This window comes from Salvelinus alpinus, chromosome 22, assembly GCF_045679555.1.
Source record: "Salvelinus alpinus chromosome 22, SLU_Salpinus.1, whole genome shotgun sequence".
NCBI lineage: Eukaryota > Metazoa > Chordata > Actinopteri > Salmoniformes > Salmonidae > Salvelinus > Salvelinus alpinus.
In genome coordinates, this window is record NC_092107.1 from 24,099,364 (window position 1) to 24,348,392 (window position 249,029).

General features: G+C 42.4%; 6 protein-coding genes and 1 long non-coding RNA gene across 16 annotated transcripts; 4 read left to right on the forward strand and 3 right to left on the reverse strand.

Annotated features, from left to right (window-relative positions):
- Positions 1–8,133: 8,133 nt before the first annotated feature.
- On the forward strand, positions 8,134–123,390 carry LOC139549294 (galactosylgalactosylxylosylprotein 3-beta-glucuronosyltransferase 1). Of its 6 annotated transcripts, none has more exons than XM_071359592.1 (8): positions 8,134–8,687; positions 78,186–78,397; positions 110,333–110,489; positions 111,337–111,479; positions 113,035–113,546; positions 116,432–116,728; positions 119,811–119,917; positions 120,210–123,390. In XM_071359592.1, exons 4-7 carry the CDS (start codon positions 111,368–111,370, stop codon positions 119,895–119,897), a joined length of 1,008 nt encoding a protein of 335 aa, XP_071215693.1. In that variant the 5' UTR covers positions 8,134–8,687; positions 78,186–78,397; positions 110,333–110,489; positions 111,337–111,367; the 3' UTR covers positions 119,898–119,917; positions 120,210–123,390. The 6 variants fall into 6 exon arrangements, 5 of the variants coding, with proteins under 5 accessions (XP_071215693.1, XP_071215691.1, XP_071215690.1 ...); XR_011669859.1 differs by having other exon boundaries at positions 8,135–8,687; positions 110,333–110,493; positions 119,811–120,016; XM_071359589.1 differs by having other exon boundaries at positions 8,136–8,687; positions 110,308–110,493.
- On the reverse strand, positions 123,221–150,337 carry LOC139549296 (beta-galactosidase-1-like protein 3). 2 transcript variants are annotated; one of them, XR_011669860.1, is made up of 10 exons: positions 149,845–150,337; positions 149,144–149,311; positions 149,004–149,048; positions 148,787–148,917; positions 147,541–148,244; positions 145,716–145,800; positions 129,073–130,913; positions 126,758–126,893; positions 125,060–126,630; positions 123,221–124,591 (listed from the first exon to the last, which is right to left on the reverse strand). XR_011669860.1 is itself a non-coding variant. In XM_071359593.1 (10 exons), the coding sequence occupies exons 2-4, from the start codon at positions 149,287–149,289 to the stop codon at positions 148,800–148,802; spliced, it is 309 nt and encodes a 102-aa protein (XP_071215694.1). In that variant the 5' UTR covers positions 149,290–149,311; positions 149,845–150,102; the 3' UTR covers positions 123,221–124,371; positions 125,060–126,630; positions 126,758–126,893; positions 129,073–130,913; positions 145,716–145,800; positions 147,541–148,244; positions 148,787–148,799. The 2 variants fall into 2 exon arrangements, 1 of the variants encoding a protein (XP_071215694.1); XM_071359593.1 differs by having other exon boundaries at positions 123,221–124,371; positions 149,845–150,102.
- On the forward strand, positions 150,318–185,759 carry glb1l2 (galactosidase beta 1 like 2). 2 transcript variants are annotated; one of them, XR_011669858.1, is made up of 19 exons: positions 150,318–150,675; positions 171,840–172,025; positions 172,121–172,189; positions 172,276–172,371; positions 178,791–178,899; positions 179,016–179,108; positions 179,217–179,298; positions 179,455–179,519; positions 179,617–179,701; positions 180,021–180,161; positions 180,247–180,327; positions 180,442–180,545; positions 180,678–180,824; positions 180,930–181,001; positions 181,393–181,471; positions 181,674–181,780; positions 183,468–183,582; positions 183,811–183,927; positions 184,142–184,160. XR_011669858.1 is itself a non-coding variant. In XM_071359587.1 (19 exons), exons 2-19 carry the CDS (start codon positions 171,862–171,864, stop codon positions 184,250–184,252), a joined length of 1,818 nt encoding a protein of 605 aa, XP_071215688.1. In that variant the 5' UTR covers positions 150,318–150,675; positions 171,840–171,861; the 3' UTR covers positions 184,253–185,759. The 2 variants fall into 2 exon arrangements, 1 of the variants encoding a protein (XP_071215688.1); XM_071359587.1 differs by having other exon boundaries at positions 181,693–181,780; positions 184,142–185,759.
- A 2,001-nt stretch (positions 185,760–187,760) lies between these two features.
- LOC139549297 (2-hydroxyacyl-CoA lyase 2) lies at positions 187,761–192,680 on the forward strand. Its single transcript, XM_071359594.1, has 14 exons — positions 187,761–188,356; positions 188,833–189,034; positions 189,189–189,316; positions 189,532–189,782; positions 189,875–189,974; positions 190,138–190,235; positions 190,324–190,460; positions 190,547–190,681; positions 190,800–190,914; positions 191,096–191,265; positions 191,452–191,522; positions 191,652–191,723; positions 191,817–191,922; positions 192,063–192,680. Exons 1-14 carry the CDS (start codon positions 188,255–188,257, stop codon positions 192,239–192,241), a joined length of 1,866 nt encoding a protein of 621 aa, XP_071215695.1. The 5' UTR covers positions 187,761–188,254; the 3' UTR covers positions 192,242–192,680.
- An 11,594-nt stretch (positions 192,681–204,274) lies between these two features.
- Positions 204,275–215,464, forward strand: LOC139549299 (protein FAM118B-like). 3 transcript variants are annotated; one of them, XR_011669861.1, is made up of 9 exons: positions 204,275–204,632; positions 205,988–206,092; positions 206,296–206,599; positions 210,184–210,411; positions 213,637–213,765; positions 213,948–214,245; positions 214,582–214,644; positions 214,747–214,833; positions 214,944–215,464. XR_011669861.1 is itself a non-coding variant. In XM_071359597.1 (8 exons), the coding sequence occupies exons 1-8, from the start codon at positions 204,511–204,513 to the stop codon at positions 214,758–214,760; spliced, it is 1,263 nt and encodes a 420-aa protein (XP_071215698.1). In that variant the 5' UTR covers positions 204,275–204,510; the 3' UTR covers positions 214,761–215,464. The 3 variants fall into 3 exon arrangements, 2 of the variants coding, with proteins under 2 accessions (XP_071215698.1, XP_071215699.1); XM_071359597.1 differs by having other exon boundaries at positions 214,747–215,464; XM_071359598.1 differs by having other exon boundaries at positions 204,337–204,632; positions 206,347–206,599; positions 214,747–215,464.
- Positions 215,465–215,555: 91 nt separating this feature from the next.
- LOC139549298 (signal recognition particle receptor subunit alpha-like) lies at positions 215,556–229,754 on the reverse strand. The gene is made up of 14 exons (XM_071359595.1): positions 229,398–229,754; positions 228,018–228,101; positions 227,725–227,888; positions 227,345–227,505; positions 226,859–227,021; positions 226,600–226,756; positions 226,213–226,346; positions 225,968–226,086; positions 224,873–224,959; positions 224,522–224,694; positions 224,055–224,268; positions 223,677–223,840; positions 216,970–217,068; positions 215,556–216,607 (listed from the first exon to the last, which is right to left on the reverse strand). The coding sequence occupies exons 1-14, from the start codon at positions 229,518–229,520 to the stop codon at positions 216,479–216,481; spliced, it is 1,971 nt and encodes a 656-aa protein (XP_071215696.1). The 5' UTR covers positions 229,521–229,754; the 3' UTR covers positions 215,556–216,478.
- Positions 229,755–239,463: 9,709 nt separating this feature from the next.
- Positions 239,464–242,871, reverse strand: LOC139549300 (uncharacterized). Its single transcript, XR_011669862.1, has 3 exons — positions 241,766–242,871; positions 241,385–241,665; positions 239,464–241,275 (listed from the first exon to the last, which is right to left on the reverse strand). It is a non-coding gene; the product is annotated as an uncharacterized lncRNA (long non-coding RNA).
- Positions 242,872–249,029: the final 6,158 nt, after the last annotated feature.

Consider the following 249,029-nt stretch of genomic DNA (forward strand, 5'->3'; position numbering starts at 1 on the left):
GTCATGTGGTTGGGTAAGAAGAATGTCCCTTTGCCCACAGGTGTGATTACTACCTCTGATGGTTTAGAGCTGAGGTATTCACCTCATACAAGTACTTGGGAGTATTCTCTGAGCACATATCAAAGCTGCAGGCTAAAGTTAAATCTAGACTTGTTTTCCTCTATCGTAATCGTTCCTCTTTCACCCCAGCTGCCAATCTAACCCTGATTAAATTGACCATCCTACCCATGCTAGATTATGGAGACATACTTTATAGATTGGCAGGTAAGGGTGATCTCGAGCGGCTAGATGTTCTTTACCATTCGGCCATCAGGTTTGCCACCAATGCTCCTTATAGGACACATCACTGCACTCTGTACTTCTCTGTAAACTGGTCATCTCTGTATACCCGTCGCAAGACCCACTGATTGATGATTATTAATAAAACCCTCTTAGGCCTCACTCCCCCCTATATCTACTGCAGCCCTCATCCTCCACATACAACACCCGTTGTATGTGCGCACATCCCTGGGTAACTCCTTTTTTCAGTTTGCTGCAGCTACCGACTAGAACGAGCTGCAATAAACACTCAAACTGGAAAGTTTTATCTCAATCTCTTCATTTAAAGACTCAATCATGGACACTCTTACTGACATTTGTGGCTGCTTTGTGGGATGTATTGTTGTCTCTACCTTCTTGCCCTTTGTGCTGTTGTTTGTACCCAATAATGTTTGTACCATGTTTTACGCTGCTACCATGTTGTGCTGTTGCCATTGTTGTGTTGCTACCATGTTGTTGTCATGTTGTGTTGATACTATGCTGTGTTGTCAAGTGTTGCTTCCATAATATGTTGTTGTCTTAGGTCTCTCTTTATGTTGTGTTATCTTTCTTGTTGTAATGTGTGTTTTGTCCTATGTTTTATTAGATTTTTGATCATTGTATTTAGATCATTGTAAATAAGAATTTGTTCTTATCTGACTTGCCTAGTTAAATAAAGGTTAAATACATTTAAAAAAATGAAAATGCATCCTGGAATAAATAACATTTATCCAATTTTCTCTGCATTCTCTTATCGCTGATATCTTAGCTGATATTGTTACAAAATGCCACTTCACTCAGACCAAGTACACCTGCTTCTGTTGAAGACATTAACTTTCCAGTGGAAAAGTTGTTTTGTTCAACACTTACAGTATGGTACTGTAAAGCTAAGAGATTCTCAGATGTAACAGAAAAGAATCCCATGATATTTTGCCATGATGCTATGGAAACCTCAAGAAAATAAATGGCACTTCAAACCACCCCCTGAAGCGTCGCTACAACCTGACAATCTGAGCTTTTTTTTCTCTCTTCCTGTCAACACAACCGAGAATAATCATCTGTAGATATCTTGGCAAAGTTAACGCCCTCAAATGAATGTATTCAAACGGAAGGGAAATAGTCCCAGTGATGAGAATGGTTTTCAAATACCTCACTTGGATATGTATAACAGCCTTTCTTTTCAAAGGAGACAGAACTGTTCGTAAATTGAATCTCTGATCGTTTGAGAGTACAATCAGTGATTCTACGTCACCTATTTTCTGCATGTCTGAAACCCAGCTTGATCACAGCGGAGAGTCACAAACATCAGACATAATATACATCAAGCCCTAGCTTTGCAGACAAACTAGTCCTATGGGGAAGCTAAAATATAGCCCTTGAGATGTATATACAGTATCTAATGATGATACTCATTATATGGTTCTAAATTAGGGGTAGAGGGCTGATTTAGGCTATCTTGGGAATGCACTGGATCTCATAATACCTTGACAATCAGATGTAATCACACTAATGTGCAGTCCTTGAATCAACTGTTCTAACCATCTCACAATAATACATATAACTGCTTCTCCCATTACATTTGAGAGATATTATATTATTTCATTTAGATTAATCAGAATTATTTTATTGATAGTTAAAATATATTTAAGTTCTATCTTAAATTATCTTTAGTTTGGTACTTCATTTTTAAAGAGCAAAAAGAGGAAGATTGTTTCTGTAATAACAGTCAATCTTTGATCAAACTCTATACATTCTTCAGATTGGTAGTGTGTGCATCATTATCCTCCATGACACTTCCCATAGCAGCTTCTTTTCCATTTCCACACTGCTACATAAAAGCAGGCTTAATTTCCCATGGGATATAAGACTCTCCTTCACTGTAGTCAAACCACCCTAACCATTTCCTAATAGTCAAGCTGCCACAAGTACAATTTGCCCCAAACGGATGACTATGAGCTGTATAATACTGTATGACATAACTGTACTCAAGGTGAAGGCTATAGTAACTTTAATTTCCAGACTTCCCATAACATTGTTATCAAATGAGGTGATCTTTCTTTCCCCCCTCCACACTCTTCTGTCTAATTTAGCCTGCATAAGGCCACTCATTTATTTTATGGGTTATTATATCTTCCCCCTTATCAGTCACCTGTAGTACCTGTGGAGGTCACCTGGAAATACATTCACTTTTTCTAATGATAGTGCCCAAGGCCAGGCGTCCAGGAACACGGGAAGGCCAACACTTGATCGATGTATATATCATAGAGGAGTGTAATTGTCTTTAGGACAGCTGTTTTTTAGTCAAGACGAACGTAATATGTAATTGTTGTACTGTATGTGTGTTTATAGTTTTGTTTAATGTTGTGTTAGTGTAGGTAAGTTGCTTTGTCTGAAACGTTGTTCCCCCTGCTGCTATTGGACCAGGTCTCTCTTGGAAAAGAGATGCTATCTCAATGAGAAAAACCTGTATAAATAAAGGTTATGTCGTGTCTTTGGCTATGCCAGATTAATTGCTATGACATGCTATTCTATAAAATAATTTATCCGTAATTAATATTACCTGATTGAACTAATCATGTAAATATTCATTAACTAGAGAGGGACACCACGAAATAATATTTATAGAGCTGTTATCTTCCGAATAAACTCATAAAGATTTAGTAATATTTTACATCCATAGCAGTCACATTAATCGTCATTTTATTCAGTCTCATCTGAAAGTTGTAAATCCTTGGTTATCTGCAAGAATCCTGGCTAACAAGTTGAATCAGCAATACAAAATTGGGTTTAATTATTTATTTACTAAATATCTAACTAATCACACAGAATCACACATACACAATTAAATCATAACTTGATTACAAATTGCCGTCGTAAAGGAAAACGTCCCTGGCGGGCGGGAAATAGATATGACAGCTTGTTACACAAAGGGAAGGGGCTGAGTTTTAGTGAAAGCGCGGGAGACTGGGACAGAGGCGAAGCTGTACTATCGTAAATACAGTATCTTATGCATTCTAAATTACCCCCCATTTAGAAAAGGAAAATGCAATAAATATTTACTCTGAGCTGCGCTTCAGTAGGTTGGTGGTATATGGAAGACCGTATCGCCAACCCGAGTCCTCTGTCCTTTGAAGAATGTCTCTGGTGGTCACTGGATATGTGGTAACGTCGTTGTGGAGTAGACGGGATACTCTGACTGTCCTTCCTAACCTGCGTTTGTAGCAGCTGTTGCTAACTCAACGGCTAGGAGGTATCACTTCTGTAGTGAATACGAGTTCAAAGTTCATACCATTCACAACCAAAGTCCATGCTGATGTTGGCTTAGTTCTGTAGTTATTATCTGAACCATTCTGACATCGGATCGTCATCCTAATGTACCCGGAACAGGAAGTTATATTTTTGTCAATGGCTTATATAGTGGAGGGAGAGGGGTGTGTCTGAAAAGTTTATAACCTATGTCTCTTCACAGGGGCGGGCCCCTGGTTGAGCAGAAGCCCAAACTTATGAAAACCCAAATTTTAGCTTCCAAATCTCATTGGTTTCAATAGATCACCTTTGTAGCCTATTGTAAACATACATTTTTGTATAGAGGTGTTTGGTAGAGTTTTTATAAGACTAGGATAGATGAAGAATAAAACTGATTAAAATACACTGCTCAAAAAAATAAAGGGAACACTTAAACAACACAATGTAACTCCAAGTCAATCACACTTCTGTGAAATCAAGCTGTCCACTTAGGAAGCAACACTGACTGACAATAAATTTCACATGCTGTTGTGCAAATGGAATAGACAACAGGTGGAAAATATAGGCAATTAGCAAGACACCCCCAATAAAGGAGTGGTTCTGCAGGTGGTGACCACAGACCACTTCTCAGTTCCTATGCTTCCTGGCTGATGTTTTGGTCACTTTTGAATGGTGCTTTCACTCCAGTGGTAGCATGAGACGGAGTCTACAACCCACACAAGTGGCTCAGGTAGTGCAGCTCATCCAGGATGGCACATCAATGCGAGCTGTGGCAAGAAGGTTTGCTGTGTCTGTCAGCGTAGTGTCCAGAGCATGGAGGCGCTACCAGGAGACAGGCCAGTACATCAGGAGATGTGGAGGAGGCCGTAGGAGGGCAACAACCCAGCAGCAGGACCGCTACCTCCGCCTTTGTGCAAGGAGGAGCAGGAGGAGCACTGCCAGAGCCCTGCAAAATGACCTCCAGCAGGCCACAAATGTGCATGTGTCTGCTCAAACGGTCAGAAACAGACTCCATGAGGGTGGTATGAGGGCCCGACGTCCACAGGTGGGGGTTGTGCTTACAGCCCAACACCGTGCAGGACGTTTGGCATTTCCCAGAGAACACCAAGATTGGCAAATTCGCCACTGGCGCCCTGTGCTCTTCACAGATGAAAGCAGGTTCACACCGAGCACATGTGACAGACGTGACAGAGTCTGGAGACGCCGTGGAGAACGTTCTGCTGCCTGCAACATCCTCCAGCATGACCGGTTTGGCGGTGGGTCAGTCATGGTGTGGGGTGGCATTTCTTTGGGGGGCCGCACAGCCCTCCATGTGCTCGACAGAGGTAGCCTGACTGCCATTAGGTACCGAGATGAGATCCTCAGACCCCTTGTGAGACCATATGCTGGTGCGGTTGGCCCTGGGTTCCTCCTAATGCAAGACAATGCTAGACCTCATGTGGCTGGAGTGTGTCAGCAGTTCCTGCAAGAGGAAGGCATTGATGCTATGGACTGGCCCGCCCGTTCCCCAGACCTGAATCCAATTGAGCACATCTGGGACATCATGTCTCGCTCCATCCACCAACGCCACGTTGCACCACAGACTGTCCAGGAGTTGGCGGATGCTTTAGTCCAGGTCTGGGAGGAGATCCCTCAGGAGACCATCCGCCACCTCATCAGGAGCATGCCCAGGCGTTGTAGGGAGGTCATACAGGCACGTGGAGGCCACACACACTACTGAGCCTCATTTTGACTTGTTTTAAGGACATTACATCAAAGTTGGATCAGCCTGTAGTGTGGTTTTCCACTTTAATTTTGAGTGTGACTCCAAATCCAGACCTCCATGGGTTGATAAATTTGATTTCCATTGATCATTTTTGTGTGATTTTGTTGTCAGCACAATCAACTATGTAAAGAAAAAAGTATTTAATAAGAATATTTCATTCATTCAGATCTAGGATGTGTTATTTTAGTGTTCCCTTTATTTTTTTGAGCAGTGTACTACAATGCATGCCTTCTACAGTAGTTCATTATTTGAGTGCTTATTCTTCAAAGGAAAAAATGTCAGAGCATTAAAAATCAATGGGTCAAAGACGCCGGGGATTCGGGACTACTTTCAGAAAGTATGCGACACCATATCAGAGCCTTCTCCATCTGTTGCTCCTGCCCTCCTCATGTGAACACCACCCGTATTGCCCGTGGTGCTCCAATGTCTTCATGTCCCTCTCACATTAGGCCAAAAAAACACAACAGATGGCTTGTGGGAACTCACACATCTCCAAAAAGTGGAAAGGCACCCCCCACAGCAATAATGGGCGCTGAAAGATTTAACAGCCCCGATAATAAGTCCAGTACAAAATCCAGCTAGTTACCACTCTGCAGAGATGCCTCCAGGGCAAGATTCATTACAATAAATGCCGACCTGCGGATCAGACTCAGATGGAAGTACTAATATATTTACCTCGCACATGACCTTCATATGTACCAAAGCTCAGAGGCACCGTGTGTGTATACATGCCCTGTGAATAAACAACAAGTAGGATCACTGATCCGTTGAATGTTTAAGACAGAAAAATCTGGTGCGGAGAAATATGTGTGATAGTTCAAAAAACAGAGTATATAGCCATCTCAATTTGAGTCTGATTGGAAACTGCTTCAGATTTTCACATAATACATCACTCTAAATATCTGGGTTTATGTATGTATTATTTCAGTTGGGATAAGAGAGGACAAAAGCTGCTCCAAAGGATCCTCTATTACCGCTCAAACAAACAACTGCTTTATGTTGACTGAAATGTTGACTGAAAATGAGTCTCTCACATAAAACAGCCCCTTTATGTTTCATATAATATTTTCCCATTCCTGTGACATCAGTAGATCCCTGAAAGATGCATCTGTCAGTAAATGGTTCTCTTCCACCATGTGAAACATGGAGTGACTCAAGTCCAAAGCTCTGATGAGATCAAGCCCGAAATACTGCATAACGCTTCTCGGTGAAATGTATCACACAATCGTTAGTTTATCTGAGCGCTTTCTCTGCTGCTCCTTGGAGCTTACAATCTCTCCAATATCATTGCATTAATGGCGCTTTTGTGAGGTTATGTTTGCTTCATCCAGGTTGGAATCCCTATTGTTCTCTCAACCTTGACCATTTTCTATGTCAGGCAATGAATTCAAAATGAATCTTGTGTATTTAAACCATACACTAACAATAAACATATAATAATTAAAACATATATTCCCTATAACGAATACATCTTCTAGTGACCACCCTTTCAGTAATATTGTGATTGTTGGCTTACCTAAAATAATGTCAGTGACAACTTGGCCCAGACTTTGTTCGATGATGAGTTACTGTAATCTTAATCTGTAATCACATTCTCTATGATATCCTTCATCCCAGAGCGTCCATTTTCCCGTGCACTGTGTCAGCTCTCAAGGATCTGTAGATCTGTGTGAACTGAAGGGTACTTAGAGGAGGGTTTTAAGGGATACCTGGGGCCATTGTTAGCTCTTGCCGCTGTAGGCTGCGTCTCTATGGTCCTGCCCCTCCAGGTGCTGACATGTTAGTCTGAGACCCAAACTAACCATGGGCAGGGGCCTCCCTGTGTTGCTCTGGCCTGACAGGAGTATCAACCCCTGGGCTGGGTGACCTAGTTGAGCTCCTCAGAGAGCCAGGCTGCTCACACTGCTCTGAGGAGGGAGGCCGAGCCGAGGTGGTGGTGCTGGGTTTTAATCTTCACAACAGACGCTGTCTCATCTCTGAAGCAGACACACACTTCCCTTCTTTCTGGGTCTCTCTGTAAACAAACTGCTTGACATGTTCATGGAAAAATTATGTTATGAATAATGACAACAAGGATAATCCTTGACAATTATTGCTATTACCTTAGCTCTTTAAATCTGATTTTAGTGTGTACATACTGACAGCTTGTTATAACGTTTGAGATGAGTCTTAGAATACACTGTGCATCCACAATATTTTTCCATCCAATGGTGCCAATGTGCATAGTCGGGTGCTGGCGCCCATATGTTTGTGTGTCTGCGCACACGTGTTTGATTGTGCAGTCAGTCGTGTGTATGCTTTATTTGCGACACAATTACAGTTCTTCCAGAAATAATACATTGATTTATGCCAAAATGTTGGGTTTGTCCAACATATGCTCTGTTATGCAATAATTCTGAGCATTTCCCTAATAAAATCCACAGATATATTGGGGATGGGGAATTCTGAAAGTGAAGTCATACATGTAGCAAGGTGAAAATGGGGTTGGGGGCTGTGTAATAAAACAGCCTTCAGTAGTGGTAGGGGGATTTACATACAGTATGGTTAACTGGCTGGATCATTCACAGAGAAACAGTGTGCATAACAAGGACTCTCTCATGTAAAAGGTAAAAATAAATGAGAGGAAAAGGAGAAAGCTTCCAGAAAGGAGTGAGGTGGGAATAGATGAGGAATACGCTCAGCTCACCATGTTTCCTTCCTTTCTCTGCCTGCCTCTCACTATCCCCCTCCCTGTTCCCTCTCTCTCTCTCTCTGCTGCAGCCCACCCTGCTCTGAGCCTTAATGGTACATGCCATTAGCGAGACCGTCTCTACTAGGGGAGGGGGGTCTTTGCCTCGGCTAAGAGGCTACTTTAGTCCCACATAAACACATTCACAGATGTCTCTACACGCGAAGAGCCATCTCCCCCGTTACGACAGCACAGCACAGTCTGCCTCTAAGACAACCGCCGAGTCGCGGCAACAGAGACAGAGATAGACAGAGAGAGAGGAAAAAAGAGGGAGGGACAGATAGAGAGGGGAGAAGGACGACCACGGAGCAAAACACATCACCGTCTCTCTCTGACATCCCCCCTTGCTTGCGTGTATCTGTGTGTGAGCCTGAGCTGAGGAGAGGACAGAAAATTAAGCCGGGGAAATTCTCCCTCTCTCGTTTATTTTCCCTCTTTTCTCCATCCATCATCCAAGGATTGAATACCGGTGTCATCTGCCACAGAGGGATCAAATAAAGGGATGCTTTGAATGCTGTCTCTGTATATGACAAGTCACACAGAGAAGCAGAAAGAGGCAAAACAAGCCGGGGCAAAACCAGGATTTTGATAATGAACGGGAGTCCTTCCGCAGCATGTGTTAGGAATAGCAGTCCATCACTGAAGCCCACGGTAAATAATATTTATGTCTCTCTCTCTCCCTCCATGCTTGATTACACCCTTCAGTAGAAATGCAAAGAGGTGCTTGCAGCAGGAGCACAAACAGAGACATAATGAAGATTAAAAATGTTTCATGCTGATAAAGATCCTAACATGAAGGAAGATTGCCATCTTTGTCCTGAGTCCCTCCCTGTATGCATGTAGCTGTAGCAGCATTGTGGAAGTGTTGGAGATTTAAGCCATCCATATTGTATGCAGTAGACTACAGAGCCATGAGGGTAGTCTGAAGGAGCAGGGAATCTGATGGTGGCCTGACTGACTGACATGAGGAATCACTGATAATCCCCATCATCATGTTCCTTCCTGCTCAAATAGCAGGAGACAGCAAGAGCACATGGAGAGCTTTCATCGGCTACCGTCAATCAAACTGACAATTTGACTAAAAATCTTTGTTTGTTGCTGAGGGTCTTGTTATAGTGTGTCTTTGAATTGGTGGTCTAGCATGTCCAATAAGATGTATTCATTTTTGTTACATATGTACGTAAAATAATGTATTTCCCATTGAGGACTGTGTGCAGTATCACAGTACAGTATGCAATTACACAGTGAGTGTACAAACACATTAAGAGGAAGAATGCACTGCTTGTTTTCTGTACCCTCGACCGTCAGGCAACACAGTTTCCCTGGCGACTCAGGGGAACCCTTCACCACTAACAAAAAATAACAAGTGTGTCCAAAGAAACAAAAAGGGCATTGGCTTAGAAAAACCAACTTAAGGCAAACGTATAGGTTATTTCTGGAGAGAGGGTTGTATTTTCTCATTTTCGACAGGTACTCTACCCTTGCAACTCCTTGGGCTTTGATGCAGTTTCTGTGTTTGCTTCCTTGTCAGACACAGGTGTCGGTGTACTAACACTGTACTACCAGTCGCTTATATACTAACACAGTGGATTATGTACTAACACAGTGGATGTGTAGGGGAGACCAGGGCACAATGTAACACTTTAGGCTTTTTCTTATTTTGAAAATATTATTTGAGGTACTGTAGATTCATAATATTTTTATCCAAACAACGCACATATCTTAGCTAACATAACACACAGCAACAACAGTTCTATTACCCCCCCCCCCCCCCCCCCCCAGTATTTCTCATGGGGCTAATTGTAACAGACTGCGGTATTAATTGTAACACAGTCTTCATTGGTAAAAATAAGGGGTAATTGAAAACTCTGATTTAAAACTGATATTTGGTTAAAAAATACACTATACAGTATGGACCAAAATATTATTATTTTATCTGTTAGGGATGTACAGTACCAGTCAAAAGTTTGGACCCACCTTCTCATTCAAGATTTTTTCTTTATTTTTACAATTTTATACATTGTAGAATAATAGTGAAGACATCAAAACTATGAAATAACACATATGGAATCATGTAGTAAACAAAAAAGCGTAAAACAAATCAAAATATATTTTATATTTGAGATTCTTCCAAGTAGCTACCCTTTGCCTTGATGACAGCTTTGTTGTTTCCTGGCATACCCATGTTGTTTCTTGGAATATCTATGTTGTTTCTTGGAATATCTATGTTGTTTCCTGGTATATCCATGTTGTTTCCTGTCATATCCATGTTGTTTCTTGGAATATCCATGTTGTTTCCTGTCATATCCATGTTGTTTCCTGTCATATCCATGTTGTTTCTTGGAATATCTATGTTGTTTCCTGTCATATCCATATTGTTTCCTGTCATATCCATGTTGTTTCCTGTCATATCCATGTTGTTTCTTGGAATATCTATGTTGTTTCTTGGAATATCTATGTTGTTTCTTGGAATATCTATGTTGTTTCTTGGAATATCCATGTTGTTTCCTGTCATATCCATGTTGTTTCCTGTCATATCCATGTTGTTTCTTGGAATATCCATGTTGTTTCCTGTCATATCCATGTTGTTTCCTGTCATATCCATGTTGTTTCTTGGAATATCTATGTTGTTTCCTGTCATATCCATATTGTTTCCTGTCATATCCATGTTGTTTCCTGTCATATCCATGTTGTTTCTTGGAATATCTATGTTGTTTCTTGGAATATCTATGTTGTTTCTTGGAATATCTATGTTGTTTCTTGGAATATCCATGTTGTTTCCTGTCATATCCATGTTGTTTCCTGTCATATCCATGTTGTTTCTTGGAATATCTATGTTGTTTCCTGTCATATCCATATTGTTTCCTGTCATATCCATGTTGTTTCCTGTCATATCCATGTTGTTTCTTGGAATATCTATGTTGTTTCTTGGAATATCTATGTTGTTTCCTGTCATATCCATATTGTTTCCTGGCATATCCATGTTGTTTCCTGGCATATCCATGTTGTTTCCTGTCATATCCATGTTGTTTCCTGTCATATCCATGTTGTTTCTTGGAATATCTATGTTGTTTCCTGTCATATCCATATTGTTTCCTGGTATATCCATGTTGTTTCCTGGTATATCTGTGCTGTTTCCTGGCATATCATGTTGTTTCCTGGCGTATCATGTTGTTTCCTGGCATATCATGCTGTTTCCTGGCATATCCATGTTGTTTCCTGGCATATCCATGTTGTTTCCTGGCATATCCATGTTGTTTCCTGGCATATCCATGTTGTTTCCTGGCATATCATGCTGTTTCCTGGCATATCCATGTTGTTTCCTGGCATATCCATGTTGTTTCCTGGCATATCCATGTTGTTTCCTGGCATATCCATGTTGTTTCCTGGCATATCCATGTTGTTTCCTGGCATATCCATGTTGTTTCCTGGCATATCCATGTTGTTTCCTGGCATATCTATGTTGTTTCCTGTCATATCCATATTGTTTCCTGGTATATCATGTTGTTTCCTGGCATATCTATGTTGTTTCCTGTCATATCCATATTGTTTCCTGGCATATCCATGTTGTTTCCTGGCATATCCATGTTGTTTCCTGGCATATCCATGTTGTTTCCTGGCATATCCATGTTGTTTCCTGGCATATCCATGTTGTTTCCTGGCATATCTATGTTGTTTCCTGTCATATCCATATTGTTTCCTGGTATATCATGTTGTTTCCTGGCATATCTATGTTGTTTCCTGTCATATCCATATTGTTTCCTGGCATATCCATGTTGTTTCCTGGCATATCCATGTTGTTTCCTGTCATATCCATATTGTTTCCTGGTATATCATGTTGTTTCCTGGCATATCTATGTTGTTTCCTGTCATATCCATATTGTTTCCTGGCATATCCATGTTGTTTCCTGGCATATCCATGTTGTTTCCTGTCATATCCATATTGTTTCCTGTCATATCCATGTTGTTTCCTGGCATATCCATGTTGTTTCCTGGCATATCCATGTTGTTTCCTGGCATATCCATGTTGTTTCCTGGCATATCCATGTTGTTTCCTGGCATATCTATGTTGCTTCCTGTCATATCCATATTGTTTCCTGGTATATCATGTTGTTTCCTGGCATATCTATGTTGTTTCCTGTCATATCCATATTGTTTCCTGGCATATCCATGTTGTTTCCTGGCATATCCATGTTGTTTCCTGGCATATCCATGTTGTTTCCTGGCATATCATGCTGTTTCCTGGCATATCCATGTTGTTTCCTGGCATATCCATGTTGTTTCCTGGCATATCCATGTTGTTTCCTGGCATATCCATGTTGTTTCCTGGCATATCCATGTTGTTTCCTGGCATATCCATGTTGTTTCCTGGCATATCCATGTTGTTTCCTGGCATATCTATGTTGTTTCCTGTCATATCCATATTGTTTCCTGGTATATCATGTTGTTTCCTGGCATATCTATGTTGTTTCCTGTCATATCCATGTTGTTTCCTGTCATATCCATGTTGTTTCCTGTCATATCCATATTGTTTCCTGGTATATCATGTTGTTTCCTGTCATATCCATGTTGTTTCCTGTCATATCCATGTTGTTTCCTGTCATATCCATATTGTTTCCTGGCATATCTATGTTGTTTCCTGTCATATCCATGTTGTTTCCTGTCATATCCATGTTGTTTCCTGTCATATCCATATTGTTTCCTGGTATATCATGTTGTTTCCTGGCATATCTATGTTGTTTCCTGTCATATCCATGTTGTTTCCTGTCATATCCATGTTGTTTCCTGTCATATCCATATTGTTTCCTGGTATATCCATGTTGTTTCCTGTCATATCCATGTTGTTTCCTGTCATATCCATATTGTTTCCTGGCATATCTATGTTGTTTCCTGTCATATCCATATTGTTTCCTGGTATATCATGTTGTTTCCTGGCATATCTATGTTGTTTCCTGTCATATCCATGTTGTTTCCTGGCATATCTATGTTGTTTCCTGTCATATCCATATTGTTTCCTGGTATATCATGTTGTTTCCTGGCGTATCATGTTGTTTCCTGGCATATCTATGTTGTTTCCTGTCATATCCATGTTGTTTCCTGTCATATCCATGTTGTTTCCTGTCATATCCATATTGTTTCCTGGCATATCTATGTTGTTTCCTGTCATATCCATGTTGTTTCCTGTCATATCCATGTTGTTTCCTGTCATATCCATATTGTTTCCTGGTATATCATGTTGTTTCCTGGCATATCTATGTTGTTTCCTGTCATATCCATATTGTTTCCTGTCATATCCATGTTGTTTCCTGTCATATCCATATTGTTTCCTGGTATATCCATGTTGTTTCCTGTCATATCCATGTTGTTTCCTGTCATATCCATATTGTTTCCTGGCATATCTATGTTGTTTCCTGTCATATCCATATTGTTTCCTGGTATATCATGTTGTTTCCTGGCATATCTATGTTGTTTCCTGTCATATCCATGTTGTTTCCTGGCATATCTATGTTGTTTCCTGTCATATCCATATTGTTTCCTGGTATATCATGTTGTTTCCTGGCGTATCATGTTGTTTCCTGGCATATCTATGTTGTTTCCTGTCATATCCATGTTGTTTCCTGGTATATCATGTTGTTTCCTGGCGTATCATGTTGTTTCCTGGCATATCATGTTGTTTCCTGGCGTATCATGTTGTTTCCTGGCATATCATGCTGTTTCCTGGCATATCCATGTTGTTTCCTGGCATATCCATGTTGTTTCCTGGCATATCCATGTTGTTTCCTGGCATATCCATGTTGTTTCCTGGTATATCATGCTGTTTCCTGGTATATCCATGTTGTTTCCTGGCATATAATGTTGTTTTCTGGCACATCCATGGTGTTTGCTGGCATATCATGTTGTTTCCAGTCATATCCATGTTGTTTCCTGGCATATCATGTTGTTTTCTGGCACATCCATGTTGTTTCCTGACTTATCCATGTTGTTTCCTGGCATATCCATGTTGTTTCCTGGCATATGCATGTTGTTTCCTTGCATACAGTTGAAGTCGGATGTTTACAGTGGGGAGAACAAGTATTTGATACACTGCCGATTTTGCAGGTTTTCCTACTTACAAAGCATGTAGAGGTCTGTAATTTTTATCATAGGTACACTTCAACTGTGAGAGACGGAATCTAAAACAAAAATCCAGAAAATCCCATTGTATGATTTTTAAGTAATTAATTAGCATTTTATTGCATGACATAAGTATTTGATCACCTACCAACCAGTAAGAATTCCGGCTCTCACAGACCTGTTAGTTTTTCTTTAAGAAGCCTTTCTGTTCTCCACTCATTACCTGTATTAATTGCACCTGCTTGAACTCGTTACCTGTATAAAAGACACCTGTCCACACACTCAATCAAACAGACTCCAACCTCTCCACAATGGCCAAGACCAGAGAGCTGTGTAAGGACATCAGGGATAAAATTGTAGACCTGCACAAGCCTGGGATGGGCTACAGGACAATAGGCAAGCAGCTTGGTGTAAGGCAACAGCTGTTGGCGCAATTATTAGAAAATGGAAGAAGTTCAAGATGACGGTCAATCACCCTCGGTCTGGGGCTCCATGCAAGATCTCACCTCGTGGGGCATCAATGATCATGAGGAAGGTGAGGGATCAGCCCAGAACTACACGGCAGGACCTGGTCAATGACCTGAAGAGAGCTGGGACCACAGTCTCAAAGAAAACCATTAGTAACACACTACGCCGTCATGGATTAAAATCCTGCAGCGCACGCAAGGTCCCCCTGCTCAAGCCAGCGCATGTCCAGGCCCGTCTGAAGTTTGCCAATGACCATCTGGATGATCCAGAGGAGGAATGGGAGAAGGTCATGTGGTCTGATGAGACAAAAATAGAGCTTTTTGGTCTAAACTCCACACGCCGTGTTTGGAGGAAGAAGAAGGATGAGTACAACCCCAAGAACACCATCCCAACCGTGAAGCATGGAGGTGGAAACATCATTCTTTGGGGATGCTTTTCTGCAAAGGGGACAGGACGACTGCACCGTATTGAGGGGAGGATGGATGGGGCCATGTATCGCGAGATCTTGGCCAACAACCTCCTTCCCTCAGTAAGAGCATTGAAGATGGGTCGTGGCTGGGTCTTCCAGCATGACAACGACCCGAAACACACAGCCAGGGCAACTAAGGAGTGGCTCCGTAAGAAGCATCTCAAGGTCCTGGAGTGGCCTAGCCCTTCTCCAGACCTGAACCCAATAGAAAATCTTTGGAGGGAGCTGAAAGTCCGTATTGCCCAGCGACAGCCCCGAAACCTGAAGGATCTGGAGAAGGTCTGTATGGAGGAGTGGGCCAAAATCCCTGCTGCAGTGTGTGCAAACCTGGTCAAGAACTACAGGAAACGTATGATCTCTATAATTGCAAACAAATGTTTCTGTACCAAATATTAAGTTCTGCTTTTCTGATGTATCAAATACTTATGTCATGCAATAACATGCAAATGAATTTCTTTAAATCATACAATGGGATTTTCTGGATTTTTGTTTTAGATTCCGTCTCTCACAGTTGAAGTGTACCTATGATAAAAATTACAGACCTCTACATGCTTTGTAAGTAGGAAAACCTGCAAAATCGGCAGTGTATCAAATACTTGTTCTCCCCACTGTACATACACCTTTACCAAATACATTTAAACTCAGTTTTTCACAATTCCTGACATTTAATCCTAGTAAAAACTCCCTGTCTTAGGTCAGTTAGGATCACCACTATTTTAAGAATGTGAAATGTCAGAATAATAGTAGAGAGAATGATTTATTTCAGCTTTTATTTATTTATTCACATTCCCAGTTGGTCAGCAGTTTACATACACTCAATTAGTATTTGGTAGCATTGCCTTTAAATTGTTTAACTTGGGTCAAACGTTTCGGGTAGCCTTCCACAAGCTTCCCACAATAAGTTGGGTGAAGTTTGGCCCATTCCTCCTGACAGAGCTGGTGTAATTGAGTCAGGTTTGTAGGCCTTCTTTCTAACACACGCTTTTTCAGTTCTGCCCACAAATATTCTATAGGATTTAGGTCAGGGCTTTGTGATGGCCACTCCTTAAACCATGTTGCCACAACTTTGGAAGTATGCTTGGGGTCATTGTCCATTTGGAAGACCCATTTGCGACCAAGCTGTAACTTCCTGACTGATATCTTGACACTTTGCTTCAATATATCCATATACTTTTCCTGCCTCATGATTCCATCTATTTTGTGAAGTGCACCAGTCCCTCCTGCAGCAAAGCACCCCCACAACATGATGCTGCCACCCCTGTGCTTCACGGTTGGGAAGTTGTTCTTCGGCTTGCAAGCCTCCCCCTTTTTCCTCCAAACATAATGATGGTCCTTATGGCCAAACAGTTCTATTTTTATTTCATCAGACCAGAGGACGTTTCTCCAAAAAGTACGATCTTTGTCCCCATGTGCAGTTGCAAACCATAGTCAAAATCTTTTATGGCGGTTTTGGAGCAGTGGCTTCTTCCTTGCTGAGCAGCCTTTCAGGTTATGTCGATATAAGACTCGTTTTACTGTGGATATAGATACTTTTGTACCTGTTTCCTCCAGCATCTTCACAAGGTCCTTTGATATTGTTCTGGGATTTATTTGCACTTTCGCACCAAAGTACGTTCATCTCTAGGAGACAGAACGCGTCTCCTTCCTGAACGGTATGACGGCTGCGTGGTCCCATGTTGTTTATACTTGCGTACTATTGTTTGTACCGATGAAGGTGGTACCTTCAGGCGATGAACCAGATTTGTGGAGATCTACAATTTTCTTTCTGAGGTCTTGGCTAATTTCTTTTGATTTGCCCATGATGTCAAGCAAAGAGGCACTGAGTTTGAAGGTAGGCCTTGAAATACATCCACCGGTACACCTCCAATTGACGCAAATGATGTCAATTATCCTATCAGAAGCTTCTAAAGCCATTACATCATTTTCTGGAATTTTCCAAGCTGTTTAATAAAGGCTCAGTAAACTTAGTGTATGTAAACTTCAAACCCACTGGAATTGTGATACTGTGAATTATAAGTGAAATAATCTGTCTGTAAACAATTGTTGGAAAAATGACTTGTGTCATGCACAAAGTAGATGTCCTAAACGACTTGCCAAAACTATAGTTTGTTAACAAGAAATTAGTGGAGTGGTTGAAAAACGAGTTTTAATTACTCCAACCTAAGTGTATTTAAACTTCCGACTTCAACTGTATATATGTTGTTTCCTGAGGTATTCTGTTGTTTCCTGGCATGAGGCAGCCCAACACCTAGCTGTTCTCTCACCTGGGTAACAGTGTGCTTATACCATTCTCTCTCTCTCTGACTCTCTCTCTGTCTGTTTGCTTGTCTGTGTGAGCCTGGACATATTTAGCCCCTGCTCCAGTCCAACTATGTCAGCAAATAGCACCTAGATCTAATTTATTGAACAGAGCCTGTCATTGGATTATGTGTCATACAGTACCCCTTGGGACCAACAGTACATAGTGTAGACTGCTGATGGTAAGAAATACACATAAAACTGTCAGCCCTAACTCATGGGTTAACATTTATATCACCGCCAGGCCAGAGTTAGAGGAGAAAAGACTTCGCCACTGTAGCCAAAACTTTGCAAGACAGTTTTAAAAAGAGATTGTCCGAGTTCTAGAGCTAAGGAAAAGTAAGACCAGCATGTGGCTGCTTGTAAAGACCATCTACTTTCATTCTGACTGCACTGATATGAGTATTCAACCTTGTTCCACTGGGTGCAATTCACAACTCTTTTGATGTCAGCTCAAAACATGTTGTTTTGCTGTTTGAACGCAGTAGTGGTTTCCACAGATCCAGGGAGCTTTACCATCTTAAGGCAACGTGTGGAAAGGGTACAGGAGCAAGGAAAGCATAATGTTGCTCTCTTCACACACACCTGCCCCATTTCTAAGAGAGAAACTCTCCCCTCAGTCTGCATCCATCCTCTCCCAGACTGGGCAACAGTAAAACCAGGGCAGACTTGCCACCAGTGGCATGCCACCTTTCCATTCAGATTACAGAGCTAGAGGAATTTTGCTGTACAGAAGCCGAGTGTAAAGTGATTCACAGGGGCTCTCCCTTTACCCTGCAAATCTCCATGCAATTCATATTAACCACAGCGATTGTTCCCAGAGTGACGTCAGCGTGGCCAGACCCCTTTGTGCTACATTATTCATTCACTCAGAGCTGCCACCACCAGTTACATGCAGACATCAGGGAGGGATGGAGCAAGGGACGGAGAGAGGAAGGGAAGGAGGGATTACTTTACTCCACTCTCCACTTCCTATCTGGCCACCAGTCTCCACTGGCCTTTTAATAAACAGCTGAAAAGCAAACTTAGAATAAAATGTACTCTGCAAAACAAGCTGTCAGGCCTCGAGCTGTAGGAGGATGTTGTGGCTCCATGGGGCATTGTGCTTGCTGCTTGTGTTTGTCTGCTGGCTGCCCACCAAGAGAAGAGAATCTGTACTCTGCTCTATCGTACCCTTCTATCTCCTCCTCCTCCCCTCTCTCCCTCTCCCTTTCCCCTTCTCCCCCTCTCCCTTCTCTCCCTCCCCTCTCTACCTCTCCCCCCTCCAGAAAGCCCTTTACCTCCATAGACAGCAGCTGTGCCCCTGCTGTTATTGCTGTTGTTACTGCTGTTGTTATTGCTGTTGTTACTGCTGTTGTTACTGCTGCTGTTACTGCTGCTGTTACTGCTGCTGTTACTGCTGCTGTTACTGCTGCTGTTACTGCTGCTGTTATTGCTGCTGTTATTGCTGCTGTTACTGCTGCTGTTACTGCTGCTGTTATTGCTGCTGTTACTGCTGCTGTTACTGCTGCTGTTATTGCTGTTGTTATTGCTGCTGTTACTGCTGCTGTTACTGCTGTTGTTATTGCTGCTGTTACTGCTGCTGTTACTGCTGCTGTTACTGCTGCTGTTACTGCTGCTGTTACTGCTGCTGTTACTGCTGCTGTTACTGCTGCTGTTATTGCTGCTGTTACTGCTGCTGTTACTGCTGCTGTTACTGCTGCTGTTACTGCTGCTGTTACTGCTGCTGTTACTGCTGTTGTTATTGCTGCTGTTACTGCTGCTGTTACTGCTGTTGTTACTGCTGTTGTTACTGCTGCTGTTACTGCTGCTGTTACTGCTGCTGTTACTGCTGCTGTTACTGCTGCTGTTACTGCTGCTGTTACTGCTGCTGTTACTGCTGCTGTTACTGCTGCTGTTACTGCTGCTGTTACTGCTGCTGTTACTGCTGCTGTTACTGCTGCTGTTACTGCTGCTGTTACTGCTGCTGTTATTGCTGCTGTTATTGCTGCTGTTATTGCTGCTGTTACTGCTGCTGTTACTGCTGTTGTTATTGCTGCTGTTACTGCTGCTGTTACTGCTGCTGTTACTGCTGCTGTTACTGCTGCTGTTACTGCTGCTGTTATTGCTGCTGTTATTGCTGCTGTTATTGCTGCTGTTATTGCTGCTGTTACTGCTGCTGTTATTGCTGCTGTTACTGCTGCTGTTATTGCTGCTGTTATTGCTGCTGTTACTGCTGCTGTTACTGCTGCTGTTATTGCTGCTGTTACTGCTGCTGTTATTGCTGCTGTTATTGCTGCTGTTACTGCTGCTGTTACTGCTGCTGTTACTGCTGCTGTTACTGCTGCTGTTATTGCTGTTGTTATTGCTGCTGTTATTGCTGTTGTTATTGCTGCTGTTATTGCTGCTGTTATTGCTGCTGTTACTGCTGCTGTTATTGCTGCTGTTATTGCTGCTGTTATTGCTGCTGTTACTGCTGCTGTTACTGCTGCTGTTACTGCTGCTGTTACTGCTGTTGTTATTGCTGCTGTTATTGCTGTTGTTATTGCTGCTGTTATTGCTGCTGTTATTGCTGCTGTTATTGCTGCTGTTACTGCTGCTGTTATTGCTGTTGTTATTGCTGCTGTTATTGCTGCTGTTATTGCTGCTGTTACTGCTGCTGTTATTGCTGTTGTTATTGCTGCTGTTATTGCTGTTGTTATTGCTGCTGTTATTGCTGCTGTTATTGCTGCTGTTATTGCTGTTGTTACTGCTGCTGTTATTGCTGCTGTTACTGCTGTTGTTATTGCTGCTGTTACTGCTGTTGTTGTTATTGCTGCTGTTACTGCTGTTATTGCACTTGTTATTGCTGCGGTTATTGCTGTTGTTATTGCTGTTGTTATTGCTGCTGTTACTGCTGTTGTTATTGCTGCGGTTATTGCTGTTGTTATTGCTGTTGTTATTGCTGCTGTTACTGCTGTTGTTATTGCTGTTGTTACTGCTGCTGTTATTGCTGCTGTTACTGCTGCTGTTATTGCTGCTGTTATTGCTGCTGTTATTGCTGCTGTTATTGCTGCTGTTATTGCTGCTGTTATTGCTGCTGTTATTGCTGCTGTTATTGCTGTTGTTTTTGCTGTTGTTTTTGCTGCTGTTATTGCTGCTGTTACTGCTGCTGTTATTGCTGCTGTTACTGCTGCTGTTACTGCTGCTGTTATTGCTGCTGTTATTGCTGTTGTTATTGCTGCTGTTATTGCTGTTGTTACTGCTGCTGTTATTGCTGTTGTTACTGCTGCTGTTATTGCTGCTGTTATTGCTGTTGTTATTGCTGCTGTTATTGCTGCTGTTACTGCTGCTGTTATTGCTGCTGTTACTGCTGCTGTTATTGCTGCTGTTATTGCTGTTGTTATTGCTGCTGTTATTGCTGTTGTTACTGCTGCTGTTATTGCTGTTGTTACTGCTGCTGTTATTGCTGCTGTTATTGCTGTTGTTACTGCTGCTGTTATTGCTGCTGTTACTGCTGTTGTTATTGCTGCTGTTACTGCTGTTGTTATTGCTGCTGTTATTGCTGTTGTTATTGCTGCTGTTATTGCTGTTGTTATTGCTGCTGTTACTGCTGCTGTTATTGCTGCTGTTACTGCTGCTGTTACTGCTGCTGTTATTGCTGCTGTTATTGCTGTTGTTATTGCTGCTGTTATTGCTGTTGTTACTGCTGCTGTTATTGCTGTTGTTACTGCTGCTGTTATTGCTGCTGTTATTGCTGTTGTTATTGCTGCTGTTATTGCTGCTGTTACTGCTGCTGTTACTGCTGCTGTTACTGCTGCTGTTATTGCTGCTGTTATTGCTGTTGTTATTGCTGCTGTTACTGCTGTTGTTACTGCTGTTGTTACTGCTGTTGTTACTGCTGCTGTTACTGCTGCTGTTACTGCTGCTGTTATTGCTGCTGTTACTGCTGCTGTTATTGCTGTTGTTACTGCTGCTGTTATTGCTGCTGTTATTGCTGTTGTTACTGCTGCTGTTATTGCTGCTGTTACTGCTGTTGTTATTGCTGCTGTTACTGCTGTTGTTGTTATTGCTGCTGTTACTGCTGTTATTGCACTTGTTATTGCTGCGGTTATTGCTGTTGTTATTGCTGTTGTTATTGCTGCTGTTACTGCTGCTGTTATTGCTGCGGTTATTGCTGTTGTTATTGCTGTTGTTATTGCTGCTGTTACTGCTGTTGTTATTGCTGTTGTTACTGCTGCTGTTATTGCTGCTGTTACTGCTGCTGTTATTGCTGTTGTTATTGCTGCTGTTACTGCTGCTGTTACTGCTGCTGTTACTGCTGCTGTTATTGCTGCTGTTATTGCTGTTGTTACTGCTGCTGTTATTGCTGTTGTTACTGCTGCTGTTATTGCTGCTGTTATTGCTGTTGTTATTGCTGCTGTTACTGCTGCTGTTACTGCTGCTGTTACTGCTGCTGTTATTGCTGCTGTTACTGCTGCTGTTATTGCTGCTGTTATTGCTGCTGTTATTGCTGCTGTTATTGCTGCTGTTATTGCTGCTGTTACTGCTGCTGTTACTGCTGTTGTTATTGCTGCTGTTACTGCTGTTGTTATTGCTGCTGTTACTGCTGCTGTTACTGCTGTTGTTATTGCTGCTGTTATTGCTGTTGTTATTGCTGCTGTTATTGCTGCTGTTATTGCTGCTGTTATTGCTGCTGTTATTGCTGCTGTTATTGCACTTGTTATTGCTGCGGTTATTGCTGCTGTTACTGCTGCTGTTACTGCTGCTGTTATTGCTGCTGTTACTGCTGCTGTTATTGCTGTTGTTATTGCTGCTGTTACTGCTGCTGTTATTGCTGCTGTTACTGCTGCTGTTACTGCTGCTGTTATTGCTGCTGTTATTGCTGCTGTTATTGCTGTTGTTATTGCTGCTGTTATTGCTGCTGTTATTGCTGCTGTTACTGCTGCTGTTACTGCTGCTGTTATTGCTGCTGTTACTGCTGCTGTTACTGCTGCTGTTATTGCTGCTGTTATTGCTGCTGTTATTGCTGCTGTTACTGCTGTTATTGCACTTGTTATTGCTGCGGTTATTGCTGTTGTTATTGCTGTTGTTATTGCTGCTGTTATTGCTGTTGTTATTGCTGCTGTTATTGCTGCTGTTATTGCTGCTGTTACTGCTGCTGTTATTGCTGCTGTTACTGCTGTTGTTACTGCTGCTGTTATTGCTGCTGTTACTGCTGTTGTTATTGCTGCTGTTATTGCTGCTGTTATTGCTGCTGTTACTGCTGCTGTTATTGCTGCTGTTACTGCTGTTGTTACTGCTGCTGTTATTGCTGCTGTTATTGCTGCTGTTATTGCTGTTGTTATTGCTGCTGTTATTGCTGCTGTTATTGCTGCTGTTATTGCTGCTGTTACTGCTGCTGTTATTGCTGTTGTTACTGCTGCTGTTATTGCTGTTGTTACTGCTGTTGTTATTGCTGCTGTTACTGCTGTTGTTATTGCTGCTGTTACTGCTGTTATTGCACTTGTTATTGCTGCGGTTATTGCTGTTGTTATTGCTGTTGTTATTGCTGCTGTTACTGCTGTTGTTATTGCTGCGGTTATTGCTGTTGTTATTGCTGCTGTTATTGCTGCTGTTATTGCTGCTGTTATTGCACTTGTTATTGCTGCGGTTATTGCTGCTGTTACTGCTGCTGTTACTGCTGCTGTTATTGCTGCTGTTACTGCTGCTGTTATTGCTGTTGTTATTGCTGCTGTTACTGCTGCTGTTATTGCTGCTGTTACTGCTGCTGTTACTGCTGCTGTTATTGCTGCTGTTATTGCTGTTGTTATTGCTGCTGTTATTGCTGCTGTTATTGCTGCTGTTACTGCTGCTGTTACTGCTGCTGTTATTGCTGCTGTTACTGCTGCTGTTACTGCTGCTGTTATTGCTGCTGTTATTGCTGCTGTTATTGCTGCTGTTACTGCTGTTATTGCACTTGTTATTGCTGCGGTTATTGCTGTTGTTATTGCTGTTGTTATTGCTGCTGTTATTGCTGCTGTTATTGCTGCTGTTACTGCTGCTGTTATTGCTGCTGTTACTGCTGTTGTTACTGCTGCTGTTATTGCTGCTGTTACTGCTGTTGTTATTGCTGCTGTTATTGCTGCTGTTATTGCTGCTGTTACTGCTGCTGTTATTGCTGCTGTTACTGCTGTTGTTACTGCTGCTGTTATTGCTGCTGTTATTGCTGCTGTTATTGCTGTTGTTATTGCTGCTGTTATTGCTGCTGTTATTGCTGCTGTTATTGCTGCTGTTACTGCTGCTGTTATTGCTGTTGTTACTGCTGCTGTTATTGCTGTTGTTACTGCTGTTGTTATTGCTGCTGTTACTGCTGTTGTTATTGCTGCTGTTACTGCTGTTATTGCACTTGTTATTGCTGCGGTTATTGCTGTTGTTATTGCTGTTGTTATTGCTGCTGTTACTGCTGTTGTTATTGCTGCGGTTATTGCTGTTGTTATTGCTGCTGTTACTGCTGTTGTTATTGCTGCTGTTACTGCTGTTATTGCACTTGTTATTGCTGCGGTTATTGCTGTTGTTATTGCTGTTGTTATTGCTGTTGTTATTGCTGTTGTTATTGCTGTTGTTATTCCAACTGTTATTGCTGCTGTTATTGCTGCTGTTATTGCTGCTGTTATTGCTGTTGTTATTCCAACTGTTATTGCTGCTGTTATTGCTGTTGTTATTCCAACTGTTATTGCTGTTGTTATTGCTGCTGTTATTGCTGTTGTTATTCCAACTGTTATTGCTGTTGTTATTCCAACTGTTATTGCTGCTGTTATTGCTGTTGTTATTCCAACTGTTATTGCTGCTGTTATTGCTGCTGTTATTGCTGCTGTTATTGCTGCTGTTATTGCTGTTGTTATTCCAACTGTTATTGCTGCTGTTATTGCTGCTGTTATTGCTGCTGTTATTGCTGCTGTTGTTATTGCTGTTGTTATTGCTGTTGTTATTGCTGTTGTTATTGCTGTTGTTATTGCTGCTGTTATTGCTGTTGTTATTGCTGTTGTTATTCCAACTGTTATTGCTGTTGTTATTCCAACTGTTATTGCTGTTGTTATTGCTGCTGTTATTGCTGTTGTTATTCCAACTGTTATTGCTGTTGTTATTGCTGTTGTTATTGCTGTTGTTATTGCTGCTGTTATTGCTGTTGTTATTGCTGCTGTTATTGCTGTTGTTATTGCTGCTGTTACTGCTGCTGTTATTGCTGTTGTTATTGCTGCTGTTATTGCTGTTGTTATTGCTGTTGTTATTGCTGTTGTTATTGCTGCTGGGGGGCAGACCAGAGCATTTTCAGCTCGAGTTCCAAATCTTACCCCTCCATGTAGGGCCTGTGTACTGTATGGCATGATCACTCACGCTTCTGTATCAGGTGTGATTCGCCCCCCACTAACACTGATCAAGCTCGCTGGATATTGTTTACCGCAGCAGCCAATGAGGCTGATCCATTCATACATGTCTCACCTTTTTCTTAATGGATTTTGGCAGCCAGGTATTTTATGCATAATCGCATTATGCTGATTTTGTGTTTGCACTTGGATCTCCCCTTGGGGCTGTGTTAGCAGAGGAGAGGGCGGATAGGGGGTATTAGGGACAGCTGGCAATGTAGTATCAGTAATGTTCACATCTATCAGGCCTGTCTGCCTGTCTGTTGGAGATTAGCAGCAGCTCCACATGAGAGGCACATGCAGACACACACAATCACTGACACACACACACACACACACACACACACACACACACACACACACACACACACACACACACACACACACACACACACACACACACACACACACACACACACACACACACACACACACACAGAACATTGAGTCAGAGGCATATCACCATCACAAACACATGAATAATAGCTGAGTAGCTATGGGCAGAGTAATAAGTGCAGCCCCTGACCCCTGACTCCAGCACCTGCCCCACTGCACCCCTGTATGTTGCTGTCACACTGTATTCTGCCTACATGGGAGAGGAGAGGATGGCGCGGTAGCTTGGCTGTGTTTTCTCCTAAATTCCACAGCAGTCTACTGCCTAAGTGTTACTCCAACACTGACATAACAGAAGTGTTTATGTTGCACCCATCTTTCCTTCTTACAGAATGACCTCAACCTGTAATTTAGGTGGTAGTCTCACAGCTTGTGTCGCAGGCTGTAGAGTGCTCCTCTCAACGGGGAGCTTAGAGAAGAATATAGGCTGCAACGTGCAGGACTAGACTGCTGACAGGCTGACAGTATGGTACAGTAGGTTAGTGAGGAGGCTAGCTGCGAGGATCCCTTAATGTATCGACAAAGACAGCCTGTTCTGTTCTATGGTCTTGATGACGTTGTCTAACATGGGCAGCTTACATTGTCTCTGTCCCATACCATTGTACAGAAAGCTTTGCATTCTGCGCTGAATTCTAATACGCTTTGCAGGCAGATATTGTGTAAAGAAGGAGCACTATGAGCGCCTAGAAGGCTTGTAGATCATTAACACACATCATGTCATTTTAAAACATCCTTGCTGTGATAACTCAGATTAAACCGTAATAATGGCAACAGCGGACCACAATAAGCCCTGGAATACACACACATCCCTCAATAACACTGGGGACAAAAGCCAAGGGCCATGCCATAAATCCATCAGATTTAACAAAGAATTAGGCGCCATTTTCTGACTAAATGGATGGAGGGAGAAAAAGCCAATGACCTTTCAAGACAATACAGAGGGAAAACAAATCACACTCTACAATGGCCTCGTGCAGAAACCTCCACCCCTATAGAGAGACCCTGGCGAGCCAGAGCCAGAGCCACACAGAAATGCCCCAGTGACAGGATACATACAGACAGTGGTGAACCATGGCTATTTGACCTCTAGGCCTTAAGATAGGGGGGGGGGCTTTGAACACATTGTACCAAACTCAAATATCAAGAATGAAAAAAAACAGAAACATAGCATCACTTAATGCGCCCAACTGAATCAAACAGGTCTGAGGCTGAGCCACGGTTTGGGCTGCAGCACCCGCACGGATAATGCTACCAGCAACAACAACAACAACTACACTCCTTACACAATACCATCACTATCACCAAAAGCAACAACAGTGACACAAAGGATGTGAATGTTACAGGCTCCTTAATGCTGAAAGGACAGCGATCGTAGTATGAGAGCTCGCTTTTTGGAAAACACATAGGGCCGACAGAAAGACAGCAGTCACACACAGCATGATGTTAATGATAAGCAGTCCATTCACTCAGATATAATAAACCAGTAGGTCCCAGTCATAAGGATACAAAAACACAACCATTAGGCTAAGCATTTCCTAATCGAAATGTACAACTATTACTTCCCGTTGCAAACATCTTTTTCACATTCAGCAATCAGCACACAAAGTAACTGGTGACCTAAAGTTTAAATGCAACAAGGTTTCACACACAAGTTATTTTCAAAGAGATTGCTAATAATAGCAAGTGAGCTGCAATAGAAAACACAGTTCCACTCATAAGATGATGACAATTTAAACTTAACTTGTTGAAAATTAATATTGAAATGGGCGAAGCTAACAAATTAGAAACAACATCCTCGCTAGCTAGACCGCGGGAACACTACTGCTCGCATTAGCTTTTGTTAAAACGGTCCCACCCATTACAAGTCAAAATGTGATTGGTTGATTCCACTGTCACTCCAAAATTCTGCCTTAATAGATGAGTTAGCTGACAACGCCACGAAAACGATGCGCGCGCGTCGATGGGGAAGAAGTCCGTGGGCTGTTATGATTCTGGATGGTCAGATAGCTCGCAAAAATGACAAGAAGCTGTAATGTGGGAAATCCTTGGTGGCTCGTTTCAGCTTGTTGTATCTTGTTATTGATGCCATGTCTTGTTTTGCAGTGTTTTGACTCTTGTCACACCTATGCTAATATGGCTAAAATTCACTAACTAACAACTGTAATGATGTATTTGAGAGACAACAAGTGCTCATTGTGCAAATGTATTTATGTTTTTCAGTAAAGATTTGGAGAGGAAATATAGTTTACATGTTGTCAACAATCATTTCATTCTAAGGCAACCCCTGCCTGTTTTTCTCCACGATTGTGCACAAATCAGTTTTGTTGCTAAACAACCCACCCGTCTATACAGTTGAATGGCAGATGGCTTCTGTCTTCAGTGCCTTCAGAAGGTATTTGACTATTTTCACGTTTTGTTGTTACAGCCTGAATTTAAAATTGCCAAAATACCAAATTATCCCTTTAAATCCGAATAATAAAATAATAATATGATTAGAATATAATTTAAATATAATTTAAAATATGAAATATTAATTAAAAGGAAATTTATATTTTAAAACTAGAGCAATTATTTTGTTAATCCTTAGGCTTTCTCTGAAGGCGTAGAAGGCCCTCATTAGAAGGTCCTCACAGTTGGTTCCCCACTGCATACAGATACCATTGCACTCTCACTTCCACCTGTGTTGCTCAATCCACAGTTTACAGGGTATCTCCCCGTAAAAAGCTGACAAGGCAACAGCAGTAATGCATAGGGTTAGTCCATTACGACATCCATTGATTGATTTATTTATTTTTTTTAGATCTGAGACCAATCAGATTTACTAATCCCCCACAAACACATTACTACGACCATGACCATTTTCGCCACGGGCCCTGAATGCTAACTCATTTTCTGCTTCAGCGGCTCAATCATCCCTGTTACACAGTATGAAACAGGATTGGCACAGGATGCCATCTGACTTTTGCATTTGCTGGAGTTACTTGAGGTTAATGTAGACAGCATAATTTGCTGTGTTGAATAGCAGTGATACACATACTGTATTTACAGCAGAGATAAATAGTCAACTTGAATTATTGATAAGATAGTGTTTTCTCTCAGGGCAGCGCTGGCATTGCTGGACTCACAAAGCCAGTATTCGCCATGGCATCCACAAAAACCAAACCGACGCACTGATACAGTTGAAGTCAGAAGTTTACATACACTTAGGTTGGAGTCATTAAAACTCGTCAACCACTGATTTCTTGTTAACAAACTACAGTTTTGGCAAGTCGGTTAGGACATCTACTTTGTGCATGACACAAGTCATTTTTCCAACAATTGTATACAGACAGATTATTTCATTTATAATTCACTGTAACACAATTTCAGTGGGTCAGAAGTTTACATACACTAAGTTGACTGTGCCTTTAAATAGCCTGGAAAATTCAAGAAATGATGTCATGGCTTTAGAAACTTCTGATAGGATAATTGACATCATTTGAGTCAATTGTAGGTGTACCTGTAGATGTATTTCAAGGCCTACCTTCAAACTCTGTGCCTCTTTGCTTGACATCATGGGAAAATCAAAAGAAATCAGCCAAGACCTCAGAAAAACATTTGTAGACCTCAACAAGTCTGGTTCATCCTTGGGAGCAATTTCCAAATGCCTGACGGTACCACGTTCATCTGTACAAACAATAGTACGCAAGTATAAACACCATGGGACCACGCAGCCGTCATACCGCTCAGGAAGGAGACATTTTCTGTCTCTTAGAGATGAACGTACGTTGGTGCGAAAAGTGCAAATCGATCCCAGAACAACAGCAAAGGACCTTGTGAAGATGCTGGAGGAAACAGGTACAAAAGTATCTATATCCAGAGTGAAACGAGTCCTATATCGTCATAACCTGAAAAGCTGCTCAGCAAGGAAGAAGCCACTGCTCCAAAACCGCCATAAAAACAACAGACTACAGTTTGCAACTGCACATGGGGACAAAGATCGTCCTTTTTGGAGAAATGTCCTCTGGTCTAATGAAACAAAAATAGAACTGTTCTGCCATAATGACCATCGTTATGTTTGGAGGAAAAAGGGGGAGGCTTGCAAGCTGAAGAACGCCATCCCAACCGTGAAGCACAGGGGTGGCAGCATCATGTTGTGGGGGTGCTTTGCTGCAGGAGGGACTGGTGCACTTCATAAAATAGATGCCATCATGAGAAGGAAAATGATGTGGATATATTGAAGCAACATCTCAAGACATCCGTCTGTAAGGTAAAGCTCGGTCGCAAATTTGTCTTCCAAATGGACAATGACCCCAAGCATACTTCCAAAGTTGTGGCAAAATGGCTTAAGGACAACAAAATCAAGGTATTGGAGTGGCCGTCATAAAGCCCTGACCTCAATCCTATAGAAAAATTGTGGGCAGAACTGAAAAAGCGTGTGCGAGCAAGGAGGCCTACAAACCTGACTCAGTTACACCAGCTCCGTCAGGAGGAATGGGCCAAATACTAATTGAGTGTGTGTAAACTTCTGACCCACTGGGAATGTGATAAAATAAATAAAATATGAAATAAATCATTCTCTCTATTTCAAATTTCAAATTCTTAAAATAAAGTGGTGTCCTAACTGACCTAAGACAGGGAATTTTTACTAGGATTAAAAGACAGGATTTGTGAAAAACTCAGTTTAAATGTATTTGGCTAAGGTGTATGTAAACTTCAGACTTCAACTGTACATTGCATAACGCCAATACATGCACTCCCTCGCCTCATAGCAGGAGCTCTGTTTAATCAATCCTAAACTTCCACCTCTCGCTACGCCTGGTTATTGATTCAATTATAGTTTGACGTTTAGTCGCTGTGAAGAGAAAATAATGCTTCTGCGTAAACTCTCCAATTGGTCACACAAAATGTGATTTGGTGTGGAAGAGCAGAGAGGCTTGTGCATCAGCATCAGACCCGGTTCCACCCTGTCAAACAGTGTCAGGAGCAGAGAGAGTGAGAAATGACAGGTCAGAGAACAGCTCTGTTGATGTTGTTGTTCAGATGCATTTCAAGTAGGCCCCAATTACTTTCAACGCTGTGCTGTGGCGGGTCGGGTGGCTCACACTGGATCGTCTCACACCAGCACAGAAGCTGAGGACTAAGGCCCCTTCTCCTCACGCAGACCGGTGCGACTAATGCACCATTAAATCTTCAAACCCAACCGGCCTTGTCACTCCAGCTTTGACAAGACTCTATTTAGCCAGACAGGCATTGCTAAAGCACCCGCTTGACCTCTCCCAAGCCCAGATCAAAGAGAATCTGTGCATACTGTGTGCGTGATCTAGTCTGTCTGGCTGCTGAGGAAACTCCAAAATATTTGTAACATTGATTAAATGTCAAAATGTTTCAAGTTTTATTGTCACGTGCCAAGTACAGTAAAATGCCTTTCTTGCAAGTGCTTTCCCAACGATGCAGTAATCAATATCACTAGTAAAGATATTATGATATGAAATAAAGTAGAACAAAAGCACACAAGAAATAGAAATAATAAGAACATGAGAATGTAAGTAAGTTATATACAGGGTCAGTTCCAGGGTCAGTGCCAATACCATACAATGTGCAGGGATACTGGAGTGATAGGGTTAGATAAAGTAAAAAAGCATAGAGTCAGACCTGTTGGCGTCCGCTGTGCCTTCAGCGTCTCCTGCTCCAGCCTATAATTAACAGCTCTATAGGAGAATTGTGCAGCAAACCTGAACCCACTGGTCCCAGAATCAAATCACTGTGCTCTTCCACTTTTAGGATGTGAGAGAGAATTACCATTTGTTAAAAAAGTCTAATGTTCATAGTTAAACATGTTCAGAATGAATAATATGTCACACAAATTCCCTGTAATGTGGTATTGTACCATGCCATAATTCTCTGGTGGACTCCCAACAGTTCCAAATCATGTGCTCATGTATGAAACAAACATGACAAAAGCATGACAAATAGCATGATTAAACTCATTAGCTTGACGTTTCCACTTGGGAGACTATCACTTTGATTACATTGCAACAGGCAATGTAACATGCAATGTAAATCAAGCACAGCTCAAGAATTTGACATATGTATGGTATTTGATCCAGGCCTGAAAAGCACCCCTTCTCTCCCTCCCTCTTACAGCTAATCAGTTTCCAGTATATATTTCTTCAGTCTAGATGGATACACTGCTACACAGTTTGTCCTGTAGTTGTTTAGGCTCTATTTCTCGATGCCCTCACCCTGCAGATGTGATGTCAGCTCATTATTTTAAGGCCAGTGTGAATGTATTGGAATAATTGGGCCAGAAGGTTAGCAGTGACTTGTGCATTCATTGGAGGGGGCCTGGATAGATGTCTGCAGTCCATAGTCATCAATTGGGCATCAGGTCCTCCTCTGCCTAGCGAAATCCATTAGGCTGATCTAGAGAAATGGCCTTGAGGACAATTTCACACTGTCCACTGGAAGAGGAAAGGGGGATACCTAGTCAGTTCCAACTGAATGCATTCATTTGAAATGTGTCTTCCGCATTTAACCCAACCCCTCTGAATCAGAGAGGTGCGGGGGGCTGCCTTAATTGACATCCACGTCTTTGGCACCCGGGGAACAATGGGTTAACTGCCTTGCTCAGGGGCAGAACCCCAGATTTTTATCTTGTCAGCTCTGGGATTCGATCCAGCAACCTTTCGGTTACTGGCCCAACACTCTAACCACTAGGGGGTTTCATTATGCTAAACTAGTAGCTACATCTGCTGTCGCATTGGCAACACGGGTACTCTGTTCTTCTTGTTGCCTGTTATTTTCAGAAGAAAATACAGGTTGGTTCAGTGGTCTCATTTGAAAGTATTGTCGAGCATAATGTGAACAGTTTAGCAATGCTTACAGATGTTTACAAGTCATTGATTTACAAGATTTCGCTTGGTCTCATCTCAAACTTGTTCCTCCGTGCTTAACGTATCCCACAATGTAATTAGGGAATCATTGCGCTTCCTCCCAAAGGTGCATAAGGAAGAGAGGGATGATTGAAAAAGCTTATAGTCATTTTGTACCCAGTAGATGAGGCAGAAAATAACTTCCACTGCTCGGTGTGGTACTTTCTCATTCAGAATGACAGAAACAAAACTGGGTTTCAGAAATGCTCATTGAAAATTACAACCGCCTTTTGTCCAATATGCTAAAATAACCAAGTGGCATTTACATCCATTACCAACTGAGAGAATATAGGCAGAATTGCAAAGAAAAAGCCATATCTCAGACTGGCCAATAAAAATAAAAGATTAAGATGGGCAAAAGAACACAGACACTGGACAGAGGAACTCTGCCTAGAAGGCCAGCATCCCAGAGTCGCCTCTTCACGGTTGACGTTGAGACTGGTGTTTTGTGGGTACTATTTAATGAAGCTGCCAGTTGAGGACTTGTGAGGCGTCTGTTTCTCAAACTAGACACTCTAATGTACTTGTCCTCTTGCTCAGTTGTGCACCGGGGCCTCCCACTCCTCTTTCTATTCTGGTTAGAGCCAGTCTGCGCTGTTCTGTGAAGGGAGTAGTACACAGCATTGTAGGATCAATTTCTCACATGGAATAGCCATCATTTCTCATAACAAGAATAGGCTGATGAGTTTCAGAAGAAAGTATTTTGTTTTTGGCCATTTTGAGCCTGTAATTGAACCCACAAATGTTGATGCTTCAGATACTCAACTAGTCTGAAGAAGGACAGTTTTATTGCTTCTTTAATCAGGACAACAGTTTTCAGCTGTGCTAACATAATTGCAAAAGGGTTTTCTAATGATCTTTTAAAAATGTTAACTTAGATTAGCTAACACAACGTGCCATTGGAACACAGGAGTGATGGTTGCTGATAATGGGCCTCTGTATGCCTATGTAGACATTCCATAAATAAATCAGCCATAACCAGCTACAATAGTCATTTACAACATTAACAATGTCTACACTGTATTTCTGATCAATTTGATGTTATTTTAATGGACCAAAAAATGTGCTTTTCTTTCAAAAACAAGGACATTTCTAAGTGACCCCAGTAGTGTATCAATAGCAGCATACAATAGCAGCATAGAAACACATAACTATAAAAGTTGAGTCACTCACATCATGTAAGTGTTTGATTCAAATCAAGTAACGTCAAATGTGACGGTACTGTATGCATGGCTTCACTGGCAAGTTGTTTTTAGACCTTGTTTCTCAAACAGCCTATCCTGCTGACAACTGATGTAAGTATTTGTGAGAATATATTGAACACAAGCAGAGTTCAGTCATGAGTAAAATATTCTGACTGTGGTAATTATGAAGGAATAGAAGGCACTAACTATCATTCTGAGGACCGGGTTCACAGTGGAGAATAATTTACAAGGAGGCGATGTATTAACAAAATAAATTATTGGCATTAGCTGAAGGAATAAATTACAAATCTATATTACTGTGTGAGTGAGTGAGCAACGCAAATTTCAAAGTTGGCAGCACTTTTCTTGATTAAATAAATCTGTAGGTGTGTGTTTTAATCTGTTGTGAGTGTCCTTGAAATGAAATTGACTCCCACTCACTCTCAGTGAATGTAAATAATCTCACAAATTAAACTGTCATATTTCAGTCCCCAATCTGAGTCGGATCTGTTTCCTGTGTTTATGAGAAAGACACATTTTCAGAGCAATAGATTGTAAATACCTAACAGATAGATCCGATATAACCAATCTAGTATTTATATATTTTATTTATATAAAAAAACATACATAGACAAAAACAATAAACAACTTAACATTTCCACACATACATTTCCCCAAACATTAATGACATCACACTTGCTCAGACCCACTTGTTTCCACCATATTCACACCCAATGTTGTTTCTTATACTTGTAAGACTCAACCCCATATGATTTCAAATTGGGTTATGTTTTTTCTGTCTGTAGACAGATTTTTTTCAATAGTTAAGTAATAAAACATTAGATTTTTCTGTTCTCTTAACGTTGGAGTATCATTTGACTTCCAGTATTTAAGTAATAGCTTCTATAAGTGACAAAGAATATTGTCCAGTCCATTGGGTATCTCACCACACCCCACATATGCCATGTCTTTGAATATGCAGATAGACAGATTAAAAGTACATTTACATTGTAAAATCGATGATGCGAGAAATTGCGGTAGAAACGCCTTTATGCACAAATATTGATATAATAACCATCATAAGTAATAATATGTTGTGTGGTCCTCCCACTACGACTCGGGAAAGCACACAGTTTATTAGGCTACCGATTAAATAAATGATGAGGAACTTCACAGGGTGGTGTAAGTGCAAGGTGATGAGCTTGATGCTCCTTTCCAATAAATATAGAGGGTCTTATTCTGGTGATATGATGATTGATGCTTGGCTGCTTGATGAATACAAATAATATCGCTCTTATCCATAATAATGTAATAATGTAGGTAGCCTACCTGCACTGTACATGCGTGCTGTTGGTTAAAGTGCGTGTGCCAGGACCAGAGTGGACACATTTGCTATATAAAGCAACAATGTTTGTGACAAAACCATCAGTAGAGTTGAAAATGCAATGGAAACCCATTTAACTTATATTTTTCATTTGGTACATGGGAATTTAAGGGCAAAAGTTATTTTTATGTGCATTATGTCATCACGCACAGATTTTGCAGACGTTCTAATATTCTCATGAAAATCTGTTACAAATTGTATGGAAACCTAGCTTTTAAAAGTAGGCCTATTAGGACCTGGAAGAAGTTGTGCCACAGATTATTTTCAGAAGGAGGAACCACACGGACTCGGATGAGGTCTTTCATCCAAGTCTGTGTGGTTACATACAGGTGGGTTGTATGTGTATACAGGTGTGTGTGAGGGAGGAGGGTCTAATACACTTATTCAAAAAGGCGTCTCACACACACACACACACATACATTTTACATTTACATTTAAGTCATTTAGCAGACGCTCTTATCCAGAGCGACTTACAAATTGGTGCATTCACCTTATGATATCCAGTGGAACAACCACTTTACAATAGTGCATCTAACTCTTTTAAGGGGGGGGGGTTAGAAGGATTACTTTATCCTATCCTAGGTATTCCTTAAAGAGGTGGGGTTTCAGGTGTCTCCGGAAGGTGGTGATTGACTCCGCTGACCTGGCGTCGTGAGGGAGTTTGTTCCACCATTGGGGTGCCAGAGCAGCGAACAGTTTTGACTGGGCTGAGCGGGAACTGTACTTCCTCAGAGGTAGGGAGGCGAGCAGGCCAGAGGTGGATGAACGCAGTGCCCTTGTTTGGGTGTAGGGCCTGATCAGAGCCTGAAGGTACGGAGGTGCCGTTCCCCTCACAGCTCCGTAGGCAAGCACCATGGTCTTGTAGCGGATGCGAGCTTCAACTGGAAGCCAGTGGAGAGAGCGGAGGAGCGGGGTGACGTGAGAGAACTTGGGAAAGTTGAACACCAGACGGGCTGCGGCGTTCTGGATGAGTTGTAGGGGTTTAATGGCACAGGCAGGGAGCCCAGCCAACAGCGAGTTGCAGTAATCCAGACGGGAGATGACAAGTGCCTGGATTAGGACCTGCGCCGCTTCCTGCGTGAGGCAGGGTCGTACTCTGCGAATGTTGTAGAGCATGAACCTACAGGAACGGGTCACCGCCTTGATGTTAGTTGAGAACGACAGGGTGTTGTCCAGGATCACGCCAAGGTTCTTAGCACTCTGGGAGGAGGACACAATGGAGTTGTCAACCGTGATGGCGAGATCATGGAACGGGCAGTCCTTCCCCGGGAGGAAGAGCAGCTCCATCTTGCCGAGGTTCAGCTTGAGGTGGTGATCCGTCATCCACACTGATATGTCTGCCAGACATGCAGAGATGCGATTCACCACCTGGTTATCAGAGGGGGGAAAGGAGAAGATTAATTGTGTGTCGTCTGCATAGCAATGATAGGAGAGACCATGTGAGGATATGACAGAGCCAAGTGACTTGGTGTATAGCGAGAATAGGAGAGGGCCTAGAACAGAGCCCTGGGGGACACCAGTGGCGAGAGCACGTGGTGCGGAGACAGATTCTCGCCACGCCACCTGGTAGGAGCGACCTGTCAGGTAGGACGCAATCCAAGCATGGGCCGCGCCGGAGATGCCCAGCTCGGAGAGGGTGGAGAGGAGGATCTGATGGTTCACAGTATCAAAGGCAGCCGATAGGTCTAGAAGGATGAGAGCAGAGGAGAGAGAGTTAGCTTTAGCAGTGCGGAGCGCCTCCGTGACACAGAGAAGAGCAGTCTCAGTTGAATGACTAGTCTTGAAACCTGACTGATTTGGATCAAGAAGGTCATTCTGAGAGAGATAGCAGGAGAGCTGGCCAAGGACGGCACGTTCAAGAGTTTTGGAGAGAAAAGAAAGAAGGGATACTGGTCTGTAGTTGTTGACATCGGAGGGATCGAGTGTAGGTTTTTTCAGAAGGGGTGCAACTCTCGCTCTCTTGAAGACGGAAGGGACGTAGCCAGCGGTCAAGGATGAGTTGATGAGCGAGGTGAGGTAAGGGAGAAGGTCTCCGGAAATGGTCTGGAGAAGAGAGGAGGGGATAGGGTCAAGCGGGCAGGTTGTTGGGCGGCCGGCCGTCACAAGACGCGAGATTTCATCTGGAGAGAGAGGGGAGAAAGAGGTCAAAGCACAGGGTAGGGCAGTGTGAGCAGAACCAGCGGTGTCGTTTGACTTAGCAAACGAGGATCGGATGTCGTCGACCTTCTTTTCAAAATGGTTGACGAAGTCATCAGCAGAGAGGGAGGAGGGGGGAGGAGGGGGAGGAGGATTCAGGAGGGAGGAGAAGGTGGCAAAGAGCTTCCTAGGGTTAGAGGCAGATGCTTGGAATTTAGAGTGGTAGAAATTGGCTTTAGCAGCAGAGACAGAAGAGGAGAATGTAGAGAGGAGGGAGTGAAAGGATGCCAGGTCCGCAGGGAGGCGAGTTTTCCTCCATTTCCGCTCGGCTGCCCGGAGCCCTGTTCTGTGAGCTCGCAATGAGTCGTCGAGCCACGGAGCAGGAGGGGAGGACCGAGCCGGCCTGGAGGATAGGGGACATAGAGAGTCAAAGGATGCAGAAAGGGAGGAGAGGAGGGTTGAGGAGGCAGAATCAGGAGATAGGTTGGAGAAGGTTTGAGCAGAGGGAAGAGATGATAGGATGGAAGAGGAGAGAGTAGCGGGGGAGAGAGAGCGAAGGTTGGGACGGCGCGATACCATCCGAGTAGGGGCAGTGTGGGAAGTGTTGGATGAGAGCGAGAGGGAAAAGGATACAAGGTAGTGGTCGGAGACTTGGAGGGGAGTTGCAATGAGATTAGTGGAAGAACAGCATCTAGTAAAGATGAGGTCAAGCGTATTGCCTGCCTTGTGAGTAGGGGGGGAAGGTGAGAGGGTGAGGTCAAAAGAGGAGAGGAGTGGAAAGAAGGAGGCAGAGAGGAATGAGTCAAAGGTAGACGTGGGGAGGTTAAAGTCACCCAGAACTGTGAGAGGTGAGCCATCCTCAGGAAAGGAACTTATCAGGGCGTCAAGCTCATTGATGAACTCTCCAAGGGAACCTGGAGGGCGATAAATGGTTGTAAACCACACACACACACACACACACACACGGTATCCCCAAACCAATACCATTTTAACGGCCATGGTGCTCTGACAGACTGCGAAGAGACAAGAGCTATGTTCGAATACTCATACTAACCGTACTATTTGTGACGTAAATGTAGTATATAGTATGCTTATTGGTCATAGTATGGATATAGTTAGTATGCAAAAAGTTCCCAGATGTCGTACTACATACGCCAAAATACGAAGTATACAGGCAGTGGACACTATTTCCGTGCTTTAGTGCCCATAATGCAATTCTTCAGAAATGGGCGTGGCTTTACATCGTTATCAGATTTGAAGATTATGGCGGAAAATAAATCCAACGAGAGCGGATACAAATTCATTGCTTTATCTAATTATGACAAATGTTTACTACATTTTTAAATGAGCAATGTAATAAACTAATAACTTTTCAAATAAGTTACCTTACACGTTATGTTGGCAGGTGTCAGTAAACGTCGGCAAAAAAGCGTAATTAAATTGTTGCCAGCAGCACAGTTACAGTCACCAAGGCTCTGAATAACATGAAAACTGCCTAGCCAGCTCTGCTAGGGTGAGTAAAATGGTCAGAGTGAGGTGCAAGCGGGCCCCGTCCGAGACAGTCATTTTACGCTCCATTATTATAGCCTAACATCCAACAGGTCTAGCCACTAGCCTCTATAAAGTGAACAAGTGGTAGCCTAAGTTAGCAGTATAGCTGAGATAAGTAAGCCTATAACGGAGACTATGCCCCTGTTTTGGGATAACCTACAGTATGCATCCTTCATTCTTCCCATCCTTGAAGACATCACCAATAGATGGATAGTGAAAGTTGATATTATGCTAAGCTACCAACCAAGTCATGTCAGATCATTGATTATTTCTATACAGTGATTATTTATTTTTAGTCTATATAGCCTATCATCAGTTGTTGAATAGGCCTATATTAAGAAAATTACTATTTCAAGACACTTCTAAAACCCCTGCTTCATTGTTCATTCCTCCCACTGTCGTTGGATAGGCCTATCATTTACTTCCACTTGCCCACTGTTATGTAACGTACGATTAGCCTACAGGTTAGGGTACTCAATCTAGTGGGCTGCAAAATAGCGTTGTTGTAGTGAATTTGGAGAGCAGCTTGACATGGGACACAAACACACGCATAGCCCCCGGTCTCCAGGATCCCAAGATCATTTGTTTTATTGGGTGTGCTCACGTAACCTACTAGCCTATAGTCGTTAGAAGGATAGTTGCCATAAGGGAGAAATACTACTGTTAGTAAATAGTTGCCATGGTGTTGGCCTTGGCTACGCAGCAGAACGTTGTAGCGAATTCGGAGGGCAGACTGACAGGGACTCAAACCCAGTTCTCTTCTTATTCAGTGACGGTATCAATAACGTTTTTAGTTTTTGCTCTTAATGCACCATTGCGTTTAGAAGAGTGTATGCCTACAGTCTGAAATTGCCAGGGGGAAACTTGGTGTGTGTGTCCCTGTGCATGCGTGTGCGAGTTATTAGCTCATTAGATTGATAATGAACACTCGTTTAAACAGGAGTCACTGCGCAGTCAAATTAAATAATTTGCATGTTTACAAGAGCCGTGAAAATCTGGCTTTAATTTCTCTCCAGAGAGGTGATTTCTAAACCCTTCGTCATAAAGGTGACCATATTAGTCAGTCATGACTATGTGTGTGTTCCCTCCATCCCAGTACAAACACAACATCACCATTATTGAAACAGGATCATTCGAATGGAAGCCAAATAACAGTTAGCAATGTTGGCTGAGGCTAACCGTAGGGTAAGTTGGATGAAAGGGATAGTTTGTGGCATTATGCTGCATTTGGTAGTAGAGCTATGTCAGATGACCTTGTGTAATTGATTACATGCTTCCAACTAATGAGATAAGCAGAGAGCCAATCAATACTGTAGGCAAGAAAACATGCCAGAGGGGAAGCAGTGGTGTGCATTGGTGGTATCGACATATCATATTCCAAGGCCAATAAACAAGCTGTGCTTTTTTGGCTAAGTGCAGTGTCCTGCTCTATCACATTGTTGCTTCACCCACCACTGCAGTCCGGGTCAATAGTGACTCAACACAAGCTATGGGAACTGACGAATTGACTGTTGATTAGTTGACTAACCACAGTTAATAGAACACTGCTGATTTGACAGCAACAGTGTGAATACTTTGCGTCAAAAGGCTCACTGTGTAGATGCTGCAGAAGGAGGAGTACCTTGCCTCTGCTGATGGGTTCAGAAAAGAGTGATAGAGATCATTTCTGCACCTTCCACTGTTGTGCGTTGACTGACAAACTAAATTAGAGCCGCTGTGGTTGTCCCCTGGCCCAGTGATTATTAAGAGTCATACTGATGTGCCAGCGCTCTGCTTAACCATTTAGAGCTTCCATGCTTCAGTGGGGTAACTTTAAGAGGATACATAGGCCTGGACGCCATGCGTGAGACCAAGCCTGTCTAAGCTTTTGACTCACTCTAGTGTTATCGTATGCAGAGAGAACAAGCGCTTAACCGGGGAGGCTGAGATATCGGCCACTTTCTCATCCTTACTTACCTGAAACCAGCAGATATGACAAAGTAAATTCACTGGTGCTGGTTGAGAACTGAACTGCAGCCTTCTACTAGAAATGTTTTAAAAGCTCAGTGATAATAACATCCAGCTCCTCAGATTCAAGCAATGTCCTTTGATTTTCCTTAAAAAAAATGTTTTTCTAAAAAAGCCCAAATCTTGTGTGACTTCTTTGGAATTTGCCAAAAATTGGGGCCATTGTAATCAGTGATGAGGCTTTTTGGACACTTTAGATAAGACAGATGAAAGCAAATAGCACCGGGACTGGGAGACATTTGGAAAGACATTCAAAGAGGCAGAAGTGGGGGGTCTCGGATGGTTGAGAGGCAGCTCCCGGGAACTATTTGGGGTTCTTGGATTGTTGGTGGCCTGTCAGTTGGGAGCTTGGGCCTGTGGCCGATAGGCCTGCTGGTCCGGCTCCCCGATTTGAATTGGTGGGAGATCTGTTCGACGTGCTCCTGGGCGGGGTGCTTGACCCTGGTTGTTCCTGTGGGTCGCTCTGGATGCGAGTGTCTGCTAGATGACTGAATGTAATGTAAATGTTGAGCAGCTTCACTGCAGGTAAATGGAATGTTTTAATTGATTGCTTTATGATTGTGTCACTCAGGCCTTTTGCAGCTAAGGACACAGAGGGTGAGTCATCAGTCATGAGAGAGAGAGGAAAGAAATTGGGGAAATACAGTAGTTAGGCTGTAAATGACATGCTAGCTCCTGGATGAATAAGGGGGTTGCAGATATTCTTCTCCAAAGGCCAACAATATATTTGATTTGTCTCCAATCACTTCAAATGTATGTCTTCCAACAATAGATGATCAAATTGAGGTTGTTGTCATTTATCCACAGAATGAGCACTTCACAGGAAGAGGCCTGTTTTTGTTTCCAGCCTACTTCCTGCATCATCCTGTGAGGCTGACATTTACACTGACTCTTTCAGCCTGTGTGTTTCGACTGTCACAACAATTGGCAATTACAGTGTGTGTGTGTGTGTGTGTGTGTGTGTGTGTGTGTGTATAAAGCATTCACATGTTCTTAGTACCCATCATTACGGCGGAGACTGGCAAGGTTCAAAAACAAAGCCGGTGATAGAAAGGTATTGGGTTCAAATGGAAAAGGAAAACAAAATGGTAGTGGATGAACATGGCCTGTTGCCCATGCACCAACCACACTGATGTGTTCCAAAGACTGGCTAATGAATTCATACAGATGTGGAGGAAAACAAGCTTTTCACTCCTCACACAAAAGGGAGAGAAAGGGGAAGAAATCAATACAGTTCCAGCCATGCCGGTATGGCTACGATAACAGGTATGAATTTCTGAATGTGCATGTTTTATTCCCAAGGCTTGAATATACTGCAGAAGGGTGATTGATGAGCTAAGGGGAAGGTAAGTGCATTTTCTGCACATTAGGGCTGCCATGCAGGGTGTTTATTCAACAGTGGAGGGGTGAGAACTGCCCTTGCTTGGGTTTACATTTGGTTGTGATATAGCACCACGGGGTTGTTGACTTAATACAGAAAGGATGTCATCTTTGTTTAAAGCATGTACTTTTGGTACACACTAAGTACCGAATCTGTCAGTTATACTGAGAGTATTATAGTGCTTTCTTGGACACAGCATGCTTTATCAAACCTTCTTTGGCTCGCTAGTGGATGTCTTACATTATTTGTTTTCCATGTTGATTCAAAACACAAGAATTCAAAGAAAACACTTCCACTATTTAATTCACGGTGCAATTACACTTGTCTGCATGCCTGGTGGTACCTCAGGTTGTATGAGGCTGGCCACTGCTGCTGTTGCATGCCTAGCAGCTATCGGGGGCCTTAGGTGGAGACAGTAGAGAGAGAGAGAATGTAGACTGCTGTTTAAATTGTGACACTCGTTCTGAATGGCAAACAGACTGCACTGAACAAAGAGAAAAGGAACAACATTACAATATTTACTGCAGTTAGGGAGAGGGAGATGGAGCTTTTGTGAGTAGAACAAACCATGATACATTTCACATCATTCCTCATCTGTAAGGCATCTTGAGTGCATCTGGCTGGCTGTCTGGGAGGAGCGATGGTACGGGGGCAGTATGTGTGTATGGGGGCATGCTAATGCTACTTCACATGGGAGTGAGTCAGTTGTGAGTGGCATCGCCTGTGAATGCAGACTGTGCAGATCATGCATGACTAAGTCTGGGCAGAGGGAGGAACGGAATGGTCGGTGGTGTTGGGGCCGAGCAGAATCTTGGCCGTGGCAAGGCATTGCCATCTGGCCGTAGATCTCTTCATCCTGTGTCCAGGGTGACAGTCTTTGGGTGGTTGTGTTGTTGTGGGAGAGTAGCAGCACAGGAAAATAGGGTTGGGAAACAACATGTTAGCGGTTGATTTTAAACATTGTTTTCCCCAGTATGACTATACAGTACATGACTACAGATATATGTATCTATCTACGCATGTCAGGAGACGAGACAGTATGAAATTGAGGATCCATCACAGTATACACTATCACAAGGTTGTTTGCATTGTTTCAGCATGGGATGGGAAACATGCATCTCAATATGCAAATCCATAGAAGAGTTGGTTTAGCAGCCAGATGTCATTTGTTCTTCATCTCCTAGACCACCACAATGCTTTACATGGCAGCAGGTGGTTGTGTAAGTTGGAGAGCCGGTGATTCAGAAACAGTAATAGCTAAGGGGGATGCAATCCAGGGTTTGGCTCAATTCTAATTAAAGGCAGTCAATTCAGGAAGTGATTTGAATAAAAAATTCTGAAGTGTTAAAAGTTGACTTCCTGAATTGACTGCCTTCAATTCGAATTGAGCCCAACCCTGATGTAAACTGTATTATTTCTACCAATCTGATCTTACAGGATACCGTACATTTGTCATTGTAAAAATATGATTTGTATTGTTAATCTTATAAATGCACAAAGTGCTCTAGACACAACACAACACTGAGGCTAAAGCCCTTTTCAGACAGGATACATTTTACTGGGGGAGTTCAGGTAGTTTAATTATGTGCACGAGCACAAATCACCACATCTGTCATTTTAGACCCAGCCGAATCTGCCATGTCAGCAACATTTACTTGGCAGGAAGGATATTATCCTAGCCCAAAAAAGCGTCTTTCTTTTTAACAACGCAGATAAGACAAAACCACGGCCCGTTATTCAGAGCGGTGTTCTAGTACGCTCCCATTGGCTAGCTAGCGGTTGTCTCACTCACAGGCAATCAGTGCAGAGACAGTGACCTTCCAAGGTAAGGATGGAAAGTCTAATTTAACAATTAGCTGCCTACCGTAATGCAGGCCTATTATTATCATGTTTGGTAACATTTGCCTATGTATTTATTTGAGTTTCAATGAGTTGTAAAAATGTCTCAGAACTCTGCTGAATTCCCTCGATTGACAGTAAGCTAAGTTAACCTAGGCTACTTAATGTTATTAGCTCGGTATTTGAAGTTGTTATATTATCATTAGTAATCTATTATCAGGTAAAAGCATATGCTTAATATTCATAATTTCTCAAATATTTATTAGCTAATCATTCAGTCGAATACTCTATGCTACAGCCATTGAATCTGTCTTTGAGCGTTAAGGGACGCTAATGGCTAGATCGGTCCACGACATTATGTTATTATATTTTTCAATCTGGAAATACAAGGGCAAATGTTATTAGTCAGTGACTGAAATTTCGCGCTACGTGACATTCACTTCCGGACTTGGAAAGCGCTCAAAGCATTGTAGAACACCCCTCTGAATAACAGGGCGTGGTTTTGGCTTAACTGCGTTGGGAAAAAGAAGGACGTGCCCAAAAACCTACAGTTTTTTTGCCAAACTCCCAGGTCCTCTGATAATACGCCAAACTCCCAGGTCCTTTGTCCCACCCCCCACACATGCGGAGACCGCACTTAGCTTAACTGGCACCTCCAGAGATGCAACCTCTCTCATCGTCACTCAATGCCTAGGTTTACCTCCACTGTACCCGCACCCTACCATATCCTTGTCTGTATATTTTGCCCTGAATCTATCCTACCATGCCCAGAAATCTGGTCCTTTTATTCTCTGTTCCCAACGCACTAGACGACCAGTTCTTATAGCCTTTAGCCGTACCCTCATCCTACTCCTCCTCTGGTGAGGTTAACCCAGGCTCTGTGTCTCTCCAGGCGCTCTCATTTTTTGACTTGTGTAACCGTAAAAGCCTTGGGTTCATGCATGTTAACATCAGAAGCCTCCTCCATAAGTTTGCTTTATTCACTGCTTTAGCACACTCCGTCACCCCTGATGTCCTAGCTGTGTCTGAATCCTGGCTTAGGAAGGCCACCAAAAATTCTGAAATTTCCATCCCCAATTACAACATTTTCCATCAAGATAGAACTGCTAAAGGGGGCAGAGTTGCAATCTACTGCAGAGTTCTGTCATACTATCCAGGTCTATGCCCAAACAGTTTGAACAGTTCGAATCCATCTCTCCAGAAATAAGTCCCTCACTGTTGCCGATTACAATAGACCAACCTCAGCTCCCAGCTGTGCCCAGGACACTATATGTGAATTGATTGCCCCCCATCTATCGTCAGAGTTCGTACTGTTAGGTGACCTAAACTGGGATATGCCTAACACCCCGGCCATACTACAATCTAAGCTAGATTCCCTCAATCTCACACAAATTATCAAGGAACCTACCAGGTACAACCCCAAATCCGTAAACATGGGCACCCTCATAGATATCATCCTGACCAACTTGCCCTCCAAATACACCTCTGCTGTCTTCAACCAGGATCTCAGCGATTACTGCCTCTTTACCTACATCCGCAATGAGTTCGCAGTCAAACGACCACCCCTCATCACTGTCAAACGCTCCCTAAAACACTTCTGCGAGCAGGCCTTTCTAATCGACCTGGCCCGGGTATCCTGCAAGGATATTGACCTCATTCCATCAGTAGAGGATGCCTGGTTGTTCTTTAAAAGTGCTTTCCTCACCATCTGAAATAAGCATGCCCCTTTAAAAAAAATTAACTAAGAACAGATATAGCCCATGGTTCACTCCAGACTTGACTGCCCTTGACCAGCACAAAAACATCCTGTGGCGTACTGCACTAGCATCAAATAGTCCCAGCGATATGCAACTTTTCAGGGAAGTCAGGAACCTATATACACAGTCAGTTAGGAAAGAAATGGCTAGGTTTTTCAAACATAAATTTGCACCATGCAGCACAAATTTCCAAAAGTTTTGGTACACTGTAAAGTCCATGGTGAATAAGAGGACCTACTCCCAGCTGCCCACTGCACTGAGGCTAGGACACACTGTCACCACCGATAATCAAACATTTCTATAAGCATTTCTCTATGGCTGGCCGTAGTTTTCACCTGGCTACCCCAACCCCTGCCAACAGCTCTGCACCACCCCCCCCCCCCCACCCCGCTTCTCCTTCACCCAAATCCAGACAGCTGATGTTTTGATAGAGCTGCAACATCTGGATCCCTACAAATCAGCTGGGCTAGACAATCTGGACCCTCTTCCTAAAATTATCCGCCGCCATGGTTGCAACCCCTATTACTAGTCTGTTCAACCTCTCATATCGTCAGAGATTCCCAAAGATTGGAAAGCGGCCGCGGTCATCCCCCTCTTCAAAGGGGGAGACACTCTAGACCCAAACTGTTACAGACCTATATCCATTCTGCCATGCCTTTCTAAAGTCTTCAAAAGCCAAGTTAACAAACAGATCACCGACCATTTCGAATCCCACCGTACCTTTTCCGCTATGCAATCTGGTTTCCGAGCTGGTCATGGGTGCACCTTAGCCAAGCTCAAGGTCCTAAACGATATCATCACCGCCATCAATAAAAGACAGTACTGTGCAGCCGTCTTCATCAACCTGGCCAAAGCTTTCGACTCTGTCAATCACCGTATTCTTATCGGCAGACTCAGCCTTGGTTTATCTAATGAATGCCTCGCCTGGTTCACTAACTACTTCTCAGATAGAGTTCAGTGTGTCAAAGTGTCAAATCGGAGGGCCTGTTGTCCGGACCTCTGGCAGTCTCTATGGGGGTGCCACAGGGTTCAATTACATTTACATTTAAGTCATTTAGCAGACGCTCTTATCCAGAGCGACTTACAATTCTCTGGCCGACTCTTTTCTCTGTATATATCAATGATGTCGCTCTTGCTGCGGGTGATTCTTTGATCCATCTCTACGCAGACGACACCATTCTGTATACATCTGGCCCTTCTATGGACACTATGTTAACAAACCTCCAAATGAGCTTCAATGCCATACAACACTCCTTCCGTTGGCCTCCAATTACTCTTAAATGCAAGTAAAATGAAATGCATGCTCTTTAAACGATCGCTGCCCGCACCCGCTAGCCCAACTACCATCACTACTCTGGACGGTTCTGACTTAGAATATGTGGACAACGACAAATACCTACGTGTCTGGCTAGACTGTAAACTCTCCTTCCAGACTCATAATAAGCATCTCAAATCCAAAATTAAATCTAGAATCGGCTTCCCATTTCGCAGCAAAGCCAACAAATTGCCAAGAAACTGACGATCTCGTACAATGCCGTGTACTACTCCCTTCACAGAACAGCTCAAACTGTCTCTAACCAGAATAGAAAGAGGAGTGGGAGACCCCGGTGCACAATTGAGCAAGAGGACAAGTCATTACAGTGTATAGTTTGAGAAACAGACACCTCACAAGTCCTCAACTGGTAGCTTCATTAACTAGTACCTGCAAAACACCATTCTCAACGTCAACAGTGAAGAGGCAACTCCGGCATGCTGGCCTTCTAGGCAGAGATCCTCTGTCCAGTGTCTGTGTTCTTTTGCCCATCTTAATCTTTTCTTTTTATTGGCCAGTCTGAGATATGGTTTTTCCTTTGCAACTCTGCCTAGAAGGCCAGCATCCCGGAGTCGCCTATTCACTGTTGACGTTGAGACTGGTCTATTGCTATCTGCAGCGTTAGTTCAACTGTTGCAATTCTTCAGCCTTTCCTGGACCTGTGAACAAAAACGAGCTACATATGGACATTACCAAATTAAATGATCTGATGTCTCTGCCTCCTCGCAGTTTGGTAAAACTAATACCATCCGAATCGCCCACTGGAAAAACTGACATGCTGGGGTAATAATTACATAACCGACGTTCTACCTCGTCTCTGCCTACGTCACTACTTTTTGAATAAAATACCAAATATAGCTAGCAATATGGAGATCACAGTGGCTATTTTTAATGGGTGCATTTCGCAAGTGGCTAGTTTGCATCAACTACCTTCACTAAAAACTACTGCAAAGGTTTTGCCTGCAAACTTTAGTTAAGAATCACAATGTATTGGCATGTCTGCCTTGTGATTTGTTGGGAGAGTTGTCTATCTGAAGAGGATCCACCCCAGATTTTCTTTTTTTATGTTATTGAAGTTTCCAAAAGAATCCGTCGTTGAAACCAAACCCTAGTCTCTTGGCTGGAGTCGGGTTTTCAAGACTATGTGAGGCTTGGTGCCAGAAGCACGTGTCAGCTTGGTACAGCACGTGTCAGCTGTACCAATCTGCTTCCTTCAGTCTGGACTGGAAGAAGATAGGCCTATTGTGGTTGTTGCTTATAGCCCAGGATAAAACGCTTCTGTAGATCAGTCCAATCTCCAACACTGCAGTCTGATTTAAGAGTTACATTCCGGATACTCTCCTGCCTTAAGGGATGTCTGAAACTTTAATACTGTAGAGAATAAAATTACAAAAGGGGCTTCATATTTTTTCAAGCTGAATTTCATGCACAATTCTTTTGAAATTCATACCTTTCACAGAGTGGTTCCACTTTCATAGCTAAAAACTTAACCACTTCATGTGTGTATGAGCGTGTCACTCTCTTTTTGTAGTGCTGGTTGAAATTGCTATATCCATTTCCTTGCTGTGAGGTAGTATCCGTAGACATGTTGTCTCTACGCTCATCCAACCTCCCTTTGTGATTGGTCACAGGTGTAAGAGAGGCGTTGCTAGGTGGTAAAGGATTAGGGGGGAATAGAAGTCAGGATCACCTTTTCTCCCATACAAAGGGTCATGTCACCTTTACCCCTAACAGTCAAGCTTTCATGGACTGCCTGTGCCCTGTCTCTCCTGTGGTCCATAAAACACGAGTTGGATCTCAGAGCATGGGACTGAGCAGAGTGGTAGCTTCCCCATCCCAACACACGCGGTCTGGCCTCTGACGATTTTATCCCTCTTATGTTGTGGCAAGCAAACATTATCTGCACTTACGGTATAAGCAGATTTGGGCCCTAGCAGGATGGACATGAGTATGTACTGTAATGTCAGAAATACAACCACCCATCCAGGAACTTTGGGTGGCTTCACTGCGCTCGGCCTCTTTGTTCGCGTGCCCTTTTAAAATGTGGTGTAATGAGAAATGTTAGAGATACTGCATCCTGCTAGAGTGAATGGGCTGAGGCTAAGCAGTTTAAAGCCATTGAAATATAGAGGAAATAGTTGGCTACCTTTAAAGTGGGGCTTGCGCTAAGCTTCACATAAATCTGATAAGTGTTTTGTGCTGAAATAGTAGAACCCAGCCCCAGCATTTGGCAATTACCATGCAATAAGCTTGGCATGAGAAGTACTCTCATTTGAAATATTCCCAATGCGAGAAGGGAGACAATGTTACATTAGCTGTTTTTGTAATACACTTAACATTAAGTTGCTCTTGTACCTGTGTAACTGAGTGGCACAAGGATGGTGTTATTAGCAAAGGTTCTGAAACGGATATTCAAATTTGCAAGAAATAATACATTATAAATAATGAGAGATAAACACTTGCAGTCTGTAAATATAGCCAACATTCATAATGGCAGTTTATTTGGTACATTCATCCTGAAAAGGAGACCCATGTTTAATTGCATCATTGATCTTATTAGGGAGGGGTTGTTTTTCTATTCAGAACAGATTACTCTTTAGAGTCTGTATACAGACTCATCAGAGTGTTTCTTAGACTTTACAAAGCCAACCAGCTTTCATCATTCATCAAGTGTGGCTTAAAGGGACGATGAGTGTGGTGTCACTGATGAGTCATTGCTTTAATTTGCCCAACCCAATCTGATTGTTTCTGTCACTCAGACTTTACAGGTTACTGTGATGTCAAAATATGCATAGCCTCCTAATTTGAGGACCATGTATTTCTTTGATCCCTACAAGCGTGTTGTACATTAGTTGTTAATTATAAACCACAAGAAATATACAGTGACATGGCCATTTGCAACATAAACAAAACCATCAGTGTAATTTACATAGCCAACTAATGCTAAGACCAGACTGCTACTAGCCGGCTACCACTTTTACTAACCGGCTACCACCCGGTACACTACCGGTACACTACCCTGCACCTTAGAGACTGCTGCCCTATGTGCATAGAGTCATGTAACACTGGTCACTTTAATAATGTTTAAATACTGTTTCACCCACTTTGAATGTATATGCATTATTCTAGTCATGGCTAATCCTACAGTATATAACTGCTGCTGTACACACTTGTTCTATTCATATACTGTCAATACACGCCATTATACAGTATATACACTGAGTGTACAAAACATTAGGAACACCTTCCTAATATTGAGTTGACCCCCTTTTGCCCTCAGAACAGCCTCAATTCATGGGAAAAAAATTAAGAACACATGCTCTTTCCATGACATGGACTGACCAGGTGAATACAGGAATCTATGATCTTTTATTTATATCACTTGTTGAATCCACTTCAATCAGTGTAGATGAAGGGGAGGAGACAGGGTAAAGAAGGGATTTTAAGTCTTCAGACAATTGAGACATGGATTGTGTATGTGTGCCATTCAGAGGGTGAATAGGCAAGACAAAATATTTAAGTGCTTTTTAACAGGGTATGGTAGTAGGTGCCAGACGCACCAGTTTCTTTTTGTGTATCAAAAATCATATTGTATTTGTCACATACGCCGAATACAACAGGTGTAGTAGACCTTACTGTGAAATGCTTACTTACAACCCCTTAATAGGGGGCAGCATTTTCACTTTTGGATGAATCGCGTGCCCAGAGTGAACTGCCTCCTACTCTGTCCCAGATGCTAATATATGCATATTATTATTACTATTGGGTAGAAACACTCTGAAGTTTCTAAAACTGTTTGAATGATGTCTGAGTATAACAGTACTCATATGGCAGGCAAAAAACAGAGAAAAATCCAACCAGGAAGTGGGATATCTGAGGTTGGTCGATTTTCAACTCAGTCCCTATTGAATCCATAGGATATGGATATGTTTGCACTTCCTACGGCTTCCACTAGATGTCAACAGTCTGTAGAACCTTCAATGAGGCTTCTACTGGAATGTGGAGCCGGATGGGAGCTGTTTGAGTCAGTGGTCTGGCAGAGAGCCTGGCAACGCGCATTTCACATGATAGCGACCTGCGTTCCATTGCTTCTCTACACACAAATTAATTCTCTGGTTGGAACGTTATTGAATATTTATGATAAGATCCTAAAGATTGATTCTATACTTAGTTTGACAAGTTTCTTCGACCTGTAATATAACTTTTTGAAATTTTCGTCCAACTTTCGGCTGGACCTGCACGAGCATTTGGATATGTGTACTAAACGTGCTATCAAAAAGTAGCTACTTGGACATAAATAATGGATATTATCGAACAAAACAACAATTTATTTTGGAACTAGGATTCCTGGGAGTGCATTCCGATGAAGATCAAAGGTAAGGGAATATTTATAATGTAATTTCTGATTTCTGTTGACTCCAACATGGCGGAATGTTTTTTTCAATGTTCTGAGTACCGCATCAGATTATTGCATGGTCTGCTTTTTACGTAAAGTTTTTTTGAAATCTGACACAGTGGTTGCATTATGAACAAGTGTATCTTTAATTCTATATAAAACATGTATCTTTCATCAAAGTTTATGATGAATATTTATGTTATTTGACGTGGCTCTGCAATTTCTCCGGATATTTTGGAGGCATTTCTGAACATGGCGCCAATGTAAACTGAGGTTTTTGGATATAAATATTAACTTTATCGAACAAAACATATATGTATTGTATAACATGACGTCCTATGAGTGTCTTCTGATGAAGATCATCAAAGGTTAGTGAATCATTTTATCTCTATTTCTGCTTTTTGTGACTCCTATCTTTGGCTGGAAAAATGGCTGTGTTTTTTTGACTTGGTGGTGATCTAACATAATCATATGTTGTGCTTTCGCTGTAAAGCATTTTTTAAATCGGACATGATGGGTAGATTAACAAGATGTTTATCTTTCATTTGCTGTATTGGACTTGTTAATGTGTGAAAGTTACATATTTAAAAAAAATATATATAATAATTTCCCACGCTGCCTTTTCAGCGGAACGTTGTCGAGGGGTTCAGCAGAGAGAACAGTCTATGACTTGGGTGACTGGAGTCTTTAACAATTTTTAGGGCCTTCCTCTGACACCACCTGGTATATAGGTCCTGGATGGTAGGAAGCGTGGCCACAGTGATCTACTGAGCCGTACGCACTACCCTCTGAAGCGCCTTGCGGTCAGATCTTGAGCAGTTGCCATACCAAGTGGTAATGCAACCGGTCAGGATGCTCTCAATGGTGCAGCTGTAGAACTTTTTGAAGATCTAGGGACCCATGCCAAATCTTTTCAGTCTCCTGAGGGGGAAAAGGTGTTGTCATGCCCTCTTCATGACTGTCTTGGTGTGTTTGGACCATGATAGTTCGTTGGTGATGTGGACACCAAGGTACTTGAAACTCTCGACCCACTCCACTACAGCCTCGACGATGTTCATGGGGGCCTGTTCGGCCGGCCTATTCCTGTAGTCCACGATCAGCTCCTTTGTCTTGCTCACATTGTTGTCCTGGAACCACACTGCCAGGTCTCTGACCTCCTCCCTATAGGCTGTCTCATCGTTGTCGGTCATCAGGCCTACCACTGTTGTCGTCGTCAGCAAACATAATGATGGTGGTCGTGGGTGAACAGGAAGTACAGCGGCCCGTCAGGAAGTCCAGGATCCAGTTGCAGAGGGAGCTGTTTAGTTCCATGATCCTTAGCTTAGTGAGGAGCTTTGTGGGCACTATGGTGTTGAATGCTGAGCTATAGTTAATGAACAGCATTCTCACATAGGTGTTCCTTTTGTCTAGGTGGGAAAGGGCAGTACATGACAATACATGTTAGAATCCCCTTTTGCATTAATTACAGCTGTGAGTCTTTCTGAGTAAGACTCTAAGAGCTTTGCAAACCTGGATTTTACAAGATTTGCCCATTGTTATTTAAAACATTTGTCAAGTTGGTTTTTGATCATCGCTAGATAGCCATGTTCAAGTCTTGCCATAGATTTTCAAGCCGGAACCTAGACCACTCAGGAACATTCACAGTTGTCTTGGTAAGCAACTACAGTGTATATTTGTCGTTGTGTTTTAGGTTATAGTGCTGCTGAAAGGCAAATTTGTCACCCAGTGTCCTTTGGAAGCAAACTTAACAAGGTTTCCTCTAGGATTTTGCCTGTGCTTAGATCTATTACGTTTCTTTTTAGCAAAAAAACTCCCTAGTCCTTGCCGATGACGAGCATACCCATAACATTATTCAGCCACCACCATTCTTTAAAATATGAGTGGTACTCATTGATTTGCCCCAAACATAACACTTTGTATTCAGGACAAAAAAGTTCCTTTCTTTGACACAGTTTTTGCAGTATTACTTTAGTGCCTTGTTGAAAACAGGATGTATGTTTTGGAATATTTTTTATTCTGTACAGGCTTCCTTCATTTCACTCTGTCATTTAGAATGTTGTTATGTCAGTTATGTCCTATCACAGACAATAAACTCTATAACTGTTTTAAAGTCCCCATTGGCCTCATGATGACATCCCTGAGTGGTTCCCTTCCTCTACGGCAACCGGTTTAGGAAGGAGGCCTGTATCTTTGTAGTGACTGGGTGTATTGATACACCATCCAAAGTGTAAAATTAATAACTGCACAATGCTCAAAGGGATATTCAATGTCAGTTTTTTTTACCCATCTACCGCCCTCGTCTTTGTGGTTGAATCTCTGCTTGAAATTCACTGCTCGACTTAGGGACCTTACAGATAATTGTATGTGTGGGGTACAGAGGTGTGGGGTAATCATTTAAAAATCATGTTAAACAATATAATTGCCTCCCAGGCTGTGTCGCAACCGGCCGTGACGGGGAGTCCGATAGGGCGGCGCACAATTGGCCCAGCGTAGTCCGGGTTAGGGGAGGGTTTGGCCGGGGGGGCTTCCGGGTTAAGCGGGCGGGTGTTAAGAAGCATGGTTTGGCAGGTCATGTTTCGGAAGACGCATGACTCGACCTTTACTTCTCCCATGCCCGTTGGGTTTTGCAGCGATGAGTGAAGATCATAATTGGATCACAATTGGATATCACGAAATTGGTAAAATACAAAAAATTACATTAAAAAAAGCAACAATATTGTTGCACACAGATTGAGTCCATGCAGCTTATATGTAACTTGTTAAGCACATTTGTAGTCCTGAACTTATTTGGGCTTGCCATATCAAAAGTGTTTGCATACTTATTGACACTTCAGCTTTTCATCTGTAAATCATTTGGAAACATTTCGAAAAACATAATTCCACTTTGACATTACGGGGTATTGTGTGTAGATCAGTGACACAAAATCTAAATTTATTTAATTTTAAATTCAGGCTGTAAAAACAAAATGTGGAAAAGGTCAAGGGGTGTGAATACTTTCTGGACTCTGGACAATGCTCGTTCTAACTTTATTTGTTTTACTTTTTTGGGTTATGTTCGTATTGTTTTGTATTGCTAGATATTATTACTGTGCTGTTGGAGCTAGAAACACAAGCATTTCGCTGCACCTGCGATAACATCTGCAAATCTGATACGCCACCAATAAACTTTTATCTGATTTGACAGACCTGTCAGCAGATCCAGGATAAGGCATGAATAAACCCTGACAATACAAAAGAGAAACAAAGATTAAAGCTATTTTTCTCCTCAGATTAACATACACACATATAGAGGGTTCATAGATGTTTGTGTGTGTGTTTTAAATAGCATAAATTAGTTTAAAAATGACCACCAGGTGGTCAGTCCTCATGGTGTCTCCTGAGACTAGCTTTGTGAACATAAACACAAAGCTAACTGAACCAGCCTCTAAAGGATGAGAAAAGCAGCACATGATGTGTGTCCTATAAAACATGAGATCTGCCTGTCAAGCAAGCTCACCACTGCAGCTCCTCATCCGCTGGGTACCAGCCTACATCTTCACCCAGCCTTGCCTGGCCATACGCAGCCGTGACCATGATCCTGACCTACAACTCTGCTCTCTTTCTGCCTTAAAGGATCAGCCCCTTTTTTTCAATTGACGCCTAAAATGACATACCCATATCTAACTGCCTGTAGCTCAGGACCTGAAGCAAGGATATGCGTATTCTTGATACCATTTGAAAGGAAACACTTTGAAGTTTGTGTAAATGTGAAATGAATGTAGGAGAATGTAACATATTAGATCTGGTAAAAGATATTACAAAGAAAAAAACATGCATTTTTTGTACTTTTTTTACCTTCATCTTTGAAATGCAAGAGGAAGGCCATGATGTATTATTCCAGTCCAGGTGTAATTTAGATGTTGGCCACTAGATGGCAGCAGTGTATGTGCAACGTTTCAGACTGATCCAATGAACCATTGCATTTCTGTTCAAAATGTTGTATCAAGACTGCCCAATGTGCCAAAATTAGTTTATTAATTTTTCAAATTCATAATTGTGCACTCTCCTCGAACAATAGCATGGTATTGTTTCACTGTAATAGCTACTGTAAATTGGACAGTGCAGTTAGATTAACAAGAATTTAAGCTTTCTGCCAATATCAGATACAGTGGGGCAAAAAAGTATTTAGTCAGCCACCAATTGTGCAAGTTCTCCCACTTAAAAAGATGAGAGAGGCCTGTAATTTTCATCATAGGTACACTTCAACTATGACAGACAAAATGAGAAAAAAAATCCAGAAAATCACATTGTAGGATTTTTAATGAATTTATTTGCAGATTATGGTGGAAAATAAGTATTTGGTCAATAACAAAAGTTTCTCAATACTTTGTTACATACCCTTTGTTGGCAATGACAGAGGTCAAACGTTTTCTGTAAGTCCTCACAAGGTTTTCGCACACTGTTGCTGGTATTTTGGCCCATTCCTCCATGCAGATCTCCTCTAGAGCAGTGATGTTTTGGGGCTGTTGCTGGGCAACACGGACTTTCAACTCCCTCCAAAGATTTTCTATGGGGTTGAGATCTGGAGACTGGCTAGGCCACTCCAGGACCTTGAAATGCTTCTTACGAAGCCACTCCTTCGTTGCCCGGGCGGTGTGTTTGGGATCATTGTCATGCTGAAAGACCCAGCCACGTTTCATCTTCAATGCCCTTGCTGAGGGAAGGAGGTTTTCACTCAAAATCTCACGATACATGGCCCCATTCATTCTTTCCTTTACACGGATCAGTCGTCCTGGTCCCTTTGCAGAAAAACAGCCCCAAAGGATGATGTTTCCACCCCCATGCTTCACAGTAGGTATGGTGTTCTTTGGATGCAACTCAGCATTCTTTGTCCTCCAAACACGACGAGTTGAGTTTTTACCAAAAAGTTCTATTTTGGTTTCATCTGACCATATGACATTCTCCCAATCTTCTTCTGGTTCATCCAAATGCTCTCTAGCAAACTTCAGACGGGCCTGGACATGTACTGGCTTAAGCAGGGGGACACGTCTGGCACTGCAGGATTTGAGTCCCTGGCGGCGTAGTGTGTTACTGATGGTAGGCTTTGTTACTTTGGTCCCAGCTCTCTACAGGTCATTCACTCGGTCCCCCCGTGTGGTTCTGGGATTTTTGCTCACCGTTCTTGTGATCATTTTGACCCCACGGGGTGAGATCTTGCGTGGAGCCCCAGATCGAGGGAGATTATCAGTGGTCTTGTATGTCTTCCATTTCCTAATAATTGCTCCCACAGTTGATTTCTTCAAACCAAGCTGCTTACCTATTGCAGATTCAGTCTTCCCAGCCTGGTGCAGGTCTACAATTTTGTTTCTGGTGTCCTTTGACAGCTCTTTGGTCTTGGCCATAGTGGAGTTTGGAGTGTGACTGTTTGAGGTTGTGGACAGGTGTCTTTTATACTGATAACAAGTTCAAACAGGTGCCATTAATACAGCTTGTTTGTAGGTGACCAAATACTTATTTTCCACCATAATTTGCAAATTATTTCATTAAAAATCCTACAATGTGATTTTCTGGATTTTTATTTCTCATTTTGTCTGTCATAGTTGAAGTGTACCTAGGATGAAAATTACAGGCCTCTCTCATCTTTTTAAGTGGGAGAACTTGCACAATTGGTGGCTGACTAAATACTTTTTTGCCCCACTGTATGTCTATGTCCTGGGAAATGTTCTTGTTACTTACAACCTCATGCTAATCGCATTAGCCTACATTAGCTCAACCATCCTGTGGGGGACCAACCGATCCTGTAGAGGTTTTAAAGGTGAATTCACAGATACAATCTGTCAGCTATAATGCTTCAGCTTGCCTACTGGTTCATAGTGTTAAAGAGAATCATACACATGATGTAATTAATATGACCTTGTGTTTAGGGTGGACTCTGACCAGCCTTCAGCTGTCAGGATGAGTAGAGAGGATACATGTACTTTCTATCACACCTAATTGAACTGCTAGAAAGGCCTGAAGAAATTGGAGACAGGAGGGTTTCTGGTACTTATGGTCAGCTGTAATGAGGATGGAGAGGCGGACTAATGCACCTTGTGTCTAGGCTCCTCTATGAGATTGACCTTTCTCTGCAGGCCTTTGAAGGTTGGTTCCATGTCAAGGCTGACAGACAGGCCCTATTCCACTGTATCATTTGGAAGATGGATGGAGATGCTATCTGTCTCGAATGAGGGGGAAAGGAAAGACATTGATCGGTTTAAGGTGTAGCTAAAGTGAGGGTGCATTGACTCCCTGGGAGCTCGGCTTTAATGTAAAAAAAAAAAAAAAGGCCCTCCATTTTTATCCTTTATTTCACAAGTTTGCGGGTGTCTCAGGAAGAACAAGCTCGAGTAAATTAATGATGCTTTCAATTTTTTCTATGGGATTTCCATGCTTTGTGTAGATTGTTAAGGATTAATCCAAATCACATTTACAGCTTGTGCAGTAATTCCCTGAAGGTGAGACACAGGCACAATTTGAGCTGAGACTGCTGTGTCTAGCTCCATCACTCAGAGAGGGAGCAAAGCAGAGTTTACACATTTGCCTCCCATGAGGACACAGTATTCTGCTGCTGCTGCATTAGGCTTGCTCAAATGGTCTGCAGTACAGACAGTGTTCTCCATCTTTAACATGCTTGTGTCTACCACCATCCAGGGAGGGCTTACATGAGAGAGCAGGTGGTCAGTTCTCATCGTGTCTCCCGAGACTCCAAGACAAAGTCTGCTGTCCCTAATGTCATTGTGGGGTTCAGTACTGTACACCTATCAGCCCTGATGGATCACAGAGTGAAGAGGGAGGCCCCTGTTACATTCATCAAAGCCAGACAAACTGTTCAGGCATGGTGGCCTCAGTGAAAAATTAGGACCAAGACCAGCTGGAGGATAGCGAACGGGGGAATCCCAGTGTGGCTGAAACGGGCAAACCTTAACACTTGATCCCCAAACACTCCCTCCCAGTCCCATATTGCTCACAGTTCATAAAATGTCCAATATTACCTCTAGATGTTTGTCTAGGGAAATTAAATGAATGACAAATAGCTCTGTGCTTTTAGCAGAGTTCAATAAGTCCCAAATTGCCACTTAAAAGCCTCGTTGTGAGCGCGAGGCAGATGCAAGCTGTGGAGATGCGTGTCAATGCAAATCGCGTTACACATTGCAAACCGCAAGAGGAAGGGAGCAGAGAGAACTGATTTCATTCTAAGCTCCATATAAGGTGGAGGTTTCAATAGATGTAATACATGATTGTTAGAATGTGAATAGATGGTCCCAGAGGGGATGAAAAGACAGACCAGAAGCTTCTACGTCATTTATGTTGGTAAGAAATGACAGACATAATCTGAGCCTGCTTTTAGAACCAATGTTTAACCTTCATGCGTTTGTAAAGAATGCAAAATGTATCAACTCAAAAAAGGTATACATGTGGCTATACTTCTCCAGAAAAATCTTGAACCACCGAGGACCTTTTTCTAAGACTGTATAACTCTAGCGGAAAGAATGTGATCGTAGGTGCAGGGAAGGACAACAAAGGCAGAGAAAAATAAAATTTACAGGGAATTAATTATTCCTTAAAACACAGTAAGGTGGGGAAAAGGGGCTGGACGGAATGAAAGCAAAGAAAGTAAAAGAGTCCCCTTCCCTACCTAACCTTTAGTACCAACTGACGCGCTAACCAAAACACAGGGGTGGTCTGCCCAGGTCTTACCTAGTGTACATAGACAGATTCAATATTACGGGTTATGTTTGCCCACAGGCCTCTTGCCTAAACACTCCCAAGGTGTGTTCCCCTTCCCCCCTTGGGAACAAATGAAACAGAATAATTCACCAATACTTAGTGAACAATTTCTATAAAGCAAAAACACTAAGTCCTATGGCATACACATACCTCTGCAGGAGCGGCTACAAAATACGGTCAACAACTTAAACAGGACATACAAAGAAGCTCTCGCCTGACGAAGGAACACTGGCTTTTATCAAGCTGGAGAAGGAGTCTGTACTTGATGAGCCAGCTGTTTCCACTGACGAGAGGGCGGGCCAGAGATCCAATCAGTGATGGGCCGACCAATCAGCTGCTTGGAATCCAGGAAGACATCCTGAAATACACACACATACAAACCCACAACAACACAGAAACTGGGGAACGTAACAGAGTCCATTCTCAACGCTTACTGTATGTAACTACCTTATGGAAGGAGCCGGGGAATAAGAAACAACGAACCCGTTATCATGCATGGCCTCCCTCTCTCCCTTCAGCCATATACAAAGGCCCAGGGCCTGGAGACAGAGGTGTAGCACGAGTACACAGCGTAACCAGGGCAGCTGAAATGCACCACATCCCTGGAGCTCTTTCCACCATATTACCAGTGAACAGTGTGAATGGACGTTAGGCTCTTTGTCTCGCAAGCTAAAAGAGAGAGGCTCTTTCCCACTCAAAGATCAGCCTGTCTGCCCATGTCTGTCCTGAAGCTCCCTTAAACACTTTGCAGCTACAGTTGAAGTTGGAAGTTTACATACACCTTAGCCAAATACATTTAAACAAATTTTTTCACAATTCCTGACATTTAATCATAGTAAAAACTCCCTGTCTTAGGTCAGTTAGGATCACCATTTCATTTAAATAATGTGAAATGTCAGAATAATAGTAGAGAGAATGATTTATTTCAGCTTTTATTTCTTTCATCACATTCCTAGTGGGTCAGAAGTTTACATACACTCAATTAGTATTTGGTAGCATTGCCTTTAAATTGTTTCACTTGGGTCAAACATTTTGGGGAGCCTTCCACAAGTTTCCCACAATAAGTTGGGTGAATTTTGGCCCATTCCTCCTGACAGAGCTGGTGTAACTGAGTCAGGTTTGTAGGCCTCCTTGCTCGCACACGCTTTTTCAATTCTGCCCACAAATGTTCTACAGGATTGAGGTCAGGGTTTTGTGATGGCCACTCCAATACCTTGACTTGTTGTCCTTAAGCCATTTTACCACAACTTTGGAAGTATCCTTGGGGTCATTATCCATTTGGAAGACCCATTTGCGACCAAGCTTTAACTCCTGACTGATGTCTTAAGATGTTGCTTCAATATATACATTTTCCTGCCTCATGATGCCATCTATTTTGTGAATTGCACCAGTCCCTCCTGCAGCAAAGCACCCCCACAACATGATGCTGCCACCCCTGTGCTTCACAGTTGGGATGGTGCTCTTCGGCTTGCAAGCCTCCCCCTTTTTCCACCAAACATAACAATGGTCATTATTGCCAAACAGTTATATTTTTGTTTCATCAGATCAGAGGACATTTCTCCAAAAAATACAATCTTTATCCCCATGTGCAGTTGCAAACCGTAGTCTGGCTTTTTTATGGTGGTTTTGGAGCAATGTCTTCTTCCTTGCTGAGTGGCCTTTCAGGTTATGTCGATATAGGACTTGTTTTACTGTGGATATAGATAATTTTGTACCTGTTTCCTCCAGCATCTTCACAAGGTCCTGTGCTGTTGTTCTGGGATTGATTTGCACTTTTCGCAACAAAGTACGTTCATCTCTAGGAGACAGAACGTGTCTCCTTCCTGAACAGTATGACGGTTGCATGGTCCCATGGTGTTTATACTTGCGTACTATTGTTTGTACCGATGAACGTGGTACCTTCAGGCGTTTGGAAATTGCTCCCAAGGATGAACCAGACTTTTTCTGAGGTCATGGCTGATTTATTTTTATTTTCTCATGATGTCAAGCAAAGAGGCACTGAGTGTGATGGTAGGCCTTGAAATAAATACACAGGTACACCTCCAATTGACTCAAATTATGTCAATTAGCCTATCAGAATCTTCTAAAGCCATGACATAATTTTCTGGAATTTTCCAGGCTGTTTAAAGGCACAGTCAATTTAGTGTGTGTACACTTCTGACCCACTGGAATTGTGATACAGTGAATTATAAGTGAAATAATATGTCTGTAAATAATTGTTGAAAAAATAACTTGTTTCATGCACAAAGTAGATGTCCTAACCGAGAAATTAGTGGAGTGGTTGAAAAACGAGTTTTAATGTCGCCAACCTAAGTTTATGTAAACTTCCGACTTCAACTGTACATCTGTTGCCCTGTTAAAACAGCCCTTTTTCCCATCTCTTTGGGTATTCAGCTGGATTTACCCCTGTCTTTTTTCACCTTACTTTAAAGATAAGAAAATAAACCTTTTGCGTGCAGCCATAGAGGAAGAGGGCTTAGAAAAACATTTTTTTTTACCTCAACAAAAATGTGACTGGGCAGATGGCTGAATTCAAACATGACAGGGACCTTGCCCTCTTTCTCTGTAGGCTATGTTACAAAATATGGTGAAGGTGAGGCCCTCAGTTGTACTGTGGTTGTGTAAACTGTATTTTTCCTGTCACTCCTGGTGTTTGGTATTCCTCCCCATCCGTTCCATTGGTGACAGCACTGGACTCTCTGGTGCTGTTTGACAGCTAATTTTCACACCTTATAAATAACTAAATCAATTATATTTCCCCTTCTAATCAAGCCCCCAGTTATCTGTTAACTCATGGTAGGAAGGAAGGAGTTACATGGATGACTGAGGTAAGTGCTCCTAGTAATAAATGGAGATTCTCTTGATTTTATTCTCAGTTTTAAAAGGCCAAGGAAGTGTGAAACGTCAATGTTTCTAACTGCCACAGCAATCCTGGGCCGGACCAAATGAGTCCTTCACACATGAAGAGAGACCACACACACACAAACACACACACACACACACACGCACACGCACACACACGCACATGCACACGCACACGCACACGCACGCACACGCACACACACACACACACACACACACACACACACACACACACATGCGCACGCACGCACACGCACACACGCACACACACACACACACACACACATACACACGCGCACGCACGCGCACACACACACACACACACACACACGCACACACGCACACACACACACACACACACACGCACGCACGCACGCACGCACACACACACACACACACACACACACACACACATACACATACACATACACACACACACACACACACATACACATACACACACACACAATGTTAGCTAAATTATTAATTTCTGACTTTCATTCGGTAGCTTAAACCGCCCTTAAACCAAACAGAGAAACTCACTTGTGCGATAAGTATTAGTCCGGGATTTTTTTTTTTTTTACAGATTCCGTTTCATTTTGGCATGCTCTGCGTTTGTTTTATGGAGTCCGATTTGCAAATCTTGTTTGGTTGGATGTTTGCATATGTTATTGATTTTTCCTGAGTCCTCGGGGTAGTGAGGAGAAAATAAATAATCACAGTCGATTTATTGCCTGCAATGCAAGTTCAGCTTTGTTTTGAGAGAAAACTCACACACACCTTTTAATTACATTTTGTGGCACCCACTCAAAGCAAAGCCATCCGATTATGGATATTATTGGATTTGACTTCAGATCAGTGTAATGCTTAAATTGCTTTGACTTTGAATTTTAGTTTGACGACACGTTGGACTTTGACATATCAATACAAATAATTCATGTATCACAGTATTGTTTATGAAAAGCATATTTTTCCTGAGTGCATTACTGTATGCAAAAGAAACCTTCGCCTAATATTTGTTTTATTTTATGAAACCTTACTAACAGAAGACGTCCTCTCCCCGCCTCTCGGCAAACAAATGGCAGAAGTGAATAATAAACTCATTGTAGATCAAGCAGACAAAAACATTTGAAAATCAAGCAGACAAACATTGAAATCAAGCAGACAAATACATTGTAAATCAAGCAGACAATCACATTCTAAATCAAGCAGAGAAACACATTCTACATTGATTTTACCAGGTATTGTTCATCCTGATAAGACAGGTTTTTTACATGGACGATACATTGGAGTTAATATACGACAGCTACTAGAAATAATAGAACATCATGGAACATCTTAGAATCCAGGCCTGGTATTTATAGCGGATTTTGAAAAGGCATTTGATAAAGTAAGACTGGATTTTATTTAGAAATGCCTGGATTTTTTCAATTTAGTGATTCTCTTATACAATTGGTATAAGTAATGTATAGCAACCCCAAGAGTAAATAACGGATACTTCTCAGAGTTTTGAGTTTTGTCAAGAGGAGTTAAACAAGGGTGTCTGCTGTCACCATATCTATTCGTTATGGCCATTGAAATGCTAGCTATTCAAAACAGATCAAAGGCTTAAAAACAAAGGTGTCCATATATGCCGTTGACTCAAGTTTTATATTAAGTCCACAAGCTAGATCCCTGCAATGTCTCATTGAAGATCTAAATAACTTTTCTGGGCCTGTGTACAATATTACGTAATGGATCTTTAAAAAATATAACTTTTACATTACCCTGCAGTTTACTTATAAAATGGGCTGACAGTGAAGTAGACATACTGGTATTCATATCACAAAATATATAAATGAGCTCTCCACAATGAATTTCAATAGAAAACCTGTAAAAATAGACAAGATCCTGCAACCATAATTATGGAAATATTACCCTGATTTCAAAGTATCTCTCTTCCTTAGTCAAATCTCAGTTTACTCACTTACTTATGGCGCTGCCTACTCCTGATGATTTGTTTTTCAAATCATATGAGCTTTATCTGGGACGCTAAACCAGACCAGATAAGGCGTGCCTATCTATATAATGAATATGAAATGGGTGGGTTGAGATTATTAAATATTAAAGCCCTAAACCTTTCTCTAAAAGCTTCACTTATTCAAAAGTTTTACTCTCAAGTAGATTACTAAGAAAAGCTCATTCATTGTTTAAAAATTGCCTTTTCGCCTTTGTGCAGATTGCCATGTCTCATTTTTGATTAATTGAAAATCTTTTTTCAAAGTATCTCTCTTTTTTTAACAAGCATTGCAGAGCTGGCTACAGTTTCAATTTCATCCCCCAGAAAAGATAGAACAAATATTACAACAGATATTATGGCTGAACTCAAATTTGCTGGTTAATAAAATACCTGTGTTGATGGGAAAGATGTTTGAAAATAGTATTTTGTTTTTAAATTATATAGTAAATCGCAATGGTAAAGTTATGTCTTTCATTGAGTTATCAGAATTGTATGGGAAGGTCTGCTCAATCGAAGATTACAACCAATTGATTACAGCATTACCCCAAAAATTGGAGGAGGCAGTTGGCAGTGGGAGGAGGTAGGGAACTGGTCTGTCTGCCCAATATAAAGGATAAAAACTGGCAGAGTAATAAAAATAGCATAAATAGGAAAGTATACCAGTTTCATTTGAGGACCAGGATGTTGACAGCTGTGCCATACAGATTGTAACATAGTTGGGAAGAGATTTTTGATGTACAGATTCTGGTGTATGAGTTGACATATAAAATTATGCAAGATTCAAGACTTCGTGCTTTTTCAGCTAAAATGATTATATATCATTCTTGCCACCAACAAAATGTTGAATATTTGGGGCATACATTTATCGAAGCTCTGCAGATTTTGTTGTGAGTATACAGAATCAATAGACCATTCATTTTGGTATTGCCCTCAGGTAGACTGTTTCTGGTCTCAGGTTCAGGAATGGATGGAAATGCATAACATTGAACTAAAATTGGCCATAGAAATTGTACTTTTGGGAGATCTGGAGAGACCGGGTCAGTCAATTACTAATATTCTTAGTAAATGTATTAATCTTCAACATGCAATCTGTGGATTCTGTTCGATTAGATAGATTGAAATTGTGTGTTAAACATCACAGCATAGTTAAAAGATATATAGTATGATGCGTAGAAATCTGAAGAGGGTGGCCAGCAGAGGTAGGTGGGATGGGCTGAGGGAAGCTGAGGGTTGAGATGTGGAATTGGAGACAAGTGGGAGTGGAGTTGCTGGGCGGGGGATAGAATGACGGTCAAAGATAAAAGTTTTTTTTTTAAATAACAAAAAGTACGTTTGAATGAAACTGAGGGGCAATGTTGTTACAGCTAATGCCGGTTTGCCTGAGGCTTATGCAGTGCAGGTGTTTGTACATATACACACACACTCTCATTCAAATGCACACATGTGCACATACAGTGGTTCTTCTTGTAACAGTTGTGTCATACTGCAGCACACCTTGCGGGCTGCCACAGAATTCAATGGCAACTTATTTAATTGTCAGCCATTGTTGCCATTAATGCTAGTTAGTGCTAGTTTGACCACCAGAGGGCATCTTTGTGAAGCATTTGACAGTCTTCAATATTGGCTGTACTAGAGAATTTAAAACCTTTTTTTGTAAGAACATAGTATATGGGATTGATTTTAATAAATGTTGCTTAATTAATTTGATTAATATTATGGTGTTTCTATTCCAAGAAAAACAAAAAACAAAACCTGCAGGCTTTCCGCTGTATGGCGCTGTACAACGTGTGTTAAGATTATAACATTTCCACACCCTAATTATAGTCTAACCAATACCCAAACGGAGATTCAGTGAGAAAAAAAATCTCATTGATATATCAAGAACAGTCCCCATGCTTGTCTCAGAAAAGCGCGAAACGGTGCTGAAATAGTTGATCACATGCCGGTAGGCTATTGCTTCAAATCCTATTGCTTCTAACTTCAATATGCTTTAAATGCCACAATGTCACAAATAATTGAACACACACAATTCTGAAAACTCTAATGCTTTAATATTTAATAAAATTCATATTCATTATATACATAGGCCCATATGCACATTGATATTGGGGGTGAGCCATGCAGCCATGCCAAATGGGGAAAGGGGGTGCGCCATGTGGCCGTGCCTTATGGGGAAAGGGGGTGCGCCATGCGGCTGTGCCTAATGGCTTAAGGGGGTGCGCCAATCGGCCCTATACACCCTCTCTCCATTATAAAACAGTATTTTAATAATAATAATAAAAATATTGACAATATTGATTTAAATAATTAATTGTTTATTTAGTGGCAACACAAATGTGAATTAATATTACAAAACAATTTACCAAACAAAACACATTACAAAATTGTAAAATGTTTAATAATTGAACTTTTATTTAACTAGGCAATTCATTTAAGAACAAATTCTTATTTACAATGACTGCCTACACCGGCCAAACCTGGACGACACTAGGCCAATTGTGCGCCGCCCTATGGGACTCCCAATCATGGCCGGTTGACGATACAATTCTCCCCCTACCCTCCTTCTTGGCAAGAGTCTATTGTCCTGCTAATAGCCCATAATGGCACTGTACAACGTGACGATCGGGAGTAAGCTACAGTACTACAGTAAAAGCAAAATAATCCTAACATTTCCACACCCTAATTGTAGTCTAACCAACAGCCAAATGGAAATTCAGTGAAAATAAAAATAGCATTGATTTATCAAGACCAGTCCCCATGCTTGTCTCAGAGCAGCGCTGTCTTGACATCTGAATGCTGTCTTTCCCCCCTTCCACTTTTCTCTTCCATTAATTTTGAAAGAGTATTTTCCAGTAAGCATAATCAGTGCTCTAACTCCCCCTTGCGCTGGTCTGGAGCAATGAAGTAGTGACACAGGGTACCGTGCTAAACCACAAATTACCTCTAAGTCCCACAGCATAATCTCTAAACTTTTTGTTGAGCAACCACTGTACGTGGACACACACACATGTAAATAGTGCAATACATGCACTCAAACATATTCAGTTGGCATCCCTGTTATTATTTTTATTGTCCTTTGTTTTTTGCATTGTTGTTTTCTGTTTTCCTTTGTCTTTCCATTTGTTCATTTTGTTGGTTGTTGGTGCTTGGGTGGGGTCTTTGGGGTGGGCAATGGAATCATTTTTTGTATTTGTATGGGGGGGGTCTTTGAGTGCTGGTGGGGGGAGTTGGGAGCTTGGGCCGATGGCCGATGGATCGCTGGGTCGGCTCCCCGTTTTTTATCTTGTGGGAGATCTGTCGACGTGCCCTTGAGCAGGGCGTTGATGCTGGTTGCTTCTGTGTGTCGCTCTAGATGTGAGTCTGTTAGATGACTACTGTGATGTAGTTGTTGAGCAGCTTCACTGCAAGTATATTGTATGTTTTAAATATTCATAATACATGTTTATTTTTTTAACACATTCTACATGAAGCAGACAACACATTGTAAATCAAGCAGACAACACATTGTAAATCAAGCAGACAAACACATTCTACATGAAGCAGACAACACATTGTAAATCAAGCAGACAAACACATTGTAAATCAAGCAGACAAACACATTGTAAATCAAGCAGACAAACACATTGTAAATCAAGCAGACAAACACATTGTAAATCAAGCAGACAACACATTGTAAATCAAGCAGACAAACACATTTTAAATCAAGCAGACAAACACATTTTAAATCAAGCAGACAAACACATTTTACATCAAGCAGACAAACACATTTTACATCAAGCAGACAAACACATTGTAAATCAAGCAGACAAACACATTTTAAATCAAGCAGACAAACACATTGTAAATCAAGCAGACAAACACATTTTACATCAAGCAGACAAACACATTTTAAATCAAGCAGACAAACACATTTTACATCAAGCAGACAAACACATTTTACATCAAGCAGACAAACACATTCTAAATCAAGCAGACAAACATATTTGAAAACAGCAGAGAGATACAGTACAACACATGATCTCTGCCTTGTATGGGGATGTTCCCGCACCTCTCGCTACCCTTGAAGTTGGGAGCTTGGCAGGCATGAGTGTGCCTTGCAGGGAGGTGTTGCAGTGCCACATTAGGAGGTGTGCACTGCTTACCTGCAGAAAAATACCTCTGCCGAGATGAAGGAAACCCTGCACACAATATTGACTGTTCTGAGCACAGGGAGGCTGATGGGGCACACAATTGTGAGGAGTGTGTGTGTGTGTACATGTGTGTGTGCTGCAATCCCTAGGTGAGCTGATAAACAAGAGTGCTGGAGGCAGCCGTGTCCTCCTGTCAATGTGCGCCAGTGGTGGGAAGGGCATCCATTCTCTAACAGCGTGTGGAGAGTGCTAGCCCACATATCTACTGACATCCCATCACTCATTCCAGGAAGTCCCTCTTTTTTTTGCATTGAGCGAATGCAACACATGGTTGAGTGTGATCAGGGAGCTCCAGTGAACATGCCGTCTCCCTGTGACAGGTCAGCCTTCAAATAGGGGCCACTCCCAATACGTACAAACAGTGTGAATGACCTGCACTCTCTATATCCTATTAAATACACAAACAGGTGAACATGTACAGTACATTTCACATATTTATTCCTGTGACATTTTGTGCAGTTTAGCTAGGTCAGTCAGAGAATCATCTTGTAGTCCCACATCAATGTTCAGTAGGCTAGGCATTGGGCGGCAGGTAGAGCATTTGGCCAGTAAGGTAAAGGTCGCTAGTTTGAATCCTCAAGCCGAGAAGGTGAAACAAATCTATTGATGTACCATTAAGCAAGGCACTTAACGCTAATTGGCCGTGACCTGTCTCAGAGGGCGTTGGGAAATTTTAAAAACACATTTCCATGAAACAGGACAAATATAAGCACCCACCAAATGATTGTAACATTATACTCTTTGCAACATCTGTAGTCCATTGCTTCATTTAAAAAATCTGAACTTTCTCAGCAGTGGCATTTTTCCTCCATTCAGCAATTAGCCACCATTCTCCCTCAGTGTGTCAGTAATGTGATCTGCTACGTGGGCACGTCTCTCCTTCATTAGGGTCTCTCAAACTGATGGCAATTAGACTGTGGTTCTGCTCAAAGGCAGAAAAGCTCAACCTGCTAGTCTTGTCAGAGGGAGGCTTCTCATGAACAGCTAAACTAAAACATCAGTGCTGTGCTGTAACGAGGAAAGAGAGAGGCAACAAGAAACAGACACAGACTCATTTCCCCAGGCTCTCCGGGGAGCTGGCACAGGAATAATCATTTGGAGCCCAAAAGAGAGCTTCTCTACTGGGCCTGAACACTTTGAGCCTGGGTGTCCATGGCACGAGTGCTCAGTCCCAGGCCCTGACAATAACACCCATGTTAATGCTATAAGAAGGGCCTGGAAGGGTGGACAGGAGACGAGGCAGGAGCCTGATTAGGATAAATGGACTTCTGCTGAGAGGCTTCAAGAGATAAACAGAAGAGACAGACATGGGAGAAATAGAGCCTGAGGGACACAGGGAGGACAAGGTCCTAAAGGAATCAAGGTGATATAAACGATCAGATATCATCCACAAGTTCAGTCCATAGACTGTCTGTCTATTCAGCTATCGGGTGAATATTTATCCCCCCACCAGACAGTGAATTTTAGAATTTCCTCAGTCGATTAATTTGTTATTTGTAGTTCCTGTGTATCAACTGTATCAAATCAAGATTAAGTGTGTGGACAACTCCCGGCGTGACTTTAGTTCCTAGGCCCACTACAGTCATGCCAAGTCAGTACTGTTCCGGGCCAGCAGACTAGTGTGGGGGATGACAGGGACCAAGTAGTGGTCAGATCCCCAGGAGAACGTGAAGCACTGTGTCTACCAGAACAGCACTGACTGAACTATTCGTACTGCTGATGACAGACAGACAGACAGACAAACGGGTGAATGCCTTGTCATTCATCTCCGACCTAATTGGACCTGTCAGGGGAGAGCTGAGCAGTGAGAAAAGTGCATTATGTCCACTCACACAGCACACTCAAGTCTCCCCATCCCAACTTCAAAAGAAGACGCTGTGTAAATCAAATGGATGTTGTTTTTAACATGAGTCTGAGAGAAGAGTATTACTATATCCTAAAATACCCTGATGTTAGTAGCTTTCAAGTTACTCATCCTTACATAAAGACTCTCTGTTATATTTAAAGCTGGTGTAGGAGTCTTTTTAGTAATATTTTTTAAGCAGCACAGCTTGTCAACTACTGCTGAGAGGTAACCGCTAACCACGTCTTTATCCCAACGCTGGCAGGAAGTTCACGGTATGCTAGACCACTGATCCAACAAGGACGCACAGTGTTCTTTTTAATGTGTCTCATCTCAGGGAGATTACTTAAGCCTCTGTTTTACGGCAAGTGCAGCTTCTCTTATTTCCCCAAGCCCATCTTATTATCCAGAGTCAGGGTGTGAACCGTGTGATTGCACTCTGTGGCAGAAGGTATATTACCTTTTAAGGCGTCCAGTGGGGTACCTCCGGGGAGGCAGCATATAATTTCAACTCACGTTGAATTCAATTGCTGGAGCATGTAAAAGGGATTTTCTCATTGTTGTGGTTGACTGTGTCTGGAGCCGCAGACGTGCCCAGATTGCCGTTGGTTCACAGCTGTGGAAGGAAACATGTAATATGATATGTGATTAAAGATCACATTGTTGTGGGATGTGTTCACTGGCGTAATGTAATGCCCTAGCTAGACTGTACAGTACATACAAACCACATTATGCACGTGAGAGAAATCATCAGGAAATAATTTACAAGCTTGTACCTCATTAATCCACAGAAATAATTTCCCCAATGTGATTATATAAATATTATAAAACATTAAAAAGGAGCTCCTTGAAGAAAATCAAACATCCAATTGAATAAGGGCTGTAATGATTATAATGGGAGAAGAACAGAGTTAAAACAGCTCTCCCTTGACATATTCAGATTGTCAGGGAGTGATGTGGAGGTGTTGATCATTGTGGGTGGGATTGGCTGATATGAAGTTTTGAATAATATAGCTAAAAGTGTACTTTAAGACAACCCAAGTCATAATCCATATCAGACATAACTTTTCTTCAGTTGCTTCAAACTGAGTGTGATTTTGGCCAATGGCCATGCATTTTGCATGACAGTAAATTATGTTCTGTCGACCACAAACTCGCTCAACACATAGTAAAACATTTTTCAGGAGAGGTCTGCTATCTCAAATGATAATTGAATGCTGAGCTGTGAAGGACTAATTAGGGATGATAAAGTGATACATATTTCAAGTTGAACTCTGAATTTCACAATGCCATTTCCCCTTGTTCCCAAAGGTCTATTATTGAAGCCAATAATGGTACCCTCATAAACATTCCCGAATGGCAGGGGACTGGGCTTCCCGAAGCACAGATCATGTCATCACCTCCTGAGTCCCTTTGAAAGTGGCTGGTGACGATGCTCCTGAAGGCTCTTGCTATTCTGGCTGCATTGCGCCTTGGGACAAACACGCAGAGGGAAAACAGCCAAGTAACCAGAATATCTGTAACCTACTCACCAAGGGTGAAAATGAACCCCTCTGATTAATTGAACCCCCTGCAGCTACAGAATGAACCTGAGAGTTTGAGTGACAGCTGTAGCAGATGAAAGGGATAGACTGAAAGGTCGGGCTCTGGCTCTGCAATGCACTGCTAGTCTACTAATGTAAAGGCAATGACAATACCTTCCTCCCTGGAGTCAGGCATCCTGAGGAACCACTTTGCTTTACTTCACTTTGGGTTTGAGAGGGCTATTACTTTAATGACACTGAAAACATTGACGACAGTCTTTGGTTTTATAGAGAAGTCAAATCTGCCACGCCGAAGGTTAAAAGGCTGAATGGTCATTGTGCCGCATACATTTTACATTTACATTTAAGTCATTTAGCAGACGCTCTTATCCAGAGCGACTTACAAATTGCCGCATACTTGAGGCTGTTGCAATCTATGTGTTTAGCATATATTTCGTTGGGCGTTACTGTCAATGTATTAATTTTATATAATGTTCAAGAGTAGTGCACCTTCTTCCTAAAGCGAGCACTGCTTCCAGTACATCCAGGGGCCAGTATTTATTTACACCCTAGGGAGGATCTGCAGTAGGATCCTGTCTAATTTACACACCACCTTTAAACTGTGTTATTCCTGTACCGATCTATTGTTCTGCCTTGGGCTTGGATTTCTATGCGCAGATCAGCAAATCTTTTTACAGAAGAGGAGACGAGGAAGGGAAGTGGTGGGTGTGTGTGCGTACGCGTGTGTGGGGAGAGGGGATTGCTGTAGTGCCACAACCTTCTCCTGTCCTCTGTCTTTGGCACAACCTGAGCCCACTCTGAGGAGGACTGGGTGAGAGAGGAGAGCAGGGAGGGGGGGGGGGGGGGGGTGGTTAGAGCCATGGCCTGACTACTTGCCAACCTCCTGAAGGGACCGGGTTTGGTGAAGCTAATACCAAGCTCTCCCTGCCTGCCTCGCTGCTTGCCTACCTCTCTCCCTGCTATCGCTGTGCCCACAGCCGGGGAGGTTTAATAGCAGCCTCTCTCTAATCAGGGACTTTTAGAAGATTCTGGCATGGTGAGCAGCAGATAAATTGATTTATTTTCACATATTAATGGTCTTAGGTCTGGACCTAACAACACTGACAAGTGCTGATAAAGTGGAGGAAATATCATCAGACATACCAAGTTGCTTCCACTGTCCTTTGAGTATGAGTATGGGCATCAACATGAATGTGCATGAGAGGCATTCATTGGACTTTTAGTATTCACCTCATCGTTCCTCCAATTCATAATTCTCCATTATATGATTTTGTATTCTATACAGATGCTGTAATGTGCGGTATATGTAACGGCAGCCTTCCCTCTCTTCACGAGTAGAGAGGGTGTAACAGGGATCGGACCAACACGCAGCGTAGCCAGTGCTCAACATGTTTAATAAAACGAAACAGTGAACACTTACAACGATACAAAATAACAAATGTGGCAAACCGATACAGCCCTATCTGGTGCAGAGAAAACACAAAGACAGGAAACAACCACCCACAAACCCCAACACAAAACAAGCCACCTATATATGATTCCCAATCAGAGACAACACAAAACACCTGCCTCTAATTGAGAACCATATTAGGCCAAACATAGAAACAGACAAACTAGACACACAACATAGAATGCCCACCCAGCTCACGTCCTGACCAACACTAAAACAAGCAAAACACACAAGAACTATGGTCAGAACGTGACAGTATATGAGTAACACAGCCCAAGGCCTGGTAGGAAAACTAGACATCGGTAGTACATTGTTTTCTTTTACATAGTGGCCATAAATGATGAATGTGCTCGTCCTCTGAATGGGTCTGCCCTCAATCAGATCCTCACTGTTCCAATTATCCAGAGTGCATAAAGTGAGATTATCTCTGCCTGTAAGCAATCACTGGACATCTCAAAACCAAATGGCATTTCATGAGGTGCCAGGGAAAGAGACTCCTCAGAGATTAGAGGCATTGTCCTTTTGGATTTTCACAGATGAAAACAGTGCTGTTACCCTCTGCCTTTCCTATCTGCCATAAGCTAACATGGGGGGTCTGGTGATGGTGAAGACAATCCGTTAGAGGGTAAATGGTTGTTGTGGTTAAACCTCTGGCTGAGAAGCATTCCCAATGACAGCGTGAAGATGACTGGGAGAGTTAACATGTCACCATGGCAACCACGGCTGGCCTGGTCGGGGAGCTCACTACAGATTTCTTATTTTCTTCAGTAAATCATTAACAAGGCAAGGAACAAACAGGAGGCTGTTTGTCACAGCCTTAATGAAGAAAGGAAACACAGCGTGATCACTCTTTAAACTGTCATGTAGAGCAGAAAAATATATCTTCATCGGGATATGGTGTACAAACAATCTTGCTTCATACACTTAACATTCCTAAAATGACATCAGGATTATGACATTAGGTTATAAACCATAGGCATTTCAAGTGAGGCGCTAATGTGATTTAAATCCTATAATTTTCAAGTAATAATTAAAAGCATCTTTAAATGAGATAATTAGAACCTGCTTCCATCCAACTAAATGGTTAATTATGATTTAATTTAATTGGATAGGTCCGTGTGTAGCTTAGGCTCTGAGCAGAGGCAACCCTCAACTTGGATGATTGTCCAGTGTGTGAGAGGACAGCAATGCTGGTGCCTCTCTCCTAACCTCCACAGAGAGCTCTCAGATAGAAACGGTGGAAGACAAGCTGCCTGGTGCCTACCCTCAGCCATCTTAGGGATCGATCAAGCCACTACCTCCCGCCTTACCACAGAAACCCAACCCCACAGCACCTCCAATTACCACTGATGGTTGAGATCATTCCATCAGAAGACCTGTCAGATCCACACCACGCCAGCTTTCCCTTTCGGGCAGGGGAGAGGAGAAAGAGATGAGGTGGCTAATATTCTAATGAAACCTTTTCATTTTGCCAATGCAAGAACTTTTCAAAGACTGATGCTGAACTTGGCCCTTTGTGCATTATTAATATCGACCACTTATGAGAGAATAAAGAAGCATTTACTCAGTATGGGCACGCCTGAATTAATAATAGAGATGGTGCTCAAAGGCGCGATGAATTATCTTTCATTACAAACCCACCAAAATTCACTTGAATGACAGATGTCTTCAGCATGGGCCACCCCTATCATTATCTCAGGCATCACTTTACCCCTGCATCAGAGATTCAATAGACGTCAGCCTTTGTTATTCTTCACCGTCACATTTTTTTACTCGCTGAATAAACTCCTACAATATGCAATCTGGTCCATAGGCTCTCTCCTATGAAAGCCGATGATATTAAGTGTGTCCGTATGCCTTACAAGGCTTGTGTGACTGTTCCATACAGAGCGAGGTTCGATCCGGATGAGCAGCTTTGAGAAGGGCAGGATTATCTATGTGCACTTTCTGAAGACAGGGGCTGAGGAAATCGTCCACAAACCTCCAGAGACCATGCCCATCAAAGGTTAAAAGTGGTTACCATGGTGATTGTGAGAGGAAGTGACTATTTGAGACAGACCTGTGTGCAGGATCACACAGTCTTCCGTCCTAGAGTTCTGTGCGGTTGGTGTTCATTTTTCCCAGGACCAGAAAGCTTTGTCCTCTAGACAGCTCCCTGCATCCACATCAGGTAGAGTCTGAATTAAAACGGAGTGGACCCCATGGGCTAATACCAGCTACACTTCCAGACAATGTTTGAAGTCATGGATTTTCTCCAAAATTACAAAAACAAGCTCACAGATCCGTGTGAATCACAATGGTCTTGCAGAAGAGACCTATTTAGAATGTTCTTGTATCATATAGGTCTACGTCTATTGAGTCTCATTCATTTTCTGTCACCTGAGTTGGCCACTGATCCAAACAAATCAAATTGTATTTGTCTCATGCGCCAAATACAATAGTGAAATGCTTACTTACAAGCCCTTAACCAACAATGCAGTTCGAAGAAAAAAAAGTGTTTAGTAAAAACTAGATAAGTAAAACATGAAAAATAACAGTAACAAATAATTAAAGAGCAGCAGTAAAATAAGGCTATATATCGGGGGTACCGGTACAGAGTCAATGTGCGAGGGCACAGGTTAGTCGAGGTAATTGAGGTAATATGTACATGTAGGTAGAGTTAAAGTGACTATGCATAGATAATAAACAGAGAGTAGCAGCAGCGTAAAAGAGGGGAAGGGGGGGTGGCAATGCAAATAGTCTGAGTAGCCATTTGATAAGCTGTTCAGGAGTCTTATGGCTTGGGGGTAGAAGATGTTAAGTCTTTTGGACATAGACTTGGCGCTCCGGTACCGCTTGCCGTGCGGTAGCAGAGAGAACAGTCTATGACTAGGGTGGCTGGAGTCTTTGACAATTTTTATGGCCTTCCTCTGACACCACCTGGTATAGAGGTCCTGGATGGCAAGAAGCTTGGCCACAGTGATGTACTGGGCCGTACGCACTACCCTCTGTAGTGACTTGCAGTCGGAGACCGAGCAGTTGCTATACCAGGCAGTGATGCAATCAGTCAGGATGCTCTCGATGGAGGAGCTGTCAAACTTTATGAGGATCTGAGGACCCATGCCACATCTTTTCAGTCTCCTGAGGGGGAATAGGCTTTGTCATGCCCTCTTCACGAATGTCTTGGTGTGTTTGGGCCATTCTAGTTTGTTGGTGATGTGAACACCAAGGAACTTGAAGCTCTAAATCTGCTCCACTACAGCTTGGTCGATGAGAATAGGGGCATGCTCGGTCCTCCTTTTCCTGTAGTCCACAATCATCTCCTTTGTCTTGTTTACGTTGAGGGATATGTTGTTGTTCTGGCACCACATGGCCAGGTCTCTGACCTCCTCCCTATAGGCTGTCTCATCATTGTCAGTGATCAGGCCTACCACTGTTGTGTCATCGGCACACTTAATGAAGGTGTTGGAGTCGTGCCTGGCCATGCAGTCATAAGTGAACAGGAGGGGACTGAGCACGCAGCCCTGAGGAGCCCCCGTGTTGAGGATCAGAGTGGCGGATGTGTTATTACCTACCCTTACCACCTGGGGGTGGCCCGTCAGGAAGTCCAGGATCCAGTTGCAGAGGGAGGTGTTTAGTCCCAGGGTCCTTAACTTAGTGATTAACTTTGAGGACACTATGGTGTTGAATGCTGAGCTGTAGTCAATGAACAGCATTCTCAAATAAGTGTTCCTTTTCTCCAGGTGGGATCTGTGGATCTGTTGGGGCGGTATCCAAATTGGAGTGGGTCTAGGGTTTCTGGGATAATGGTGTTATGTGAGCCATAACCAGCCTTTCAAAACACTTAATGGCTGCAGACGTGCGTGTTACAGGTCAGTAGTCATTTAGGCAGGTTACCTTAGTGTTCTTGGGCACAGGGACTATGGTGGTCTGCTTGAAACATGTTGGTATTACAAACTAAGTCAGGAACAGGTTGAAAATGTCAGTGAAGACATTTGTCAGTTGGTTAGCGCATGCTCGGAGTACACGTCCTTGTAATCCGTCTGGCCCTGCGGCCTTGTGAAAGTTGACCTTTTTAAAGGTCTTACTCACATCGGCTACGGACAGCGTGATCACACAGTCGTCCGGAACAGTTGATGCTCTCATGCATGTTTCAGTGTTACTTGCCTCAAAGCGAGCATAGAAGTAATTTAGCTAATCTGGTAGGCTTGTGTCAATGGGCAGCCTGTGGCTGTGCTTCCCTTTGTAGTCTGATATCATCAATGTTTGGAATTAGGTTTATATATGAAAAGTTCAGGGGTCACCATGGTTGTCAGTCTTCTTCATCCCCTTCCCGAGCAGGCTCTGTTAGCCTATTTACAGTGGTGTCAGAGACACTGGAGGGACAGAAAAAGTGGTCAGCCAAGATGAACAAGACCATAGTGGAAGTACCACCAACAGGTTGTCACTGTTCACCAAGTTTTGAAAGCTTAGGAAAGCCACAAAGATGACCATCTTGAATTTATACATCGTCTCTGTTACTTCACTGAGTGCTGTGTTAGCAACGTTGTATTTATGAGTATCAGAATTTCAATGAGAAATAGTATACGTCAATGAGTAGTAACAGTGTATGTTGTTCTCCTGCCATTGGAGGACCTTGAGTCAAGCTACGTGGTTTGGAATTAGCTAGCTGGATAAAAACAAATCATATTTTGGTCATGGTTGAGATGATTTGGGTTAATATAAGTAATCTCCCTCTTATTGGATTCAGATCAGGGTGATAACAACAGCATGTCATTACACAACCTCTGTTGTTTTTCTTGTCAATAAGCTTTAATTGTGTTGGTTTCAGCCACCCTTATTTTTCATATGCGGCATCATTCAGCCTTCCTCTGTGGCAGTGACTGCCTTCGGACAAACACAGCAGATATAATATAGTGGATGGCGTAAAATACAGACCAGCTCTCACTAATAATGAAAAGGGATGGGTAGCATCCTTTGCGTGTGAAGAAATTGCAGAGAATCGGCCAGAAGAGCAGCTGGCGTGTTTGTCATGTTTTTTAGAAATGGACATCTTCAAATGTCGCTCCCCAGAGGCGACACTCAGAGGAAAGTGCTATTTATAGATAAGTCTGAATATCTTGTCAGATTTATGTTTGAACGGCTTTGCTGTTTTTGTGGGTTTGTCCTGTAAACTTGATTCTATTGTTGTGTCCTTGGAGAAAATAACAAATAAATTATTTATTCAAGAATAAATTCATGGAAGTTGGTTGACAATCAGCACTTCCACTTGAAATTAGAACAAAATGTCAAAGACAATATCCACTTGTGTCCTGAATAACTATACATGTGTGCTGTTCTCTTGCCAAACTATTTAAATACTCCTCATTTCCTGCCTGTGAACTAAAATGTATCTCTACATCATCAGGGCTATAACTGAGGAAAACATCCACCCAATGGCAGCTATGTCGTTCCCGACCCCTGCCCACTGAAGCGCCATCGTCCCACCCCAGTCCTTCAATGAAACCCATTGTTTTACAATGAGAAGGGCCATTCTAATACTCCCTGCTGTCACTTCTTGTTTCTGTAGGAGCCTACCCTCACGATGTGACAGTCGCCCTGCTATGCTCCACAGCCAAAGTTCCACTCCGATTCGTCACCAGCCACAGCGCCCATCACCACCGCTCTCCAAGTTTGTCCAATTAAGGGATGTGTGAGGACTAAGAGGCCAGGATTTCAGACCACATTAGACAAAAACTGACGAGATCCTTGCTGGTGCAGATGGGCAGAACACTGTTGATTGTGAGTATCTTTATTGCTCTTTGTTGACATACATCTTAACTTCTCACCAGAGGTAAAGCTGCCATTCTGGTCACACACATTGGTCAATTTCCAAAGGAGCAAAAGTATTGTACGTAGGGAATGCACTGTCTCTAGCCAAAACAGACCACAACTATTTAATTCAACACTGAGTTTCCAAGAAAAAATGCATTGGAATGAGTTGTATATCAGGAGGCAGCCATTACGGGGCCAGAGGCCTGCTAATAGGTGTGCAGTTTCTTATCCCTCCGTTAACTACCATATGTGTATCCACACACCGAGCAGAAACTGTCAGGCGCATGCTGCCCTGTGTCGTGTTGCCCTCTGTTTTGTTTCATAGCAGATGAACAAATGCACTGCTGAATTATTTAGCAGCATTTTCAGCTAAATTTAAAAGTTATGACAATCACGCCTATATCGGGGACGTGATAAGTGGGATGATGTAGGTTCAAACAGGGCTACCTCCGCCCCTCCTCCTCTCTGTGCACTATTCCATTTTCACAGGGAGATGTGGGGATGGAGGGATTAGGAAAACGACAGGGGGGCGAAATGATCTGACAGATCCACTTATTTCAACCATCTGTGAGCCCCTGGCCCTGATATTATTAGAGCCAAATACCTCCGAGTTGAAGAGGTAGACGTTGTCTTGAGAGGGGAGAGGAGAAGGAGGTCTGGAAGGAAGATGTCGGTGAATGTGATGGAAAATCAGGAGAAATAAACTTCCGAGGTGGAAGGAGGTGGAGAGGAGTGAGTAAGCTGGCGGATGGAAAACGCCTGTGGGTGCTGCCTGACGTCTCCTGGGTACGGAGGGAAATATTGTGCTTCTCGACTTAAAAGCCTTGGGCCAGATGAATGCATTCCTCATTCTCCCCCCTGCCTTGCCCGATACAAATAAGCAATGCTGAAATAAGTCTGGTCAGCACGCTGTCTACAAAACGTACATAAAATAATTTTACTACAGAACCCAAGGAGACAACTACTACTCCTGTTAAGTGAGATCTTATTTGTTAGAAACAAAAGGTACAAAGGAATATTGGATGTATTGTTCCCAGTGGTGCCTAGTGTTTTTTAATTGTTGAATTGTCTCCTTTGGTATTACACACAAAAAAACTGTTGTATGTGACTTCCTGTTGTGTTGTTTGGCAATGGTTGAATAACTGGATTGGATAATTGTGATTTATAAAGAAATTTGTAATGAAAAAGCATAGACATTGTGTTATAATATCTTTATAACTGTAGGTACATTGGTTCCTTCTGTTCTACCGTGGGCAAATAACGTATTGTCTGTGTTGTCAGTAATGTGCTATAAATTATATTCTCATTACCTAAATAGGTGGAAGTTCAATTATTTCAGACCAGTGGTTCCCAAACTTTTTATAGTCCCGTACCCCTTAAACATTCAACCTCCACCTGCGTACCCCCTCTAGAACCAGGGTCAACGCACTCTCAAATGTTGTTTTTTGGCATCATAGTAAGCCTGCCACACACACACTATAGGATACATTGATTAAACATAAGAATGACTGTGAGTTTTGTCACAACCCGGCTCGTGGGAAGTGACAAAGAGTTCTTATAGGACCATGGCACAAATAATCATATAATAATCAATAATTTTGCTTACATATAAAACCTTATTTGTTCATCAATAATTGTGAATAACTCATCACAGGTTAATGAGAAGGGTGTGCTTGAAAGGATGCACATAACTCTGAAATGTTGGGTTGTATTGGAGAGTGTCTCAGTCTTTGTAACGGGTGTTCTCCTCCTCTTCGTCTGAAGAGGAGGAGTAAGGATTTGACCAAAGCGCAGCGTTGTGAAATGACATAATGATTTATTAGACAAGACGAAAACGAACTACACTTGATAATTAACAAAACAAATAAACGATGTAGACAGACCTGGACGTAAGAACTTACAATATAACGAAGAACGCACGAACAGGAAAAATGACTACACAAACGAACGAACGAACAAACAAACCGAAACAGTCCCGTGTGGCGCAACATACACAAACACAGGAGACAACCACCCACGACAAACAATGTGAAACCACCTACCTTAATATGGTTCTCAATCAGAGGAGATGAAAACCACCTGCCTCTAATTGAGAACCATATCAGGTCACCCATTTACCAACATAGAAACACATAACATAGAAATGCCCACCCACACTCACGCCCTGACCGACTTAACACATACAAAAACAACAGAAAACAGGTCAGGAACGTGACAGTCTTAAATCATTTTCCACACACAATCTGTGCCTGTATTTAGTTTTCATGCTATTGAGGGCTGAGAATCCACTCTCACATAGGTACGTGGTTGCAAAGGGTATAAGTATCTTAACAGCTTGATTTGCCAAGGCAGGATACTCTGAGCGCAGCCCTATCTAGAAATCTGGCAGTGACTTCAGAGCCGCTTGTTGCAATTTCGATGAGGCTCTCTTGTTCAGATATGGGTAAGTGGACTGGAGGCAGGGCATGAAAAGGATAATGAATCCAGTCAAATCAAATCTAATTTTATTGGTCACATACACATGGTTAGCAGATGTTAATGCGAGTGTAGCGAAATGCTTGTGCTTCTAGTTCCGACCGTGCAGTAATATCTAACAAGTAATCTAACAAATTCACAACAACTACCTTAAACACACACAAGTGTAAAGGGATGGAATAAGAATATGAACATAAATATATGGATGAGCAATGGCCGTGCGCCATAGGCAAGATGCAGTAGATGGTATGAAATACATATGCGATGAGTAATGTAGGAAATGTAAACATTAATAAAGTGGAATTATTTAAAGTGACTAGTGATACCTTTATTAAATCCATGTATTAAATATATTAAAGTGGCCAGAGATTTGAGTCTGTATGTTGGCAGCAGCCACTCTATGTTAATGATGGCTGTTTAACAGTCTGATGGCCTTGAGCTGGAAGCTGTTTTTCAGTCTCTCGGTCCCAGCTTTGATGCACTTGTACTGACCTCTCCTTCTAGATAATAGCGGGGTGAACAGGCAGTGGCTCGGGTGGTTGTTGTCCTCTTTTTGGCCTTCCTGTGACATCGGGTACTGTAGGTGTCCTGGAGGGCAGGTAGTTTGCCCCCGGTGATGCGTTGTGCAGATTGGACTACCCTCTGGAGAGCCTTGCGGTTGAGGTCGGTGCAGTTGCCGTACCAGGCGGTGATACAGCCCGACAGGATGCTTTCAATTGTGCATCTGTAAAAGTTTGTGAGGGTTTTAGGTGACAAGCCAAATTTCTTTAGCCTCCTGAGGTTGAAGAGGCGCTGCTGCGTTTTCTTCACCACGCTGTCTGTGTGGGTGAACCATTTCAGTTTGTCCGTGATGTGTACGCCGAGGAACTTAAAACTTTCCACCTTCTCCATTACTGTCCCGTCGATGTGGATAGGGGGGTGCTCCCTCTCCACGATCATCTCCTTTGTTTCGTTGACGTTGAGTGAGAGGTTGTTTTCCTGACACCACCCCCCGAGTGCCCTTACCTCCTCCCTGTAGGCTGTCTCGTCGTTGTTGGTAATCAAGCCCACTGCTGTTGTGTCGTCTGCAAACTTGATTATTGAGTTGGAGGCGTGCATGGCCACGCAGTCATGGGTGAACAAGGAGTACAGGAGGGGGCTCAGCACGCACCATTGTGGGGCCCCAGTGTTGAGGATCAGTGAAGTGGAGATGTTGTTTCCTACCTTCACCACCTGGGGGTGGCCCGTCAGAAAGTCCAGGACCCAATTGCACAGGGCGGGGTTGAGACCCAGGGACTCAAGCTTAATGATGAGCTTGGAGGGTACTATGGTGTTGAATGCTGAGCTGTAGTCAATGAACAGCATTCTTACATAGGTATTCCTCTTGTCCAGATGGGATAGGGCAGTGTGCAGTGTGATGGCAATTGCATTGTCTGTGGACCTGTTGGGGCGGTATGTAAACTGAAGTGGGTCTAGGGTGCCAGGTAAGGTGGAGGTGATATGATCCTTGATTAGTCACTCAAAGCACTACACGATGACAGAAGTGAGTGCTACGGGACGATAATCATTTAGTTCAGTTATCTTTGCCTTCATTGGTACAGGAGAAATGGTGGACATCTTGAAGCATGTGGGGACAGCAGACTGGGATAGGGAGTGATTGAATATGTCCGTAAAAACACCAGCCAGCTGGTCTGAGGACGCGGCTAGGGATTCCGTCTGGGCCAGCAGTCTTGCGAGGGTTAACAGATTTAAATGTCTTACTCACGCCAGCCATGGAGAAGGAGAGGGGGGACTGCAGTCCTTGGTAGCGGGCCGTGTCGGTGGCACTGTATTATCCTCAAAGCAGGCAAAGAAGGTGTTTAGCTTGTCTGGAAGCAAGATGTTGGTGTCCGTGACATGGCTGGTTTTCTTCTTGTAATCCGTAATTGCCTGTAGACCCTGCCCCATACGTCTTGGACATTGAATTGCGACTCCATTTTGTCCCTATACCAACATTTCACTTGTTTGATTACCTTGCGGAGGGAATAAGTACACTGTTTATATATTCGGCCATATCCCCCAACCTCTTTCCATGATTGAATACGATGGTTTGCGCTTTCAGTTTTGCTCGAATGCCGCCGTCCATCCACGGTTTCTGGTTGGGGTAGGTTTTAATAGTCACAGTGGGTACAACATCTCCAATGCACTTCCTAATAAACTCACATCGTATAAATCGATGTTATTGTCTGAGGCTTCACGGAACATTTTCCAGTCCACATGATCAAAACAATCTTGAAGCATGGATTCCGATTGGTCAGACCAGCATTGAATGTTTCTAGTCACGGGTACATCCTGTTTGAGTTTCTGCCTATAGGACAGTATGAGCAAGATGGAGTCATGGTCAGATTTGCCGAAGGGAGGGCGGGGGAGGGCCTTGTATGCATTGCGGAAGTTAGAGTAGCAGTGGTCCAGTGTTTTGCTCAAGCGGGTACTACAGTCAATGTGCTAGTAGAATTTAGGTAGCCTTGTTCTCAAATTAGCTTTGTTAAAATCCCCATCTGCAATAAATGCAGTCTCAGGATATATGGTTTCCAGTTTACATAGAGTCCAGTGAACTTCTTTCAGGGCCATCGAGTTATCTGCTTGGGGGGATATACATGTCTGTGACTATAATCGAAGTTAATTCTCTTGGGAGAAAATGCGGTCGGCATTTGATTGTAAGGAATTCTAGGTCTTTTGGGTCAGCCTCTGGGATTAGATCCAATGAACAAAGGATCCGCTTCGGGAAAGTCGTATTCCTGGTCGTAATGTTGGTAAATTGAAGTTACTCTTTTATCCAGTAGTTCTTCCCGGCTGTACAGTATGTAATAACACTTAAGATTTGCTGGGCTAACAATGTAAGAAATAATACATTAAAAAAACAAATTACTGCAGTTTTATTAAGACTTGAAGCGAGGCGACCATCTCTGTCGGCGCCATCTTGTTAATTCGTCCGTTTCAGGAAAGTACCTGCGTAATTGCGCACCCAGCTCACTCAAGTGCTTCCCTAAAATCATACAATGATGGAAAGACCTGTATGTTGTCCTTGTTAATGCAGACAGAGAAGAGCTCCAAGTTCTTAATCATAACCTCAATTCTGTCCCGCACATTGAATATAGTTGCGGAGAGTCCCTGTCCTACTAGATTCAGATCATTCAGGTGAGAAAAAACATCACCCAGATAGGCCAGTCGTGTGAGAAACTCATCATCATGCAAGGGGTAAGACAAAAAAACTTTAAGCTCGTCTCTCAATAAAAAAGATGTCAATACTTTGCCCCTTGATAACCAGCGCACTTCTGTATGTTGTAAAAGCGTTACATAGACGCTACCCATATCATTGCATAATGCAGAAAATACACAAGAGTACAGGGGCCTTGCTTTAACAAAATTAACCACTTTCACTGTAGTGTCCAAAACGTCTTTCAAGCTGTCAGGCATTCCCTTGGCAGCAAGAGCCTCTCGGTGGATGCTGCAGTGTACCCAAGTGGCGTCGGGAGCAACTGCTTCCACTCCACTGTCTCCCTGTCATGACTGTTGTGCCATCAATACAGATACCAACACATCTTGACCACCAAAGTCCATTTGATGTCACAAAGCTGCCCAGTACCTTAAAGATATCTTCTCCTGTTGTCCTGGTTTCCAGTGGTTTGCAGAAGAGGACGTCTTCCTTAATTTACCCCCCATAAAAATAACGGACATATACCAGGAGCTGTGCCAGGCCCGGCACGTCTGTTGACTCATCCAGCTGTAACGCATATAATTCACTGGCTTGTATTAGAAGCAGTAATTGTTTCAAAACATCTCCTGCCATGACACTGATGTCACTTTGTTGTTTGATGAAGGTATTGTCTGTATAGTATTTTTTGGCCTTTTCCCCCAGCATTGTCCCAGCCATACCCATGGCAGCAGGAAGAATGAAGTCCTCCACAATAGTATGGGGCTTGCCTGTCTTAGCCACTCGGTAGCTCACCATATAAGACGCTTCGAGCCCCTTCTTATTAATGGTATCTGTTGCTTTTATACGTGTCTTACTACTTAAAAGTTGTCTTAATTCTCACTCAAAAAACTCCTGTGGCTGATTTTTCAAATTGGCATGTTTTGTTTCTAAATGTCTGCGCAAGAGTGACACATACAGTGGGGAGAACAAGTATTTGATACACTGCCGATTTTGCAGGTTTTCCTACTTACAAAGCATGTAGAGGTCTGTAATTTTTATCATAGGTACACTTCAACTATGAGAGACGGAATCTAAAACAAAAATCCCGAAAATCACATTGTATGATTTTTAAGTAATTAATTTGCATTTTATTGCATGACATAAGTATTTGATACATCAGAAAAGCAGAACTTAATATTTGGTACAGAAACCTTTGTTTGCAATTACAGAGATCATACGTTTCCTGTAGTTCTTGACTAGGTTTGCACACACTGCAGCAGGGATTTTGGCCCACTCCTCCCTACAGATCTTCTCCAGATCCTTCAGGTTTCGGGGCTGTCGCTGGGCAATACGGACGTTCAGCTCCCTCCAAAGATTTTCTATTGGGTTCAGGTCTGGAGACTGGCTAGGCCACTCCAGGACCTTGAGATGCTTCTTACGGAGCCACTCCTTAGTTGCCATGGCTGTGTGCTTCGTGTCGTTGTCATGCTGGAAGACCCAGCCACGACCCATCTTCAATGCTCTTACTGAGGGAAGGAGGTTGTTGGCCAAGATCTCGCGATACATGGCCCCATCCATCCTCCCCTCAATACGGTGCAGTCGTCCTGTCCCCTTTGCAGAAAAGCATCCCCAAAGAATGATGTTTCCACCTTCATGCTTCACGGTTGGGATGGTGTTCTTGGGGTTGTACTCATACTTCTTCTTCCTCCAAACACGGTGAGTGGAGTTAGACCAAAAAGCTCTATTTTTGTCTCATCAGACCACATGACCTTCTCCCATTCCTCCTCTGGATCATCCAGATGGTCATTGGCAAACTTCAGACAGGCCTGGACATGCACTGGCTTAAGCAGGGGGACCTTGCGTGCGCTGCAGGATTTTAATCCATGACGGCGTAGTGTGTTACTAATGGTTTTCTTTGAGACTGTGGTCCCAGCTCTCTTCAGGTCATTGACCAGGTCCTGCCGTGTAGTTCTGGGCTGATCCCTCACCTTCCTCATGATCATTGATGCCCCACGAGGTGAAATCTTGCATGGAGCCCCAGACCGAGGGTGATTGACCGTCATCTTGAACTTCTTCCATTTTCTAATAATTGCGCCAACAGTTGTTTCCTTCTCACCAAGCTGCTTGCCTATTGTCCTGTAGCCCATCCCAGCCTTGTGCAGGTCTACAATTTTATCCCTGATGTCCTTACACAGCTCTCTGGTCTTGGCCATTGTGGAGAGGTTGGAATCTGTTTGATTGAGTGTGTGGACAGGTGTCTTTTATACAGGTAACGAGTTCAAACAGGTGCAGTTAATACAGGTAATGAGTGGAGAACAGGAGGGCTTCTTAAAGAAAAACTAACAGGTCTGTGAGAGCCGGAATTCTTACTGGTTGGTAGGTGATCAAATACTTATGTCATGCAATAAAATGCAAATTAATTATTTAAAAATCATACAATGTGATTTTCTGGATTTTTGTTTTAGATTCCGTCTCTCACAGTTGAAGTGTACCTATGATAAAAATTACAGACCTCTACATGCTTTGTAAGTAGGAAAACCTGCAAAATCGGCAGTGTATCAAATACTTGTTCTCCCCACTGTATATCACACTGTGGCTGAGGAAAGGCACTACTCCCAATATAATATATATAACTCCCAATCAATGTAGTTCTCATCATATTTGTGCCTCTTCGATGGTCCAACGTCTGTCTGTTGTTCGGTGCTTTCCCGGGTAAGGGGGCAGTAGCTTTTCGGCTGCATCAGATGTCAGTGTCCATGCTAGCTGGGATAGCAACAAATGTAGAATTACTGATGCTAGCATTGGATGTGCTCGTGGAAGCAGAACAACTTGTGTCGTCGACAGGTGCAGGTGTGGTACTGCTGGTAATAGCAGTACTACCAATAGAGCTGGTATGTGTCTCTATGGACGCGGGCCTTACTTTTTTTAACCATTCATCTATTTTCAAGCAAACAGAATAAGCATCAGCTACGTTTGGCTACATTCGGACCGTTAGTGGAATTCCCGTGAGAGAGTAATGTTAATTATTTGACTAGGCTACCTGTATTTGACATTGTGTTGTTATTTTGCTGAAGACTAGATGGTTTCATTTTTGGGGGGGGGCAGTGAAAGGAGGCTACTCAGGAAAATCTAAATGGATTGTTTTGGAGTACCCCCGACGGCATTGCGTACCCCAGTTTGGGAATAGCCGGTTCAGACCAACCAATCTGGTAGTCTCTCGTCAGATTTACAGACCGTGATTGACTGCTGTGAGGGCTAGCTTAGCTCTGCCAATCTGTGGGCCCAGTGAAATGAGACGTTGAAAGAATCCTTCCTGCTACAGACAGATTCAAATAAAGAGAGAGAGAGAGAGAGAGCTGTCACACACACACACTGAGTCCTAGAGCACGGGAGACCGGGTTGAGCTGAATCAAACTGAGAGGATGTCCTTTCCCGCTTTGCAGAGGACCACAGAGACACATCCGCCCCCACTGTTTTAGAGCAGATACAGAGAGACAGAGAGTAGGAGAGAGAGGGCTGCAGCTTCCTGGCAGCCCAGCCTGCGACCCTTCAGCAACCCTGCTTATTAACAGCAGAAATACAACATCTGCCCTGCAGACCTGCAGACCCCCGAACCCTGCTATCTCTGCTCCTGTCCCGCTCTGACCAAAGCATGTAGGGGTCAATCCTGTTAAATAAATAATAATGTTTTAAAGAAGGAAAACAAACTAATTGAGTATTGTGATATAACTAAGTGTATTACCTCCACAATGACAAGAATACAGCTGGCTAGCATAGTAATTCCTCACCACTCATACTGTATGTTGGTATCTCGTTGTTGGGATAAGATGCTGGGTTGCTGCAATGTGCTGGAGATGGATTTTGGAGGGCTACTAATTTCTAATGCTGCTTCTAAGGTCTAAAATATGACATAATATCCCCTTATCACAAATACTGTACATACTAAGATGTTTCCTTAAGTTAGTCCACATCCACCCCAGAAGAATTGCTATCAGATGCAACTGCATTTACCATTCTGCTGGGGTGTACAGAGTTTCTCCCTTGGCCTGGATGAGAAACACCCCAGAGACAGAGGTTTTTGTGTACAGAGTTTCTCCCTTGGCCTGGATGAAAAACACCCCAGACACAGACACTCCAGAGACAGAGGTGTTTGTAGAATAAGAAATTGGAACATAAATTATAGAATGAGAACTCTGCCCCCAAAAGCATTCATTGTATTTCTCCCTGACAGGGAAAAATACACATCCATGAAATGTTCCACAACTGCATCTAAATGTGAGAAGAAGGAGCAGTGAGCTGCAGTCTTGACTTCTTACCTGAGATTCATTCATAATGGTGGGAATAAATTCCTAGGCTTGTATGTCCGCCATCTCAGAATATGAAAGGGAAACTAAAGCTTGTCACACCTTTTGTTATTTTCCAATGCGTTTGTACAGCATTGAAAAACAGCTTGGCATGCTGAAATTAGTGCTCTCTTCACAGCATAACTGTATAGCTAAAATGTCCAGATTCTAATTTGAAAGTCATGACTACCTGACTCCTACTGTAGTTACTAAAAGCAGTTAAAGCAATTAATGCTTAGGGCACATCATTTACGTGATTACTTTAAAGCTAGTCACTACTGTACATCCATTTTTTTATGATATATACCTTCTTGAAGAAAATCCCTTACAGTTTAAATGCCTCATGAGCTTAGTTCAACTGTCATACCCCATCAGAAACCAAAATATAAGCTTGTTTTACTCCAATGTTTGTAAACAATGTAAATGTTTACAAACACTTTATAGCCTCAAGACATGGATCAAACTATCATTTGTATCTCATGGATGGTCAGTCATAGCTCCGTCTATGAATTTGAGAGTGGTTACATTTCTCCAGGCTGATCCCTCAGCATTTTACCAAAACAGAGGCGGGGTGGACGATTTGCTATTGTTTCAATTAAGGACTGGCTTTAATAGCAGGAATACATGTAAATAACACATATTTTTTTAACCTTTTATTTAACTAGGCAAGTCAGTTAAGAACAAATTCTTATTTTCAATGACAGTGGGTTAACAGTGGGGTAACTGCCTGTTCTGGGGCAGAACGACAGATTTGTACCTTGTCAGCTCGGGGATTTGAACTTGCAACCTTTCAGCTACTAGTCCAACGCTCTAACCACTAGGCTACACTTAATATATCAATGATATGAGAAGTAATGTACTTTAATCATCATTTTAATTAAGAGGGTTTTGCCACCTACGCTATAGTCAATACATTATGGTTATTTTCTCGAGTGTCAATTCAAGTTCAGGAGATGGAGACTAAAGCTCCATATACAAATAACTGAACTAGACATTTTTAAGTGGCTGCTGCCCTTAAAACACTTTAGATTGCTATTTCTTATGGCAAGAGTGCCACATGGTCTGTCAGACATTGCAAATTGGTTTGAAAGAGAAATGGAACGCATGGATTGGTAGTCACTTTCTTTGGCATTTCTATCAAAAGTTATGTGCTGTTTGTTTATAATGACCCATCCACTCTCTGACTGCACTTAACATCCAGCAAACTCTGTTTCCAGTAGTTTGAAGGCTAAATTGTGCACTCATGCCATTTTATAATATACACTAAATACCCCTACAATACATAGGCATTGATTTATCATCAATGGCCAAATAACAATTATTACAGTTGTCATGACGTTGGCAGTGGGGGTAGGTTTATGACAGTCATAAATACCTCTTTCCCCCCTCCCCCGTTCCTCTTCCCTACTGATGTGACATAAGAAAACCCCTTGGTTAACATAGAGATTCTGGGGACATCAGAAGGTGGGGGGGAATGAACTATATTCTGGTAATCCGACCAACTGAACATATGCGGTGGTACTTAAGGTATATTATGTCAGTTCGGTTGCCCTCTGACACATTCTCATCAATGATAGAATGACATAAACTCTACTGTGGAAAGTCTAAACGTCAGAGGTATCGGATTCACATGGAATTGTTGTTTAATTCAAATGTTTGAATATGAGATTATTTGTGAAGAGATTAAATGTAATTGTAGCTTCCAAATGAGAGATCTGGGTTTTCATAAATTTGGCTTCTGCTCAACCAGGGGCCCGCCCCTGTGAAGAGGCATGGGTTATAAACTTTTCAGACACACCCCTCTCCCTCCACTATAAAAGCCATTGACAAGAATATAACTTCCTGTTCCGGGTACACTAGGATGACGATCCGGTGTCAGAATGGTTCAGATAATAACTACAGAACTAAGCCAACATCAGAATGGACTTTGGTTGCAAATGGTATGAACTTTGAACTCGTATTCACTACTGAAGGGATACCTCCTAGCCGTTGAGTTAGCAACAGCTGCTACAAACGTAGGTTAGGAAGGACAGTCAGAGTATCCCGTCTACTACACACGACGTTACTCCAACGTATCCAGTGATCACCAGAGACATTCTTCAAAGGACAGAGGACTCGGGTTGGCGATACGGTCTTCCATCTACCACCAACCTACTGAAGCGCAGCTCAGAGTAAATATTTATTGCATTTTCCTTTTCAAATGGGCGGTAATTTAGAATGCATAAGATACTGTATTTACGATAGCACAGCTTCGGCCCTGTCCCAGTCTCCCGCCCTTTCACCAACCCGCCCCTTTTCTTTGTGTAACAAGCTGTCATATCTATTCCGCCCGCTAGGGACGTTTTTCTGTATGACGTACTTTGTAATCAAGTTATGATTTAATTGTGTATGTGTGTTTCTGTGTGATTAGTTAGGTATTTAGTAAATAAATAATTAAACCCAATTTTGTATTGCTGATTCAACTTGTTAGCCAGGATTCTTGCAGATAATCAAGGATTTACAACTTTCAGATGAGACTGAATAAACTGACGATTAAGGTGACTGCTATGGATGTAAACTATTACTAAATCTTTAAGAGTTTATTCGAAAGATAACAGCTCTATAAATATTATTTCGTGGTGTCCCTCTCTAGTTAATTAATATTTACATGATTAGTTCAATCAGGTAATATTAATTACGGAGAAATTATTTTATAGAATAGCATGTCATAGCAATTAATCTGGCATAGTCAAAGACACGACACAGTATTATTTAGAACCTGGATAATTCTTAAGTGTGCTGCCGCTCAGGTTTTGGGAGTAATCTTATTCGCGTGGGGATTGCAGTTACAGTGCCTTCAGAAAGTATTCATACCCCTTGACTTATTCCACATTTTGTAGTGTTACAGCCTGAATTCATAGATTTTTTTCCTCACCCATCTACACACAACATCTTATAAGGACAAAGCTAAAACATGTTTTTAGAAATGTTAGCAAATTTACTGAAAGTGAAATACAGAAATATCTCATTTATGTAAGCATTCACACCCCTGAGTCAATACATGCTAGAATCACCTTTGGCAGTGATTATAGCTGTGAGTATTTCTGAGTAAGTCTCTAAGAGCTTTGCACACCTGGAACACACTTAATATGTTGTGAAAATTGTTGAAGAAATGTAATGTCATGTAATATTTTAAATTGTATATACAGTAACTGCCTTAATGTTGCTGGACCCCAGGAAGAGTAGCTGCTGCCTTGGCAGGAACTAATGGGGATCCTTAATACATACAAATGCAAATTGCACAATATTATTCTTTAAACAATTATTCAAGCTATGTCAAGTTGGTTGTTGATCATTGCTAGACAACCATTTTTTACTGAACACAAATATAAATGCAACATGTAGTGTTGAAAAAGATTCCAGAAATGTCTTTGTGCACAAATTTGTTTGCATCCCTGTTAGTGAGGATTTCTCCTTTGCAAAGATAATCCATCTACCTGACAGATGTAGCATATCAAGAAGCTGATTAAACAGCATGATTATTACACAAGTGCACCTTGTGCTGGGGACAATAAAAGGCCACTCTAAAATGTGCAGTTTTGTCACACAACACAATGTCACAGATGTCTCAAGTTTTGAGGGAATGTGCAATTGGCATGCTGACTGCAGAAATGTCCACCAGAGCTGTTGCCAGAGAACTGAATGTTCATTTCTATACCATAAGCCGCCTTCAACATCGTTTTAGAGAATTTGTCAGTACGTCCAACCGGCTTCACAACCGCAGACCACGTGTATGGCATCGTGTGGACGAGCTGTTTGCTGATGTCAACATTGTAAACAGAGTGTCCCATGGTGGCGGTGGGCTTATGGTATTGGCAGGCATAAGTTACAGACAGCGAACACAACTGCATTTTATCAATGGAAATTTGAATGCACAGAGATAACATGATGAGATCCTGAGTCACATTGTCGTGCCATTCACCCGCCTCCATCACCTCATGTTAAAGCATTATGATGCACGGCCCCGTGTCGCAAGGACCTGTACACAATTTCTGGAAGCTGAAAATGTACCAGTTCTTCCATAGCCTGCACACTCACCAGACATGTCACCCAATGAACATGTTTGGGATGTTCTGGATAGACGTGTACGACAGCTTGTTCCAGTTCCCGCCAATATCCAGCAACTTCGCACAGCCATTGAAGAGGAGTGGGACAACATTCCACAGGCCACGTTTCAACAACCTGATCAACTCTATGCGAAGGAGATGAGTCGAGCTGCATGAGGCAAATGGTGGTCACACCAGATACTGACTGGTTTTCTGATTCATGCCCCCTACCTTTTTTTAAGGTATCTGTGACCAACAGATGCATATCTGTATTCCCAGTCATGTGAAATCCATATATTTCAGAAAACTTTAACCAGACCACTCAAGAACATTCAATGTCGTCTTGGTGAGCAACTCCAGTGTATATTTGGCCTTGTGTTTTAGGTTATTTTCCTGCTGAAAGGTGAATTTGTCTCCCAGTGTCTTTTGGATAGCAGACTGAACCAAGTTTTCCTCTAGGATTTTGCCTGTGCTCAGCTCTATTCCATTTTTTTTATCCTAAAAAAACTCCATGGTCCTTGCCAAGGACAAGCATACCCATAACACGATGCAGCCACCACCATGCTTGAAAATATGTAGAGTGGTACTCAGTGATGACTTGAATTGCCACAAACATAAATTATTTTTATTCAGGACATTATATTCATTTCTTTGCCACATATTTTGCAGTTTTACTTTAGTGCCTTATTGCAAACAGGATGGATGTTTTGGAATATTTTTTTTTTCTACAGGCTTCCCTTTTTTACTCTATCGATTAGGTTAGTATTGTGGAGTAACTACAGTGTTGTTGATCCATCTTCAGTTTTCTCCTATCACAGCCATTAAACTCTTTAGCTGTTTTAAAGTCACAATTGGCCTTATGGTGAAATCCCTGAGCGGTTTCCTTTCTCTCCGGCAACTGAGTTTGGAAGGAACCAAATAAGGAGTGAACCTGTTCAGTCTAATTCATGTGAGGCGGTGCTGCATGGATTTACCCCAGCACTAGTTGGCTGGCAGTATGCTAAAGTACCTGCACACTGTAATCCCTGGAAGATAAGACAACTAGTCCTCTGCTTAGGCGTTTTGCTGTGAGGCGCTGCCTGTGACATCCCATGGACCTGCTGCATGAAGCGACTTAATCTCACTGCAGCAGATCACAGCCTCACAGCCAACCATCACTCCCCAGAGCCAGTCAGAAGGTGGAGGTAGTGGAGACAGCCAGCCAGATCTGAAACACAAAACTCCCAGATTCTCTGCATCTCCGTAGAGGCCGACCGGGGGAGATGGATGCCCAACTTTTCGGCAGCAGTGCGGTGCGCCCCGCGGCAAAACCTCAGTAACAATCCTCGCTAAGGCAATCTCATGTCAGCTACTCTATTTTCTGGTTTAACATATGGCCACTGTGTTACGGTTTATGGGGTTAGAAAACAAGGGATTGGCTCTCAGGCCCCAAGTGATTACTAGACTTCTATAACGCAGTGGGGTTGAAAACCAATTACCACATGGCATGCGTTGCTTCTTTTCTAATTCAAATGTACTGTAACAATGTACTGTGACTGTAATGTACTATAACTGTTGTAGTAAAAAACAAACTGCAACATTAGCAATGAGTCAGAGTTAGGATGAAGAACTGCAACATGATTAATGAGTCAGAGTTAGAATGAAGAATATGGAATGTAAAGTCAGACTAAGGTACACTACATACACATAGGCATATGTACGCAAGCAATTTGAGCCGTGGAGATTTCCCTCATAACTCAGGGATCTGTGTATTGTAGAGCCTGGAGAAACCTTGAATCTCCTCTAGCCCTGAGATGTGTAAAATCAATCTGTTCTCTTCAGTTTGAGCCCTGTGAATTGGAGAAAGAATTACAATATATGCTTGAGCAGCAGCAGACCTTTTTCATTCCCAGAGTAAAGGTCTTTACCACAATATGGCAGCCTACGAGAGAATAGGAGCCATTCCCCTGCCTAATGTGTGCATTCTACTATTGCATTCCCCACCAGACAAGGACGAGCTGGGCAACAGAACATATCCACAGCTGTAATCCTTAAACAGTGCATACTGTCAGTGTCCACATAATGCCCTTAAACATACAGGATTATTATATTATTGTAATTGTATGAACGATTTGGGCTGACTTGTCTGCAATGAGTTGAGTTCAATCAATACCACAGCACAAATCATTACTCTAGTCTAACAGGTTAGGGCCATGGGGTTAAACATATACTCAGAGTAGATGCATTCATTCATCAAGCTAAAAGAGGCAACTGTATTCCGACGGGTCACGCAAGCTTGCCAGTATCATTTGTGGCAATCCAGGAACAGGATTTACAGGACATTTACAGTGGAAAATGTTCAGTGAATATAACTCTTATTATACTCACCACCCACCCACTCAGACAGATATGTGCATAGACATAACATATAGATGGCATCTGATGAAGAAAACAAGTGACTGCATAATAATCACAATGATCACACATTACCTCTGTGGCATTGGCAATATTTCAGTGGAACATCGGATTCATATCTCAAGCACGGCATACATCAAGTCAGAATCCAAATCGTTGGATTTGTGTCACTTAAACAAACCATGCAGGGGAGGGGGAAAAAGAGCCTTTTAATTGCCCAATCAGGAGGCCTTAAAGTACCATGTCTGCAGATATAGGATTGTGTGATTGAATGCAGCACTGATGGCACCTGATTACAGTTGCCGTGGTCGCATCTATAACCTTCCCTAACTTAATTAAAGTGAAATGTTCTACCTCCATCCCCTGGAATTTACGTCTGAAAGTTTTAATTTAATCCATTTCCACTGGTAATTCTGCATCCCCTGGGGTCCTCATTAGTGCTACTGGGTCCCCTGGGTGCACCATGGTTTAGCCTGCCGGCCAGACAGACTGCATCCTTCCTGCTCCCACCAGCCAGATAAATCTTCTGTAATAGACAGTGTGAAGGAAGGAACAATTGTCCCGCTGTCTTGATTGTGTGATCCTATCACTATGCTCTAGCTGGCAAGGCTCTTGAAGGGATAGGGGTTGGAGACAGAGGGTTCATGGAAACAAAGGGTTTTATTAAGAAATCCTCTCAGATGTTTCAGGGCCACCTGGTCGTGAAGGGGAATGTTGCCATGGTTACACTGGTGCATGCTTCTTTGTTATCTATTGACTACCAGTTAGTCAAACTATTCAACAATTCCATAGTTTACCTCTAGTCCTTGTACTGTATGGATCGGATTATCCTAGTCTCATTTACAGACATTCAAATTAGATAGCTATCTCGAGATTTGATGATGGCTGGCAAGACTAGATTATCCTGACTTGAAAATAGCCTCTGAGTTTGTTGGAATTGCCAGAGGAGGGCATGCGATCAAAGTCAACGGTGAGCTCTCTGCAAAGTCATCTTCCAGCCGAGTCAGTGACAGTATACTGTTCTGTAGCATCAGCAGATGCCGAAATTCTGTCAACACTGTTCTGCATGTGTCATTTTTCTGTCCCCCCCCCCCCCAGCGCTTTGGAATGTGACTCTGTGTATTAGATCGCACCCCTGATGTACAAGGACAGTAGAGGTAAAAGGGCTGACAAAAATATGCCAGCCATTTGGAAATTTGAGAGGGCAAAAATAGTGGAGTATGGAGAGATGAGCGTTGAAATGTCAGAGGCCCCTCATTAATAAGTGAATTTAAATTTAAGTCAAGTCATTTTCAGTTAGGCCTCTGGATTAACTTAACAAATAGGACTAATTAATTAACACTGACGTCCAGTGTGACACTTATTTGGCATTTCACCAAGCGGTTTTAAATGTCATTGCTTCTCAAAATGTTAAAATGTCAGTCTGTGCAGAGTACACTTTGAAGTTTCTGAGCAAATGCTTCAACTCTACATTCTCTAACCGGTCTATGGACAGCTGACAACGTCACTAAACGATGTGCACGCTTCAATGGGCCAGAAGGCAGTGTGTTGTTATGATTCTGGATGGCCAGATAGCTAGAAACAATGAAAAGAAGCTGCCATGTGGGGAATCGCAGGCGGCTCGTTTCAGCTAGTTTTATCTTGTTCTTGATAACATGTCTTGTTTTGAGGTATTTTGACTGACGTCACGTCTATGCTAATATGGCAAAAAAAAAAATTGCTAGCTAACCAACAACTGTAACAATGTATTTGAGAGACAAGCGCTCATTGTGTAAATGTATTTCTGTTGTCAATTAAAATCTAAGATGAAATATAGTTTACAAACCCTGTCAGTTTTGCCCCATAGTTGGGCACGCGCTGGTTTTGTTGCTAAACAACCAACCTGTCTATTAATTGCTGAAACTGTGTCAGTTACGCTGGATGAATTGGCTACAGTAGGTTTACCTGAAAGAAACCATTCAAAACTTGAAATATATATAAAAAGAAACATCTCTCTTTATGTTGCAGCGCTATAAGGAGAGGCTAGGCATTTCTTTATACAAAAATGGTTTATATAAAGGTCACTCAGTATGGTCAAGTGACATTTATGACATTTTGCAAAAGAGACCTTTGTCTCAATGGGACTCCCTGCTTAAATAAATAAATAAATAAGATGCTTTATGTTGTGTGCAATGACATGGCATGTTTCTTTACTGAACAAAATACATGGTGGCCTTGCTTTGACTGTAATGTTCACTATTAAGTAGCTTGATAGGCCATGCCCCCCATCATTCTGCTTTGAGTATTCTGTGGTGAATGAGATACATTCATTTATACTAGCTTTTCATTTAGACTAAAATCAGCAGCTAGGCGTGTAAATACAACACACAACTCTAAATCCAGAGTAGCCAACCCAGTGGGTGTATGAAGGTCAACATGTATTCCTGCAGGCTGCATTACCAAAATGGAATCACTCTCATATAGTAAGAAAAGGTGTGCAGGAACCAACTAAGCTAGCTCTCTCTCTAATTAGCAAAGGCATTCAATAAAATTCCACCACAAAATTGTTTACTTCAGGGGCTGCCTTTGAGTGACAGGTTAAAAGCTAATGACAGCATGTCATACCAACAGTCTCACGAATTATGCAACTAAGAAAACAACAGGGATGTACAGAAATGGTGCCCATGTAGACTGGTAAATGATGTGTATGGTGACACACTAATGCAAGTCTACATTGAAATCAATGTCCATTTAAAGCTTATCCCCCTTATAATGGTCGCCATCGATATAGTTGATATTCAGATTCTGAGCAAAATTCATAATGTTGTCCAGGCATTTACAGTAGCTGCTTAGTGCTATTTGATGTTCATGTTAGACTACCCTGCACTTATTGTATTACAGTCATTAAATAAACACCATCAATGTGAGTGTTACTATTTAACAAAGGTTGTTATTAACACAGCCGCAGCTATCAGTTTTAGTCTGTTCTGGTATTATTCTCTCTCCTTATCATTCCTCCACCAATTATTTTCCAAGCCCAACAAAAATCATGTACTGGCTGCCTCAGCCTTGGATGAAATCCCCCTGGTTTAATTAGTGATGATCAAATTCATAATTATACATTTTCCACTCCACACAGGCATATACAGTAATTGGGGACTTTGGCTCTTGAGAACGCTTCATGTGAACAATCCATTGTCTCTCCCTCATCAGGGGAACTTAGAGTAGAGCTAGCACTAGCTACCACAGGCCATGTTGTGGTGTCTGAGAGGAGGAATGTTGGCCTAAACTCCCACTCAGTATACTAACTTTAATGAACTCATGAATCTATCTGGGAGGCTCTTGGTGCTAACCCTTGGTCCATGTTTATGAGTGGGCCTGGTCTATGGATAGATTAATCATAAATCTCGGTTCCACACTGAACACTGGGACCTTACTATATTTACTTCTAAATGGTTAATGATTATGGCAATGAACTGAACAAGTGTACAATCTACCGTTCTTTACCAAAAGGTCTGATTCTGATACCCATTATATTTTAAAATGTTCTGTAATAGTATTCAGTACAATGCTGGTAGCTCATGAAACGTTTATTTGAGATTCATCTCACATTTTCTAGATGTCATGGAACAAATTATTGCTAAACAAGCTATTCAGTGTGTCCAGCGCCTGTGGTGTAGAATAGCCATGGATCAGCAGCATACAGCTCCACACGGCGAAATAAGAGCTTGAAAATACAATACTGTTATTTTAGGACTGAGAATCAGCATTTAAAAAATGAGCTGGTATACAATGTAACTGATGGTGTATTACTGTATCAGACAACTCAAATAAGTACACAATGAAAAAATAAAGGAAGGATGAAGTGAATACAGTGTTATGTGAGTAAAGCCTATGGATATTTTTCTGAAAAGATTCTGCTTGGTTGTACGTCACTGTTCATGCTGCATTATGGTGCTCTGTGAGGACAACGATGGCAAGCAGTATCCCCCACACAATGTACATGTTCTTTCTGTCCTAAGATCTCCAACAAGAGACAGAAGACTTAACCTTTTACTTGTTTTCCTAATCATATTAGGAACGGCCACACATGAGCCCCTTAAGCAAAAAGGTCCGAGAGGGTGTGGTATATTGGCCATACTGTTGAAGTCGGAAGTTTACATACATTTAGGTGGGAGTCATTAAAACTCGTTTTTCAACCACTCCACACATTTCTTGTTAACAAACTATAGTTTTTGGCAAGTCGGTTAGGACATCTACTTTGTGCATGTCACAAGTAATTTTTACAACAATTGTTTACAGACAGATTATTTCACTTATAATTCCCTGTAACACAATTTCAGTGGGTCAGAAGTTAACATACACTAAGTTGATTGTGCCTTTAAACAGCTTGTAAAATTCAAGAAAATTATGTCATGGCTTTAGAAGCTTCTGATGGCACTGACATAATTTGAGTCAATTAGAGGTGTACTTGTGGATGTATTTCAATGTCACGATCGTGTGGAGGAGAGACGGACCAAAACGCAGCATGAGGAAAATAAGCCATCTTCTTTTAATTAAACGAACGAAGATGAACATGAAACGAAAACACTATTACAAACAATACAAAAACAACAAACGACCGTGAAGCTACAAACGCAAGTGCACACACAAACTACTTACGTTCAACATAGACAACTACCCACAAAAGCCTACTGCCTATGGCTACCTTAAATATGGCTCCCAATCAGAGACAAATGAATGACAGCTGTCTCTGATTGAGACCCAATCTAGGCAGCCATAGACATAACTAGACAACCTAACAATACTCTATCCCATACACATACAACACCCATAGACTAACCAAAACACACACAACATACAATGCCCACCCCAACTCACGCCCTGACCAACTAAACATAATCAAAATAACATAAAAATAGGTCAGGAACGTGACATTCAAGGCCTACCTTCAAACTCAGTGCCTCTTTGCTTGACATCATGGAAAATCAAAAGAAATCAGACAAAAATTGTAGACCTCCACAAGTATGGTTCATCCTTGGGAGCAATTTCCAAACGCCTGAAGGTACCACGTTCATCTGTACAAACAATAGTACGCAAGTATAAACACCATGGTACCACGCAGCCGTCATACCGCTCAATAAGAAGACGCGTTCTGACTCCTAGAGTTGAACGTACTTTGGTGCGAAAAGTGCAAATAAATCCCAGAACAACAGCAAACGACCTTGTGAAGATGCTGGAGGAAACAGGTACAAAAGTATCTATATTCACAGTAAAACGAGTCCTATATCGACATAACCTGAAAGGCCGCTCAGCAAGGAAGAAGCCACTGCTCCAAAACCGCCACAAAAAAAGCCAGACTACGGTTTGCAACTGCAACTGTTTTCATCAGTCCATTGGTCTGATGAATCAAAAAAAGAACTGTTTGACCATAATGACCATCGTTATGTTTGGAGGAAAAAGGGGGAGGCTTGCAAGCCGAAGAACGCCATCCCAACAGTGAAGCACTGTTATGGGGGTGCTTTGCTGCAGGAGGGATTGGTACACTTCACAAAATAGAAGGCATCATGAAGCATGAAAATGATATGGATATATTGAAGCAACATCTCAAGACATCAGTCAGGAAGTTAAAGCTTGATCGCAAACTGAAAAAGCGTGTGCGAGCAAGGAGGCCTAGAAACCTGACTCAGTTACACCAGCTCTGTTAGGAGGAATGGGCCAAAATTCATCCAACTTATTGTGGGAAGCTTGAGGAAGGCTACCCAAAACATTTGACCCAAGTTAAACAATTTAAAGGCAATGCTACCAAATACTAATTGAGTGCATGTAAACTTTTGACCCACTGGGAATGTGATGAAAGAAATAAAAGCTGAAATAAATCATTCTCTCTACTATTATTCTGACATTTCACATTCTTAAAATAAAGTGGTGTTCCTAACTGACGTAAAACAGGGAATATTTACTAGGATTAAATGTCAGGAATTGTGAAAAACTGAGTTTAAATGTATTTGGCTAAGGTGTATGTAAACTTCTGACTTCAACTGTACCACAAATCCCTGAGGGGCCTTATTGTTATTATAAACTGTTTACCAATGTAATTAGAAGAGTAAAAATAAATGTTTTGTCGTACCTGTGGTATACGGTCTGATATACCACGGCTGTCAGCCATCTGCATTCAGGGCTTAAACCACCCAGTTTATAACATGAGACATGTGATGACCTGATCTTTACCCTTTGCCCGAGGTTTCGGTTTCAGTCCCCATGGTCCTATGGGACGTCTGTGTTCTTCCTACCCCAGGTGTGAGTGCCTAATCTCGGGTTCAGCCAAAAGAAGAGTCCCTGGCTGAGCTGTTGCAAATACATTTGAGGGGAAAGTGGTAGACCGGCTGGCCAAGGCCTGTGGTTATCAGCAGAGAGAAAACCTGCCTTGGAATGGGCGCCTAAATCTTTCATCAATGCTGAGGAAGCTGGCCATCAATCAAGTGCAAAGTGCGCTGAAAATGGCTTACTTAACTATTCCTGAAAATTAAACAGCCATTCTCATCTAAATCAAATGGGAAAGTATACTCCCCGCCGCTCTTTGGAGTGATTAAGTTATTATGCAGCATTAAAGTGGACAGTGCGCTGGTCTCGTGTTAAGCAATGCGAAGAGTGTAAATCTACATGGGCTGACTTAACAGTAGGTGGAAATGAGGCGGTCTTGCATCCCCACATCCATTAGGCACATTTAGAGATGGATTACCTTTGATTACATGTCAATTTGCCCATTTTCCATGCAGCATAAACCTACTATAGGGAAATTATCATTCTTATAATAAATTGAAAATTCTTTCTGTAAAATGCCTATATTGGGGGGAGAAGTATTTCGTCACTTTGCTCTGAATTTCATATTACCAAGACATCAACACAACATCTGCCCAGACTTGGTTGGAAAACAAAGTCCTGTTTGAATCTGTCACTCTCTGTGAATCATAGCCATTGGACCAATATGTTGTGGCATTTTACTCTGCTCCAAGGGTACTCTATAGGCCCAAGTTGTTTTCTTCCATTTACCTTCATGGCTTCTGGAAATAGAGAAGGATATAAACACAATGGAGGCATCTGAGATGTACAGTTGCAGTCGGAAGTTTACATATACTTAGGTTGGAGTCATTAAAACTTGTTTTTCAACCACTCCACAAATTTCTTGTTAACAAACTATAGTTTTAGCAAGTCGGTTAGGATATCTACTTTGTGCATGACACAAGTAATTTTTCCAACAATTAATTACAGACAGATTATTTCACTTATAATTCACTGTATCACAACTCCAGTGGGTCTGAAGTTTACATACATTATGTTGACTGTGCCTTTAAACAGCTTGGAAAATTCCAGAAAATGATGTCATGGCTTTAGAAGCTTCTGATAGGCTAATTGACATCATTTGAGTCAATTGGAGGGATATCTGTGGATTTATTTCAAGGCCTACCTTCACACATTACTGTGCAGCCGTATTCATCGACCTGGCCAAGGCTTTCGACTCTGTCAATCACCACATTCTAATCGGCAGACAAAACAGCCTTGGTTTCTCAAATGACTGCCTCGCCTGGTTCACCAACTACTTCTCTGACGGAGTTCAGTGTGTCAAATCGGAGGGCCTGTTTTCCGGACCTCTGGCAGTCTCTATGGGGGTGCCACAGGGTTCAATTCTCGGGCCGACTCTCTTCTCTGTATACATCAATGATGTCGCTCTTGCTGCTGGTGATTCTCTGATCCACCTCTACGCAGACGACACCATTCTGTATACTTCTGGCCCGTCCTTGGACACTGTGTTAACTAACTTTCAGACGAGCTTCAATGCCGTACAACTCTCCTTCCGTGGCCTCCAACTGCTCTTAAATGCAAGTAAAACTAAATGCATGCTCTTCAACCGATCGCTGCCCACACCTGCCCGCCCGCCCAGCATCACTACTCTGGACGGTTCTGACTTAGAATATGTGGACAACTACAAATACCTAGGTGTCTGGTTAGACTGTAAACTCTCCTTCCAGACTCACATTAAGCATTTCCAATCCAAAATTAAATCTAGAATCGGCTTCCTATTTCGCAACAAAGCATCCTTCACTCATGCTGCCAAACATACCCTCGTAAAACTGACCATCCTACCGATCCTCGACTTCGGCGATGTCATTTACAAAATAGCCCCCAACACTCTACTCAACAAATTGGATGCAGTCTATCACAATGCCATCCGTTTTGTCACCAAAGCCCCATATACTACCCACCACTGCGACCTGTACTCTCTCGTTGGCTGGCACACGTATCACACTCGTCGCCAAACCCACTGGCTTCAGGTCATCTTCAAGTCTCTGATAGGTAAAGCCCCGCCTTATCTCAGCTCACTGGTCACCATAGCAGCACCACCCGTAGCACGCGCTCCAGCAGGTATATCTCTCTAGTCACCCCGATAGCCAATTCCTTCTTTGGCCGCCTTTCCTTCCAGTTCTCTGCTGACAATGACTGGAATGAAATGCAAAAATCACTGAGGCTGGAGACTCTTACCTCCCTCACTAGCTTTAAGCACCAGCTGTCTGAGCAGCTCACAGATCACTGCACCTGTACATAGCCCATCTGTACATAGCCCATCGAACTACTTCATCCCCATACTGCTTTTATTCATTTATCTTGCTCCTTTGCACCCCTGTATCTCTACCTGCACATTCATCTTCTGCACATAAATCACTCTAGTGTCTAATTGGAATATTGTAATTACTTCGCCACCATGGCCTATTTATTGCCTTACCTCCCTTTTCTTACCTCATTTGCACACACTGTATATAGATTTTCTTCAACTGTATTACTGACTGTATGTTTTGTTTATTCCATGTGTAACTCTGTGTTGTTGTATGTGTCGAACTGCTTTGCTTAATTCTTGGCCAGGTCGCAGTTGAAAATGAGAACTTGTTCTCAACTTGCCTACCTGGCTAAATAAAGGTGAAATAAAACAATTATTAAAAAAACTCAGTGCCTCTTTGCTTGACATCATGGGAAAACCAAAAGAAATCAGCCAAGACCTCAGATAAAAAATTGTAGACCTCCACATGTCTGGTTCACCCTTGGGAGCAATTTCCAAACGCCTGAAGGTACCACGTTCATCTGTACAAACAATAGTACTCAAGTATAAACACCATGGGACCACGCAGCTGTCATACCGCTAAGAAAGGAAACGCATTCTGTCTCCTAGAGATGAACGTACTTTGGTGAGAAAAGCGCAAATTAATCCCAGAACAACAGGAAAGGACCATGTGAAGATGCTGGAGGAAACAGGTACAAACGTATCTATATCCACAGTAAAACGAGTCCTATATCGATATAACCTGAAAGGCTGCTCAGCAAGGAAGAAGCCACTGCTCCAAAACCGCCATAAAATAGCCAGACTACGGTTTGCAACTGCACATGGGGACAAAGATCGTACTTTTTGAAGAAATGTCCTCTGGTTTGATGAAACAAAAATAGAACTGGCCATAATGACTGTCATTATGTTTGGAGGAATAAGGGGGAGGCTTGCAAGCTGAAGAACACCATCCCAACCGTGAAGCACGGGGGTGGCAGCATCATGTTGTGGGGGTGCTTTGCTGCAGGAGGGACTGGTGCACTTCGCAAAATAGATGGCATCATGAGGCATGAAAATGATGTGGATATATTGAAGCAACATCTCAAGACATCAGTCAGGAAGTTAAAGCTTGCTCGCAAATGGGTCTTCCAAATGGACAATGACCCCAAGCATACTTCCAAAGTTGTGGCAAAATGGCTCAAGGACAACAAAGTCAAGGTATTGGAGTGGCCATTACAAAGCCTTGACCTCAATCCTATAGAAAATGTGTGGGCAGAACTGAAAAAGCGTGTGGGAGCAAGGAGGCCTAGAAACCTGACTCAGTTGCACCAGCTCTGTCAGGAGGAATGGGCCAAAATTCACCCAACTTATTGTGGAAAGCTTGTGGAAGGCTTTGGTTTGACCCAAGTTAAACAATTTAAAGGCAATGCTACCAAATACTAATTGAGTGTATGTAAACTTCTGACCCACTGAGAATGTGATGAAAGAAATAAAAGCTGAAATAAATCATTCTCTCTACTATTATTCTGACATTTCACATTCTTAAAATAAAGTGGTGATCCTAACTGACCTAAAACAGGGAATTTTTACTAGGATTAAATGTCAGGAATTGTGAAAAACTGAGTTTAAATGTATTTGGCTAAGGTATATGTAAACTTCCGACTTCAACTGTATGTACAGTAAACAGAAGGCAAATAGAACTTGGTGTGCTTCTGTTCCTTATATTACTGTAGCTCATTATGTTACAGTATTTCTTTGTATGGAGTGCCTAGATTAAGTTATAACACAAACCCTCATGCTAGTACTGTATGTGCACCCACATGACCACATTAATGGACACACACACACACACAGAAAACTATGCTCATCCTTGAATTATGGAACCTATTATTTGCAGAAATTGTATCTATTTTTCATACAGTATATGGCCCATCTTGGTTTTCTATAGCTGTATTAATTCTGTCTTCTTCTCTGAATCCAATACAAGCACAATAGAGAACACAATGAAAAGTAGAGACTGTAGAAACCACTCAGCCAGGCTGTCCATTCTTGGTCATTTCAAAAGCAATTAAGGCCGTGTGAATCAATACCTCACAAATCCAGAATTAACATTTAATGACACCTGCAGGCGAAGTACTTTTTTGGTCTGTGACAGGAACATCGATAATGACCTATTGCAGCCCCTCTATTAGAAAGTCCCCAAGACGTCATTGAAAACTGTTCCAAAGCCTGGCCATTTGGTAGGAGACCAATACATTAATAAGTAGGAGTGAATGATTGGACAGACAAGGACATAATAATACCTCCTCTGTGGCTCTCCAACTGACTCCAACTGTAGTCTCTACATCAAAATGATGCCCTGGTGAAGTGGCTAGGAAAATATGGTATTATTATTGGTATCCCAGAAATATGAGCAGATGGGAGCCAACGGGATCTCAAGTCTGAGGCAGGCTCGATTACGAACATGGAATGTTGCCCCTTTAGTAACCCTCCAATCGGCAACAGGAGTCTATAGTAACACTCCAATAGGCAACAGGAGTCTACAGTAACTCTCTAATAGGCAACAGGAGTGTCTGCCATAATGGTTTCATCTACCTTGTCCTTGCAGATACGTAAGAATTAGTCATTGCGGGAAAGGAGGGAAGGGTGCTGTTCCATTTTGGATATAAATCAAATCAAAGTTTACTGGTCACGTAATGCTTATTAGCTACTAACAAAGCAGTAAAATGTCAAACAGGTACGCAATAATCAATAAAAACAACAATTTTTTTTAAAGATCAACAAGAAATGTCGAAACATATCTAATTATCAACCCAAATACCACTGTAACAGTAATCCAAATGCAATCTATATGTACGTACACCGGATGAATCTACGCAAGATATACTAGGAATGATATGTACGCAGTAGATATATTAGAGTAAGCTATGTCAAGAATAAGGTATATAAATAAATATGTAGTGTGTATAAACAGTGTAACTAAAATGCAATGAACAGTAGTAGAAATATTAGAATGAGCTATGTTGAGAGCACACTACATAAAAACACAGTACAAAACCCCATAGCAAAACGGATAGAATTGCATGAAATTTGCTTCCGGGCCTGAATCCAAAATATAATTAATATATATGTTGAGAATGATTTGTATAGACAGTATGTGAATAGAAAAGGTGTGTATAGCAGTAGTTACATAGGATGAGCCATGACTACAATACAGTATATACTGTACATTCAAAGTGGGTAAAACAGCATGTAAAAAATGTGAGTGACCAGTGTTACATGACTATGTACATAGGGCAGCGGTCTCAAAGGTGTAGGGTAGAGTACCGGGTGGTAGTCAGCTAGTGGCAGTGTCTGAGGTTCAGGGTAGGGTACTGGGCGGAGGCCGGCTAGTGATGACTGTTTAACAGTCTGATGCCAGTGGCATGTATTCATGGATGCAAAGGGAAGCCAGGCTTCCCCCCCAAAAATTGCAAAGAAAAAATACAAAATCTAAAAATATATATTTCGTCTCTCTGTGTTTCATAATTTTACTTCAATTCTTAAGAGGCTGAATGTATCTCACAGGAGAAAGCATCCGAGCGAGCGAAACAGCGCCCCTCTGTCTTTCTACGTGTAGCCCATCTATCTGATGCGGTCTGGTCCAAACGAGTATGACATTGTTGCCGCCCGTGGCATTGAAGGAAAGGGAAGCCAGAGAGCATCTGGCCTCTCTTGACAAAAAAAGGATACAAAATTAGCCAATCAGTGTTGAGCTAAACTGAGCAAGATCAACTGTGAATGGTCCTGGCGTACCAAAAAAAAGTTTCAAAGGAAGCCAGGTTTGATTTGGCGTCACTCCTATCAAATCCCATTGAAAGCATACGTCATTGACAGAAAAACTTGAATTGTTGCATCTGGTTGTTGTTGTTGTCCTCTGGTGGCTAGCTAGCCAAAATTGTCCCTTTCCTAAATTAGCCATGGATGGGGATAGGTATTTGGACTTGTGGTTTTACGTAAATCTCCGTACCTGCCAATGATTATAACGGCGATTCTGATCCAACCATTAATTCACACATTGTTGTGCCCCTGGCCTGAGAGGATGGAAGTTCAATATGTGGCTAGATGTAGGCCCAGAAGGCTAATGTTAACTAGCTAACGTTGCCCATGAATGGAAGTTAGGCTAGCGAGCAAGCATTTTAGCCAGGTATCCTAGGACAACAAAAAAATAAAAGCGTGTACTGTATGACAGAGTGATAGACTGTTTTGTCAACATGAAAGAGAGGAGGATGGCATTGCTGTTTCTCGACAAGTATGTTGAGTTAAGATGTTTTTCTACTTGCACGAAAGTGCACACACACACACACACACACACACACACACACACATAAATCAGAACCATCCATGGACAGCCACAACATATTTAGCTTACGTTGATCGGACTAAATAGTTTTTGGTATCTTTTAGTTATCACTGTATAAGACTAAGCAGAGGTAATTTGATGATGTTGAAATGTGCTGGAATAGTGGAGGCAGCTCCTGTTTTGTTTACGACTTGTGGTAACTCTTCGTGGTTCTAAATCAGTAGTTGTTTATTTGTCTGAAACATAATGTCGGAAACATAACCTTGCTTGACCATGCTGTAGGTCATGTAACTGTCTGTTACTGTACATTCAATATGCTTTGTGGACTCCACTGGACAGAGGTTGTTATCCGGTTTTGTGACAAAACAAAGATGTGGTTGAATTTATTCTGCCACTGTGTCTTCTCATTGTCTCAGCCTTTAGGCTTATCTAGCACGGTCAAAAGGCATATGAATTAACAGGTTATAGAGCAAACAATGCAATTATCACAACACATAGGTTCAGGGCAGGGTACTGACCAGAGGCCGGCTAGTGGTGACTGTTTAATGATAACAATCTTGTGGTATATTGTGACATCCATGTCTCCTGTCTATATGAAAGTGTAAAAGGGGTGAGAGAAGAGAACGATATGTAAGACTACTATTTAGTATGCCTGGTATTGAGCTGGGACTACTATTTAGTCTGCCTGATATTGAGCTGGGACTACTATTTAGTCTACCTGGTATTAAACTGGGACGACCAGTCTACCTGGTATTGAGCTGGGACTACCATTCAGTCTTCCTGGTATTGAGCTCAGAAATTGGCATTGAGAGACATGCCGAGATTAGAATCCAGAGTCTTCACGTTTCTCATATCAACAGATGGGAATTTGGGAATGTTCTGACATGATTTTTCTAAGGATTTCTTGATGATTAAGACCATAGCTTCATCATATTCAATTAAGATGTATAACATAAGACTGTAGAGAGAAGATGAAGGCTGTCAGGATGCATCTGTTTTCTAGTTCTTTTTGAAAAAGAAAAAATGGAGTGAAATGTTGACAACTTGTTGTGTTGTACAATATCCAGGTTGTGTTCATCTTATTCTGGTTCATCACAATGTGTTGAACTGTGGAAAGGGAAGGTGTTCTTGCAGCTCTCCCATTGAGAAACATATACCCTACATCACTGTGTTTTGTGAGCATGGATTCAGTGACAATAGCAGCAAGCATGGATCTTTTTCTCTTTCTTCAATACATTGAAGTATTATCCATCGGTTCCACTTCTAGTCAGTCCATTCAAAATAGTGTTCATGATTGTCATCCTTCAATCTGATTGGTCTGAATTCTCAGAAGACATTCTTCAATTTGAGGAGAGATTGTTTAGAAATCTTGTGCACATCGAGCACATCCAACCAAGCATATACACCCCCTACCATAAACACCCCCTACTAAGCATATACACCCCCTACTAAGCATATACACCCCCTACCAAGCATATACACACCCCCTACCAAGCATATACACACCCCTACCAAGCATATACACCCCCTACCAAGCATATACACACCCTACCATATACACTCCCTATCAAGCATATACCCTCCCTACCAAATTACCAGGTCAGAGGCAATTTGCATTCATACTATGCCTCAATAAGACTGGGCCCCTGCTGTTCTCTAAAAAAATAAACATCTTTGCAGTTCATTTGATCTTCCATCACAAACGTCTAAATATATACACCCAGTCGCATCTGCAGCCGACCAATATTTGAGCTGCAGCCTACACAGAAAACCTGACTCAGTTTAGCGTTCCATGGCATTCATTCATTCATTTGTCATTCATTCATTCCCATGATTTTGGATGAGATAGGATGCTAATTGTTTCATAACATCACCATTCTCCATCCACAGCACCAGACTCTTAGCAAGTGACAAGGCTGTATGCATTTCTCCCAGTCTCCACATCTTAGGGAGAAATAGAAACAACCTGTCACTGCCACATATACCTCCTGTAAACAGGACCCACTGGGCACAGACATCAGTTCAATGTTTAGTTTTGATTTACATTTGATTGATTTGTCAAGTATCCTGAATTCAACATGAAATCAATAAAAAAAATGTCACCATTTCATTGGATTTAGGTTAAAATGCCCTTTTAGTTGATGACTTTTTACAAATCCAATACGTTTCCATGTAGACTCAAGGTCATCACGTCGATTTTTTGGGTTGAAATGACATGGAAACAACGTTCATTCAACCAATTTTTGCCAGGTGGAGAATGACGTAAGCCCTGATTGGAGTTCTGTACTATAGTCCTCTGCTGCGCCTGCTCTTGAACAGTAGTTCTGTGATGGTTGAGACAGGGATATTACATTGTGGATGCACATGCAGCTGAGGTAGATTGATTGGCAACCTTGTCAGATACTTCAGTACAGTTATTGATGCCTAAAGTTGGTCTGAATGGCATCCTAATGTGACTGATGTCATGTCTTCCTATAACGTGACTGACGGATGACGTCATGCGGTGACTAAGCCCTGGCCAGTTGTCTTCCATCCAGGTCTCAGGGTGGTGTTTCCTGGCTGTATGAGGAGGCATGGCTGGCTGAGATGTCGTGGATGATCACACCACTCTGCTCAACGTGCTGCTGCTGTGCGGGCCTGGCTCCTCCAGCTGCACCATTGCATCACTGATGGTGCCATGATCCAGTTCTAACTGTGGGTGAGGAATCATAGTAATTTACCATAATCATCAACATGTTTAGCACAATACATTATAGCCATTGTTGTAATATGGCCATAGGCCTGTTTATGACAGGTTTTAATGAGTGCAAAATACCATATTAGTCTCACCGCATAGATTCCTTCCACAGCACAAACACATTGATCCATCAGTCTAATCAAACACTGATTTTCCAAAGCAATGAAATGTGCATATGCAAAAATTATTAAATTATTTGTTCCAGATAGTGCCTGTCTATATACCACAGGAGTCGGGTGGCACCTTAATTGGGGAGGATGGGCTCGTGGTAATTGCTGGAGCAGCGGAATTAGTGGAATTGTATCAAATACATCAAACACATGGTTTCCATGTGTTTGATGCCATTCCATTTACTCCATTCCAGCCATTATTATGAGCCGTCCTCTCTTTAGCAGCCTCCACTGCTGTATACAGTTTTAGATACTCAGGCAGCACAAATGGCAATTTCCACTGAGGACTTCCCTGTCTACTCTCCACTGAGGCAGGAGAAAACTGCTTAAAACTCTTCTTGCCCCATTTCTTTATCAGTGGAAGGCTTTTATGGGGCTTATGTCTCATCAGATGCATTCACACTTTGGAAATTAACTCTTTTGCCTGACAGGATGTGTATAAGTTGAGTATTTTTACGCCTGGAAGATTAATAGAATTAACGTGGTATTATGTTGCTGTGCTAAAAGACTGTCCCCTTCATCATGGTAAAATAAGTTAGTGGTTCTCTCAGCCAAGCCACCACATCTTGTAGAGTGGATCATTTAGCTAGCGGCCCTTATTGACATGTTTGTCGCTCCTCCTCTCTCCTGGCAGGTAATGACGAGACATAAAACCAATCCTGGAGATGCCGAAGAGAAGAGACATTCTTGCCATCGTGTTGATAGTGTTACCGTGGACTCTGCTCATCACCGTTTGGCACCAAAGTGCAATCGCTCCGCTGCTCGCCATCCGCAAGGGTACATACTCAATCCTCCACTTTCTCATATGTCCTCTGTTGCATTCAATAGCCAAGTTATACAATCCAATTCAATCACATGCCCAGTCACAGAACATCATGGTACAGTACATACAGTACAACACATGGCTTCCACAGGGTCTGTTACAGATCCCTATGTGGTGGTGTGCATCATCAGATTGTAATATAGGTCAATTGTCAGTTAAGGCTATCCAAAATGAACTTCTTGGTAAGTGTCCTTTGATTCGCACAGTCCCATCCGCAGCTTGTGCTTGGAGTAAAGCTAATTTACACGCAGCATATGGTCTTCAGCTAATATATTTAGCAGTTAAACTGTAGAAGGCTTTTCAAATCAAGAGGAGACTAGATTAATTTCTAATGCCCTTTAATCAGCATCTGAAATAGTAATAATCATAATAATCACTGCTCCCTAATAGCTTTCAGGCAGGCTTTATAGAATCTCCTGAGTTGGTGTTTATGTGGCTCCCACATACTGTTCACAAGCCTGAGACGTTATCACACACTCACATTATGAACCCCCTTCTCCATAAATGTGACCCCAAGTGACCGTAATAAACGAACAGTCTGATATGTCAAGTACAGTACTCTGTCTAGTGAACAGAACCATATTAATAGGCCCAATGCATCTGTTTGTTTTTATCTCAATATCACATCACTGTGATTGTTTTCAATTAAAATGGTCAAAAAGAAACAAAAATAGCTTCTTAGCAAACAGCAATTTCTCAATCAAGAATTTAGCTAGGACTGTCTGGGAGTGGTCTGAGTGAGGTGCCTAATTATTCCATCCTCAATGTGGAAATATACATAAAACACAGGTAAATCACATTTTTGACTTCACTGTGCCTTTAAGGTGACCGTAAATCAATAGCGTTCTTTGCCTCCTTTCATTTGGCATCAAGGTGAAATGTAAGATGTAAAATTGGCAGGTCTCCACAAATCAACTGGAGCCGTTCCTTTGTTTTGTCTTAAGAGTAGCAGGGGTTTGCCAGAATGCTTTCTGTCAGCCACCGCAGAACATCTGGCCCTCAGGAGATTGTGTGAATCTGCTGTGTGATGTAGAAATATCATGTTTCTGTCTGAGGTGAGAACCTCCTCTCTAACTGAGCACTGATAAAGACTGCCATGAACTATGGAACAATGTGGAGAAATGAAAAATGAACTACGTTAATGATCCAATAATGATATTAGATCCATCATAGAGAGCTATGGGAAGCCACAAAATCATAGCTCCACTACTGGAATAGGCCCTGTCCCTGCCATGGCTGTTATAGCTGAATGAGTAGGGGCAGCCAGGGGAGCCGCTGCCCTAACCAAACTGTAGCCATGTTGTCCGCTCACGTCACGCTGCCTGCTTTCACTCTTTGCTGCCTGTCACCACCTAGTAAAAGAGATCTTTATCATACCAAAGAGGCTTGCAGTACATCAGCACCGACTCTCAGGTACTTGCCTCTTGGATTGTGCCACTTGAGATTATACAGGGGGAAACCCCTCCCCCGGGGCGTGCTAATGCGTTATGTCTTTCTGTTCCCCTGCAGATGACGGAGCCGACGGAGGGCGGAGGGAGGCGGGCCAGGCCAGCGACTCTAAGGAGTACTGCTCCTCTGATAAGGACATAGTGGAGGTGGTGAGGACGGAGTACGTGTACACACGGCCGCCACCATGGTCCGACGTGCTGCCCACCATCCACATCATCACCCCAACCTACAGCCGCCCGGTCCAGAAGGCAGAGCTGACGCGGCTGGCCAACACCTTCCTCCATGTGGCCAACCTGCACTGGATCCTGGTGGAGGACTCTCAGAGAAGGACCCCGCTGGTCACACGCATGCTCAGGGAAACGGGCCTCAACTACACCCACCTGAACGTGGAGACTCCCAGGAACTATAAGCTGCGTGGGGACACACGGGACCCCAGGATACCCCGGGGCACCATGCAGAGGAACCTGGCGTTGCGCTGGCTCAGAGAGACCTTCAACTCCAACAGCAGCCAGGCGGGCATTGTCTACTTCGCTGATGACGACAACACCTATAGCCTGGAGCTGTTTGAGGAGGTCAGTCCAGGCCTGGGGCTCAGTGGCATCTCATTGCTACGTCTGGTCCACTATATTCCCTTTAGTAACACTGAACACAATGGTAGTGGGGAGTTTACAGCAAATAATTTAAGAATTAATCACATTTATTTTAATTTGGAACCATTTTTCCACATTGAATGATGGCTACTTCTACTCCTAGTAGTAATAGGTTGTGGTTATTGCCTGAAGTATTTTGATTCCCATTACCAACAACAGTGGTCCAAGGATAAGTTTGAACTTGGTAATTAGTGCCTCAGGCCATCCATTTTGACTCAAGACACATTGGCTTGGCTTGAATGGATGCTGTTGGGCCCTGGGGCACTAGCCTCAGGTCTTGTTAGTGTGAACGGGGCAGGTTGTAAATGATGTGCTCTGTATCGATGGGCCTGTCATTGCCTGATTTCCAGGGAAAGGTAGAGTGCTCTCCCTCTCCCTAGTAGCCCTCCATCACTTACACCCAGCACCAGCACTCTTTATAGGGGAGAGTAACGACCTAAAGGGCTGAGCTTGAGCTAGCTGCCTTTGGGCTGACCGATAGAGAGAGTCAGTGAGAAACCACTCAGACCCAACTGACAGAGCAGTAAATATCGGTAACAGGTGTAAGTCATGGAGGGGATGGCTTTGGAGACAAGGCAGAAAACAGCTACATGTGAAGGGGTTTAAAGTAGACATCCATCCAAGAGATTGCATGTTGTTATGATCTGGACATGAATTAACCTGACTGGAAAGATGCCAGCTTGTTCAGCTTGACCTGACATTTGAAATATGAAACATTTTACAAATGAAATCATTCATTGTCATGAACTCTTGCCCAGACTTGGCAGTAATTCAATATGGAAACACGGGTTACAAATACAACAGCTGAATAAAATACGTACAGCAAGGAACTATAATGGCCAACCTAACCTTCTGGTATTGCACCATTACATAACATTAAGCAGATGCTCTTACCCAGAGCAAACCAGACCATGGGGAAACATTCCATGATGAGAGACATGGGCAGAGACTCTGCTGTAAATTGTGAAAATTAAAATAGCTCATGAAATATGCATCTGCCATAGTTAAACTAAATCACAGTAAAGGGGTGCATTAATTATTAAGCTTTCATAAAAAAAATGCTTATGTTGCCTTTCCAAAGCCACAAGGAATACTTACCGGCAGCGCCTGCCTTTTATCATATCTAGCCTTCTTCTTCAGCATCCACATTCAACATTGTGAACCAGATCACTAAGAATAGAATATATCACCTAAATCGAATACTTTTTTTAGATCATAAAATAAGTATTTGATCTAAAAGGTAAATATGATATTGCTTCTGGTTTAGGCATCATTGGGTGTACTGATGAAAATGGGGCACCGTTTAGGAGTTGAACTAAGCCATCAATTCCATGTATTAAAGACAGATAATCAACCTATAGCAGTATAATCACCCGCAAGCAGTATCAGCCTATTTCTGATGACAACTCACTTTAGAGCTTCTGTGAACCAGTACAGATCCTCATCTCGTCACCCTCTCCTGTGCTCCAGATTGATTAATACACCTCGATGTCTACCGTCTCCCTTTAAAGTTTGGGATTAGTTTCCTTTGTTGTGCTCAGACTTCAAGAACATAGGCAAGCTGTCTCTGTGGGCCTCCCCATCACTCACATCGCCCCAGTAAAGGAAAGAGTTTACACACACACAGACAGAGAGAGAGAAAGAAAGAGAGAGAGACAAGAGGAAACTTAGCAGAAACACTTAAAATCCAGAAAAATGGGGTAGCACTTTGTGGCATTTCCATCAGCTCAGCTCTAAACTGAGGAGACTGGGTGCCGTTTTAGCACTGATTCCCATTAGTGGCAGCCTTGGAAACATTCATTTTCACATTGTAGCATGGAGGGAGACGGGCAACGCCCCTGATGATGCCTGAGACAGTTTCATTCAAGAACCAAACCCTTGAGGAAAACAGCTATTTCACTCGTAGGAAAGATGCATGATCTAAACTAGTGATAAAGGTCCGTTTTCTAATTATCAGAAATCACACATGACCCTTGAGAGAAGGTGATGTCATCCCTAACACACAATTATGTGAAATATTATCTGGCTGGCTAGCCTGGCAGAGTCCTGTTCTTGGTGGCCCAGATGTGTTTCCAAACTTCACACAGACACGTCTCCTCTCTGATCCGCTGGGCTGATGGGTTATCATTAGATACGGCTAGAATACTGGGACACACACAGGGAGAGACCTGTTTCCACAGTGTTGTCCCACCCACCCACCCACCACACACCTCCTCTCTCCACTGCACACCTCATTTAAAAAGCACTTCTACAACAGAACACCAGCACCACTATTATTTCTACTGCATTGAGTGTGGATACATTACTCTACAGTTCACCCCTCATTAGAAAACTTCCTTTCATGACTCTCTCGCTGCCAGTGGTGCAGAAACACAGTCGACAAAGAGCGGGCTGCCGGGAGATCGTTTGATGCTGGAAGATTAAAGGACAAACCTGAGCCTCTGAGGAATGGAAGAGGCTCGGCACCTTTCAAGCATCTCCTCAACCAACCTGCTCTTCTACTCCCATCCACTCTGTATAATGGCCCTGGTCCTCAAACCCACTTAGCTCTGTCCATGTTTACTCTTCTTAGGCTGGGTCCATCACGGTGGCCCTGCAAGGCTCCTGTGATACATGCAACATACACATTCTACATTTTAGCTTCTCTGACTCTATTTGTATCATTGTTTGCAATGAAAACTATAATGAATGTATTTTGCTTTGTTGGCACATCTTGTATAGACACTGATATACTGATCCTGTTAATTAAAAATACAAACAGCGCAAATATGCTTAACTTTCTCTGTCCTCTCTTCTTCTCCATCCAGATGAGGTCAACAAGGAAGGTATCTGTATGGCCCGTGGCCTTCGTTGGTGGTCTGCGCTACGAGTCGCCCAAGGTCAACGCAGCAGGCAAGGTGTACGGCTGGAAGACTGTATTCGACCCTCACCGGCCCTTTGCCATCGACATGGCAGGCTTCGCCATCAACCTGCGGCTCATCCTCTTCAAGCCCCAGGCCTACTTCAAGCTGCGGGGAGTGAAGGGAGGCTACCAGGAGAGCAGCCTGCTCCGAGAGCTGGTCACACTCAATGACCTGGAGCCCAAAGCTGCTAATTGCACTAAGGTAATGCACAGCAGATAGAGCAAAACAGATGCTTTCTTTTTACATGTTATACTCTGTAATTTTACACCAGAATATCCTCATTTTATCTATTGGTAATTTATATAATGTCAGGCAAATGAGAAATCCATACTCTGATGATCCTCTGGTGGATCCAACCTTACTGCAGAGGCAGTGGCAAGTTCACTCTCTCCAAAACAACTTTATATACAGTGGGGAGAACAAGTATTTGATACACTGCCGATTTTGCAGGTTTTCCTACTTACAAAGCATGTAGAGGTCTGTCATTTTTTATCATAGGTACACTTCAATTGTGAGAGACGGAATCGGGGAAAAAAATCCAGAAAATCACATTGTATGATTTTTAAGTAATTAATTTGCATTTTATTGCATGACATAAGTATTTGATACATCAGAAAAGCAGAACTTAATATTTGGTACAGAAACCTTTGTTTGCAATTACAGAGATCATACATTTTCTGTAGTTCTTGACCAGGTTTGCACACACTGCAGAAGGGATTTTGGCCCACTCCTCCATACAGATCTTCTCCAGATCCTTCAGGTTTCGGGGCTGTCGCTGGGCAATACGGACTTTCAGCTCCCTCCAATTGGGTTCAGGTCTGGAGACTGGCTAGGCCACTCCAGGACCTTGAGATGCTTCTTACGGAGCCACTCCTTAGTTGCCCTGGCTGTGTGTTTCGGGTCGTTGTCATGCTGGAAGACCCAGCCACGACCCATCTTCAATGCTCTTACTGAGGGAAGGAGGTTGTTGACCAAAATCTCGCGATACATGGCCCCATCCATCCTTCCCTCAATACGGTCCAGTCATCCTGTCCCCTTTGCAGAAAAGCATCCCCAAAGAATGGTGTTTCCACCTCCATGCTTCACGGTTGGGATGGTGTTTTTGGGGTTGTACTCATCCTTCTTCTTCCTCCAAACACAGCGAGTGGAGTTTAGACCAAAAAGCTCAATTTTTGTCTCATCAGACCACATGACCTTCTCCCATTCCTCCTCTGGATCATCCAGATGGTCATTGGCAAACTTCAGACGGGCCTGGACATGCGCTGGCTTGAGCAGGGGGACCTTGCGTGCGCTGCAGGATTTTAATCCATGACAGCGTAGTGTGTTACTAATGGTTTTCTTTGAGACTGTGGTCCCAGCTCTCTTCGGGTCATTGACCAGGTCCTGCCGTGTAGTTCTGGGCTGATCCCTCACCTTCCTCATGATCATTGATGCCCCACGAGGTGAGATCTTGCATGGAGCCCCAGACCGAGGGTGATTGACCGTCATCTTGAACTTCTTCCATTTTCTAATAATTGCGCCAACAGTTTTTGCCTTCTCACCAAGCTGCTTGCCTATTGTCCTGTAGCCCATCCCAGCCTTGTGCAGGTCTACAATTTTAACCCTGATGTCCTTACACAGCTCTCTGGTCTTGGCCATTGTGGAGAGGTGGGAGTCTGTTTGATTGAGTGTGTGGACAGGTGTCTTTTATACAGGTAACGAGTTCAAACAGGTGCAGTTAATACAGGTAATGAGTGGAGAACAGGAGGGCTTCTTAAAGAAAAACTAACAGGTCTGTGAGAGCCGGAATTCTTACTGGTTGGTAGGTGATCAAATACTTATGTCATGCAATAAAATGCAAATTAATTACTTAAAAATCATACAATGTGATTTTCTGGATTCCGTCTCTCACAGTTGAAGTGTACCTATGATAAAAAATTACAGACCTCTACATGCTTTGTAAGTAGGAAAACCTGCAAAATCGTCAGTGTATCAAATACTTGTTCTCCCCACTGTATATAACCAGGTGCTAAAAACGTCCTCGGATCCATTAGGTCACTGGCAGGCTCCCCACACATAGTGGGTGTGATTGTAAAAGGCTTCAGGGCAGAGTGTAGTGTTTCAAACCCACTTCATCTCCGGCCTGGCTGTTCTCTGTCTGGCCCTGGCCCCAGACCCAGCCGCTAAGCCTCTCCCTGGGCAGAGAGGAATCGGACAGGGGCCTTAGCCCACCACCACTCACACTCACAGGATGGGATATTCAGCCTGATTATATTCAGGACTCCTGGAGGGGAGTAGATGAAAGGGGGGGGGTGGGGGGGTTGGAGCGGGGGGCATCCTAGCATGCATTCAGCCCAGATGAGCACAGGGAGAGGGATGGGGGATGAGCCGTGCTCCGGCACCTCTCCTCCTTATAATCTACCTCTTCAGATGCCAGTGTGACTATTAACCTCATCTACACCTGGGTAAAGTGGGAGTTGGCTTCTGGTGGAGGCAGCTCAAACACACCTCATGCATAATTCATTACTGATGTGGAGGAGATGAAAGGTAGGGCTACTCAGAAACTGAGGGGAAGAAAATTAGCTCTACACGTCGATTCTTTTCCACCATCAATCTCCTGGATGTGTGTCCATTTTCCAGGGCCAATTCATCCCACTCCAAAGGCTTGATTGGGGCTATAGTTACCGGTACGTGACGCACCCAAAAGAACTGAGCTGCATCACTTTACAAAGAGCCAAAAAGGGGGCACTCTATTCCCTATCATATAATGTTGAGCTGACACGCCGGAGTACATTCTTACATATAGGTTTCCTATTGTACAATCTGTACTGCTCTTGTTGCTATATATGGGAGTAGAAGAACATCACCGCAGCCCATGCTGAGAGAGGAGAGAGGAGGGGTGAATGGGATCAGGAGAGAGGAGGAGTGAATGGGATCAGGAGAGAGGAAGAGTGAATGGGATCAGGAGAGAGGAGGAGTGAATGGGATCAGGAGAGAGGAGGAGTGAATGGGATCAGGAGAGGAGGAGTGAATGGGATCAGGAGAGAGGAAGAGTGAATGGGATCAGGAGAGAGGAAGAGTGAATGGGATCAGGAGAGAGGAAGAGTGAATGGGATCAGGAGAGAGGAGGAGTGTATGGGATCAGGAGAGAGGAAGAGTGAATGGGATCAGGAGAGAGGAGGAGTGAATGGGATCAGGAGAGAGGAGGAGTGAATGGGATCAGGAGAGGAGGAGTGAATGGGTGTGTGTTTGATCGTGAGAGTGCTGCCTGATGCTGATTCTTTTCTCTGATATTTCTCTACAGATTCTCGTTTGGCACACTAGGACGGAAAAACCTGTCCTTGTAAATGAGGGGAAAAAAGGATTTACAGACCCCAACGTGGAGATTTGACGTTGTCTCCTCGGGCAATGGTAGAGAGAGAAATTATTCAAATGAGGTCACATCTCAGACATATTTTACTCATTTATAAAAAATATATATTTTTAGGACCTCTGGCGAACAGGAAAATGGTAAGCGCCCCAATGATAAGCACATTTCGGGATATTGTTTGACTTATCCATTGCTTTTAAAGACACCCACATTTTTGGGCTAAGAAGGTCACCAATAACTGTAAGCGTTATTACATCCAATTGATCTGTACTGCAAATTGACTTAATTATGAATGTGTTTAATTTCTCAGTGAGTCCCTACTCTCTGTTCCAGGTGGTTGTCTAATATGGACCCTGAGAAGAAAAAGAGGCCATCGCCCAGTGCAAACAGTGTTCATGTCTTAATCATCTCAGAAAAGACTGCCTCTGGGGCAAAATCCTAATCCCCTTGACTGAAACTAAACACTTTTAATATTGGGATTAAAACAGTATAAATGTATCATATTAAAGCACAGATTAGTTCAAGATGGCAATATTTATCAGGTTAAATGTTGCTAGCAGCACCAACATCAAGCAGACGGTGAGAGCTGAGTCATTAAGGATCAACGGAAGATCGATGCTCTCGGAACCTGCATGGTACCATACTGCGTCTGTAGTGTCCTAACACGAGACAGCACAACACAAACATTGCAGGGAGAGAGGGAGTTAGGCAGCCAATGAGATGGAACATTACTGGCCTGAACAGGCTAATGAGATATCCATTGTCTTTCCTTCTATAGACGTGGATCTACAGGGCAGGGGATGAGATCCTGAGATCTTAGTAGGGTCTGTAAGAGACTGGAGGATCTGATTGAACACTGAGCCCCTGGACACCTTTAATAGACATGTACTGAAATGTCCTCCACGTCTTCAGACCGAACAATACTGGAGAATCCGAACAAGTAATCTCTCAGAAGAGCAATTCTACTTTCAGCAAACACTGAAAGTTCAAATAGGGAAGGAATGTCATTTTTGTATAACTAAAACTGTCTGCTTTTATTTAATTTGTTTGTTTTTGGTGTTTACATACATTTTCTTGCTAGTTCAATACTATTGACTTGACTCTTGCCTCCATTTTGAAAGCTACAGATGTGGCACCATCCATTTTCAGTGTCATTCTCAGACAGGTCATTCAGTGTGTACTGAAGCTATTCACTTGAAATAAGTGACATCAAGATGGGCTCCTAATGCTTGGGAGGCACACAATATTACAAGTCAACGTCCCAAAACTTAATTTAACACTTAAAAGCACCAGTGACTGTGTTCCTAAGTGGCAAAACGTGTACATACTAATTTAACACAGGAACAATTAGAGGACTCATAGTAAGGTCCTCTTAGATAAAATGTAACAACTGTATTTATATAAATGTAAAAATCAAAACTAAGAATTGACTTAGGCATTGCCAATAACACCTCACTGTATGACCACTGGCATAGCACATGTTCTCTCCTGTTTTTCCATCACATGACATGGACAGTATAACGGCACATCACCAAGTTGGGTTAAACCTAACGTTGTAACCATGTTACAGTATTCACATTACCCAATGATGAGCACTTTGGCAGATGGCCATATAGTATGCTGGTTTATATAACCACAGTAGCTAACTAGTAGAGTAGGACAAAATAAAGCATTTGACATTATCCAAGCTAAAGGCACTGACAGTACAAGTCGAGATATACAGTAAAATCTGCATAAGTATCCAGGTTCACAGTGCGTATTGCCTACGTAAGTTAGATATTTGCGCTACATCTATAAGCCCAGTGCAGTGTAGAAATGTTGCTGAATACTTAACCACAGTTTCATCAGAGGTAGACAGAATCATGCTAAAATGTTTCCAAGAAACATCTGTCATTCATTAATGCGTCTATGAACTGTAGGCAAGTAAGAAGGCAAATCAAATATTAAAAAACATGAAAACTAAACTGCTTTGGACAACTACTAGCAAGATACCCCATGCTAGAACCCCAGTCTGCAACACCATTCCAGCCATGAATGCTCGATCCTAGTTTTTTGCCCTTACAAAACTGTACCATATACGGGTTGAAGTTAGTTTTGTGACAATTCTTGGCAATAGCAGGCAAAACTTAATGACAAGCACAATTTAATTGGTGTCATGCTCAGCTACACCTTCAGCTACAGTATTAAGGTTTCATGTCTGTTTCAATTTCTTCATGGATCCTTCAGTTATACCTCAAATGTAGCGGAAGACACTAATGGCAAACTATGAAAAAGGAAGATCAATGACCAGGATAGTTATGGCCTATTAACTTATCCAAAGTAGTATGAGATCAAATACGCTTTTCCCATCAGTTACTGTTCCCCCATTCGATATGGCTCCCCACAAAAATATGCTCCCCCATCAGGTCAAGTGGACATACCAACATGTAATTTCTGATCATTTCTATTCAATAGTATTGTTTCATTAAAGAAGTCAAAGCGAATGTTTTGAGATCAAACAATGTGTGTGGCTGTTAACGTTCATGTTGACCTCATCTTTAGGCTTTGGATTGCACAGCAGTACCATTAAGATCATTAGGAAAGAATCAATGTCTTCTGATCTGTTTCCATTCAAAATGTCAAGTGAAGTCTGTCTATTTATGCGAAAATCTAAATGAATATATTTATTTATGTATTTATTTGAAGTATGAATGTCCTCTTGTCAAATTGAATTATAATTGAACGTTTATTTGTCCATGTTTGCCCCCACCCCCTTTTTTCATCGCTGCCTCTCAGCCACTGAGGTTCAGAAACCACACACAGACAAGCTCTGAGGTTACATTTAAGTTCGTGGGCAACACCAAACAACTGAGACACAACATTTCATTATTTACCATTAATTCTGTATTGCTCTGACTTCAATTGCCATCAATAGCCTTCATTTTCAATTACCTTTCTTAGAATTGATTGTGTTCATTAATGTGATTTTAGGAAAAATGTTTGGGCCTGTCTAGAGAGCCCTGCAGAGATGAACCCAGAAAACACTAAGACATGAGTTATACATAATGAAAGTGCAATTTCAACTCTTCGATATTTAATGGAGCTTGCTCCTACACTGTTGTAATCACATAAATAATCATAAGTTAGCTGTAGTACTCTGACGGTACAAAACTCAAACTTCTCCTTCCATCTCTGGCTTTCTCACACTCTCACAGTTCGATCAACGAGCGATACTGTTCTGACCATCAGACACGGCTTTAATGTAATGGAACAGCCTTATCCAGTGTTTAGCTTCGTAGTGGTACATACATAATGTAACAAAGGTGATGGTTCATACAAGGCCCTAAATGCTTTCTTAGGGCAAATCACTATTTCCGCCCCTTCCTTTACCTACTTTGATCCACAGTCATCTTCCATCCTTGTGTGAATCACTTCTTCTGCATGTAACTCTAAAGGTTGTTCATTTCTCCTCAAGACTCCATCTCAGAGATACCATATGGCATTTATCAAGAAAAATAAACAACTGAAAAGTGAAGTACTTGACAAATGTCTTTGTATTTGAGAGTATCCACTGCACTGATGGTTCAGTTTAATTCACCATCACACGTCACCGGTTAATCTCAAAAGAACAATCTGTGTATTTGTTTTAATTGTCCATTCAAAGAAATACAATGTCAAGTAGATGTGTCCTTGAATCCGGACAAACACCTATACATTAAAATACCTGAAATCTCCAAATTAGTATCTCTGACACAATTCTCACAATACACATATGGAATGGTAATGCACAAACAACAAGCACAAAATAGATATTGCTGTACAGATACTGCAGTGGCCCATCATATATAATGAAGGCACAGTTACATTTACAAGCTCTAGTAGGATGCTTTATTAGTCTGGATCATTCAGAGGGTGGGGCTTCCCAACAGGAAATAAATGCCATGTGCAGTGATGTGCATCGATTCTGAGTAGCTATCTAGCTAGGTCCCTGATGGCAGGCAGTGTGTGAAAATGTGAGAGGATGGAACTCCTAACCATACCTCCATTCCACTAGGCCATCCTCACTATACGTCAACAGTCATTCCAAGGTCAGGCTTGCTGGCGAATTGGATTTTACCATCAGCTTCTAGCTCCTCAAACACAATGACCTGAGATCAACAAAAGGCTTTGAAACACAGCAGAGGTCAATACAGCCGAGGCGTGGAACCAACACGTTCAGAGGGAAGAGAAGTCGCCTGAGGACTATTCCCGCAAAGCACTGCCAAGTTCAATATCATCAAACCCACAAACTATTGACCTGTGATGTTCCTAACAGAGGCATCTGAGTGAACTCCTGTGTAGGGTGTTTTTCCAGGGAACTAGTTAGACAGAAAGGCAGTATCAGTTACGGCATCAGTATCTGATTGTTTCCTCAGTTAAGCCAAGGTCCAGGGAGGTAGAGGGTTTGCTGGGGACCGATGGACCAGTGGCGTCACAGATTCTGCCCGTTGATAAAGACCACTCCTTTACTCCAGCCCTATGAATGGAATTCACTGTAATCAGTGGCTAAAATAGAACTTGGTTCTATTTGTAACGCTTGATGAACTGCAAGTCCCGCCTCTCCCATCTCCTCATTGGTTTTTAGGAGCATGATTGAAAGATGAACTGAGGTCCACATTCTAATCCAGCTGGTTCTGGTAATGCACCTTAAAGTTGTTTGTCAACTGCCATATAAAGTCCACAGAAGAAGAAGAAGCCTGAAGGAGGAGAGATCACTAGCAACGAACTCGGTTTACCCTTGTATCTGTGGAATAATTGTCGGAGTAGAGAACCCTGTGCATTTCAGGTAAAATAACATCCCAATGTTTATATACCAGGATATAAATTAGCTAGCAACAGCAAAATAGCCAGCTAAATTGCCAATGTTTAATGCTTTTCAACCTGTCCCCAAATGAATAAGGTTGGTTCAGAGTTTGTTTTGATATTTCAACCTGCGTGTGGGTGGACAAAATTAGCTCGTGCGTGAGCGGTCTGGTCAGCTTGTCAGAGTTTAAAGTTTCTCTAGGACCTTCTTTCATCACTACGTTGGTCTCATGTGTGATATGCCTACTACACTAGCTATCAATAAATCAGAGATAGGCCTACTATACTACACATCAATAAAAAGTATGGACAGGTGGGGCTCTCTTTCATAAGCACAGACCCTGTTGGGCTGCTTTACTCACAGGCAGTCTGATGAAGGTGTCTCTGGGATGGCCGCCCACATACAGCATGCCCTGGAAGAACCCTGGGAAGGAAGGAAAGCCTCTGGGAGACAGAGTTCCACTGGCTTGCTGCACTCAGTCTGAAACATGGGAGGAGATCACCCTATTATAACACAGGAAATCACTGACTAATATGATTCCTCATTATATTTATTAATATAACGAGATCATTTGTGAGAGTGTACAATGGCATGACTTCAGTCGTGGATATATAAATGGTTTAATTCCACTTCTGATCTTCTGATGTAGTGTTGTTCTTAGTGGGCAGGCATTTTCAAGACAGCGCTAATTTCCCAGCTGATTATAATGGGTTTTTAACATGGCAGTGGGAAACCACATGAAAAATCTGTTTTTTCTGCAATCTGGCATTGTAATTCTACGCTCAGAGAGAACCAAGAAGATAATCAACAGAATCCGAGCTAGGCAGGAGCAATGACAGACTCAGAACAGAACAAATAAACATGGGGACGGAAATTGAAAGATGTTCATGATCAGTACAAACCTATTTACAAAGCCAGGCTTCATACCCAGACTATGAATGATAAAGCCTCATAGCGGGTTATTGTTCAACTCAATGTCTCCGACAAGACCTGAAAAATAAGCCAAGGCTGAAATAAGGCGTTCTTTGATTTTCTACATTGTGGTTAATTAGCTGCTTTTGAGCACCTATTCTGAAAGGATTTACCAATAGATGTGTCTAGTTATACTACCACAAGGCTATCACTGACCCAGAAACAGTAGGTAAAACTATCGAATTGCCTTTACGCTGTTCATCTTGGAGTTTACCACAGTTCACTCTCCCACAGTTCTCCACATGTAAACTCAATGTCCTCTCCCCCTTCAATGGAAAGTACATGAAATATGTGGAAACAATTGGACGTACTATCTACAGTCCACAATGCAAAGTAGACTAACTAGAGACAGTAGAGGAAACGTGGCTTTCAGTTGAACTGAAGATAATAATTGATCAAGTCCAATCTGCTGCTGTGCTATAGGACAGCATGGACTTGTTTTCCAATAACAGGCAGGTGCAAAGTTAGTGATTACGATTCTTCTTTGTTAGAACAACATTTGTCTGGAAACTTTGTTGGCTTAATCCTGGCACCTTAGTAACACACTCATTGATCAGCATTACCAGAAGCTTTCACCTCTATCATGGTGTTGAATATAAACTAGCCAGTTTAGAAAGCAGCTCAGCAGCACACCTATAGACTGAATAGAATAAAATAATGGGTTATTGTCACATACACCGGATAGCTGCAGTGAAATGTGTTGTTTTACAGAGACAGCCATAGTAGTATGGTGCCCCTTGAGCAAATTAGGGATAATTGCCTTGCTCAAGGGCACATCAGATTTTTCACCTTGTCAGCTCAGGTATTCGAAACCAGCAACCTTTCGGTTACTGGCCCAACACTATAACCGTTAGGCTACCTGTCGCCCGAAACACACTATCACTACACCTTCCCATCAGGCAGTGCAAACTCCAGCATCTTATAGTCCAGAACTCCAACAAAGAGTTAGTCCACAAACACCTAGAAGACAAGACAAGTTTATTAGTAGAAATAATTTACTGACAGTGTGTGCATCATAGGGTACTTGACATTTTCTAATATCATGACATAATTACATCATATCATGTAGCTGTGTGTCTGTACTCACCAGGGCTCTGTCTTTAACATTGTTCCTGGAGTTCAGAAGGTCTCCACTGCTGATGGTGGTCTCATATAGAGTGTAGTCATAGGACTGACCATTGCTATTGTTGACAGGAAGGTTCTCCATGTTGACTGCTTTTTGACTTCAAGGGTTACAGCAGGACAAAACAACAACAACATTCTTTCTAATTTGACATGATTATACATTACATGATACAGTGACTTCAGAAAGCATTCATACCCCTTGACTTATTCCACATTCTGTTATCTTAAAGGCTGAATTCAAAATGGATTTTCTTACCCATCTACACACAATACCCCATAATGACAAAGTGAAAACATAATTTTTGGAAATTGTTGCAAATTTAATTGAAATACAGAAATATCTCAAGTATTCACACCCCTTTGCTATGACACTCCAAATTGAGCTCCGGTGCATCCAATTTCCTACAAGTTGATTGGATTCCACCTGTGGCCAACTCAATTGTTTGGACATGATTTAGAAATAAACACACCTGTCTATATAAGATACCATGAAGTCCAAGGAACTGTCCGTAGATCTCCGATCTATGTGATGAGGCATATATCTGGGGGAGGGTATAAAACAATTTCTAGAGTGTTGAAAGTTTCTAAGAGCACAGTGGTGTCCATCATTGGGAAATGGAAAAATATGGAACTACCCAGACTCTGCCTAGAGCTGGCCGTCTGACCAAACTGAGCAACCGAGCAAGAAGGACCTTGGTCAGGGAGGTGACCAAGAACCAAATGAACACTCTGACAGAACTACAGAGTTCCTTGGCTGAGATGGAAGAACCTGCCAGAAGGACAACAGTCTCTACAGCACTTTAAAAATCTGGGCTTTATGGGAGAGTGGCCAGACGGATACCACTCCTGAGAAAAAGGCACATGACAGCAAGCCTGGAGTTTTCAAATAGGCACGTGAAATACTCAGAGCATAAGGCAAAAGATTATATGGTCTGATGAGACAAAAATGTTACTCTTTGACCTGAATGCAAAGCGCTATGTGTGGAGAAAACCAGGTACAGCTCATCACCCGTCTAACTTATCCCTACCGTGAAGCACCGTGGTGGCAGCATCATTCTATGGGGATGCTTTTCAGCGGCAGGGACTGGGAGACTGGTAAGGGCAGAGGGAACAATGAATGGAGCCAAACACAGGCACATCCTTGATGAGAACCTGTTTCAGAGTGTAAACAACCTTAAACTGGTGCAAAGATTTACATTCCAACAGGACAATGACCCCAAACATACAGCTAAAGCAACGCTGGAATGGCTTCAGAACAAGAATGTGAAAGGCCTTGAGTGGCCCAGACAAAGCCCAGAATTGAATCCCATTGAAAATCTGTGGAAAGACTTGAAGATTGCCGTTTACACCACTCCCGATCGCACTTAACAGAGCTTGAGAAACTCTGCAAGGAAGAATTGGAGAAAATCCCCAAATCCAGATGTGTACAAAGCTGATACTGACATACCAAAGACGACTCAAAGCTGTAATCGCCACCAAAACTGCATCTACAAAGTACTGACTCAGGTTTTTTTCCCCCACCTTTATTTATCCAGGTAGGCCAACTGTGACCTGGCCAAGATAAAGCAAAGCAGTGCGACAAAAACAACACAGAGTTACACATGGGAATGTGTAACTCATCTGAATACTTATGCAAATTTGATAAATTACATTTTCAATAAATTTGCTAAAATTTCTAAAAACTATTTTCTCACCCATCAACACACAACTCATTATGGGTTCTTGTGTGTAGATGGGTGAGATAAACAATATATTTAAATCAATTTGGAATTCAGGCTGTAACACAACAAAATGTGGAATAAGTCAAAGGGTATGAATACTTTCTGAAGGCACTGTATATTTAATATAAAGGTCAAGCTCTATTTTTAGACAGCCAATTACCATAAATCTGAAATAAAAAAATTCTACAAGTGTGTCTGGATCTAGATGTTGTGAAAATAATTGTTGTCTCAGAAGGGAGCAAATTACAGCAGCGGCTAGTGAATAATTAATGGTTTAAGCAAGTACCAGACGTGCTGCTGCATCTGCCCACAAAATAAAAAATGAAGAGAGCATGTAAGGAGGTCTAGGGATACAGTATACAACCAATTCTAGTGATACAGTATACAACCAATTCTAGGGATACAGTATACAACCAATTCTAGGGATACAGTATACAACCAATTCTAGGGATACAGTATACAACCAATTCTAGGGATACAGTATACAACCAATTCTAGGGATACAGTATACAACCAATTCTAGGGATACAGTATACAACCAATTCTAGCGGCTCACCTTCTCAGTAAACTGCAGGCTCTCCCATAGTGACAGATGCTGCTGAATGATGACAGGCTCATACACTCTCCTGGCCTGGAGAGAGGAAACCTCAGGAAGCTTCTCACCTGAGCAGGGGCGCCGCCAGGGATTTTGGGCCCCTTGAAAATATATCACATTGGGCCACACCACAACAGGCCACACCAACCCTGCGCAATTGCTGTAACCACACACCTCCAGAACCCAATCGACCCATTCAAAGCTTTAAATAACTACCTTTGCAGGCTTGCAACTCTCTTGTAGTCCAATATTTACTGTATGATATTTACTGACAGTGAGCTGTGAAAATATAACACTGTGCAGACATGCATGCAACATTCTGCATACAGTGGAATTCACTATTTGATGCAAGACTGATAACCTCTATAAGAAATGTGCTAAAGGCCTTTTACAGTCTAATTGTAATTGTAATGGTAAAATTCTTGAATTGAAAATTCTTTTAACATGAATGACTTAAATTCTCTTAACATGAATGACTTAAATTCTCTTAACATGAATGACTTAAAACAAATATAACTTAAATATATATTAAACTCCTCAATTAAAATAAATTAACATTAATCATCTATAGAATGATATAACAAACAAAATTAAATCAGCAGCAGACTTTTAAACTAAGTATACATACCAACTAGAAAATAAGCAGCTGTAAAAGTGGAAATTGAAAACGAAATGGAAATGAAAAGGCCTGATGGTGGCGCTAGAGGAAAGGTCAAGTGGTCACCAAATCAATAGGTGTCTTCCACTTGGGGTCTTGATTGTGCACAACAATTGTTATGGCAATCCAGCCATTACTTTGAGATATATCTTGTTCTCAGCCTGTGGGCATCATATGTGTAGTGATCCAATATCCATAGCCATGCCATTTAACATTTATCACTGGGCCTTGCTCAGCCTTACTCACCAAGAGCCCAGCGCCAAGCCTTCTTGCTAGCAACGTCACTGATCAAGTCTTTGAAGTCCAGCTTTCTAGCTAACTGACTTTCAATGGACCGCAAAGCCTGTCCTTGGACATACTGGACCTCAAATAGTTCCAGTTTAAGCTTACTGAAAGTTCTCTCGCCACCAGCAGTCACAGGCAGTGTGCAAAATATAAGTAAAGCAATGCACACTTCTCCAAAAATGCTTTGCAGCTGCATCTTACAAATTGCATTCAGGAGACCAAGAGGGGACAAGTTAGGGGGGAAAGTTGCAGCATACAGTGTTCAGGTGTCTTACTTCATTTTGAAACTCAGGTGTAAGATCTCTGGAATACTTCATGATCAGTGTTTGGCACACAGAAGGGACTTTATCCTCACTAATCTGCCCAACTTTCAGAACAGAAAATTCTTCAACAATTTTTGCAGTGGTGTGGAACCTAGTGTCCAAGTCACTTATGTTGTCCATAGCAGTAAAAAACACTGTTCCGAAACACCGTTGCTGCACTGTCCTGAGCTGTCTCCTCTTCAGAGGTCTCATCATGGAATCTCTTCCTTTTCCTCTGGCGGCTGTGTTCCTTGCTAAATTGAGGTGGAACATCCATTTGCGTAGCAATCAGTGTTGCCTCAGACAGGAGAGACTCCCATCCATCTCTAAGAGCCTGCATCTCTTCATTTAAGTCTCTAATATTGGCTGCCTCTGTGTCAAGTGAGATTTTTCCTGACTGGAGAATCACATTCCTGTCCTCAATGCATTGCAGTACCTGCAATTATGCAAACTGACATGTCATTCAACACAATGCTGCTCACCTCCTTCAGTTGGGAGTAGGGCTGGTTCAGAGGTATGGGGATGGGGAGACAGGGCTGCTGAGCCTGAAGCTGCATCTGTTAGCACCAGGCAGGGACAACTGATTTAGTAGGAATAGCTTGCTAAAAGTTTGCCTGCATTGATTAAATGCCAGCTAAAAACACTCAGAATTTTCTGTGAAGATATTCAGGTTAGGGCGCAAAAGTAGCCTATTTCACTATGGACCAATACAGAGGCTCTCTGGATGTTTACTTTTTTGCCAAAAACAAGAAAATAGTACATTGTAAATAAAATATTAATGATAATAGGTTAATAATTTAATATTGTTCTAATAATTTTGTAGGGCCCCTGTCAGTCACAGTCACCCCTCTTATATCAGCAAGCTAGCACTCAGATGGGAGGGGTGGGAATAATTTAGGCGTGTCCTTAAAACATGATCAAAAGTGCAAATTTCAGGCACCGCTGGTAGGGATATTTACAATCAACCCAAAGCAGATTTTAGTTGTAATGCAGATGGTTATGGCATGAATTGACAGCGGAACGCAGCCTGTCCAGCCGTGACGCACACTGCCTATATGCGCATGGAACAAGAGTAGTCGAATGTGTTTTTGGTGCCTGTATACTTCGTACAGTATTTAGAAACATAAAAACTCATGCTTTTTCGCTATTTAGTTTTATTTGGGTAAAAACCAAGCATAGCTTCCCCTCTTCTCAATTAAGGCTTTTTTTTCCTGCCCAATGCAATCGCGAAGTAGTCAACTGTCGATAAAGGGTTTGGCTCCTGAGACCACTTGGAAAAAAATCTTAATCACCAAAGCATTATTAAAATATAAAGTTTGAGAGGAGTAAAACACTGAGCTGACATTCCCTTTTTATCTATGCATTGTAGGCAGGCCCACATTATTTTAGCCATGCAGGTCCCGTTTTGGCATGCGTAAAAACCCCTCCATGTAGGCTACTTTTCATGCCCATCAGGAAACGAGAGATGAGAACCTCAGGTAAATACCGGTGAAACTCATATTTAGAAGTTATCTGTAACATGTAACAATTGTTTGTTGTCCGTTTCATACAGTATGTTCAAAACCCAAGCCCTCCCTTAGGACTACTATAACTGCTGGTTCAACAGCAATGAGTGTCGTTTTATCCTGGTGATTTTATGATATCAATTCATTTTACATGTATTTATTTATTGTTGTTAAAATAAAAAAGATTAGTTGTAATAAAATGTTACGAAAAACAAACAATCTTATTAGAAGGATTCACCTTCCTGGTTTTATGGTTACAACGTCCGTAGCGCGCATGCAATGCAACTTCTGGATATGTGTGAACGCGATGTGATCTGTAAAATGGTTTCGATTATGTTCATGAATAATAAGCCTATTTGGAGGCAGTTTAACGGTGAGTGGACATTCCCCCTTTCTCTTTATATTGGATCTTTGTCCAGCTCCTGTGAAAAGTTTGGATGTGCGTAAAACTCTCCATAGAATGCGTTGTTTTAATATTATATGCCCACAGGGAGACATTATGTTGCCTTTAAGTGTATCTATTGATAACAACTTGTTGTTTTGTTTAGAATTTGATTCGAATTATTCGTTCTCTTTTTAGGCCTAATAAATAATTAAATTAATCTTGCTTATTGACAATGTTTGGCATGTCCATGCTCAGACAAAATGCAATGTACAGTAGGCCTAGCCTCTATATCAGTGTGAATGCTACTGAAGCCATGCAATTACTTAGAACAATGTGTACTGCAAATGGGTTCAAGTTAATTAACGTATTTAGCAAAGATAGGTCTACATTTTGTTATTTCGTTTCTGTAAGCCATTTAACAAACTATAACGGACTAACATTGGAATTGATTCCAAGGTAATACATAAAATACCGTAGATATGCAACTTAAAGCAACCACATATTTCCCCATGGAGCACGTTCTGAGCAACTGCGCCAATAATAGTAATAGTGAAAATAGCAAAAATACCACTGAACCTATAGCGCTACCGCCTACCCTTAGATTTACCATTGCCTTAGGTTTGTTAAAATAGAGCCCCTAACTGTTAGCTATATATTGAAAATGAACTGTTTATTCAGACTGAGCGGTTGCTAGGTAACAATATATATGATCAGTTACAAGACAATTGCATCTATTTATTTTTGTCACAACATAATCATTTCATATGATCATTTTGACCTCTGCATAAAAGTGGTATGTGACAAATGACAACTCCAGATCAATACAGAAGTGGAAAACATCTGTGACTCAGGAAATAACCCATGCTTTTAAGATCATTTCTGGGAAAGCATCTGAGCTTGACAGCAGCTGGTAGTACATCACACAATCATACCCATCCTCCCTTTTCCAACTGTTTGAGGTGATTGTTGCTGCTTTCTAAGAGATGTCCTCCAGCACTCTTTAAGGTGTTGAAGCACTGAGAAACCTGCAGCCACTCGGGGTTACTGGTGGAAAGTGCTCCCCTCCCAATATGTTCAAAAGTGGATAATGGGTGGCAGAAATCACCTAGCCCTGAAATGGCATTCTGTGTTTACAAGCAGAGTATTTCTATGGAGCAAATTGTAGTTTCACACTCTTGTTGTTGTTTGATATTGTGTGAGCTGCCTGACAAAGTTATCTTCAGCTGCAGGTATATAAACTTGAAACATTCATGTTATTGGATTCTACAGTGGATTGGTATTTTGGGAAAAGTGTATTAAGATTTAGCTAAATTTAAAGAATGTTGTGCAATTTGGACTGCCTGCCACATGCATAATCACATCTTATTACCTTGGCTTTTAACCACTGCTCTGTCAAATATTAAAGAAGTCTCAAGGTATTGCTCACCTGAGGTAGAGTACCATATGATAAGCTGTAGACCACACGATCTACCAAGAGAGTTCTCATCTATATTATTCGTAGCAGTCTATTTACCCCCACAGACCGATGCTGGCACTAAGACCACACTCATCGAGCTGTATAAGGTCAAAAGCAAACAAGAAAATGCTCATCCAGAAGTGGCGCTCCTAGTGGCCGGGGACTTTAATGCAGGCAAACTTAAAATAAGTTTTACCAAATTTTTACCAGCATGTCACATATGCAACCAGATATTTTTTTTTTTACTCTAGACCACCTTTACTCCACACACAGAAACGTGTACAAAGCTCTCCCCCGCCCTCCATTTGGCAAATCTGACCATAATTCTAGCCTCCTGATTCCTGCTTACAAGCAAAAACTAAAAGCAGGAAGTAGCAGTGACTCGCTCAATATGGAAGTGGTCAGATGACGCGGATGCTACGCTACAGGACTGTTTTGCTAGCACAGACTGGAATATGTTCCGGGATTCATCCAATGGCATTGAGGAGTATACCACCTCAGTTATCGGCTTCATCAATACATGCATCGATGACGTCGTCCCCACAGTGACCGTACGTACATATCCCAACCAGAAGCCATGGAATACAGGCATCGAGCTAAAGGCTAGAGCTGAAAGCGGGACACTAATCCGGATGCTTATAAGAAATCCCGCTATGCCCTTAGACGAACCATCAGACAAGCAAAGCGTCAATACAGGATTAAGATTGAATCCTACTACACAGGCTCTGACGCTCGTCGGATGTGGCAGGGCTTGAAAACTATTACGGACTACAAAGGGAAACCCAGACGCGAGCTGCCCAGTGACGCGAGCCTACCATATGAGCTAAATGCCTTTTATGCCCGCTTCAAGGCAAGCAACACTGAAGCATGCACGAGAGCACCAGCTGTTCTGGATGACTGTATGATAACGCTCTCGATAGCCGATGTGAGCAAGACCTTTAAACAGGTCAACATTCACAAAGCCGCGGGGCCAGATGGATTACCAGGATGTGTACTCAAAGCATGCGCTGACCAACTGGCAAGTGTCTTCACTGACATTTTCAACCTCTCCCTGACCGAGTCTAATACCTACATGTTTCAAGCAGACCACCATAGTCACTGTGCCCAAGGAAGCGAAGGTAACATGCTTAAATGATTACCGCCCCGTAGCACTCATGTCGGTAGCCATTAAGTGCTTTGAAACTATGCAGTATTATGTTTTTTTACGTGTTATTTCTTACATTGGTACCCCAGGTAATCTTAGGTTTCATTACATACAGTCGGGAGGAACTACTGAATATAAGAGCAACGTCAACTCACTATCATTACGACCAGGAATACGACTCTCCCGAAGCGGATCCTGTGTTTTGCCTTCCACCCAGTACAATGGATCGGATCCCAGCCGGCGACCCTAAACAACAACGCCATAAAAGGGGCAAACGAAGCGGTCTTCTGGTCAGGCTTCGGAGACGGGCACATCGCGCTCCACTCCCTAGCATACTACTCGCCAATGTCCAGTCTCTTGACAACAAGGTTGATGAAATCCGAGCAAGGGTAGCATTCCAGAGAGACATCAGAGACTGTAACGTTCTTTGCTTCACGGAAACATGGCTCACTCGAGAGATGCTAACGGAGTCGGTGCAGCCAACTGGTTTCTTCACGCATCACGCCGACAGAAACAAACATCTTTCTGGTAAGAAGAGGGGCGGGGGGGTATGCCTTATGATTAACGAGACGTGGTGTGATCATAACAACATACAGGAACTCAAGTCATTCTGTTCACCTGACTTAGAATTCCTCACAATCAAATGTCGACCGCATTATCTACCAAGGGAATTCTCTTCGATTATAATCACAGCCGTATATATTCCCCCCCAAGCAGACACATCGATGGCCCTGAACGAACTTTATCTGACTCTATATAAACTGGAAACCACACACCCTGAGGCTGCATTCACCGTAGCTGGGGATTTTAACAAGGCTAATCTGAAAACAAAACTCCCTAAATTCTATCAGCATATCGATTGTGCTACCAGGGCTGGTAAAACCCTGGATCATTGTTATTCTAACTTCCGCGACGCATATAAGGCCCTCCCCCGCCCTCCTTTCGGAAAAGCTGACCACGACTCCATTTTGTTGCTTCCAGCCTACAAACAGAAACTAAAACAAGAAGCTCCCGCGCTCAGGTCTGTTCAACGCTGGTCCGACCAATCTGATTCCACGCTTCAAGACTGCTTCGATCACGTGGATTGGGATATGTTCCGCATTGCGTCCAACAACAACATTGACGAATACGCTGATTCGGTGAGCGAGTTCATTAGGAAGTGCATTGACGATGTCGTACCCACAGCAACGAATAAAACATTCCCAAACCAGAAACCGTGGATTGACGGCAGCATTCGCGTGAAACTGAAAGCGCGAACCACTGCTTTTAACCAGGGCAAGGTGACCGGAAACATGACCGAATACAAACAGTGTAGCTATTCCCTCCGCAAGGCAATCAAACAAGCTAAGTGCCAGTATAGAGACAAAGTAGAGTCGCAATTCAACAGCTCTGACACAAGAGGTATGTGGCAGGGTCTACAGTCAATCACGGATTACAAAAAGAAAACCAGCCCCGTCGCGGACAAGGATGCCTTGCTCCCAGATAGACTAAATAACTTTTTTGCTCGCTTTGAGGACAATACTGTGCCACTGACACGGCCCGCTACCAAAACCTGCGGGCTCTCCTTCACTGCAGCCGAGGTGAGTAAAACATTTAAACATGTTAACCCTCGCAAGGCTGCAGGCCCAGACAGCATTCCCAGCCTGGTCCTCAGAGCATGTGCAGACCAGCTGGCTGGTGTGTTTACGGACATATTCAATCAATCCTTATCCCAGTCTGCTGTTCCCACATGCTTCAAGAGGGCCACCATTGTTCCTGTTCCCAAGAAAACTAAGGTAACTGAGCTAAACAACTACCGCCCCGTAGCACTCACTTCCGTCATCATGAAGTGCTTTGAGAGACTAGTCAAGGACCATATCACCTCCACCCTACCTGACACCCTAGACCCACTCCAATTTGCTTACCGACCCAATAGGTCCACAGACGACGCAATCGCAACCACACTGCACACTGCCCTAACCCATCTGGACAAGAGGAATACCTATGTGAGAATGCTGTTCATCGACTACAGCTCAGCATTTAACACCATAGTACCCTCCAAACTCGTCATCAAGCTCGAGACCCTGGGTCTCGACCCCGCCCTGTGCAACTGGGTACTGGACTTCCTGACGGGCCGCCCCCAGGTGGTGAGGGTAGGTAACAACATCTCCACCCCGCTGATCCTCAACACTGGGGCCCCACAAGGGTGCGTTCTGAGCCCTCTCCTGTACTCCCTGTTCACCCACGACTGCGTGGCCATGCACGCCTCCAACTCAATCATCAAGTTTGCGGACGACACTACAGTGGTAGGCTTGATTACCAACAACGACAGGGAGGAGGTGAGGGCCCTCGGAGTGTGGTGTCAGGAAAATAACCTCACACTCAACGTCAACAAAACAAAGGAGATGATTGTGGACTTCAGGAAACAGCAGAGGGAGCACCCACCTATCCACATCGACGGGACAGTAGTGGAGAGGGTAGTACGTTTTAAGTTCCTCGGTGTACACATCACGGACAAACTGAATTGGTCCACCCACACAGACAGCGTTGTGAAGAAGGCGCAGCAGCAGGCTGAAGAAATTTGGCTTGTCACCAAAAGCACTCTTCTACAGATGCACAATCGAGAGCATCCTGTCGGGCTGTATCACCGCCTGGTACGGCAACTGCTCCGCCCACAACTGTAAGGCTCTCCAGAGGGTAGTGAGGTCTGCACAACGCATCACCGGGGGCAAACTACCTGCCCTCCAGGACACCTACACCACCCAATGTCACAGGGAGGCCATAAAGATCATCAAGGACAACAACCACCCGAGCCACTGCCTGTTCACCCCGCTATCATCCAGAAGGCGAGGTCAGTACAGGTGCATCAAAGCAGGGACCGAGAGACTGAAAAACAGCTTCTATCTCAAGGCCATCAGACTGTTAAAACTTCTTAGGGATAGGGGGCGACATTTTCACTTTTGGATGAATTGGTGCCCAAATTAAACGGCCTCGTACTCTGTCCTAGATCATATGATATGCATATTATTACTATTGGATAGAAAACACTCTGAAGTTTCTAAAACTGTTTGAATTATATCTGTGAGTAAAACAGAACTCATATGGCAGGCAAACTTCCAAACAGGAAGTGAAAATTCTGAAATGGGTCACTGTGAAAGGCATCGCCTATTCAAATGCCTTATATTTATGGATCTGTATGCACTTCATACGCCTTCCACTAGATGTCAACAGGCAGTAGAACGTGGAATGAAGCGTCTAGCCTGATGTGGGACCGAATGAGAGCCTTTGGAGTGACAGGTCAGGCATATTGCCAGTCCTTGCCACGCACACTGGGAATGTCATGTCCTTGTCTGCAATGCGTTATATAGACATGAAGAAATGCTCCGTCTGGGACGTTATTGGATATATATGAGAAACACATCCTGAAGATTGATTCTCAACTGAGTTTGACCAGTTTATTCGATTTGTAATATCACTTTTTGAAGTTTTCGTTCATTAGCGTAAAGTTCTATGGACACATGTACTACACATGCTAGCCAAAGTTGCTAATTTGACAGAAGTAATGGACATTATAAAACAAAAAAACAATTTATTGTGGAACTAGGATTCCTGGCACTGCATTCTGATGATCATCAAAGGTAAGGGAATATTTATGATGTAATTTCGTATTTCTGTTGACTCCAACATGGCGGAGAATGGCTGAGCGCTGTCTCAGATTATTGCATGCTGTGCTTTTTACTAAAGTTATTTTTTTTAAATCTAACACAGCAGTTGCATTAAGAACCAGTGTATCTTTAATTATATGTACAACATGTATTTTTCATCAAAGTTTTATGATGAGTATTTCTGTATTTCACGTTGCTCTCTGTAATTATTCTGGCTATTTTAGAGCCATTTCTGAACATGGCGCCAATGTAAAACCATGATTTGTGGCTATAAATACGCACATAATCGAACAAAACATAAATGTATTGTATAACATGATGTCATATGACTGTCATCTGATGAAGTTGTTCAAAGGTTAGTGATTAATTTTATCTCTATTTGTGGGTTTTGTGAAAGCTATCTTTGCTGTGAAAAAATGGCTGTGTTTTTTGGGATATGGTGGTGAGCTAACATAAATATAGGTTGTGTTTTCGCTGTAAAACATTTTAAAAATCGGACATGTTGGCTGGATTCACAAGATTTTTATCTTTCATTTGCTGTATTGGACTTGTGATTTCATGAAATTATATTATATAAACAGCCACCACTAACATTTAGTGGCCGCTGCCAACATACTGACTCAACTCCAGCCACTTTAATAATGGGAATTGATGGAAATGTATGTAAAAATGTATCACTAGCCACTTTAAACAATGCCACTTAATATAATGTTTACATACCCTACATTACTCATCTCATATGTACATGTATATACTGTACTCTATATCATCTACTGCATCTTGCCATCTTTATGTAATACATGTATCACAAGCCACTTTAAACTATGCCACTTTATGTTTATATACCCTACATTACTCATCTCATATGTATATACTGTACTCTATACCACCTACTGCATCTTGCCTATGCCGTTCTGTACCATCACTCATTCATATATATTTATGTACATATTCTTTATCCCTTTACACTTGTGTGTATAAGGTAGTAGTTGTGGAATTGTTAGGTTAGATTACTCGTTGGTTATTACAAATACAATTTGATTTGATTTGAAAGGCTGGTCATGGCTCACATCAACAGCATCCTCCCGGATGTCCTAGACCCACTCCAATTTAAATACCGCCCCAACAGATCCACAGATAACGCAATCTCAATCGCACGCCACACTGCCCTTTCCCACCTGGACAAAAGGAACACCTATGTGAGAATGCTGTTCATTGACTACAGCTCAGCGTTCAACACCATAGCGCCCACGAAGATCATCAATAAGCTAAGGACCCTGGCACTAAACACCTCACTCTGCAACTGGATCCTGGACTTCCTGACAGGCTTCCCCCAAGTGGTAAGGGTAGGCAACAACACCTCTGCCACGCTGATCCTCAATACTGGGGCCCCTCAAGGGTGTATACTTAGTCCCCTCCTGTACTCCCTGTTCATCCACAACTGTGTGGCCAAACACGACTTCAATACTATCATTAAGTTTGCAAAGACAACAGTGGTAGGCCTGATCACCGACAACGATGAGACAACCTATAGGGAGGAGGTCAGAGACCTGGCAGTGTGGTGCCAGTACAACAACCTCTCCCTCAATGTGAGCAAGACAAAGGAGCTGATCGTGGACTACAGGAAAAGGCAGGCCGAACAGGCCCACAATAACATCAACGGGGCTGTAGTGGAGCAGGTCGAGAGTTAAGTTCCTTGGTGTCCACATCATCAAACTATCATAGTCCAAAACACACCAAGATACTCGTGAAGAGGGCACGACAACACCTATTCCCCAGTCACCCAAGTCATAGACTGTTTTATCTGCTACAAGCGGTACCGGAGCACCAAGTCTAGGACCAAAAGGCTCCTTAACAGCTTCTACCCCCAAGCTATAAGACTGCTGAACAATTAATCAAAATGCCACCGGACTATTACATTGACCCCGCCCGCCTCCATTTGTTTTGTACACTGCTGCTCCTCGCTGTTTATTATCTATGCATAGTCACTTCACCTGTACCCCCGCACACTGACTCGGTATCGTTACCCCCTGTTTATAGCCTCGTTATTGTTATATTATTGTGTTACTTTTTATATATTTTTTACTTTAGTTTATTTGGTAAATATTTTCTTAACTCTTCTTGAACTGCACTGTTGGTTAAGGGCTTGTAAGTAAGCATCTCACAGTAAGGTCTATGCTTGTTGTATTCGGCGCATGTGACAAATAAAGTTTGATTTGCTCCGACAGCATCTATGTCCTTTTTGAAGAACAAGACTATTTAATGTTGTTATTAAACCAAGTGTTAGATATTCAATTGAAAGTATTCTCCTTCTATTCATGGACAATTATTATAGACAATGTTTTAGTCTGTGACCACAGGTTACGCATTCCTCACAAAACTCATATGAGATGAGAGCCAAACAATAGCAGATATCAAGTAGGTTCTAAATACAGAATTAGGTGTACTTGTACATTCAGGTCCCTGATGCTATAGAAACAGGAGATAGGCTCCTGTTGAGCCATGCCGGCTCGCAAAAGCCATGGCTCGTGTAAGGCTGCTTACTTACACAGGGTATGCATGACTCATGAGCTGAGAGCCAAACAGCAAATATCAAGTAGGATCTAAATACAGTATTAGGTAATGTATATGTGGTGCTGAATAGAACATAGGCACTCTCCTACGCTTTAGTGCTTGCTCTCATCCAGGCCAATGCTCATTGTTCTACATACTACACAATGTAAGGATGAAACGCGTTAAGATAGCCCTGAAGATCTTAGTTTACCGGGAGCCTAGGCTGGATACGTGTAAACTTGTTCTGACTGTATGTTTGATGGGTGGGAGATGTTCCTAAACCGTTAATCTGATGCCCCCTCCTATTCTTACTGTACTATAGTCCTCGGGGGGGTCCACCAAACCCAGCATCAATCTCACACATACTCATCTCTGATTGGGCAAGACAGACTCAATGTTCCCCATAGGGCCTTACTAAGTGACTTTGGAGAACGATACAAAGAAGAGCCCCTCACGGCAACACTCACTGTGGTAGCGGCTCAATACATTCCTCAGAAGAGTGTACTTGGTGGTGTAATCCCCTGCCTCAGATAATGGAGCATCGTAATCTGAAAAGATAATGCCACTATCAGAACGGCACGAGGAGCGAGAGGCGGGGATACCTCCTCCCGTGTCCGATGAGTTTCTCTCTGCTCCAATCAAACATCTCAAGCCAGCAGGAGACATATTTTGTGGTTATCTTGACATATGCGGCTGCAGGAGTTTGGATGGAGGCAAGAGGCAGTCGAGGAAATAAAATGTAAATAGAGACTACTGTTAAACTTGAAGGTCAAAGAGCAGGTGCCAATGTGCCACTGTTACTAATGTTTGACATCAACGTCATTCTCCTCTGAGGAGCAAGGTCATTACAGTGTCAACAGTCGCAAAGAGGATATAAAACCCATCATGCCATCTTTCATTTACATTTCCCATGCATTTTATTAGCTGATAAATTAATTATGCAGTGAGTGTTAAAATGCAGCCTGAGGTCAAGCGCTGTGGAGGAGTGACAGCACCATCTACTGGCCTTTACTAACAGTACAGTGACAGTATATTACTGTAACCCTGCTTGTATAACTGGCTGGTGTAAAGTCTTTATCAGAGTTATGTTTCAATAAAGCGAAATAACAAGGTCAACTATGAGAACACATTGATTATAAAACAAGTGGACAGCAAGTAATATAAAGATGCAAATAGAATGTACCATAGCTTGTTACCATTGGCTTAGGCATGGGTGTGGCAATTGCAAAGGCCCCGTTCATGAAGCCAAAATGTGTTCCTCCGTGGAACATGTAGAGATTGATTGATGCATCCTCTTTCAGGATTTCTGTCACAATAGCAACCATGTCTGCCAAACAGAGGGTAACAAATGAGAACTCACTACTGGTGGGTATAGAGACAGAGTAAGAGATTTATCATATCCATTGCTATAAACTCTACCTCTATATACAAGAGCTGTGGCAGGTAGCCCAATGTAAAACAAAAAGTATGATAACATTTGACAAGCAACCGACCTCGTTCCAAGCATCCTATTGCCCGTAAATTCAGTTCAATTGCAATATGGAATAAAACCCTGCCACACCTTATTACATTTAACTATAACTCATTGTAGGGACAACCAGATCCCCATTCAAAATCACCTCCTTCACCATACTGATAAGCTACACATATTGCATAGAACAGTGGTTCCCAAACTGTTGGGCGTGTTTTGTTAAGGAACTCAGTCCGGCTTTAAACTTACTCTTGAAAGTCATAATACTAGAATGCACAAGGTGCAAATTCGAAATTGGGTAAAACATTTTTTTAAAGTGTGTTAAAAACTGATAAATGTTCTTTACACCTTGTCATGACGTTGCCCTCTTTGGGTACCACGAGCACCATCCCCCTCTCTCTGTCTCCTACACCCAGGCTGCTGCGACCTCAGGTCGTAAATTCCTGGAGGAGATTATCTCCTCATGGCCACAGTATAGAGAGAGAGTGAGTTTTCATAGAGAGAACAAAGGAATTTCTTCCACCTCACAGAACTGGAGGTCCGAACAGTTCTGTGAGGTGGAGGAAATTACGTTCTGGAGAACGTATAAAAGATCGGTGAAGAATCCAGCTACGAACTGGTCCGGTTGGTACAATTTTGTGAAACTCATGGGAGACAATACGGCCACATTACCATAATGCTGTTTATACAATAGCCTCAGATATGAGGCTTACATCTAATTGTTGTATAAGATGAATGAGTGAGGAAGATACTGTTTGTGAAATTGTGTAATGTGATTTTGGACTGTTTAATGAAGGAAACTCCAATTCCCTTTGGAGTTTAACTAAATCAGAGGACCACCCATGAGCACAGTTATGGTCTTGCGTCCTGGGACAGGCCCTTTTCTGCTCTTCCGAATAAAACCCCCACACGGGTTTTCTATCACGAGACCAGCTTACGAGAGGGCCAAGGTTTGAGAGGAGACCATAAACCTAAGGTTTGAGTAGATGGCTGAATCTTTTAACCACACCAAGTGGTTAAACTCTTAGACTATCGATACCGACAGAATAAAAACAAGTCTTTGATATTAATTACTAGTCTGCAGCTAGGAATTCGGTATCATTGAACGCGAAGACCGACAACCGGCGAAACATATATTCTATAACGACATGAATGAAGGTCACTCTGAACTATCCATTCTAACCACGACAGAGACAGAGAGGGCGGACAAACTCTCCAACAGAAACAAACTTTTCAACAGAGATCCCGACGACACACTGAGCGTAAATATATATAGTGATTGCAATTATTCCCAAATGAGTGAGCGTTCATGTGCAAAAGATTAGCATTTCAATTGTTATAATTATCAACTTTGTAGTGTCTCATCTCAGTTGACCCCCACTTCCCTTTTTGTCCACCAAGCCCACTAGGGAAATGCCGTTATCATTTCCTTGTAACTATCTACTGTTTATTTATGCATTTCTGTGAATTACTTAGTTAGTAAATAAATATTTTAAGACAATTGATGTATGGATGACTCATAGTGAAGACTGGGTTCATGCAGATAACCAACAATTTACGACGTTTGGAATGAGACTAACATGAGGTAAATAATTCATTAATTCGAAGACTAAGTGATCAGATATTCAAATATCTGAAAGTTATATTAGGAAAATTATAACTTTATAATCTGAATATTTTCCTTGGTGCCCCGACTTCCTAGTTAATTACAGTTACATGATTAATCAGTTTAATCGCGTAATAATAATTAGAGAGAGTTATTTGATAAATAAGTCTTCAGTTTAATGATGCCAAAGACACGACAACCCCATGACAAAATGTGTAGAATTTCAGGAAATAAGCTCAAAACCTGCAATGTTCCCTCCACCAACAGGAGGGATGTGAACAGTTTGTGTCATGAACAGTGCTTGTGCCCATAGAAATAGATGTGGTGCGTGCACGCAGGGGGGGGGGGTGATTTCCAGTGCTGGAAGTGCCCCCCCACCCCCGAGTGAAAAGGTTTGGGAACCCCTGTCATAGAACATAACGACGTGTTTAATTAGACATTCAAATTCAGCTGACTTTACTGATTTAAATCAAGGGCAGCAGGATAATGAATAACAAAGTATGGAGTGACAGAGCATGACTTGATTAGCATCCTGTGTGTGCGAGATAGACGTGGATGCTGATGGCAATGAAAGGAGGACAAAACCAGGCCTGAGGACCAGAGTTATCAGTGGCTGTTGTTCAACATAAGGACAGTCTGGAGAATCTACATGACATTAATACACATCTACAACTGTGTGCCAAGCTGTGTGACGACTGACAAGTATTTACTGCAGTGATGCATTATCTAATGAGAGGATCTTGAAAATTGAGCTTTTTTTTAAGGATTCACCATCATGTAATTTGTCAAGTATGGCCAAAATATCTCAAAGCTAGCAGTGGCTACAGTGGTATGTGATTGGTGTGTGTGTGTGTGTGTGTGTGTGTGTGTGTGTGTGTGTGTGTGTGTGTGTGTGTGTGTGTGTGTGTGTGTGTGTGTGTGTGTGTGTGTGTGTGTGTGTGTGTGTGTGTGTGTGTGTGTTAAATGGTTAGTCAGTGGCCCTTTCACATACTGTACTGTTCCCTTCTGAGAGGGGCTGAGTCACTCTTATCTAACAAGCTGCACACATGTACAGTGCATGTAGGTTAACAATAGGGGCTTTGCAGTTTCCATTTATTTTTAAGGTTCTAGACCAGGGGTGTCCAACCCTGTTCCTGGAGAGCTACCTTCCTGTATGTCTTCGCTCCAACCCCAGTTGTAACTAACCTGGTTCAGATTATCAACCAGCTAATTATTAGAATTAGGTGTGCTAGATTAGGGTTGGAGTGAAAACTACAGGATGGTAGCTCACCGGGAACAGGGTTGGTGAGCCCTGTTCTAGACACTGAAGGCCAGTACAAAAGCATAACACAGTATAAAACAGTATACAAAAGACAGCTTGGTTCAGCTGAAATTGACTACGTGCATCATAATTGAATTTTAGGGGGAATAAAGACCAACTCTGGTTTATGATGCTTGGCTTGGAAACAAGCACACATGGAAAGCATATTCATCTCTGACAGAAACATACCACAAAGGAGAACTGACCATATGCTAAGCACCATGTGACCAATCTATTGAGTGTGACTCATGCGGTGTGGCAAAGAGATCGTACTGCTTGAGGAAATATGACTTACCCTCTGCAGCAAAAACATGGTGAAGGTCACCCCAGAGGTCAAACCACCCAGACCAATACTCCATCACCATCTTGAACTTCTGGGGCTAGAAGAATGGGAAGAATAATGTTCAACAGAGAACTACAAATAAACTAAATATATCAAATCAAATCAAATCAAATCAAATTTTATTAGTCACATACACATGGTTAGCAGATGTTAATGCGAGTGTAGCGAAATGCTTGTGCTTCTAGTTCCGACAATGCAGTAATAACCAACAGTAATCTAACCTAACAATTCCACACTACTACCTTACACACACACACAAGTGTAAGGGATAAAGAATATGTACATAAAGATATATGGATGAGTGGTGGTACAGAACGGCATGGCAGATGCAGTAGATGGTATAGAGTACGGTATATACATATGAGATGAGTACTGTAGGGTATGTAAACATAAAGTGGCATAGTTTAAAGTGGCTAGTGGTACATGTATTGCATAAAGATGGCAAGATGCAGTAGATGATATAGAGTACAGTATATATACATATGAGATGGGTAATGTAGGGTATGTAAACATTGTATTAAGTGGCATTGCTTAAAGTGGCTAGTGGTACATTTTTACATAATTTCCATCAATTCCCATTTTTAAAGTGGCTGGAGTTGAGTCAGTATGTTGGCAGCGGCCGCTAAATGTTAGTGGTGGCTGTTTAACAGTCTGATGGCCTTGAGATAGAAGCTGTTTTTCAGTCTCTCGGTCCCTGATTGGTGTGTGTGTGTGTGTGTGTGTGTGTGTGTGTGTGTGTGTGTGTGTGTGTGTGTGTGTGTGTGTGTGTGTGTGTGTGTGTGTGTGTGTGTGTGTGTGTGTGTGTGTGTGTGTGTGTGTGTGTGTGTGTGTGTGTGTGTGTGATATATGTTACTCCTTGTAGACACACTATTTTCTCCTTGAACATCAGGGCCCAATTTTTTAATTTTATTATCTGATTGGATTTTGGCAATCTGATAGGATTAAATGCATAGCTATTTCTATGCATGTAATCCTTTCCGATTGCTGATCAGATAACTTCTGAAAAACTGTGCCCAGACTATAGGCATCCCAAGACTGTGGTTCAAAGCAATTTATTACACAGATTAAGACAAAATAGCTAATATCCTCTGTTTTATCTACAGGTGTCAGATGAAACTGAATAACTAATCAATTACAAAGCTGGAGCTGGATGAATCTAATGATAAATATCAGTAGATGATCATCTGAACACAAGTCAATACATTCGCTCACTTGAATTGCATCCAGATACTTGAATCCCTCTGGGCTCAATTCAACGTCTATTCCACGTTGGTTGAACGTCATTTCATTGAAATGACCAACGTGGAATAGAGGTCGAATTGACGTCTGAGCCCAGTGGGATACTGTCATGCTGTATTTTATTTGTGTATGTTATGCAATTACTGTATGTACTCTACGTTGAGTCAACCAGTGTGTGCCCAGTGGGATGCTACAGTGACTTCCATGCACAGGAAACTGCTTTGCATTTTAACAGTTCCTATTTTTGCCTTGTTTTCTCCCGAGCTTAATCTGTATCTAGGTAAACAGCACATTCCCTCATCTCATCGATCTCCTTTGTGTTTAGGCTTCAAGTGGAAAGGGAATTAATCAAGGCGCAGTTCTAATGAAGCCTAAAAGCAGCGGCCTGACGCACACACACATCTATCCTTGGCACAGACAGAGCCCTTGTGCTATGGGAGAATACCAACTACAGTTCAGGCAGAGTCTGCAGTGTCAGATGGGCCAGAGGCTCTACTATAGTGCAGCTGTCTGTCTGTTTGTCCAGTCAGTACAATACCTCCATTCACTCCCCCGTGCTTCAGCCCATCCTGGTTATCTGAGGTCAGGAGCAGTTCCTCGATCCCCCTGGACAATAGTGCCTAGAACAAGGATCTCATTTCAATCATGCTCATATTTCCAAGTAGATATCCTACTATTGCAAATGCAAATAGTTGTAGTGAAATCAAGATAAAGTGATGCACAGAGTGTGCTTGCGTGTGCGTGTGCGTGTGCGTGTGTAATAAAGCAGATGCACTGCACTGTCTTACCTCTTTTATGTATGGCATGTATTCAACATCTTTTGCATAAGAGCAATACTCATTCTCCACTTGAACTGCTATAATTGGGCCCCCCTTGGAGTACTGAGAGTTTTAAATAATAAATCAAATAAGAGCAGAGCTTTCAAATGACTCCTGAGTAAGTCAAGCATATATTTTCAAAGCCTTTGGGATTGATAAAACACCAAGCTTCACATTTTAAGAATATTTTTGTATTTTGATAGCCATAATCAACGACCATATGCTGTCACATTGTTGCCACTCACAAATTAACAGGAAAAATGGAAGCCCTAGTGTAATTAATAGAAGAGTAGTGAGAAAGTGAGAAAGGATGACCTGATATGGTGCAACTCTTGGAATGAGTTGATCAAAGAAGGAGTCAACTGCTTCTGTGAAACCTGGGTAGGTTGTTCTCAACTTCATGTCTGGATCACGCAGCAACCAACTAGGGAGAAAGCAATACTTAACTCTAATCTTATCAACAATGTATGCAGTTACATTTAAATACAGGTTGCACTGATGGCATTCATGCATAATGACTGCATTGATTGTTAATGTGCTTCATAACAGTGTGAGTTTAATGGATTTCCAAATATCTATAATCTGGTTGACATAGTGGTACATACTGGGACATTTCTGGACCAATTACCCTTCCTCAATCAATTTTAGATGATGATCAGAGTCAGTCAAATTACTCTCTTTGAAGATGGAAGCTCAGGAAATAACTGTTTTCATTCTCTCTGTGTGTGAAACATATTGGTTTTCCCCCTTAGATCTATAATTGTATTTATCCACATTACTAAGGAATGTGGGACTGTAACTCTTTTACAGAGACCTGACTGTAAACACCAATGTAGCTGATTGAATAAATGACTAGTCAATGAGGGAAATAACACCACACTGGAAAAGAGCATCACAAAAATGGATGAGGAAAAATGGATGAGATGTCGTATAGGGGGACCTATCCAACAGGGAGTTGAAACCAACCTGGGCTAAAATGTTAAAATCTGGGAACATCTAACTTGGGCATCCCTCCTAAGTCCCACTCAGCACAGATGTAGGGTCCTGTCCGCAGAATCACCCAGAGCCCCAACTCTGCTGCTAGCCTGATGTACGCCCTGAGAGACACAGAGAAAAGAAGAGAGACAAAGCTCAACAGCTTTATCAAACATTTATCACAAAATCATATAAACGTCTTCCTTACTTTAAAATCCCTCTCTTTTGCTCATGCAGGTTCCATGGCACATATCTGAAAGATAAAGCAGTCATTCTCAGTATCCCTCCATAGTAGAGCTGCAGTGAGTGGTGGTATAAGAGGACATGAGGTGTTCTGTGTGTCCCTACGTGGTGAGAGTGTTGACCCCACAGGCCCTCATCTTCAGCAGCCGGTCCTCCCAGTAGGCTCTGGGGACACGGAAGTAGTGGATAGAGCCCCCCAGGATGTGAAAGGGCTCTCCCTCCAGAGTGAACTGAAAGGAGTTGGCCCTCATTCTCTCTACCTCTGGGTGTTGGCTGGAAGAGAAAGACAAACTGCTGGTCAACCCAGAAAGTTAGACTATATAGGAGTCATAGGAACTAGACAATGGCAATCTAAGGTGAGTAAGTAAGTATTTATAATTCTTGTGACAAGCATACAAGACACACCCAACAGATTTAGAAAAATCAACAAAGCTTTTAGCATACACTACATACATGCTACTCCTCGTCTTACAAGAATGCAAATCTATATTTGAATATGAGTGAGACGTACATAGTCAATTGTTCACACTGTTGCACTGTGGAATGAGTGCTGAACTGAGCCATAACAAATGGCAACATACAAGCTACATGTTTGTCTACACAAAGGTTAATGTCCATAGTAGGTGGGTCAGGTGAAAGTTCATGATGGGGTAAATTAAAGATATGGAATGGCTTTGTATTAACTAGACTATCAAAAGTATTGATTGCATATCATTTCTCACATTTGTAGTCCTACCTCTTCTATGTAATAATATTTAACAATCTGATAATATTTTGTCATTAAGAATGGTCTTTAATAGCATTACCTATAATAGATTGTCTTTAAATAACCAGTTTTAAATGGTCCGTTTGGGATACTGGTTGCCTATTGATGCATTTGCAGGTCCATGAAAACACGAGGAAAAACAAACAAATAGGACATAACTTTCTACATACTCTCGAGACCTGCCCATAAAGTCTTACCACAGACAGAATAATGAGACAGCTATTTCACCGGATGTATAAATGTGAAGCATCCGCTTGGCGGTTCCACCCACTTGAGAGGAAGCCCATTAGCCGGCAGTGGGAGAAGATGGAACGAGATGGCTTTTGTCCGACATTCTGCACATTTTCTCATCGATTAAACATTTTTCTGTTCGCAAAACTATAATATTTTACGAACAGAGTAGACACCTTTTTGTAGACTCTACCCGTTGCCAAAGTTGTAAAAAATTGCGTTGTTGCATACGCGCACTTCGCAGAGTAGACGTTACCGAACGGAAATATGCAAATATAGGTTATAACGCACCAATAGGGTCTCGCTAGCTCGTGCTTGGCTCTGCCCACCTCCCTACTTGTTCTGCCCACTATGACCCCCTTGTTTCCATTTGAAACGACAGGCTGTGGTCTTGATTTAGTATCTTGATTTAGTTCCAACAATCTTTGGCCTTACCGTATGAATTCAAATAAAATATATCCGAGAATGGCATAACGCTGTCGTGTGAGAGACAGCCTGACGACCATGGATGCATTAAAAATGGTTTACGAATAACTTTACAGCGTTGCAACAGCTGGTTTGACAGCCCACGCCTTCAAAGACCACACCGGAAGAACAGGAATAATACTATACAGGCGATTCACTCAAGGGGAAAATACAGGTGAGAGCTATAGACCATAATGAATTAAAATATAATTTTCACCCGAATTACACACAACTCCAAAACTAATGCAAGTGGTAAGTCTGACTCAGTTCTGACAAAATCCACAGTGTTTCTCATTAGGCTATCATAATTCGATTTTTAGCAGGCAGTAGCCTTTAGTTTACAATGTCCGTGTTAGGCGTAAAATATTGCTCGCTTTCAATAGGCACTATGAAACGGATAGTTGCAATATATTGTATCACGTTTTGTCCTTACATCAAAATCAGTAAAAAGACAGGTCAGGCGAACTTGCAATACAGGAATCTTACCATTTGGTGCTATAACCTAGATTGTAATGGGGAAAAAACTCTAACGTTTTATCCATGTAACCAGGGTTGTCAGGTCAAGCTAAAATTTCTAGCCTAATGATCGTTCAAAACCCGACCAAAAGGCCTGAAACTATCCCGATTGTATTGTTAAGCAAGAGAGGAGTTGCGTATTTAAACAATAAACCCTTTTCCCATAACGATATCGAGTCAATTAAGGAATATCATAGTAACGACGCATAATTCGTTTTTCCTAAAATGTTTTTAATTATTGCAAGCTGTGAGGTAAATTAATTTGAATATGTGTCAAGAGAAAATATAATTTGCCTTTATTAAACTCGCCAGATCATTTTCCATCAATGGATGTCGATTTTGTTTGACTGCTATGATTAAGCAAATCAAATCAAATCAAATGTATTAGTCACATACACATGGTTAGCAGATGTTAATGCGAGTGTAGCGAAATGCTTGTGCTTCTAGTTCCGACAATGCAGTAATAACAACAAGTAATCTAACCTAACAATTCCGCAACTACTACCTTATACACGCAAGTGTAAAGGGATAAAGAATATGTACATAAAGATATATGAATGAGTGATGGTACAGACGGCATAGGCAAGGTGCAGTAGATGGTATAGAGTACGGTATATACCTATGAGATGAGTACTGTAGGGTATGTAAACATAAAGTGGCATAGTTTAAAGTGGCTAGTGGTCCATGTATTACATAAGATGGCAAGATGCAGTAGATGATATAGAGTACAGTATATACATATACATAAGAGATGTGTAATGTAGGGTATGTAAACATTATATTAGGTGGCATTGTTTAAAGTGGCTGGTGGTACATTTTTACATAATTTCCATCAATTCCCATTTTTAAGGTGGCTGGAGCTGAGTCAGTTTGTTGGCAGCGGCCGCTAAATGTTAGTGGTGGCTGTTTAACAGTCTGATGGCCTTGAGATAGAAGCTGTTTTTCAGTCTCTCGGTCCCTGCTTGGATGCACCTGTACTGACCTCGCCTTCTGGATGATAGCGGGGTGAACAGGTAGTGGCTTGGGTGGTTGTTGTCCTTGATGATCTTTATGGCCTTCCTGTGACATCGGGTGGTGTAGGTGTCCTGGAGGGCAGGTAGTTTGCCCCGGGTGATGCGTTCTGCCGACCTCACTACCCTCTGGAGAGCCTTACGGTTGTGTGCGGAGCAGTTGCCGTACCAGGCGGTGATACAGCCCGACAGGATGCTCTCGATTGTGCATCTGTAGAAGTTTGTGAGTGCTTTTGGTGACAAGCCGAATTTCTTCAGCCTCCTGAGGTTGAAGAGGCGCTGCTGCGCCTTCTTCACAACGCTGTCTGTGTGGGTGGACCAATTCAGTTTGTCCGTGATGTGTACACCGAGGAACTTAAAACTTTCCACCTTCTCCACTACTGACCCGTCGATGTGGATAGGGGGGAGCTCCCTCTGCTGTTTCCTGAAGTCCACAATCATCTCCTTTGTTTTGTTGACGTTGAGTGTGAGGTTATTTTCCTGACACCACACTCCGAGGGCCCTCACCTCCTCCCTGTAGGCCGTCTCGTCGTTGTTGGTAATCAAGCCTACCACTGTAGTGTCGTCCGCAAACTTGATGATTGAGTTGGAGGCGTGCATGGCCACGCAGTCGTGGGTGAACAGGGAGTACAGGAGAGGGCTCAGAACGCACCCTTGTGGGGCCCCAGTGTTGAGGATCAGCGGGGTGGAGATGTTGTTACCTACCCTCACCACCTGGGGGCGGCCCGTCAGGAAGTCCAGGACCCAGTTGCACAGGGCGGGGTCGAGGCCCAGGGTCTCGAGCTTGATGACGAGTTTGGAGGGTACTATGGTGTTAAATGCTGAGCTGTAGTCGATGAACAGCATTCTCACATAGGTATTCCTCTTGTCCAGATGGGTTAGGGCAGTGTGCAGTGTGGTTGCGATTGCGTCGTCTGTGGACCTATTGGGTCGGTAAGCAAATTGGAGTGGGTCTAGGGTGTCCGGTAGGGTGGAGGTGATATGGTCCTTGACTAGTCTCTCAAAGCACTTCATGATGACGGAAGTGAGTGCTACGGGGCGGTAGTCGTTTAGCTCAGTTACCTTAGCTTTCTTGGGAACAGGAACAATGGTGGCCCTCTTGAAGCATGTGGGAACAGCAGACTGGGCTAAGGATTGATTGAATATGTCCGTAAACACACCAGCCAGCTGGTCTGCGCATGCTCTGAGGACGCGGCTGGGAATGCCGTCTGGGCCTGCAGCCTTGCGAGGGTTAACACGTTTAAATGTTTTACTCACCTCGGCTGCAGTGAAGGAGAGCCCGCAGGTTTTGGTAGTGGGCCGTGTCAGTGGCACTGTATTATCCTCAAAGCGGGCAAAAAAGGTATTTAGCCTGTCTGGGAGCAAGACATCCTGATCCGCGACGGGGCTGCTTTTCTTTTTGTAATCCGTGATAGACTGTAGACCCTGCCACATACCCCTTGTGTCTGAGCTGTTGAATTGCGATTCAATTTTGTCTCTGTACTGGGACTTAGCCTGTTTGATAGCCTTGCGGAGAGAATAGCTACACTGTGTGTATTCGGTCATGTTTCCGGTCACCTTGCCCTGGTTAAAAGCAGTGGTTCGCGCTTTCAGTTTCACGCGAATGCTGCCGTTAATCCACGGTTTCTGGTTTGGGAATGTTTTAATCGTTGCTCTGGGTACGACATCGTCAATGCACTTCCTAATGAACTCGCTCACCGAATCTGCATATTCATCATTGTTGTTGTTGGACGCCGTGCGGAACATATTCCAATCCGCGTGATCAAAGCAGTCTTGAAGCGTGGATTCAGATTGGTCGGACCAGCGTTGAACAGACCTGAGCGCGGGAGCTTGTAGTTTTAATTTCTGTTTGTAGGCTGGAATCAACAAAATGGAGTCGTGGTCAGCTTTTCCGAAAGGAGGGCGGGGGAGGGCCTTATATGCGTCGCGGAAGTTAGTATAACAATGGTCCAGAGTTCTGCCAGCCCTGGTCGGACAATCGATGTGCTGATAGAATTTAGGGAGTTTTGTTTTTAGATTAGCCTTGTTAAAATCCCCAGCTACGATGAATGCAGCCTCAGGGTGTGTGGTTTCCAGTTTACAGAGAGTCAGATAGAGTTCGTTCAGGGCCATCGATGTGTCTGCTTGGGGGGGAATATATACGGCTGTGATTATGACCGAAGTGAATTCCCTTGGTAGATAATGCGGTCTACATTTGATTGTGAGGAGTTCTAGATCAGGTGAACAGAATGACTTTAGTTCCTGAGTGTTGTTATGATGGTCACACCACGTCTCGTTAATCATGAGGCATACCCCCCCGCCCCTCTTCTTACCAGAAAGATGTATGTTTCTGTCTGCGCGATGCGTGAAGAAACCAGCTGGCTGCACCGACTCCGTTAGCGTCTTTTCAGTTAGCCATGTTTCCGTGAAGCAGAGCACGTTGCAATCCCTGATGTCTCTCTCGAATGTTACCCGTGCTCGGATTTCATCGACCTTATTCTCAAGAGACTGGACATTGGCGAGTAGTATGCTAGGGAGTGGAGCGCGATGTGCTCGTCTCCGAAGCCTGACCAGGAGACCGCTACGTTTGCCCCTTTTTCGGCGTCGTGTAGCTTCGCCGGCTGGGATCAGGTCCATTGTATTGGGTGGAAGGCAAGACACTGGATCCGTTTCGGGAAAGTCATATTCCTGGTAGGAAGGGTGGTTAGTTGACGTTAATCGTATATTCAGTAGTTCCTCCCGGCTGTATGTAATGAAACTTAAGATCACCCGGGGTACCAATGTAAGAAATAACACATAGAAAAACAAAATACTGCATATTTTCCAAGGAACGCGAAGCGAGGCAGCCATCCTGTTCGGCGCCGACGCACTAAGCAATAAGGCACAAGGGGGTAAGGTGGCCAATATACCACGGCTATTCTTATGTATCACGCAATGCGGAGTGCCTGCATACAGCGGTTAGCCCTGGTATATTGGCCATATACCACAAACCCCTGGGGTGCCTTATTGCTATAATATACATGGTTACCAACGTAATTACAACTGTAAAAAGTAATTTGTCATACCGGTGGTATATGTCCTGATATACCACGGCTTTCAGCCAATCAGCATTCAGGGCTCGAATCAGGTTTATATTTGTAAATGAATCCTCTTTGCGCATGCACATAACTGTAGATAAATCCGACAGGAGAGTTTGAGTGATGAAAGTTGGACAGAGAATCTCAATCTCTGAGCAAGAAACACTTGGACAAACATTTAAAAAAACAAAAGTTAAGTTATTTCTGGCAATTGTTGTTTTATTATTTGCCAGATGTTAAGACTACAAACCGTTATAAATGGCCCATCTGCGAGATTAACTTGTCATTTCAATAGGCATAGGCTGCAGACTAAAATCTGGGTTTACGAATGTTATTCAATTTTGCCATGGTTTGCTTTGATAAAGACAGGTACCCTATAGCCCCTGATAGGCCTACATCTCATTTCAGACAGTCTACAGTAGTAGGCAAGAGGTAAACTGAACGATTTATCCGCTTCCTTAGTTCATATTAACAGGCTAATTTATTCAACATGAATAGCAAGGCAATTTTGAGGTAAGAAGTCAATGAGGGAAATAACACCACAGTGGAAAGTGGGTTGAGATTTCTTGTTGTTGTTCAAGACCAATTCATCCGGTTCACGGCACCAAGTTTTAATTTCACCTTTATTTAACCAGGTAGGCCAGTTGAGAACAAGTTCTCATTTACAACTGCGACCTGGAGTGTTAGCGTTGATGTTATTCTTCGATAACATAGGCCGCAAAGCAAATCAGGGGGGAGAAAAATATATTTATTCAAAGATAACAAATCATAGTTATGTTGGGAAGTAGCTGGTCATTCTTCCCTGTCCTCAGTGTTTCTCTCCACTGAGACAGGATTTAGTTTTATACCCCCAACCCTAGCCTGTGGTTGACTAATTCCTGCAATAAAATGTTCCCAATGGCCAGATAACAAGTATCCCATTTCAGGATCAATGTATAAACAATTTGAACTAATGAGAACTTGCCACATGTAGCTATGAGTCCAGGACTGAAACCCCTATACAGATTCTAAACAGATGTTGAACTGAAAAACAACTATTTCCGTTGATCATTATTTCCCTCTTGACCTTTTAATCCTCTGTGTTGTGTATTGATCTTCAAATATTCTTACACATCCAACAAGTTTGTAGAGTCATAAGCTTGATGTAATCATTGCGTGCTAAGAATATGGGACCAAATACTAAACTTTTGACTACTTTAATTCACATAAGTTCATTTGTCCCCTAAGATGGGGGTACTATGTACAAAAAGTGTTGTAATTTCTAAACGGTTCACCCGATATGGATGAAAATACCAGTCAGTCTGCACTTTAACGTCATTGTATTGAATCCAAAGTGTTGGAGTACAGAGCTGTGTCACTGTCCCAATACTTTTTGGAGCTCACTTAAAAATGTATTGATATTCCTATGGACTTGTGCAAGTTTCTAGTCATCTGTTTTATGAAAACACTTAATAGGATAACATTGCATATATTTATCAGCTCACATCCATGACTACTCACATGTACATATACATTTGACATGTTTGAAGATACTGCAATTATTGATCATAACATCTTCAGAAATAAGCAACTCTGACAGCTTTTTGGGCAGATTCTTTATCCTGGGAATTTAATGTCTTTATACACTACCAATCAAAAGTTGAGACACCTACTCAAACTGTTTTTTTTGTTTATTTGTACTATTTTCTACATTGTAGAATAATAGTGAAGACATTTAAAAAAATTATGAAATAACACATCAAAATATATTTAATATTTGAGATTCTTCAAAGTAGCCACCCTTTGCCTTGATGACAGCTTTGCACACTCTTGAAATTCTCTCAACCAGCTTCATGAGGTAGTCACCTGAAATGCATTTCAATTAACAGGTGTGCCTTGTTAATTTGTGGAATTGCTTTCCTTCTTAACGCATTTGAGCCAATCAGTTGGGTTGTGACAAGGTAGAGCTGGCATACATTAGATAGCCTTATTTGGTAAAAGGCCAAGTCCATATTATGGCAAGAACAGCTCAAATAAGCAAAGAGAAATGACAGTCCATTACTTTAACACATGAAGGTCAGTCAATCTGGAACATTTTAAGAACTTTCAAAGTGACTTCAAGTGCAGTCGCAAAAACCATCAAGCGTGATGATGAAACTGGCTCTCATGAGGACCGCCACAGGAAAGGAAGACCCAGAGTTACCTCTGCTGCAGAGGATAAGTTCATTAGAATTACCAGCCTCAGGAATTGCAGCCCAAAAAAATGCTTCAGAGTTCAACAGACACTTCAACATCAGCTGTTCAGAGGAGACTGCGTGAATCAGGCCTTCATGGTTGAATTGCTGCAAATAAACCACTACTAAAGGACACCAATAATAAGAAGCATGGAGGAGGAGGTGTGGGGGTGCTTTGCTGGTGACACTATCTGTGATGTATTTAGAATTCAAGGCACACTTAACCAGCAATGCTACCAGAAGATTCTGCAGCGATACGCCATCCCATCTGTTTTGCGCTTAGTGGGACTATCATTTGTTTTTCAACAGGACAATGACCCAAAATACACCTCCAAGCTGTGTAAGGGCTATTTGACCAAGGAGGAGAGTGATGGAGTGCTGCATCAGATGACCTGGCCTCCACAATCATCCGACCTCAATCCAATTGAGATGGTTTGGGATGAGTTTGACCGCAGAGTGAAGGAAAATTGTGAAAGGGCTTCTGTGGGGTTAATGCATGAATCCTGTGATGGCTCTGTATCTGCAAATCTTTTTAAAATCCTGTTCTAGCTGTGTGTGTGCGCAATTGGGAGATTCTATCACCAAAATTACAATCCAAAAACATAGCCACTACGTGTAATTATATGGCTAAGCTTACACCATTTTTAATGTCAATAGTGTTAGGTGGTGCTTTCAAAGTTGGTTATATATTATAATTTGAATGGTAATATCATGGCCTTTAAGAACCACTTGTCAAACAAAGTTTAAAATGTATCAGGGTTTCCTTTTTAAAGCAATTTATACAGGTAATTCTGATTTGTACATGTTCGGTTGGCCTGAACATTCCAAAAATGTGTCTGATTGATAACGGAATCTAAGCTTTCCAATGATACAGTGCATTTGGAAAGTATTCAGACCACTTGACTTTTTCCACATTTTGTTACGTTACAGCTAGTGATGCACCGATATTATATTTTCGTCCGATTCTGATATTTTCCTTGACAAAAAAAAAACGATACCGATATTTAAAATTTTAGCTGCCTTTTAAGCATTCTAGTACAGTTAAATAGTTAACACACAGACATGGATGCAGCGGTTCTTGCACTGCATCTCAGTGCAAGAGGCGTCACTACAGTCCCTGGTTCGAATCCCGGCTCTATCACATCCGGCCATGATTGGGAGTCACATAGGGCGGAGCACAATTGGCCCAGCGTCATCCGGGGTTGGCCGTCATTGTAAATAAGAATTTGTTCTTAACCGACTTGCCTAGTTAAATAAAGGTTACACAAACAGACCCAAAAATGATTTGGTTGGCATTTACGTATGTCCCCATTACCAGTAAAACATAATCAAAACCTATTTCTTTCACTAACTTGCTGTGCTGTTTCGTTGTTCGTTTCATTCTCAACCAGGATTTCTATGGAACGCTGTTTGGGTCTTTGCGTGTCAAAAAAGATACGCAAAAATTAATGCAGGCGTTAAATGATTGTGACGTGCAGTCAAATAGTGTTTATATATATATCCTCATTAATCTACAAACAATACCCAAAGCAAAAACAGGTTTGTAGAAATTTTGCAAAAATAATTAAATATCACACTTACATAAGTATTCAGAAACTTTACTCAGTACTTTTGTTGAAGCACCTTTGACAGCGATTACAGCCTTGATTATTCTTGGGTATGACGTAGGGCTGGGAGATATGGCAAATAAATTCTCATGATATTTTTTCATTTGATAATTATCACAAACATTATTTGATTAATATTAAAAGTTGCATATCTCCTTCAGAATCAAGAATGCCTGAACAAACCGAAGGCTTCTTATTTATTGTCAGAAGTAGAACTCAAAACATTTTAACTCCACTTTTTTTATAGCTGTAAACCCTTACAAGTCATGAAAAAGAAATAAAAAAAATAGTGCAAGTCAATATATGCATTATAACTGTTAGCCTAATGCCACTACACAGTTCATGTTGGGGTAGTTGTCTTACAAGCAAGAAAGACAATACTGTCTAGCTTTAATGGTAATTATCACAATTTTAATCAAATAATGTTTAAAAAGGGTCAAATCTGCTTCAGACTCAAGCCTGCCTGAACAAACCAAAGGCTTTACTGTTTCTTATTTGTTAGAAGTAGAAGAACTCACAAATAACATTTAACTCCACTTTTTCAAAGCTATAAACCCTTACAAGTCATGAGCAAGAAATAAAAAAACAGTGCAAGTCAATATGCATTATAACTGTTAGCGCATCACAGTTGAAGTTGGGGTAGTTTTCTTACAAGTTACAAGCAAGAAAGACAAGTCTGGCTTTAAAGCTGTCCTATGGCAGGTCACTATGTTGCCACCTGTGCTAAAAACACGCTCTGGGGGGGGAGCTGGTCGCAGGAATGCACAGGTAGCGCTTTGCCAGGTGGCTGACTTTGGGAAAGTTTTTTGGGGTGGATCTTCCACCAGTCCAGTGGATTGGTTTCACTGTCAGCATCAGGAGACTGAAGGTAGCAGCTAAGTTCCTTTTGTACCAGCTCGATTTCAGTAAGACCTGTGGTGGTGGAGCATGGCTTTTTGAAAAAACTGCAGAGTGACTCTCTTTTTATCTGGCAGTTGTGGTGAAGCAGCAGCGACGTCTCCCTGTGCTGGGCTTGGGTTTTCATGTCCCTCATTGACCATCTCTGAGACAGCTCTTGCTTTTATGTGGCCCACCTTCTCGTCTTTGATGTAGTGTGTTTTAAACCGAGGGTCGACTAACGAGGCTATGTCCAGGAGGTCATCTGTGGCTAGGTCATCATATTTCTCATTCGGGTGAGCTCTGTTATACCATCATCAGGTTTCATGACCTCTGTATTGAACGGGTGTAGTACTGGCAAAAAATCAGCCGGCTAGACAATCTGGACCCTCTCTTTCTAAAATGATCTGCCGAAATTGTTGCAACCCCTATTACTAGCCTGTTCAACCTCTCTTTCGTATCGTCTGAGATTCCCAAAGATTGGAAAGCTGCCGCGGTCATCCCCCTCTTCAAAGGGGGAGACACTCTTGACCCAAACGCTACAGACCTATATCTTTCCTACCCTGTCTTTCTAAGGTCTTCGAAAGCCAAGTTAACAAACAGATTACCGACCATTTTGAATCCCACCGTACCTTCTCCGCTATGCAATCTGGTTTCAGAGCTGGTCATGGGTGCACCTCAGCCACGCTCAAGGTCCTAAACGACATCATAACCGCCATCGATAAGAGACATTACTGCGCAGCCGTATTTATCGACCTGGCCAAGGCTTTCGACTCTGTCAATCACCGCATTCTTATTGGCAGACTCGACAGCCTTGGTTTCTCAAATGATTGCCTCGCCTGGCTTACTATCTACTTCTCTGATAGAGTTCAGTGTGTCAAATCGGAGGGCCTGTTGTCCGGACCTCTGGCAGTCTCTATGGGGGTGCCACAGGGTTTGATCCTCGGGCCGACTCTCTTCTCTGTATACATCAATGATGTTGCTCTTGCTGCTGGTGATTCTCTGATACACCTCTACGCAGACGACACCATTCTGTATACTTCTGGCCCCTCTTTGGACACTGTGTTAACTAACCTCCAGACGAGCTTCAATGCCATACAACTCTCCTTCCGTGGCCTCCAACTGCTCTTAAACGCAAGTAAAACTAAATGCATGCTATTCAACCGATCACTGCCCGCACCTGCTCGCCCGTCCAGCATCACTACTCTGGACGGCTCTGACTTAGAATACGTGGACAACTACACATACCTAGGTGTCTGGTTAGACTGTAAACTCTCCTTCCAGACTCACATTAAGCATCTCCAATCCAAAATTAAATCTAGAATCGGCTTCCTATATCGCAACAAAGCATCCTTCACTCATGCTGCCAAACATACCCTCGTAAAACTGACCATCCTACCGATCCTCGACTGGTTGATGGACTCAAGAACATCTATATCTGTATAGGTGGGAGCTAAGTGCCAGGTCTTCTTGTCACTGGACAAGACCTGTGAAATGGCTTTCTCCTCCTCCAGTACTCTTTGCACCCTCTTTTGATGTGATACCCAGCTGGTAGGCAACTCTGTCACCAACTTGTGCTGGGGTAGGTTGTGTTATTTTTGAGCAACTGCCAGGTCTCTTCTTTTTACACGAATAGGAAAAGGCACCTGCCACTTTCTTACACACTCCAATTGCTCGATCCAGCCTTTTGTCTCTACCCATTCTCTAAGAGAACTTGAGATTTTAATAGTTAAAATCACAATAATCCCTTTAGTTATGTACAAATGTAATATTTAACATAATCAGTTGATGAAAAAAAATGCACATTAAGTTTCATCTAACACAATATACACAATTGACAAGGTTACTTACCAATGGCCAAGTGCAGACGATGTCCAAAACATTGCAGTCGGGTCCATTTTGTTGATTTGAGCGGCCTTCACCACGTTCGCACCATTATCCGTTGCAGACCTGTCTGTCTTGACTGAGTCCCCAGGAGGCGAGAGCATCAATGAGCCCATCTGCTATAGCGTCACCCGTGTGGTCGCTGGGAAAGTATGTTTGAAGGCATTTATTTAGAAGATTCCACTCTATCAATATAGTGGACAGTGATGCTAATATAAGGCTCTGACGTGCGACTACACCACAGATCAGTAGTAGTAGCAAAATACAGTGGGGAGAACAAGTATTTGATACACTGCCGATTTTGCAGGTTTTCCTACTTACAAAGCATGTAGAGGTCTGTAATTTTTATCATAGGTACACTTCAACTGTGAGAGACGGAATCTAAAACAAAAATCCAGAAAATCACATTGTATGATTTTTAAATAATTAATTTGCATTTTATTGCATGACATAAGTATTTGATCACCTACCAACCAGTAAGAATTCCGGCTCTCACAGACCTGTTAGTTTTTCTTTAAGAAGCCCTCCTGTTCTCCACTCATTACCTGTATTAACTGCACCTGTTTGAACTCGTTACCTGTATAAAAGACACCTGTCCACACACAATCAAACAGATTCCAACCTCTCCACAATGGCCAAGACCAGAGAGCTGTGTAAGGACATCAGGGATAAAATTGTAGACCTGCACAAGGCTGGGATGGGCTACAGGACAATAGGCAAGCAGCTTGGTGAGAAGGAAACAACTGTTGGCGCAATTATTAGAAAATGGAAGAAGTTCAAGATGACGGTCAATCACCCTCGGTCTGGGGCTCCATGCAAGATTTCACCTCGTGGGGCATCAATGATCATGAGGAAGGTGAGGGATCAGCCCAGAACTACACGGCAGGACCTGGTCAATGACCTGAAGAGAGCTGGGACCACAGTCTCAAAGAAAACCATTAGTAACACACTACGCCGTCATGGATTAAAATCCTGCAGCGCACGCAAGGTCCCCCTGCTTAAGCCAGTGCATGTCCAGGCCTGTCTGAAGTTTGCCAATGACCATCTGGATGATCCAGAGGAGGAATGGGAGAAGGTCATGTGGTCTGATGAGACAAAAATAGAGCTTTTTGGTCTAACTCCACTCGCCGTGTTTGGAGGAAGAAGAAGTATGAGTACAACCCCAAGAACACCATCCCAACCGTGAAGCATGGAGGTGGAAACATCATTCTTTGGGGATGCTTTTCTGCAAAGGGGACAGGACGACTGCACCGTATTGAGGGGAGGATGGATGGGGCCATGTATCGCGAGATCTTGGCCAACAACCTCCTTCCCTCAGTAAGAGCATTGAAGATGGGTCGTGGCTGGGTCTTCCAGCATGACAACGACACGAAGCACACAGCCATGGCAACTAAGGAGTGGCTCCGTAAGAAGCATCTCAAGGTCCTGGAGTGGCCTAGCCAGTCTCCAGACCTGAACCCAATAGAAAATCTTTGGAGGGAGCTGAAAGTCCGTATTGCCCAGCGACAGCCCCGAAACCTGAAGGATCTGGAGAAGATCTGTAGGGAGGAGTGGGCCAAAATCCCTGCTGCAGTGTGTGCAAACCTAGTCAAGAACTACAGGAAATGTATGATCTCTGTAATTGCAAACAAAGGTTTCTGTACCAAATATTAAGTTCTGCTTTTCTGATGTATCAAATACTTATGTCATGCAATAAAATGCAAATTAATTACTTAAAAATCATACAATGTGATTTTCTGGATTTTTGTTTTAGATTCCGTCTCTCATAGTTGAAGTGTACCTATGATAAAAATTACAGACCTCTACATGCTTTGTAAGTAGGAAAACCTGCAAAATCGGCAGTGTATCAAATACTTGTTCTCCCCACTGTACGTTAAATCTGTCTTGAGCTGTTCCTCAACTTTTTCCCTACACTCAGCGTAGAGTTTAGGCAGTGCGGTGTGAGAAATGTTTGCGGCCAGGGACAACGTACCTGGGTCAATTAAATTGATAAGCCTCTTGAAACCTTCCTTTTCGACTGTGCTAATTGGTAGCATGTCCTTAGCAATGCAATACATAATAGCATTTGTGATGTCTTTGTCTTTTCGATGTTTGCTCGTAGGGCATAAACACTGTCAGTGTTGACTGCTTCGGGCGACCATCCCTAGATTGGCTGGTGCCTGAGGGGCGTTTATCAATGCTGTGGCGCAAACTCAAACTTTCTGCATGTTCCAAAGAGTGATTTTGCATCAGATGGTGAAAAGGTTTGTCGTATTACCAGACTTGGTAGCCACCTGTCTACAGCACAATTTGCACCGAACATTGCTCTGCTCTTTGTCCGACTTCAAAAAGCCAAAACACTTCCAAATAACTGAAACAGTTGAACCCTTTTTATCAATAATTTCTTAGTTGAAAGCTGCTCCTTCCCCATGGCTATCACTGCCACTTTTCGCCTATCACTATTTTTTTGTGGTTTAATAGTGGCTACTTCATCACTCGAGGTGCAAAGTGGTTTTTAGTGGGCATATACACTACGGTTCACTTAGAAATGTCCTTGTTTTTGAAAGAAAAGCACATTTTTGGTCCATTAAAATAACATCAAATTGATCAGAAATACAGTGTAGACATTGTTAATGTTGTAAATGACTTTTGTAGCTGGAAAAGGCAACACATTTTTTTTGATTATCTACATACAGTGGGGAGAACAAGTATTTGATACACTGCCGATTTTGCAGGTTTTCCTACTTACAAAGCATGTAGAGGTCTGTAATTTTTATCATAGGTACACTTCAACTGTGAGAGACGGAATCTAAAACAAAAATCCAGAAAATCACATTGTATGATTTTTAAATAATTAATTTGCATTTTATTGCATGACATAAGTATTTGATACATCAGAAAAGCAGAACTTAATATTTGGTACAGAAACCTTTGTTTGCAATTACAGAGATCATACGTTTCCTGTAGTTCTTGACTAGGTTTGCACACACTGCAGCAGGGATTTTGGCCCACTCCTCCCTACAGATCTTCTCCAGATCCTTCAGGTTTCGGGGCTGTCGCTGGGCAATACGGACTTTCAGCTCCCTCCAAAGATTTTCTATTGGGTTCAGGTCTGGAGACTGGCTAGGCCACTCCAGGACCTTGAGATGCTTCTTACGGAGCCACTCCTTAGTTGCCATGGCTGTGTGCTTCGTGTCGTTGTCATGCTGGAAGACCCAGCCACGACCCATCTTCAATGCTCTTACTGAGGGAAGGAGGTTGTTGGCCAAGATCTCGTGATACATGGCCCCATCCATCCTCCCCTCAATACGGTGCAGTCATCCTGTCCCCTTTGCAGAAAAGCATCCCCAAAAAATGATGTTTCCACCTCCATGCTTCACGGTTGGGATGGTGTTCTTGGGGTTGTACTCATCCTTCTTCTTCCTCCAAACATGGCGAGTGGAGTTTAGACCAAAAAGCTCTATTTTTGTCTCATCAGACCACATGACCTTCTCCCATTCCTCCTCTGGATCATCCAGATGGTCATTGGCAAACTTCAGACGGGCCTGGACATGCGCTGGCTTGAGCAGGGGGACCTTGCGTGCGCTGCAGGATTTTAATCCATGACGGCGTAGTGTGTTACTAATGGTTTTCTTTGAGACTGTGGTCCCAGCTCTCTTCAGGTCATTGACCAGGTACTGCCGTGTAGTTTTGAGCTGATCCCTCACCTTCCTCATGATCATTGATGCCCCACGAGGTGAGATCTTGCATGGAGCCCCAGGCCGAGGGTGATTGACCGTCATCTTGAACTTCTTCCATTTTCTAATAATTGCGCCAACAGTTGTTGCCTTCTCACCAAGCTGCTTGCCTATTGTCCTGTAGCCCATCCCAGCCTTGTGCAGGTCTACAATTTTATCCCTGATGTCCTTACACAGCTCTCTGGTCTTGGCCATTGTGGAGAGGTTGGAGTCTGTTTGATTGAGTGTGTGGACAGGTGTCTTTTATACAGGTAACGAGTTCAAACAGGTGCAGTTAATACAGGTAATGAGTGGAGAACAGGAGGGCTTCTTAAAGAAAACCTAACAGGTCTGTGAGAGCCGGAATTCTTACTGGTTGGTAGGTGATCAAATACTTATGTCATGCAATAAAATGCAAATTAATTATTTAAAAATCATACAATGTGATTTTCTGGATTTTTGTTTTAGATTCCGTCTCTCACAGTTGAAGTGTACCTATGATAAAAATTACAGACCTCTACATGCTTTGTAAGTAGGAAAACCTGCAAAATCGGCAGTGTATCAAATACTTGTTCTCCCCACTGTAGGTGTAGGCCCATTACAAGCAACCAAACTGTGTTCCAATGGCACGTTGTGTTAGCTAATCCAAGTTTATAATTTTAAAAGGCCAATTGACCATTAGAAAACCTTTTTGCAATTATGTTAGCACAGCTGAAAACTGTAGTCCTGATTTTAAAGAAGCAATAAAAATGTCCTTCTTTAGACTAGTTGAGTATCTGAAGCATCGGCATTTGTGGGTTCGATTGAAACTGAAGATGTCGTACAACACTGTGTACAAATCCCTTCATAGAACAGCACAAATTGGCTCTAACCAGAATAGAAAGAGGAGTGGGAGACCCCAGTGCACAACTGAGCAAGAGGAAAAGTACATTAGTGTCTAGTTTGAGAAAGACGCCTCACAAGTCCTCAACTGGCAGCTTCATTAAATAGTACCTGTAAAACACCAGTCTCAATGTCACCAGTGAAGAGGCAACTCTGGGATGCTGGCCTTCTAAGCAGAAATGTTTTGGTACCCTTCCTCATATCTATGCCTCGACACAATCCTGTCTCGGAGCTACACAGACAATTCCTTCAACCTCATAGCTTGTTTTTTTTCTCTGACAGGCACTGTCAACTGTGGGACCTTATATAGACAGGTGTGTGCCTTTCCAAATCATGTCCAATCAATTGAATTTACCACAGGTGGACTCCAAGTTGTAGAAACATCAAGGATGATCAATGGAAACAGGATGCACCTGAGCTCAATTTTGAAAGTCGGATAACAAATGGTCTGAATACTTATTTAAATAAGGTTCTCTTTTTTTTTATTGAGGAGAAAAAATATATATTAATAGGAATAGAGCTAAGCACAGACATTTTCCTCTAGGAATCTGCATGTAAATAAGATATTTCTGAATAAATTTTCAATACATTTGCAAACATTTCTAAACTTGTTTTTGTTTGTCATTATGGGGTATTGTGTGTAGATTGATGAGGAAGAAATATAATTTCATCAATTTTAGAATAAGGCTGTAGAGGTCGACCGATTAATCGGGGACGATTTCAAGTTTTCATAACAATCGGAAATCGGTATTTTTGGGCGCCGATTTTCCTTTATTTATTTATTTTTTAAATTACACCTTTATTTAATCTTTATTTAACTAGGCAAGTCAGTTAAGAACACATTCTTATTTTCAATGACGGCCTAGGAACGTTCTGCCTCGTTCAGGGGCAGAACGACAGATTTTGAACCTTGTCAGCTCGGGGGATCCAATCTTGCAACCTTACAGTTAACTAGTCCAATGCTCTAACACTGATTACATTGCACTCCACGAGGAGCCTGCCTGTGCCGCGAATGCAGTAAGCTAAGGTAAATTGCTAGCTAGCATTAAACTTATCTTATAAAAAACAATCAATCAATGACTGTCATTGCTCCAATGTGTACTTAACCATAAACATCAATGCCTTTCTTAAAATTAATACACAAGTATATATTTTTAAACCTGCATATTTAGCTAAAAGAAATCCAGGTTAGCAGGCAATATTAACCAGGTGAAATTGTGTCATTTCTCTTGCGTTCATTGCACGCAGAGTCAGGGTATATGCAACAGTTTGGGCCGCCTGGCTCTTTGCGAACTAATTTGCCAGAATTTTACGTAATTATGACATAACATTGAAGGTTGTGCAATGTAACAGGAATATTTAGACTCATGGATGCCACCCGTTAGATAAAATACGGAACGGAATAAACGTTTTGTTTTCGAGGTGATAGTTTCCGGATTAGTCAAAGGTATATGGTTTAGAGAGAAATAGTCGACGCGTTATAATTCCTGTAATAACTTGCGGCTGAACTTGAAAGGGGTTCCTTCGTTATTTTACCGTTCATGTCTTCCATAGAGAATGTCTTGATCTACTTCAAATAAGGTCTGTGTTTCGTGCAGGCTTAAACCTCCTCGACATTTTGATACCTGTGTAAATCTCACTAGGATAAGGTAACGTTTGTCAACATATTTTCATAAATCCACTCTACAATTTTTTTTATCTTCGCTTATATTTAGCCAATATTGATCAGAGTTACCTTGTCCTATGGATATCTACACAGTTATAAAATTGGCACGGTGGTGTAAGCCTACACGAAACACAGACCTTATTTTAAGTGAATCTAAAAATATCCTATAGAATAAATGAAGGAACCGCTTTTCAGATTTTGCTAGAAGGTGTCATGGGAATTATGACTCGCACTTTGGTCGTCAATTCTTACCATGCCCATTATTAAAATAGGATTTCCTGCATATAGAAATGACAGTTTTTGTTTTCAACATTAATCACAGGTAACTTAAATTCTATATTTTTTTCTCTATTTTTAATCAAACAGTTGAGAGTATTTGTCTCCTAAGCAGACTCTTCAGTATCATTGTCACTTCAGAGCTGTGTGTGTGTGCGTGTGTATTTATGTATTATATTAAGTTAAAATAAGTGTTCATTGTTCATTCAGTATTGTTGCAATTGTCATTATTACAAAAATGTGTGTGTGTATTATTTATATATATATATATATATAAATCGGCCGATTAATCGGTATCTGATTTTTTTGTCCTCCGATAATCGGTATCGGCGTTGAAAAATCACAATCGGTCGACCTCTAGCTGTAACGTAACAAAATGTGGAAAAAGTCAAGGGGTCGGAATACTTTCCGAATGCATTGTATATGATTTAAAGGCTATATGTAAGCAATAACTTGTTTTATACTGACATTGGGATTTTATCCAATGAAAAACAATGTGAAAAATGAATGGAGTGAAGGGGTGATAGTGACAACACAGAGACAGCTGCCATTGCTGCACTGCTATCACACATTTTCCACTCTAGGGACATAGACCTTCAAGAAAATCACTAAAATCACATCGTCATCCCAAGTGAGCCTGAAGGCCCAAATGTGGAGGTCTGGTCCATGAACTACACTGAACCAAAATATAAACTCAACATACAACAATTTCAAAGATTTTACTGAGTTACAGTTCATATAAGGAAATCAGTCAATTGAAATATATTAATTAGGCCTTAATCTATGGATTTCACATGGCTGGGAATACAGATATGCATATGTTGGTCCCAGATACCTTAAAAAATGGTAAGGGTGTGGTCTGGATCAGAGAAACAAGGCAAGTATCTGGTGTGACCACCATTTGCCTCATGCAGCACGACACATCTCCTTCGCATAGAGTTGATCAGGCTGTTGATTGTGGCATGTGGAATGTTGTCCCACTACTCTAAAACATCTATGCGAAGTTGCTGGATATTGGTGGGAATTGGAACACTGTCGTACACGTCGATCCAGAGCATCCCAAACATGCTCAATAGGTGACATGTTGGGTGAGTATGCAGGCCATGGAAGAACAGGGACATTTTAAACTTTCAGGAATCGTGTACAGGTCCTTGCAACATTTGTATTTATTTTATTTATTTTTTCAGCTTTTATTTAACCAGGTAGGCTAGTTGAGAACAAGTTCTCATTTACAACTGCGACCTGGCCAAGATAAAGCAAAGCAGTTCGACACATACAACAGCACAGAGTTACACATGGAATAAACAAACATACAGTCAATAATACAGTATGAAAAGTCTATATACAGTGTGTGCAAATCAGGTAGGATAAGGGAGGTGAGGCAATAAATAGGCCATGGTGGCGAAGTAATTACAATATAGCAATTAAACACTAGAGTGATTTATGTGCTGAAGATGAATGTGCAAGTAGAGATACTGGGGTGCAAAGGAGCAAGATAAATAAATAAATACAGTATGGGGATGAGGTAGTTGGATGGGCAATTTACAGATGGGCTAAGTACAGGTGCAGTGATCTGTGACCTGCTCTGACAGCTGGTGCTTAAAGCTAGTGAGGGAGATATGAGTCTCCAGCTTCAGTGATTTTTGCAGTTCGTTCCAGTCATTTCCTTCCAGTTCTCTGGGGGTGACCAGTGAGATATACCTGCTGGAGCACGTGCTACGGGTGGGTGCTGCTATGGTGACCAGTGAGCTCAGATAAGGCAGGGCTTTACCTAGCAGAGCCTTGTAGATGACCTGGAGCCAGTGGGTTAGGTGACGAGTATGAGGCGAGAGCCAGCCAACGAGAGCGTACAGGTCGCAGTGGTGGGTAGTATATGGGGCTTTGGTGACAAAACGGATGGCACTGTGATAGACTGCATCCAATTAGTTGAGTAGAGTGTTGGAGGCTATTTTGTAAATGACATCGTCGAGGATCGGTAGGATGGTCAGTTTTACGAGGGTATGTTTGGCAGCATGAGTGAAGGATGCTTTGTTGCGAAATAGGAAGCCGATTCTAGATTTAATTTTGGATTGGAAATGCTTAATGTTAGTCTGGAAGGAGAGTTTACAGTCTAACCAGACACCGAGGTATTTGTAGTTGTCCACATATTCTAAGTCAGAACCGTCCAGAGTAGTGATGCTGGACAGGCGGGCAGGTGCGGGCAGCGGTCGGTTGAAAAGCATGCATTTAATTTTACTTGCGTTTAAGAGCAGTTGGAGGCCACGGAAGAAGAGTTGTATGGGATTGAAGCTCGTCTGGAGGTTAGTTAACACAGTGTCCAAAGAAGGGCCAGAGGTATACAGAATGGTGTCGTCTGAGTAGAGGTGGATCAGAGATTCACCAGCAGCAAGAGCGACATCATTGATGTATACAGAGAAGAGAGTCGGCCTGAGAATTGAACCCTGTGGCACCCCCATAAAGACTGCCAGAGGTCCGGACAACAGGCCCTCCGATTTGACACACTGAACATTATCATGCTGAAACATGAGATGATGGCGGCGGATGAATGCCACGACAATGGGCCTCAGGATCTCATCACATTATCTCTGTGCATTCAAATTGCCATTTCTAAAATGCAATTGTGTTCTCTGTCCGTCGCTTATGCCTGCACATACCATAACCCCACTGCCACCATGGGGCACTCTGTTCACAATGTTGACATCAGCAAGCCACTGGCCCACACAACGCCATACACAGTCTTCCATCTGCCCGGTACAGTGAAACTGGGTTTAATTCGTGAAGAGCACACTTCTCCTGCGTGCCAGTGGCCATCGAAGGAGAGCGTTTTCTCACTGAAGTCGGTTACGACGCCAAACTGCAGTCATTTTGGTGAGGACGACGAGCACACAGAAACTGTCTCAGGGAAGCTCATCTAACAGTTTGCAGAAATTCTTTGGTTTCATCAACTGTCGGGGAGGCTGGTCTCAGACGATCCTGCAGGTGAAGAAGCATAATGTGGAAGTCCTGTGCTGGCGTGGTTACACGTGGTCTGCGGTTGTGAGGCTGGTTGGACGCACTGCCAAAATCTCACTAGCAGGGATGTAAACATGTGTGCACAACATTTTAGAGAAATTCGCTTTTTGTGCATATGGAACAATTCTGGGATCTTTTTATTTCAGCTCACAAAATATGGGACCAACACTTTACGTGTTGCGTTTATATTTTTGTTCAGTATACTATAGCTTCAACACAAAACGAACAGCAGCGTTCTGAAACAACAATGGTTTTCCTTGTTCAAAGCATTCTAGGCCTTTCTTCATTGTTCTCCATTCGTTGAAGCCGTCCGCGTGAGCTCTGCTTCAGTAGATGGGTATAAAGCCATACTGAAAATTATTTCAGCTTTAGACTTTGTGAAAATCAACGTAGAAGGTAAGATTCTTAATTTTGACATTAGCTGAGATTGGTCAATCTACATAAGGATATTTATTATGTGTTGAATTGACTGTCTTAGAATAACATAGCATATATTATGACCAGAATCGATAGCTATCATCATACAGTATATTACAAGTTGTATGCATTTATTAGTCCCTACACAGTCGCTCTAATTCTTGTCTTAAGTGTGATTATTCATAACATTCATAAGAGATTCCAACAGTGGTTTGTCTGTTTCTTCCAGCCTGCAGCCAGAGGTGAGGAGAATGAGCCAGAAAGAGGGTCTGAGGGCCAACTCCTTTCAGTTCACTCTGGAGGGAGAGCCCTTTCGCATCCTGGGGGGCTCTATCCACTACTTCCGTGTCCCCAGAGCCTACTGGGAGGACCGGCTGCTGAAGATGAGGGCCTGTGGGGTCAACACTCTCACCACGTAGGGACACACAGAACACCTCATGTCCTCTTATACCACCACTCACTGCAGCTCTACTATGGAGGGATACTGAGAATGACTGCTTTATCTTTCAGATATGTGCCATGGAACCTGCATGAGCCAGAGAGAGGGGTTTTCAACTTCCAGGACCAGTTGGATTTAAAGTAAGGAAGACTTTTATGATTTTGTGATGAATATGTTTGATAGAGCGGTTGAGCTTTGTCTCTCTGCTTTTCTCTGTGTCTCTCAGGGCGTACATCAGCCTAGCAGCAGAGTTGGGGCTCTGGGTGATTCTGCGGCCAGGACCCTACATCTGTGCTGAGTGGGACTTAGGAGGGCTCCCCAGGTTGTTACCATTACTTTAATCCTTTAACTTTGTAGCAGGGGTCAAATCAAATCAAACTTTATTTGTCACATGCGCCGAATACAACAAGTGTAGACCTTACCGTGAAATGCTTACTATACAAGCCCTTAACCACCAATGCAGTTCAAGAAGAGTTAAGAAAATACTTACCAAATAAACTAAAGTAACACAATAAAATAACAATAACGAGGCTATAATACAGGGGGTACCGGTACCGAGTCAATGTACGGGGGTACAGGTTAGTCAAGGTAATTTGTACATGTAGGTAGGGGTGAAGTGACTATGCATAGCTAATAAACAGTGAGTGTACAAAACAAATGGAGGGGGAGGTGTCAATGTAAGTAGTCCGGTGCCCATTTGATTAATTGTTCGGCAGTCTTATGGCTTGGGGGTAGAAGCATATAAGGAGCGTTTTGGTCCTAGACTTGGCGCTCCAGTACCGCTTGCTGTGCGTTAGCAGAGAAAACAGTCTAGAACTTGGGTGACTGGACTTTTTTTGGCTATCCTTATATAGGCCTGTTATATAGGTCCTGGATGGCGGGAAGCTTGGCCCCAGTGATGTACTGGGCCGTACGCACTACCCTCTGTTGCGACTTAGGGTCAGATGCCGAGCAGTTGCCATACCAGGCGGTGATGCAACCGGTCAGGATGCTCTCGATGGTGCAGCTGTAGAACTTTTTGAGGATCTGGGAACCCATGCCAAGTCTTTTCAGACTCCTGAGGGGGAAAAGGTGTTGTTGTGCCCTCTTCACGACTGTCTTGGTGTGTTTGAACAATGACAGTTCGTTGGTGATGTCGACATCAAAGAACTTGAAACTCTCGACCCACTCCACTACAGCCCCGTCGATGTTAATGGGGACCTGTTCGGACTGCCTTTTCCTGTAGTCCACGATCAGCTCCTTTGTCTTGCTCACATTGAGGGAGAGGTTGTTGTCCTGGCACCACACTGCCAGTTCTCTGACCACCTCCCTATAAGCTCTCATCGTTGTCGGTGATCAGGCCTACCACTGTTGTGTCATCAGCAAACTTAATGGTGGTGTTGGAGTCGTGTTTGGCCATGCAGTCGTGGGTGAACAGGGAGTACAGTACAGGAGGGGACTAAGTATACACCCCTAAGGGCCCCCAGTGTTGAGGATCAGCATGGCAGACGTGTTGTTGCCTACCTGGGGGCGGCCCGTCAGGAGGTCCAGGATCCAGTTGCAGAGGGAAGTGTTTTGTCCCAGGGTCCTTAGCTTAGTGATGAGCTTCATGGGCACTAGGGTGTTGAATGCTGAGCTGTAGTCAATGAACAGCATTCTCACATAGGTGTTCCTTTTGTCCAGGTGGGAAAGGGCAGTGTGGAGTGCGATTGAGATTGCGTCCTCTGTGGATCTGTTGGGGCGGTTTGCGAATTGGAGTGGGTCTAGGACAGGTATTCCCAAACTGGGGTACGCGCACAATTCAGCCAGGGGTACGCCAAATAAAAATGTGATTTGTATATATTTTTTTTAATAGCCCAAACTTTTGAACTGTAGTGTATCTTAAAAATGTCCTTGTTTTTGAAAGAAAAGCACAAAAAAAAATGTCCATTAAAATAACATCAAATTGATCAAAAATGCAGTGTAGACATTGTTAATGTTGTAAATGACTATTGTCGCTGGAAGGCTATCATCCCGGAGTCGCCTCTTCACTGTTGACATTGAGACTGGTGTTTTGCGGGTACTATTTAATGAAGCTGCCAGTTGAGGACTTGAGGCGTCTGTTTCTCAATCTAGACACTGTAATGTACTTGTCCTCTTGCTCAGTTGTGCACTCCTCCCGCTCCTCTTTCTATTCTGGTTAGAGCCAGTTTGCTCTGTTCTGTGAAGGGAGTAGTACACAGCGTTGTACGAGATCTTCAGTTTCTTGGCAATTTCTCGCATGACATAGTCTATTCTTGTTCTGAGAAATGAAGGCTGACGAGTTTTAGAAGAAAGGTCTTTGTTTCTGGCCATTTTGAACCTGTAATCGAACCCACAAATGCCGACGCTCCAGATACTCAACTAGTCTATAGAAGGCCAGTTTTATTGTTTCTTTAAACAGCATAAACAGTTTTCAGCTGTGCTAACATAATTGCAAAAGGGTTTTCTAATGATCAATTGGCCTTTTAAAAATTATAAACTTGGATTAGCTAACACAACGTGCCATTGTAACGCAGGGGTGACGGTTGCTGATAATGGGCCTCTGTACGTTTATGTAGATATTCCATAAAAAATCTGCAGTTTCCAGCTACAATACTCATTTACAACATTAACAATGTCTACACTGCATTTTTGATCAATTTGATGTTATTTTAATGGACAAGTTTTTTGCTTTTCTTTCAAAAAGAAGGACATTTCTAAGTGACCCCAAACTTTTGAACGTGTGTGTGTACATTTTGGGTGAGTTTTTTTTTTTTTCTCGCCTGAGTAGCCTCGTTTCACTGCCAAAAATAAAAATAAACCATCTGGTGTTCAGCGAAATAACAACACAATGTCAAATACAGGTAGCCTAGTCAAATAGTTAACATCCAATCATATTAACTGTTACTCTCTCGCGGGAAACCTTCACTCATGCACAGACATTTAGAAACTAAACATGACAATTTTGACAACATGACAATTATTTTATTATTATAAAAAAAAATACCCCCAATTTCGTGGTATCCAATTGGTCGTTACAGTCTTGTCTCATCGCTGCAACTCCCGTATGAATTCGGGAGAGGTGAAGGTCTAGAGCCATGTGTCCTCCAAAACACATCCCAACCAAGCTTCACTGCTTCTTAACACAATGCCCACTTAACCCAGAAGCCAGCTGTACCAATGTGTCGGAGGAAACACCGTACACCGTGCCTGGCCCGCCACAGGAGTCGTGGAGGACATCCCTGCCGGCCAAACCCTCCCCTAACCCGGACGACGCTGGGCCAAACCCTCCCCTAACCCGGACGACGCTGGGCCAAACCCTCCCCTAACCCGGACGACGCTGGGCCAAACCCTCCCCTAACCCGGACGACGCTGGGCCAAACCCTCCCCTAACCCGGACGACGCTGGGCCAAACCCTCCCCTAACCCGGACGACGCTGGGCCAATTGTACGCCGCCCCATGAGTCTCCCGGTCGTGGCCGGCTGCGATAGAGCCTGGACTCTCATCAAAATTGCAACAAGCAGTTATGTGAAAATTTTATTTAATCAGAAGCCACTGCCAGATTTCTGTATAGGACTGCTCTGAGTTTCTTGCCTTGGGAAATTGCACTGTTAAGACACTGATGCTCTCTGCAACCACGTACCTATAATGAGAGTGGATTCTTGGCCCTCACTAGCATGAAAACTAAATACAGACTGTGTGTGGAAAATGATTTAAGACTGAGACTCTCTCCAATACAACCCAACATTGCAGAGTTATGTGCATCCTTTCAAGCACACCCTTCTCATTAACCTGTGGTGAGTTATTCACAATTGTTGATGAACAAATAAGGTTTTATATGTAAGATGGCTAAATAATGAGCTAAATAATTTATTATTATTTGTGCCCTGGTCCTATAAGAGCTCTTTGTCACTTCCCACAAGCTGGGTTGTGAAAGAAACTCACACTCATTCTTATGTTTAATAAATGTATCGTATAGTGTGTGGCAGGCCTACAATGATATCAAAAAAACATTTGAGAGTGTGCTGACCCTGGTGCTAGAGGGGGTACGCAGCTGGAGGTTGAATGTTTAAAGGGGTACAGGACTATAAAAAGTTTGGGAACCACTGGTCTAGGGTATCCGGGAGGATGCTGTTGATGTGAGCCATGACCAGCCTTTCAAAGCCCTTCATGGCTACCGACGTAAGTGCTACGGGGCGGAAATCCTTTAAGCAGGTTACCTTCGCTTCCTTGGGCACAGGGACTATGGTGGTCTGCTTGAAACAACATGTAGGTATTACAGATTCAGTCAGGGGGAGGTTTAAAATGTCAGTGAAGACACTTGCCAGTTGGTCCGCGCATGCTTTGACAACATGTCCTGGTAATCCATCTAGCCCCGTCGCTTGGTGAATGTTGACCTGTTTAACTTCTACTTGCTACGCATCCCGGATCCGGGAGCACCCCCCACAGTAAAAAAGCTGACTAGCATAGCCTAGCATAGCGTCACAAGTAAATACTAGCATCTAAATATCATTAAATCACAAGTCCAAGACACCAGATGAAAGATACACATCTTGTGAATCCAGCCATCATTTCTGATTTTTAAAATGTTTTACAGGGAAGACACAATATGTAAATCTATTAGCTAACCACAATAGCAAAAGACACAACTTTTTTTTTTCACCATTTTTTCCTGCATGGGTAGCTATCACAATTTCGACCAAATAAAGATATATATAGCCACTAACCAAGAAACAACTTCATAAGATGACAGTCTGATAACATATTTATTGTATAGCATATGTTTTTTTAGAAAAATTTGCATATTTCAGGTATAAATCACAGTTCTACATTGCAGCTGCAATCTGAAATAGTGCCGAAGCTGCCAGAATAATTACAGAGACCAACGTCAAATACCTAATTACTCATCTTAAAACATTTCTGAAAAATACACAGCATACAGCAAATGAAAGCCCAACATCTTGTGAATCCAGCCAATATGTCAGATTTTTTAAGTGTTTTACAGCGAAAACACAATATAGCATTATATTAGCTTAGCACAATAGCCAGAAACACAAGCAATTTACCAGCCGCACAGGTTAGCGATCGTAACAATACAGCAAAAGATATATAATTTTGGACTAACCTTGATATACTTCGTCAGATGACAGTCCTGTAACATCATATTACACAATGCATATAGGTTTTGTTCGAAAATGTGCATATTTAGCAGCACAAATCGTTGTTATACAATGTGATCAGTGGCAACAGGTCATGCATTCTTGCCGGCGCCATCTTGGAAAGGCACCTAAGTTTACGAATATTTATCGATTAGATTGACTAAAAAATACAGGTTGGACAGCAAATGAAAGATGCATTAGTTATTAATGCAACCGCTGAGTTAGATTTTTAAAATTAACGTTACTAGACATACAGTGTGCGTTACAGCCAGACTAGTGCCGCAATAACGGCGGACAAATGCGTTTACATTTTTCCACATAAATACGGAATAACATCATAAATAGTTCTTACTTTTGGACGAGCTTCCATCAGAATCTTGGGCAAGGTGTCCTTTGTCCAAAAGAATCGTTGCTTGGTTGTAAAACGTCGTCTTCAACTTCGGAATTAGCAGCTAACAATAGCTATGTGGCCACAACATTCCCAAATCCCCAAAACGCAATACTAAGGAAATTCCGAAAATAGCAATATACTCGCATAAACTGATATAACTCGGTTTAAAATAACTTCGTTATGATGTTTCTAACACCTATATCGAATTAAATTACGGACGGATATAGCTAAGGCCGATAACTGAGCGTTTCAAAATGCCATCTTGAGGTCTTGCTTTGCGCAATGACGAACGACGAAAAGAGAGCGCACTTCGTTCCTTGGCCTTTTATAAGCTCTGAGAACTACGTAGACACTCCATTCCACTTCTCATTGGTTACTGACATCCAGGGGAAGGCGGGTGCAGTTCATGTCGACCCATAGGATACATACAGAGCTTTAAACTGATCTGAGAACAGAGCCTCGTTTTCAGACCTTCGCAGTTCCTGTTCCTGTCGCTGCAGAAAGAGTTCTGGTTCACCCACAGACATAATTCAAACGGTTTTAGAAACTAGAGATTGTTTTCTATCCAATAGTAATAATAATATGCATATTGTACGAGCAAGAATTGAGTATGAGGCAGTTTAATTTGGAGACGATATTTTCCAAAGTGGAAACAGCACCCCCTAGATTGAGAAAAGGTTAAAGGTCTTGCTCACATCGGCTACCAAGAGCGTTATCACGCAGTCATCCAGGACAGCTGATGTTCACGTGCATGCTTCAGTGTTGCTTGCCTCGAAGCGAGCATATAAGACATTTAGCTCATCTGGTAGGCTCGCGTCACTGGGCAGCTCATGTCTGGGTTCCCCTTCGTAGTCCTTAATAGTTTTCAAGCCCTGCCACATCCGTCGAGTGTCAGAGCCGGTGTAGTAGGATTCAATCTTAATGGTTCGTCTGAGGGCATAGCGGGATTTCTTATAAGCGTCCAGATTAGTGTCCCGCTCCTTGAAAGTGGCAGCTCTAGACTTTTAGCCCGATGTGGATGTTGCCTGTAATCCATGGCTTCTGGTTGGGATATGTGCATACATACATTCACTGTGGGGAAGACGTCGTTGATGTACTTATTGATGAAGCCGATGACTGAGGTGGTATACTCCTCAATACCATTGGATGAATCCTGGAAAGCAAACCAACATGTTGAATGAGACATCCTTATAATGGTTATTTTCTTTTAAGCTGGCTGTTACGTGACAAAAACATGAAGTTGAGGACAACCTACCCTGGCTTCACAGAAGCAGTGAACTCTTTCTTCGACAAACTCATCCCAATAATTAAGCCTCTACAAGTACGTAAATTAGTTGCCTTATTATCCAAGTTATTAAGTCCTGATATCTGTTAGAGCGGTTCGCATGGGTGTTAGTGGGCTAGCTGTCAATACATGTTGTCCTCTTTGCTTTATAGTTTGAAGAGGGAGGCCCCATCATTGCAGTTCAAGTGGAGAATGAGTATGGCTCATATGCAAAGGATGAACAATACATGCCTTTTATAAAGGAGGTACTGTGATACTGTACTGTTTCTCACCATCTGCATCATACTGTATGCCCAGTATAGACTTTTGCAGTGACCTATAAATGTATAGTGAAACTGTATTCTCATTGGCAGGCTCTACTATCCAGAGGAACCAATGAACTCCTGCTGACATCAGACAACCGGGAGGGGCTCAAATGTGGAGGAGTGGACGGAGGTAATGGTTTTCTATTGCTAGATCTTGATATTTGGTCATGTACATTGTAGCACATATTTGTGCCATTTCATTTGCTTTCAATAGAATAATGATGCTGCAAGAAAATATCCTTCTTTAGTCTACATTGTTCTTCACTTGAACCCCTCCTCTCTTAAGTTCTCAAGACGGTAAACCTTCAAAGACTGGCCTACGGAACAATACAATATTTAGCGTACATCCAGGTATAGTGCCAATGATTCTCTATTTTCTTCTATTTTGTCTTGCATCTGAGAAAACATAGTGGTCCAAAGACTAAGTGTGACTTTGCCCTTACTGTAGCCCCAGAAACCTCTGCTTCTAATGGAGTACTGGTCTGGGTGGTTCGATGTCTGGAGTGAATCTCACCACGTGTTTCCAGCAGAGGGTAAGTTTCATTACAAACTAGGTTATGATCATGTCATATAACCTCTAGTTATAGCAACTCTTAAAGTTCATCCATATTTTACACTTTGTCATTTCGCAGACACTCTTGCCCAGAGCAACTTACACTAGTGAATGCATACATCATATTTTGTTTGTATTGGTCCCTCTTGGGAATCGAACAACCCTGGCATTGTAAGTGCCATGCTCTACCAACTGAGCCACACAGGACCATCCATCCATCAATCTAATCCATCCATCAATCAGGACTGTATGATTGCCCACCGTCTAGCATTGATTCGGTCTGTCTCCTTTTCTGGTAGACATGTTGGCTGTGGTGTCACAGATACTGGAGCCAGGTGTATCCATCAACCTCTATATGTTCCATGGTGGAACCAGCTTTGGCTTCATGAATGGCGCTGTGGCGAACCTTGGCACCTACAAACCTCAGGTCGGCAGCTACGGTAGGTTTTATTTATCCTATCAAATGTAATATTACTTGCAAAGAAAAAAGTTGTCATCTGAATCTTTTTTTATTTTATTTTTTAGATTATGATGCTCCGTTATCCGAGGCTGGAGATTACACCACCAAGTATCAGCTCTTGAGGAATTTATTCAGCCAGTTTCACAGTAAGCTTTCTCTTTCAAACATTCACATAAAATACTATTCACGTTTTGGAAAACAGGCACCATATGCAATTTGAGAAAAAATGTCTAGCTGGCACATGTATCTGTGTGTCTCAGGTGAGAAGCTTCCTGAGGTTCCCTCTCTCCAGGCCAGGAGAGTGTATGAGCCTGTCATCATTCAGCAGCATCTGTCACTGTGGGAGAGCCTGCAGTTTACTGAGGTGAGCTAAGGGTCAAGTAGCATGCTGTCAGCTGAGACCTGGCAATACTCTATCTCTTCAAGGGTTGATGTTGATTCCATAATGTTCTTAATTTAATTGACTGCACTACATTGACATTGTTTCATCATCAAGCCCTTGAAGTCAGAGAAGCCTGTCAACATGGAGAACCTTCCGGTCAACAGTAATAATGGTCAGTCCTATGGCTACACTCTATATGAGACCACCATCAGCAGTGGAGGCCTTCTGAACTCCAGGAACAATGTTAAAGACAGAGCCCTGGTGAGTACAGACAGACAGCTACATGGCATGAATGCACTATACTATACTATACTATACTGTATGACAATACATCATTTGTACTAATACAGTTGGCTTGTCTTCTAGGTGTTTGTGGACAGACACTTTGTTGGTGTCCTGGACTATAAATCGGTGGAGTTTGCACTGCCTGATGGGAAGGTATGGTGATACTGTGTGTTTAGATTCAGGCTATAGGTGTGCTGCTGAGCTGCTTTGTAAACTGGCTAGTTTATATTCAACACCATGATAGAGGTGAAAGCTTCTGGTGATGCTGATCAATGAGTGTGTTACTAAGGTGCCAGGATTAAGCCAACAAAGTTTTCAGACAAATGTTGTTGTAACAAAGAAGAATCGTAATCACTAACTTTGCACCTGCCTGTTATTGGAAAACAAATCCATGCTGTCCTATAGCACAGCGGAAGATTGGATCAATTACTCTCTGCAGTCCAACTGAAAGCCACATGTTCTTCTATTGTCTTTGGGTACTATGCATTGTTGACTAGTGCATCAATTAGTGGTTTCCACATGTTTTATGTATTTTCCATTGAAGGGAGAGCGAACATTGAGTTTACTTGTGGAGAACTGTGGAAGAGTGAATTATGGGAAAGCCCTAGATGATCAGCGTAAAGGTATGCTATTCTTAGTTACTACCACTTTAACAATCAGAATTCCATAGCACAAAGCGTACATTAAAGGCACTGTAGACCTTCAGGTTTAATCCTGAAGGTCTACAGTGGATAGACCTGAATGCTCAACAAATAGTGACCGTATCCATGAGGTCTTGGAATAATTGCATTGTTACTCGCCCATGCAGATCTTAATCTTTAGTAGCATTATCACCCTGTTCTAGGTCTGGTGGGAGATATTGTATTGAACCACGTGCCTCTGAAGGACTTTACAATCTACTGTTTGGATATGAAGCCAAACTTCCTAAAGAGGTTTGTCCTGATCATTTAATTTATACAACAATAAGGTCCATTCTGGCTCTTACAGTTTATAATTTAAGTGATAATGCCAGGGTGTTGTTAGGCCCGAGACAAAGTCGAAGGCCGGCAGCACACCTATATCCTGAATTGAAACGCACCAGCTTCGAGGGCATTATCACTTTTATACAACGGGTTACCAACATATTCAAATAATGATTGACACATTTTCATGAACTTCATTTTGATTAATTTATTCATTCTATTTCATCCTTCAGCGAGATATCGTCCTGACACAAATCTAGGGTTGCTACCCAAGCCGGCTGGTCGTTCGTTCTATCGGTTTGGTTGCCAGAGACGCGACCCAGTCGTTAAGTCCTTTTTGTTCTGCATCTATGGACTTGACCCAGTCGTTCTTTCTAAATGTTCTATTGCCGTACTGGCTGGCAAAGTTCTTATCCCTTGCTTTCTAGCTAGCCAACTATGGCTCATTTACAGTCATGTCAAACAGTGCAGCCAGAATAACAGCAAAGTACCTGCATTTGCATTTGTTTTTGCTGTTTTCTTGTGGCTTTTATTTGGATACATTCATAAGAATGAGCTAATGATGCTCGATTTCACCTGGCACAGAAAATGTGCTCTCTCGTCAGGACACGGTTGTTCAGAGAGTTAGCCAACAACACAGCTAACACAATCACTTCAAACTGAAGCTGGAAAGAAAACAAACTAGCTGTGTTTAGTTTTACGGACATTGTGTTTTACGGACACTGTGTTTTTTTTATGGACATTTCTTTGTATATGTCCATTAAAATTATGCTGATTCATGATTTCGACTGGCTGAGAAAAGCTGCATATCTGTCTCATTCCGACTTCCGATCCCTACACGTTAATTACTATGAGACAGCTGGAGATCGAATTTCAATATTGAAACAATGTTGCAAATGTCAGAGATACAGACTGCAAGTTTTATACAAATCTCCGCAATTGAAAACCAATTACTCGTCTAAAAGAAATGGGATATGATGTCTAGATGCTTTTTACAGTGGATATTAAGATTGGTAACTTGTGGAAAAGACACTGACTGGAATGCGGTTTTAACCAATCAGCGTCAAGGATTAGACCCAACCGTTGTATAACTGTTGTCATTGTAAGTTTAACTGGCATATCAGGTTGTCTTATAGGCCCAATGCAGTCATAAATGGGATTATTCTGTGTTTTATATATATTTCCACACTATGAGGTTGGAATAATACTGCAAAATTGTAAACATTTGCATAATGCCCTTTTAGTGTAATAGCTGTTTGAAAAGACCACCTGAAATTTCAGCCTGTTTTGGTAGGAGGGAGTTTTGGCCTTCCATGATGACATCACCATGCGGTAATTAGTTAATAGACCAATAAGAGAGTTCAAAACCTCTCTGCCAATAAACAGCTAATTTTCAGTTTTCCCCTCCCCACTCAGACCACTCTCAAACAGTCCAAGCAAAATTCTTGCTTGAGAAATTGCCCTTTGCTAAGAAGCTATTTTTGTTTATTTTTTAATTGAAAACAATCACAGCAAGGTCCTTAATTGTTACCCATAAATGACTTCATATTGAGATAAAAATGACTGCATTTGACCATTAAAGTTTAGATGATTCGTATTGTAATGCTAGTCAGTGATTTCCTGTGTTATAATAGGGTGATCTCCTCCCATGTTTCAGACTGAGTGCAGCAAGCCAGTGGAACTCAGTCCCCCAGAAGCCTTCCTTCCCAGGGTTCTTCCAGGGCATGCTGTATGTGGACGGCCATCCCAGAGACACCTTCATCAGACTGCCTGTGTGTAAAGCAGCCCAACAGGCTCTGTGGTTATGATAGAAATCCCCACCTGTCCATACTGTGTCCCTGCTGGTTTATTCGTATAGTATGGTAGACCTATCTCTGGTTTATTGGTTTATAGTGTAGTAGGCCCATCCCTCATCAGACACACATACTGATGAAAGAAGTTCCCAGAGAAACTCTAAACTCTGATTGTCAAGTCACTGATTACAGTGTTTCCGTCCACAGGGCTGGAGTAAAGGAGTGGTCTTTATCAACAGGCAGAATCTTGGACGCCACTGGTCCATCGGTCCCCAGAAAACTCTCTACCTCCCTGGACCTTGGCTTAAAAGTGGAAATAATCAGGTAGAATTGAAAAAAAGCTCCTTTAATTTCTAATAGATATAGGGTTCTAGTCTTCTGAGGTGTTTTCAGAAGTTCTCATGTTTATACTACCATGTATTCTTATAAAGTGTGTATCAGACTTTATTTCTACAGTTCATCCTCAAATCAAGACACGTACTGATACATAAACAGGCTAGAATGGTTTGTTTAATGGATCCTTTTTTCATTATTTTAGATCATTGTGTTCGAGGAACAGAAAGCTGATGACAAATTAGTATTTGTTGAAAATCCTGATCATGGAAAAACAATTGATGTATACAAATATCCATTTTGTGTTCTGCTTTGAAATGATCAATATTTTAAATAAAATGATGACACAGCAATTTCTTATAACATAGTAATAACACGGTAATACAAAAGCTATGATTACCTTATGTGTTATTGTGTTATGGGATGGGTCTACCACTGAATGTGATGATAGACATGTATTTTTATGTAGTCTAGAGCACAGTCATAAGGCATGTTACATATACTACCGTTCATAAGTTTGGGGTCACTTAGAAATGTCCTTGTTTTTAAAAGAAAAGCAACAAAAAAAATCCATTAAAATAACATCAAATTGATCAGAAATGCAGTGTAGACATTGTTAATGTTGTAAATGACTATTGTAGCTGGAAACGGCAAATTTTTATGGAATATCTACATAGGCGTACAGAGGCTCATTATCAGCAACCATCACTCCTGTGTTCCAATGACATGTTGTGTTAGCTAATCCAAGTTGATCATTAGAAAAACCCTTAGCAATTATGTTAGCACAGCTGAAAACTGTAGTCCTGATTAAAGAGCAATAAAACTGGCCTTCTTTAGACTAGTTGAGTATCTGGAGCAGTATCTGTGCCATTGGAACACAGGAGTGATGGTTGCTGATAATGGGCATCTGTACGCCTATGTAGATATTCCATTACAAATCGGCTGTTTCCAGCTACAAGAGTCATTTACAACATTAACAATGTCTACACTGTATTTCTGATCAATTTGATGTTATTTTAATGGACCAAAAATGTGCTTTTCTTTCAAAAACAAGTACATTTCTAAGTGACCCCAAACTTATGAACGGTAGTGTACATACATTAAAAGACAAGACATTGAGTGGCGGAATGTAGACTATTACAACAAAGAAAAGTGAGATGGAAGAGATAAAGGACAACAAAGTTCAAAGGTAAAATGCAGATGTGTAAAACATTCAAGTTTCAGTGCCTTCCTCTAGTTGTCTGGATAGGCAGTGTTATTGTCCATCTAAAATGAAATATAGATGAAAAAACAAACCACTTGATTTCACATTTACAGTATTTGTCTTGAGTACTGCTAGGCATACTTTTGCTGTTAGGTTGACTAAAAAGGTATTTCATTGTATTTAGATGAACACAATATAGTTTGCAGCTCATCTTGAATGGTAAAGCTCAGGTTATTAGTGCGTAAACATTAGCCTACAATATTTTCAGAACTGGTCATTTTATTTTATCATAAGTTCTTTATTATAAAGTTATTACAGAGAAGAACAATCTGGCACGCCCCTTTGTGTATTTTATTTTATTGGATGAATTGCTTGTATATCATAGATTTAAAATCATTCTTATTACAGATTATCCATTATATTGACCTCTGTTTATCATCTATCCTGATTTGCCTAGTCACTTTTACCCCTACCTACATATACACAGTGGCGACATGTCATTCAGGGCAGGTTAGGCTTGCCTGTTTTGCATGTTATTTTGGCATTAGTACATGTCAGTTTGCAAACAATGTAACAAAAAATGTATATAATTGAATTAATAAAGCCACATACAAACATGGTTTCTTTTTGGTTTTCTTGAGTAAGGCAACTCCAAAATGCAGGTGTTTCAGCCTAGCTCAGTGCTTTCTGTGGTGGTGGGGCAAGCCAACAGAAAATACGGAGCGTTGCGCTGTGATTGGCTCAGTGTTCTGTCACTCATGGGGGACACTACGTCACCGCCAAGTCTAAGGGTAGACCTCGAAAGGCTCAAGGTCATTGGCCACATAAAATGACGTCAAATCACGTAATATGTACAGTAGCTTTGATTGGACTGATGTCAACATATTTGTAAGTCGCTCTGGATAAGAGCGTCTGCTAAATGACTTAAATGTAAATGTAAACATACTTTCAAAATCTTAGCTAGCAGTCATCATCATGAATCATCTCGACAATCTACTGGCAAATCCTTGTCATATGAAGATAAATAATTAAGAGAAATCATGGAAAAAATGTATCTGTGCTCATCGGCCATTGGGCATTAACATTACACAACAAGTTGGAAATCGCAAATTCCACAATGAGTGGTTTGGAAGGAAGGTGAGTCCAAAAATGTATTGTAAACTGCTGCATAAATTATGTAATATGCCAGGGAGATATGTATACTGTAGCTAGGAAAGTAATACTAAGTGTATGTTGTGTAGTAAGCTGTTAGTAGCCCATGTGCCGCACCCTAATAATTTGGTCCCTTTTCCCCTCTTAATTTCGCCTGCTGTTCTGATTTGGTGGTGCACATGCAGCCTATAGCCTGTTTAGAGAAATGTAATCATTGAATATTGTAAGAGCCTTCATTGTCTGCTTATACGCCCCCGTTATTTATCCTACGGTTCTTGGTGTACAGGGAGAATACTAAGAACAGCCCATGTTCTGAATTCTGTCGCTGTACATTTCAAAAGTGCTGTACAAGTAGTTATATTGACAATGTCCGTCCTAGCTCGCTCATTAATGTCTTAATCGAAATTACAGATGGCCTCTTATCCGCTCGTCATTCCCTTATGCCATAGTTTGTACATCTCAATTGTCAGTAGAAACCACAATTGTTTAAACAAGTAAGCCATATCAGTTATGTTTTTTTAAAGCAGTAAATTAGGCTGAATTAACTGTAGGCTCAAAATGTAGGCCCAACAGTTTGTGGGCACCGGTTGTCACCGTTATAGTGCAATTCATGTATTGGTTAGTGTTGTGTAGTAGCTTTGCTGGCATGCATAATTATTTTTCAAAGATTTGCCCCACCAATATTTACATGCTAAAATTGCCACTGTGTGTACATAATACCTAAATTACCTCGTGCCCCCTGCACATTGACTCGGTACTGGTACTCCTTGTATATAGTCTTGTTATTTTGTATTACTATTTCCTTTTTAATTTTAAAGCAAATGTTTCTTACTTTTTAACTCTGTTGTAGTCGGTATGGCTATATCGTAAGAGTTCATGAAAATAATGTTTTTGGGGGGGTCTTTAATTTAAGGTTAGAGTTTAAAATCACATTTTAAGAAGATAAATTGTAGAAATGGGCAAGGTTTATGACTTTGTGGCTGTGGTAACTAGTGATGACCAGGTACAACTCTGATATAAAGTTGCCGGGATGTCAAGTATCCTACTCGATTCGGCAAAGGTAAGAATATCTGGATTATCTAATTTTAGCTAAATGTAGCAATGAATAAATTGGCAAAATTTATTTAAAGGGACAATTCTGTGAACTGTCTTGTGCATGTTTTAAAATAACACAACCTGTTATCAAAGGTGTCAGCTAGAGATAATGTGCAGGAGCTTGCAGGGATTTGTAGTTTTGCATGATGTCTACTTTGACGCTAATTAGCATTTTCGAATGCGAGTAAATAGAGACAAATATATTGATAAAAGACACCTTGTCGGAGAGATTTACATGGTTATCAAAGCGTCACGCCAGGGTAAGCCTACACGAAACACAGCACTTATTTTAAGTTTCTAAAATCCTCTATGGGGAAAATGAATGGTGGAAAAACGAATGGAACCATTTTGCTGTTTGACCGCTAGGTTTTATGGGTATTATGGTACCTGTTGGGCTTTATGAATCCCCATACAAAAACTTTCTTGGTGGGCGAAAAAAACTGGGGGGGGGGGAACACCTGCTGGAGAAGGCATATTTTGGGCCCAATTATCTCTCACACTTCGCCTCTTCCTCTGTTTTTATTCACGATCCCAGTAGTTGCGGAACACTGCGTTGTTGACCGTGAATATCCATTTTGCGACATTTGCGTCAACAGTGAGCAATAGCAATCATCGGTCATTTGAAGTTGAAATACGGTGGTTAGTTTCATTGCACTAACGGGTGGAGTATGGTTTACGCGTTTCTTGTACAGTAGGCTAGTAAATGGTGCATTTGAAATGCCTGTCTATAAATTGGAAGGTTACTAGGATGTGCGTTGGATGAACAGCAGCCTAAACCGGAGAGCTATTCGATCAGGATAAAATATTGGATACTGCTTTTATTTTAGGACTTGCTTCCGTATTTTGACACATTGTGGTCGGTTGGAAATGGAGATTGCCACCGCACTGGGGTGTTCTGTTGGTTTTGCCTTCGGAGGACTAGTATTTGTAGCGTATAAACTTGGTTTACTGTATCAGTTGTTTCATAAGGTAAGTCCCTTCGGTGTAAACAATTACATTCTAACTTGGCTTCAGCCTGCTCACTTGCTGTCTCAACTCTGAAACTCACCTGCAACCTGACATTCTTAGAAGCAAAACAGCTTACTCTTACTGTACCTTACTACAATGTCTGTATTTTTTTCACCTAGCCTTAGTAGGTGAAAGGTAACCCTGCTGCATGTGAGAGAACTTTTAACTGCCTTGTGGCTAACGCAAAGGCCATGACGACAGTGCAGGTTCTTCAGAAGTCATACATTGGCCACATAAGGTGCATTAGGCCTACAAGGACAATATGCAGTTCATTGATAATTACAAGATACTGTAGTGATAAATAAAAAAAACAATAGGCCTTTCTAGTTTATGACAGCACTTTTCAGTTAATTAAATCAAATATTCAGAGTTCATGACTCTGATTTTGAAGTCTGCCTGTTCAATTATTTGCCTGAGTCCTCTACTTCTTTCCCCAGACTGAGACCCAGAGCCCTCGCCATGGTGGGGAGAGTGTGGCAGAGGTTCTGCGTGCCCATGGGGTTAAGTTTGTCTTCACCCTGGTGGGGGGGCACATCTCGCCCATCTTGGTGGCCTGCGAGAAGCTGGGCATCCGCATCGTGGACACCAGGCACGAGGCTACTGCCGTCTTTGCAGCTGACGCAGTAGCCAGGCTCTCTGGTAAATAAGTAACATGCATAATATCGCAGACACTGACAACTGTAAGGTATTTATCTGAACTGTCCGGGACTGGTTTAACTTGCTTAGTGCACTATAGTCTACTCATTTATTCATACAGTAACATTGACACTGTCAGTGATTCTCCCTCCAACAGGCACTGTAGGTGTAGCTGCAGTGACTGCTGGCCCAGGCCTGACTAACACAGTCACAGCAGTGAAGAACGCTCAGATGGCCGAGTCTCCACTGCTTCTCTTGGGGGGAGCTGCTGCAACACTACTTCAGGTGAGAGTCTGAGGGCTTTTACTGGTGTAGCTGCATGGGGGGTACCCTAGTCCTAACGTTAACACTAAGGCTAAGGTCACGCTGCACCAGCAAGTTCTACACAACAAATTACCATAATCCTGCACTGTTGAGTTGTGACTGGGTGAGCACACTCTCGTATGATTCCCCCTATCCATTGTGGAGGTTTTACCTCTTGGTGAACTTTTGTTGTGCAGGGTAGAGGAGCGCTGCAGGACATTGACCAGATGTCCCTGTTCAAGCCGCTGTGTAAGTTCTGCGCCTCAGTGAGGAGTGTGAAGGACATCACCATCACTGTGAGGAAGGCCCTAGCCATCGCCCAGTCTGGAACTCCAGGCCCTGTGTTCATAGAGTTCCCCATTGACACACTCTACCCCTTCCACCTGGTGTCCAAAGAGTTCGGAGTGAAAAACCCTCCCAAGGGAATAATGGGGAAAGTTGTCACTTGGTAAGTAATCAGCAGAATTGTGCTTGACCATGCTTTCACACATCCCTAGTGATTTGTGGAAGTAACAGATGCTGTATTTTTTCTTCCATAAGGTACCTCCACAATCACCTAAAGAACTTGTTTGCTGGGGCCTGGGAAACCAGAGACGTGTCCCCTCTCCCTGTGCACATCCCTCAGGCCACAGACAATGAGGCAAGACTAACTCTAGCCCTCAGTCGTTCTCTAACAACTGTGAGAAAGGCTTGATTTGGTAGAAGCCGACAGTTCATACTGTAACCAGTTAGTTTTCCAATAGACATGAAGGTATGTTTTTTATATATCCCTTGTGGCTCAACCTCTATTGATCTGTCATCAGGTACAAAAGTGTATAGAGCTGGTGAGCAGAGCCAAGAAGCCTGTTATCCTACTGGGGAGCCAGGCAACACTACCTCCAACACCTGCAGACGACATCAGGTATTTCAACAACAACATTTATATTACACAAGACATCAGCAGACTTCTGGTCCATTCAATGCCAATTCATATAGTTGTCCTGTAACAGGGCGGCCCTGGAGTCCTTAGGTATCCCCTGCTTCCTGGGTGGAATGTCCCGTGGCATGCTGGGTAGGAACAGTCCCTTGCACATCAGACAGAACAGGAGGGATGCCCTGAAGGAAGCAGACCTTGTGCTGCTAGCAGGTGAGACAAACTGTGACCTGTAAGTTTTGTCTTCATACAGTTTTTGTGTCTTTGAGGCAGTCTCACAATGGTGGTATGTGTTCCAGGAACTGTATGTGACTTCCGATTAAGCTACGGCAGAGTGCTGAACAGGCGCAGCAGGATCATTGCTGTCAACAGAGACAAGACTCAACTTCTGAAGAACTCTGACATGTTTTGGAAGCCCACTGTGGCCATTCAGGGTTGGTACTGATGACTGAATTGTCCAATCAGAAGTCTTATTTGCTTTCACAAAATGCTGCCACTACCTCTTTGGGCTATTTGGTCTTGTGGAGACTCCCATTTCTGTCTGTCTTTTAGGAGATGCAGGCTCCTTCCTACTCCGCCTCTCCAAAGGCCTTAAGGGCCACACATGTCCAGAGGATTGGCCACAGAGTCTCAAAGCAGGAGATGTCACCAAAGAGAAGGCTAATCGGTACACTTGTGGAATTCATTCAGCAAGTTGGGCAGAAATCCAACAGTTTTTTTTGTATACCTAACCAATGACCTCCATGCAAATGACTACAATTAGTACATCTAGTGCACCAACCACAGACAGTACAGGCTGTGTTAGTTCCCTGTGAATGTGTGTTTTGTTCTGTGTGTTTTCCGTGCAGGGGGAAGGCTGATGAGAAGACGGACCGCCACCTGAACCCCCTGAGTGTCCTGCACCGTGTGGATGAGCTGATGGCTGACGACAGCATCATAGTGGCGGATGGGGGCGACTTTGTGGGCAGTGCTGCTTACATCATGAGACCAAGGGGCCCACTCCGCTGGCTGGATCCAGGTCAGGATCCTCAGTGGACAGTGTTATGAGTTTAGTTTTTTAGTTAAAAAAAATATATGTGTTATATAATGTGGTCACTTGAGTAAGAGAGGTATTAACATGTACAATAAAACAAGTAGGACTTGTGAACCCTGGATGTTCTTGATATCTTAATGGATGATTACCTAATGTTTGTCATTCTAACAGGAGCATTTGGAACCCTTGGTGTTGGAGGAGGGTTTGCTCTGGGAGCCAAGCTGTGTCGACCTGAGTCAGAGGTACAGTAGAATACCAAGCATCCTTTATCCATAACTATTTTATACGGGTTTAGGTTTGTTGTTTTTTTCATGTTGTGAAACACCATGTATGGTTTTGGTTGAGTTTAGCTGACTAAGTTTCTCATTAAGGTGTGGATCATCTATGGCGATGGATCCCTGGGATACAGTGTTGCAGAATTTGACACCTTTACCAGACACAAAGTACAGTAATAACCAATTCACTATTCAGACCAATTTATCAACTAACTAATCATGCATTGACCAGTTAATCTGCTTTGTCCCTCTCTCTCCCAGACGCCAGTAATTGCTCTGGTGGGGAACGATGCCTGTTGGAGCCAGATCGCCAGGGAGCAGGTTCCCATCCTGGGAAGCAACGTGGCCTGTGGCCTGGCCTTCACAGGTCTTTATGTTGCCTACTGTACCCTCATTGCCACCATATTGGCCCATACTCACACATGCAATGTCTCTGTTGGCCTATATCATTTCTTTGGATGTCATGTCACACATCCAATTCACTGTCTCTGTTCTCCCCTTTCCTAGATTACCACATAGTTGCAGACGGTTATGGAGGCAAAGGCACCCTAATTGGTCGCGAAGACGAGGACAAGCTGGATGACATCATAAAAGAGGCACAGAAGGAGACCAGACAGGGAAGAGCCACACTTCTCAATGTTCTCATAGGGAAGACCAACTTCAGAGAGGGCTCCATTTCTGTGTAGAGTAGCTCAAACAGACTGCAACCCCTGGGGTCTCTGTCTGGACCTATGGGTCCTAAAACCTTCCCACCTTGCCTTGAAACACAAATATGTTCACATGCTGTGGAACAGTATAACTGCTGTATTTCTCTGGTGAAGAAGGGAAAACAATTCAGGAACTCAATCTTCTCAACCTTTATCAGCCTTTCAAACAGCTGTGAAGATGAGTTTTGATCATGGACTTTTTGGTTCTTTTTGCTGGAGAGAACCAAACTTGACATGTATGCTTTGGAAAATGAACTACGGCTGGCTTTGCTGCTGTTATTATGTAGTAGGCCAGTATCCTTGCTGTATACACTTAACTAATACCTGTGTATTGACTTCAGATTGCCTATTGATCTACTGAACTCTACCTTGAAGCTGGCCATTTATTTTGAAAAACCAAATAAAGTGAATTTTGGAATGGCATGTCCTTCATAGAGATATTTAGGGAAATGAATCATACACTAACCTACAAGTCTCAGCAGGGTTAACAACAAGATAATACAATTGTAATCATTTAATTTAAATGGTATGGCTTTGATTATTGAATGTGCTGTAAGACTCCACTGATACATCAATCAACAGAATAGATACACAAATACAAGACGCCCTATGAAAGAGGAAGGAATTTAAACTGGAAGATGTTACCATATTTTACCATTTGGGTAAAATTGTATTATTATGTAATATACTGATTGTAACACTTCAATACTTTTTTTTACCCCCTTTTTCTCCCCAATTTCATGGTATCCAATTGTTAGTAGTTACTGTCTTGTCTCATCGCTACAACTCCCGTACGGGCTCGGGAGAGACGAAGGTCGAGAGCCATGCGTCCTCCGAAACAACCCAAGCAAGCCGCACTGCTTCTTAACACAGCACGTATCCAACCCGGAAGCCAGCGGGCACTGCACCTGGCCTGCCACAGGAGTTGCTAGTGTACGATGAGACAAGGACATCCTTACCGGCCAAACCCTCCCTAACCAGGACGACGCTAGGCCAATTGTGCGCCGGGCCTCGGCTCGAACCCAGAGTCTCTGGTGGCACTGCGATGCAGTGCCTTGGATCCCTGCGCCACCCGGGAGACGACACTTATAGACTTTGAACAATTAATCTAAAAGCAAACCATAATATCCTATTATCCAAAACAGTCATAGAGCATTAATAGAGTAGAACAATCATTTAACAAGACTTGGTAGTATGGTAACGTAAAACTAGCAAGTTCGTGACTATATAGCCAGAGACATATAGAGATCTGTATGTACAGTAGCTCTGCCTATAGCCAACACAATCTTGACATCTGAGTTGATAAAAAGGTAAATGATAGAGGATAAGGAGGGCAGTGGAGTGGATAGTGTAGTCATACACTGGTCAGTATCTCAGAATTAGACAACCAATGTAGTTGGTGTCACAAAGGCACCACTCAATAGAGGGGAAAAAACAACTACATTTACATTATTCTCTATTGCAACGACAAAAATAACTGTTCCTATAATCCCAGTGTTCGGATTCCAGAACTGATGACTAAATGCATTGTCAACATTGAAAAACAAAGGAGGCATACTAGTATCACTGTGCTTATGTAGAAGATCACATATTATATAATCAAATACCAAATGCTAGTGCAACAGATTCTCAGATTCAGGTCAGGTGTCTTCCAATCCCTCTCCTTACAACAACCCAAACATTATGAATAGTACATTCAAAACAGAAAAATATTACAATTCTCAAAACACTCAAATTTAAGGTGGACTTCAATTTGCACAATCAGGATAATGCAGAATTCCTTAAAATAGGTCAACCTGAAATAGTATGAGCAGTGTAATAAGTCAGATTTTATAATTTATTTAAGATAATGATCAATACCCAAATGGTAAAATATGGTAACATCTTCCAGTTTAAATTCCTTCCTCGTTCATAGGGCGTCTTGTATTTGTGTATCTATTCTGTTGATTGATGTATTAGTGGAGTCTTACAGCACATTCAATAATCAAAGCCATACGATCATCAATTATATACCATAGGGTGTGATGATCCAAATTGTATTATTATTATTTCTCTCCATTTACTTTGGTTGAAACAAGTTGAGTAATTATATATCTCCTTGATATATGAATGATTGTTATTTGTGTGGTCTTCTCTTAACTCCTTTTCCAGCTGTATGTTCTCCTCTGCACCTGTAGACCTCTTTATTATTCTCTACTAATCCAGGGAGAGTTGCCTCCTATCAACCTTTCTATGGTGAGCAGTGCCTCTGCCGATTCTTTGGAGCACATGCAGAGCTAGAGCTAACATCAGGGCTTGCAAAGGATTTTCATGTGTTCTGGGTTGGTCCTACTTTCCTATTTCCTCAAGCAGTACTAATGGAATTAACTGATTTCATGCAGATTTCTTTAGTATTTTTGTCCTAATGTTTTTACAGCAGTAAACTGTCTTAGTAACCTTTGGCCTGCTCCTTGTGGGTGCAATTCTCATAATTACCAGCAGATGGTGCACTCACCATTTTTGGTGTGTAAGCCACACGTATGCTATTATTGGTATCCTCAAAGTAGGCTAACTAACCAGTGGTGTTAAAATACTTTAAAGTACTACTTAAGTAGCTTTTTTTGTCTGTCTATTTATATTTTACTTCACTACATCCCCAAAGAAAACGATGTACTTTTTACTCCATACACTTTCCCTGACACCCAAAAGTACTTTGAATGCTTAACATGACAGAAATTGTTCAATTCAAGCACTTATCAAGAGACCATCCCTGATCATCCCTACTGCCTCTGATCTGATCTCACTTTTACTTGAGTCATTTTCTATTAAGGTATCTTTACTTTTACTCAAGTATGACAATTGGGAACTTTTTCCACCACTGTAACTAACACCAATCACCCTTTACATAAACTTTCTTGTTTAACAAGGATGTTCATCTGTTTAATTAAGTCTGTGTCCATACCGCCGTAACAATATCTAGCTACTCTCTTAAACCCCTTTTTTATGACGAATATGTGAGTGATTCTGCATCTACGGGCACTTCTATGTCCTCTGGGTTCGTTTTTGAGATTTTCTTTATATGTTAATTTCACATAAGTATTTTAGATACTTTTCAGATCTATTTCATACCTCAATTTCACTGTTTTGCCCTTGTCCCTGGCCCAGACTTGAGCTTCTACTATGTTTTCTTATGAGAAAACAATAATTACACATTATGCAATGTTATCTACTAGAGAAAGAGTCAATTAAATAACATCTATTTCAATATTTATTGTGAGTATGCCCTTTTGTTTTTTCCCCCAAAAAATATATACCTGTCCTTTGGTAGTGGTGTCATTTCCACCACCAAGGGCAAATTCCTCATTAATAGTTTTTTCAAGAGAATGTTAATTTAGTTACCATGGAAACTAATTGTGACACTGACACTATATGCTGGCTGTAATACTAGCCAAAGCATGCTAAGCAGTCTGTCTTTTTCCTCCAAAAACTGTAGAAGTGTCATTTCCATCACAAATGTAACTGGTGGAAAGCAAAAATATATATATTTTTTTTTACTTTAGGCTTACTTAATCATGTTTTAAAGAAAATGCTCCAAGGTGAAAACTTAAGTAGTATTTTTCTTTGTTTATAGAAGATGCCACATAAAACAGCACAGAGGTCACAGACATAGAAACAAAACAAAAAATGATCCTATACTATACCAGGAACATCTGCAAAAAGACAGGAAGAGGTACTGGAAGAAAAACGAGAAGGGAAATATCTCTGAGCTTACAAAGCCAGAACAAAGAAGAGAATGCCATGGAAATGCAGCAAACTGAATAGAAGACAGACTTGAAAGAGAACAGTTGCAATGGAGACCTACCTGTCAGGCAACACACCACCTCAGTCACCAGATGACTTCCAGCCAGAACATGAGGCCAACATACCTGCCCCTGATGCATGCCCTGATACCCCTTCCTCATTCTCTGCAACAGGAATGAGACGTCGAATACTTGCTGGAAGAAAAAACATACAGAGATCTTTGCATGACAAATGTCAAACTTGATAAAGCTTTACGGAAAGCTGAGGAATACAATAAAATATATAGTAGTACAATAGACTTAGATATCGGCCATATATCCTGCCTATAGTTTACTAGGGTACACCCAACTCTCTTAATCTGAGGGTCTCAGATTTCAAAGTTCAATAGCAATATTATAAACATGAATCCACAGAAAACACAAACCAATTCACAAATATTGACATAAACCACTATGAGATGGAATCAAATGTGAGTGACTGTGCCTATCAATAAACACTGTATGGTGTTTAAGTGTAGCATGTGTTTATAACAATCCCACTGCAATGTATGATGCGATGATGTCTCGCAAGAAAAATCCTACCACACCGTAGTATGGCAGTGCAAATTCAGTGTTCTCCAAGGAAAGTAAATACTCGAATGCAAATCTTATTGATGTCCTGGGTTCGGGCGGCTCGCCATCCTTGCTGGAACTGAATCCATACAAAAAAATGACAAAATCCTGGCAATCTTTCCCTCAATCCCTTGACAGCACGTTTGTATAGGTAAGTGAGTGTTAATATCCAGTTCTCTCTTTTTTATTTCAGTTTTATACAACTTCTCAACGATTTGAAACTAAGTTTTTCTTCGATGGAATGGCGGTAGCTCTTCACGTTACGTTCTAACGTGACGTTAGGAGAGGGACTAAGAGAATATTGAGTTTTGATTGGCTCAAAATAAACTGCTCGTCATGCAGTTTCTGACAGCTGATTTGTAATAGCTGTCAATTTAAACATATCAATATAGTATAATATGATTGGTTACTGGAATCTCACTAGGAACGATAAGTATTCCAAATTAGTTGACCTGCGTTACAATGGCCTGGTCAAAGCCGCGAAAAGAGAATTGGGATTTTCAGCAAAAGCAATGAGGGCAAATGAAAACAGGCCAACAAGTCTTCAAAACTCCGGGAAAAAGCAGTGGAACAGAATTAGCACAGCCACAGAAGAGAAAATCACTAGATTCTATGAACGTGACGACAACAGTAGAGCAACAACAGGGAAAAAGGACACACTAACGAGCAAGAAGAAAAATAAGCAGAAGCGCTTCCTAAATGGCACAATTCAGAACCTTTATCAGAAGTTTAAGAGGGAATATTCACAGATTAAAATGTCATACTATGAAATCTGCAAGAGATGTACCTTTTGGGTTGTCAAGCCAACAGTCCAGGATAGGGACACATGCCTCTGCAAAACCCACACCAACCTCCAGTTCATGGCAGACAAGCTACAGTATCACAAAGTGATCAGCTGCAGCAATATTGAAAACCTTATTGAGTCTTTGTGCGGACCTGAAGAAGGACCTTATGAGGACCTGAAGAAAGAGTGTATGTACAGAGAGTGTTCCCTTTGCCAAGCAAAAGAGTTTTAACATCTGACTTTGATGCTGGTGAGCAGACATGGTGGTTTGAGTGGAAAAACAAAGCTGAAGAGCGATAGAAGAAAAACAAAGAGGGAAACATGGAGAAGTTCACTGTACATTTGACAGTAAAAGGAAATGTGTGTGGCACACTGTAAATTCTACTGGAGGACTTCTCCAAAGGATTGAAAGACAAGTTGGAGAAACAATTGTACAATATTCAACACCAATACTCCAAACTGAGAGAATGAAAAGAGAATCTGCGGAAAAAGGAGATCATCATGCATATTGACTTTACAGAGAATGACCTGTGTAAATACACCAATTAAATCCAGGCAGTTCACTTGGTGATTCTCACCATCGGCTACTTTTTCAATCTTACTTTGTCTTATATTAATTAAATGTTTGACAATGTATTATGAAGTCAAGATCAATGATATTATGAAGCCAAGATCAATGAAATAATGATGGGGAAAAACCTTTGGAGTACTGTAAATGAAATTATGGACAGAAAAACTAATTCAACTCCATCTTTCATCGAATCAGATGGCTTATTCATCACAAAACCATTTGATGTTGCCAATTATTTTAATGATTACTTCATTGGCAAAGTGGGCAAACTTAGGCAGGAAATGCCAACAACGAACAGTGAGCCATCATATTCATGCATAGAAAAACAATTAATGAAAGAAAAGCATTGCACATTTAAATTTTGTAAAGTTAGGGTGGGAGAGGTGGAAAAATTATTGTTATCAATCAATAATAACAAACCTGGCATTGACAACTTAGATGGAAAGCTACTGAGGATGGTAGCTGATTCTATAGCCACTCTGTCATATCTTTAATCTGAGCCTAGAGGAAAGTATTTGTCTTCAGGCCTGGAGGGAAGCCAAAGTAATTCCGCTACCCAAAAGCGGTAAAGCGGCCTTTACTGGTTCTAACAGCAGACCTATCAGCTTGCTGCCAGCTCTTAGCAAACTGTTGGAAAAAATTGTGTTTGACCAAATACAATGCTATTTCTCCATAAACAAATGAACAACAGACTTTTAGCATGCTTATAGAGAAGGGCACTCAACATGTACTGCACTGACACAAATAACTGATGATTGGTTGACAGAAAATGATAAGAAGAAGATTGCGGGAGCTGTACTGTTAGATTTCAGTGCACACTTTGATGCTATTGATCATAACCTGTTGTTGAAAAAACATAAACTACCGTTCAAAGGTTTGGGTCACTTAGAAATGTCTTTGTTTTTGAAAGAAAAGCAATTTTTTTGTTCATTAAAATAACATGAAATTGATCAGAAATACAGTGTAGACATTTTTCATGTTGTAAATGACTATTGTAGCTGGAAACGGCTGATTTTTAATGGAATATCTACATAGGCGTACAGAGGCCCATTATCAGCAACCATCACTCCTGTAATCCAATAGCACGTTGTGTTAGCTAAATCCCAGTGTATCATTTTAAAAGGCTAATTGATCATGAGAAAACCCGTTTGCAATTATGTTAGCAAAGCTGAAAACTGTTGTCCTGATTAAAGAAGCAATAAAACTGGCCTTCTTTAGACTAGTTGAGTATCTGGAGCATCAGCATTTGTGGGTTCGATTACAGGCTCAAAATGGCCAGAAACAAATAACTTCCTTCTGAAACTCGTCAGTCTATTCTTGTTCTGAGAAATGAATGCTATTCCATGCGAGAAATTGCCAAGAAACTGAAGATCTTGTACAACGCTGTGCACTACTCCCTTCACAGAACAGCGCAAACTGGCTCTAACCAGAATAGAAAGAGGAGCGGGATGCCCCGTTGCACAACTGAGCAAGAGGACAAGTATATTAGAGTGCCTAGTTATAGAAACAGACGTCTCACAAGTCCTCAACTGGCAGCTTCATTAAATAGTACCCGCAAAACACCAGTCTCAACGTCAACAGTCAAGCGGTGACTTCGGGATGCTGGCCTTCTAGGCAGAGTTGCAAAGAAAAAGCCATATCCCAGACTGGCCAATAAAAATAAAAGATTAAGATGGGCAATAGAAAACAGACACTGGACAGAGGAACTCTGCCTAGAAGGCCAGCATCCCGGAGTCACCTCTTCACTGTTGACGTTGAGACTGGTGTTTTGCGGGTACTATTTAATGAAGCTGCCAGTTGAGGACTTGTGAGACGTCTGTTTCTCAAACTAGACACTCTAATGTACTTGTCCTCTTGCTCAGTTGTGCACCGGGGCCTCCCACTCCTCGTGTTGTGGCTTTTCAACCTTTGCCATATCGTGGATTCAGAGCTATCTATCTAATAGAACTCAATGGGTTTTCTTTCATGAATGCTTCTCTAATGTGAAACATGTAAAGTGTGGTGTACCGCAGGGCAGCTCAATGACCTGCCACTGGCATTAAACAAAGCATGTGTGTCCATGTATGCTGATGATTCAATCATATACGCATCAGCAACTACAGCTAATGAAGACACTAAAACCCTTAAAAAAGAGTTGCAGTCTGTTTTTGAATGGGTGGCTGGCCCTGAAATTCTCTAAAAGTAAGAGTATTGTATTTGGTACAAATCATTCCCAAAGTTCTAGACCTCTGCTGAATCTGGTATTGAATAGTGTGGCTGTTGAATAAGTTGAGGCGACTAAATAACTTGGCTTTACTTTTAGATTGCAAACTGTCATGGTCAAAACATATAGATTCAATGGTTGTAAAGATGGGGAGAGGTCTGTCTTTAATAAAGAGATTCTGTGCATTTTTGACACCACACTCCAAAAACCAAGTTCTGCAGGCTCTAGTTTTGTCTTCTCTTGATTATTGTCCAGTTGTGTGATCGAGTTTATTTTGTAAGATTAGGGAGGTAAGGCAATAAATAGGCCGTAGTGGCGAAATAATTACAATTTCGCAAATAAACACTGGAGTGATAGATGTGCAGAAGATGAATGTGCAAGTAGAGATACTGGGGTGCAAAGGAGCAAAAAAAAATATATATATATAAATAAAATAAATAACAATATAGGGATGAGGTAGTTGGATGGGCTATGTACAGGTGGAATGATCTGTAAGCTGCTCTGATAGCTGATGCTTAAAGTTAGTGAGGGAGATATGAGTCTCCAGCTTGCGTGATTTTTGCAATTCGTTCCAGTCATTGGCAGCAGAGAACTGAAAGGAAAGGTAGCCAAAGGAGGAATTGGCTGCAAGGAAAGACCTAATTAAGCTGCAGCTGGCCCAGAACAGAACGGCACGTCTTGCTCTTCATTGTAATCAGAGGGCTTATATAAAGAATATGCATGCCAGTCTCTCTTGGCTAAGAGTTGAGGACTCTTTTTATAAGAAACATTAATGTGTTGAAAATCCCAAATTGTTTCTGTAGTCAATTTACACACAGCTCTGTCACACAACCTTACCCCACCAGACATGCCACCAGGGGTCTTTTCAGTCCCTAAATCCAGTACAAATTCAAGAAAGCATAGAGTATTATATAGAGCCATTATTGCATGGAACTCCGTTCCTATTATGTTGCTCAAATGAACAGCAAAAACAGATAAAGCAACACCTCACGGCAAAATGCCTCTCCCTTATTTGACCTAGACAGTTTGTGTGTATGTATTGATATGTAGGCTACGTGTGCCTTTAAAAATATTTTATGTAGTTCTGTCCTTGAGCTGTTCTTGTCTATTAATGTTCTGTATTACGTAATGTTTCATGTTTTGTGTGGACCCCAGGAAGAGTAGCTGCTGCATTTGGAACAGCTAATGGTGATCCAATTATATATATTTTTTACATAGATGTCATTACTACCACACCTTGTCATTTCCACCACATCCATATTTTTTAGGTAAATTAGTATATTATGTAAAATTTACATTGATTGAATTGTTTTAGACAGGGAAATTATATGGTTGTTATCCGAATTTCACAAAAAGGTTGGGTGGAAATATCTTATTTTTCATGGTGAATAAATGTTTTCAGCTGTCACAAAGGCAAGTTTAAACATGTAGGCGTCGTGTTGAATTATACATTTTAGGAAAAACAAAAGAATAACTTAAAATAATATTATAGAATGTACAAATGTATAAGAAATGTGTTATAAATGAATTGTATGATATTTTATATTCAACTAAAATGGACCCTGGGTACCCTGTTTTTATGCATTACATGAATGGTATGCCTAATCATCATCACAAAGAGCCATCATCAATGTTGTTTTTGTGCAACTGCTTGAATAATCCTCTTGTTTACCCGGATCTCAAGCATGTACTTTTCAAGTGTCATTTTATATCTGTCTCAGTCATAAATATTAGTCCCACATAAATGTATCAACGATTTATGTAATATATGGAAGGGAATAGAGCTGGAGACGCACTGTGGTAAGGGCTAAAAGGCTATTGAAGTCAAAACATAAAATTATTCCCATGCATTTTCACAGGACAAGAGGGTTGATGATTTTAACTCATCCCTGAAACCCAACTGATGGTCGGTCTGTTGGTGTTTATCATGCTGGTTACAGCCACAGCCAGGTGTGCTCTCTCAGGATGACTGATAGGATAGGCAGGCACCAGATAACAGATATGGGAAACTGTAGGCTACATGCTGTTAGCCTCTGCCACAGGTTTTCACCAAAAACCTGAGAGAAGCCTGGAGCTGAGTCTACCACACTGTTTGATAACACACGTCTCCAGAATGGGAACATTTGAAGCCACTCTTGTCATCCTCATACACAGTAATACTGAGCCTCCTTTATTTCTGTCATACATTTTCTGTGCCCTTTCTCAGGCTGTGGCTATGAGCCTTTGAGAGAGCTGAAACCTCTTCCATTAGAGAAAAATGCATTTGCTCTCTTATGGACTCTGTCCAAATGAATTACTCCAAGAATACTACTGTACAACATAGGTCAGTCTCCTAGTTTCAGAATGGTGTGAGTACAAAATCTCAGCAACATGCATGCCTCTGTTTCCAGGGTGGTGGTAGTAAACTTAGGTTTGCTTAATATAACAGATGCACACAATTGCAGGTCCGGGGAACAGTTTATGGTGGGCAACAAAACTTCTTAACAGTATTGTGAGTAAATAGCATGGTCTCCCTCTCTAATTGACTACCAGTGACACGGAGTAGCATTATATCTAAAATTTTACAAGCTCTCAGCAATCAATGCAACACCATATGGTCATAGGTCATGGGCGGGGACTGTGCTGCAACTCTGAGATAAGTAGTTTGTCATTTGCATACTGTGTGTGTGTCACGCCCTGACTTTAGTTATATTTGTTTTCTTTATTTTGGGGGTTAGGTCAGGGTGTGACAAGGGGTGATTTGTTTCGTTTTTGTATTATCTAGGGTTTTTCTTGTCTAGTGTTTTTGTTATCTATGGGGATTTTGGATTGTCTAGGGGTTTGTAGGTTTATGGTGGCCTGAGTTGGTTCCCAATCAGAGACAGCTGTTTCTCGTTGTCTCTGATTGGGGAGCCTATTTAGGTTGCCATTTTCCATGTTGGTTTTGTGGGTAGTTGTTTTCTGTCTTTGTGTCTGCACCAGACAGAACTGTTTTGTGTTGGTCTATTTTTTTTTATTTTGTCTTAGTGTTCTGAGTTCAAATAAATATCATGAACACGTACCACGCTGCGTTTTGGTCCGATCCTGACTACTCTTCATCAGACGAAGAAGATTGTTACAGTGTGAAAGTGATAGGTCTCAAGTTCTGGAATTAGGCAACTGGTCTAGCTCTAAAATAGATAGTCCTTGTCCAAGCACATTCAACAGTGTCTTACGTAACTGCATTAGATATGAAGACCACCTCACCTTGCATTATCACCCATTTGCCATCTAAGCCAAATTGAACCATCAGGTTATCTTCTTCCAGTCAGTCTTTTTTGGAACTTTGTATCCAGAGAATTTCACTCAGGGATGGGCAACTGACAATTGTCTTTGGAAGAATTTCCAAAAACAAAAAAAATCACTTATATTTTAGTTGAGAGTTAAAATAGTAGAATACACAAGGCAATTTTGAAATTTGGTTGTGCTGCATCAGCAATTTGTCTCTTATGTCAATCACTGACAGTCACTCAAATAGCTCGTCAGTTAACATTTTTTAGATTGGTAAATTAGTCTAGCCAGCTATCTAAACTTGTAGTAATCATGGTTTAATTACCAACCTGGGCCCCATTGATTTTGTTAGACATTCTCACTCAGATATACACTATGGCAAAATGTGTAGAATTGCAGGAAATTATCAGTAAATCTTCAACATTTTCTCTCCACCCAATGGCAAAATGAGTAGATTTGCATGAATGTAGCTATAAAATCGATAAATATTCTCTCTACCCCATGGCTAAATGGGTAGAATTGCAGCAAACTTGGTTTAAAACTGTAACATTTCCCCACACCCGGTGGCGAAATGAGTAGAATTGCAGGAAATGAACTATAAAACATTTCACTTATGTCCCCCAAAAGGCTAGAGCCGGCTCCTCAATGTGTGGGTATGGATGTAGGTACGCAAACCGGCGAGCCACTGCGGCCCCTCTTTGTGTGACCCCCACCCTCATCAAAGTTGCCGATCCCTGATCTAGCTAATATCACAATGGGCTGATCGTAAGTGGGGAGGTGGGGTTAAAACATTGTTTACCCCTTTCCAGAATGTAGAGAGCCAGTGGGATTTACAGTAGGGCGCTGAGCACATCCCTTGCCTTGTCCAACTCTGTCACAACACACACAGTCAGCTGCATATGAGTCGACAGGTTGTGTACACAGGGGAAGTCGACTGAGAAAATTTGATAGCTAAATAGATTTGCTAAGAATAACATCTAGTAGACAAAGGCACTCCGACTTCCCCATGTCAAGTACAACAATCTCAAATACCTGCTTTTAAAGCAGGATATGTCCGTAGTAGACTGTACTGGATTTTTAACTCGCAGTTGCAAGTCAGCTGACGTTAACGGGTCGTCTGCTAGCAAGTTGAATATTTCCTCTGACCAAAAAAGCAACTTGGAGTTATCCGGGTAAGTGTAAATACTTGTGTGAATTTAACTAGCCAATGTGTCATATTTCGCCGTTTTAGTCCAACTTTAACGTCATTCTAGCTAGTCTGTACAGTACATTGAGCTTTTGCCAACTGGTTAGCTAACGTCAGCCAATTCTTCCTGACTGCGTTCTTCCCGTCCTTAGTAAGTAACTAGCCAATTTAACTAGCTAAAGTCAGCTAGCCAGTAACGTTATAGCCAAAGTATACTGTGTACAGTTAGCTAAAGTTAAGCTGACTTTAGTTTATTGTTGTCATGCGGAAATTTGGGATTCAAATTTCGCCATCATGAATGAACACGTCACCAAAAAATGTTTTTCCTTGGAGTGAAGTTTTTGTCTCCAGGAGGAAAGTATCGTTCTTATTGAGCCCCAAGACTACTATTATTGCAATAAAGATACAATAAATTGGCCTCAAGCCAGACTTTGGAAGTAATACAATATGAAGATAATTTAGCTAATAGATTACGCCGAGATTTTTCACTTTCAAATTGTATTTTTTATTTAACTAGGCAAGTCAGTTAAGAACAAATTATTATTACAACGACAGCCTCACTCGGATGACGCTGGGTCGCGGTTCTATGGGACTCCCAATCACGACCGGTTGTGATACAGCTTGGAATCGAACCAGGGTCTGTAGTGACGCCTCTAGCACTGAGATGCAGTCAGTGCCTTAGACCGCTGTGCCACCCATTAGCCCAAAATTAAGCCACACCAAACAAAAAACTGATTTCAAAGTTTAACAAACCATAGAACATTGCACTACTTGAGGACTACTTTTAACAATTTTTACAAAACACATTTACAGGAATAACTGTGCAGATACAAAGTCTGGTAACACAGAATTTAACCGAGGGAGATTTTACCGCTTTGTTACCAAATTTAGCATCTGCACAGTTTTTCCAGTAAGTGTTTTTTTTTAACTGTGTAAATTGTTCAAGGTAGTCATTGTACATAGAGTTGTATGGTTTGTTAAACTTTGAAATCAATAGTTTTTGTTTGGCATACATTTTAAAGTGAAAAATCTGAATCTAATTCTGTTATCGTGGAATTGCCCGTAGTTCGGCATCTCAGTACTTGGTGATTAAATCTTCTCTGGTGTGTAAGGTTAGCCCCATGGATGTTCCACTATGTAAGGCTAGTTAGTGTAAGGTGAATCTGATGCCCTGCCTTTGGTAGTAATGGGGACAGTGGCACACTGCCCTGTAAAGGTGCTGTTCTATGTATGATACAATAAACTGAGATCATGACTCTGTGGTTACTCCAGATTGCATTTCACTTAAGTTATTGCTTTGATGGTATTGTATGTATATTATTTCTCATGGTTGTCTTACAGGAGCCGAATGGCCTCTGTTGTGGCCTCTGTTGTGACTGTGAAAACCGAGAAGCGGCCTGCTCCTGCTGACCCTCAGGATGTTGACTCCAACACCAAGAAACCCAGGTAACAAAAATTGATATGAGTAGCCTATATTTAGTACTCAGTTCCTGTTTATGTGCCAAAATATTATTGGTATGTCACTGGTCAGGAGCTTTTTCTCTTAGTTCCTGTTCCTAAACCCATTCTTTATCTTTTCAGCCTAGGTTTGAGTTCAAACAGCAACAAGTAAACTTGCCATGATTTGTTTAACCTTCATGTTGTCTAAGGATTTGGGAACCATCAATGGAACCATCACTCAATCTCTGCCTGCCCCAAAGGAAACTGCTGCCCAGCCTGAAGACCAAGCGGGCCTCCGAGCTGGTCCTAGTTATTGGTACAGGGGTGAGTTCAGCTGTGGCCCCTCAGGTCCCCGCGTTGCGCTCCTGGAAGGGTTTGATCCAGGCCTTGTTGGACGCGGCCAACGACTTTGACCTCCTAGAGGAAGAGGAGAGTCGGCGTTTTCAGAAGAGCCTGAAGGACGACAAGAACCTAGTCCACGTGGCTCATGACCTCATCCAGAAGCTCTCTCCGGTAAGGCTTCCCTTCCCCCACTCCTTTGCACACACAGACAGCCAGACGTGGACAGGACACTGCCAATACACTGTCTCCAGCTGGTTGAGGCACACCAGTGTCGTTCATTGTAAACTTTCCTGTATTGGGATTTGTAATCCTAGTGGGAATGACAGTGGCAAGGAGTCAGCATAATATCTAAATTCGAAAACATTTGATTCAGGTTTTTCAACCTGTGTTCTTTGTAAAAGGTGATGCCCTAACCAAAGTACAGCACTGATAGATTACAACAACAACACTTCATCGTTCATTGCGTTGTTTTCAAAGCCACTGACAAGTTGGCTCAACCAGTTCTGGCACTTTTAAGGCCTGTTATTTTATTCGCTAGATGAAGAAATCCCCCCCAGTGAACAACCACTCATTGATTTCTCAATAAGTCAACGAACCAGTGGACCGTGACTAAATGATGGAGAAATTCAAGGGGAAAACATTTAGGGATTTCCGTACCAGCCCATATCCCTGTCATACCAGGTTGGCTCAAACCATAACTGCTTGATGAGGTCTTAATACCATCTGCCTTCAGTGTTAGTCATGTCTCATCGCATCTTTCACATTGCTTAAACATGCTCTGTTTCAGCAGCCTGCCTGTTGCCACAAAGGGAACAAACAGCCCATTGTGGGTTTATCCATAGTTTTTATTCCGGTTCACAATCATGCAGGCCCGTTGCTGTTGGCTATGGATTTGGGAGGGCTTTAACGTTTTAATGGGAGTGCTGCTGCCTAGTAAAAAAATATGTTTTGTAATCATGGAGTAATGTGAATCCGGGAACACCAGCCCCTGCCAAGGTTTCCATTCAGCCTCAGAATAACAGAGCGCCCCACCAGACTAAATAGCTCACAAGAGGAGACATGATTATCAGGTGATTACACAGCCATGGACCCTGTGGCAAATATTTTTCTGTTCTTACTTAGCAAGCAATGGTTCTCCACAGGCCTGTCTGTACATGTTCAGCATCTTATCAGTATGGGGTACGCAACTTTAGCTGAACATAATTCACTGTATCACAATTCCAGTGGGTCAGAAGTTTACATACACTAAGTTGATTGCCTTTAAACAGCTTGGAAAATTCCAGAAAATTATTTAATGGCTTTAGAAGCTTCTGATAGGCTATTTAACATTATTTGAGTCATTTGGAGGTGTACCTGTGGATGTATTTCAAGGCCTACCTTCAAACTTAGTGCCTCTTTGCTTGACATCAAAAGAAATCAGCCAAGACCTCAGAAAAAAAATTGTAGACCTCCACAAGTGTGGTTCATCCTTGGGAGCAATTTCCAAACACCTGAAGGTACCACTTTCATCTGTACAAACAATAGTACGCAACTATAAACACCATGGGACCACGCAGCTGTCATACCGCTCAGGAAGGAGACATGTTCTGTCTCCTAGAGATGAATGTACTTTGGTGCGAAAGTGCAAATCAATCCCAGAACAGCAGCAAAGGACCTTGTGAAGATCCTGGAGGAAACAGGTACAAAAGTATCTATATCCACAGTAAAACGAGTCCTGTATCGACATAACCTGAAAGGCCGCTCAGCAAGGAAGAAGCCACTGCTCCAAAACCGCCATAAAAAAGCCAGACTACGCTTTGCAACTGCACATGGGGACAAAGATAGTACTGTTTGGAGAAATGTCCTCTGGTCTGATGAAACAAAATTAGAACTGTTTGGCCATAATGACCAGTGTTATGTTTGGAGGAAAAAGGGGGAGGCTTGCAAGCCGAAGAACGCAATCCCAACCGTGAAGCACGGGGGTGGCAGCATCATGTTGTGGAGGGGCTTTGCTGCAGGAGGGACTGCACTTCACAAAATAGATAGCATCATGAGGGATGAAAATGATGTGGATATATTGAAGTAACATCTCAAGACATCAGTCAGGAAGTTAAAGCTTGATCGCAAACTGAAAAAGCGTGTGCGAGCAAGGAGGCCTAGAAACCTGACTCAGTTACACCAGCTCTGTTAGGAGGAATGGGCCAAAATTCATCCAACTTATTGTGGGAAGCTTGAGGAAGCCTACCCAAAACATTTGACCCAAGTTAAACAATTTAAAGGCAATGCTACCAAATACTAATTGAGTGCATGTAAACTTCTGACCCACTGGGAGTGTGATGAAAGAAATAAAAGCTGAAATAAATCATTCTCTCTACTATTATTCTGACATTTCACATTCGTAAAATAAAGTGGTGATCCTAACTGACCTAAAACAAGGAATTTTTACTCTGATTAATTGTCAGGAATTGTGAAACTGAATTTAAATGTATTTGGCTAAGGTGTATGTAAACTTCCAACTTCAACTGTAGATTCTTGTAGAATTTAATATGCTGAATTTAAAGACAAAGAAACACTTTGAAAATAGGACTCTCTTAGTTTGAGGACTCTTGTAGAGTGTAGAAGGAGAGATTTGTCATCGCTTCGCCTTTTTTAGTCTTTGGTCACATTGTTGCCCAACGGGCACAGATGTCAATTCAACGTCTATTCCACATTGGTTCAACATAATTTCATTAAAACAACATTGATTCAACCAGTGGGTGCTTGTTCACAGAACCGCTGAAGAGAACCAAGGCTTCTGCAAGGAGGAGTGTCCCGCGTCTCAAGAAGGGATCAAATACCGAGTGGGACACAGCAGTTTAACCCAATGGTATTGGTGCTGCAACGAGGGCAATCCAAACAATGTAAATAACTGGATTAGGATTGTGTTTTGGCACATAATGTCGGTTAATGAGCCTAATCTGAAGGTTAGACTTAATGTTTGTGACCTACATCCTTTCATGCTGTCGTTGAATGACCTAGGCAAAATACTCTTGGCAATTATATTACAACTTTCTCTGTTTAGGACTAGATTGGTTGAAAACAACTCAACTTTAGGGTTGAATCCTAGGCTATATCAATCTCAAAATCAGGATCGGAGCATGGTACTATACCTTATTTGGTCGTTACATAAATCCTGAAACAAAGGAGAATTTGTTCAGTGCAGAAGTCAGCAGCAGGGTGGGTGGATAGCTAGATGCTTGCCCTTGGTGATGATGCCTTCCTTCCTGTGGAAAGGGATCCTGTTATTAGTTAATTAGCCCACTAGATCTCTAATCTCTACAGTCCAGCAGTCGGCCAGGCAGCTGGCTGTGCTAAACTCACCTCGACAGTGCTATTCATAGCAGGCCAGCACTTCTATGTTTTCCTACAGCCATTGCCAGGTAGTGTGAGCGTTTTGCGTAGCTCTCGGTAATGAGATTTATCCATTACAGACAGCCATAATCTCATGGCTACTCAAACATCCTGCCCACCAACTCTTTGCTCCATAGCCATAATGTTTACCGTGTATAGCAACTGTTTACATGCCACATCTAATGATCGAAAAACATTTTCACCTTTCATTTACATGACTACCACAACCAGTCATAAATGCTTTATTATACCTTTTAAAAAACTGAAAATGCTTTTATAAAATGTCTCCCTCCTAGTAGTTAAGTACCAGCAGTATAATCTGGTCCCAGAAATGCAATACACACCCACTAACCCCTATTCATTGTGTTCCTGCCCTATCATTGCAGAGAACAGGCAACGTGCGGTCCACCTTCTTCAAGGACTGCCTGTACGAGGTGTTTGACGATCTGGAGTGTAAAATGGAGAATGCGGGGAAGCACCTTCTCCGCTCCGTACTGCAGCTGATGGAGAGTGGAGCGCTGGTCCTCACCACCAACTTTGACAACCTGCTGGAAATTTATGCAGCCCACCAGGGATCGAAGCTGGAGTCTCTGGACCTCACAGATGAGAAGAAGGTAACAACATATCCCTTTTCCCCTTTGGAAAGATATCTGTAGTCATGGCCTTGTGTGCTCTTTAGGACCAAATTCTAAATTGTGTGCATAACTGACTTTCATTGAAATAACACATCATGGATTGATGCCAATTGGGAATTTGCGTGAACATTTTTGTTACAGTATGTCATGTGTGCAGATCTAGTCTCTGTTTCTAAAGCTACACTAGCACACCACTTCGCTATGATGTAATTGGGATTGTTATCATTTAAAGAAAATCCCTAACTGAAAAAGTTACATTTTTGGACGAAATTAAAATCACAGTGGAGCTATTACAAAACTACAACTAACAGGTTCCGATCCTCATAAGGGGAAAAATGTAACATTTAACAAATACCTAACACAACATTGCTGTAACATTAGTAGGAGGAGATATGCATCTTTCAAATTATTTGCCAATGGAACTGCATTGTCCCCTAGCGAGCATACGCTCAAACATACAGCTGAAGTCGGAAGTTTACATACACCATAGCCAAATACATTAAAACTCAGTTTTTCACAATTCCTGACATTTAATCTGTGTAAAAATTCCCTGTTTTGAGTCATTTAGGATCACCACTTTATTTTAAGAATGTGAAATGTCAGAATAATAGAGAGAATGATTTATTTCAGCTTTTATTTCTTTCATCACATTCCCAGTGGGTCAGAAGTTTACATGCACTCAATTAGTATTTGGTAGCATTGCCTTTAAATTATTTAACTTGGGTCAAATGTTTTTGGTAGCCTGCCTCAAGCTTCCCACAATAAGTTGGATGAATTTTGTCCCATTCCTCCTAACAGAGCTGGTGTAACTGAGTCAGGTTTCTAGGCCTCTTTGCTCGCACACACTTTTTCAGTTCTGCCCACAAATGTTCTATAGGATTGAGGTCAGAGCTTTGTGATGGCCACTCCAATACCTTGACTTTGTTGTCCTTAAGCCATTTTGCCACAACTTTTGAAGTATGCTTGGTGTTATTGTCCATTTGGAAGACCCATTTGCGACCAAGCTTTAACTTCCTGACTGATGTCTTGAGATGTTGCTTCAATATATCCACAATTTTCCTCCTCATGATGCCATCTATTTTGTGAAGTGCACCAGTCCCTCCTGCAGCAAAGCCCCTCCACAACATGATGCTGCCACCCCCGTGCTTCACGGTTGGGATTGCGTTCTTCGGCTTGCAAGCCTCCCCCTTTTTCCTCCAAACATAACACTGGTCATTATGGCCAAACAGTTCTAATTTTGTTTCATCAGACCAGAGGACATTTCTCCAAACAGTACTATCTTTGTCCCCATGTGCAGTTGCAAAGCGTAGTCTGGCTTTTTTATGGCGGTTTTGGAGCAGTGGCTTCTTCCTTGCTGAGCGGCCTTTCAGGTTATGTCGATACAGGACTCGTTTTACTGTGGATATAGATACTTTTGTACCGGTTTCCTCCAGCATCTTCACAAGGTCTTTTGTTGTTGTTCTGGGATTGATTTTCACTTTTCGCACCTAAGTACGTTCATCTCTAGGAGACAGAACGCGTCTCCTTCCTGAGCGGTATGACAGCTGCGTGGTCCCATGGTGTTTATACTTGCGTACTATTGTTTGTACAGATGAACGTGGTACCTTCATGCGTTTGGAAATTGCTCCCAAGGATGAACCAGACTTGTGGAGGTCAACAATTTTTTTATCTGAGGTCTTGGCTGATTTCTTTTGATTTTTCTCATGATGTCAAGCAAAGAGGAACTGAGTTTGAAGGTAGGCCTTGAAATACATCCACAGGTATACCTCCAATTGGCTCAAATTATGTCAAGTAGTCTATCAGAATCTTCTAAAGCCATGACATAATTTTCTGGAATTTTCCAATCTTTTTAAAGGCACAGTCAACTTAGTGTATGTAAACTTCTGACCCACTGGAATTGTGATACAGTGAAATAATCTGCCTGTTAACAATTGTTGGAAAATTTACTTGTGTCATGCACAAGGTAGATGTCCTAACCGACTTGCCAAAACTATAGTTTGCTAACAAGAAATTAGTGGAGGGGTTGAAAAATTAGTTTTAATGACTCCAACTTAAGTGTATGTAAACTTCCGACTTCAACTGTATCTACATCACCTAATTTAATGATTTTTTTCGTAACGTTTAAATTATAAAACAATTGCCATTTAAATGTTAATAAATGTTTTACATTTGTCATATCTATAGAATTGGGCATGTGGTGTGGACACTGGAACATAGGTTTTGGTCCCCTTTGACCTTAAGATGGCATCAGAGCAGTTTTTTTTTTTTTACCTTTATTGAACCAGGTAGGCTAGTTGAGAACAAGTTCTCATTTACAACTGCGACCTGGCCAAGATAAAGCAAAGCAGTGTGACACAAACAACAACACAGTTGCACATGGAATAAACAAACAGTCAATAATACAATATAAAAAGTCTATATACAGTGTGTGCAAATGAGGTAAGGCAATGATTAGGCCATAGTGGCAAAATAATGACAATATAGCAATTAAACACTGGAGTGATAGATGTGCAGAAGATGAGTGTGCAAGTAGATTGACTCAAATGATTAGGGACCCCTGTTCGGGGAAGTTGTCTATGAAAGACTGAGGTCATGACAGTTTAACTATACTACAATGTTTATGCTCACAACACAGGGAATGCTCTTACACATAAAACATGTTGAAGGCGTATTAAAGGCAAATTCAAGGGAAGGTATTTGATTCAAAGCCCAACATGTCTTCTAATATTGTTGCCCTTCTAATATGGTGTCCTTACACCAGAGAAAATGGTCAACGTATTGACCTGTGAAAGTACAGTATTTTGTCTCTGACAGAAGTAGTACTCTACTATTATGTCGTTAGTATATATTGAGGTCAAATTTTCAAACGTCCTCCAACCGTTGTCAACATTTATGGATTAATCAATATGTCAGAAATAGGAACTAACATGACAAATATATTTTTCCTTTAAGCAGAACTTATAAACACTATTCCTACTCTCTCCTTAGCAGGGACCTAACATTGATTGTTATTTATGTAGAAGCATTAAAATAATTGACATGAGTCTATGTATTTATCAGAAACCTGTGATAATGCCCTTCAGGTGTGGTATTTATGCTTTGTCTCCATCAGAACAAATATCCCGTCTGACATTAGTTTTGTTACTCTCTACCCAGTGAGAACAGGTATTGGTGCGATGGACTGTGAAATGTGTGTATGTGCAGGTCCTGGAGTGGGCTCAGGGGAAGAGAAGTCTGAGCGTTTTGCACATTCACGGTGTTTACACGAATCCCAGTGGCATTGTACTGCACCCTGCTGGCTACCAGAATGTACTGAGGAACACGGAGGTCATGGTGAGCATTGAGACAGGCAGCCTTTAAATGATACCCTGGAAATGTTTTAGCTCTTAGCAGTTGCTAATGTTTAAAAAATAATAATTTTTCAACCAATTTAAGACCCATCTCATTGTGTTAAATTTAAGTAAAGTAAATTCTGTCAGTGTCTTAATGAAAACTGAATTATCTTGGTTCAACAGAGGGAGATCCAGAAACTGTATGAGACCAAGTCGTTTGTGTTCCTGGGCTGCGGGCGGACGGTGGACGACACCACCTTCCAGGCTCTGTTCCTGGAGGCGGTCAAACACAAGTCGGACCTGGAGCACTTCATGCTGGTGCGGCGCGAGGACGTTGGAGAGTTCAAGAAGCTGCGGGACAACATGCTGGACAAGGGCATCAAGGTCATCTCCTACGGCAATGAGTATTCTGACCTGCCCGAGTATTTTGAGCGGCTGGCCAACGAGATCTGCAACCGCGACACCGTCACTAACGGCTGGGGTAAGGAAGTCCCTCTGGTACAATTTATAGGAAGGGGAGAGCCTTTTCACATACAACTTACCAGTTTCAGTGAAATTACTCAAACTCTCTCACTGTATGTTTAGTAATCATACAGTATCCACTTCCTACAATAGATCACTTATTTGGTGATATGTTACTGTAGGTCATAAAACAATTATCTATTTAGGGCTTGGATCTCCTCTTACGGTGATGCTACTGAGGAATTATATTTTAGTGAGTCAAGTTGCACATTTTCCTGTGTTTAAACATGAATAGCTCCTTTGTTTGCCCTCACTATTTATTGTTAATTTGTTGATTTCATTGTGATTTTCATAGGATCTCCCTCCCAAGAACAGGAAACCCAGAATGGCTTTCATTCACAGAAGTGCCTCCTTCAAGGTTAGGATTGTGTACAGGCTTACCTAATGCATGGCAGTCCGTGGTAATATACAGCTGTTGGTTCTCCTTGGTCTTTTACCTGTTCACCTTCTTTCTGCCCAGACTATTCTTCTTGACAGGCACAAAACAGGTGGGAGTATCAGTCCTTTTCATCCACCGTTCCTTCATAGAGTTCAGTCTACTACTCAGGTCTGGTTTCATTGGATCTACTACAACTCCTCCATTGCAAATATGGGCCAGAAGAGACCATGTTACTGCTCTAGTCACCCGCTTATTGTTTTTATTTTCTTCTGTACTAGATTGTCATGACAAAGGGAAAGATCCAGCCAAGGAGCTAACAGGAAAGTAAACTGAAAGCAGCTGTCCAACCTGGCAACTTAATGTAAATGTAGGCCTAACGGAAATAGATGTGTGAAGTAGGGATGACATAAGGACTGGTTTCTCGCACATAATTTGGAAATGAATCCTGTCCTGAATGATGGCTGGAGAGTCAGTCCAGTGGACCTAGATGTGATAGTTTCTGAAGAGAAGCAGGCGTGGGGAAAATGTAGCCAATATATAGCGTAAGGGCTGTTCTGATGCAGCGCCAAGATACAGCCTTTTGCCACAAACCCCTGAGGTGCCTGCCTTATTGCTGTTAGAAGCTACTTACCAACATAATTAGACCAGTAAAAATAAGTATACGGTCTGATATGCCAATCAGCATTCAATCCACCCAGTTTCTTTTTATGCCTTTTGTATTTTTAATACTGCATGTTTTGTGAAATGTAGGTATTTAAGTGCTATTTTTAAAAATATATATAAACACTTTGGTATCATACACCCGACTCTTCCTTTTCCATTGTGATCCAGACCACACTATCAGCATTTGTTCCAAGGTTGGCATTGTAAAACATATAAAAGGAAGTAAGTTGTTCCATGCCATCATAGCAGCTTTATTTAGAAATGTTTACATTCTCAAATGACAAATCTATATAACTCTTGATTCTCATTGCACTACTGCAAATGAAAAGGGACTGGACAAATGTAAGACTTGTATTTGTTTTCAAAATGACAAAGGGGAAGAAATTGAAAGAAAATCTAAAGTCGAGGCCTCCTAGTGCCCCAGTTGTAGACCCGTGAAGCCTCTGGAGGACAACCCCAAAAAATGTCAGTCATTTTTTCAACTCCACCAAACTGAAGGATCACTCAAGTCTCCAATTGCAGAGGAAGAAGGGGGCATCGGGATGGGGGTTATAGCAGTCCATCCAGAGAGCGAGAAACAGAAGGTAGTTACTGGGTTTGTTGAAGTTTCAGATCTCAGCAGACAGACGGTCACCCGTGTAGTGGTGATGCTTCAGGGAAACTGGAGAGATAGGATAGGCACTATGGTCACTAAGCTTTCCTCGGGAACGGGGTGGCTGCTGAAACGTGTCACATCCAGCAAGCCTTCATAACTGACATGTTCTCGTTGAAGTGAAGGGGGAAAACAGACACCAAATGCCAGGAAGTGAATTTGACAATCTGAGTAACCTGTGAGTGAGGACAAATAAATATTCTCTATTTGATCGGATAAAAAGTCAGGAAATGTGTCTCTTGAACTTCACTGCATCACTTTAAAGTAAAATTGAGGTACTTTTGAATTTGGCCCAACTGTTTACAGATAATGCAAGAGACTCTTGCTTAAAAGTCAACACCCACCACTTTCCCAGATGGAGTTGGGAGGAAGCTTGTGTTTTGCGTTTGGTGCTATGTGGAGGGTTAGGATGTGAGCCACAGGACAGGGTTAGCAGGACCGGACATCTCGAAGCGCTGTGTTATGATAGTGGTGAACACAGATGCAGGCAGCAGCCACTCAGGCCTTCATGAGGGCGCCCACAACAGCACGGGCGTTGAGGCTCCGCAGGTCATTGTACGTCTGCCCTGTGCCCACAAACACAATGGGCTGGCCTGTGATGTAGGTCATTGAGATGGCAGCGCCAACCTGAGGGGAGGAGTGACATCAGCTTTGCAACCAAAAACCATGCAGACTTCTGTTCTGACAATCCGATAAGGATGTCAAACAGCATTTAAAAAGCTTAGACTTCCTATCAATAAAAAACATTGTTTACAGGGACTTCTGTTAAGCCGGGGGGGAGCGGGGTTCTACTAAACTATATGGAATTATTTTCTTATGGTTATACCAAGGATAATTTAGCCAATTGATATAGAGTAAAAAAAAATATATATATATATATTAGATTTGGCTTTACTATTGAATAACAGATTCACTACATGGAAAAAGTCACCCCAAAATATAAAAAGTAAGTTTGTTATGAAGTGTCTGTATTCAAATGACATACGAACCTTGTCATCAATGGTGTCAAACTTGGTGAGAACGATCCCGTCGATGAGACGAGGCTTATCAGACATGGAGTGATCAGCCAGCGCCTGGTTAAATTTCACCTGCAAGTATAGTATCGCAACATAAGACAGCTATGCAAATCAACAAAAACAGTTACAGTGTATATATATTTTTTATTTTTAAAGGCGGCAGGTAGCCTAGCAGTCAAGCGGACTGGGCCAGTTACCGAAAGATCGCTGGTTCGAATCACCGAGCAGACTAGGTGAAAAAGCTGCCGCTGTGCCCTTGAACAAGGCACTTCTCCGGTAAGTTGCACTGGATAAGAGTGTCTGCTAAAATGACTTAAATGTAAAATGTGCCCTCTGCACGAAAAATTAAAATACCATTTGGAAAGTATTTAGACCCCCTGACTTTTTCAGCCTTACTCAGATTTTTTTTAAAATTCTCCCTCCCTAATGTACACACAATAACCCATATTGACAAAGCGAACAGGTTTAGAAATGTTGGCAAAAAAAAAAGTAATATCACATAAGTATTTAGACCCTTTACTTTGTCGAAGCACCTTTGGCAGCGATTACAGCCTTGAATATGACGCTACAAGCTTGGCACACCTGTATTTGGGAAGTTTCTCCCATTCTCTGCAGATCCTTTCAAGCTCTTAAGTTGGATGGGGAGCGTCGCCGCACAGCTATTTTCAGGTCTTTCCAGAGAGTCCGGGCTCTGGCTAGGCCACTCAAGGACATTCAAGACCTGTCCTGAAGCCAGTCCTGCGTTGTCTTGTCTGTGTGCTTAAGGTCGTTGTCCTGTTGGAAGGTGAACCTTCACCCCAGTCTGAGGTTCTCCCATCTCCACAGAGGAACTCTGGAGCTCTGTCAGAGTGACCATCGGGTTCTTGGTCATCTCCCTGACCAAAGCTCTTCTCCCCCAATTGCTAAGTTTGGCCGGGCGGTCAACTCTAGGAAGAGTCTTGGTGGTTCCAAACTCCTTCCATTTAAGAATGATGGTGACCACTGTGTATTTGGGGACCTTCAATGCTGCAGAAATATTTTGGTACCCTTCCCCAGATCTGTGCCTCGATACAATCCTGTCTCAGAGCTCTACGGACAATTCCTTCGACCTCATGGCTCGGTTTCAAATTCTGTCACATAAAAATGGTTAGCAGATGTTAATGTGAGTGTAGCGAAATGCTTGTGCTTCTGGTTCCGACAGTGCAGTAATATCTAACTAGTAATCTAACACTAGACCCAACAACTACCTAATACACACAAATCTAAAAATGGGGAGAATGAGAGAGACTGAAAAACAGATTCTCGGGCCCAGCTTTGATGCACCTGTACTGACCTCGCTTTCTGGATGGTAGCGGTGTGAACAGGCAGTGGCTCGGGTGGTTGTTGTCTTTCATGATCTTTTTTGCCTTCCTGTGTCATAGAGGGCAGGTAGTTTGCGTCCGGTGATGCGCTGTGCAGACCGCACCATCCTCTGGAGAGCCATACGGTTGAGGGCGAAGCAGTTGCCGCATCAGGCTGTGATACAGCCCGACAGGATGCTCTCGATTGTGGATCTGTAAAAGTTAGTCAGGGTTTTGGGTGACAAGCCAAGTTTTTAAGCCTCCTGAGGTTGAACCACACTGTCTGTGTGGGTGGACCATTTCAGTTTGTCGTTGATGTGTACGCCAAGGAACTTAACTTCCCACCTTCTCCACTACTTTCCGGTCGATGTGGATAGGGAGGTGCTCCCTCTGCTGTTTCCTGATGTCCACAATCATCTCCTTTGTTTTGTTGACGTTGAATGAGAGGTTGTTTTCCTGACACCACACTCCGAGTGCCCTCACCTTTTACTGTACCTGTAGGCTGTCTTGTCGTTGTTGGTAATCAAGCCCACTACTGTTGTGTCGTCTGCACACTTGATGATTTAGTTGGAGGCGTGCATGTCCACACAGTCGTGGGTGAACAGGGAGGACAGGAGGGGGCTGAGCACGCACCTTTGTGGGGCCCCAGTGTTGAGGGTCAGCGAGATGTTTCCAATCTTCACCACCTGGGGGCGGCCCGTCAGAAAGTCCAGGACCCAATTGCACAGGGCGGGGTTGAGACCCAGGGTTAAATGCTGAGTTGCACCTGTGGATGCATTTCAAGGCCTACCTTCAAACTCAGTGCCTCTTTGCTTGACATCATGGGAAAAGCAAAATAAATCAGCCAAGACCTCAGAAAAAAGTGTAGACCTCCACAAGTCTGGTTCATCCTTGGCAGCAATTTCCAAATGCCTGAAGGTACCACGCTCATCTGTACAAACAATAGTACGCAAGTATAAACACCATGGGACCACACAGCCGTCATACCGCTCAGGAAGGAGACGCGTTCTGTCTACTTGAGATGAACATACTTTGGTGCGAAAAAATGCAAATCAATCCCAGAACAACAGGAAAGGACCGTGTGAAGATGCTGGAGGAAACAGGTACAAAAGTATCTATATCCACAGTAAAACTAGCCCTATATCGACAACCTGAAAGGCCTCTCAGCAAGGAAGAAGCCACTGCTCCAAAACTGCCATAAAATAGCCAGACTACGCTTTGCAACTGCACATGGGGACAAAGATCGTACTTTTTGGAGAAATGTCCTCTGGTCTGATGAAACAAAAATAGAACTGTTTGGCCATAATGACCATCGTTATGTTTGGAGGAAAAAGGGGGAGGCTTGCAAGCCGAAGAGCACCATCCCAACCGTGAAGCACGGGGGTGGCAGCATCATGATGTGGGGGTGCTTTGCTGCAGGAGGGATTGGTGCACTTCATAAAATTGATTGCATCATGAGGAGGAAAAGTATGGGGATATATTGAAGCAACATCAAGACATCAGTCAGGAAGTTAAAGCTTGGTTGCAAATGGGTCTTCCAAATGGACAATGACACCAAGCATACTTCCAAAGTTGTGGCAAAATGGCTTAAGGACAAACAAGTCAAGGTATTGGAGTGGTCATCACAAAGCCCTGACCTCAAGCTCATAGAAAATGTGTGGGCAGAACTGAAAAAGCGTGTGTGAGCAAGGAGGCCTACAAACCTGACTCAGTTACACCAGCTCTGTCAGGAGGAATGGGACAAAACTCACCCAACTTATTGTGGGAAGCTTGTGGAAGGCTACCCGAAACATTTGACCCAAGTTAAACAATTTAAAGGCAATGCTACCAAATACTAATTGAGTGTATGTAAACTTCTGACCCACTGGGGATGTGATGAAAGAAATAAAAGCTGAAAGAAATCACTATTATTCTGACATTTCATTCTTAAAATGAAGTGGTGATCCTAACGGACCTATGACAGGGAATTCTTACTAGGATAAAAATTTCAGGAATTGTGAAAAACTGAGTTTAAATGTACTTGGCTAAGGTGTTTGTAAACTTCCGACTTCAACTGTAGGTATTCCTCTTGTCCAGATGGGATAAGGCAGTGTGCAGTGTGATGGCATCATCTGTGGTCCTGTTAGGGCGGTATGCAAACTGAAGTGGGTCTAGGGTGGCCGGTAAGGTGGAGGTGATATGATCCTTGACTAGTCTCTCAAAGCACTTCATGATGACAGAAGTGAATTATGGGGCGGTAGTCATTTGGTTCAGTTATCTTTGCCTTCTTGGGTACAGCAACAACGGTGGCCTTATAAATTCACTCACCGAGTCAGCGTATAGGTCGATGTTATCCTCTGAGGCTGACTGGAACATATTCCAGTCCTCGTGATCAAAACAATCTTGAAGTGTGGATTCCGATTGGTCAGACCAGCGTTGAATGGTTCTAGTCACTGGTATATCCTGTTTGAGTTTCTGCCTATAAGACGGTAGGAGCAAGATGGCGTCGTGGTCGGATTTTCCGAAGGGAGGGCGGGGGAGGGCTTTGTATGCATTGCGGAAGGTAGAGTAGCAGTGGTCGAGTGTATTACCCCAGCGTGTAGTGCAATCACTATGCTAATAGACTTTAAGTAGCCCTGTTCTCAAATTTGCTTTGTTAAAATCCCCACCTACAATAAATGCAGCCACAGGATATATGGTTTCCAGTTTACATAGAGTCCAGTGAAGTTCCTTGAGGGCCTGCTTAAGGGGGAATGTACACAGCTGTGACTAACTGACGAGAATTCTCGTCAGTTATAGATTGTGAGGAATTCTAGGTCGGGGGAGCAGAAGGACTTGAGTTCCTGTATGTTGTTATGATGATACCATGAGTCGTTAAATCATGAAGAATACAACCCCCGCCCTTCCTCTTCCCAGAGAGGTGTTTATCTCTGTTGGCGCGATGCATGGAGAAGCCCGGTGGCTGAACAGATTCCGACAACATATCCCGAGAGAGCCATGTTTCTGTGAAACAGAGAATGTTACAACCTCTGTCTCTCTGGAAGGCAACCCTGGCTCGAATTTCGTCTACCTTGTCAAGAGACTGGACATTGGGGAGTAGTATACTCGGGAGCGGTGGGCGATGTGCACGTCTACGGAGCCGGCTTCTGGGATTAGATCGGTGGTCCAAACAGAGGTTCCACTTCGGGAAAGTCGTATTCCTGGTCGTAATGTTGGTAAGTTGACGTCGCTCTTATATCCAATAGTTCTTCCCGGCTGTATGTAATAAGACTTAAGATTTCCTGGGGTAATAATTTAAGAAATAATACATAAAAAAACAAAATTCTGCATAGTTTCCTAAGAACTCGAAGCGAGGCGGCCATCTCTGTCGGCGCCATCTTGAGAATTTTGCACTGTCAACTGTGGGACCTTATATAGACAGGTATATGCCTTGTCCAATCAATTGAATTTACCACAGGTGGACTCCAAGTTGTAAAAACACCTCAAGGATGATCAATGGAAACAGGATGCACCTGAGCTCAATTTTGAGTCTCATAACATAGGGTCTGAATACTTATGTAAATAAGGTCTGTTTTTTTACTTGTAATAAATTTGCTAACATTTCTAAAAACCTGCTTTATGGAAAAAGGGAAGGGGTCTGAATACACTGTATAATCTGATAGCGCAGCCCATTTCAAATTTCTAGGGTTGTAGTAAATACAGCTAAAGCTCAGGGATTTTTCTACCATTGTAATCTTTGGACGGGCTGCCTAAGTGTTTTTATCGGGTCACTTAACTCCAAACCGTGTAAAAAAAATAAAAGATTTTGGATGCATAAACGCTTTCAGTGTAAACTTAAATGACAAAAAACAGAAAGTATGTAGAAAAGATAATGGACCTATATATTTTTTTTATAATAATCTTTGAGAGGTAACAATAATCAAAATAAAATCTAGACAGTCAGGGAGAATTGACAACTCCAAAAACAATGAATTTAGAATTATTACATTTTTGTTATTGTTTTAGCAAAATAACACAGAATTAGCCATGGCAAAATGCATAGAATTTCAAGAAACTAGCTTTTAAAAGAGCAAAGTTCTCAGGTGAATGGAGAAATTTGTAGAATTGCAGGAAATTGGCTTAGAAACTTAAAAATATCTCTACACCGCCAAGATGGCAGCCCCATTTTCAACCAGAAAAAAACCTGAAGCTATAGCATAATTCAAAATAAACTCAAGTCTCTAAAACGCATCTGGAATTCTTTGACAGTTGGTCTGTTTTTTTACCTTCTAGGGATCAGAGTTTCAGAGGCATATTAAACAGTAGGATGTTGTATGACAGTGGTCACAAACCTTTTGAGTCAAGATCACTTTCTGAATCAAAATGCATGCCGAGATCTAACGCTCTGATTTTTTTATTAACATGACTTTTAAAAAATGTAAGCCTACGCAACATTAACCAATTAAAAACAGTACTGTAGCAATGAGGTTTGTGCAGTAAGCTATAGGCCCAAAACATTATCACCGCATACTGGCTTTGCTTGAATTTACCTGCTAATTCATTGTTGTTTGGGCCATTTTTTTAAATTATATTTCAAAATTTGAGGTAGGCTATATGATCACACCGGTAATAGATCCATTGTTGTATTACTTGTGAGGCAAAGCTGAGTGAGCATACATTTAAATAATTAGCTTTTTATTTTACTGGGCTGATTGTGCCTGCATCTGATGGTCAGTCTCAACAGAGGGAGAGAGCAGCAGACTGAGGGTCCGTCTCTCAATATCCCTCCACTCTCCCTTTCCTCCACTGACCAAAAAAGGACACTGTCTTCCAGCTGATGGCGAAACTCGAGTCGCACCACATTATTTGCGCCTCATGCACAAATTCATGTTGTTACTCCTATGAACAGAGAAAGTGAAATATTCCTTGATAGGAAAAAAGACCCAAACCGCTAATAATAACAACGCAAGCCTATAGATACACTTTCATTACTTGTAGCGCTGAGTGGAAAGAGGAAGAACGCACATTTTATGGCTTATAAAAGTGTTGACAGTGCTGAGTAAGAACTTAAACATGAACTCACTCATAAAAACAGCAGCTCTTTGCTGTATTTGTTGAGTCTCTCTGGTCCTGGTTTTAAATGTTTTGAAATCTCACAGTATAAATTTTGCCGTAGTTTTCTTTTATGCCTGCTACGTTACTGCAGACTCGGTTATCTGAGCAATCTGATTAGCCAGCGGTAGCATAGTGCACTTGGCTGCACCTACCACCAATAGCCCGAGACTAATAAAAAAATAGGAACACAAGGCTTTATCGTTGGGTTTTTTACAGAAATGTTTGGCAATCGACTAGAAATGCCTTGAAGATCGACCGGTTGGTGACCACTGTTGTATAAGGACTCACCAGCTGGTCCACAGCCTCGTTGCCCACTAGAGCTTCCCCCACGAACAGCACCAGGTCAGGCATGTTGACAGCTATCAGCTTGGCCAGAGCCGTCATCAGGGGGGTGTTGTCCTGCATCCGCCCTGCAGTGTCCACCAGCACCACATCGAAGGCCTGGTTACGGGCTGGACAGAGAGACAACGAAGGATTTCTTCACTTGGTTGAATGGACGTCTGACTTGGTCCATATACTCAGTTAATATGCGAGACAATAAGAAGCATTCGTGAACCCCTCCTACATATCATCATACATTTATTTGAGGACAGACAGAGCTATGGCACACTATGAGGCTAGGATGACCTAGTCTATGAATGGCAAGCTGGGGAATGGTATGGTTACCATAGGCGATAGCCTCCATGGCGATGCCAGCAGCGTCCTTCCCGTAGCCCTTCTCATAAAGCTGCACTATTGGCTGTCCCCCGTGGTCCTGAGGGGGGTGCAGGGAGTTAAGGCGGCGCTGGTGGGTACGCAGCTGCTCCACGGCCCCCGCACGGAACGTGTCACAGGCTGCTATCAGCACGGTGAAACCGTTCTCGATTAGCCAGAAGGAGATCTGCACACAGACAGAGGATGTAGGGTTTCAGCAAATAAAAAATAATTTCCTGTTTTTTCTGAGGTCTGAATGGGGGCTTCCCAGGTATTCGGTGGCCTATGTATCTAGACAGCCTGGAAAGGTCCAACCAGGACCTGGTTTGGTTAAATGGATACAACCCAGGTTTGAAATCCCCAGCAATACCAATGTTTTCAATATGACGGATTAACAGAAGGGAAAAAAATAAAAATATTGACACCATGGTGGATCTCACCTTGGCCAGGTTGGTGGACTTTCCGACCCCGTTGACCCCACAGAAGGTGATGACAAAGGGCCTGCGCTGGCTACGAGCCTCCAGGACGTCTCTCAGGATGTCCACACGCCGCTTGGGCTGCAGGATCTGGACCAGGGAGTCCTGCAGGGCCCCCTTTACAGTTGAGGCCACAGCTATTACGAGAGGGGGGGCTTTATCAGAGCAAGAGGGGTACTCTGAACTGTTGTGCAGCATCTTCATCTCTTTGGGGGAGTGTAGTCTATCTCGTTCACTTAAATCTCTCCACAGGTGAACTCATTATATTGTGGACTTATTCTACTCAGTAGCTATGTGGAAGACAGTTGTACTCACTGGTGAAGGTGCCCATGACTTTGCCCTCCAGTTTCTTGGCTACAGAGTCACAGAGTTGGGAGGCAATTTCAGCTGCTACATTCTTAGCTGGAAAAAAATAAAAAAAATTAAAGATGAGAAAATTCTATGAATACAAGTCGAATGTGAAGCTTTTCCCCTCAGGTGATCTAGGACATGTACAAATCTATGTTGAATAGTTAATTACACTCCCTTACATATTTATTTTGACAGTGAAGCTAAAACTTATGTCTCTATACTCCAGCATTTTGGATTTGAGATTAAATGTTTCATATAAGAGACAGTATAGAATGTCACCTTTTATTTGAGGGGATTTTCATATGTCCCTGTTTTACTGTTTAGAAATGAAAGTACTTTATGTATCTAGTCCCCTCCATTTGAAGTGCATGTGGATGCTACCATGATTAAGGATAATCTTTCATTAATAATGAGTGAGGAAGTTAGATGCACAAAGATCATACATCCAAGGCATACTAACCTCTCACTATTACCAATAACAAGGGAGGTTAACATTTTTTTGGGGGGGTTGGATATTTATGCCTCTAACTTCCTCAAATCATTATTCTCAATTAATTCAGGATTATTCACATTAATGTAGAAGTGTTCTGGAACATATATTCTTATTTACAATAAGCGACTCCAAAGACAATACATTATGTACCACTAATTTCTATTGGGCACAACAATCTGAAACACAAGCAATACAAATTTCAAAAATGTACAACAACTTTGTAGTCACAAGATTGATGTAGTCATTGCATGCAAGGAATATGGGACCAATACTAAACGTTTGACCACCCCACAAGTTAATTTGTCCAAATACTTACAACCTTCAAATGGAGGGGACTAGATAAATAGGGCTTTCATTTCTAAAAGGTAAAACAGATATGAAAATACCCTCAAATAAAAAGGTGACATTCTGTATGGTCACCTCATATGAAACATTTGATCTCAAATCCAAAATGCTGGAGTATAGAGCAAAATGTAAAGTTTTAGCTTCACTGTCCAAATAAATATGAAGGGGAGTGTATGTGTTAAGAAACTGATACTGTAGTGGGGGAACAGAGGAGTCCATACCGATGAGGTGGTCCCTCATCTTGTCCAGAACTGGCTCCATGTCCTCCTGGCTCAGACTCTTAGAACCCACCAGGCCCTTGAGCATCCCAAACATCCCTCCAAAAGCACCCTTTTTGGGGCTGAGGAACATTTTTAAAAGGACACTTAGACAGGAGCAACAGGGCACAACATCACATTCATATCATCTTCCATTCCTCAGCCATGCTTCCTATTATCTGACACATTAAATAATCAAAGGGTCTCACATTTTCTTGCTAGTGTCAGCAACTACCACCCTCTCCACCGCATCTTCCTCCTCCTCTTCCTCCTCCTCATCTCCCTCGCTGGACTCGTAATCCACGGCGAGCAAGTCACCCTTCATCGAGCTCAGCTGCATCCCCTGGACAACAAGACAAGACTTTACTAAGATGTGCAATTCCTATAAACTAAGCACTTCTACAACACATGGGCCTTATTTATCAAGGTACCAACTGAGCATCCCTGAAGGCTATTAGCTCTAGTCTGGTTAAACCAGACAGACCACTGCCCTCACCATTATTTCACTGCACTTTTAAATAATGTGAGCGCAGCATTCAGTCTGGTACAACCAGGCTATATTAGCTCTCCTGCTCTCAAACCCAACAGGCACATACCGGGTCAGCTTGAGCGTCCAAGCCTTGGTCCCCAGCAGCATGGGCTCCATTGCCATTGCTCTGGCTGTAGTCCAGTTCCTTGGTGCTGCTGCCACCCAAGGTCCACACCCGCTTCTCTTTCCCCTTGGGTTTCTCCTTCGCAGGCTTGGGGGACTTACTGGAAGGCAAGAGACAATGTGACTTCCAGTACTGAAGCAACTGTCAGCAACATTCAAAATTAGAACTTTAACCACATTGTGTGTCCCCCACCCCCACTCACCTGGGCTTCTCCACAGGTGCCCCCATGCGCTTGCGGATAAACTCCTCTCTCTTCTTCTGAATGATCTCCTCCTGGGTCAAGCCTTGGTTACCGTTCTCTACTGTCTTCTGGGCACTGGTCGGAGCCTTAGCTTTTTCCCCTTTCACAGGCTCAGCAGCAGGAGCTAGGGGGGAAAATATCAGAAACTAACCCCATCCACACAAAACATTATCAATGTCCCCATCACAGGAGGTTGGTGGCACCTTAATTGGGGAGAATGGGCTCGAGCGGAATAGTATCAAATACGTGATTGCTATGTGTTTGATGCCATTCCAGTCGCTCCATTTCAGCCATTATTATGAGCCGTCCTCCCCTCAGCAGCCTTCTCTGGTCCCCATGAAATTAAAACATGAAGGAAAAAATGGGCCCGTTTCAAACAGAAATAGTGTAACCATGACAAAGTGCTTGTATTCCAACACCTTCATAATAATCATGTCAAACCCTTACCCTCTTTTTTGGCATTCTTATTCTTCTTGCCACCCTGTTCCTTGCCCTTATCCCCTCCCTTCGTCTCGATCATGGACTTCACAGTTTTCTGGGATTTCAGGGAAGCATTGAAGCTTCTCATGGAGGTGGGACCTCGAGCTTTGCTGCTCTCCTCCGCCTCACTAGAGCACAACAGGACAGTAACATTTGAGTCAAAGCACTTATAATTTCACTATAGTTCAAGTCAAATGCTATGTTGTACAAGTAGCCTACAGGTCCTTGTAGACCTGTGAGTTGGCAACTCAACAGCTGGTTGTGTGTGTGAGATTCAGCAAATTAGTTTGAAAGCAGAATCTTCTCTTTATGCACCAGTATCAGCCCTAAGATATGACACTGCTTACCGAAGAAGCATTTTGAAGTCATCCTCAAACGCAAAATGGCTGTTCAACAGCGTAAGGGCCCCCTTTTGCTCCAGCTCATTCTTATAGCGATCCCTGAAGTGGAGCTGTACGTCATCTATGAACTTGTCAACATACGTCAGCGTCAGGATCTTTTGAAAACCCACCTATACAAAAAAGAGAAACATGGTCAGTTTGGAGTCCATAGACTGCATGAGATGAAAACATGTTGTATGGTATGTTCCTTCAGGAAATAGTAAATGTTATAATACACTGCAGTTCTCTGTGAAACTTACCACAAAAACCAGCTCAAACTCATTATCGAGTTTGTACTTAAGACTCAAGGCATCATGAGTATAGGAATTGTTGCCACTGCGCTCCTGAAACAAAATAAGAGAAGTATTAACATTAGGCTACTCAATACTGTAACACAGATCAGAGGTTTTCACTAAAATGAAAACATTTCTCTTGAACACATGCTCTACACTGAACAAAAATAAACAACATGTAAAGTGTTGGTCCCATGTTTCATGAGCTTAAATAAAAGATCCCAGAAATGTTCCATATGGACAAAAACCTTATTTCTCTAAAATGTTTGGCAAAATGTGTTTACATCCCTGTTAGTGAGCATTTATCCATTGCCAAGATAATTCATCCACCTGACAGGTTTGGCATATCAAGAAGCTGATTAAGCAGTTTGATCATTACACAGGTGCACCTTATGCTGGGAACAATCAAAGGCCACTTTAAAAATGTGCAGTTGTGTCACACAAGACAATACCATAGATGTTTCAAATTTTGAGGGAGCATACATACATCCTGCTAACTGCAGGAATGTCCACCAGAGCTGTTGCCAGAGAACTGAATGTTAATTTCTCTACCATAAACCACCTGTCATTTTACAGAATTTGGCAGTACTTCCAACCAGCCTCACAACCGCAGACCACGTGTGGGCGACCGGTTTGCTGATGTCAACGTTGTGAACAAAGTGCTCTATGATGGCGGTGGGGTTATGGTATGGGCAGGCGTAAACTACGGACAACAAACACAATTGCATTTTATCAATGGTAAATTGAATGCACAGAGATACCATGACGAGATCCTGATGTTTTCTGATCCAGACCACGTACCTTACCCCTTTTTTATGTATCTGTATTCCTAGTCACATGAAATCCATAGATTAGGGCATAATGAATTTATTTAAAATGTACTTATTTCCTTATATGAACTAACTCAGTAAAATCTTGGAAATTGTTGCGTTTATATTTTTGTTACGTATAAATACTTGATATCTAGCTAGCTACGTGGTAATAGTCTTGCATTTTGTGATAATCCCACTAGGCTGTGATATTGTGATGTGGCTGGCAAAATAACAACCTGTTAACCCCAGTTCCCAAATCCCCCATGTCTGTATTACGCAACCATATACTAGCTAGCGCAATCGTAACATTAGCAAGCTAACAAGTGCGCTAGCTTTACCAATAGATACATCCTATTTAGTTTAGACGAAGAAGAATTTACATGATAAGTGTATCTACGAAAGCTACGTAGCTACATTAGCTAACCAGTTTGTTGATGAAGTGGCGACGCTCTGGCGCATGTTGAAAAACAGACAATACACATGGCTAGGCTGCATAGAAACATGACAGCTGTCACTTGATTTAAGTATTTCTCACCTGAAGGATCACGGAGCGGATCAGCGCGTTGACAGGCCCGGTGAAGGATTCTGTAACACCGGTTCCCTGAAAACACCACAACACTATGCCCCCCTTACTAAAGATGGTGAAGAAATCCAGCATCTTGACACCACGTACACGAGATAATATACCAACGTAAAGAAAACAAACACTAACGTTAAACTGAAGGGGGGGGGAAAACGCTATAAATAACTGAGCCGACGAATCTTTTAAGTGCCTTCCACCTCCAGAAGGAAATCTAATCAGATATACAGTATCTGATGAAAAATTTCCTCCCAAGTCTAGCTACCTCCACTAACACTGTTTTAGACACGTCAGATGCAAGACCAGGAAATGACGTTTTCTTCCGGTGATTTCTGATTCTTCTTCTTTTTCTTTGGAGTTTAACGGCGGTTGGCATCCAATATGCGGCATTACCGCCACAAACTGGACTATGATATAAAATCATTATACTTTGTGATACAAAACGGGGAAAGGAAAAACAAAAAACACCCTTCCAACTGTGGTGGCAGAATTTGGGGTGAGCTGTTGTAACTTCTCAAGGGATATGTTCTGTGTTGGACTGTGATGTTATGCCTTTCATAGACTCCTGGTATGTATGCACCCTAACACAAGGTATTGTGTTCCGGAACTGTTGCTTGTATAAAAGAACCGTTGTGTAAACAATTTTATTGTGTTATCACTTCCCACTATATAAAGAACATGTAACCATTCTCAAGTTCTTCCCTGTGAAATCAGAGGTAGATCTCCCCTACAGCTGCTTGTATTAAAGGTTTTCTATTATACCATTAAGTAGTCTCTGCCTTCATCTTTGGATCTAATTTTCCACAACATTTGGTGCCGTGATCCGGATGAGAACAACCTGAATTTTTGTGTCGTCACTTCCTCTTGAATTTGCAGACGTGTTGCTGTGCGTTTTGTTGCTGTGCGTTTTGTTGCCAACCTTACTTTACTAGCTGACAACTTTACGTTTGTTTTTTGTTTTTTAATTACCGTTTTTCCATCACAACTTTTTTCCCTCATTCAACTTTTTCACTCCGGACGCTTTATCTGGACATGGTTCGTCAGCACTTTCAACAGCCGAAGCTAAGTAGTAACATTAACATGATGTCTTCTAATTGCAGTCGCTGTACTCATAATATACAGGAGAACGATCGCCTTATGGCGAGGATAGCTGTGCTGCAAGCCCAGCTTCAGACGCAATCGTTAGGCAAGGGTAATTTCAGTGTAGGAAAGGATGAAACAGCGTCTGTGCCACCAGTAAGTACAGATAGTAACGTTAGTATAAATCCCCCCGCACAGTCCCCGCAGCCGGACAACTTTCTCATGGCTTCTGGAGGGAAATGCTGTAGGAATGCTCAACTGGTGTCGCTCATTCAGCCGACAGAAACTTTCAACCGGTTTTCCCCATTAAGTAGCGAGTCAGAGTCTGAGGCCGAGTCTTCTCTTGTCTCTACTCCTCCCGTTACGGGGTCTGAGACGCCGAAGGCTCCCACCATTAGCTCTGACAAATTGAAAACCCTAGTCATTGGCGACTCCATTACCCGCAGTATTAGACTTAAAACGAATCACCCAGCGATCATACACTGTTTACCAGGGGGCAGGGCTACCGACGTTAAGGCTAATCTGAAGATGGTGCTGGCTAAAGCTAAAACTGACGAGTGTAGAGAGTATAGAGATATTGTTATCCACGTCGGCACCAACGATGTCAGGATGAAACAGTCAGAGGTCACCAAGCGCAACATAGCTTCAGCGTGTAAATCAGCTAGAAAGATGTGTCGGCATCGAGTAATTGTCTCTGGCCCCCTCCCAGTTAGGGGGAGTGACGAGCTCTACAGCAGAGTCTCACAACTCAATCGCTGGTTGAAAACTGTTTTCTGCCCCTCCCAAAAGATAGAATTTGTAGATAATTGGCCCTCTTTCTGGGACTCACCCACAAACAGGACCAAGCCTGACCTGCTGAGGAGTGACGGACTCCATCCTAGCTGGAGGGGTGCTCTCATCTTATCTACCAACATAGACAGGGCTCTAACTCCTCTAGCTCCACAATGAAATAGGGTGCAGGCCAGGCAGCAGGCTGTCAACCTGCCAGCTTAGTGGAGTCTGCCACTAGCATAGTCAGTGTAGTCAGCTCAGCCATCCCCATTGAGACTGTGTCTGTGCCTCGACCTAGGTTGGGCAAAACTAAACATGGCGGTGTTCGCCTTAGCAATCTCATTAGGATAAAGACCTCCTCCATTCCTGCCATTATTGAAAGAGATCGTGATACCTCACATCTCAAAATAGGGTTACTTAATGTTAGATCCCTCACTTCAAAGGCAGTTATAGTCAATGAACTAATCACTGATCATAATCTTGATGTGATTGGCCTGACTGAAACATGGCTTAAGCCTGATGAATTTACTGTGTTAAATGAGGCCTCACCTCCTGGTTACACTAGTGACCATATCCCCCGTGCATCCCGCAAAGGCGGAGGTGTTGCTAACATTTACGATAGCAAATTTCAATTTACAAAAAACAAAATGACGTTTTCGTCTTTTGAGCTTCTAGTCATGAAATCTATGCAGCCTACTCAAGCACTTTTTATTGCTACTGTTTACAGGCCTCCTGGGCCATATACAGCGTTCCTCTCTGAGTTCCCTGAATTCCTATCGGACCTTGTAGTCATAGCAGATCATATTCTAATTTTTGGTGATTTTAATATTCATATGGAGAAGTCCACAGACCCACTCCAAAAGGCTTTCGGAGCCATCATCGACTCAGTGGGTTTTGTCCAACATGTCTCTGGACCTACTCACTGCCACAGTCATACTCTGGACCTAGTTTTGTCCCATGGAATAAATGTTGTAGATCTTAATGTTTTTCCTCATAATCCTGGACTATCGGACCACCATTTGATTACGTTTGCAATCGCAACAAATAATCTGCTCAGACCCCAACCAAGGAGCATCAAAAGTCGTGCTATAAATTCTCAGACAACACAAAAATTCCTTGATGCCCTTCCAGACTCCTTCTGCCTACCCAAGGACGTCAGAGGACAAAAATCAGTTAACCACCTAACTGAGGAACTAAATTTAACCTTGCGCAAAACCCTAGATGCAGTTGCACCCCTAAAAACGAAAAACATTTGTCATAAGAAACTAGCTCCCTGGTATACAGAAAATACCCGAGCTCTGAAGCAAGCTTCCAGAAAATTGGAACGGAAATGGCGCCACACCAAACTGGAAGTCTTCCGACTAGCTTGGAAAGACAGTACCGTGCAGTATCGAAGAGCCCTCACTGCTGCTCGATCATTCTACTTTTCCAACTTAATTGAGGAAAATAAGAACAATCCAAAATTTCTTTTTGATACTGTTGCAAAGCTAACTAAAAAGCAGCATTCCCCAAGAGAGGATGGCTTTCACTTCAGCAGTAATAAATTCATGAACTTCTTTGAGGAAAAGATCATAATCATTAGAAAGCAAATTACGGACTCCTCTTTAAATCTGCGTATTCCTCCAGGGCTTAGCTGTCCTGGATCTGCACAGCTCTGCCAGGGCCTGGGATCGGGAGAGACACTTAAGTGTTTTAGTACTATATCTCTTGACACAATGATGAAAATAATCATGGCCTCTAAACCTTCAAGCTGCATACTGGATCCTATTCCAACTAAACTACTGAAAGAGCTGCTTCATGTGCTTGGCCCTCCTATGTTGAACATAATAAACGGCTCTCTATCCACCGGATGTGTACCAAACTCACTAAAAGTGGCAGTAATAAAGCCTCTCTTGAAAAAGCCAAACCTTGACCCGGAAAATATAAAAAACTATCGGCCTATATCGAATCTTCCATTCCTCTCAAAAAAATTTGAAAAAGCTGTTGCGCAGCAACTCACTGCCTTCCTGAAGACAAACAATGTATACGAAATGCTTCAGTCTGGTTTTAGACCCCATCATAGCACTGAGACTGCACTTGTGAAGGTGGTAAATGACCTTTTAATGGCGTCAGACCGAGGCTCTGCATCTAGACCTTAGTGCTGCCTTTGACACCATCGATCACCACATTCTTTTGGAGAGACTGGAAACCCAAATTGGCCTACACGGACAAGTTCTGGCCTGATCTCTCTTTTGACGAACATATCAAGACTGTTTCAAGGACAGCTTTTTTCCATCTACGTAACATTGCAAAAATCAGAAATGTTCTGGCCAAAAATGATGCAGAAAAATTAATCCATGCATTTGTTACTTCTAGGTTAGACTACTGCAATGCTCTACTTTCCGGCTACCCGGATAAAGCACTAAATAAGTGCTAAATACGGCTGCTAGAATCCTGACTAGAACCAAGAAATTTGATCATATTACTCCAGTGCTAGCTTCCCTACACTGGCTTCCTGTTAAGGCAAGGGCTGATTTCAAGGTTTTACTGTTAACCTATAAAGCGTTACATGGGCTTGCTCCTACCTATCTTTCCGAGTTGGTCCTGCCGTACATACCTACACGTACGCTACGGTCACAAGACGCAGGCCTCCTAATTGTCCCTAGAATTTCTAAGCAAACAGCTGGAGGCAGGGCTTTCTCCTATAAATCTCAATTTTTATGGAACGGTCTGCCTACCCATGTGAGAGACGCAGACTCGGTCTCAACCTTTAAGTCTTTACTGAAGACTTATCTCTTCAGTAGGTCATATGATTGAGTGTAGTCTGTCCCAGGAGTGTGAAGGTGAACGGAAAGGCTCTGGAGCAACGAACCGCCCTTGCTGTCTCTGCCTGGCCGGTTCCCCTCTCTCCACTGGGATTCTCTGCCTCTAACCCTATTACAGGGGCTGAGTCACTGGCTTACTGGTGCTCTTTCATGCCGTCCCTAGGAGGGGTGCGTCACTTGAGTGGGTTGAGTTACTGACGTGATATTCCTGTCTGGGTTGGCGCCCCCCCTTGGTTTGTGCTGTGGTGGAGATCTTTGTGGGCTATACTCGGCCTTGTCTCAGGATTGTAAGTTGGTGGTTGAAGATATCCCTCTAGTGGTGCGGGGGCTGTGCTTTGGAAAAGTGGGTGGGGTTATATCCTTCCTGTTTGGCCCTGTCCGGGGGTATCATCGGATGGGGCCACAGTGTCTCCTGACCCCTCCTGTCTCAGCCTCCAGTATTTATGCTGCAGTAGTTTATGTGTCGGGGGGCTAGGGTCAGTTGGTTATATCTGGAGTACTTCTCCTGTCTTATCCAGTGTCCTGTGTGAATTTAAGTATGCTCTCTCTAATTCTCTCCTTCTCTCTTTCTTTCTTTCTCTCTCTCGGAGAACCTGAGCCCTAGGACCATACGTCAGGACTACCGGGCATGATGACTCCTTGCTGTCCCCAGTCCACCTGGCCTTGCTGCTGTTCCAGTTTCAACTGTTCTGCCTGCGGTTATGGAACCCCTACCTGTCCCAGACCTGCTGCTTTCAACTCTTAATGATCGGCTATGAAAAGCCAACTGACATTTATTCCTGATTATTATTTGACCATGCTTGTCATTTATGAACATTTTGAAAATCTTGGCTCTCTCTAATTCTCTCCTTCTCTCTTTCTTTCTCTCTCTCGGAGGACCTGAGCCCTAGGACCATATGTCAGGACTACCGGGCATGATGACTCCTTGCTGTCCCCAGTCCACCTGGCCTTGCTGCTATTCCAGTTTCAACTGTTCTGCCTGCGGTTATGGAACCCCTACCTGTCCCAGACCTGCTGTTTTCAACTCTTAATGATCGGCTATGAAAAGCCAACTGACATTTATTCCTGATTATTATTTGACCATGCTTGTCACTTATGAACATTTTGAACATCTTGGCCATGTTCTGTTATAATCTCCACCCGGCACAGCCAGAAGAGGACTGGCCACCCCTCATAGCCTGGTTCCTCTCTAGGTTTCTTCCTAGGTTTTGGCCTTTCTAGGGAGTTTTTCCTAGCCACCGTGCTTCTACACCTGCATTGCTTGCTGTTTGGGGTTTTAGGCTGGGTTTCTGTACAGCACTTCGAGATATTAGCTGATGTACGAAGGGCTATATAAAATAAAAATAAAATAAAAATTCTGATCCGTTCCGTCCGGCTTGGACTCAGGCATCCCTTTGGCCACAATTAAAAAAGGTAAGATACCTTATTTAAAAATCTCTGTGAGGGACTGTCTGTTTTTCAGCCGAGCCTTAATGGTGAAAGATCTCGTCCTCCTCATCCACCAAATTTTGGGGTTCAATTTGGCAGAACAATTTTTCTATAATAATGAATCTCGCCGGTTAACATTGATCAATGGCAGCACAGGTGTGTATCTAATAGGGATTGGTTTTCCTACCATCAGTTGAAAATAATGTTGGGTCAGTATGGGTATTAATTTCTCTACACTTGCAGGTGGATACTGTTGGATCAGTGACAAAATACTGTTGGATAAGTATATAAGTAAGGATGGGTCAGTATATGAATAGGGATTGGATTCCCTACAATTAAATACAAATATATAATTAAATACAACCACTATATATATTACTGATTTTCACATGAGAGGAAGTGAACTGAAGGATGCATGTTTAATGAAAAACTGCATGTTTAATGAAGTTGGTAAATGTAAATCAAATCAAATGTTATTTGTCACATACACATGGTTAGCAGATGTTAATGCGAGTGTAGCAAAATGCTTGTGCTTCTAGTTCAGACCATGCAGTAATATCTAACAAGTAATCTAACCTAACAATTTCACAACAACTACCTTATACACACAAGTGTAAAGGAATGAATACGAATATGTACATAAAAATATATGAATGAGCGATGGCCTAACGGCATAGCCAAGATGCAGTAGATGGTATAGAGTACAGTATATACATATGAGATGAGTAATGTAGAGTATGTAAGCATTATATAAAGTGGCATTGTTTAAAGTGGCTAGTGATACATTTATTACATACATTTTTTCATTATTAAAGTGGCTAGAGATGAGTCAGTATGTTGGCAGCAGCCACTCAATGTTAGTGATGGCTGTTTAACAGTCTGATGGCCTTGAGATAGAAGCTGTTTTTCAGTCTCTCGGTCCCCGCTTTGATGCACCTGTACTGACTTCCCCTTCTGGATGATAGCGGGGTGAATAGGCAGTGGCTTGGGTGGTTGTTGACCTTGATGATCTTTTTGGCCTTACAGTGACATCGGGTGGTGTAGGTGTTTGCCCCCGGTGATGCGTTGTGCAGACCTCACTACCCTGAGGAGAGCCTTACGGTTGTGGGCGGAGCAGTTGCCGGCTCCTGAGGTTGAAGAGACGCTGTTGCGCCTTCTTCACCACGCTGTCTGTGTGGGTGGACCATTTCAGTTTGTCCGTGATGTGTATGCCGAGGAACTTAAAACTTTCCACCTTTTCCACTACTGTCCCGTCGATGTGGATAGGGGGCTACTCCCTCTGCTGTTTCCTGAAGTCTACGATCATCTCCTTTGTTTTGTTGACATTGAGTGTGAGGTTATTTTCCTGACACCACACTCCGAGGGCCCTCACCTCCTCCCTGTAGGCTGTCTCGTCGTTGTTGGTAATCAAGCCTACCACTGTAGTGTCGTCTGCAAACTTGATGATTGAGTTGGAGGCGTGCATAGTCACGCAGTCATGGGTGAACAGGGAGTATAGGAGAGGGCTGAGAACGCACCCTTGTGGGGTCCCAGTGTTGAGGATCAGCGGGATGGAGATGTTGTTACCTACCCCCACCACCCGGGGGCGGCCCGTCAAGAAGTCCAAGACCTAGTTGCACAAGGAGGGGTCGAGACCCAGGGTCTCGAGCTTAATGACGAGTTTGGAGGGTACTATGGTGTTAAATGCTGAGCTGTAGTTGATGAACAGCATTCTTACATAGGTATTCCTCTTGTCAAGATAGGTTAGGGAAGTGTGCAGTGTGATTGCGATTGCGTCGTCTGTGGACCTATTGGGGCGGTAAGCAAATTGGAGTGGGTCTAGGGTATCAGGTAGAGTGGAGGTGATATGGTCCTTGACTAGTCTCTCATAGCACTTCATGATGAGGGAAGTGAGTGCTATGGGGCGATAGTCATTTAGCTCAGTTACCTTCGCTTTCTTGGGAACAGGAACAATGGTGGCCCTCTTAAAGCATGTGGGAACAGCTGACTGGGATAAGGATTGATTGAATATGTCCGTAAACACACCAGCCAGCTGGTCTGCGCATGCTCTGAGGACGCGGCTGGGGATGCCGTCTGGGCTGGCAGCCTTGCGAGGGTTAAAACGTTTACATTTTTTACTCACGTTGGCTGCAGTGAAGGAGAGCCCACAGGTTTTGGTAGCAGGCCGTGTCAGCGGCACAGTGTTGTCCTCAAAGCGAGCAAAGAAGTTGTTTAGTTTGTCTGGGAGCAAGACATTGTGGTCCGCGACGAGGCTGGTTTTCCTTTTGTAGTCCGTGATTGACTGTAAACGCTGCCACATACCTCTCGTGTCTGAGCCGTTGAATTGCGACTCAACTTTGTCTCTACAGACCCTTAGCTTGTTTGATTGCCTTGCGGAGGGAATAGCTACACTGTTTGTATTCGGTCATGTTTCCGGTCCCCTTGCCCTGATTAAAAGCAGTGGTTCGTGTTCAGTTTTGCGCGAATGCTGCCATCAATCCACGGTTTGTGGTTGGGGAATGTTTTAATAGACTCTGTGGGTACAACATCACCGATGCACTTGCTAATGAACTCGCTCACCGAATCAGCGTATTCATCAATGTTATTGTCCGACGCTATGCAAATCAAGTTTATTTTATATAGCCCTTCGTACATCAGCTAATATCTCGAAGTGCTGTACAGACACCCAGCCTAAAACCCCAAACAGCAAGCAATGCAGGTGTAGAAGCGGAACATATCCCAGTCTACGTGATTGAAGCAATCTTGAGGCGTGGAATCCGATTGGTCGGACCAGCGTTGAACAGACCTAAGCACGGGCGCTTCCTGTTTTAGTTTCTGTCTATAGGCTGGAAGCAACAAAATGGAGTCGTGCTCAGATTTTCCGAAAGGAGGGCGTGGGAGGGCTTTATATGCGTCGCGGAAGTTAGAATAACAATGATCCAGGGTTTTGCCAGCCCGGGTCGTGCATTATATATGCTGATAAAAATTTAGGGAGCCTTGTTTTCAGATTAGTCAGAAATTTGACTGTAATTGTTTGGTTTGGATTAGGACGGGTTGAGTATAGAGAGGATGTGATCGAGAAGTGGTCAGGTAGAATTGTGTCTGTTGAGAGACGTAGTTGGTTGAAGAGAGATTAAGTAATAAATGTGTGTATAATGGGTTACTAGAGATTTTATAAAGTAACAATAAAAAAAACGGAGATAAGAAAAATGTAAGTAATTTAGTGTTACAATACAGGACTAAGAAACCAATTAGAAATCATGGGTGGTAAACTCTCTAAGTGTACTGAGGAACCAGCCCTTCCCTCAGCCCCACCTACACAGCCTCAACCACCACCAGCAGTGGTTTAGTGTCCTCCACTGGAACACCTAAAATTGCAATATCCACCTCCAGCTCATTAAAAACCCACTACCTTGACCCTTTCTGCTCCTGCACCATGCCAATGGTCTGGAAGAACAGGATACCACCACTCAACACACCCTGTAACTCTTCTGAAATCAAATCTCGTATACTCAAATACTTCTCTGTAGCGGCCGGCACCATATCTATTTTCTGTGATTTACGTTCCATTTCGGCAGTGAAGTTCTACTTCTTCTTCTATGATATCTTGGCGGTTCACAAACAAACATTTAAGGTGTATGCCGCCACCTACTGTGCTATCAATCATTGTCTACCTAATTCTGTACAACCTCCCTCCCCGCTTCTCTGATCTGCGGCTGCGCAGTTCAAGTATTGGCTCGTTTGTCAGCGAGCCAAAGATGGTAGTCGTCACTAGTTTCCACAGCCAAAGTCATAAACCCTGCCTATTCCTACAATTTATCTTCTTAAAGGGCTGCTTCATCACTTTTCAATCTTATTTTCATTATCTCCTGCACAATATCACTGTCAACATAATGTGAAAACATCATCTGTATGTTTTGTAGAAGAAATCAAGTTAAAAAGTTCTACGCGATGACATAAAAAGTTAAAACTTTTTTTATTTTTTAAAGTGATTTTCAAACACTGAGATTCATGGTGACATGGAAAGCCAGAAAATACACTCCCGTAGGCAAAAAACGAACAAAACAAAACAGTGGGATGGATGCCTTGCTTCCTTTTCCGTCTCTGAGCGAACTCTGTACATTGCAAAACAACTCGTTGCAGATCAGATGGTTTTCTGGTACTAGAATTCCTGTAATGGGATCAACTCAACTCCAATACTGATATGTAGGCTTAGCCCTAGTCAAAGAGAGCTCATCCGCCTTCTTTTTCTTTGCCCCAAAAGAAAAGCTCATGTTTGTCCTCCTCTTGGACAAGGTGCTAAATCCATCTTTCCGATGACAAATGTCAGTCATTTGTTAAATGCTTAGGCCATTTTAGTGTTATTTTACCAATCACACACAGAAATGTACATTGTTTTGTAAATACAGTAGCCCACACGCATGACAGAGCATTAGTTTGACAATTGCTTGCGCATGATTTCTGAAACTATGGCTCCTTTTCTCTAGACTACACAAAATGCCAAAACACACACAAAACATCACACATCTCTTGCAAAACCAAACACTTCATTCAAAACTATTTTAACTCCTCAAAATTGTGTTTTAGCATCAAAACTCTACACACAAACCATCAAATTATTAGCTCTTATACAAACCAACTACACACAGATGTGACAAACACTACTATCTTGTGTCTTTTGCATGTTCAGTGGAGTCCACGGCATTTTGTCATAGCACTCATGTATGTGCACAAATATATACAGTATATATGCATATTTAGTATATATTTACACAATAAACAGAAATACAAGGGGGTAAAAAATGTAATGCATTTCTTTCTCTAAACGTTGTATTTTCATCCAGATTTCGGGATGAACAGTAACAGACAAAACAAATACAGTAGAAGATAAACAAGTAGGCTTGTTACTAAACTCAGCAAAACAAGAAACGTCCCTTCTTCAGGACCCTGTCTTTCAAACAGAATTCGTAAAAATCCAAATAACTTCACAGATCTTCATTGTAAAGGGTTTAAACACTGTTTCCCATGCTTGTTCAATGAACCATAAACAATTAATGAACATGCACCTGTGGAACGGTCGTTAAGACACTAACAGCTTACAGACGGTAGGGAATTAAGGTCACAGTTATGAAAACTTAGGACACTAAAGAGGCCTTTCTACTGACTCTGAAAAACACCAAAAGAAAGATGCCCAGGGTCCCTGCTCATCTGCGTGAACGTGCCTTAGGCATGCTGCAAGGAGGCATGAGGACTGCAGATGTGGCCAGGGCAATAAATTGCAATGTCTGTACTGTGAGACGCCTAAGACAGTGCTACAGTGGGACAGGACAGACAGCTGATCGTCCTCGCAGTGGCAGACCACGTGTAACAACACCTGCACAGGATTGGTACATCCGAACATCACACCTGCGTGACAGGTACAGGATGGCAACAACAACTGCCCGAGTTACATCAGGAATGCACAATCCCTCCATCAGTGCTCAGACTGTCCGCAATAGGCTGAGAGAGGCTGGACTGAGGGCTTGTAGGCCTGTTGTAAGGCAGGTCCTCACCAGACATCACCGGCAACAACGTTGCCTATGGGCACAAACCCACTGTCGCTGGACCAGACAGGACTGGCAAAAAGTGCTCTTCACTGACGAGTCGAGGTTTCGTTTCACCAGGGGTGATGGTCGGATTCGCGTTTATCGTTGAAGGAATGAGCGTTACACCGAGAACTGTACTCTGGAGCGGGATCGATTTGGTAGCATCCAGCATCTAGTTCCATAACTCTGAAACAGACAAGACATTATTGCATGACAGTATGAATAGACATAGAGCAGTCAATATGTAGCACAATACACTGGAATACAGTACCAATGACAGGATAGTATAGCTTACTTGTACGTATTCATAGCGCAGTTTTTTCACACCATCAGAATTTCGCTCAAATGGTACTCTGTAGAGCTGCTTCATACGAATCTGATGGCGTTTCAGGAGACGGCCAAGTGCGGATAAACTCACACTATTTATGTTACTGAATGTTGTGTTGTCAGTGATGATGTGGGGTTGCAGTTGTCATAGACGTATGCGGTTGTTTAAAATGACCATATTCAATGTGTTGGTCCTGCTCTGCAGTGAACAGCCGATTTCTTCCTCCATTGAAGGGTTGTCTAGCAATTCTGCAAAAACGTGCGAATGGTTAGGGTGCAAGATTTCATTCAGTATGAAATGGTAACTGTAGTGCTGTAAGTACAATAGCATGGTATTAGGTTTACTTACCTGTTCTCATTTTGAAATGTTCGGATGACACTTGCTGCAGTGTAGCGGCTCAAGTTAGGCTGGACCCTCTGCCCAGCCTCCCTGAAACTCAACCAAAACAGCCCGGATCTCATCTGTGATTGTTTTCCTCGTCCCAGCCCCCCCCCTCCCCTCCCCTCCCCTCTCTCCAAAATTGGCCTCCATTGTGGTCCAAACCAAGAAAGCCAACTTGAAGCCTATTTATTGTGCTCAAGTTCTGATTTGAATGATGTGTCTAATGTAGAGAACTGTGTTGAGTGTTTTGCAAAAAGTGCTTTACAATTGCAAACTGAGTGTAAAGCAGATAACGTGCTTGCAGTTTTGCAGACTTGGTCTGAAGATTAGGCACATGACTTAATGGTTTCACTGAGTGTGCCTCAAGTACCACTTTAGTGTGTAAGCGTTTGTAAAAAACTGTAAACAGCTGTTGTACATCACATGTAGACCACAGCTTTTCTTAGGAAGTTGTGGCTAAAAGGGTTACTGCATGACTTCCTTCCTGTTGCAGACATAGTTCTCTAAAATATTTGATTGCCTACTACATGATTTGATTCTAACCCATACAAGAATAATAACGTTACATTTGCAGTTCCAGAATTGAGGATGTACAACCAAGCAACGTTAACCCACGCAAGGAAACAGGCTACAATTTGAATAATTTTAGGATGGGTCACCACCACTCAACACACCCTGTAACTCCTCTGAAGTCAAATCTCGTATACCCAAATACTTCTCTACAGCTGCCACCACAACGTCTACTGTATTTTCTGTGATTTCCGTTCCATTTCTGCGTGATTTACTCTGATATGCTGCTACGCAGTTCAAGTACTGGCGTTAGTTTGTCAGCGAGCCAAATATGGTAGTCGTCACAGCCACAAAGGATTACTTCTTCCGGTTGCTTACATAGTTCGCTAAAATATTTGATTGCCTTCTACATTATTTGATTCTAGCTCAGACAATAATAATTCCCACAGACCCACAATATCATATAAAGGATTACTGCATGACTTCTATCCGGTTGCGTACATAGTTCCCTCACAGCTCTTGATAGTATCACTGATCTTTATTAAGAACCGTATCGGCCTTCGTCAGAGTTTTTGTGAATGTTTTTATTTATAAAAAAATATGCACCCTTATGTAGACCTGGCCCCACCCACATCCGTTCCACACATTTTTTATTTGTATTTTATTTCACCTTTATTTAACCAGGTAGGCAAATTGAGAACACGTTCTCATTTACAATTGCGACCTGGCCAAGATAAAGCAAAGCAGTTCGACACATACAACAACACATAGTTACACATGGAGTAAAACAAACATACAGTCAATAATACAGTGAAAGATAAGTCTATATACAATGTGAGCAAGTGAGGTGAGATAAGGGAGGTGAAGCCAAACAAAATATATATATAAATAAATAAAAATATAAAAAGGCCATGGTGGCGAAGTAAATACAATATAGCAAGTAAAAAAAAAAAAACACTGGAATGGTTGGTTTGCAGTGGAAGAAAGTGTAAAGTAGAGATAGAAATAATGGGGTGCAAAGGAGCAAAATAAATAAATAAATACAGTAGGTAAAGAGGTAGTTGTTTGGGCTAAATTATAGATGGGCTATGTACAGGTGCAGTAATCTATGAGCTGCTCTGACAGCTGGTGCTTAAAGCTAGTGAGGGAGATAAGTGTTTCCAGTTTCAGAGATTTTTGTAGTTCGTTCCAGTCATTGGCAGCAGAGAACTGGAAGGAGAGGCGGCCAAAGGAAGAATTGGTTTTGGGGGTGACCAGAGAGATATACCTGCTGGAGCGCGTGCTACAGGTAGGTGCTGCTATGGTGACCAGCGAGCTGAGATAAGGGGGGACTTTACCTAGCAGGGTCTTGTAGATGACCTGGAGCCAGTGGGTTTGGCGACGAGTATGAAGCGAGGGCCAGCCAACGAGAGTGTACAGGTCGCAGTGGTGGGTAGTATATGGGGCTTTGGTGACAAAACGGATGGCACTGTGATAGACTGCATCCAATTTATTGAGTAGGGTTTTGGAGGCTATTTTGTAAATGACATCACCGAAGTCGAGGATTGGTAGGATGGTCAGTTTTACAAGGGTATGTTTGGCAGCATGAGTGAAGGATGCTTTGTTGCGGAATAGGAAGCCAATTCTAGATTTAACTTTGGATTGGAGATGTTTGATGTGAGTCTGGAAGGAGAGTTTACAGTCTAACCAGACACCTAGGTATTTGTAGTTGTCCACATATTCTAAGTCAGAGCCGTCCAGAGTAGTGATGTTGGACAGGCGGGCAGGTGCAGGCAGCGATTCGGTTGAAGAGCATGCATTTAGTTTTACTTGTATTTAAGAGCAATTGGAGGCCACGGAAGGAGAGTTGTATGGCATTGAAGCTCGCCTGGAGGGTTGTTAACACAGTGTCAAAAGAAGGGCCAGAAGTATACAGAATAGTGTCGTCTGCGTAGAGGTGGATCAGAGAATCACCAGCAGCAAGAGCGACATCATTGATGTATACAGAGAAGAGAGTCGGTCCAAGAATTGAACCCTGTGGCACCCCCATAGAGACTGCCAGAGGCCCGGACAACAGACCCTCCGATTTGACACACTGAACTCGATCAGAGAAGTAGTTGGTGAACCAGGCGAGGCAATCATTAGAGAAACCAAGGCTGTCGAGTCTGCCGATGAGGATGTGGTGATTGACAGAGTCAAAAGCCTTGGCCAGGTCAATGAATACGGCTGCACAGTATTGTTTCCTATCGATGTCGGTTAAGATATCGTTTATGACCTTGAGCGTGGCTGAGGTGCACCCATGACCAGCTCTGAAACCAGATTGCATAGCGGAGAAGGTATGGTGGGATTCGAAATGGTCGGTAATCTGTTTGTTGACTTGGCTTTCGAAGACCTTAGAAAGGCAGGGTAGGATAGATATAGGTCTGTAGCTGTTAGGGTCAAGAGTGTCCCCCCCTTTGAAGAGGGGGATAACCGCAGCTGCTTTCCAATCTTTGGGAATCTCAGACGACACGAAAGAGAGGTTGAAAAGGCTAGTAATAGGGGTGGCAACAATTTCAGCAGATAGTTTTAGAAAGAAAGGGTCCAGATTATCTAGCCCGGCTGATTTGTAAGGGTCCAGATTTTGCAGCTCTTTCAGAACATCAGCTGACTGTATTTGGGAGAAAGAGAAATGGGGAAGGCTTGGGCGAGTAGCAGAGGGGAGGGCAGTGCTGTTGACCGGGGTAGGGGTAGCCAGGTGGAAAGCATGGCCAGCCGTAGAAAAATGCTTATTGAAATTCTCAATTATAGTGGATTTGTCGGTGGTGACAGTGTTTCCTATCTTCAGTGCAGTTGGAAGCTGGGAGGAGGTGTTCTTATTCTCCATGGACTTTACAGTGTCCCAGAACTTTTTTGAATTTGTGTTGCAGGAAGCAAATTTCTGCTTGAAAAAGCTAGCCTTGGCTTTTCTAACTGCCTGTGTATATTGGTTTCTAGCTTCCCTGAAAAGTTGCATATCACGGGGGCTGTTCGATGCTAATGCAGAACGCCATAGGATGTTTTTCTGTTGGTTAAGGGCAGTCAGGTCAGGAGAGAACCAAGGGCTATATCTGTTCCTGGTTCTAAATTTCTTGAATGGGGCATGCTTATTCAAGATGGTGAGGAAGGCATTTAAAAAAAATATCCAGGCATCCTCTACTGACGGGATGAGATCAATATCCTTCCAGGATACCTCGGCCAGGTCGATTAGAAAGGCCTGCTCGCTGAAGTGTTTCAGGGAGCGTTTGACAGTGATGAGTGGAGGTCGTTTGACCGCTGACCCATTACGGATGCAGGCAATGAGGCAGTGATCGCTGAGATCTTGGTTGAAACAGCAGAGGTGTATTTGGAGGGCAAGTTGGTTAGGATGATATCTATGAGGGTACCCGTGTTTACGGAATTGGGGTGGTACCTGGTAGGTTCATTGATAATTTGTGTGAGATTGAGGGCATCAAGCTTAGATTGTAGGATGGCTGGGGTGTTAAGCATGTTCAAATTTAGGTCGCCTAGCAGCACGAGCTCTGAAGATAGATGGGGGGCAATCAGTTCACATATGGTGTCCAGAGCACAGCTGGGGGCAGAGGGTGGTCTATAGCAGGCGGCAACGGTGAGAGACTTGTTTTTAGAGAGGTGGATTTTTAAAAGTAGAAGTTCAAATTGTTTGGGAACAGACCTGGATAGTAAAACAGAACTCTGCAGGCAATCTTTGCAGTAGATTGCAACACCGCCCCCTTTGGCCGTTCTATCTTGTCTGAAAATCTTGTAGTTGGGGATGAAAATGTCAGAATTTTTGGTGGTCTTTCTAAGCCAGGATTCAGACACGGCTAAAACATCCGGGTTGGCAGAGTGTGCTAAAGCAGTGAACAAAACAAACTTAGGGAGGAGGCTTCTAATGTTAACATGCATGAAACCAAGGCTATTACGGTTACAGAAGTCATCAAAAGAGAGCGCCTGGGGAATAGGAGTGGAGCTAGGTACTGCAGGGCCTGGATTCACCTCTACATCACCAGAGGAACAGAGGAGGAGTAGGATAAGGGTACGGCTAAAAGCTATGAGAATTGGTCGTCTAGAACGTCTAGAACAGAGAGTAAAACCCCCTACCAAAACCTGCGGGCTCTCCTTCACTGCAGCCGAGGTGAGTAAAACATTTAAACGTGTTAACCCTCGCAAGGCTGCAGGCCCAGACGGCATTCCCAGCCGCGTCCTCAGAGCATGCGCAGACCAGCTGGCTGGTGTGTTTACGGACATATTCAATCAATCCTTATCCCAGTCTGCTGTTCCCACATGCTTCAAGAGGGCCACCATTGTTCCTGTTCCCAAGAAAGCTAAGGTAACTGAGCTAAACGACTACCGCCCCGTAGCACTCACTTCCGTCATCATGAAGTGCTTTGAGAGACTAGTCAAGGACCATATCACCTCCACCCTACCGGACACCGTAGACCCACTCCAATTTGCTTACCGACCCAATAGGTCCACAGACGACGCAATCGCAACCACACTGCACACTGCCCTAACCCATCTGGACAAGAGGAATACCCATGTGAGAATGCTGTTCATCGATTACAGCTCAGCATTTAACACCATAGTACCCTCCAAACTCGTCATCAAGCTCGAGACCCTGGGTCTCGACCCCGCCCTGTGCAACTGGGTCCTGGACTTCCTGACGGGCCGCCCCCAGGTGGTGAGGGTAGGTAACAACATCTCCACCCCGCTGATCCTCAACACTGGGGCCCCACAAGGGTGCGTTCTGAGCCCTCTCCTGTACTCCCTGTTCACCCACGACTGCGTGGCCATGCACGCCTCCAACTCAATCATCAAGTTTGCGGATGACACTACAGTGGTAGGCTTGATTACCAACAACGACGAGACGGCCTACAGGGAGGAGGTGAGGGCCCTCGGAGTGTGGTGTCAGGAAAATAACCTCACACTCAACGTCAACAAAACAAAGGAGATGATTGTGGACTTCAGGAAACAGCAGAGGGAGCACCCCCCTATCCACATCGACGGGTCAGTAGTGGAGAAGGTGGAAAGTTTTAAGTTCCTCGGTGTACACATCACGGACAAACTGAATTGGTCCACCCACACAGACAGCGTTGTGAAGAAGGCGCAGCAGCGCCTCTTCAACCTCAGGAGGCTGAAGAAATTCGGCTTGTCACCAAAAGCACTCACAAACTTCTACAGATGCACAATCGAGAGCATCCTGTCGGGCTGTATCACCGCCTGGTACGGCAACTGCTCCGCCCACAACCGTAAGGCTCTCCAGAGGGTAGTGAGGTCTGCAGAACGCATCACCAGGGGCAAACTACCTGCCCTCCAGGACACCTACACCACCCGATGTCACAGGAAGGCCATAAAGATCATCAAGGACAACAACCACCCAAGCCACTGCCTGTTCACCCCGCTATCATCCAGAAGGCGAGGTCAGTACAGGTGCATCAAAGCAGGGACCGAGAGACTGAAAAACAGCTTCTATCTCAAGGCCATCAGACTGTTAAACAGCCACCACTAACATTTAGCGGCCGCTGCCAACATACTGACTCAACTCCAGCCACTTTAAAAATGGGAATTGATGGAAATTATGTAAAAATGTACCACTAGCCACTTTAAACAATGCCACTTAATACAATGTTTACATACCCTACATTACCCATCTCATATGTATATACTGTACTCTATATCATCTACTGCATCTTGCCATCTTTATGTAATACATGTACCACTAGCCACTTTAAACTATGCCACTTTATGTTTACATACCCTACAGTACTCATCTCATATGTATATACCGTACTCTATACCATCTACTGCATCTGCCATGCCGTTCTGTACCACCACTCATTCATATATCTTTATGTACATATTCTTTATCCCTTTACACTTGTGTGTGTGTGTAAGGTAGTAGTTGTGGAATTGTTAGGTTAGATTACTGTTGGTTATTACTGCATTGTTGGAACTAGAAGCACAAGCATTTCGCTACACTCGCATTAACATCTGCTAACCATGTGTATGTGACTAATAAAATTTGATTTGATTTGATTTGAAAAGGACGTTTCTGGGGGCGATAAAATAGCTTCAAGGAATAATGTACAGACAAAGGTATGGTAGGATGTGAATACAGTGGAGGTAAACCTAGGTATTGAGTGATGATGAGAGAGATATTGTCTCTAGAAACATCATTGAAACCAGGTGATGTCATCGCATATGTGGGTGGTGGAACTGAAAGGTTGGATATGGTATAGTGAGCAGGGCTAGAGGCTCTACAGTGAAATAAGCCAATAAACACTAACCAGAACAGCAATGGACAAGGCATATTTACATTAAGGAGAGGCATGCTTAATCGAGTGATCAATAAGGGTCCAGTGAGTAGAGGTTGGTTGGGGTCACGGCGATCCAGACAGCTGGCCAGGTAGATGGCTAGCGGTAGCAAGATAGCATAGGATGGAGGTCTATTTTTAGACACCTCGTGCGTTTCCGTCGGTAGATTAGTGGGCTTCCGTGTGGTAGAGGGGATCAATCCAATTGGCAAAATAGATATAGTGACCCAAGAAAAAAATTGTCCGATATACTTATTCAGATAGCAGCCGATAAGGCAGCTAACGATTAGCGGGCCCCAGATGAGCGTTCAGGTAACGTCGCGACGGAGGTGCCAGTTGGATAACTCCCTCGGGCAGATAACGTCGGCAGTCAGTCGTGAAGGCCCGGTGGGGCTCCGTATCTGCAGAAA

Excerpts from the sequence above, each read along its gene's own strand:
- LOC139549297 (XM_071359594.1), top strand. The coding sequence starts at position 188,255 with ATGGAGATTGCCACCGCACTGGGGTGTTCTGTTGGTTTTGCCTTCGGA. Across the intron at positions 190,236-190,323 it reads ACACCTGCAGACGACATCAG|GGCGGCCCTGGAGTCCTTAG; the intron begins GTATTTCAACAA and ends GTCCTGTAACAG. Across the intron at positions 191,724-191,816 it reads ACACCTTTACCAGACACAAA|ACGCCAGTAATTGCTCTGGT; the intron begins GTACAGTAATAA and ends TCTCTCTCCCAG.
- LOC139549298 (XM_071359595.1), bottom strand. The coding sequence starts at position 229,520 with ATGCTGGATTTCTTCACCATCTTTAGTAAGGGGGGCATAGTGTTGTGG. Across the intron at positions 227,506-227,724 it reads GACTTCAAAATGCTTCTTCG|TGAGGCGGAGGAGAGCAGCA; the intron begins GTAAGCAGTGTC and ends GTTGTGCTCTAG. Across the intron at positions 223,841-224,054 it reads CATGGAGGCTATCGCCTATG|CCCGTAACCAGGCCTTCGAT; the intron begins GTAACCATACCA and ends CTCTCTGTCCAG.
- LOC139549296 (XM_071359593.1), bottom strand. The coding sequence starts at position 149,289 with ATGAGGGCCAACTCCTTTCAGTTCACTCTGGAGGGAGAGCCCTTTCAC. Across the intron at positions 149,049-149,143 it reads GGGGTCAACACTCTCACCAC|ATATGTGCCATGGAACCTGC; the intron begins GTAGGGACACAC and ends TTTATCTTTCAG. Across the intron at positions 148,918-149,003 it reads CAAAAGAGAGGGATTTTAAA|GGCGTACATCAGGCTAGCAG; the intron begins GTAAGGAAGACG and ends TGTGTCTCTCAG.
- LOC139549294 (XM_071359592.1), top strand. The coding sequence starts at position 111,368 with ATGCCGAAGAGAAGAGACATTCTTGCCATCGTGTTGATAGTGTTACCG. Across the intron at positions 113,547-116,431 it reads GCCTGGAGCTGTTTGAGGAG|ATGAGGTCAACAAGGAAGGT; the intron begins GTCAGTCCAGGC and ends TTCTCCATCCAG. Across the intron at positions 116,729-119,810 it reads AAGCTGCTAATTGCACTAAG|ATTCTCGTTTGGCACACTAG; the intron begins GTAATGCACAGC and ends ATTTCTCTACAG.
- LOC139549299 (XM_071359597.1), top strand. The coding sequence starts at position 204,511 with ATGTCCGTAGTAGACTGTACTGGATTTTTAACTCGCAGTTGCAAGTCA. Across the intron at positions 210,412-213,636 it reads ACCTCACAGATGAGAAGAAG|GTCCTGGAGTGGGCTCAGGG; the intron begins GTAACAACATAT and ends GTGTATGTGCAG. Across the intron at positions 213,766-213,947 it reads TGAGGAACACGGAGGTCATG|AGGGAGATCCAGAAACTGTA; the intron begins GTGAGCATTGAG and ends TTGGTTCAACAG.
- glb1l2 (XM_071359587.1), top strand. The coding sequence starts at position 171,862 with ATGAGCCAGAAAGAGGGTCTGAGGGCCAACTCCTTTCAGTTCACTCTG. Across the intron at positions 179,520-179,616 it reads AATATTTAGCGTACATCCAG|CCCCAGAAACCTCTGCTTCT; the intron begins GTATAGTGCCAA and ends CCCTTACTGTAG. Across the intron at positions 179,702-180,020 it reads CCACGTGTTTCCAGCAGAGG|ACATGTTGGCTGTGGTGTCA; the intron begins GTAAGTTTCATT and ends CTTTTCTGGTAG.